At 43.9% G+C, this 288358-nt stretch overlaps 1 protein-coding gene across 4 annotated transcripts; it reads right to left on the bottom strand.

Moving 5' to 3' along the window:
* Positions 1-21533: 21533 nt before the first annotated feature.
* Positions 21534-241808, bottom strand: NEDD4L (NEDD4 like E3 ubiquitin protein ligase). 4 transcript variants are annotated; one of them, XM_069468357.1, is made up of 30 exons: positions 241747-241808; positions 166708-166789; positions 163768-163806; positions 161306-161359; positions 96234-96284; positions 88663-88724; positions 88414-88516; positions 86624-86790; positions 80166-80298; positions 78838-79014; positions 76403-76477; positions 74755-74814; positions 69739-69870; positions 69108-69227; positions 67797-67994; positions 62416-62493; positions 60922-60976; positions 55048-55106; positions 47902-47967; positions 45995-46224; positions 44380-44501; positions 42189-42259; positions 40487-40582; positions 32755-32828; positions 30199-30259; positions 28666-28725; positions 27440-27547; positions 26049-26145; positions 24891-24963; positions 21534-21950 (listed from the first exon to the last, which is right to left on the bottom strand). In XM_069468357.1, the coding sequence occupies exons 6-30, from the start codon at positions 88707-88709 to the stop codon at positions 21848-21850; spliced, it is 2565 nt and encodes an 854-aa protein (XP_069324458.1). In that variant the 5' UTR covers positions 88710-88724; positions 96234-96284; positions 161306-161359; positions 163768-163806; positions 166708-166789; positions 241747-241808; the 3' UTR covers positions 21534-21847. The 4 variants fall into 4 exon arrangements, with proteins under 4 accessions (XP_069324458.1, XP_069324459.1, XP_069324460.1 ...); XM_069468358.1 differs by lacking the exon at positions 241747-241808 and adding an exon at positions 187325-187366; XM_069468359.1 differs by lacking the exon at positions 74755-74814.
* Positions 241809-288358: the final 46550 nt, after the last annotated feature.

Below are 288358 nucleotides of genomic sequence, written 5' to 3' on the forward strand. Positions count from 1 at the left end.
GAGAAAACGGGGATGGAGCAAGACGAATGGATGTTAAGAAGCTTTGGTGATGTCCGTGAGAGGGTGACCGTGGCAGGGACAATGGAGCTGGTGGCAAAGGTGAATGGAAGTTCACAGATGCCTCTTGTGATTGCGCCTTCAGAAGGGCCACACCCGTGCGCACAGCCTCCGCTCTGAGCTGCCTTGCAACTGGGTGGGTCTGTTGGTGGGGCTGGGGGCCCAAAGTGAAAAGCAATGAAAACGATCCACAGGTCTGAGCACTAGTCATGGGGGCCCTGTGCCCTGTGAGACATCGGTCTGCAGCCCACACTCCCATTGTGCTCTTGGCCTCCCCTATTCCCCGGAATTGGGGTGCACGAGATGTTGATTAACTCCATGCACCGGCGCTAGCCTTTAACATCGATCAGCCTCTAGAATAAAAACTGCTGTGTTCTCAGGAATGACTTTACTTTTCAGACACTGAGGACTTTGTTATCCTCCTTTTCGGTGTCTTTCTTAGTTTCCATTGCTCTCAAAGAAAGGTCCATCTCTAGGCAAAATTGTGAATTAGGAGAAGCTGAAGCCCCGACTCTTTTAAGGTTCTCCTGCCTTGGGAACCTCCTCCCCTGCAGGCTGCAACATGGGGGAGGGGCTCCTCAGAGAGGCTGCAAAGGCCTGAAAAACCCACGTGTGTGCCAAGCCTTGGAATGTATGTGTGTACTGTTGGGATTCATAAAATACAAATTTATTTCAATGTCCTACTAAATTCAATATAAATTTTGGTCATTATGCATTTTCCTAACCAATAGATCTTAAAAGTATAACCTGCTATCATGTGTGGGGGTGTGCTGTGATTTTTTTTTTTTTTTTTTTAACAAAAGGTCATTATACTTAAGAACCACTAGTCTAGGCAAATGATTTGGCCTTGTAGGCCGCTGATGTGTTATCATTTGATAAATATTAATAGTTATTGTGTGCCTACTATGGTCAAGGTACCTCTCTGATCCTCATGAATGAAACAGACATAGTCTATGACCTGACCTGGGGGAGAGATACAAGCAAAGAGGCGGTTAGTAACCATGTGATAGATACCAAGGAGGCACTTAAAGATCCAAGAAGGCTTCCTGGAGGAAGTGGGGCTTGAGCCAAGATAAGAAAGCAGGGTAGGAGGAAGCTAGTGAAAGAGAGAGAGAGGCCGTGTTCCAGGAGGTGGAAACAAGATGCCAGAGGCCTGCTATGAGAGAGGTGGCATGTGGGGCTCCGGGGAGGGGGCACGCTGCACGTGTCCAGCACAGGAAGCGGGGACAGCCCACGCACGGCCTGGCAGCCAGGCTGGGACGACCACGATTACCTCTGTGCTGTGGGCCATCTGGTGCCTGCCACTCTTTGTATGCATAGGCTAGGTCATCTCTCCCTAAGAGTTTGGACGTTGAGACCTGCAAGGAGATGGGCAGTGTGTAGTGGGGGCAAAGCTAGAGAGAGAGCGGCTGTGCCATCACGTTGGTGGAGGAGGACACGATGCCTCAGCGCATGAACTCTGGCCGCGGTGTCAGTGGGACAGTCAGTCACTGCAGTGGCACTGGGTCTCGCAGGGTCCTCCAACTCCCTCATACATTCCAGGCCTAGGGGTCCTTCCTGGTTTTCTTGAGGCCAGACACGATCGAGAGGCTCCACACTGGGATTTCCAAGACTGAGCCGTCTTCCTTCAAGTTCCCAACCTCAGGTCCTCACAACCCCAAAGAGTTGTAAGCTTTTCCCTGGAATGGGGGAATTCCCAAGACATCACTAGAAAAGGAAGTAGAATTTTTCATAACCATTCTTTTTTTGGTGAGAAATTCCTTCAGTGTGCTCTGTGCAGCTGTATTCCAAAGCATAGCACAGCACTCGAAGCCTCCGCTTGCAGGGCTGCCAGCATACAGGAATTTCTGTTCTGCTTTGCAATGTTCGTAACATTGCCTACCTTGAAAGCATTTTATTCTTATTTATGGAAGCTTAGAAAGAAGAAAAGTAAAATCAATCACAATACCATGCACTGTTCAGTTGCGATCACTGCGGTGATATAATATTTCCTTCATGTCTCTTTTCAATTTTATATGAAAAGAACATATATATATTTATGAGCATATATTGATGTGTAAATATGTATATGTAAGTTGCTATAGAAAAAAACTGATATCAAATTGTGCTTTAATTCATGGTATGTTCCACACTGCACCCTTTCCAAGTCATTATATCTTTTTAATGTCTTTCTACTTGATAGGCAAAAATGGTATCTCATTTTAACATGCATTTCTTTCATTACCACTATGATTGTACCTTTACAAATGTTTATTGGCCAGCTTTATTTCTTCTTTGAATTATCTTTTCATGTTTTTGTCCATTGTTTTACTGGAATTTTAGTATTTTTTTTCCTAATTGACTTGTAAAAGCACTTTCATATTAAGAAATCTTATGTTTATACTAAGGATATATTCAAGATATATAAGTTGTTATTGCAAATAATTTCCAAACTTATTTAGTTTTAAAAAGTTAAATTTGTGTATATGTAATATTTATTATTCATTTACTTAGTCATTTATTCCATTGCTATATGCTTTAAAAACATCTCTCCCCACCTTAAGATTATTCAAACTTATATTTTCCTTTAAGTTTCTTGTAGTTTTATTTTCTCGCCCATTAAAAATAAATGTTGCTTTTCTCTCATTCATTTGTTGGATTTAGGGTTATCTATGCCTTCTGTTCTTGTGCTACTGCCAAGAGTGCCAAGACAATGCAATCAGAAGAGACTGGTCTTCTCAACAAAGAATGATGGCACAACTGGATGGCCACGTGCAAAAGGACCCATATAAAAAGGACCCATCCACAAAAAAATGGATTGGAAAACTAAATGTAAGGGCTAAACTGCAAAACTCTTAAGTGTAAGTCTTCATGACCTTGAATTAGGCAATGAATGGTTCCTGAGATATAACACCAAGAGTATAGGCAACAAAATAAAAAATAGATAAGTTGGACCTCATCAAAATTGAAAACTTTGTGCTTCATCAAAATTGAAAACTTTTCTTTGATGATACCATCAAAGAAAATGAAAAGGCACCCCACAAAAATGGTAGAAAATGCTTACAAATCATATACCTAATACAGATCTAGTATCCAGAATATATAAAGAATCTTATAGCTCAAGAATAAAAAGACAACTCAATTTAAAAATGAGCAAAGGATTTAAACAGATGTTTTTCCAGAGAAGATATACAAATGGCAGTAAGCATAGGGAAAGATGCTCAACATCATTAGTCCTTAAGGAAATGCACACGAAAGCCACCATGAGATACAACTTTATTGGCACTAGGATGGCTGTAATACAAAAGACAGAGAATAACAAGTGTTGGTGACGATTTGGAAAAATTGAAACCCTCCTGCATTGCTGGTGGGGCTGCAAAATGGTACAGCCGTTTTGGAAAACAGTTTGGCAGTTCCTCAGAAAGTTAAACCATAGCGTTACCATGTGACTCAGCAATTCCACTCTTAGGTGGAAAAGAACTGAAAATATATGTCAACTTGTGCACAGATGCCCAAAACAACTTTATCGTAATAGCCAAAAAGAAACACTTCAGAGGTCCATCAACTGATGTGTGAATAAACATATATGGTATATCTATGCAATGGAATATTATTCAGCCATACAAAGGAATGAATATTGGTACATGATGCAATATTAATGAACCTTGTAAAGATTATGCTCAGTGAAAGAAGCCAGACACGAAATGCTACATATTGAATGATTCCATTTATATGAAATGTCCAGAATAAGTAGATCCTTAGAGACAGAAGGTAGCTTAGTAGTTGCCAGGGGCAACGAGGGCTAGGGGAAGAGGGCTAATGGGTATGAGGTTTCTTTTGAGGGTGAGAAAAATGTTTTGGAATTAGGCTGTGGTGATGGTTGCACAAATTTGTTAATACACTAAAACCCACTGGAATGTACCTTTTAAAAGGGTAAATTTTATGATATGTGAATAATACCTTAATAATAGAAACAAAAAATTAAAATCTAAAGCAAACCAATACATCTAAAACAGAAAAATCCATGAGTGGTTTCTCTCATCACCATTAATTGCCTACCTTTTCCCTCAGAACAAACAAACAAAACTAGTAAAATGTAGATCCCTTGTATTTTTAAGTGAAAACAGCAGCCAGTACAAAATAATGGCTACTGTATACATTAAAGCTCATAGTCTTGACAGGAGGGAAGCTGGGGAGCGGGGTAGAGCACATGTGTTTGCAGCAGGCTGATATTACAAATAACTGGGCCATCTTTCTAGAGCAATTTGAAAAAAAAAAACAAGAAATATTTTCTCCTCCCTTCTTTCTCCCTCCATTGCTCTCAACATATGTCCTAACCCGGCACCTGAATTCCACCATTGGAGATTCATTCCTTGGAGTGGAAGTTGATGGGAATACATCATTCTCTTTCCTGTACCCATTCCTGGAATATCTATGCTAATGAAGTGCCACAAACAAAAAAATTAAGAAGGACTCGGGTATGTCAAATATGTTACCTTTATTATCACTGAAGGAGTTGAGCCCTCATCTCAAAAATTCAGTTCTAGAAAAGAAGAAGACCAAACATAAAAAAAGAGAGAGAGAGAGAGAATTTGGGCCGCAGCAGGCTGGTAAGAGCTGGCACGTGGAGATGAACCATTGCCTGCAGGCGGTGGAGTAACGGGTGGTGTGGGCAGCACAGCTGGGCAGCTGCCTGGAGGCCCGAGGAGTTGTTGGCCAGAGTGGCTGGCAAGAAGGGGGGAAGAGAAGAAATGGAGAAGGGGCCAGATGGTCGACACTGAAGAATCATTTCTCTACCTTCTTAGACTACCAAATTCCTTTTTTAAAAAACCTTGAGATCAAACTGAAGAGCATGCTCCCTAACTAATGTGAATCAGGTGTATTTTGTTGTTAATGATTATCATGTTGGGGACCCATCTGCGAAGGCAGAGAATAGCGTCAGCTCATCTGGATGTGGCCAAGTTCGATTTGATTGGAAAATGAGAAAGGCCTGCCAGCCCTCCCACAGACCTGCTGTGCCCGTGTTCAGCAGCTGGGTTGGTGTCACGGCAGACTTTAAGGTGAAGGAAAGTGTTTCCCCCACTTATTATAAGGTAGAAACGTCAATGTCTGTGAAGTTCGTACAGGCTCCAATTAAAGTACCCAACCTGTCAGTGGAGACTGGCTCTTGATGGTGGTGACTTTGCTTGGTGACGAGTTACCCCACCTGCTCAGCCTTGGTTTTCTCACTGATAAAATTAAGAGCCTGGCTGACATAGGCCTCCTTGGAGCTCTGGGGTTGGGGTTTGCTATCCAGTTGCTCTGCGGCAAGTATATTTAGTCACCTGGTCCCTGCTCCATTGCATCCCTTTCTCTCCTTCTTCTCCCGTGACACTTCACGAGACACTCCTCTCTAAGCCCCAAAGGAGACCAGCCTTGTCCTCAGCAGGCTAAAGAGGAGCCTATCTTCTGCTGAGCAGACGACCAAAGACAGAGGTCACAGACCCTTACTGGAGGCCTCAGTTCCTCAGACCACCCTTGCAGGGGTAGTGAGAGGAAGGGGTGGGCAAGGATGGGGCCTTCCTTTCTCAGACTTCACAATCTCGTTGGAGAAACCAGATCCCTGCCAGAAAAGAGAACTAATTATGACTGGCCCCACGTGTGCTGTGTATGAGACAATCCAGAGGCCAGCAGTGCATGAAGATCAGCAAACTGGGGCACTTCATTGCCTTTGTGCATTTGGCTTTTACCTCCCGTGGACGTGATGAAGAGACATCTTGGCCCCACCCCCAATGTGATTGTGGATTGCAATTCCATTGGCTCTGCCTTGGCAGGGCTGAAAGGCAGGTGGAGCTGGTCTCAGAGTTTCTCATCTGATGCTCCCGGGCAACCCCCGGTTCCTTCATGCTTCTCCCCAGGCCCCATAAGGCTCCACAGGACACTGAGCAGGACCTCACCATCCTATACTGGGGACCTTCTTGCCTCTTGCCCATTTTCAAACTTTACTGGCTTTGCACAGTGCTAGCAAGAGTATGAGGAACAGGTGTGCTCACATACTGCCGAAGGGAGTGTAGATTTGTTTAAATCGCAAGGCAATTCGGGAATATCTATTAAAATTACAAATGTTCATATCTTTTGATACACAATTCCACCTTTAGGAACGTATCCTACACATGTGTGCAAAATTGTAGTGTTGCTTACATAACATAAGATTGGAAACATACCAAATACCTATTTGAAAGATACTGGTCAAATAGCATGTGGTATATTCATAGAGTGAAATATTCTGGAGCCATGAAAAATAATGTGAAATGTGTGGTGTTTTTTTTTTTTTTTTTTCAAATTGATGAAACAATCTCAAAGATCTATTATTCTTTTAAAAACTTTTAGAATGTTCTCCAAGTTTTATTAAGTAAAAAAAGTAGGGAGTCCAGCAGCAGCAGGTATAAGCTACTTCCATTTCAGTAAAACCAGGAAGGAGAAAAAAACTGTGTTCCTGCCTGTCTGGAAGGACATTGGAGAATCTGCTCGTGGTAGCTACCGTGACAAGGAAAATGGGTGACTTGGATCTTGGAAGTGGTAGGGACACTTCTCACTGTACTCGCTTCTATAATTTCAGTTGTGAACCATGTTAGTATAATACCAATTCAAAACACTAAGTACAAGAAAGTTTACCAGATTTGCTGTCTGATCTTTCCCCAATCTGTTTCCTCAATCGGCTTGCACACGTGGAGCTGTCCTGGCCCGTGCAGCTCTGTCCCCTACCAAGTTCTTCAGACTCTCAGACATACCCCAGCTCCCTTGGCAGGGCCTATGGCTGTGACTATGTAGGGATGAGGAAGGGCTGCTGTTGCTATTTCACGGATCTGCCCAGCATCTAACTGGGGCCTGGAAGGATGACCAAGTCTGTGCTCCAGAGAGCAGTCTCTTCCAGCGGCCTCACTGCTGTCCTTCAGTGGCTTCCTCCTCCCTCCCCATCCTTTGGGGGCAGAATCCTCATGTTTGTTCCCCTTGAGGTCAAGTTCTGGCTCCTCTGACCCACGTGGTTTAGGGGCTCATACCCCAGAGAGTGATGGTCAGCCCTTGCTTATGAAATGGACCAGGGTAAGAAACTCTATGAGTTTGAGTCACAGAACAAGGGTCTCTGAATTCACTGATCTGTCCTGGGTGACACCGTCTGAGAAGCCACAGCAAAACCTGGTGTATGTACATTAAGCACCTAGAAGCCAAACTCAACCAGTCAACTGCTTTCCAGAGCTTGGGATGGAGCAGGCGGATCCATGGCTAGACAGTAGGCTGCCCACCCCGCAGCAGGCGGAGGGCAGTCCCCACCCCAGGCACTTCCCACTACACTGTCAAAGCGGTTGGATCTGATTGCTGCTGCTGCTAATAAATGAATTGATGGCTCAGCCTGGCTCTGAGACCCATTCAGCCCATCTGAGCACCCCTCACCCTCGAGTTCATTTCAAAGCTACAATATCTGCAGAAGCAGACAATCCCTGGTAACCTTTCAGAAAACCCAATTTCCTGCCACATGTGATGAAATGACTATTTAATATATGCACATGTTGTGCTTAAATATTTTTAGTCCTTCTTGTCGGTGGGTGAATCATTTGGAATGACAGATTGCATTTTAAGGGGGAGCAGAGATCTCACCAGAACATCATGCCTTTTCTCATGTTTTTTTTTTTTTTGTGTGTGTGTGTGCCTTTGACTGTCAAGAACCCTCTTAGCAGTTTTGCAGGAAGCTGCCCTGGGCTCTTTGAGGGCACATTACATGCTTTGCAAGATCCTTTAAACCCTGCACCCCCATCAGCAGAACTGGGACTGAACCCATGGTGAGCTCAGGTCCTCTTTAGGGAAAAGCTCTTCCCATTGCACTGGCTGGTATCTGCTCCCACTGTGAGTTCCAGAACTTTCCCAGCTCACTTGTTATTTGTTTCTTTTCCTTTAGAGGTGCTTATGGCGGAAGTCATTCTTTATATTCAGTGGCTTCGGGCCCTGAAGGCTTTTGCTGGAGGCTCCAGTGGCCTCCTTTCTGCAAGTTTAGCAAGTGAGGGGGTGAGAGTGTCATGACAGGGCTCAGACACCTCCACTCCCTACTCTCTGCAGCCGGGAAAGGCTCCAAAGGGAAGAGGACAGTGAGTAGGGAAAAGGGGAGGCAGCCACGACGTCCCTGCAGGAGCCCCTCGGAGGAAGGGACGGCTCTTGCTGTCAGCTCACCCCAGGTTCCGGCCTGTTGCTTGGCTCATAGAACATTCTCCAGAATGAATGAGAAAAGTGTTGAGCAGATGATTAAGAATATGAACTGGAAAGTTTTGAAGACAAATGACAAGAGGCCAAATAATGCGGTGGGAAAAACCCAACCACCCCTGGTCCTGGGGGTTGGCGAGTGGGCTCGGATTTACCCCAGCATTTGAAAACTGGGTAATTTGGGCAAGAAACCTTCCCTCTCAGAGTTTTAATTTCCTCATCTGCAAAACAAGGAGTTTGGAGCAAATAGTCTCTAATGTTCCCTCTCTATTTTTACAATTCTCTAAGTAGATGGTTGCCATGCCTACCCGGCACCGGGCCACTGTCCTTGCTGTGCGGCTGATTCCAGACCTCTCTGGATTGGCTCGTGCTAGAGAGCAGTTGTCCTTGAGAGAGAACTCCGGGGCCATCAAAAAGAGGTTGCTTGGCGACAGTTTGCGCACACCGATGGTATACACCCCGTGTGAAGGGAGAAGGCAGAATGTTCCAGAACATTCTCCCATGCCTGTGATCATTTCATGGTGGGTGGCTGGGGGAGGGGGCTATGCATAAGGCTGGAGCATTTTCTTCTTGACGTGAGCTGCAGGCAAGCCGACAGAGACATGGAAACCGAGGCCAGCTCAGAGACTTAAAAGTCAAAGTTGACTTTTCACCAACCCACCTCTGTCCAGCATTGCCCAACTCTCTCCAAACATGGCCGAACGCTGTTTATGTGGAGATGAAGGAAAGCTCTCTGTTGACTTTATTTCCAAACCCTGCCTTTTGGAATTGACACAAGAAGAGGGCACACTGCTCACCAGGCCTGACCATCCGGTCAGCAGACTCCAAGCCCCGTCCCCGCTCTGGCTCTGCCTCCTCAAACAGAGCCCACTGAAACAGATCGATAGCGCAGATAAAACGCAGTGACATGGGCTTTGAGCCCAAGGCTAACGGGCTTACTGCAAACTAGTCACCTTCTGCCTGTCACTGCCAATCCCAGGGGTGAAAGACCAAAGTTCCACTCCTACCCCTGAGAGAGCTGCCCTGAGCGGGGGGTGGGCCTGATCCCTGTGGGTAGGGGCACATGGGGCCGGGTCTGCACCCTCAGGGGACACAGCCAGGACTGCAGAGGAACCAAGGCCCCAGGTTTGCTGCGGCTGCAGGTGGAGGGAGGCTCTGGCTTGGGACAGATGTCTAAATCAACGCAAAGACAGCATTCAGATTCAAAGCACAAACTGTGGAACCAGATCGCCTGGTCTAGCTCTTAAGAGCTCTGTGACCTTGCATGAATTTTCTGTACTGTCTGTATCCTGATTTCCCCATCTGAAAAACTGAGAATAACACCACCTACTAAGGCTGTTAAGGGGATTAAAGGTACTCATATTTCTAAAACAACTTAGAACATGCCTGGCCCTTAGGATGTATCTAATACATCGGTGGTTCTCAAACTTCAGCATGGACAGGAATCTCCCGGGGAACTTAAGTGCAGTTTGCAGGGCTCCACTCCCCGGAGGCTTAAGGTGCAGGCCCAGGGGCTCTGTGATTCTGATGCAGGTGGTCAGCACCACCTGGTCACTGCTGTGTCTGGTCCCCATCTGGCCCCCCAAGCAGGACCCTGCTTCCCTCAGCATTGGCATTTGTTGCCCTGTGGGCTGCTAGAATCCTTGCAGATTGTTGTCTGCTATGTGTGGCTCACCAGCCTGGAACGTTCTTCTGCTTCTTGTCCAGTTGATCTTTCAAGTTTCAGCTGGAGCAATGCCTCCTCCATGAAACCTCCCTCACCTGGACCCGGACCTCTGGGCGGGGGCACAGCCCTTACCTGCAATTCCAAAATTCATTTTTTGTAAATGTGAAGCAATCTGATTTGGGGCAAGAACCTCATTTGATGGCAAAAAACCTGGCCTGAACTGACACGAGGCTATTTATAGCCTTTCTTCCACGTAGTGTGGGGAGTCCTGTGTTTGCTGGAGGAATATTAATGGGTTTGCTGACACCGTGCTGCCCCAGACACTGCTGGGGGTGTTAAATTATGTGTGGCATATACAGTGTATTTCATAAAATGCAAAACGAAAAAGGAAAACCTGCATTTCATAATACATCTGGACCTAAGTCTTTCGGATGGTGCATCTGTGGCACATTTTGCTTTGATTGGTGGCTTTTTCCTTTGCTTTGACATAAAATGAAAATGCTAAGAGCAAACGCCATGGATTTAGTGTGATCCTTGGTGCAAATAATGATCAATTATTGTTCCTGAATGAACAGATGCTTTCTTAGAGAAGAAACTGCACCTGTCTTTCCCACTCTGTCACATTCCCCATCCCTGGACGACATTCATGTAGGGTTCATGAAGTTAATTTCACATGGCTCTTTGGCTTCTCCTCCTTAGAGCCAGGCCTGCCACTGGGGTTGGCTGTCCCCAAATTGGGGTGAGTAGGGCTTTCTGGGAAGATGATGTTTCAAACTGCCAGGCTCTTCCACTCCCCATATGAGCAGGGTTTTGAAAAGGAGGAAGCATTTCTGGGGCACTGGGATGTCTTTAATAAAATAATTTTCCAAGATGGGGGGAATGAGTTGAAGACTTCACCTCTGGGATCCCGTTTCTCTTCTCCTTTCCTACGATAAAGCTTAGGGAACAACGCTCCTGGCTAAGCACCCCCGGGCTTGATAAGGGCAAGAACTGCAGGGCAGGAAACTGGGAGAGACGCTTTGGCAGCTCCCAGCCAGCTGAGCTGTTAGAAGACAGGGGATGGGGAGACTCAGAGTTAGGGAGGTTGAGCTCCCAATGCCCGCGAGTGAGCAGGGCCCAGGCCCTTGGGATCCTGCGTGAAATGGGATGATTATGTGGATAACTCAAGTTCACATCTCACAGTGGTCCCAGTTGGCTGTGACCAGGTGCAGAGGCTGCAAACTCAAACGCTTACAGGAGCCAGGCAGATACTGAGTGACATGGGCCAGATGTGACAACAGGGAGTGCAGAGGAGCGTGGGAACCTGCAGGGTCTGTGTCCCATCTAAACAGCCCCTGTTGAGCTCCGGCTGATGGATGCCAGGTCTTCTGATTGTCAAAGAGAAATTGGAAAACTTAATTTGCAGGTGAGAATTTCCTATTTAAAAAATCCTGGGAAGGCCAACTAAAGGTCACAGGCAGACAGCTGAGACCCACCCATCGTTTCACACCCTGTCTCTCCCTACATCCTGGGTGCCCCCTGGGTGAGCTTTGGGAAGTCCATTCGTGAGTGCCTGGCACTTTCCCGATTCTGGGCCGTGAGGATGCCAAGTGGATGGTTGCTCCTCCCGTCCACAGCTTCTCAGCCCTGCAGCAAGGAGCAGGGCGGGCTCACCTCCCTGGGACTAACCTTGCCCCAGACTCAACATCCCTTAATTGTGTCCTCGGTCAGGACCTAAAGAAGGTGGCTAAGTAGCCACCAGGTACCTCTGTTTAGATGGCCAAGTATGGCTCAGACGCCCAAAGGCCTCTGGGGAATCTGGCATCTCCCAAGAACTGAATTGTTGCTGAGGCTTGAAACTTGTGTCTGTAAATTGGAGAGGCAGAGCGAGCAGGCGCCGCACGCATTTGCTGCTCCTCGGGAAACACGGGGAGTCAGCGGGCCCCTGAATGCTCAGGCCAAGGCGGCGTGACTCAGCGGAGAATCTCCCGTGGTTTCAGTGTCTTTTGCTAACTGTCGCCTTTTCTCCTCTCTGGTTCTCTTGCCAGAGTCCCCAAATGACTTTCTTACAGTCAACTGGGGCCTCTCTGTCAGGGTCACAGGGCGGACAATCCTTGTCAGCCTGGCGGATGTCTGAGTGTTTATTCAGGATTGAACAGAGGCAGGAAACAGTGACAGTCCTTGAACCAAAACCCACAACCGCCAACCTCCTAGAACCCAGCTTCCCCCTCACAGCCCAGCACCGACCAGTTCGCCGGAATCCAGTTTTATCGAGCACCCACGGTACGGAGAGTGTTGATTTAACCCCACACTCTCAGGGTGTTTATATAGTGATGTGCAGGATGGACACAGCCACATAAACAAGCCCCTTCAGGGGCAGAAAGGGACAAAGCGCCGTAGGTTCAGAGGAGGGATGGATCGTCACTCGGTGTCGGGAATCAGGAAGGGCTTCATGGATGAGGGGACATTTGAGATGGGCCCTGAAGGTTGGCTAGATGTGGACGTGTGGCAAGGTCACTCCTAGCAGAGAGCAGCGTGAGCGAGGGCAAGGAGGCAGGAAGGCACAGGCTGTGAACGTAGGGGGCACAGAGGGACAGTGAGCCTGACCCTGGCTGCCTGGCTAAGGAGTTCAGACTTGAGATGCGTGTTCGTGGGTCGATAGAGCAAGCCTTTGAGGGGTTCCTGCAGGGGAATGTAGATACTGGAGCTGGCTGTCCTCGTAGCTGTGTGCAAACTGGATTGAGACTTGGGAGCGTGAAGGCAGGGTGCAGAGTCAGGAGGTCATGGTCTGAACTTGGGCAGGAGTTACTGAGGCAAGTGAGGTGGGGAGGGTGGAAGTGGAGATGAGAACACAGATGGCTGGGCTGGGACGGGTGTCCCCAGTGTCCTTGGTTCCTTCTCCCTTGGGCCCATTCTAGGCAGGCATTTGCCCCCAAATTCCACCAAACCTCTCCTATTGAGGTCACCAATGACATCCACATTGATAACTCCTGTGGTCCCTTCTTGGTCCTCACCTTGCTGAACTACCAGTTGTACTTGCCACGTGCGGTCTCCCCTCCGGCCCCGGGGACACTGCTCCCTCCTGGTTGTCCTCCGTCTCCCTGGCCACGCTCACAGTGCTGTCCTTGGACCCCTCCTTTCAGCCTCCTCTCTCTAAATACCGTCTGCATGCTGATGAAACTTCAGTTTGTCTCCAGCCTGGGCCTCTCCTTGAACTTCTCTCCACTTTCCACTTGACCTCTCCATTCGGGTGTCTAACAGATGGTTGGCGTTAGTGTGGTCCCCAAGGGGTTCACATCCCGATGGCCTTTGGATTTGTGGTTCCTCTGCCCCAGTGCTCTTCTCCAAGTGACATCGCAGCCCACTCTCTCAGCTCTGGGAGCTCCTTGCCCTGACTCACCCCATCTAAAGTCACCCTCCCAGACCACCTGGATCCTTTCTCTGCTTTATTGTTCCCTTGGCATCATCAACATGTAACATACCACACACTGTACTTATTTATATGTTTGATATGTGTTTGCCTCCACTCGAATACATAGCTCATGGCAGAAAGGATCTTTGCTTTGCTTTGCTTTGCTTTAATTGCTGTATTTCTAACCCCCACAAGTGCCTCGTACACGGTGGGCACTCAACACATATTTGTGGGATGATGAGTGAACACGTGAATAGAAAACCACACTGTCACCCTTTCAACTTGTGGGGCACAGCCGTGTGGAAGGTCAATGATGAAGTTCCAATACAGAGGCCTGGAAGACACAAGGGGACAGCTCCCAGAGATCTGCAAACACGGAGGAGGAGAGTTTTGAAAGCAGTGCGAGTTCAGATTGGCACATTTTGAGTTTAAGTGACTTGAGGAATGTCCTATGATGTCCATCACGCTTTTGGAGATGAGGTAGAGAGAGATCAGGGATAGAGGTAGATTTGGTAATTGCCCACATGGAGGTAATGACTTAAGCCAGGAGGAGCAGAGGAGGAAGAGGAGAAGGAAGAAGAGGAGGAGGAGGAGGGGAGGGAGGGAGAGAGAGAGGGAGGATGTGAGCTAAGGACAAATTATTGGGGAACATCTACATTTAGGGGAGAAGAGAAACCAGTAGGAGTATTTTAATAGAAAAACCAGGAGATTGAAATGTCATGGAAACCAAACAGGTTCAAGAAAGAAGAAATGGTCTGTAACACTGAAAACTGCACAGGCGAGGACGGGCACTGGGGAACGGTTGTTAAATCTGACCACCTGGAGATCTGCTATCCTGTTGCCCAAACATCGCAGGTGGCCTTGAGCACCAGGCAGGAGTGCAGTGGGAGCTGTGGAAAATTTTGGAGCAGCAGATTGATACGACCAGAGCTTGGCTGGAGGCTGGGAAGGGGGACAAATAGAGTGGACACTCTGAAGAGTATATTGCAGTAGTACAGACCAAGGGAGTTCTAGAAGCCAGCTTAAGGGTTGATGGCTTCTACGTTCAACATGTAGAGCAGGACAATGACAGGCCCGAGGTCACCGGGGTCTGCGGGGCTCTTGGAGCCCCCAGTTGGGTATGACCATTGCTCTTTGCATGTCACCAGCAGCAGGTATTTCCCAACCCCGTGTCTCTCAGCCTCCGCAGCTAATATTTGTCTCTTATTGATCCAGTACCCAGCCTGTTACTCTTTAACTGGAGTCCAGGGTTCAAAGGCCTGTTGTTTAAACACTTACTACGTTGGGGAGGGAATGTCCCGCTGATAATCGCAACTGATGAACAGGCAAGGATCTTCTGAGCAAATATAGACTGCAGAGGAGGCAAGAGGGCGCCAGGAGGGGGGTTGAGGTCAGAGAGGGAGGGGGATGGGGGGAGGGAGACCTCAGTGACAGAGTGCACTCACATGAACCTAGATGGTGTAGCTAATGACACACGTAGGCTGCATGACATAGCCTACTGCTCCTAGGCTACAAACCTGCACAGCATTTGCTGTACCGAATACTGTAGGCAATTATAACACAATGGTAAATATTTGTGTATCTAAACATATTTAAGCATAGAAAAGGCAATGTTGTACTAGAACATGGCTATAATGTCACCACGCAGTAGGAATATTTCAGCTCCTTTATAATCTCATGAGACCACCGTCATATGCAGTCTGTCGTTGACTGAAATGTCATTATGCAGTGTAGGACTGTATGTTACACGTTAATATCTAGAATTTTTTATCAAACAAACTCTTTTAAAAATCCAACATCCTGAAGCTCCATCAATGAGTTCCTGGGAGTAGAAAATCCTCAGCTTAGTCTCTGGTCCCTTTAGACTCCCAACTCTGCTGGACAAAGGATGCTCAAGCTGTCCCTGGAAGGGACCTGGAAAATGCCAGACATTTGCTTTGTGGTGGGGAAAAGCCGGCAGGTGGGGAGGGTGCCCTGCTCTGCGGTAGCCAGAGGGGCAGCACAGCGTTAAGTGCCGAGGCTGGGACTGTCCCTGAGGACCGTGCAGGCGTCCCATATCCACAATGGAGTCTATAAACTGAAGCAGGCCCCCTCCCCTCAAAAACCTCCTCTACTCACTTTGCTGATGTGTAAATGCCATTATTTCAACCTTTAGTCCTTTTGACTTAAGCCAAGCATCACCTTTGGCATTTGTTAAAATAAAAACACTTCTGGAAAGGGTCATGTGGTTAGCCTATCAGTCACTTACATCTTAGTATAAATGAGTATATTGGCTTTTCTTTCAGATAGGAAGTTTGATGGAGGGGGTTGGACGTGGATGGGCAGTCGAGTCAGTGGTCGAACGGTGTCTTTGAACTAGACAACCTGTGGCCAGAGCATGGCTCTGCTGGCCTCTTAACCTCCAAGGCTTTTTCCTTGTCTATAAATTGGTGCTTGTTAGGCAGATGTGGAAATTTCGATGAAGTAGTAGGAAACTGGCTCTGCAAAGGGATGCTGAAGGCGGAAGGAAAATAAACTCTTCACGGCAGAGTTCGGCTTGTTGTTCCCAAACGCCTCCCTTTTTTCTCTGGGTGCCACTAGATGCTTCCCGGCTTCCCTTAGGCACAGCTGTGTGACTGACTTCTGGCCAGGGGAAGGTGGGCAGAGGGGATCTGCCCTCCTGCACCAGCCTCCACAGGCTCTCTCTTCCTCCTCTGCCTGTGGGTGGCAGAGGACCCTGTCCCCGGGGGTTGTGGAGATGCTGAACACAGCCTCGCCTCCAACCTACCTGGGACTGAGAAACGCACCCCTACTAAGCCACTGTGATCTGGGGATTAATGGCATTACTCTGCCCTGATAAACTCTTGCCCCTTCTTCCTCCTCAGCATGTGCGCAAGGGAGAGGAAGGAGGCTGGAGCAGGTGGGCAGGGCCCAGGGAACGGAAAACCACCCAGACCACGAGGCACTGACAACCACCTCTCGAAAAAGGTACCTGGATGTCAAGGTGATCCCTGTATGCAAATGATCAAGGCTCCAACATCCTATACGAGGATTGCGTGCATTTGGGAAGTCCAGAGCAAGTGAAATGGGGACGCTATTTGGGTATCTGGTGACTATGTCTGTCAAAGACTATTTGATGTCTTTTCTTTCATGATGCCCCGTGGCTTCCAATCCATTGACTTAGTGGGTTTCACTGCTTCAAGGGAGTATAGATACCAGCTGGAATAAACGAGATTTACTGTAATAAATTGTATGGTTCCATTCGTATGGCATTCTAGAATAGGTGAAACTAATACATGGTGGAAAAAACTCAGGACAGTGGTTGCCCTAGGAGTTTAATAAAAAGACAAAACAGCAGATGGATAAGAATAAATGTGTACCCTCTCATTAAGCCTTGGCTATGTGTCTTGGTCAGACTTTAACATTTTTTAAAAGTATGGAGCTTTTGGGGAGAGGAAGGAAGTGAACATATTGTAAATGCGCAGGCATTTAACCCCCTCTAAAGCAATATCACATGATGCATTCACAAAGCAGCTTTAAATCAAACAACCCATAATACTTGATGTAGAAAATGTTCCAGCTTCCATAATTCTTTATTAAATATTTGACAAGTTGCATCACTTCTTTACAATAACTTCATTTTGTCACATTAGTCTTTTGCTGTCAGGAAAACAATCTACAGTTTCTCTTTCGATCTCTCAAGAAAAAAGCAAAGCAAAAAGGATTTGTTCTTAAACAAAACTTTTCCTGTGTGTATCAAATCCAACCGTACGTTAAAGCTATTCTGATTGTGAAAATGAGCATTATCCGTAAGTTGTCTTAAAAAAAAACTTCAAGGTAGTTTCGTTTTTAACCACTGTATCAAATAGGACTTGGCTTCGTATTAGGAGGTGGGTTTATAATAAAAAGTTATGAAACACTGAGAATTCATTTGGAATGCTTGAAACTCTTTCACCTTTAAAAGTCACTGTTTTTTTTTTTTCATGTTTCATTTGATAATAGATCCTGAATTAAGAAGTGACAGCAAATTAACATCATCTTCCTAGGGTTCTCTCTGGCTCCGAGGGTTAGCATTTTCAGGACACAGCTTGGAAAAAATGGAGAAAGGACCAAGCTCTCACTCCCTTTCAAAACCTTATTACTCGATAAAGGTGTAAAAATGTTATATAAATATATACATATATATTTGGACAGCGTATGTACGTATATATGTATATATATTACATACATAGTAGTTGAGGAAGAACAAAGTCACGCGAAGTTAACATGAAGGAAACCGTGAAAGTCGAGGTGACATTAGCCTGAGTAGGAGGGGCAACCGGCTTTTTACACGGGAACAGGTATCTGTAGACACAGGGTTATGGTCACGAGACAGGCTTCCGAGGCGCTGACGCAAGGTTGAGAATGCAGTACACTAGCGGGCAGGAGCCAAGAGCAATGAACTTAGATTCCCACTGTTCTCCTTACAGACATAAAACCGACTGACAAAGACATGCACCGTCAACATGCGCTGCTTTGAGCATAACATCTTTAACAAAGGATGGATGTGTAACACCTGGTTTCCTTGGAAAATTTCATACCAACAGAAAGTTAAACCCTTTCCGATAAAACATCATACAAGCTCACGTCCCAATAAACGGCATTTTTCTTTGACACACTGAGAACATCCTGGGGTGGGGGTGTGTGTACGCAAGTATATATACACTGTTCATTAAGGCTTATAGAAATTAAAAAAGTGGTCCAAAGTATATCACATTTTCTTCCCCAGTTTTAAAATCTAGAGTATTCATACAAAGTTTGGAGTTTATAAGGATTTTTTAAAAACACATCTCAGTCCTGAAATTGGCAGTTTTGACATGACTTACCAGGATGTACCCCAATGCCTGAATGAGACAGAGGTAGTGCATGATCTTCTGGGGGCCGGGAAGGGAGCAGGCCAGGCAGTTGCCCTGCACAGCAGCACCCCCTACTGGCAAGGAACAAAATGACACCAGATAGCACCTCCCCTCCTCCCTCCCTCAGTACAGGGGTGCAGAGTGAGGGTGAGCGGGGGGGGGGGGGGGGGGGGGGGGGGGGGGAAGTGGAAAAGAGCGAGCAGGCCTGGCACAGTGGATGGGGGCTGGAGAACTGATTAACCCAGGCTTTTTAAAGAAATGTATTTTAAAATTTCAGAGGTGAAATACAATACTCTTAGGAAAATACAAGGGTTAACTGTTAACTGGTAGAACAATTTGAAAGTTGAGGCATATGAACTTGGCTTTCGAGAGAACCACTTTGGATCTGGTGAGATCAAACAGCAACAGGGCGTGTTGTCGATGTAACACTGGGAGGTGCGGAAAGTGGTTCAAATATCTCGCAAACCGTTTCTCAGGATCTGTCACTGTGTCCTTACGTGGGAGGAATAATTCATGTGAAGTCACTTTATATCATTTGCCATCTGAATTTAGGGAATATCCACTGTCACTTGCCAAAGGGACTTGGAAACAAAAATTAAGTATCTTAGGTTTGTTGTAGCGATGAGTGTACTGGCTACGGAGAAGTAAACAACAATAAATGTTTCAGGCCAACAAGGAGAGAGCACTGAAGCCCACCACACCCTAACACAGACATGCTCACTGCCGCCTGCTGCGCGCCAGCGGTGGAGAAGCAGCATGGACTGCCCGAATTCCTCCTTCGGCCACCAAGGGGCAAGAATGGAAATACCCAGGATCCGCAGGCAACTGCGATAAACGATGTTAAAAGACCTTTACCATGCAGCGTGCAAGCTCTGGCACGAGAGTGAGTTCAGCAGAGAACTAAAGACTCTGAACTAAGGGGCTTGGGAGAATACAGAGGCTAGAGAGCCTGGCCTAGAGGCTAGGACCACTAGGTTGGGTGACAGCTCTCTCCTCTGCCAGGGCTGCTGACGAGGGGTGGCGGGGCGGCGCCTGAGGAACGAGCCAGCAACCTGCCCCACGCACAGCAATATCACCCCTGCTGCCATCTGCAATGACCTCATGAGATGACTGAACGTGGTTATCAAGATTTGGAGAACACAAGATATATGACCATTTTGGGCAAGGAGCGAAACTTCAAGAATTGTTGAGGACTAGTGAATCTTATTTTGATTTTTTTTACAAAAACCAAAGCCCCAATCCAGCAATGTTTACTTGTCATTAAAACCAGATATTAATGGAAAGATGAACTGAAGTGTCATTCACAATCACTGCCTTTCAAGTATTCATGGGGCAGATTTCAGTATTTTTTATCTGTTCCTGGCTTGGAAATTATCAGAATGATTTTTATTTCATATTTCAAATATTTTCTTTCAGTTTTCAATACTTGGCTGAATTTGCATTTAGTGAATATTCTGATTTTTTTCAATATACAGTTTTTGCAAAATGACAGAAGGATCCCAGTTCTTAGAGTAGAATTGGATTTTTCCCCCTATAATTACATGATCACTCTCAAAACCCACAAAAGCACATTGCTGCTCCACTCGGGCGTTGGCATGAGTTTTAAAAGAAAATGGACTCTGGACTATTAGGGTTTACAAAAGGGAGATTTTTGCCACTGAGACATTTTTGTTATGTCGACTGTAGGGAAAAAACACCACCAATAGACAAAAATAACGAGCAATATTATTTTTGATAATTACTGTTTGATAATTACTTAACACCTAAGTTTTCTGATCACTAGTAGGTATATTTTTAAACCAATATGGACAAGGAGCCAATATTCAGCTCTGTAGTAGAAATCCACCTTCTTTTAGAAACCTCAGGCCTCTGCACCCGTTCAGACAACTCACCTACAACCACAAAATGTTCATGGCTTCTCCCATGCCACCCAGAGCTGGGTATAAACGAGCAATTTCTTGTGCCAAAAGGTCCTTCTTAGCTAACACAGCTCCCGAAACCACAATTTTTTGGTCTTATCTGTGACTGGCATGAGGTCACATATCGAGTGTCCTCTAACTGCCACAACAGGGTTTAGGACAACACAGGTTAAAAAGGACAGCAGGGTTGTCGAACCCCCAAGTCTCGGGCATTTTCACAAAACAACAGAATTCCTCAACAGAGACTTCCAGGGGGAAAAGAATCAAACTGCGCAGATACCCTCAATCCTCTACCACGACCAGATCAACGGCCTGACCTCCGTGGGTCAAATCAAGTCTCTCTCTGTTCATCTAGCACACAACAGACACAACGCGGGCAGTACACAATAGACACAACGCGGGCAGTCTCGAGGCATGCAACAGGTCATAGAGAACAAAACTCAGATCAAGTGTGTATTAAATAAATCTTTGTAGCTGAGTAGAAATCACACAACGATTGGGGAGGACAGGTCTGTAGGCTCAGCTTCACATCCGGTATTTACACACCAGCAGCCAGATTCACAACTGAGAGATACTGCACCGGGAGGATGTGTGTGGGGAGAAGAAATAATCATCACATTTAATGTTTGTGATCAAAAACAAAACCAGATATGACCTCCATGTAGTACACAAAGTGCCTTCGGAACTGGTGCCGCTAGAACAGAAACGGGTTATTTAGCGACCGTTAGCAAACGCATACAAAGAGGAGACGGAACAGGTCTGGTTTCCACAGTTTCAAATCAAGCAGTGCCAAGTTTCATTCAAAATGTCTCTACTACAAATGGCGAAGAGGAAATAGGATAAAAGAGTGTCTGTACAGCATCGGGAAGGGTTCAGTAATTCCTCTTACGAGAAACGGTCGTCCAACCCTGTCTCAAGTGTATTGGAGCACACGTAAGTACTTCTAAGGAATAATGGTGTGATTCCTTCCAAGTCAACACAAAATTTGTCATGCTATGTTACAAGTCTTGCAGCCTGTAGCTGTGATCTAGATTTGTACAAAAAACCAAAAAATGTAATACACTCAGTTTTTCTGAGTATGGAAAAAAATTACCATTATGTCTAATGTTATACTGGAATTGGAAGTTCTCTCAAAGTACTTGTCTGTAGAAGGTTTTCAGGCCAAAAGTTAGTCTTCCAATTCTAATAAAGTAGAGGGTGGAGGTGTCAAAGTACTTCAAAAATAAAAATGTCATTGACATTAAGCCTGGTATGAAATTCAAATACAAAAAAAAAAAAAATGCTCACTTTTCTAAGGACATGAGACATCTTTAATTGTAATTAAATAAAATCTGAAAATCGGTCTAAATCATTTTAAAAAGTAAACATGAGTTGTAATACCATACCTGTAGAGTGATTAATTCCATTCATTGTCATGAGAAAGTATGTAAAATATTTATTAAGGGCTTTGCCTGCAGAGGCACAACATAAATAGCGTAAGTCCTCCTGAAATGTAATTAGTGTACATATCAACCAGTCGGTAATTTGTGGTGGGAAGTGCAGGGACTCGAGCTGGGACCGGGTTCCCGCGTCTGAACTTGGACGAGTGCGCGGGCGAAGGTTCAGCTCCAGGGGCCACGCCTGCAGCTGCTCTTCTGCCAGCATCTCTGCAAAAGTCTCTTAGGCAAATGCAAAAGTGCAAGCAGAACTTGCTCGAAAGAACAACCACCCCCGAGGCAGGGGGTGCCGCTTAATCCACCCCTTCAAATCCTTGAGCATTTTCCACGGCCATGAGAAGTTTCTCTCGCAGATCTTCAAAGGTTTCGTATGGAGGTAAGTCAAGGCGATTAAAGCTGCAAAAGGAACAGAAAGTGTAGGTGAAACGCCACTACGTCGCCTCCTAGATTTGGCTGATGGGGCATAACGTTTGAGCAAGAAGAGGGTACAAAGAGAGCCTCCACCAATAATTTTGAATCTCAAAAAATAAATTCTAAGCTATGAAACTATCCACACCAAATAGGCTATATGACCTACAGAGGAGAGAAAACAATTTTCTAACAGTCCAGGAAACCTCTGCCGTGGGCAGACGTGGATCTTGGTAGAGTGCCGGTGGGAAGGCAGACATGAGAGGCACAGTAACTCACGTACACACCCAGGTTTCCAAACACTTGAGACACAAAGAATTTACGCTTTTGGAGTTATCAATGTATTGAGACTCTGTCTATCCGTAATGCTGCTTATTCTACATTAGGCCTTAAGCCAAGTGCTTTTCTCCATTAATTCATTTTGTTTTCATCACAACCCTGTGAGGCAAGTAACGTTATCTCGCTCTGCAGAGGCAGATCCGGAAGCAGAGAGGTAAAGTCAGGGTGCCCGAGGTCGCACTTCTAGTACAGGGCAGACCCGTGAACAGAACCCAGGCTGTCCGGGGCTCCGGAACACCGAGGCGAAGCTACTTGCTCTCATCAAAGTCAGGCAAGTAACAGACATTTAAAGTGAAAAGCTGCATTTATAAAAAAGCCTTTATATATCTGGAGGCTTCATTTGGGGGGTTGCACAATCACGCTGCTGACGGTGAAGTCTTCAGACAAATGGATGGCCTCTGTGAGCAACCACGTTGTTATGGGACCAAGTTCAAATTCTGGCTCTGCCATTTGCCAGCTGTGTGAACTTGGGCAAGTTACCTCACCTCTCTGAGCCTGTTTGCTCATCTGTGAAATCCCCATTTCACAGCCCCCTGGACCACCCCCCATGCTAGCCAGTGCCGCGTGTGACCACCAGCGCTCTCCGTCAGATGGCCAGGTGGCCCAGGGAGAGTGCCATTAGGAAAACTACTTGGTTGCTTTATTTCTACAACACATAGAGAGGAAAAGAAGTTTTGGCAAGAGCTTGCTGGGTAGTTTTCCTCTCTAGGTAGACCTTGGCCTTTCCTAGGGAAGAGCTGTGAGTTTTCGGCCCTGCCGGCCTGCAGGAATCTGCGGAGCTTTGGAAAGCCCACCGCGCAGGCCACACGCTAGACCAACCAAGTCCAAATCCTTGGCATCAGTATGTTTTTTTCAATGCTCTCTAGATGGTTCCCACATGCAGCCAAGGTGGAGAACTGAGTTCAGAGGTCTCATCTGGGCAGTACCCTGTTTTAGCTGTGGCTGAAGCACGTGGGCTGCAGAGCAGAGGAAAACTTCAGCAGTGAGCTATCCGTCCACAGAGGCACGGGGGCAGAATGCTAAACTGTTTCACTAATTTGCTTCTATTTGAAGAGTCTAAAAGAAAGTGCTTGTTTCATCAGAGGCAGTATATTTAGTGCAGTGGTTCAGGGTGCAGACTCTAATTCTACCAGACCCAAGTTCAAATCCTGTGGCCTGGGAATCTGTGAACTGTGATGCTGGGCCGGCCTCCCAACAGACCAGGAGGACGGTAACAATATACAATAAGGTTGCCATAAAGATCACATAGTGCCTGACCCGCAGAAGATGACCATGCCGAATAATTTAGCTCTTGCTAATATTTGTCACTGTGGGCGCTATGCGTCTGGGAGTTTGCACCGATACCCACAGTCCTGGGGCTCTGCCCAGTGCTGGCTGTCTTTACACTGCGGCTATTATAAACCCAGAAAACCACATTTAACTCTGATACTGTTTGGAACAAAAGCTCTAAACTACCAAAACATTCTCCCCCTAGAATAAAGATAGAGAACCAGGGACAATGACAGTTCTGGACAGTCACCAATCTCAGGCTGGAGTCAGTGTGCTTTGCAGGGTCTCACCGGCAGTGACCATATTCACTTTGTTCACGGTCACATGAATGGTATGAATGGGGAAAAAAAGACCCTCCTAGCAAAGCAAGGGAATCAAACAGAAGCAAAAAACCTTTCACAGCCAATTTCTCACAAATACATTCCCATGAGAATTCTCTCCCAGCCGGCACTTCTAGTTTAAGGGAGGGTGTTTCCTGCAGGGAGTGTTCCGTTGCTTATGTAAGTTCAGTACGGTAGAAGCTGGCTCTGAGGCCTCCTTGTGCATGAGAAAAGCAGGGCTAAGCTGCTCAGCATTCTCTAGAAGGCCCACTTTCACTGCTTCCTACGGAACAGGAAATAAAAGCCTGTGCAGAAAACCCAACACAAGGGACGCGGGAACTTGGATTAGCAAGAGCTCACCAAACACTGCTTTAGAAAACTGACTGCGCCAAGCCTGCGTGTGTGCCGGGTTTCATGTAACCCTTCGAAGAAAACCACCGAGACCCTCCGCCTCGCCCCGCATCCCGAGAGGGCAGCCGCACTGCGCCTGTCACCCCGGGCAGTGGGTCATCGGTCAGACCACTTCTCCTCCTTGGCTGAGATCACATTATTTACTCAATTCCAGGGAATTAAGAGCTATGGATGAGCACAAGAGGCCTTTTAAAAAGGATGTTTCTCCAGGGAATTTTATCCTAAGTTCCAAACACCCCATGTAAGGTTAGAGTGAAACCCAATCTGTTGAGAGGGTGGGAGCTGCCTTATCCGCACATGGTGACAGTGAAACCTCTGTTACTGAGGACAGTCAGGGAAGGGCCGGGTGCGGAGGGGCTGCCCACAGCGCCGAGTCCTTTATGTGCCAAGCACACCGGAGGCATCTGAATCTCGGTTTAAGTTTCATGAGCATTACCGTACAATTTCTATCTTCATCCATATTGCTGCCTTTTCGTTCTCCAAGCTATTTATGGCCGGAAACAGCACTCTGTAGTCTCGAGCCCAGCACCACGCACAGCTAAGTATATAAAATACTGCTTGTTGACACCTACATGTTTTTGTCACTCACCATGTGTGAGCTCTGGGCAGTTTTTCAGGACTGCCCCACTGCTCTATTGTAAACAGCTGAGGACCATTGGAACCTAGACAAGAAAAGAGAGAGAAATGTTCAGAGTGCTTGAGGCCGTAGAACCAAGCTATGGTGTGACTGAGAGGGAGGAAGGACAGACCAGCTACTGTGAGGGCATGGTTTCCCCCAGGGTGAGTCCTGAGACACTCTCTCTTGCTACAATATAATATTTAATATTTATTTACTTAACTTTGAGATGGGGTCTTGCTCTGTCTCCCAGGCTGGAGTGCAGTGGTGCAATCACAGCTCACTGCAGCCTAAAACTCCTGGGCTCAAGCGATCCTCCTGCCTTAGCCTCCACAGTAGCTAGGATGACAGGGGCATGCTACCACGCGCCCTGCTATTTTTTTTTTTTTTTTTGGTAAAGACAGGATTCTCCCTATGTTGCCCAGGCTGGTGTTGAACTCCAGCCTCAACCAATCCTCCTGCCTCAGCTTCCCAAAGTGCTGAGATTACAGGTGTGAGCCACTACACCTGGCCAATATTTAATATTTAATATTGGGGGAAGTAAAAGGATTGCACAACCTCATAACATAGACTCTGCACTACCTGCAGAAAGGAATCCCACCAAGTTTAGCAGACATAACAACATAGGCAAGGGCAGACAGCTACAGCCTCTCAATGGAACCCTGGAAATTTAAACCTAGAACTACTTTTGGGGAAAAAAATAAAATAAAATGTGACCTTCAGTATGCAAAGCAGAAAGAGTGACTTTTTTTGAAAATCTACAATAAGTACTAAAGAATTCTGTGGCCTGGAGGAGAGGTGTCCTCCAAGTGATCAGTTTATAACCCCATGGATGATTCTGCAAAACCCAGTTTTTAAAAATATACCAAAAAAACTAGAAAAAAAGAAGAAAAAAAAAACAAAGAGAAGACCAACCCTCGTGGTTCTCTCCACAAACTTCTCCCTCCATCTCTCCAGGCAGAAGCACCTGTTATCTAACTATGTGAGGTGCTTTTATTGAGCCTACACATAGCACACTGTCCTAAAAACACTTCTCAGTCTTGTGGAGACAGACAGAGTGTTCTTGGGCCACAGTTGATGCTTGGCTAGAAATTCACAGGAAAACTAATTCTAACCATATCCCGCGCTCACCATAAAGTTCGGCAAACCCATTCATAGGTACTCGGGACGTCCCCGTGACAAACTGCAGTAACCGGATACGCTTTTCGGCGTCCATCAGCAGCACAGCCTATGAACAGAGGCAGAAGGTCATTATGTCCCCCACGTGACAGTTGCACATGCTGCTGTAACGCAAGCAGGCAAAGCTTAATCTTATTTATATTGCGCTGTAAGACCCACACAGTTGACTCTGATAACTGAGCCTTTTTTTTTTTATGGCCACTACAGTATCAGCCTCTCTCATCTTACAGAGTGACTGCTCACAATGTCTCTTTCTTCTGCCAATATGCCAAAATAAATGATATAAAAAGCAAACTCTTTGATGGCATCGAGCTCATGTTTCTGTGTGTGAGGCTGGCCAGTTCCCCCGCAGCCAATTATAAATATACAGTGTTCAAGAAGCGTCAACACAAGGGGAATCTGGGTTATGAGATGCGGTTTCAGATTGCAGACACATTCCCAAAGACAACATTTTATAAGAAGAAAAAAAAAAAATCAGAGGCAAAGATGGGCATCTAAAGCAATCTGTGCATCTTATATATCTGAATTATTATCAGAATTGAGCTGGCTTTACTGGTAATGTTATATTTGAACTGCTATAGAAAAATATCCACAATTGAAGCTAAGTGAGACTTAGATTAGGATTTGAAGATTTTGATTTTTTTTCTCTCTAGACTTCCACTGGCACTTGAAATATTAATAGACACTTACAAATTTTAAAAAGTTAGTGATTTCTTTTCTAAGTAAATAACCAACCTTTTCATGGGTAACTTTTTTTAAAAAGTTAGTTTACTGTCTCTTCCTTGGACTAACCTACTCCTATTTCACGTCCCTCCTAAACTGAACAGGATGCAAACATTGGCCCAAAGATATTAAATTTCATTTGCATCTTTGGTTGAAAGATATAAAGATCAAAATATTTGTTGGAATTCAAAAAAAATGAAGAAAATGACTTCTCAACAGGAAATGGTATCTCGGAAAAGCCAGCCCTAACGCATGTTTGCGCCCTGGGAAATCACCCATTCTTATTTACACTTCGGGGCACTAGTTCCGGTACTCTTGAAGCCGATTAATTCCTTTTCAGAATCATCTTACTCAATGCTCAATGGGCTCCTCCAATGGAAGTCGCTTTAACCAGGTGTTGTTAAGGATCACCCTGTTCAAGTCTAGCTGTTCACTGGAGTGAGAGCACAAGCACAGTCTGGGCGGCCGGCTCAGTCTGTCTCTCCTCCCCCCTGCAGGGCAGGTGCTAACAGACTCCAGTGTCAGCATCAGTCCCAAAGTCAGACCAAAGGGCACCCCCAGAGCCACCAGTTCTGATACAGGCGGGAGAACACGGGGCAGGGGCTGGGCCCTGGAGTTACCTTCCAGAACCACTGAATGACAGGGTGATTCGGGCAGTAGCCGTTCTTGTAAATAGAATGCTGTCTCCAGTCGTTCACGTCAACGTCGCCGAGGCCGCACATCAGCAACTGGGAAGGAAATTTACCAGATGTAAACAAGGCAGGGCGAGAAAGCTGAAGAATTCACAGTGAGAAATTACCTTTCTTCCATGCCAGCATTTTGTCATTGTGCAAAGCAGGTTAGCTAGCAATTCATACAAACAAATGAAGGTGGATACTTTGTTCCAAACTTTACCCTGCGACAGCAGGTCACAGAGACAGCACAGGTTATGAGGGAGACTTGATTCTAAGCCTGTATAAGACCGTTGACATTTCACATTGGAAATAAAAACTCCCCAATCACCTCGACCCCTCTAATCTCAAGCACAGAGCTCACGGATTTGCTCACACTCCACTAGCGTATGCACACTGCCCCGGCTGTTCCTCCTCCTAAGGCTTCATTTCTCTGAATATCTGACAAAATCTCCCTACCCACAAAAGAATTAGTGCTTATGACAGCAAAAACTTATCTCCTCCAGATGGATCAATTAAGGTGACAAGTCACCTCCTCTGTCCAGAGGCCGATGAAATGCAGATGTACACTGAGGCAGTAATGGGTTCTTTGACTTAGCATTCAGTCTAAGGTTTGCTTTTCTTATTATGTAACCCTCCGACAGGGACGGTTTCCTGTGGACAACTGAATACAATATTCCTGCAGAGGTACTAGGATAAAACGGAAAGAGAACTAAACCAGAAGCCTCAAAAACCAGGTTCCTAGGGCCTGACTGTGCCAAAACCTTGCTGGGTAAACCCAGGGTCATTAACTTCTCTCTGCCTCAGTTTCCCACCTGTACAATGAAAGGCTTGCAGTGCATGATTTCTATGACTGCCCAAACCTTGACTCTACCTGATGCAGCAATTTTCCTTACCTGGTGCCCAGGGCTAATACCCCAACTCAGCTCAGTGGGCTTATTTGGAATCTTCTAGAACTGCCCTCTCACGGGCAAGGAAACCATGGTTGACCACTTTTGCTATTCCTCACTCCCAAATTGCCACACAAGTCCCATAAGACACATGAAATAGAATTAATCTAAACTTATGCTCTGGGACACTATGGAGCAAAGAGAATATTAAAATATCATTTGTAAAGTAATGAGAGGTACCTTAAAAAAATCTACTTTACATGAAGTAATGTTTATAATACAAACCTCCAGCTCATTTTCATCAAAAATTTTAATCAAGTCGATAGGAAGCAGTTCTGTGAATCCCTGAAAGAAGGAAAAAAAAAAAAAAAAAATCACACTAAACATCTTTCTCCTTGAAAAAGACAAATTTTACAGGAAGAACAAACTTTTCTGGTTAGCCAGAAAAAACGTATTCTTTACTGATGATTCATACATCAGTGACAGTATCAAGTACCTATAGTTCTAAGAGAAATAGCATAGTCACCATATAAAAGTTCTGAAAAACTGTGGAATCTAGAAGGTTCAGGTACTCGGCTAATTTTTGAAACCCTATGAAAATAGGGGATACTGTAGGCAGGTGGATTCTAAAAGCCATTTATGACACTGCCATGAGTCAGTGTGTCCTAAAATGCACAGGCCACAGACGTGCAAGAGACGTGTTTAAAAATAACGTGCCGAGGGCCGGGAGACAAACCCAGCAGGCGGCGGTGACTGGCGTGGAAGAGACTGAGCAGAGAACCGCGCTCTCGTTCCCAGCTCATCACCGACCAGCGCAGCGACCCAGGACGAGACCCTCGATGCTGCTGGGCCTCGAGTGTGGCTGACGCGGGTCCTGAGAGTCTGGATCACCTGAGACGCGGCCCCACAACCTGCTCCCTGCGGCTTCGTTCCTAAATAATATAAGTCCTGCCTCTGTCCAGTCCGTCCTCGCATTTTATGTCCCCAAGGCCCTGAGTCCGAGTGTTCTGCCCGGGCTTTACACATCACCTGTAGGTGCCTGAGCGCGGGGCGAGCTGAAGAGAGCATCGCCAGGTGAGAACTCTGCGTCACTTCAGTAGAAATCAACAACGTGGACGTGGGGCATTTTCCTAAGTGATTTTTAAGTAGTTAAGACTATCAGATTTAAAAGGGAATTTTACTTTTGGTTGAAGTGAAACATTTTTTAAAATGATGACTGCTTCACCCTTTGCTGGGGGCTTCCGGAAGGGGCCTGGGAGCATCACTGACGTTAAAAACTTGCATCTGGGAAGCGCCTGCTTCATACACAGAGCTGGCACAAGGTGCTGGGTATAAAATAAAATCTTGGGCTAAGAAAATGTGTTTTCCCTGTACCTGTATAGGACAGAATCCGTGAGGGACTAGTAAGACGGCCATGAGGAAAGGGCAGGGGATAAAAAAACAGCCTGACCACTGAGGAGGCGGCTTCGCTCCAGGGAGGGGTGGCCTGGCGGGAACCTGTCCTCACTCTGGTCAGCTCTGAGTCCTCGGACTTCTTGGACACTGTCACTGCAGGCACCACTTGAAACTTCAAGACAATACTTCTAGATCAAGTTTGTAAAAAGTCTTCTTTAAAAAACATTTAAGACAAATACAAAACTAAGAGAAGCCAACTAAGATAATACTAAAAAAAAAAAAAGGTAGTGGCACACCGGCCGACACTCCTGTCCTGGACGCTGGGCAGTGGTGCCAGCTGTGAGTCCTGGCCATCCCGCAGTGTGTCCCCACTCCCAGCCCGTCGCTCGGCGCGTGGCAGAGAACCCGGTCAGCACGGCTCACCTCCAGGAAGGCGTTCATCTGCTTCTGGACCCTGTTCACAAACCTCCACTGGATGACCAGGCTGCAGAGAAAAGGGAACAGTGACCACCTCCACCATCACCAGCGTGCCCGGCTTTCACGGCTCCTCTCCAGGCAGGGAACGGAGAGAAACCTCTACGACAGCACAGCACAAAGGAGGGTCCACTGCTGTGCACCCACTGTTTATTCACGAATTCCTTCAAGAAACACTGATCATCCGTGAAAAACCTACAGTCTCACTGAGGATTTCAAAAGAACAAGTGATTTCTCTTCTGACCAAGCCTTGCTTGATCAAAGTTACTTTAGAAATGTGATTGCGTAGAGAACAGAGAAAAGGTTATGGGCATGAACAGTCATGTGTGCATAACACGCACCGCCCTCCCCCCCCCACGTGTGTACAAATGTGTACATAGATTTGTAAAGAGAGTGCTCGGTAGAATGTACTTTGTTATAGGATATTTCATTCTAGTATCCAGTGTACTGATATGCAACACTGACACATAAGCTTTATCAGCAAAATGACTGACACTCGCACTTTAATAACAAAAGGTGGAGGATGAATGGTAAGACCCCTTTAGTCTGGAAGTCACTGAACTGAAATAGTCACTGAGACTATTTTCCCTGTGACAGTGTTTAGTACAGACCAGCATTTATTACGAGGCAAATCCACTCAGGATTTCATCTAAGGTGTTTTGCTGCCATGAAGGGTTCTCACCTCCGAGGTGGCACAATGGTGACAGCCCGCGAGGACCAGCCTGCAGCACACCCCCACATCAGGCTTCGCTGCACTGGGCTGCAACTGCCAGCCCAACAGCAGTCCCCTGGCACCAGGGGAGCCACGCAGCAGCCAGAGATTCCAATCAGACTTTTTTCAGTAAAGCTAGCTGAGACCCTGCCTGGCCCCAGCCCCCACCAAATTTGAACCCGGAAAGAATTAACTGCAAAGAATGATACACGGGACATATCAAACATGTCAGACTCCTCAGACTTCAGACTCTAGTCACCCCGGGCTGGAGTGTTTTTTTAAAAACCCATTCACAGTCTATACTTTCCAAAGGAAGACAATGGTGTCTGCCAGGTCTTGAGGCCAGGAGTTCGAGACCAGCCTGAGCAACACGGCAAGCTAAGACTGTCCAAGTCCACAACGAGTGTGCCAATTAATGTAGGCAGGTTAAGATGTGAAGTATCTTACTTCCAAGGTTATTTATTTAGTGTAACAAGCTTTTGATTTGAGAGTGGAAAAAAGTCTGCTATGTAATAGTTCCACCCTTTGTAGGGTTGTAAGTATTAAGTCTCACTCCATTTCTTCCTCAGTAGGAAGAATGGTAGGTTTTTCTTCACAGATCACACTAAAAGATGCTAAGACCCTCAGTCAACTGTGTGAATTCAAGACCTACGACCAAGTTCAAGTAAGACAGGAGGGCGCCCTTGCTGAAACGGAGCACTGAAAGCAAACAGGGAGCACAGGCCACTGCGGCGACCTGGAAGGTGAGCAGAAACCAGGACCCAGGAACCACACACGCCACGCTTACCTCGCCCCTGCACCAGGGCCAGGCCAGCAGGGGCAACCTGGCAATCTCTGAAAGATCCCAGAATTAGGTGTTTGAAGCATATATATTTTTATATATATATATATATATATATATATATGGAAAATATAATGTTCCTGGTAAAAATGTCCTGGGATTACTTAACAGCTAGACTTCCAAAAGGACTTGTTTTGTTCCACCAACTGAGGGTGAGATTGGATAAAGAAAATTACAACTATCAGAAGCAATTTGTTACGTCTGCACGTGCTGAATTCTTCCTATCCATTTTAACTATTTTTGTATATTTTCATTATAGAAAAGAAGTTAGGATAGAAACAAAATATTTTATCTTTGTTCATTCCTAATTTTACCTCACTGGTCCTTGACGCTGTGTTCCACTGCTGCAATTCTACATTTTATTTATTTATTTAATTTTTTGCCCTGGGTAGAGTGTCATCATCCTAATTCACTGCAACCTCAAACTCCTGGGCTCAGGTGATCCTCCTGCCTCAGCCTCCTCAGTAGCTGGGACTATAGGTGCCACCACCATGCCTGGCTACTTTTTCTTTCTTTTCTTTTCTTTTTTTTTTTTAAGAGACAGAGTCTTGCTATGTTGCTCAGGCTGGTCTCAAAAACTCCTGACCTCAAGCAATCCTCCCACCTTGGCCTCTCACAGTGCCATAATTACAGGCATGAGCCACCACACTCAACCTGCAATTCTTGAGATCCACATGCTCCAAGAACATTTGCCATACTACTCAATGGTGCACACACCCTCTCTTCTTCCTCCGCTCCTTCACAGGGCAGCTCACTGGAGCATGACACTATACTAGGCACACTTTCCATCCCATATCCAGCTTCCCACAAACCCAAGCCAAGAAGGAACTCATATTATTGAAAACTAGCCAATTAACTCATGCCTATAGCATACACGAGCTGTTCTGGCAATGCACGTCACCCAAATATACTGTTCAATATATTAAAAGGTTGTAAATATGTGTATACGTACTCGATATATTCCCTTTTGTTTTCATTTGTTACCATGATTTCTGACCCATTGGGCTTCAAATCCACTTGATATGTCTGTAATTACAAAGATAAAACAACAATCACCAGCATGAAGTTATTCTGTGTACTATTATTGAGTAACAACATCTTATCATAAAAGGAAGATAAGCAGAATTTATTCAGAAATATTTCCCAGCACATGGGCTCTGTACACCAGAGAATTTTTAATGAGGCACATAAATTGTTAAGATGTTACACATTTAAAGATGTTATCATTAAAGGCAAATTATTTTATGGTTATTTATGAGTTTTAATTATTCTTCATACATTAGCAATAATGGGAAAGAGGAACACAGTTTCATCTGTTATTCATTTATCAAGAAATTAATTATGTTTAACAGAGAAAAGAACAGGGTACATCCACCAAAATTACAGAGATCCAAATTCTAATGCATTTTGTTTCTGTCAATTAAATTTCATGGTCATAAAAAAAGGATGCATGGAATTTCTTTCAAAGAGGCAAACATAAAGGCAAAAAAAAAAAAAAAAAAAAAAGAAAGAAAGAGAGAGAGAAGCTTCAGAAGCCAGGCTGAAAGGTGGATTTATCTGCCTTTCCAAGACTCGCAGACATTTAGTTGGGACACCGTCTCCCAGCCCGTCTGCCCGGAGCTCCCTCCCTCAGAGCCACCCATGATCCTAAACAAGCACATCAGCTGACACCAAGCAAGTCCCCCATGCTGCGAACTAGTCCCAGCTTCACATCATGATGTATGAAGCCATGACTAGCACAAAGGAATGGAGAGAGGCCGATCATTTTAAAATAAAATGTTTATTCTCGCCATAGAAATTTTGGGGAAAAAAGGTGGGAAAATATACCACCTGCAACTCCCCTACTGGAATAAAGCCATGTTGCTGTTTTGGTGGGGTTCCCTTGTGGTTTCTTCTCCTCTGCCTGCCTGGCAGTACTACAGAGCAAACCACGCCAGGGCAAGAGGGTTTCCCAGAATAAGTGTCAGGGTTCTAACCATGACGAGCACACAGACTCCATCTGTAACGAAACCTGTGCTCCAGCAGAGAGCACTTCCGGTGGGTCCTCACCCTCCGCTGCCCACACCCAGGGGAACCCTGAGCCCTTCGGACCCGACGCCCACACCCCGTTTATCTCCACGTTTTCTCCATGTACACGACTCTTGTTCTTGCTCACACCGAGGGCTTTTTAAATTGAAACTCACTGACCACCGGTGGAGTCCCTTTACATTTTCTTCTTTACTGAGAAAGGGATCTCGTTTCTCCACCACGACTGAACTCCATTTCCCACAAAGTCAATTTAACTCTTTACGTGACCAACATGGATTTTAATCCTGTTGCTGCATTTCCTTTCACCCCCTCTTCCCCGTTCCCTGCTGCCATCCTCCCGGCTCACCCCGTCTTCTGCCGGTGGCATCTGCTCCTGCCCAGCCCAGGACACGTCAGGCACAGAGGATGCCAAACAGCTTTCACTCGGGCTGGGGTGGGGATGTTTCTTGCAGTAAAACATTTCCAGCTCTTTGCTGGTGTTTTGGGGGTTTTATACCTTTTGGAAGTTTTATACCTTCTGTTCTATTTTTTAATAAGCCCCAGATTGTATTGGTTTTCCTTTTTTCTTTTCCCCCTTTTATTCCTCCTCAAAGATTGCCTCGCTGCTCCCTTATCTGGAGCCTGTCTAGCAGATCCACACCAGTGACGAGTTAATAAATCCAAGCCCAGTTCTAGGTACTGAAAAGGCTTCCAGGACAGCTCAGCGATGCTAAGATCGAACCTTCCTCCCCTCGTTCCCCCACGGCTCTCTGGTGTTCTAGGCAGGTGAAGCAGATAAACGTCCCAAAGTCCTGCGACATGCTCCTGCCAGCGTTCAGCCTTCCTTTTCCTTTGCTCACCGGCCTCCCCAGGGGTTGCCTGGGAGCTGCAGTTTCCAGAGAGTGGCTGAATGAGAGGTCAGCCACGAACAAGGCAGGGAGGGGAGAGCGAAGGAGAAAATCCACCACCGCCCCCCAATTCCCAGCTCCTCCTTGTCATCCCCTGCCAATGACAAGAGCAAACTGAGCCAGCGTTGCAGACAGTGGAGAAATTGTTCCATCTACACTAGCGCTGGGGGTCCAACTGGCTCAACCTTTTTGGAAGACATTTTGGCAACAGGCGTCAAAATTTTAAAGTGTGTATCCCTTTTCACAATAATTTCTCTTTCAGAATTTACGCTAAGGGAAAAAAATTAGTCAAGTATACAAATATGTATTCCAGGATTACAGTTTATATGTTGCACATATGATATTCCAAGATTATATGGGACTGTATGTTTAATTAGTAAATACTGAAATAGCTTAGATGCCTGCCAACAGGGCATGGTTAAAAACACATGGCACATCTACAACATGGAATTCAGTATAGCCATTAAAATGGGATAGATGGATATTTAATGATATGGAAAGGTGTCTGTGATATATTCATTTAAAAACCGTATGCACAGTACAATTCCATTTCCATAAAAAATATCTGGCATTTATATGCTTAAAGAGAATAATTCTGGAAGATATAAATCAAAATTTTAATCAGGGTTTTTCTCGATAGTGGGAACAGATGATACATATTTTTATTGTACTGGCTTTATTTTTATTATAAAGGTTGATATTTTATAATCAGATAAACTAACAGAACTGTGTTTGAAGGAAGAAAAGAAAGGGATCATACTATCCGTGCTAAGTAATGAGGCTGTAGCAATACATCACTCCATGGGCAGCTGTCCAGTTTTGCGGCTGATTCTGACCATGGGATTCTCCCCCAGGTGGTGACGGGAGAGCTTGGGGACAGGCACAGCAAGGCTGGTTTTCAGTTCCGCTCCCTAAGACACTAGGTTAGGGGGGAAAAAAACCCAGATTCTGGCCACAGGCGCTTCCCAGTTCAAGTACCTGCTGGTGTTGAATTTCCGTCCCCCTTGGGTTCTTTGCAGATGACGTTTCTGTGGGAAGCGGTGACCGCTGTTCAGATCCCACTTCTCAGCCTGGCCGCCAGGGCTGGCTGTCAGATTGCCCCTGCGTCACAGGAGCGGTGTCGGGCCCATCACAGGCTCAATCACTGCATCACTGGGACCAGGCAGGTGCCATCACTGGCTGTCCCGGTATAGTGTGAGGCTCGCAGGAGTGGGGAGGGCGGGGATGCAGGGCCCAGTGTGGCTGACTCCAGAGCCCGACTCCCTGTGCAGTTTCTCCCGCAGACCTCCCTTGCTGCCGGTGCATCTGTCTAACTAGAGCCTTGCTGTGCCTCCACTCTCCCCCACACTTCACACTCCCTAATTTCAGACATCGCCACCACAGGAGGGGAAGGACTATGTGTCCTCACGACTGAGTGGCAGGTGCCACCTGGTACAGGGGCCGTCAGCCCTAAGTGAGCTCAGAGTGGCAGGGCACGTAACGCAGAGGTGGAGAAGACTCGAGGGGCTCCCCCAACCCTGCCCACCCCTGTAGGTGATGCAGCGGGACTCTGGCATGGGTCCCGAGCATGCACAGCACTCCCAGGTGGTGGCAGAGACCTGGTGAGGTGGGGTGGCTTCGAGAAGGGACCAGCAGGAAATCACAGCTGGAGCTGGTGCCAGGACACAGGCGTCTTCAGCACCTCCTCTCTGGGTGGATCCTGCCACCTCGTCCATGTCCCACTGCACTGAATGTGCTTCTGCCCCAGCCCTGGCCCCCCGGGGCAGCACCGTCGTCCCTCGTGTCTGCACTCCTGAAGGACCCCACGTGAAGAACACTACCACGTGCCCGGCATGCTGCAGCCCTCGCTAAGCCCGTGTGGCAAGCAGAGAAACTCCATTTCTGTAGTCTAACACCGGCTTGAGGACAAGCCCCTTCTTCCTCACGGAGCCAGCGCAACCTCTGAGGACGTACGACCACCACAGAACTGGAGTCCTTCCTACGCCAGATTAACAGCTCTGGAGTCACACATCTCCCTGGACCTTCCAAAGACGCTTCATACCATTTGTTTGAGAAGGTGGTTAACAGTTTGGATCATACCGGAGTCGGGCAGAGAGTAAAGGTCTGTCTGTATATAAGACTCCACTTTTGGGTGCTGAGTGCTGCTGGACCAGTACCCACCCTGACGTGAGCTCACAAGCCCGGTGGGACGCGGGCTCAGGGGGCTGTCGGCACCTGCAGCCCACCACGGGACACCCCTCCCAGCCCACCTTCTGCACCCTCCCCATGACATCAAAGCAACTGCACGGACAGGACACAGGCATCCAAGTCAACTCTCACCTTCCTGACTTCACACTTCCTTGCTGCGTCCATCTCTCCTCCCCACGTGGACAGTTTCTGCCTTGTCACTCGCTCCCAGTGCTTCTCCACCTTCCTGTTCATCCTCACTCTCTCAGGAACCTTTTTAGATCCCCCCAGTGGCTGCCTCCCTCTACGACATCGTAACCAACAGGCCCACCGTGCGCCTGCGGGACGTATTCTCGAGGGCCACAGACCGTTCTGACGGCTGAGAGGGCTGCCTTCTCCGACAACCAGTTTTGGCCCCTTGGAGGGGTCATTCCCGCTGAGAACGCGAACCTCAACCTAGCACAGGCCTGGCCCTAAAGAACTTTCCGACATGACCGGTGACCACTTTCCCCTCCCTCCTGCAGCTTCTAGCGCCTCTTCCACACAACCAGATCAGACGCTGCTTTGCTGAGCGGGGAATAAGGAATTCCTACTTGTTACAGCTCTAAAGAGGCTCCTGCTCTTGGGAGGCTGTGTGTGCACCAGCACATTGGAATGTGGTTTATTCTTCCTGCTTGGCATAGGATAGTGCAAATGTTGAAATTTCTTCAGTGGAAACATTCCTATTAGGTCCCAGAAACAAGCAGGCCCCAAATTCTCACCAATCAGAAAGAATAGAAATTGCAAATTAATGGTAACAGTTGCAGTTTCATGACACAAAGCAACAGCTACCCAACTTCACAGTCTGTTATTTCTAATTGGGAAAGGGAAAAAGAAAAAGCTCAGAACACAGCATGTCCATTTCACCTTGTGGCACTGCCCTTGCTCCCTCTCCCTGAGGACACGACTTGCTCTTTTGCCATCAGGGAGGCAGGGCTTCCTCCCGGGTTAGAGTCAATCGCAGTGCACGGGTGATGGTTTTGCAGAGGGCTGGGGGAGCTGAGAGGCTTGGACGGGCATCGTTAGTGCCTGTACTTCCCCATCAACGACCAGACTTTGAGTGCCTACCATGTGCCAGGCACTGTGCTAACGGCAAGTGCACAATGGTGAGACGAGGCCTGGTGTGAGAGACAGAGGCTAAACGCGTACTCAGACACGTCATCTGTGGGACACGCAACAAGGCAGGCACGGAAGATGCTCATGGTATAGGTCAAGGGCCGGCATCTTTGAGGAAGGAATGTCTGAACTGGGCGTGGGAGGGAGTGCTCCCCCAGCGGGCGCAGCATGAGCAAAGGTCCTGAGGCAGGAGGGAGCTTGCTGTGTCCCAGGAGGCCAGTGGGGCCAGGCCCAGAAAGCACGAGGGCAAGTCTGTGACGCGAAACAAGTCTGGAGGAGGAGCAAGTGGGGAGGGGCCATGCAGGACCTCGTGGGACGAATTAAGGATTTGGGTCATTATCTCAAGGGCAGTGGGCAGTCCCTGGCTGTCATTATAGGAGGCCAAAGTCAATAAAAAGAGACCAGTTAGGAGTGTACAGGATGACAGCTTGGACTTGGCGCTGGTGGTGGGACAGAGGGAGAGTGGACAGACGTGAGGGACGTTGGGAGGCACAAGGAACAAGGCGAGGTGATGGGCTGGAGGTGGGAGACGAGAGGACTACGTGGCTGCTTGACTCCAAATTCCCTCCCAGAGAGCAGAACAAATGAGTTCCCTGGTAATCAGGTCCACACTCTTAAAAAGGGAGGACAGAGATTTAACAAATTAGGCACCTAAATCACTACCTTGCTCATCTCGTGGGTCTGTCCTGAATATTGATGACTCTGCCTGATTCTACCCAAAGTCAGAAAGAAGAACCCGCAACATTAAATGAGGAGGTTTGGGAATTATTTTTAATGAGTATTTGGCCGGAACTAAAATGATAATCAGAACCTTTATTAGAAGTCTACTGAAAAATCCAAACATCCTGTGTTTGGTTTTCATTTTCTAAGTGGAAACGGTTACATTTAGCCAACTAAGGAAGGTTTCCCAGATCATTTACTTCTAACTTCGGCACTGCCAATAATTTTCTGAGACGTGTTATTTAAGGTGGTCAGATGGTTTTCTATAAGTGGAGACACAGAGACGTTTTGCATATTTGACACACAAGACTGACTTCAAGTCTTCCTTGGTTCTGTTTCTATTCCTCCCTTCATATGTTAAAAATGAAGGGAAGACAGTGCTAGGATGACTATCTACGTCTTATCCTTTGAAAACTGGCAGTTAAGACACTTCAATAGAGTCTAGCTTAAAAACAAGGAACCACTGAGAGTCAATTGATTTTGTTTTCTCGCACATAGGACTTCTATTACTTACAACATTATTAACATCTTTTTAAAAAGTAGGCAGCACGACTCCCTCATGTGCTCAGTAAGCGTGCAGTAGGCATCAACTACATGCTGAGTGCTGGACACACCGAGGACCTCAGGGGGCTTATCGTGCACAGCTGTCAGTACCTCGAGGGCAGCATGAGCAGAGGGGACCGGGCGGAGAACGCATCGGTGTGGAAAGGGCACAGTACAGCCAGCAACGTGCACCGAGGCAGCTCTGGAAACAGCACTAGGGCACACGCGGTCTGGGAGGTGAGAGGTGGGCGGTGTCGGGTCATCGGGGCTCCGGAGCCATGATCACAAGTTCTCACTTATGCTAAAAGATCACAGAACCACCAAGCAGAAGATCTACACACGTTCAGGTCTGTGTTTCAGAAACATTCCCTACGGGGGCACATGCTCGGGGGCGTCAGAGAACAGACTGGGAAGGGGAGCAAGAGAGGGAACGAGGAGGCCAGCAGGAGGCTGTTACAGCAACAGTCAAGAAATGAGCGGAGTGTGAACCAGGGGAGTGTGAACAGGGACACAAGAGGGACAGCGAATTCATAGGACAAGGGGCCGGGGAGACAGCACGACGACAGAGGGAGGAGTCCAAGGAGACGCCCAGGCTGTGGGTGGGCGGGGACGGTGGCAGCACAGCAGACGTGGGGGCTGGGAGGACACACGTGGCTCTCGCACCGGGACCCCTGGGCCTTTCGGGAGAAGCGGTTTAGGATTCAGACCCGGGACAGTGGCGACTAGAAGGCGGGCGTGGGCTGGAGACGAGGGGCTGGTGGAGAGCGGAGCAGAACCCTAACGCAGGGGGAGAAACCAGCGCCTCTCAGCACCACCCACTCTGGGGCATGGATTTATCGATACGTCAACAATCACCTATTTCCTAAAGAACCTAAATTCTAAAAGCGAGGCACAAATGAAACATTCACATCTGTATTTACTGCGGATTAGAAAGAGGCGCTAGTCCTTGCCCCAGAGGCCTCTCAGAACTGTGTGACTTTGCGGGAAGAGACAAAGGGTTGTGCTTTTTTGGGGGGCAGTGGCTTTCTGACGTGGCAGGAAGGTCCTGTTACAATAAGCTGATAGTTAACATCTAAAGCTCCTGGTGGCTGTTTTTAATTGTCCAGCAAAGTTGCATTACAGCCTATGAAGAAAAAAACACTCTTTGAAAGGCGGAGAAGAGCTCCTGGGGTTACCCTCACGTACCTGTCCGAAGTTTTCTTCATCTATACAGAACATGAGGTCCAGCTCAGTAGGGTCGTTTTCTAAGATCCATTTCAAAGAGTTGTAATATTCACTGTCCTATAGAGATGACACAGAAATTAAAATTAAGCATGTTTCCCCCAAAATGCAAACCTGTTTGACTTCTTTCCAATGTCAGAATTCTCAAGAATTCTGTTCCTCCCTAATGTAAGGTTTTCCTGCTCTACCCCAAACTAAATCTTCCTCTGTAATTTAAAGCACAAACAAACAAAAAACGTTTTGCCGGTAAGAGGGGTTTGCAGTTGAATCCTGTCCTCTATGGAGCACCGTGGAGGGACCCTACCCCGACGGGAGACACAGCTGCCACACGCCTCACTGCTGCACAGAATTTAACACAGAGACAATAAACTGCTCGTCTTTAAAGAGTGGAAATATCAGAGGGAAACAGGAGGGATACGGAACGTTCTACCCAAATGCCAGGGTTTTAAGCTATGCCCTTTTCTGTGCTTGTGCTGCTCTCTGCAAGTTAATTTAAGCAAAAAGGGCAGCTGCTCTGACTTCAGAATCCAGAGCAGCAGGCGGAAGTGCCCTCAGCTCCCCTCTCTTTTTCAGGCCCAGGTCTCTCCTCTGAAAAGGGAAAAAATATGTGCACTGTATTTAAAGCACGAGCTGCCAGCATGTCATATAAAATTAGCCTCTAAGAGACACGCGTATGCTCCTAGCTTCCTCATTCTACCGTTACAGAAGCAGGAGGTGAGAGCTGGAGAGAAAGCCGAGGTACCACGGACGTGCAAACCCAGCCATCCAAGATCCACAGCAGCAGTGGGTTCGGAGCACTGCCCGCCGCCTCCTCCCCTTCACACCATGGGGAGCAGAAACACCGGTCAGTGCTGGTCAGTGCCAACGACGCAGGTGCTTTCTAACTTAAGCCACGAAACACCAAAGTAGAGCTGCGAAGACCCCAAATGGACAAAGACGCTTCCGGCTGGCCTCGTGCGTGCACCAGCACACGGGCAAACACCCTCACACCCTGGGGGCAGATGGCGGGGTACAGGGAAGTTAAAAGAAACACAGAAGCAAGAGTATATTAAGAAAAGAATGCCACTTTTTGTTTTTATAGGAAATTCTTTCAACTCTAAAATGGTCTGTAGAGGTAAAATTTAGTAAGTTAAATGCAACGTGAAAACTCAAGTCACTTTTTGGAGAACTTCTCAGTGTTTACTTTCTCGCTCTCCTATACTGCAGGTCACCTGCTCTTCCATGTCTGGGATGACTGTGTGATATTCTTATTGTTTTGGCCTTTGTCTCTGCCATATTTAGGCTTTCAGAAAACAGAGACTCACCCGCTGTCCCTCTGTTTTGTGACACTCAGTACAAGCAATGTTGGATGGAAAACCCAGGCTACCATGAGGGCCCCAGCTGTCCCCTGATTTGATGTGTTCACACAAGTCTGTGCCAGGTCAGCAGGGGTCACTGAGACGTGGGTGTGTCCACCCTAAGTGCCACGTTTCTAGAAAATGTGAACAACGATTTGCTTATGACAAAAATGAGGGCGATCACGTAACGTCTCAGTGAAATGCTCCCTGCTGTGCGTACCGAATGACAGCACCGTGACAACCACTGTGACTGCAGACACGGCCTTCGAGACCTCCCCGCGAGGCGCGAGTGCCCCACAGCAGCCCAAGTGGGACCCGCAGTTACTCACCACAGACTCCATGTCGTTCAGAGTGATCTGCTTTCCCAGCATCATCTTGTAAAACGGTCTAATGAAGAAACCTGAAATACGGGGAAAACCGGGTTTAGTTTCTAGTCTCCGATGCTGCTTCTATCAGAGCTGAGAGAAAGGCTTAACCTGCTCTCAATCTGAGTGAGAAACCAGGGTGGGACGGCCGAGGGCCTTCTGCACCACAGACGGGAGGCGAGGCCTGGTCCTCGGGGAGTCAATGACAAGCCAGGGGAAAAGTCCATCTGTGTGGTGGTTATCACTGCTTGTGCAGTGATGGGGAAAAAACACCGGAAGGGGACAGCACTGAGAAGGTGCATGTAATCTCCCAGGGACAGCAAATACCTTGGAGGGGCCACAGCATGGGGACGACTCTGCCACCACGCAGGTGTCCCACAGGGACCATCAGTTCCCCTGGTCCAAAGGCAGGTTGGCATCACATGCTGCCTCCCGTGGGTGCCGTCCCACCAGACCTAGCAACTCAGGCTTGCGGTCCCCCTTCCCCCTCGCCCCCAGGCGCCAGTCTTCTCAGCACAGGCCAGGCTCCCTGGCTCAGTGTGGCACCAGGGTGCAGACTCTGCCAGACTGCAGTGTCTGCAGAAGCCGACCACAGGGAGCAGCGGGCAGGGGTGCAGAGTGCGCCCCGCGGGACACTGAGACACGCTGACCAGGCTCATCTGTGTGCGTCTTGGCTCTCAATTCTGCGATTCCTGGCTTACTCTGTGATCACTGTTGTGGGGACCACGTCAGCTGCCTCCTGGACTCCCCCATTTGCACCTGTGTCTATTCACACCTTCCGTGAAGGCCTTGCTTCTCGGGCCAGTCTGAGCGCTCCAGTGCTACCCACCGATCCCGGTGACAGTGCCACCCCACCCACCCTGCTGAAGAGTCCCCTGAGCCACATCACTTTCTCCTCTGAGTACTCATTGCGTTCCCTTCTGCTCGAACACTATCCCTGTGATTCTTGTTTTTTATCTTGTCCCATTAAATATAAGTTTAGTGAGATCATATCACATCTGATACTTCACTATATTCCCCCATAGCAACTAACAGTGTCTTCTCACTTGGCAGAAGGTAATAAACTGACATTCTTCTAAGAAGGTTGAAGGGAATTTGAACTGGCTGAAATAATCTATGGCACGAGTCCAATGCTGCAAATTAAAATATATTCACACTCTACACATACAAACAGTGAGTGCAGTTTCCTTCTGGTCAGAACAAGGTGCTTACTCCCTGCCCCCTAAAAATAAAGTATGGAAATCAGAGCATCAAAATCAGTTAGCAATTAAGAGTAAAAATACATTAAAGGGGAAAGGAAAGGACAGAGGGTATATTGATTATTTATTGGGATAGCTAAGGCTCCATAAATGCAATTAATACATTATATTCCTGGAGGTATCTTTCTCGTTAGTAACTGCAATGTCAATCTCGCTGTCTTTTGCCCTCAACCATTGTACCCCGCAAATTATTAAAAAATATTTTTTATTCTTTTTCCTCACTGATGATTTCTGCAGTGTTTTCTTAAGGATGCTACTTTTGAAATGACCAAATCCATTCAAAAGTCTCTATTATAAATTAAGCCGAAAGATACTGCCAGGTATGGGGTTTGACTTCTAACATCCAAGGTTAGAATCACTTGAAATTCTTCCAGGATTTATATGCTCTAAATAAGAACAGAATTATTCTGTGTCGTCTGTTTCAGAGTTAAGGTCTCAGCTGAGTTGTAACATTACTTTGAAATTAGTCTCTCCACATTAGAAAAATAATAATTTGGGGACAAATGGAACAATGACAGGATATTGGATGGATCAGATCATTTTAATTAACTTTTCAATTAGCTTTTCCATCTGTCACCAAATCTAGCTCTCCCTACAGAAAAGTTATTCCGGAAAACATACAAAATGTATAAATACAGAACGTTCTGTGCTTTACACTTAAGTTTTTAAAAAAGATTTTAAAGACTATAGATACTATGTGTGTAGCACCCAAACTAGGATGACACCGGGGAAAAGCACCTCCACTGTGGGTAAAATATAAAAATACTTTATTGAATTAAGGAGAACCAGTGAAGCACCTGCTTAAAAATCTGTGATATGAAAGACAAGACACCTATTACCGAACCACAAACAGCACTGACGTATTTTTATCACTTCGAGACTTTAGAATAACTCACCGTCTAAGAGTTTCCCGTGAAATACTGCCAGACCAGCAACTCTTCCAATGAAAGTGAAATAGGACAAATGATCTTCATTACAGAGGCCTGAGTTGGGATTGATCTGAAGGGTGTAGTTGTCCCTTTTGGGGAGGAAGAGAGAAGAAAAGCCCAATTATATTCTCAAATAAGAAACGCAGGAATTGGAATTTTGCTTTGCCGCCTGTCACTCAACCTTCACACGGTGCCCTGCAAACATTCTGTACCTAGTGGAAAAAGATGTAGGCTATGAATAGAAAACACCACTGACCATTTGTTCAGCCCGTTTTTGTGGCTGACTGTGGAGGTCCACTAGAACTGATGCATATGCCCTAGAAAGTAACTTAAACCATAAGAAACTGCCGATGTGTAACTATTTTTGACCTACAAAAGTGTCTTTCATGTATATGGTTCAGCCAAGTGTCTTGGAAAGATGAGAAACCCGACGTAACAAAACGGCCGTGCAGGGATTCCTGATGACGTGTGTATTTTAGGTTGACTCTGTGACAAAGGGAGCTCAATTCATCTTCTGGAGGCTTTTGGTTTGGGCATAAGGTCTTTTCCTGCTGGTCCAACCCTTGGTCTGTCTGACCACTACTCTGCCTTGAAAAGGCCTCAAGGGCTTTGGGAACAGGACGTGGCTAATTCAACAACACAAACCTCTAAATGTTTTGGTGTGTCCAGTGGTCCCCCTCCCTTTAACCTCAGTTGTGAGCACCAGCGGTTTTCATACTGGGCTCCACGGATGGGGAGCATCTTTGGGAATGTGGGTGAGAGGTGAGGATCTTGCCTCCCTACCCTGCCCTCTCCTTCAGTGGTTTTATCAGTTTTACACGGTGGGCTTTCTCATGGGACTCAGTAACAATGACAACAGACAAATCGGGCAATTCCTGGCTAAGGCAACGGAGAAGGATGTAGAGGCTGCCTTCCAAATGAGCCCCCCCAGAATGGCAGCAGGTGGGAGATGTGGGCGAACCTACGATCGCTTAGAGCCCAGCGCTGAACAGCTACTCGACTGGGGCCTCAGGTGTAGCCTATGCCGTGGAGGACCCTCAGCCTAGAGGAGGAACAGTTGGCCTTGTAAGCAGCCAATGTTTGACTGCCGAGAAAGCAGTTTAATCTGCCCCAGTCTCCAGGCCTGGCAATGATGAAATACTAACGCACGGGGGAACTTGGTTCTTCCCTATAGCACAAGGGCACGGTTCTTTGCGTCCTCAAGCATGGGTCCTCAAAGTCCTCGTAATTTGCTTTTAAGAAGTGTGACTTCAGAAACCATTCTTGGTCATAAAAGAACTTTTAATACTGACAAATTCTCATCTTGCATTAAAGTCACGTTACAAATGAAAATTGCCTTTTGTTCCTTACCATAATTACCCAACCCATTTTCAATTTCAATTCCATGAACCAGAGAGACAAGAGCAGAATCAGTGTGAGGGGTTCACAGAGTGCACTATTTCACCGTGCAGCGTCAGAACCTGCTCTAGACCGGGGCGGGGGCGGGGGGCGGAGGGGCGAGGCTGGACTCGGCAGCACTACTCCGTCTCGCGGGAGAGCGCCGCTCCTGCCTCCACTTTCCCAGCGTGCTCCGTGTACTCACGTTGCAGAGTACTCGAAGAGGCCATAGTAGGGGTTGAACATCTCTTTGGACAGCAAGAAGAACCACTCTCTGGCCACACCGCCATAGTCAAGACCTTTCTCCGACTCAAATTCAATCCACAGTCTAGCTTTCAGGACATCCGGTCTTTTCACAGACATGATTCTCCGATAGGACTCTTCAAATATGTTATTTCTGTGCAGTTTCATCTCGAACCTATTTGGAATATCAGCCTACACAAAAGAGAAAAAAAGCACATAATCATAAATATCCATCTCACTTCCTACTAAAAAAAAATAAAGGGTAGAAATGATGGCAGTCTTCAAATAAACAAGCAGTGACAAAGGGTTCCAACTGAGACTCTTGCCTTTGAGGGGTTCCCTAGCACAGACAGGAAGCCTCGCCGTGTCACGATGGGACACACAGCATCCCCTGGCAGCTGCTCAGGCTGACTCAGCAGCCCTGCCGAGGAGGAGAAACTCATCCTCGCCCCCTTTTATAAACAACTGTGGGCATTAGCCACCAACAGCAACTGAAATTGAGTCAACTCTACATGCTGTTCCAGTCAAGGAAAGAGACTCTAGCCCAGATAACTGAAACCTGTAAATAATCCCCACCTGGCCAGGTTGGGACCACGCTCAACTCTGGCAGGGACTCCAGGTAGTAGATACGATCCACGATGCCTAATGTCAATTTTGTTCCCGTGGGGAGTGGGACCCTGACCATGCCAAGTTTGGGGAAAGCATCCCCAAGTCCCTAGTTCACTGACAGGAAATTAACATTACACTTGACCGAGGTTGTGAGAACCGTCTCCAGGCAAGATGAGGTCTAGGGTTGGACCTCGCCTTCTGTACGGAAAGATCCGCAGAGACAGCTTCCAGGCAGAAGACACGGTAGTGTGAGTGCCACGGAGCGAGACCGGGACGAAGTCATTGCCTTTACCAGGGGATATGACTCACAAATAAGCACTAGGATTTCGTGTGTTCAAATTTGAGTTTTGAAGGCAGAGAATCATTTCAAAAGTGGTTATTCACAAGCTACTTGAATTTGGACTTGGGAACAGAGAACAGAACCCCAAAGTGAGAACAGAGACTGTGCCCGATCCAGAGAAGACACCCAGGACAGGACGCATCGATGTGGGAAGGGGACGGGAGCGCTGGTGGCAGCGCACAGGTGAACTGGGACAGGCTGAATGGCCGCGGGGTCTCTCCCTTCCCCAACGGTGCAACCGCGGTGGTTGAGCAAACAGGAGAAAACTGCTAAAACCCACGCTAGGGAGGTGGAGTCAGAAAGTAAAGTAAAGCAGAAGGCATAATGTGGAAGAAGTTGGGGGTGGCATGTCAGCAGAAAATAGAACACTGTGATTTAAAACGTTGACTGGTCTCAGCTTTAAACTGCCAGTGAGAACTGTACTCAGAAAATTACATTTGGACTTAATACTGCCAATTATTATAGTTAAATATTATAAACTTTATATCGCAAATATAAATATTATGGTTAAAAACCATACTTTTGAATTTACAGGAAAGACTTCAACAATTTTCTAACTAGGGTCTAGGTTTCAGTAAGAAGGGTAACCACACGTAAGTGCAGGGGCCTCCCCAGATTTTTTGACTAGTGTCCTGAATTATTTTACATTTCATAAAAATCATTTCTGTCTTTTTACGTATTACATAAGAAATTACCCTTGAGGTGATTTGATATGTAATACTGAGTTAATCTTCACTTACCATTTCAGTTAAAAAGAAAATTCAGATTGAAGATCCAGGTGGATCAAAGTGCAGGGGGAAAAGGAAGGTAATATTTTTAGTACACATATAAAAGTAACAAAACAAGTTGTTCTCACTGAAGTAACTTTGGTAACTTGCAAATGACTAAAACACACATTTTTGGAAGATGTGATTACTCACGGGTTTCTTTAATTTCTTCCTAAAGTAGTCATATTTCTGCTTAAATTCTCTGGAGTAAGGAACAGCCTGGAAGATAAATTTATAAATATAGATAATGCAAACAATACACTTGAAATTTTACATACACTGAGCCAACATTCAGAGAATTTCATGAATCATAAACATTAAAAATTCACCCTTCGTATTATCCACAGAAGATGTACACAATGTCCGCATGGCACACGGGGGAGTCCTAGAACTGCTTAGGGACACTCAGCACTGAATGGAGCTTGCACCCTTGAAAACAGCTACACGGATGTTCAAGAAATCATTTCGGTGTATGCTGTGCGAACTAAGCATGCTTTTCACGGGACTTCAGCAAGAATATAAGGTGCCATTTTTTTTGTCTATAGTTTAGATAAGTTATTGGCTATGATCCTTTACACACAACCCAAAATGACCTATAATGGTCATTTTGAAAAGCCTAATCTTTGTGGGGAGATACAATCAGCAGAAAGGGACACTCTCATCAAGGAACATAACATCAAGGAGATGGCATTCTTGAACAGTTCCCGATTTAGATTTTGGAAGGTTTGTTCCTTAATATTTAGTGGTTTTTGGCAAGGATTTCTTTAAATATCAAATGCCTTATCTATAAAAGTGAGTGATGGAACAAGGTGTGGCCTCAGGAACTGAGTTAACTATAATTATTGAAAAGTTCTGATATCTCTTCAGGCAAAAAAAAAAAATTAATGTAATCACTGAAATAATCTTTATTTGCTATGTTGTAAAGTAGCTTGTAATATCTTAGAGTCCTGACTTTGGGCTATGGAAAAGGCTTGCAATATTTTTTATGAAGCAAAAGGATTGATTTCTGCATGCACACAGACGTAACTATGACAGTCTCATACTCAGAGCAACTCACTGCTTTTTAGCAAACAGTATGAATTTTGGCAGATAATACTTCTTCTGATATCTTTTTGGATGAATAAAATATACTGATCCTTAGGAAAATGTCTCCAGACTCCAAACCTTATACCTTTTACCATGCTTATTCTTGACAGAAAGAGAAGAAATGAATGAACAGCTTCCATCCTTCATACTGTTTTAAGACATGATTACACAAATAACTGAAAACAAAACAAGCAACCATTCTTAACAGAAAATCGTGTCAGTGTTTTGCTTTGTAATTTGAGAGCAATAAAGATATCATCCATATCTTAAGAACACTCTAAAGAAAACGTATACTGCCTATGGTCTCCTCTTAGTATTTAAGCCAGTCTTCATTTGACTTTCCACTCAACACTGATCTGACCACATACCCTGTTTGTTTTGGGCTGTGGGGTGGTGAACCTGCAGCCTTCGGATTTCAAGATTGTTTTTTCCTAAGCACCAAAGGAGGCAAGAAAAGCTTTTTCTTTCTCTGCTGCTCCCCTTTTAATAAAAGGATTTGTTCTGTAAAATTTGGATTCAGTCAAAAGGCCGCACTCAAGGATCCAGAAGGCCACGTGTGGCCCCCAAGGGTGTAGGTTCCCCACCCCTTTCTGATTCTTGGCAAGGCACAAACTTTGTCAATATCAGGAAAAGAATACGTTGTTCTGAAGTAAGCTAATAAAGGTATGTTTTTTGGTCTGCCAACAGCACATCCCATCACAAACTAGAGTTCCCCCTTGAGTTTGTTTATTTCTCACTCTTTGGTGTTCATTCACTGATTCATTCAACAGATATTTCTTGAGCACCTACTCTGTGCAAGGCATTTTGAGTGCTGGGGCAATAATGGTAGATAAAAAGCAAAGGTTTCTTTCCCAGTCCCCTCCTGGAGCTTACAAGCTGTCGGGACCAACAGGAAATGAGAAATAAATAAGGAAAACAATGACACGGAGCTCCCGTGGGGTTATTTCAGAGAAGCTGGCCAGGGAAGGCAGCTCTGAGCAGAAACCAGAGTGAGAGGAGGGGACAGACAGGGCGCTACATCCCGAGGAGGGAGAGCGTTTGGCTGATGCTGTAGCTGTAACTGTGATGGAGGGAATTAAACTGAAGAAATGACCTCCTTCCATTCTCTCACGCCAGCTTTACAAGACCTGAGTTCTAGGGCAGACCCTACCGCCAGCCCACTCTGCAATGTGCGGTCTCCGGTAAGGAATTTCTTCAGTTAAGCAGGATGTGATGAGCAGCATAAATCTGACTAGACTCTTCCATTTCCAAAAGTCTGTGATTCCCAGCAATTAGTTTTTGTTTTTCCCCCACTGAAAATGGTAGGGAAAAAAGCTTAAACATTCAACATATGTATGTTCAACTGTCTTAAATGACACATTCCCCAAGGAAGAGATTTCAAAACGTTCCCCTCCACCCCCCGCCTGTGACTTCCATTCTCTTGCCTGCCTTGAAACCCACAGGTGCTGAGCAGGTGTGGGTGGGAATCAGATGCTGAGGTATTTCTGGTCTTTCTTCTGCGGGATGATGCATGAAAACTGAAAAATCATTACCTTCCTCCTATACTTATCTTTTCTGTCTAGAGGTAGTTCTCACGATAGAACGAGTAGAGTATGTTTGTATATTCTCCTGAAAAGATTCCAACAACATACTGGGACACACAAACACTCCTACAATGCAGCTTCTGAAGAGAATTACATGTATATTTATTGGACTGGACAGTCCAAGTTATCTGTTCCCTCTTGAAAATCTGGCATCTCATTTTCTCACAAGCAGTTTAACTTGTAAAATAAGCCTATCTGCAAAATTAACATGTCTGTTGATTAAGAAGCCTTTTGCTCTGTATTAAATATGAGTTCTTATTTGTCCAGAACGTCAACCTGCTTTATTGTGCAAGTTGGGCCTACATGTCATCATGTCATCATTGTCCAGATGATACTGGAGCTCCTTGGACAGAAGGTCTCATACCCAGTGTGAGGTCACTGGTGATGCCAGCATGTTTGGGGCTCCCGTCCTGACTCTGACGCTTGCAGAGACTGTCGGCAACACAGTTACCTCCCTGAGCTTCTGAAAAGCTGGTGATAATAACATCTGCCTATCTTTCCGAGGGGATTGCTGTGGGTATCAAATCACGCGATTATAAAGTTCTTGGAAAAGTGAAAGTGTCACACAAACATGAGATGGTACTAGTTCATTACCAGCAGCATGCATGCTGTTAACGGTGCTGTTATATAGAAAGCTTACTGACTTGTAATGCTGCAAGCTGAGCTACCAGAAAAAGGTCCCCTCTACGTAAAAATATGTGGGCATGCCAGACCAACTTGAGTATTTTTAAAACTTGGGAAAAAGAGAAACTCTAGGTACCAAATAAAAAGACTCAAAATTAGAGAATTAAGTGGGCGCTTAGACACATAGGTGCTTGGGCTTGTGTTTTAATCCTCCCCTGAGGAGACAGAATGTGGCCTTCTGTCTATATGACCTAGAAAGAATAGAGTACCCTGCTTAAAACCTAACATCTGACAAGGGACAAGAAAATTCTACCCACCGGCCCAGGGAAGTTGCAAGAAAGCTTACCTTCTGTCCAGGACCATAAATGGAAGAAAAACAAAAAGAAACAGACCTGTAATAAAGCCATACTCCAAGCCTCTACCAAAGTGAGTATGAGGTCCACAGTTATACTAATTGGAAGTGCATGAATCCAAGCCAAGAAGTTAACGGTAAACACAGATCAGGACTTAGAAAAGCCCCATAGGAAAAAAAACCAAAGATGTGTGTGCGTGCTCACTCTCCCTCTTGCATGCACACACTTGCACAAATTATAAACTGAACTAGGCAATACGCTACCATTCAGGAGAGTCTACAGACATAACAAGTGGGAGATTTAACACTCCTAGGCCCAGAGATAATAATCTGAAAGAGGCCATTTAAAAAACAAGTATTTAAAAAATGCTAAGGAGATGAGAGAATTAAAAAAAATAAAAGGAAAGAACAGGACAGAATAACTCTAATACAACACAAATTTTAAAAGACCAATTAGAACTTTGAGTAATTAAACATAGTCACTGAAATAATAAACACAATGAACTGATAAGGATATTATAAGAAAGCTCAAGAAAGAATTAGAAGAGCCGAGTAATAACTCACAATACAGTAATGAGAGAGAGAGAGAATATGAAAGTTAAGAGACAAGTGAGATAGCATGAAAGTGAACCAAGTACCCAATAAGAGTTACAGAAACAGATAATCAGAGAAAAATGCAGTATGTAATGAAATAACAGCTGAGAATTTTATAGAACAGAGGGAAGACATGATCTTCATAAGAATCATGAGTCCAAAGCAGAATAAACAAAGAGAAATCCACACACAGATACATGATAGTGAAATTGCAGAACATCTAAGACACAGATAAAAATTCAAAATCACCAGAGAAAAGCAATTCACCTACACAGAAACGACAATTAGACTGACAGCAAGCTTCTCCTCATCAATTATGAAGGCCAGAAGACATGTAAGAATGTCTCCAAGTACTGAAGGAAAATAAGTTAACCGAGAATTCTAGAATCAGCTGAACTTTAAAGACTAAGAGATGTTGTCACCACTCTCAGACTCATTCCAAGTGCTGCTGGGCAGAGGTCCTCACACCTGAGTAGGCAGCGGATCCCTGGGAGGGCTTCTCAGAGCAAAGATTGTCGTACTCACCCCCTGAGTTGTGGATTCAGTAGGTCTAGGATAGGACCTGAAAACTTGTATTTCTAACAAGTTCTTAGATGATATTGATACTGCTGGTCATCAGAACACGCAGTGAGAATCAGAAACAGTGCTACACTCCATTAAGGAAAAAACTTAACTTGGAAAAAAAATTGATAAAAGAATCAATGGTGAGCAAAGAGATTTATTTACATATAGGTAAAATTAAATCAGCATTGACCGTTGGGGAAAAAAGATAAACTATTAGTGACTGTTTGGAAAGTTTAAAGACAAGGTAGTTTTAAAATTCTGTCCAAGAGTGACATGGAAAACGGGGGTGGGAAGAATAGCAATGAAGTTCCCTGTGGTCTGATGTTATCCTGGAGGAAAGTAGACAGTGATTAATTTTTACTTGAAGTATGTTGGCTAAAAAATTTAACGTGAGTGCTGAAAGAACAGAAAAGTACAACTGTCAAGCATGTAGAGAAAATAGAAGAAAAAAAAGAGTACTCTATCAATCTAACGAAGGCAAGAAAGGAGAAAAAACATCACAAGAGAGAAAAAGATATACTAGACAAATACTAATGAAGAAAGAAAGCGAATGTAGTTGTATCCATCTCAGACAAGACTGACGGAGCAACAGTCACCATGGAGACTTGGACACAACTCTCTTGATTAGATCAAATAGTTAGAGAAAACAGTAATGAGGATATGGAAAATTAGAACACTACCTGCTTGACCTCATGGACAGATCAAGAACTCTATATCCAACCAAAGACATAATACACATTCTTTTAAAACACATGTAAAAAATTTACAAGAAATGACCAAGACTCCAAGAAAGTTTCAAATACCTAATAATAAATATTCTGTAGATAATATTCTCTGAGCACAATGTAAAAAATTAAAAATCAGTTAGAAATGACAGGCAAAAACCCTTTCATATTCTCAGAAATTAAAAAAGCACATTTGAATTTATAAATTAAGGAGAAAAATCAAATAAAAATTGCCAAATATTTAGACATTTTGATAATAAAGGTCAAATGTCTACATTAAGTTGATAATTACCTAAATATACATACTCCTATTGAAAGCAATGTCACTGATAATAATAATAAACAAAGAGTAAATAAGGCTCTTTCATTAATAGAAAACAGAAATAGATATTTCTTGGGGATAAATCTACCTGGATTTGTGATGCTAAATAACTTTAAGCAATTAATTAATAAAAACTGGCAGTGTTTGAGCAAAAGTAACTGATACATGACAGAAATATTTGAAAGGGCTTCAAAAGTCTTCTGCCATTTGAAAACAGGATCGTTTCTGGAATTTAACTTATTTCTAATGATGTAGAAGGGAAAATACTACTCTAACAACCAACTGGGACTGTGAATATATATATCAAAAGGAAGCCATCATATCACAGTAAGGCAGTGTTTTCTAAGGCTACATAAAGGAAAAAGTAGTTAACTGTTTTAAGCCAGGTATTACTGGGTACCTTGCCCAGAAAAACCACCGAAGTAGCTGAACAAATTCCACAAACAAATCCAAGAAGTAACAAAAGGAGTGTTAGTTATCCATGCACATTTGAAATGTTAATATTTTTTAAGTTTTCAAATGAACATATCTTAATTCAAAACATAATCTGAATGGAATCGGATTAAAACCATGAAATGGGTACTTTATACCTATAGACTTCTTAGCTCAGCGTGTTATACAACCAACTGTAGTTCCTTTTGTTCCTCTAGTTTTTTAAAAGAACCCCAAATCTGCAATCTTCTGCTAATCCCATTACATTTTCTATAATTCCAAATTATCTCCTCCCACTTGTTCAATCACTGACAGCCGTTGCTGGTGTGCTACCCTCAGCAACGTGGGCTCATCCTAAAGACTCATCCCCAGGTGTTATGATACCAGGTGTCTGCTGCTGCTACGTAGGACAGTGGGAGTCCCACTTCTTACGAACACAGCGTGCTGCAGTCTTTTAGGAGGTCACTATGCTGACATGTCAGAACTGATTCTTTTTCCGCCCAGCACATGTGAAGGGGACCGTGAGAAAGTTAGTGGGTCAGCAGAGTAAGAGACTCTGAACTCTGCCAGCTCCCAAAGCTAGCTACACCCTCACCCAAACGTCTACAAATTTCTAAAGCTGGAAAAGATTTAAATTCATGAGCATGCATTTACCACCCATGGCCTAAAGAGATGACAAAACTCTACAGATATGGCGCTTGGTTTTGCTTCGTACAAAAAACAAGGGAGGAAATTTTGATTACACTTTTAATCTAGTCTTTCACAATGGAGAAGGAAAAATGTTTAATTCTGCCATCATTATCAAACCAGTTTCTTTTCCTTTGTAATGAAAGGCCTCCCAAAAGGCACACACAGCTGTACCTCATCTGGAAGCTTCCATAAGGAGAAGATGGGAGTAAAGTTTAACCATTCAATAACACCAGTCCCTTGGCATCAGTTATCAGTAATATACAAGAAATGCACGTTTAGAGGCAACCACAATCTTACACTAAAGAGCCAGAACTTGAGAATACTGACCGGACCGGTAATAGCTGGGTTCTGCAGTCTTGGGTCTTCCCATTGAGTAATTTTGCTATCTGAAAATGTTTAAAAAAAAAAAAATTAGCACATTAGTTCAGATTTAGTCTATGTAAACAATGTTTCTGAAGGAAGTATTTCTGGATTCTTCAAAAGCTGTCCATAATCCCCCGCCCGTAAAAGATAACTTAGTTATTTCAAGAAGGTGCTATGGTCTAGTATGGCTGGTCCCCTTTACACTTAGTTAAAAACACTGAATTGAAAATGCACAACTGAAGTAGAAGTAAAACCATCTATTCACACCATTTCTGGCAAGCAATCTGTTGAAATTTCAATTATAAACTCCTGTTCTTTCAAAGATTTATAATTTGATCTTAATTTTCATTTCACTGAAAAAAGGCATAAAAGTCTTAGTTCCCCAAAAGGCTAACACACACACGATTTTTTTCTCATGTCAAATACTTTATTTGCTTACAGTATTGAAAAACTGCTTTCAATTAAGAATCCTACTCCGAACAAATGAATAATCCACCACATGCATCATTCATACACACACAATAATCAAAGCAGCTAAAGGCAGTCCAAGAAACGAGAATTAGATACAGCAGAGGAAAATTCCAGAGACCGGTTTCCCTTTAGCCAAGTTGGCAAGAGGTAGTTTTCTTTCTCCCAAATGAGTCAATGTGAACAAGATTGTTCAATGCTACCCATACCACTACTTGTATAGGTGCCAACACACAAGAGCTGCCCTGGATCCCTTGGGATTTGTACCTGTGCATAATGAAGATGACTTTATGGATACCTGTGTGTGGGAGGGAGGGCGCGGGGGTGGATGGACTCACAGGAAAGATATGTGAAGGGCAGATGGGAGGAGAATGGGCTCTCCAGAGTTTTAGAAAATCTAAATTGGTTTAAAAAAAGATTGAGAAGTAATGAATACTGATTCTGTTTATTTTTGCATTCTGTAAGTGGGCTGATAAGAATAACTTATGAATTCAGTTTTAATGACTATACCAGGAGTTTTTAAAAGCCCGATATTATTTTAATGAAAGCAAAGGAAAAGTTAAAAAAAAAAAAAAAAGCTATCAAAGTACATAACGATTCTTAGAATCCTTATTTTGTTTCCATGTTGGCAGAAAATTTTTTTTTTTTTTTTTTTGAGACAGAGTCTCACTCTGTTGCCCGGGCTAGAGTGAGTGCCGTGGCGTCAGCCTAGCTCACAGCAACCTCAAACTCCTGGGCTTAAGCGATCCTACTGCCTCAGTCTCCCAAGTAGCTGGGACTACAGGCATGCGCCACCATGCCCGGCTAATTTTTTGTATATATATATTTTAGTTGTCCATATAATTTCTTTCTATTTTTAGTAGAGACGGGGTCTCACTCTTGCTCAGGCTGGTCTCGAACTCCTGACCTTGAGCGATCCACCCGCCTCGGCCTCCCAGAGTGCTAGGATTACAGGCGTGAGCCACCGCGCCCGGCCGTTGGCAGAAAATTTATAAGAAAAGTCTCAAGGACTGAGACAACCTTGATGGAGGCAAAGGCCATGCTGGGGGCCCCCTGCCTTGAAAACAAAGACTTTGGAAAGTAAAAGTTGCTATTGTTATGGAAAACAAAGAGAAAGGAAAACCAAATAAAGGGAATGGAATACAGCTGAATGGAAACTGTGCCTTAACATATCAACTTGGATTATAACCTTATCAGCTGGATGCTGTCGTCAAAGCAGAAAATAAATTAACTACCCCTGACTCATGAGGCCTCCCGAATCTTCAGACCACACCTGTATGTCAAGCTCCATCCTTGACATCTGCACTTGGATCGCCCATAGGTACCTCAGCTCTACGCTACGGAAACAGAAGCCATCATCACTCAACACCAAAACCTGTTCATGTGACCCCATGTCCCTGGTTAGTAGCATCACAATTGATTCAGTTCCCAATCAGGAACATGACCACATCCTGAACCATCCCCATTTCTCTTTCTGATCAGGCTTCTTGCCAAGGTGCTCACCTTTTTCTTGGACTATCCTCTCTAGGCTTCCCTGGCCATGGTTCTCCTTGTTCAAATCTTCCTCTACAGCTCTGACAAAAGGATTTTTCTCAAGAACAAATTTGACCCCTGTTGCTTCCCTATGGAAAATCCCTCAGGAGCTCCCAGCTGCCTGCAGAATGAACTCCAGTCCCCACACCTGGCAGACACCCTTTGGCTTGGCCTGTGTGCCATGTCAGCCTCTGCTGCACACCAGCCATTTGGAGCAACGCTGCGTCTCTCTGAATGTGGCATGATCTGCACATATGCACACACCCCACACATCACCCCTTCCTAGAATCACTCTTCACTGTGCTCGCCTGGCTCAGCCCTACTCAGCACTGACATCCAACTGAAAGGCAACCCATTCTGTTAGGTTCTCCTGCAGTATCCCCTATCCCCTGTACCCAACCACGTCCCGTTCCGAGCAAGTGCAGTCCCTGCCTCTTCCACTTCTACATAACTGGCTCAGCCCTCTGATACAAAACCCTGAAATACCCCTGGTACCACCTATTAGATACAAGCCCCTTGAGGACAGGGATTGCTATTCATCTCTGCCACCCCCTCTCCACCACTCCATGGGGGTCAGCATGAAGCAGGAGCTTAAAACATTATTCTTTAAATGACTGAATGAAGCTGATGGTGAACACAAAGTCTCTTTATAAGAGTCTAAGCGTTCAAAACCACACAAGTTTCTACATGGTTACCATAAAGATCAATTTTGCAGCTAAGTATTGTCGACGTATGGTAGCCAGTTACCCATTCTTTTTTAGAATCTGAGTCTGAACTTGCTTTCCCTTTTCGAGCCATCATATTTCAAATAAAAGGACAAGAAGAAAGAAAGAACTCCATCAATTTAGCCACTATTAACAGGTTTGGTAAGACTGCTGGCAGGAAAGACTAAACCACGGTTTTACAGAATAACTGGAATTGTATTTTCTTTTAAATTTGCATATAAGATCCCTGTGGCTAATTACTCAGCTGCTGGGCGTACCTCATCTTTAAGAAGAATGACATCATTCCTACGAGCACTAGAGATTCAGTTCAAGATCTTCCCTTAATCTCCTACGCCAGGCCTGAGACACAGAAGCTATTCAATAACTATCAACCAACCAAACGAATCAAGGAGTCGAAGAAAAGGTTAGTCCTGAGCACTCCGTGCTTTTGAAATTAAATCTTTAAGATGGTTGAATATTGTTAATCTTGAAAATGTCTAACTTCTCAAGAGGAATTTATGAAGCCAAAAATAATTACATAACCTAATTATTTAAAAGACAAGGGCATTCTTATCTGTAATTCAACATGTAGTCACATATCCCAGCTATGTTGGAAGACAGGATATCTCTAAACAACTTACAAGATGATTGCTTTCCCAGTCAAATGGCCTAGGTAGGCATTATGATAGCAAAACTAGATGCTGAACTTTGTTAGAAAACTGTTTAGAAAGTGAGGTTTCATTCTGACAGTAAGACAGTTCCTCAACATTATTTATCATTATTTATCATTTATCCATTTTGGAGTGTCAGCCTGATAAAGCCTGTTTAGAGACAGGTATTCTACAGTTTTCAAAGACCAAATTTTGGCAGAAAGGCAAATGAATTGAATTGTTTCACCGATGTGTACCCCTCTATTGCTTTCTGTTGAGTAAATCTTGACAAATTACAGAGAATCGGCAGAAATGTAGCATTAACAGCTAATGGGGTTCTCATAAACAGATCTTTTTCTTAAATGGTTTTTGGTTGCCTAATTTACGCTATCTCTGTTTAAGAGAACATTTCAGTATGGTTGTGCAGAGGCAAAATAAATTTTAACCTCCAAGCAAACGGCCACAAACATCACACTGGTGCAGCTTGCTCAACCAGGCTCTGCACAGGGTCTACAGCACGTCATTCCACCCCCAGGATGGAGAGGAGCCTCCCTGGTGCAGAGGAATGAGGAAAACGTCTGTGAAGTGCACTGGAGTAGCCGGCAAACTGACCAGGATTCAGGAAGAACCCAGGTACCGAGCAAGGAGCTACCCTCTTCTGCCTCCCCGTGAACAAGAGCTGGGCCAGCCTGCGGCCGGGGCTGCTGCTCCTTCAGCAAGTTCTCTCCACTTTGCGATCAAGGACAGTGACGGCCTGAGACCTTCCCCACTGACCCGCCATGAACCAGATTTCAAGTGACCATTTATTAAGCATCTATTATATGTGATACTAGGTCTGCGCACATCACTAGGGAAACAGATTTTTACTATTTCTAACGTACGCTAGGATGGCCGCTAGCAATCGTGTTTTCCTGTTCTTGGCTCCTTCTGGTACATTAAGAGCATTCACGACATTCTTTTCAGGTTGATACAGGCATCAGACCCCCAGCCAGAACACTGTCACCGTGTTGTGTGAATGCTGTGTGTGTGTCACAGACCAAGGCTGTGTTGCTAGTAAAGATCTTGTTTTAGTACAATGATCAGTATTGTTCATATCTGTCTTTGAAAACTAAAATTGTAATGCACAAAAAAAGGAAACTTTTTTTTTTGTTTTGAGTGAGAAAAAGGGGTATGACCTCTCTCCTATTTTAGTAAATTCTCTGTAGAGTAAAATTATAACTAAGGAGCACATTAATTAGAAAAGTGGGGTATGCACGTGTATTAAAGCACTATGGCTGCAATGTTATGCTCCCTGTACAATTCTAGGAAGTATTTTTTTCTAATCAAAGACAAAAGCTCAGCCTATGTACCTTGAAATAGCTGATGTAAACGAAGGGTAGCCCACACCTCTAAATACACCCAGGACTTTGCCTTTTGGCTTAATTCTGAACTGCTGGCCCTCTTGCTTAATTCCATTTGTAACAATCCCTCAAACCCTTGTGCCTGAAAGCGAAGCCCCATCTACAAGGCACTCAGCCCCTCGTGACATCTGGAAGAGGTACCGTGCCTGTGAGACAGTGACCAGTCCTGTATGTAGGAGGAGTCCTCGTGGCCAGACTTCTCAGCAAGTGGCTCGTCACTGTAATGTTGTTTAGTGACAAAAACATGAAGCTGGGGAAAGCTGGCAGGGACTTTCTGTTTATAAACCAAATGAAAACACAGACCAAAATTCTACCCAGTTGCATGCACGATTTAAACTTTACACTGATTTGCGGCCTTCTTTTTTTAATATTCTTTTTCAGAAGTTTTAAGGGATATATAAACATGATTCTATGAAGAACATGTCACGTCAAAAAAGAAGGACCAAAAAAAAAAAAAAAAAAAAAAATACCCATCCCTCCCCCGCCACCGGCTAAAAGCAAACCTTTATTAGTTTAACTTTTTAGTTGAGATGAGAAACCACACATTTATTCATAGGTGCTGGAGCAAATGTCTACAGCAAATATACTACAGCTTCAAGGAGAGAACTCCATATGCATTAGTGTGGTGGGTGCAAGGAAACATGCCACGAATAGAAAATAAGGTCAGAGCGGACACCTGGCCATCGGACCGCTGTTCTGAAAAGCGTACGTGCCGCTTCACGCACTGTTCACACACGTTTGACTGAATCATCACTTCTAATCTTATTTTCTATTACCAGAGTGTATTTATTAAAAGCGCAAAAGTCAAGGGATCATCAACCAAAAAAGTTTTTTTAATTAAAAAAAAAAAAGTTAATAGGTCACAAGATCCAATCGGGTGAAAGCTTGAGGGGCTACTTTCAGGCAGACGTGGGGTGAAGGCACAGTACCGTAGGAGGGCACTGAGTCTCTGGTATCACTGTCGCCACATAACACCTGGCTGCCTAGACGGAGAGTAGAACGACAAAGCTTCAACTATAATATCTGAATTGCCCTCCCCCTCTCCACCTGCAATACCGACGTGTCCAGAACAGTGCTACTTACTATGATCGATGTAAAACGTCCGGCCGTCCAAGTGGATTCTTTCTTCCCAACCAGGCTGGTATCCGGGGAAGGGGGAGGAAGAGAAAATACAAAAGTTAGCCAGCAGTTCCCAAACCAAAGGCAGAATTTAAAAACTGCAGGACATTTCTGTACTCTTCTCTCCTCGGGTACATTTGTACATTGAGAAATAAACCAAATATAAACATTTCAGGTTCACTCTTGACAATGTCTAGCAACGCGCTTCATCACATGTTCGACAGTCTCAGATGCACCCACTGTCTGAAGAACAGGAAATGAGCTACTATCTCAAAAGCTTCAAAGGGAAACTTCAGCACACCATGGAACAGATGAGTCTGAGGTTGCATAGCTCAGTTAATTAAGTAAATATTGAATGCTAAAGGAAGGGAGGGGGAGGGTTAATACAAAAACATGAGACACAATCACCTCACTCATGCTTTCCAGGCAGCTGGACAATCTAACGCTGGTGTTGTTCTCTGCCATGAACTCTCACTCTTTAAGCTCAGGAACTAAACAGATTTGGATAATTTTTTCCAAAATAAGGCTGATATGCCCTTGTTATCTGAACTATCCCTATTTGCAATCGGAACCTCAGGAATCCAGCAGATTCAGAAAAAATGCTCTCTTTCACTTTTCTGAACTCATTCTTCAGCATTTCCATATGAACCCAGGAACCAAACAGATATGGAGAGTGAGGGGTGTGTGTATAATTTAACGAATAATGACTGAACCCTTACTTTTTTAGCCTCAAATCTTGCCGTAATATACTATATACCAGGCAACACAAAGGTCCTTATGCTGGGAAAAATTAAAATTCCCATTTAAAAATAGTCTTAGGAATTTAACCCCTAACCACACTCCAACAGCTGTTTTTTTTTTTTTTTTTTAATTGAGGATGGGCTGTTGAGGCGGGTACATGTGAAGGTTTCACTCAAAATCCAATTTGAAGTAAAATAACTCAACTTCTACTCAGGCCCCAAAGAGAACAAACTAGTAAAAAATTAGATTTATAAACAGTTCACCAACAGGGAGAAAAACTTAAAATATTTGAAAGTTAAATGACTTACAGAAACTTTCTGTGACTACTTATGCCTTTGTCTTCCACACTGCTTTTTATTATTTTTGTTCCTCTGACTAAATCAGCCACATGAATGGAATTCAGCCATTGCCAAGTTGTAAAGTAAGTGAGCGCAGCTTAAATTGACACCTGTGGAGAATGTCTCTTGCACATCCTAGTTACAGGGCTACCTTCCACTAGCAGCCAGCATTTCAGAAACCTCTTTCACAGGGGCTAGGTACCATGTGAGCTATAATATCCCATTAGAATTCAGCCAAGCACCCCATTCTATTAAGAAACAGACCAACGGGACCCAAGAAGCCTGGAGAAAGAGAAGGCCCACGGGGCCCCTCAATCAACATTGGGAGACAGACGAATGGACATTTTCAGACTGTTCCATGTGCCTCCAGTGTACTCACAGGAAGAGGGCCAAGGTCATTGGGGTTTAAAGATGCCTTTGACCGCATATGTACTGGAAATTTCAGGCGTGGATCTTCCTGCAAGAAAAAGGTAGAAGGCAGTAGACGTTAAGAGGGACTGTGTGCAGTGAATGGTTCCTTCCTTCTGGAGTTGTGTGTTGCAAGGCAACCATCCGCCTGTGCAGGGAACACGGGAAGGGTACCATCTCTCCGCTTCATACAGGAAGCCTGGCTCACCACCTCTCAAGACAGATCATACTCTTCCTCCGTGTGCTGGGTGAAAAGAGGACAGTAAGAATATTTAAATAAAAGGTTAACCATTTCCCTGAGACTTTGAGAAGGTGTACGGGAAGAGAGTCCCAGCAATGATGCTACTATAGAAACCAGTAGCCAGGGACTAGATGCTACTCCACAGACGGGCAGTGGAGACAAGGGTTTGTAAATCTCCTTTGGATCCTGAGCTCCTGGTGGGGCCCCCAGCCGGACACGTGAGGAAGAGCCACTCCGTCAGTACTTGTGTTTCCTGCAACTTCCCCCTAGTCCTTCCTAACTAAGCAGAGAACCTGAACGTGGCTTGTCAAGCCATGTGGCTACTCCACAGTCTCCAACACATAAAGTCACATACCCTACTATAGATCTTGATGAAACTCTGCAGACTAGGTTCTCATGTATGTCTTAATATTTAAAAGTTTAAAAAAAAAAATCTTTCTTAAGAGATATGCTTCATAAGATTCCATAGAGAATCAATAAAAGAGAAATACATACTCTGACATCTTGGGTCACGCTTTATGATTTACAAAGAACAGTCAGATGTGACACCTGACAACACCCCTTGTTAAGAGGTTGGGCACAAAATCTGCTTTGTTGGATGAGAAAACTGAGTTTCAGAGAACAAGAAGTCGCCCAGAGGTTACAAGCCTGAGTCCAAGAGCTGACTCTCATTTAAACAGACCCAATTAAAATGCAGTGTAACTTGAGAATCCACATCTCTAAACTCAAAATATTAGAAAATGAGCAATAGAACTCAGAATAACACATTGTCAATGAAATAAGCCTAAGATTGAAAAAATAAGACTTTTGGACAATTGAACTTCATTCAATTAAAGCCTTTGCAGTCGTCAAATTACCAAAAGATTTTCTGCTTCAACATCTTCCCAAGAACAGTGTAAGCCATAGATAGTATCACCGAATCATAACAGTGATAGACTTTGGAAACTGGCAAGAATCAAAAAAGATCACAAACAATAAAACCAACCTTTGCTTTCTGTTAGCTATAGCAAACTTGCAATGGAAGAAATAAATCAAGTTAACAGTCTGTGATTAATATTGACCATGAACCTAATATATTTTTCAAAAGGCAAAGTAAGCCCAGTATTTTGTAGTATACTGGAACATGTATAGAATAAACAAATATGCTAAGCAGGTTGGGATTTAGAATGTCTAAGAACCTGATAATCTGGTAAACCTTTGTGATTCGTTAACTATGGACAGAGGAAAACCTTAAAGCATGGAACTTTGCCAAAGCTACCCATTCAATGCTAACTCTGAGCTGGACCAGGTAGTGCCACCACTACCAGGGGACCCTTGGGACTGCACACAGCCGACGTCCACGCTGGGTTTAGAGAAAGCCTGGGGCTGCTATTCCACAAAAGCACCCAGGGCTTCTGAGCTCTCCACCAAGGCCAGCCATGCCTTGGAATCACACAGAGTCTACTGTGAAAGACAATCGGTCCTTCTGGCAAAGAGCTGGTGGTTTATACCAACAACAATCAAAATAATGCCAGCAGCTGCCATTAATCAAGCTCTGTGGGCTAAGGCTGGCGGTCACTACTGAATCCACCCTCCACTGAACCACCTGAGGAGGTGGCATCTCCACGGCTGACCCGGCAGCTGAGTGGCAGCCAAGGTTCCGTATTAGTTTACTAGTTGGGGACGACAACAAGTTGGATACTAATGAGGTCTCAGATGATGTGAACATAAATGAATCAAATACTTAAAATACACTCGGCTGTTTGTTCCTCCCTTTCCTCAGCACAGCAAGACAACTCTTTCCTGAGTAATTGCTTCCCTCAATCCAGCAGAAAATGTTTTCAAACAGAATTCACAGATCATTACCATTTTTAAAAAAGGGTTTCCTAACTTAAAAATATATACAATATGGGAATACTGGCTGGTTCAAAAACAACTGTGCTTTTTTCCTTTGTTTTGTCCATCCAGGAAAAGACCAGCAATCATGCCTAGGCTATAGTGAGTTTTAGTAGTTTGAACTTGGACGGAAAACAAACCTGCAACTTAACTAGGGTGTAATCTATCTTGCTTCAAAAATAAGCCAATGCTTCGTCCTACGAAAGGCATAGGTATACTAATGCAGGTTGAGTAACCCTTATCTGAAATGCTTGGGACCAGAGGTGTTTCCGATTTCAGAATATTTGTGTATTTGTTCACATCCTTAAACCGGAAATCTACAATCTGAAATGCTCCAATGAGCAGTTACTTTGAGTGTCATGGGGTGCTCAAAACATTTTAGATTCTGGAGCATTTCGGATTTTCGAACGAGGGCTACCCAACCTGTACACACGTGCTTTGAGCGGCTCCCTTGGCAGAAGGAAGGGCGAGCTGCGGTCTCTCCTCAGACACCCGGCGGCCTCCAGCATGTATTCAGCGGAAGGCCTGACCCAGGTGGGGACAAAGCCAGCCAACATTTTCTGTCTTTTTCGGGGGATGAGGTCAGGCTTAATTCCAAATAGGCTGCTGGCATACTGTCTTCATGATCTCTGTGTGTGAAAGGCTATTTTATAAATATGCTTCAAATGGAATCTTCCTCTCTCAACGTACACAGGGGACACGATGGCCTGAATCTCTTTGTGACTCTCGTTACTGCAAGAATCAGCAGCAGGCAGGCTGGCCGGTGAAGCAGTACTGCTGTCATTGTTCTCAACCTGTCCTACCAGTGTTTTTCCTTTTTTTCTTATGATGCTCAACTCTTAAGAACAGCTATGCTATTCTTTCTCTCTTTTAAAAAAAACAAAGCAAACTCCAAAACCAACTCAAAACAGACCGTAAGCTGAAAATTATCTTTACACTTCCCTCCATCCTTTGTCAAAATGAACAGGCGATTTAGAGCCTGTCTTCCACAGTGAGGATTCTGTCCCGGCTTTTGTTTAGAAGAGGTCAGTGACACAGCTGTGTCAGCACGTCTGCGTTTAGTGAAGAAGGGCAGTAACTTGTGGAATTTCCAGTTGTTAACCTTAAGGATTTCCCACAACGGCAGCAACAAAATGTGGTTGTAACAGATGGAAATGTTACATTAGTAAATGAGTCAATAACAAGTATCTGGGTAAAGAGGGACAAATGGAAATTAAAACTGGGTTTCATTCAGCAACGATGCAGGCAATAAAGCTACTGCCATTTAAAATAGCTGCCCAGCTGCAATTACACGGCAGTTGTGGTGTGAAAGGCTGTGAAAAGGTTAGGGGATTTGATTACTAAGCCGGTTCAAATTACTAAAATCATAGCTTATGTTGGCAAGCCACAGTGGCTCCATACACTAATCCGTCTACTTTTATAATATTTGCCCCCTATTTCTGGAGCCCCGATTTCTGGCTGAGGATTTGAAATTACAGCAGTGCTATAGCTAATGGGAATGCTAGCGGGAACAGCCAGGGGCTCTACGGCAATGAGAAAAAAGACATAAAAGTCAATCTCTCTGTTTCCCAAAGAGCTGCCTGTCGCTTACTCTCAAGTCTTGCCCACAAATCTGTAACATTATCTTCAGACTAAAAAGTGAGTCCAACAAACCTGCATGTCGTTATATGCCTTGGAAGTATTCATAGTTATCAGTCTACCAAATGGATGTCACCAGATCTAAATGATAAATTCTCTTGGCAGGCCATTCCTTTACTTCAAAAGGCCTTTGGGATGGTTCTCAGGGGTGTTTGGAAACGTGTGAGGCATTTTTGGCATCACTGTTGGCTGGGGGGTGACAGTGGCTATCATCGTTCAGCAGCAGGAGCTGAGGACGTTAAATGACCTTCAGGTGAAGGCACAGTCCTGCGCCAAAGGCCAAGATGCCCGCATGGAGACACAGTGTCCCCTGATCCATAGATTTTAGAGAACGCACCCTCTCAATCAATCTCAATGGACTGAATTAGTATCACACCACGGGCAGAGGGTAAAATGATAGTCCAGTCACCTTGGTCAAGGCCTTTTCCTTAACATGACACTGCTGGTCTATCAAATGGACACACTGGGTATCATCACTAGAAGCAAGAATTTAAAGTGTCCATTCTTGGATCCAGGACCAAAGAGCTAGGGCCAATGATAATCCCCAAACCTCAACCAGCAAGCCAGTAATGTCAGGCAAAGATAGCAAGATAACAGAAGGACTAAGTTAAACTGAGTTAAATCTACCCAGACAATTACATGGGGATATAAGGAACAGGAAGAAAAACAAACTGTCTGCAGCATTAAAAATAGCCAGAAATTTAAGAGAACCAAACTCAGTTTAATTACAGGTCTGGGGATTATACAGTAGAAAAATACCAACTATATGCTAAATTGAAAAAGCCAGCACTGATCCAGCTACAGAAATGAAGGACTGACAGAGACATACAAAGATATGCATATTTATTCACTTTTGGTTAATCCCACTTTGCCCAAGTTAATTCAACATACAGATTCCTTCTTGTGTACGACTCAGGAGCACATGAAAAAAGCAGCATGGTAAGAGAAATCAATTCTGACAAAACGTTCACAAAAAAGAGCTATCAGATTTACAACCAAAGTCATTCAGTGTATCTCCTAACCCATGATTAAAGGAATGAATGCGTAGAACAGAAGTGTGAAACAGCAATCCGACATGAACAGCAAGAACTAAAGCAACAAATCAAATGAAGATGGGCAATGTCAATAAAAATGGAAAAAGAAACCAACGAAGAAAAAAATCTTTGACAAATGATTATAATTCCTAATGAAATTATGTCACGGGATGTGTTTTTTCTTTTTTTCCTCTTGTTGCCAACTTTGCAATACATCCAGGAAGAGACGTGATGCAGTAACATCAAAATCCTAGCAACACGGAGCACTATCTTTTTTCCAAATATGGCGAATGGTCTACGCTAGAGCTTTCCAGGAGTGCTATGAGCAAAGGCAGTGCGACCTGGCACCAGTTCCAAAGACAGCTATCAGCTCCCGCCTGTACCTCCGCTCCCACCAGCCCACACCTGCAGAGTCGAGGTGCAGGCTCAGAGACCTTCTGGAGACACATCCGAGAGTTAATGAAATTCCTCTACAAGAACGATGACTACTGAGCAAGGACAAAAAGGAATTAACGCCAGACTTCGCGATGAAAATGGAGCCAAAAAAAAAAGCAGCAGCCTTACCCAGGTTGTAGTCTTTGTGTTATGGTCAATGAAGAAGGGCCGGCCGTTTGGAGCTATCCTCATCTCCCAGCCGGGTGGCAAGAAGCTCTGTGTGACTTTGTGTTGTGGTTTGGGGGAGTTGTAAGGTGATGGCTGTGGGGACTGTGGATTGGAAAGGGTATCTTTCACAGCCCGGCGTACGGGTGAATCCTTGGCACCCTAAGGAATAATAATGAGCATTAGAACTCTTTGTCACGTGCTGTTCCGATGTGTCAAAAGGTACCCAGGTATTGTAGAATGCACCTCTTTGGGGATGGACACAGGGGAAGCTCCTACAAAACCTGTTTCTGTCACTCATTTACCTTTAAGTCAGTCTAACTTTTTATTTTTTCTGTTGGTTAAACATAAAAAACAATATTAAGTACTTAAAACCACCATCCTTTGGTAGCCACTCAGTACGTATCAAAATTACTGTTCTGCATTTCAGCATTGTGGATGGAGATTGTACAGAGACTGGAGTAAAACGTACCCCTGCTCTTAATGAGCTCACAATCTAACGAAGAATAGATTGGCAAGTTTTAGAGCACAAAAAGAGAAACCTACATCCTGGACACAACCACCTGGAATCTCACAGTTGTTACCCGTGACATTTATATTAGAGTTTGGAAGAGAGATCACCCACTCCCACTTATCAGCATCCTGACCCAGGGCATGGAGACACCCACAGCTGTCACTAAGACATGGGCAAGTTTAGGACCCCAAACGTTTACTCTCTGGCTTTTCTAACTCTCTGACATTTGTGATGTTAAAGGATGGCACTAAAACAACACAAACAGGACAGAGAGCACAAGCGGATGCCCAGCATGATTCAGAGATGCAAATACGCATCGGAAACACGTATGCCCATACAATGAAAGACCCTGCAGTCGAAAGGAAACAAAAAATGATCAAAGCAACAGCTATGTTTAAAACTCAATATAAGCACTGGTATTCAAAAGAGTTACTATGCGATTCTAATGAGATAATAGGCAATAAGGAGCAAAACACAACAAGAATGGTGAAAGTTCCGAAAAGAGAGTGCCCACGTCCAGCACCAGTCACCATGGCCTCAGCCAAATGAGAATGAGAATCGGGTGAGAGTCCGGGAATGTTAACTGGGTGAGACAGAGAAGCATGTGGTCAGGCCGCACAAGAACACCCTTCACCAGCAACACAACGACTGACCAGAGAGGAGGGGGGCTGCAAAACGGAAGTCAAAGTTAAGAGAGAAGAAAGAATGAGAAGAAGTCACAGGACAGAAGTGACCCCAGTTAGATGATGTAGCCTTCTCACCTCCAGTGGGGCAGATAAAGTTACTGTTGGCGAACTGAGGCTACGAGGCCGGCGGATCTGAGGCTCGATTAGATGGTTGTTACTGTTTGTGGCTGATCCAGACGCACCATCTTCTGCAAGCTATTTTGGAGGCAAAAACAAGTTAGCTTCATAGGAGGCTCTCCCTGTGTGTGTGATTAGGAGTGTGAACCCAAACAACAACACAAACAGCAATAATAAGAGGTCTGGCCTATTTAAAGCGTGGAGGAAATAATTAAACATAATAATGGGGGAAAGGATGGGGAAACACATTCAAGGGAAATAAAAAATGAATCACTAGCCCAGCATAAAAACTAGCCTCAGATACAAGGCACGGGCTGGGGGAGAAGCTACACATCGTGATAGGCTCTTGCTTCGAAAATAGCCTTCATGTCACATATTCAGGGACAGACTGATTTGAGGACCAAATTCTGCCTTAAGCAATTATTATTCTTAAAAGTAATGCATTTTCTGTATGAGAAAGCTTTTTTTTTTTTTTTTTTGAAAACATGGGTCTTTGAGAATACTTCATAAACATCAGGAACAGGAAGAAGGGCATGTACACTTTGGCTTCTAGGGCCTGCGATTTTAAGTTGGATGGCGATCTTCGTACCTGCATGATAGGCCGAGTCCAAGTGGTGGTTCGATTGTTATGATTGACATAGTATGTGCGCCCCTTAGCATCTTTTCTTTCTTCCCAGCCTGAAGGTAGGCCCGGCGTGGTATGTACATAGGCCACTGATGGCTGTTTGTGCAAGAAATCATCATTATTTAAGAACCTGCATTTGTTTTCTAATCAGTTTCATAAAGTAACGTACACCCAGATTATTATTCTTTTCTAGACAAAGTAAGTTAATTCTATTTGTACAGAAAACATTTCAAAGAGCGTCTGGAAAACAGCAATAGATTCCCAATAGCTTTAAATCTACTGTGAGATGAACCCCAGTGGGTCCCAAACTCTTACAGAATTCAGTTCTAAGACCCGGCAGTCTTTAAACATAGGTCATTGCTAAGGTGCTCGTAATGAAAGAGAAAACATTATAATCCATTCTAGTTACTAAATTTCACTGCCAAACTAGGTAGAGCTTAAAAGTATTTCAAACTGCCCGGTGTCACCATCTGTCAGAGGGATGCTCTGAATGTTTTTTCCTCAATTTAGCTGCCCTGGGGGGCTCTCCTAGCTTAGTCCTAAATTTCTCCGTCAGCTTAGGACCTTATGCTACAGCTGTCACGGCAAAAATTAAAAATCCAACACAGAGCCCCTTCTCTAGGAGGCTTGCAGTCACATGCTGGCATATCATCCTTAGGACCACCCAGGCCATCTGCATGCCCCAGCTCAGGGAGTCCCCTGGCCACCTGAGGTAAGAATTCCAAAGGAGCCTTGTACCTGGGGCTGGGGTGACCCCAGTCCACTGACAGTCCCTCTCTGAAGGGCGGCCAGAGATTGGCAGTCTCTGCGTTTGAGACATGGCCAGTGCAGAGTGACTGTATTTGGATAGTACAAATTGGATCAAAAGAAGGATGCCTGAGACACTTTTGCCTATAAGAAGCAGTCTGAGAAATGCAGTCTGGATGGAGAAATATTGGAATCGCTGGGAAATGTCAATGATTTGCAGAGGCATCCGGATGGATGCTGGAGATCAGGGCTGTCCCAGGAAGCTCTGGATACATAGGTGCTTCTACGTGGCAAAGAGTGCTCTAGGTGGGGAGGGGCGCAGAAACAATACACCAATCACAGCTGTACTGAGACTCCTGGGAGAATGTGAAAGAAACAGGAGGCCAAACATTAGGAATAACCTATTATGTGAGGTTATTTTGGGGCACTCCCTTCCCTAATTAGGATCCTCTCCTGACCCTCTAGATATTTTAGCAGGTGTTGTTTTGATATTAGGCTGAGGATATACATTTCCTCTTAACCCAACTTCTTCCTGTACTTATGGTATCTCTTCTGTTCACTATCAACAATGTGCCTTGGTGAAAAAGGTCATTCAGTGGCCCTTAGAACCTCAAATTAGAGAAAGCACCAACAAGGACGCTGCTGGGTGATTTGGGGACTCCACCTAAAGAGATCTGATATTCTACTTCATAAGCTTAACAGCACATTTCGGAAAAAAATTAACTTCATAATAAATCACAAGGCAGCTGATTTTAGATTATTTGTAATTAAACTTCCTGCTAAAAATGCGGCAACCATTTCCTTGACATTTTTCCAGATAATATCCTAAAGGCTCCATAAACATAATTCCAAGACTCTGACCGTACAGCTTTCTGGACCCAGGTGTGGAGATTCAACAAGAGCAGAAGAAACATCAACACACAGATTTAATCCCTTCCCGAGAGCTACAGGTAGATAAATTAGAGTACAGCCCGAATGAAGGCCTTTCCTCAGGTCCCTGCTCTAGCTGTGACACCACCAGCATAAAAGAGCCACCTCTAGGCTACTTTGATCTGGACACTTAAAAAAAATCTACTCTGCTGAACTAAGTTAGTAACCCGAGTTGTAACCTTAGTTGTCAATTAGTATTTTTGGCAAACTGTGTGCTATCAAATTTTGACCTACTATTGTTTATGTGACTGGCCAAAAATGTTTTGGCCAAATGGAATACTAAACGGAATGTGTTACTTTTCCTCCCTCCCTGTCGAGCTGTTTTTTTGGGAGAGGCGATTAGACTTCAGAAAACTCAGTTCTAGGACATTTATGTGGTAGATTGATAACTTGGATGTGTCACAGATAATCTCAGAATTGAATTCTAAAGCTGTATCAAGTCTAGCAAACGAGGTTACTTTCACAGATCCACAGCTAACAGGACTAATCAGTTTATGAAAAATGAGGAGTGTAGTAGAGAGCATTGGATTTGATTAAAATAATTAATTCTCCCTTTTATTGAGAAATGAACCGGCAACCTACAATTTAGTTACATTTATGTGTGATAGTGTTCTCAGAATGTTCTTTTTTTTCCCCAGTGTTCTCTCCAAATGAGCATGGAGAACAACCTGTGCTGGCAATTCCATTTGTGACTCAAAACCTCGCCTCCCACCCCGCGAGGCTAGTGAGGCGGGCAGGACACAGCTTCTAGAGACAGACCACAGCAGGGGCCGCCGGCCTTGCAGCCAAAACCAGACTTCTGCTCTCTGCTAATGTGCAAGCTCCATGCTACCTCAAGAAACACGTAATCAAGAACCAAGTTAAAAACTGCTAGTTAGCTTAACATTTCACAGCTTTCCATCTGTAGACTGAAAATACCACTGTTTCATGACGCCAAACAGGCATTAACCAGAATTTCAGAGTGGCTGCATTACTTTCGTTAAAATAAAGAACTCGATTAACTAAACTGTCAGCGTTTCAAAATGCTTTTAAAAATAGCCACTTGGACAATGACCATCACAGATTCTCCAAGACTCATCATGCTGGTGCCTCTGGACGTTTTAGAACATACACAGTTAAGACTGAGAGGACTGTGCTGTCCCTCTCCTTGTCTCACAGAGGGGGCCCTGGCTTAGCGTGCTGGGAAGTGACACCAGTGTGCATTTATTTGCCATAAATCAAAGGACTGTGGTTTCTCAGGTGAGAATCAGGGCCTGTTCATCATATTAATACTATGGGAAGAATGAAGGCACTGTTGCTATCACGGAAAGATAGGTATGTCAGGATGGCCACCCAACACAGTGCAGGTAGCCGGAGTGGGGGTGGGCTGGAGGTGGGGGGGGTGGTGGCTGAATGCCCTTCAATATGGAAAAATTATATAAATGGTGGTACATTCACATCACTGAACATTATGTATTATTCATATGTCCCAGAAGAATGGCCATAAATTAAAAAAAAAATCAAGTTGCTGAATAATTGTCCATGACATCCAAATTTTCTAAAATAGAAGGAAGCGGCACAACATATGCACATGTGTATACACATGTATGCTTGTGAGAGCACGGGGTGGGGGGCTGTGGGGGGGGAGTGAGATGATACATCCCAGGGTAGTTCCAGCAGGGGTGATATGCAGAGGAAAGGGAGAGGGTGTCACAGAAGCAGAAGCCGTGTTAAGAGAGAGCTGGAAAAGAGAAGGTCAAGGGCGTCCATGACGAAGGATATGGAAGAGAAACATTCAGGACACAGGAGAAGAGAAACAGATGTGATCCTTTCAAACCTATCTAGGTACAGAGAAAGCAATTCATGAGAGTAGGAGCACCTATGGCCAAGTCTTGAAAAATCAAAAAAGAAAGCAAACCCACATTTTAACTCATCGATGGGGAGGGAGAGTATAAGCAAGAAGCCAAGAAAAGTGTGGTCTCAAGAGCCACGTGGGATCTCTTTCAGATAGAGCACCTGGTCCTGCCAGGTACTCTCTGACCACAGAGCCTGGCACTACGATAATTGATTTATCCTTCACTTACTACATCAGATATCACAGCACTCAAAAGCTAAAAGCAGGCTGCAAGGCCAATAAAATGCAAGAACAGGTGATAAAGAGAGGATATTCATCAGCACTGAATTCTACTGAAATTATTTCATGAAATGATCTTGCCTACCTTGCAGCTCTGCTGCTCCCACAGAAATTACTAATGCACAGTAGGAAATATGCTAGTTCATTTAGAACTGCTTGAACTTTTCTGGAGGCTGGCTCACCCAACACATGAATTTCACATAGGCCACCGTAGTTCAATACCTTAAACTGAGCTGATTGGCACTGACTGCCAATTTGATTCTCCTCTGTACAATACTGAGCATTAAATTCTAACAATGTAACTAAATCGTTCCTGTAAATCACCAACCTCCAGATAATCAGCAATTGTATATGTAGTTAAAGTTATTCACAAGTAATGAGCAGTTATGGCAAACACAACAAAGGTGAAACGATAAGGAAATTCTTCAAATAGCTATGGCAGCTCAAAGCATAGACCAGAAGCTAGCCTGGCTTTAGGGATCAAGAAGAAAACAGTCAATTAAAATACACAGTCAAATATAAGTTACTCTCAAATGTGAATGCTATAAATTATTCAAAATAGCACATAAGAATAATAGGATAGTTGGGTTTGGAGAAACACCAGTATTTCTAGACCACGTAAATATCATAATTATGCTTCCCACCCCAGAATTGTATGAACACTTGTTCATTTCTGTGCGTAGAGCCCCTGGTGGCAGAGAAAGGTCACTGGTTCACAACAGACACAGAGAGTCTAATCCCCTGTTAGAAATGTGGCGTGCAGATACGGGAGAGAACAGCTCTGTGCACAACTGGGAATCACACATACAACCTCATGTGATTCTTGTGGCTTCTCTCATTATCTTACAACCAAATTATTTTAACCAAGCATTCTAATAAAAAAGGAAAAGCTTATCCGGAATACAAACATTGAAAGGCAAAGATATATGCTAAACGGTCAAATTAAACACACTTAACTAAGGCCTGCCAGTATTCCTAATAAAATTACATGGGACTGCAAATCATTCTAGTTTACCTAGTACCTTTGAACAATCTCAAATTGAGAAGTTTAAAATAAGAAACATGTGCAGATCTGCAGTACAAAGAGGCTGGTCTTATTTTTAAAAAGAGAACAAATATTCACCATCACACAAAATATTACAACTGCCCCCACTTTTGTCCTGAATGTCTGATAAAGTAAGTGTCATTACCGTTGTCTCCTCACCACCTGTGACAGTTGATGACCGTGCTCTCCTAGTTGGGGCACTGGGCTGTAAATGACAACTCACATCAGTGAAATGCACTTGGGGGATGGCCCATGGCTTACTGAATCAGGAGTCACTGCGGGGGCAGTGTGGAAAGGCAAGTGACACGAGAAATCCACCCTGTCCCAACCGAGCTGGGCAGTCACTGATGACCAGTAGCAGAGAGGAAGCATAACCCGCCCCCAAACAAGGACACCCTGAAGCCACCCCGAGGCAGCTGAGGCCGCATCCTGGATCTGGGTGAAAAATGACATCTCCACAAAGTGAGATGTCCTATTAGAGAAAAAATGGAAAACCGGCCTGGTTTTGACCCCACTGTCAAACAATTAGCACATTACATCTGCCACACTCAAAACTCGAGAGGCCACTGGTGATCAGTGAGTTGACAGCATCACAGAGTATGAGGAAAAAGGAGGAATCATCAGTTTCCAGGAAAGTGAGCTTTGGCAAATAAAATTGATGTCGATTTTGAAAAAGAGAGAAAGTGCCATTCATTCAAGGAAAATCACCGAATCATCAGGTTGAAAAGGATCCCGCCCCCCTCAGCTGATTGTTCTGTTCTGGGGGGGCCTGTACTGAAACCATCCCAGAAAGGACGCTCTTGCCAAGCTTATTACTTATCAGTTTATCTGGGGTAAGTCACAATTAAATCTATTTACCTGACTAGTATACTCATTAATTCATTTTTTAAACATAAAAAACTAAAACTTAAGCGAGAATATCCTCTGAAGCCAAGCAAAAATGTATACTAGAGGGAAGACATTGTGATTTCAAAAACCTTAACTGCACTTTTCCCCCCTCAAAGTCATACATAATAAAGTATTGTTCACAAAAATGATCGCTTTGTAGCAATAAAAAACACTGGTCAAGGTCAAACATCAAATTGAACACATCAAAACCACATAACATTTTCACCTCCAAAAGAAACAAACTTATATAAAATTTCTTATTTTTACTGTGTACATTAAACATGTCCCAAGGCAGTTCTGGTCTGCCTTCCAATGTGAATATTTGTGTCTCTCTATATTGGATGTTATTACATCCCTTATACTTGTAAATTTGCTGACAGCTATTAAAATGATGGAAGAGTTGGAAAAAACTATAGCTAATTCTTTGGTCAGTAGAGCTGCCTTTAAAGGGAAGGTGCAGAGGCTTTGTGGAGTTAGGAGTTTAGGTCATTGGTATGGAAAGGAACATTTGATCAGCCACCCGGAAGAGTTCTTCCTGTTTAAAGGCATTCAGTGTATTCACTGTGTTTTCAGAGGACAATCACTGGAGCACAGATACAGGAACCGGGTAAAGTACAAGGAATTATTAATGTACCAAGTAGTTTACGTAAGCACATCAAAACTGGTATAAATTTGGGTGAAAAACTAAAGCAATGGAAGTTCTAGCATTTTAGAGACTTTGGTGGCAATGACAATTCTTTGTATTGGAAATCCACTCTTCTCGGGCAATTTGCTAGGAAATTTGACAATGTCTCATTTATATGGTAAATGGATTTGCACAGGAAAAACTCTTTTCACAGCAGCCCAGATGATTTTACGTAAGTGCCGAAAAAGCCAAATGACGACTGGAAATTAGCGTAGGTTACCGGTGGCAGGTGGGCCTGTTCTGCAACCGCGTCGGTGACGCTGCACGACCTCAACCTCGAGGAGGGCTCCCTCTGCTGAAGGGGAGGAAAAGACAGGAAGCAACAAGAAACAGACTCTCAGAAGCAGGTTTCACTGGTTTCACAAATACATCACTCAATCCCACGCGCCCTCTTCAACACTGGGAGGAAACTAAGTGAAACATCTTTTCACAACAGGGAGAGCATCCTTTAAAAAGTCAAACCACCTTCCGCTTTAATTTTCACGGTGTTTTAAGGAGACTGGAATTTTGATTGGTCCTTAGAATTAGTGGCCAAAATGACAGAAGTAGACCCAAACTTTCGGAAAGGAGACTCAGCAGGGCCCTGCAATGCACTGGTGCTGCTTTGTAGACAGAAACCAGGAGTGAGCAGCCCTGAATTGTGCCGTGGGAGGCAATCTCTGGGTAAATTCTAATGTGATAGGAACAGAGGAAAAAAAGAGGAAGAAACAGTGATATGTGGCTACTAAACACTGACTATCACCACTGACAAAGATAATCAGTTGGATTCCACGTCCAGAGGACCTCAGTTATCATTTTGTCCTACTTCTGAAAGATCAGGTATTTATAATTTTAGCTTCTGAATGGAGTTCAAGTAATAAGGATAGCAATGAGTGAAAACAGTGACATCAATCTAAAAAAAAAAACAATCTAGTGTGTAATGTATAACATTCCCCCACTTGTTGGTATTAGTCTATGTGGTTAAATAAAGCCTAACAGATTATGAACAAAGATCAGCAGTAGGTCACACACAGAAGCTGTGTCTCCTATCAGCAGATTCATCAATGAATGGTACAGGTTTGTAGCATTTGCTAATTTTTAATATTTTGCAATGGTAAATAAAATGGGATAAAGTCCAGGAAAGACTCTGTGGTGGGGTCAGAGGACAATCCACGCCTCCCTACGCTGGTTTGTGTGATGGAGTCTCTCTTTAGCACAAGTTCGTGCTATTGTCCTTGAATTTGGAGTGACCTGGATAAAGTGAAACTGGAGAAGAGTCCCATAGTCGACGCTCTCATTTAATAGTTACACAATGTGGAAATAGCACAATATTGCACGTGGGTCTTAGGGCTATTTCATGAGTCTAGAATAATTAAATGCAGGAGCTCCCCATACAAATAACTAGAAATGCTAACTTACTGCTGAAGAAAATTACAATGTTTTTCACTTGGTTGACTAAAGGTGTCTAATTGCTATGGCTTCTGTGGTACTTCCTTGTGTTTATAGGTTTTAAATATATGGCTTCCTTGAGTAAGTTGTTTCCACAGCAATAGTTTTACCAATTCAAATATTCCATATATGCAATCTCTTTTATACTATCTAATACTCAATTTTCATGTCAGTGGCATTTCTCTTTTTGAAAAATATTCGCAGAATTTTAATCACCATTCACATTAACTGAGTAATCACTACAACTCACGTAAGAGGGCCCCATGGTGTCTTTAAAAATAAAAACACCATATTCGAAGGAGTAACAACTTTGTGAGTACTTACTTGCTTTCACACTTCATGCAGTCCTCCTATCACTCACATTTGACATGGTCATAACAATTGCTATTTTTTCTAGGATGCCATTGTCAGTGGAGTGACTATCGTATTTACTATAGTACATGTTTAAGTTCAATTTCTTGAGAAACACTGAGATTGCATTTGCTCTTAATTCTATGCACAAGCAGGAGTTTTCTTTGGGCCATTTCTGCACAGTCTTGTATTGTCAAACATGCAGGTCTTTATTGCTGATTCTGCTGCTTCTCACTGGGGCTCTGTCCCATCTGAAGCTTCTGTGTATTTCTATGATGGTTGAGAACCCAAGTTCAAATGCTACCTTGATGTCAGTGTCACAATTTCACAACCTTTCTTAAGGGTTCATACTCTGGGACTTAGATGTCTTCTATCTCCCATTCGAACCTCGTCTTGGATGGGCCACTTGAATGCCAGCCCTCATGTGTGAACTGGGAATGACAAAGCATGCAGAGTATGGCTTAAGAGCACTGATTAGGAGGCCTGATGGCTCTTAATTTCTACCGTGAAATAGTAGCTTTGTTATGAAAGAACTATTTTTATAAGACTTTTGGCTGGGAAAGAAATTCTACAAGGTTCAAGCTAATAATAATAGAAGTCATGGAATCTACTCCTTTGGGTTCTTTATAAACCAAGAAAGATTGTTAGTGGTATAGGGTGGGCATAGCTGCCTTCCAAATCAAGAAAGAGTCTCACCTGCTTGGGCTAATTTTAGTACAGTCCTTCCTCTTCTAGGGAAGGACTAACTTTGGAAAATGTCAGAGTTAACTGGGAACTGAAGACCCTGGGTTGTTATTTGCATACAAGATTCTCCTAAAGCAACAAAAACTGCTAAAATATGGCTTAGTTTTTCTTTCACACAAGGTCACTACTTACAATCAAAGAGCTGAACTGTTCCCCATTGGAGTCCGGAGTGATCTGAAGCCTTCTGCTCAGCTCCTCTGACAGCTCCTGAGGGCTGGTCCGAGACACCGGGGAGGCGGGCGGTGGGGGCAGAGCCAGCCCGAGAGAGTCTCCCGCGAGATTCACTTCCTCTGAAATGGTCTCCCAAGGCTTGCAGGGAACGAGACACTGAGGTCAATGGAGATCCACCCACTTCCTCCCCAACAAACACATGCAACAATAACCATTATGACAGCTATAATTAACGTCTACTGCACTTACGAGGCACACAATCTTTACAATAATCACGAGGAAGATGTGACAACTATGCCAACTAACAGATGAGGAGACTGCAGCACAGAGAGTAACTTGCCCAAAGGAACAGCCAGAAAGTGGCAAGGCCACGCTGGGCACCGAGCAGCCTGGCTCCGGAGGCTGCGCCCTTAACCGCCTTATATTAGTAAAACCACCTCTCTGCGCAGTGACTGCTTCCCGCACTTGCTACTACGCATGGGCTAAAAAACCTTCTTGGGAGTTTATAAATGATTTTCATGGATTCTCTTTTACTCCAACTGCTAAAGATTCACAATGAAGGCAGCACAGATGCCACAAGCTATAATTAAATACTGGAGTAAAGTAACGTATAGTGAATTTATTATGGAATCATTAATTTTGCTTTCCTGATTTTGATCACTGCAACATTAGTGAATGATCATTTTCTGAACACAATGTCTGTAAAGAATGGATTTCTAGTACGTCAACAGAGATGATAACACAGCATAGAAGTGAATATATTATTGCTAATCTGCTGTTTAACTCATACTTTTTTTCAGTCATTTACTATAACCATTTCAAGGGAAAATTACAAACATTTCTATTCACCCAAATTTGTATTTTCTTGGTAATAAATCTCTTTTAAGGTGCCAAAACAACTCCATAAATGTTTGTATATAATACCGAAACAAGTTATAGGGCTCATTTAATTATGCAAATATGACACCCCATGTTATCACTTAATGAGATATGGTTATAGACTCTGGGGAAAAATAAATTACCAAGTGAAAATATCTTAAGATTTTCATACTAAAAATAATGTTATTCATTTTTGCAATAATGTAGAGTCATATGTACTCAATCAAACATGGCTTTTGTAAGCACTTTCTAAATTAATTAACATCCAGATGGTAATCAATTCACTGTGAGATCATCATCTTTACGTTCTTGACAACATTTACTGAGAGAAGAAATTGCCACATGAAATCAACCTGGAGAACATGGAAAGAAAGAGCTGCAGGGTTTGGCAGCACTTGGGGACGTTGTACCTCGAGGACATCACCGCCTTCCGAGGGCTCGGGCTCCAAGTCCTCGCTGATGTGCCTGCGTGAGCGGAAGCGCCTGTGGGCCGCCTCCTGGTTGATCTGCCTGATGTTGTTGTCCGACTCCGAGGCCACGTCCCTGAGCGTGCACAGGTGCGGGGGAAGAAGAGGAGAAGCGCTTGAGAACCAGCCCTTCAGGACAGCCCGGTGCTCACTAAGGGCCCACCCCCCAGAAAATGTCTGCGCCTGACACTAACCACCAGCTGGCCACTGAGTACGAGAACTTTTCCACCGTATCTCGGCTTAAGCGTAGTGCAAGGTCCATTTGAGTCAAATAAATGCGGTTTTTAAATGCATCAGTTATAACATTTTGAACATCCTTCAGGCAAATATTTCAAAACATACTTTAGTATTTTAGAAAGAACAGAAATCAAAGTTCTCCGCCCATCTGCCACAGTGACAAATGAGGCCTCTGCAAGGAGAGGTGACAGGCAAGGTCACACCACAGCCAGTCAGTCCCCACCCTCCTAAGGCCTGGTAATCACAAGGCAGCTACTTTTGGTCATCCACAATTGACCAAAGCCTACAAACGGTACAAACGCAAAGCTGGTATCCACAGGGAGGTCCTCCTGATCCAACAAGAACATTTTTCAGCTGCTTTTTCTTTCATTTTGACTGAATCATGACATTGCATTTCCTACCTTAATCTACTTTTAAAAACTCAAATAAACATCATGAGATAACTTCCCAAGTCAACTGGGATTTGAAGAAGACCACAACATCATACCCTATTTTTTGTTATACGATGCTCAAAATTCAGGACATGAAAGCATCAATTTGATCTTGAAAACTTTTTTGCTGTCAATTACAGATAGTCATATTTCGGGGAAATAACACTCGAGGCTTTTATGGTAGAAGTTTAAATGCCAAAATGTTTTTCAGAGAAAACTCCCAGGTATACTTTCAATAAGACACCATATTCAGTTAACAATAGTTATGTTGAAAGTTAATATCTCAAAATAATTGTAAGTATTGTTTCAGATTAAATATAGTATTAATCAAGAGCTTTTATTATAGACTCTTTCTACAAAATAGATTTTAAAGTTTTCTAACACATTCTCAAACTTACACTATCGTCCTAATACAGAACCTGCTAGGCTCCTGTAGTAGCGAACAGTCTACAAGTGACAGCCTTGCTTTGCAAATAAATAGGTGACTCTTTAACACCAGTTTCCAAAATTGTTTATTTCTTTATCCTATTAACTGTATTAGTAAAGGCAATAGTGTGAAGGTTAGCTTCCATTTAATCCACGTTTAAATTATAATTCCTTATTAAAGTCTCAATCAATGAAGTGTTGTTGTATCTGCACATCCCATACAAAGTTTTGTACTCTAACAGAAATATATATTCTACATATCTTACGTTGTATTAAACTATAACGATTAAAATAGTACAAGAATAGAGGTGTCTTCAGAAAAACTGACATTAACTATGGCCATAGAGAAAATAAAACAAAGGGATGTACAAGTATACTAATAAAACTTCTGAAACCACAAAAACAGAATGATTAAAAATGGCACTTTGTTGGAAATGTTAGAAAGACGTAATATTGTATTTGCGATTCTATGTTGCTACTGTAGTCCTTTTTATGACATTCAATTCTTAAGCATACAATGATTATAAAAACTATACGTTATTACAGAACAGGATGAAACTTGGAAGGAAAATGATCGGAACACATTTATGAAATACGTAAACCATTTCAGTAGTGCCTAAGAAGGCAGAAGATGCTGTTCGGTGCCCTGTAACACTTTTAATTAAGGATGAAAGCAATTTCACTTTATAATCATCAGCCTCACTTGAAAATATTTTATATCCGAGAGTTTCATCAAAATTTGAAATCTTCCCTTAAAATGTCGGTCATGGCTTTTATTCGGTCAACACTGAGGGGACTAACCTTTGCAGACCTACTGTGTGTGGGGTCCTACATGAGGTGCTTAATATTGTATTACTTGAATTTTAACAATGACTTCTGATAGGCTGAGAAGAATAAAGCTTTGATGTTACTATGTCTGCATCTCACATCCTTTAGAAGTATATAAAATTCCATTACTCTAGGAGGATGAGAAAAAAAGAAGGTATGTTTAAAATTAATTATGTCTATCTTCCTTATACAACATGCTCAAATAATTAGTAACCAGTGTGAAGCAGAAACAACTAAACAGCCTAAGCAGCTACCTCTGATTTTGAAATTCCAACCCGGAGCTTTTATGGTCTTAAGTGATAATATAATGTTCACACAAGGGAGGCTTTTGTATTTAATTAAAGAAGTAAGAGTTGTTAAAACTGACTAGAAGTTTAAATAGTCACTAATGGGAGTTGGGCCCAGTGGCTCAAGTCTGTAATCCCAGCACTGGAGGCAAAGGCCAGGGAATCAATCACTTGAGGTTAGGGGTTCGAGACCAGCCAGTAGTCCCAGCTACTCAGGAGGCTGAGGTCGGAGGATCCCTTGTGCCCAGAAGATCAAGATCGCAGCGCGCTAATGGGAAGATGACCATTTTAAAATATTTCTGAGCTGACAAACTAAAACAAGACAAATTATTTTACTGGGGGCAAGGAGATAATTGAAGAAGTGGCTACTTCAATTTTTCTTCAGGTATATAATTTCACATATACATTCTTCATTTGATTTTCATGGGAAATACACAAATAATTAAAAAAAACCATCAGTTTATCAAGAAATCAAGTTCAGTGCCAACTGAAGCCAGTGTGTCCAGTCATTTATACTCCCAATGTATTAGGGTAATGATGACCGGAGTTGTCCAGATACGATTAAATTACTAAGTCAGAAGAAGATACACAGAGTGCTTCATAATAAAAAGGATTAAAAAAAGTGTTTAACAACTTCATCTTCATTTACAGAATGTCATAATTTCTTCAGCTTATTTTTTGAAAATTGTGCTTTTTACAGTAAAAAGTTTGCAGGTTACACTTAAAGAGATAAGGACAAATCTAAAACTAGAGGTGTTCTAAAAGTCACCACCAGACTTGAGAGGGCTGGAGCTCTTCCAGGGTTACCCTCTGACCTCAAATTCGGAGCCTAGGCCCAAACCTGGCCCAGGCAGTTCACTAAACCATGTGGTTTCAGAAAGGGCTCATTTTCAGTCCTTCATTTGTCTGAAATGTATTTTGTTGAGCTCCTACTCTGTGCCAGGCAGGAGGGGCAGATACATAAACAAGAAAGCAGGGTCCCAGCCCAAAAGGCAATTAGAATATTCTGTGCTCCAGGGCAGGCGGGGAGAGACCTGGGCAGAGGTGCGGACGGACGCACATCCAGGGGAAGGCTCCTTGCTGAGTTAGCCAGGAGGAGGGGTGTGCGCTAGGTTTTTGTTTTTTATTTTGGGGGGAAGGAGTATTACCATGTTCACAGGACTCGGGAACAAGAGAAAGCAAGGAGAACTGTGCAAGGTGGGACCACGCAATGAACTGCATGCTTACGCCTGTGGGTGGCGTGTCTGGGAAGGGACCAGGATGAACAAGGACCTCGTACGAATGTCCTGAGAGTAACCGGAAGTCCAAGACAAAACAAAACCCCATTTTCAGTAGGCCAAACTGTGGGGCACAAGACTGTAGCAAACTGGGTCAGAATGAATCACCAAGACAGTCTTAATTCTTTGCTTAGCTCATGGTTATCACCATCCGATTCTCAGCAGATAGAGCCTTTTAATAAAAATACTTCCTGACAGTATTAATTTTCCTCCAAAGGGTGCTTTATTTAGCGTTCTGTAAATACTGAATTGCGAAACAAATTAGTTTTGAATTCAAACAATTCTCAAAAATAAATCTGGGAGGACCAAGGGCTTCTGGCCAAGGCAAATAAAGTTCAGAAGAAAGCAGGGGCCCAAATTCATAAACAGTTCACATGGGATGAAGAGGTTTGTTATGGAAACTCTTTTCCCTCTCTCTCGCTTTCTAGAAGTCACGCCCATTGAAAAGGAGTCACTCCTTGCGTTCCACTGAGCTCTGCTGACGTCCTTCCTGGCTCAGCCTCTCCCTTTGGCATTGTTGCCTCACTGATGAGGACAGTCATGCCATTGACTTCTCCCTAAACTACATGTGAACCTGAACTTGGATTAAGAACTACATTTTCCCCTTGTTGTTTCTGGGCTGAGGATGAGCCAGCATCCCAAAAGTTATACTATCTTTTTTTTTTTTAGAGACAGGCTCTGGTTCTGTCGCCCAGGCTGGTACAGTGGTGCGATCATAGCTCACTGCAGCCTCAAACTTGCAGCCTCAAGCGATTCTCCTTGCCTCAGCCTCCCAAAGTGCTGGGATTACAGGCATGAGCCATCGTGCCCTGCCCAAGTTTTATCTTTTTAGTTTGGTTCTTCAGGATGATGCCTCCAACGATGGTTATCTTTTTTTAAAACAACTTTATTGAGGTCTGACCCATAAAAAGCGGTACATATTTAATGTGTACATCGTGATGAGTGTGGGGATAAGGACATCGATGAAACCATCACAAAGGTAGTATATTTAGAAAGATGGATAAAGTGTCTTCCCTCATTAGAGTTTCACAACTGTGGTAGAGAAAGCTGCAGTTATCCCCCATTTGTTCTAAAAAATAAAGACTTTAAATCTGCATGATACTTATTAACAAAGTTGAACACGTTTCCATATATGAATTAGCTATTAGTATTTCTTCCTTTGTGGGTTGCTGTTGCTTTTTTGCAGAGGTCAGCACAGAGTCTACCTTTTCAGGTATTTCTTTCCCAGGCTGTTTAGATAATGGTGCTCTGCTTAGGTACTGCTACCAAGGTGCGCCCAGAGTTGTTTTTACTACAAATAGCCATAATGGTTTACGACAGTTTTAATAGGTATGGTCATTAATGAAACAGAAATAGTAGGCTGGGTGCAATGGCTCATGACTATAATCCCAGCACTTTGGGAGGTCGAGGATCACTTGAGGCCAGGAGTTCAAGGCCTGGGGTTTGAGAGCAGCCTGGGTAACACAGTGATACCCCATCTCTACAGAAAATATAAAAACTAGGCAGGTGTGATGGTGCATGCCTGTGGTCCCAGCTACCCAAGAGGCTGAGTGTGGAGGATCGCCTGAGCCCAGGAGTTCGAGGCTGCAGTGAGATATGATCACGCTACTGCACTCCAGCCTGGGCAACAGAATAAGACTCTGACTCAAGAAAAAAGAAAAAAATAAGTAGCAAAAAAATAAATAAAATTTTGAAAAATCAACTGAACTATTTCCATTTATATTTCTAGGTGAAAAAATTTTAACAAAAGACAGATTAATGCTACTCAGATGTTGTGATATTTATGCTGTCCTGGGACCATGAGGTAAAGCCCATGCTGGGCAGTCTGAAGCTGACCAAGGACAGTCAATATTCCCGAGACTCCACTGGGGGCTCAGAGAGGACAGGCTATTCCGTGTTCCAGACCTGCAAGCTTCATCTCTACGTTAAAAACCAGGCCAGACAACGTGGCCACCCTCCCCATCCACAGTCATATGCAGAATATCTTTGCAATTTCTAAAGAAAAAGGGGTTTTTAAGAACAACATCCACCATACTACTACTACCACTTGTCAAAACAGCATCGTTAGCAAATTTGTTTCAGAGTCTGGGTTGAAGAAAAAATTACCTTACCTAATAGACTTGGCTTTTATTACATATTGAAAATTATATAATGCATTGATAACTACCTCCTCATCTTGGCTGAGGTCTTGCTGTATATTATGACTTAACAACAAGCTGCTTCAAAACCATTTTGATGGGAGTTGAGCTTTAACTAGTGTTTATTTGCTATCAATCAAACCAAAAACTGTGGAGGGAACAAACCAGCAATCAATTTACTGCATCCCTGAGGCTGGTGAGGGATTAAAATAAACAGTAATTACTAATTCTGAGTCTGCAATCCTCTCATGTGTTTCTAATTATATTAAGGGGGTAAAATTTCCCCAAAACAGAAAAAAAAAAAACACCAAGTTTTTGAGAAGAGTTCCAAATCAAATAATTAAAGGCAATAAAAATCCAAAAACAACACAGAAAACTGCAAAGCCAGTGTGCTAGCTGCTTTCCACTCTGGGTGAGTCAGGAGAGAAAGCCGCAGAGGAAGGAAACAGTATCGTCAACCAAACATAAGGGAGATCTAGGAAAAATAACCTCTGCTCCGTGTTTCAGGAATCTATACAAAGAAGCCATACAAAACAAATCACTTCATGTTAAGACAGCAGCACGTGATACCAAGGCAACAGCTTCTTCTTTGTGATATACAAATCCTGGGTGCCCCCATGCTCTTCCCCTAAATGAAGAGGAATCCCGTCATGCTACCCAACCACCTGCTCTTGCTGCCGTGAGACTTATTTCCCAGCCCCGTCCCAGAGGGTCGCTGCGTTGGTACCTGACCGCGCAGAGCAGGACCCCGCGTCCCCGACCACCGCGTGTACTCACATCAAGCTCGGGCGGTGCCACTGGGTGGTCCGGTTGTTGTGGTTGACGTAGTAAGTTCGGCCTAAATTGTCCACTTTTTCTTCCCAGCCAGGGGGCAGAGGAGGAGGAGGAAGCTCCTCTTGGTGCTGAGAAGCTGAGTCGTTCGAGTCAACGACTTCCCACCCGTGCTGCGGAGCGAAGTTCAGTGCAAGATTAAGGTGTTGGTTCTTCACATGCGAGGCAGAGACAATCACAGCGTGTTCTGTGCCCTTCTCCCAGGCTCCACTGCACTCGGGCTCGGGCAGTGGCTTCATGTGCCACATTTGAATAAATTCGCAAAATCGGGTCAAAAAATCAATTCTAGGGGAGCCTCAAAAATCTTTTGAGCAATGGCCAATTGTGCTGCCTTCTAAGATGACTATATTGCAGGGAGCAACAGAGATTTGGATAAGCACAGCGGGTTAGTGACTTATACATTAAGTCACATTATACTCTTTTCATAGTTCATGTTTAATTATTTTGACTTGAAGGCCTCCACGGCTTACACAAAGCCATGCCAATGACACAGGTCACATTACAGCTGCCACCTTTTCAGCACCTCCACGAGGTAAAAGGGAGTGGGGAGGATGAGTCACAGTGCACCTGTGTCCTAACAGCAATCACAGCCGAGGTGACCAGGAGGCCCAGGGCCCCGCTGCTCCCCGGGGAGGCCAGCTTTGACTCTGCCCCTAGTGCAGTCACAGGAGCCAGAAGTCTGGGACTGCGGCTTCCTACTTCGGCACTCCACGCTTGCCGCCTCCGCACCAACAGGCTTCCTTCACGGTACCAGGGTTTGAGTTACATTTTTGAAATGCATATTTTAGGCATTAAGTATTCCTTTCCTAACATCCCCTGGTAAAATCACTGGAAAATTCAGTAATTCACTGGTTACTGCAGTTGGAAGGCAAGAAGAGTGCAAAAAATTCCCCGGATTTGAGACAAAAATCTGTTGATGTGCTCATGAAATCTTAACATTCATAGCTGCCTACCACCCACTTCACTCCTCTTCACGTACGCAGAGGGATGAAAGCTCACAAACGAAATGCCGCCTGAAACACGACCTCGCGGTCGGAGGGGGCTCGGTGAACTTGCCCACGGCACATTAGTCACGTGTCACGGATACGCGGCAGCTGCAAACAGATGTGAGCACAAGCTCGGGGGAGGCCTCGCTTCACGGACGCCTCGAGAACAACGTGAGAATCTGCCGGACAGCACAGCGTCTGCGGCGTGTGCTGAGAAGGTGCGGCGCGACCGCAGCATCGGTCTGTGATCAGAAAGTGAAAGGGCGGCTGTGTCAGGAGGGCAGAAAGGGAATTTCCTCCGACAGCTAACCCCACAACGGTGTTTCCAGGGGAGGGTTTTCCACCGCAGGCTGTCCCCTGTCGGCCAAACGAGTAAGAAACTTGGAAAAGATTTTCTAAATCACCTCATTCACTTTGAGGCAATTTCAAGTGCTAACAGGATTTACAGCGAGCTGAAGGTCCAAAGCAGTAATAGAATGAAACGCGTGAGGGGAATCTGACAGAGCGCTGTCCCAGAGGCTGGAGGTGGCACTGTCTGAAGTTGCAATATAAAAAGAAAAGTGCATCTTGCGAAACCACGGCAGGTAAGCGCACTGGGAGACTATCAAAGACAGACTCATGGACATACCTAAGTTTTTTCTGTATTTAAGCTTTATAAACTCACATTTCCTTCAGTTATAAAGTCAGAGTGAAATATGAACAGGATCTTCAGCCGGGAAGGCAGGCCGAGGCCGGAAGTGGCGCGCTTACCTCCATGTCATCCCTCTGCTCGCTGCTCTCCTCATCTTGACCTCCGTTTTTGGGCATATAGGCCATTTTCAGTCGCAGAAATCCCTTCACTCGAGATTTATGACTGTATGATGGGAGAAAATGGGTCACAAAGGACGCGACTTGGTTACACCTTTCATGTTTACGGCGACTGCTGAGCTCGTCCCCCGAGAAGACTAAACTCCGTAGCCTGCAGGGCAGACACCCGCACCCGGCCCCCTCCAGCCTCACCTTCTTGGTCTGAGAAGAAAGTCCTTAAACGTGTAGGGTCGCTCCATGGTTGGATCTTCTGTCTGTGGGAAGAAAAAATAAACTAAGTTTCAACCCTAGCTCCTAATTTTGTATTTGGAGACACTGAACTAGAGCACAGAGAATACATTTCCTATTTTTGAATGTTGGCTCCTCAACTGGTACTAGACAATGAATCAAACATTTCGTAGCCCACAGAATTTATCTACTCGAGATCCACTAGATGTCACCATCCACATCGGGTTCTAGGAGCCAACCCCAGCCACAAATGACAAAAGTATAGCCGTCACTGCCAAGCGTAATTTCTAATTGTAGGGTGTGGCCTTGATCTCACAGGGCTGATTAACTTTGGAGAACCAGCGGTCACGGGTGCCCTGTGACTCAAGAAGCCTAAAAGTGGAGTCAACAGGAGAACATACAAGATCTATCCTTGGAAAGCAACTTTATTTTTCATATGAAACCATCACGTCATCAGCCTAAGATAATCGAAAGATTATTTCCTGCAATGGGAAGCACTGCCATTTAGCCTTTTGCTGGGGTTTAGCTCATAAAGTTACGAGTGAGACCGGGATATTTGTTGATTTTAAAAGAAATCAGTATTTGTTGTATCGTACAAAGTTGATAAAACTTAGCCTAACAAAGCAAGAAACTGGAAAAACAAGTGCCACTATGTCACTAATTTTTAAATACTATATGTAGTAAAACTTTAAATACCTAGACCCTTAAATCAAATATAATTTCAAATATTTACTTTTGCAGCGAGAGAGATAAACCACAGTTGGATGATTTATTGTATCAGGTCAGTGGCATATGTATGCACTTATATTTGAAACATTATTGGTTTATGTCATTCCCTGCTTTAAACTCCCAGGGACTTCCTACTCATCTCATAATAAAATGAAAATTCTTTCCTATGACCTAGAAGGTCAGCCATGATTTGGCTTTTGATGACCTTTAACTTCATTGTGAACCAGTCTGTCTGTTCCCTCCTTATATTCCAACCACCCTGGCCTCATCTGCCACGTGCACAGGTCACCCTGAATCCTGCCGTGGAGCCCATGCAGGGGCAGGCCCTTTGCTAGACAGCCGACTCCGGGTGGCAGGGCTGTCTCCACTGCGCCACCCACATGTGTGAGATCCCAGGTCACATTCTCAGAGTTCCCATCCTAAGTCGCCTCTGTCAGCCACTCTTATCACCCTGCTTAATCTTCCCTGTATCACCAGCTGAAATTACTTTATTAGTTTATCATCCATCACTTCTGGGACATGAGCCTACGAGATCAAACTTGATTTTGTTTGCCACTGTATCACTGGTGCCGAGCTGATTAATTCATTTGATTTACAGCAAACTACTGAAGCCCTGAAAATTCATTACTGCTGAAGACAGTCAATTGTACTCTCTAGACTGTTTTTACAAGGCAGTAAACATACACAATTTGGAAATCCTTTCTACAAAAAGTTTCCCAATATACATCACTTATAATGGAAAATTCATTAATCAAGAAAACTGCTGGTATTCTTTCCTTTTTCCATTTATTCAACTAGCAATTTTATAGCAATACCATGTGAAAGATGAGGATATAACACAGTGCTTGCTCTTGTGGTTCAATGACATGGGAGGGGCCTGCATATCAACAACTCTTTAGAAACTGAGGCAGAGCAAGTTCAGTGACATACAGAACTCGAGACCTGGGCTGGAGGGAAGAGACTGATTCTGACCTGGGGGTCAAAATGGTTTCTGGAGATGTGTGGTCCAATCCAAGAGGAATGGGAAGGTTTTGACAGGTGCAGAATTGGGAAGAAGGACAGTTTAAACTTAGGAAATCAAACAGCATGAGCAAAGCCTTTGGGATCATTAGTGGGCACGAGGAATTTAGGAGCAGCAGTGAGCGCACAAAAGAGCAAACAGAGAAAACCAGAGCACAGCGGGACTGAAAGCGAATGTGTGTATACACTGTGCAGTTTAGAGGACCACTACCACACAGGTCAAGAGGCAGATCTGCCAGGTCTGTGTTCTGGCTTTGGTACAGAGCTGAGTGGCCAAGGGCAAGTTCCTCGCCTCTCTGTGCCTCATTGTCCTCATTTGTAACACAGGGCAGTTATTGTACCTTACAGGGTTGTTGTGAGGATTAAACCGATGGAGCTGGTTTCTATAAAGTCCTCACAAGAGCACCCGGCACACTCAACAAACACTGGCCATTATCACCATCAGCCCATTCTCTACATGTTCATGTCATTCGTGAGTAATGCCAACTCCGTGCCAAGCAGTAACAGGCAAGGCACTGAAAATGAAGGTTCATTTTCACGGAAATTCTCTAGTCTGAACAAGAAGATGACTGTGGAGATAATTACAAGATTTTTCTTGGCATCCATCCAGGTTCCAACCTGACCATGTTCCCTGGAGAAAGGCCTGGTGGAGACTCCTTGGATGGCACGGAAGGGTGTTCCTGGTGGAAACCACCCCAAACAGATTGTGGTAAATGGCACTGTTGGCCAAAATAGCCAAAATGCTGCCTCCTGTTCCAGGGTATGAGCATTCAAAAGGAAATCTTTTGGATACACAGTGCTTTCATCTTAAACAGAGTAGCTGTTTTCAGCAGAAGTGCTGTCACTATGGTACAGGGTGAGACAGATAATGCTCAGGCAAACGGAAGGAGAGGGACTCACTAGGTTTCCCGACTCACACCTGGATGCAACCACCAGAAACACCCAAGCCCTAGGCTGAGACGGCCCCCACGCCCTTGACTACTCCACAGTCACAGGAGGACGCTGGAGACCCAGGGTCAGGTCCAGCACTGCCAACGACCTGCTGACTGTGAGCAAGTTACCTCCATCTATGGGTCCAGGTTTCCTCACCTGGAAAATACTGGGAGTGAATAAATGTCCCTAAGTCCCTCCAAGCTCCATGATACTGAATCCTGCACACGAGAGGGCACCATCACTCTGCTGGCGCCATAAACACAAGGGGGTAGAAGAATGTCGGCCACCTAAGTACAGGGAAGGTGTCAAACACCACCATCTTGAAAATGGGAGAAATTCATGTTTTTAAGTAGCTCTCGTTGCCCCACGGCCTTTCCCACGGATGCAGAGATTGTGCTGCTGGGCAGAGGGGGCACACTGGGGACTCCACGGGCAGGGGAGACGCAATGGGCCAGGGAATAAGCAAGAAAAGATTGAGAGGTGCGAAATGCAAACACCGCCAGGTATCTTATTCTGTTAGTTAATACAAGTCTTGGCGTGATTTTTATCCTTAAATAATTAGCAGATATAAGTTATCAAATACTGTATGAACTTTTAGGCAATGATAGCCTGAATTTAAACAAAAGTGAAAATGATCACTGAAAAAAAATCAACAACAGAAAATAGCAGAACAGTTACAGTGAAGTTTACTCTTGGTGCCCCAATGCAAGAAGGAAAAACAGAGGAGCTATGTTTCTGCCACGGCATGGACATAGGTCTTCCATTTCCATCCCCTGTGCTTCACACTGCCCAGGTGCCCTGAGTGACACGCATGTCATTGTGATCGCTGGTGCCTCTGCTTAGTGACTGCTGTGGAACAGAGAGGATGTTCTACCATAGAGCTGGAGGGAAACCTGGTAACGTCTATGCGGATACAGGGAAACTGGGAGCTAATCGATTAAGGATCCCAGGTGGAAATCAACAACTCCCCATAGACAGATTCCCGTTTTTTAAAGCCTGACTGCTGAAGACTTCTGAGAGCAGGAACCTGCGCCTTCTCAACTCTCTGGCCTGCGTGAAGGGTCAGCCTACAGCCCTCCTGCTCTCCCTGGCCTCTGTTCTTATACTCACTCCTCCCCTCAACACTGAATAAAATGGAAAAGAAATATTAAGAACGAGTGACAAATGTAGAAGCCCCTGCCATTCTAGACTCCTCCAGTCCTATGTCTCATCTGTTTTTTCCCCCCACAAATAAAACTGGGAGGATGGAGTCTGAGATCAGGACTGACTGTGAATCACAACTCAAACACCATTTTCTTTCCTCCGCAGGCAGGTGGTAAGTAGGAAGCACCGAGGAATCACCAGCAAAGCGGAGAAAGAGGCGATTTTCTCATTACCACTCCTCCTTCCTCCTTCTGGCTCAAGGGCCAACAACAGGGCTGACGCTACCTCCGCTGGCCACCGCTGCTGGGGACTGAGGTAGGGACGTCCACAGCACAGAGGGCACCCGGCATCTGACAATGCTTCCTGCCCCGCCTCTCTAGGCCAAGCCGCAGCCTCTGCCTGTCTCCCTGGCAGAGCTCCAACCCGGACTCCCACGTAAGGGCCACAGGCCCAGCAGGGCGCTTAACCAGGCACCCAGCATTGGGCAGGGGGCAGGTCCGCGATGCCCAAGTTCCTGCTGCAATGCGGCTTCCCCAGGGGCCTGCTGCTGGGGGCCACTGAGCGGTGGGGACGCTCTGACCCTCTCTCCTGCCTGGGAGGCTTCTTTGGGTCAGGGAATGTACGGCCACACAGCTTAGGAAAGCCAACCGTAAGACTCTGAAAGCAGGGCTTTGCACTACAAACCCCAAAGCCTGTGTTTGGAAGTCCTCCCCCGAGACTCCCCCCGTAGCCAGCATGATCACCTGAGGGAAAGGGAAGCCACAATCACACCTTTTTTTTTTTACCTGAGGCAGTGGACTCTGGTCTGATTCGCACACGTGCCACTCAATGTGGTAGCCACTTGCCACATGCGGCTTCTTAAATTTAAATCTTAATTAAAATGAAATAAAACAACACACGGGCGGGGCACGGTGGCTCAAACCTGTAATCCCAGCACTCTGGGAGGCCAGGGTAGGAGGGTCGCTTGAGCTCAGGAGTTCGAGACCAGCCTTAGCAAGACTGAGACTCCGTCTCTGCTAAAGGTGGAAAAATTAGCTGAGAGTCATGGTGCACGCCTGGAGTCCCAGCTACTTGGGAAGCTAAGGAAGAAGAATCACTTGGGTCTGGGAGTTGGAGGTTGCAGTGAGCTACAATGACGCCACTGCACTCTAGCCAGGGCAACAGAGTGAGACCCTGCCTCAAAAACAAAAACAAAAATAAAAATAAAAACAAAACAACAACAAACAATACACGGAGCTCCTTTGTTGCACTGGCCACATCTCCGATGCCCGTCCGCCACACACACTGCTGTCATGGGTGGTACTAAGCTATGCTAGGGAGGAACCTGCTTCACGGATCCATCAAAGATTACAGTCCTATCAACAAGTATTTGTTGAAGGAACGAATGCTCCATTAGCTAATGGGGCCCTATCAAATCAATGAATCATCAAGCACCGCATCAAGGTTCTTCAACCTCGAAAAAGCCAAGTGGGTTGGCAAGGGCCACTTCACCACACTCTGTGTCCTACTCATCATTTTTCCTATTTTTTTTTTAAATCTAAAGTTTGATGATTTTGACAAATATTGAATCAACAGGCCATATATAATCTGCCTTGACAATGGCCACATAGCTATAATATCAATAACAGAGTGTCGTGAATCACTCTGCAAAACACATTTGCATGCTAACGCACACTCCACACACTCACACTTGTGTGTGCTATCACACGGAACAGAAAAACATTGTATAATTTCCCCACAAACGCGCCATACACATGATCAGATACGCACGACCGCACCTGAAATCCTGCGCGCAAGGCCATGTCCAGCCAGAATATGCTACTTGGGTTCGACCACCACACGAGGGAGAGAGAATGCGTATCTTCACTTCTCTCCTTTTGTTTTCTTTGTGGTCCATCTCCTCTGACCGTAGTTGGCTCCAAATAGCTAGTTGATTTTAAGCACGGAGATGACGGCACTCCATCATAAGCCAGTATCTGGGCATGTGCAGAACTGGGAGGGTCCATCACCTGATCGACTCAGTCCTCTCTGGGAATTCACCCTTTTTCACCTGCGGGTTTCTACTCCAGCCCTGAGCCTCAGCACCGTTTTCTTCCTTGAAGGCTCCCTGACCCTACCTCCACCCCAAATCCAAAACTGAACTATGCCCTCTACCAACTTGGCCTCTGAAGAGGAAAATTCCTCTATTCTCTGGGAGCCCTGCCCAATCTTTCAAAACCAATCTCCACTTGATCACTCAAACAAGGCTTGTTGGAGCAAGTCCTTAAAATTTTTCACCTGTGCCTCTCGTAGAATATTAGTAAACAATTTCCCGTGGCCTAGATGTGCTTTTTACATTAGGGAAAAAGGAGGTTGGGGACATCCACGAAAGAACTGGCCAACCCACCAGTGTTGTCTGAAAGCATGGGAAGAGTCAGTTTCAACGTGAAGAAAGACCAGACCTGCCGATGCAGACCCGAGCAAACGGTCTTTCCTTGCAAATGCTGAAACATGCACACACTCTCCACGTGACCTCAGACGAATAACCCAGGTCCTGACGGCTCGTGGAATCGGTCTCCCGTGGAAACCCCATGCAGGCACACACAAACACTCTCCTGTGGCACTTGGGAGCGTCAGGTTTTTACATAGAAACAAAAATATCTTAAGGTTATCACTTTTGCTTCTAATCCTTGGGAAGGGAATGCACTTGAGACCTTTCTTCCTTGATAGCTCCCCTGGGTGGCAAGAGCAAACTGCTTGCTATCACGTTCCTTCACGACACATCTTCAGAGCTGCCCTGGTAAGAGTCAGTCTTTCTCGGTACTTAATACATGGCAACGGCCACAACTTCAACACAGCAGGAAGCTGAGGCTAGGTGGTTTAAGTCATTTTAGTTTATAGACTATTTATGCTACTTGCTCACACAAAGCATTTAAAAAAAAATGACACAATGCCCTTGTAAGGCAGAAACATTTGACTTTCCTCTCTTAGCTGCTCCATATGTCACTGTGTGCTGCCCAAGGGAAGGCGGCCAGGAGGAGGGGTGGAACAATCTGGAACAGTGAAGCTGGAGTATGGGATGATCCACCTTCACCAGGGCCTGCAGGTCTTGGCCCACATTCTATCGATACGGCCTCACGTTGCCACTGACACCCCTAACCTCAGTCGCTGGTCAACAACCTCGACTGTCCTGCCGCTCATCTGAGCAGAGAGAAATGGCAGCGGCAGCCCAGGAGCTAACCCCGTACACTTTCTGAAGCTAGGCTGGGTGTTTCCAGCTGACACGTTCACTTGGAATGGACGGCGTCTTTTCTTTTGTCCCATGCTGACTGAGAAGGCCATAAACCAAGGTCTGGGAAATACTAGCTTGTCCAATTCCAGACAAAGGAACAAACACCTGATTAGACCCAAAGGATGCATTTGGAAGCAGATACCGAGTGACAAGGAAGGGACTGAGCAAAGGAGGTGGCTGCTTTGCAGGATGTGACAGACAAAGGTGAGCAACTGAAGAGCAGAAGAGAAGGGAAGGGACAGGACAGCTGAGAGGATCCAGAGACACTTCGTTTTCACGATCACGTTATCCTCTACCCCCTCGAAAGGACCACTTTCGAGAAAGGCGCCAGGGCCAGAGTACATGTGCTTCATTTCAGCCTTCTCCACGTGCTGAAGAAACACCCTCTGAAAACAAACCGCGCCCACACGTGCAGCAGCAAGCACGTGGCTGCCCTTACCGGAAGGTGACTTAGGGGTACGTCCACCTGGCCCAGGAAGTCGTCTCGCGTCTGTTTGGAAGAGAACAAAGAAAGAGTTAGTATTTCCATCTATTCACCAAGTGTCAACATTCCTTAAAAATGTTTCATTACAAATGGAGACGGAGGTCCAGGGCCTGAGGCTGGTGCGGAGGGAGGGTTGAAAGCAGAAAGCCCAGAGGAGGCACGGAGAACCGTCACCTTGGAGACCAGTGCTCCTGGACCAAAGCCATCTGACAATCTGTCTGGTGTCCACCACGTGGTAAGGGATCACCGCTAGGAGCTGGGGGCACGTGGGCAGTCAGGGAAGAGTTATATGGGGCCACAGATGGTTTGAGGGCAGAGCTGGGCCCCGTTTAAGGAGGGCGTGGTGATGAAATGCTGGGAACATTTTAACAAGTATTTATTAAGTGCTATGAATTGAAGAGCTTCTTGAGAGCAGAGAGTCCACATAGCCTAGTTATTAATAAATCTTATAAACTGCATATCACACACACAAAAAAACCAAACAACCTTTTTTAATCCAGGAAGTACACTGCTTCAGAATCCACGTTCACGGATTGGGTCCTGCTAATTTTTGGACACACCATGTCCCTCCCTCTCTCCGTCTACCTCATAGTGTATGTCTTCGCCACTTAAAAGAGGCCCACCCAGGGGGAATCCAATTTGGAGATGCTCACTAGTCCCCTCTGTGACTCTGGGAGTCACCTGGGAAGTCACAACCCAGCTTCAGGGGCCACCGGCCTGGACCACAGGGTGTGCGACAGGCCATGTTCACACTGTGTCCCTCCTGTCACACTGCTTGTGCTGTGGCCTGCAATGTTTAGATGACCTGAGGTGCACACTGGACTCAATGTGCACACAGTGACTTTTGCCACCCTGATATGCAAACACGCAGTTCCTTCTACCACACTCAAAATGCACAAAAGCGGGACAGTTCTTTGGATGTGAGCAGCCCTGCCCCACAGCCTGCTGAGCAGAAAGCCCGAGAGAGGCCCAGACCCCAGACCTCCTCACATCCAATCCTGGCCTCCTCTTCTCACTCTGCAGCTTTACGGAGAAAATTCTATTTTTCTAATTTACAGAAAACTACTTTCCAAATGCACTTGAAAAACACTCTTCTTCTTCCATTTAAAAAGCAGCAGCAGGTAAGTATGAATGAGATTTATTGTAATGATTTGCTCCAGGCTTAGGAATTTCCTTTTAGATAACTGCAAAAATTTGATGAACTGGAAAGCCATCTGTCTCCTCTAAACAATGCATGAAGGATAATAAAAAATCAAAGCCACCCCTGGTCGGGTATGCATGAGGAATGAGACTAGCCTCTCTCCCTCCGACGAGCTTTCCGATTCTTCTATTTTCTTAGCTACATCTGCTACAGTCCAACAGGGAGACACCTCACCTAGCATAAAGCTGTCAGGGAAGTGCCGGTAAATTCTGCATGTTTCACCAAGAGCAGCAGCAAGCCCCGAGAGTAACAGTGCTGTGCTGCCCAGCTCACACGCCTGCCCCACTGTGCCAGTGACTCACACCGATGACAGTCACACAAGGAGTCAGGGAGCATACCTGTTCATTCTCGATTTGGCCGATTTTGCTGTAACTTTAATGTCAGTTTACCATCAAAAAATAAAAATTCGTTGAATATTGACCATAAACTGGATCCCTACCTAGCGTGAGCAGAATGGTACTGGCACTTGTTCCCTCTCCTCTTCCTCCTGCGACGGCTGCTAACAGGTGAAGGAAGAGGACACAGGAAGCCATCATCAGGAGGACAAGACCTTCTCATTCAGAGCTGTTTCAGAACCTGATCGCTCCGAAAGGCTACTCGTGAATCATTAACCTAAGTGCATTTTAGCAGAAATTTACACATCTATGTGCCCGTGTTGTTTTGCTAGGGAGAGCTCTAAACTGATAAAACGAGTTAAGTTGTGCCCAGACACCAAAAGTCAGGTGTCCCTCACTTCAGGCTGCAGCAGCAAAGCCTCACACAGTGCTAGCGCTCAGCCTATGCAGGCTCTGCAGCAACGCTGCGTCGAGTCCTCACAGCGATACTGGGAGGCAGGCACAACGATTACGCCCATTTTACAGATAGGAAAAGCTGAGCAGTGCATGACCTGCCTGAGGTTCCAGGCTGGCTTCAGAGCTCAGCATTTAAGCTATACTGCATACCACATATCTCAGTAACCAGCAGGGAAGCAAGGCTGTGTACTAGCTCTGGGCTTCCCGTCACAGGCTACTTCTAAATGGCGTGGATGAGAAGGGATTCTGATGACAGCATAGTCTGATGACACTCCTGGGGGCTTCTGCTAAGATGCTCACTTGGTATGTTATCTTCAACACTACCTCCTATTCCAACTGCTCCCATCCTCAAATGAAACAGTTCCCGGAATTCCCTGAGGCGCTGTAAAGCTAGGAAACCTCACTTGTTCCTTATCACAGTTGCTCATTACATTTAAAAAACAATTCATGAAACAGCAGAAGATGAAGCAGCCTTACCATTAATGGCAACAGAAGGGTCTCATCGATTTATATTAGGGAGATGCAAATAAAATTATTGTTTAACTAGAAAAGAGATCAAGCACAGAATAGCACGTGGTCAATGTGAATTGGCTTAAACCAATGCTTCACTAGTCAATGGAAGATAAAGTTGGTTGAGAGATCTAGGTTTTAAAACACCCCATTGTTGGAAAAATAAATAAATGGGACCCGATCAAATTAAAAAGCTTCTGCACAGCCAAAGAAAGTCACGAGAGTAAACAGACAACCTACAGAATGGGAAAAAATTTTCGCATACTACACATCAGGTAAAGGACTGATAACAAGAATCTACTTAGAACTCAGGAAAATCAGTAAGAAAAAATCGAACAACCCTATCAAAAAGTGGGCAAAGGACATGAATAGAAATTTTTCAAAAGAAGATATAAAAATGGCTAACAAACATATGAAAAAGTGTTCAAGATCTCTAATCATCAGGGAAATGCAAATCAAAACCACAATGAGATATCACTTAACTCCAGTGAGAATGGCCTTTATCAAAAAGTCCCAAAAATATACATGTTGACGTGGGTGTGGAGAGATAGGTACACTCATACACTGCTGGTGGGACTGTAAACTAGTGCAGCCCCTGTGGAAAGCAATGTAGAGATACCTTAAACAGATTCAAGTAGACCTACCATTTGATCCAGCAATCCCATTACTGGGCATCTACCCAGAAGAACAAAAGTCATTCTATAAAAAAGACACCTGCACCCAAATGTTTATAGCAGCACAATTCACAATCGCAAAGATGTGGAAACAACCCAAATGCCCATCAATTTATGAATGGACTAGCAAAATGTGTATATGTATACCATGGAATATTACTCAGCTATTAGAAATAGTGGCGATATGGCATCTCTTTGGTTCTCCTGGAGAGAGCTGGAACCCATTCTATTAAGTGAAGTATCCCAAGAATGGAAAAATAAGCACCACATGTACTCACCAGCAAACTGGTTTCCCTGAGTGCTCATTTGGGAATAACACCAATTGGGTATCGGACAGAGGTCGGGGCTGGGTGGAAGGGATGGGTGTATACCTACTTGATGAGTGCGATGCGCACTGCCTGGGGAATGGACATGCTTGAAGTTCTGACTGGGGGGGATGGGGTGGGGGGAGGGGAGGGGAGCACACCTACATGATGAATGTGATGTGCACTGTCTAGGGAATGGACACAATTGAAGCTCAGACTCCGGGGGATGGGGAGGCATGGGCAATGTATATAGCCTGATCTTTTGTAGCCCCATAATGAGCTGAAAAACAAGCAAACAAACAAACAAAAAAAAAGATTCCTTTCAAAAACAAAACAAACAAACAAAAAAACCCCATCCCATTGTTGGATGTTTTAAAACTATAGAAGGCAATGCAAAATATTTAAGTTAAGAAAATTACATCATTAAAATAAAATGTCGCCAGCATTGCAGAAGAGATCAAGTAGGGGACCAGAGAGCCTCCTGGTGGCCTTTATGTCGAGGGGAGGAGCAGGAGTGTGGAAGGGACACCTCTCTGTGACGGTACGAGGAGTCAGGAGGTGCCCTGGTGCGCAGGACCCTGCCTATGGGCCCTGCAGGGACAATGTCTGAGGACATCACAACACCCGTGGGTCAACACCATCACAGCATGGCATCTCACACCAACGTTATAAAAACACACTAATCAAATCAATTTTTAATGATTTCCCTTACAAAATTATTTCCATCAGACATCATGTTAGCTACAAGAACTTACGAAACCCAAATTAATTTCAACTCATCCACTGAGTACTGGCATTTCTTGTGCCCATCTTTAAGTGGCAAATGCTGTCAATTTCAACCTTCACTGTCTGTCACACTCTCCTCAAGCCTGACAACTTGTGCAGGTCAGTAACACAATTATAAATGTTCCTTTCTGACGAGCCATCAAATGTTTTCCCAGTGTAATGACAAGGTCAAACAGAGCCCCTGAAACGTGTTACATCAGGTGAAACAAAAATCCATATTCCATTATGGGGAAAGTTAAATACACAAATCACACACTGACTTAGAGCTCACTCTCTAAACACTGTTGACAGAATGGCCCCCTCTCCTTTTAACTAAGAAGGAAGGGGCCAAGTGCGCACTACATTCATGGGGGGAGGTGGAGTGCTGCCACCATTAGTGGACACCCCCCCCTCCCTGGGACCCGACCACAGCCTGTGGGCCTTCCCCCAGGGCCTGTGTGCACACTCAGTCCGTGTTGCCAGTACTGACGTGAATGTCAGGCTTAGCTGTCCTCACAAAATGCACGTGACTCAATTTCTCAAATAACACATCCATTCACAAAAAACAAAACAAAACAAAAAAAAAAAACAAAACCAACAACAAAAAACCACACAGACTCTTCATCTTATAGGTTAGAACCGTACTTAAAAGGATACAATCTGAATCTCACCACACACTGACGCCCCCACCATCCTGGCCCTTTCAAGTCAGGACAGAGGTGGGGTTACATACAGCAAGGGTGGGCACAGTGTGAACATCGCATGGAGGCTCAAAGGGAGGGCAAGGGGCTGTGTGGGGAGAGGGGGGAGGGGAAAGGGCCAGAAACAGGAAGGGGTGGCCCACAGGCCATGCTGGGGTCCTTAAGGCTCATTAGGAAAGGTGTACTGAACAGGATTGCTGGGCATGGTGGCTCACACCTGTAATCCTGGCTACTCGGGAGGCTGAGGCAGGAGGATCACTTGAGCCGAGGAGTTTGAGGCTACAGTGAACTATGATGACACCACCGCACTCTAGCCCAGGCAACAGAGTGAGACCTTGTCTCTATTTTTTAAAAAAAGGATAGGTGAGTCTGGTAAAATGACCCACACACCATCCTGGAGCTGCATGTCAAGGCAGTGTTTTTTAAGTTGTGAACTGCAACCCCTACAATGGGTACTGAGAAGCAATTTTTGAGCATAATAGAACAGAAAAATATTAGTGTCTCACATGTAATACAAGCAAGTAATGTTTGAGAAACTCATTTCAGTTATGTACACACATAAAATGTGCATACCAAGTTGTGATCTAAGATTAGTTTCTTTTTGTGTGCCACCATCAAAAGCCGCCCAACTAGAGAAAACAAAAACCATCCAGTACCACCAGCTGCCTGGGGGTTTCATCCTAGAAATCATTAAGCAGTGATTTCCAAGAAAATTATGTTTAGAATTTCTTAAGAAAAATGGAAGAGAACCGTAGAGAATTTAGAACAGAAGGAAGTAAGAATGTAAGAGCAAAGACAGTGTATAATTAGATGTTTGTATGTTACAAATCAAGGTAAGCACCGCAATTCCTTCCATCACCAAGTCAGAAGAATAACCTTTGCGTTCTCACGAGGCCACTGAACGAAGCTTCCCCGTCTGCTGCCTCCTGCCGAAGCACAGGGCTCCGCAGGACTGACCAGGTGGGAGACAGGTTATATTTTCTGAGCGACTTCGGAAGCTCAGAAAATTCTGAATTATCTAAATAATGAATGGCTTGAGCAACTTTTACAAAAGCTTTCAGGCCAAATGCTAAAAATACACTGACTCTTTGACAGCTTATTGTCTGGGGAGTCACCTGGCGTCCTGGGTAAATTTAATCTTCGGATGAGGTTTCATTCCGCGGTAAAGCTAGAAGCCAGCGCTTTGTCACCACAGACAAAGGGAAGAATATTCTTTCCCCATCCACTAACATCAGCGTCCACCACGCGGACAGGAGAGCGGCTGCGGCTGACGGCTCATGAAGAAATGCACAGCGAGCTGGGCCCCCACCCACGCAGAGCACTGCATAACCCAACGTTTCAGCACCCGGGGGGGGGGGCCCTCTGGTTTTCAAGGTGAATTGCTTCAAAATACATCATTGAAATTACCTTAATCATAGTCACGTGACATTCTACTAAAAATAAAGAAAAAAGTGCCACAATGAAATGCTTTTTGAATGCACATGCTGTTACCAAAATTCACTTTATGTGCATCAGAACACAAAACCCAAACACAACTTTTCATAAACAAACATCTGGCTTTCACATGGCCAGCTCCTCCGCCACTCACTGAAACACAGCAAGGTGTGTCCTGAAGACACTGGTTCTCATTTATAACGACAAGCAAGACCTCCGCGTCAACAGAGTGCCAGAGCAAACTCAGGACCTTCATAGATTCCAGCAAAACCATGCTGGGCGGCAGGCAGAACTAAACCATGCTGGCTGTGTCTGTGACCCGGAAGATCACCTATTTTAAGGGATGTTTCTTCCTGAAATTTGGAAAACAGAAACCGAAGACGTAGAGAGAGCACATGTGTGCAAAGAACCGTGCCAGCAAAGACTACAGCAGCCCGAGATAGGAGCCCGGCTTTCATCCAGGCGCTTAACTGACTGGTACTGACTGGGCCGGGATCAAAGGAGTCCTGGTTGCTCCAGGTACCCAGCTATGGCCTCAGGGGACGAGATGTACCTGCTGTCCCCTCCTCCTTCTGGCTGGGTGGAGGTGGTTCAAGAACACTCAGTTCTCTGCCCTGCTCCTAATATAAGCATATTCTAGGTGTGGGGTCAACTGAAGGCCACAGGGATTGCAGTTTTTGCAATAGCAGCACTTGATAATCTGAACTTAAGGCCCAGGAAGCTCCGGGGGTGCAGATGCCGGGAAAGAAGTCCGGGAAGTAGACGAACACAACGTGAACAGCAATGCTGAGCTCAGAACCTTTTCACAGACAGAACCCGGACAAGCCACAGGTCAAGTGCGAGACGGCCACAGGGTCCAGGTCTTCCTAGCTCTTGACAGACGGTCACCACACAGCACAGCACCACCACATAACAGAGGACAGCAGAGTGCTGCAGGAATGCCCAGGGGAAGTGACTGGCTCTGCCAAGGGTCAAGGTCAGGGATGACTTTTTGTAGGATGTAATCTTCAAGCAGGGTCACGGGGCTGAAGCTGGGACGCTCTGTGAAGAGAAGGCTTGTGTCACTGATGCGGGCTTGGCAGGGGGGCAGCGGCGGGAGAGATGCCGGGTCTCCTGGGGCCAGAGTAGACACGTGAGGACGGTAAACAGGGAGTAACTGCCAAGGACCGGATGCTAGGAAGGCCCCGGCAGCTGCGGGGAGAGCTAACGGGAGGGAGGCCGCGGAGGGGAGGGCGTGGGGGAGGGCGTGATGCCGCCCAGCTGGCGCTGCACCAGGGTGCGGCCACTCAGGAAACGGAAGGCTCAGTGTCCCTGTACAAGAGGTTCCCCTCATGGACTCTTCTTGTCAGCAGGTGTTTCTTCACCATGTGACGAGGGAATAAGATAACATCTGTGAAGTCCGTAGCAGGGTGCCCGTCAGGAACACCCGGGAACCAGTGTGACTGACTTGATGCTGGCATAAAGAAACGGGGAGGACGGTGGAGGAAGATGCCCACCCAGGGGAGGGTGCGGCCAGAGCGCTGAGTGCAGGGCGAGCTGTGCCGTGTAGGGTGGTGGGGCCGCCTGGGGGCACGGGCAGCACGCGACTGTGCTGTTTGTCACCCCGATGTTCAGCGCCTTTAAGCTCCTCTCTGTGAAGACAAGTCTCCTCCTTCAGCCCACACGTGCTTGGTTACAGATCTGGGAGAACTGACAGTAGGCGACAATTTTGCATCTCTGCAGAGGAAGCAGCAGCCATGGCTTGTCACCCTTACAGGTTCTGGGGCACGACTTGGCATCACAGTTATCTGTCACATCCGATTCAAAGCCATCCAGCTGCACAAAAGCTCTCGGGCCAAATGCCACTGACAGTTTCTTGTAAGGCTATTTTATCTTTGTAAAAAATGAGATGTAGAAAAAACCCTAGGTGTTACTTGTTATTCTCTTATTAATGTCATTCCTCTACTGCTTCCCTATGAAAGGAATGCAAAATTTATTTGCTGAATAAAGTAAACATTTTTAATGAATATGATCCGCTAAAACGAAGGTAAACATTCACATATATTCTACTTGTTACAAAGCAAACTCATCTGAGATTGAACTTCAAAGTTAATTGAAAAGGAACACAAGTCACTGGGTTCACTTAATGACACAGTATTCTTTAATTGGGTGCCTCTGGTTTTATGGTAAAATTGTTTAAATTTCTTACGATTTCAGGATAATTTTCTCAGAGAAAGTGTCTCATTTCTACTCTGAAGAAGTTTTAAAATCAAACCTCCTGCAAGCAACTTTGATAACAGATGACAAGTATAAAGAAGAAAAAAGTAATGATATGTCTATATCCTGTATTTTCTCTCTGAACTCTGCTACCAACGAATAGATCTTAACCTGCAATACTGAACGACAGCCACCCTCAGTAACCAAGCAAAGTCACCGAATGATTTGGGCAACAGGTAAGAGTGAGCCTAAGTACACCAAGGATTCAGTGTCATTTTTACACGTTGATTTCACTAATGTGTTTATTGCTAAAAGCTCTTCCTCACACACCTCAGGGCATCTGAACCTAGAAGTCTATGTCATCGTGGGGCCAACAGTTTGGATGTGAGGAATACCACGCACCAGCTGCAACAAATTCCATGGCAACGTAACGGTAGTGTGGTTTCGTTCTGGGAACTGTGATGACTAAAGACTCTGAACTAGCCTCATACAGGTTTACGCAAGGACACTAACTGATGTTTCATAAAGGTTCCATTAACATAGCCTCAACATGGGCTGTGGCATCCTGAGTAGATCCTTTTCTCCTCTGGCCGTATGTTGGCTGAAATCACATCTCTGGCCAGTGGACTCCACCAGCGTTTACTGGAGGAAAAAGAAAAATCCAGCAATACCCGGGGGAAAACCTCAAGACTGTGAAGAATAATTAAGCTAACGTGTAGCTCAACTATCATGCACCAGGCACCGTAATAAGGAGGTTAAGAAACTTGCTCAAGGTCCACACGCTGACCCCCATGATGTAGAATCTGTAACACCACATACCAGGGGCCCACGGGCAACACGAACAGGCTCCCCACATCCCTCCTCAAAAATCCTGGTTTGCTATGTTCTATAGTTCCCAACTCCACATCCCCTCAGGGGTTACACTCGCCAGATCTTGCATATACCCCTTTTCCTCATCTATATTTTAGTATAAAAATAAATGAGTAATGTATAAGCTTGAAAGAGAAAAGAAGTGGAACTGAATAGTTTTAATTCTTTTACAAGACCCTCCCCCACTATCTTTTAAAGTGGAACTCTTCAAACTGGAGCGTGCACACCCACATGGATACACCAAGACTTTCCAGGGGACTGGGGCATATTCTAAAGCAATCAGTTTTTGGATCCTTCTGTGTGCCCTCTTCCCTGGCACCAACATGCTTGAGAACAGTGTCCGCCGTCCACTGCCTCTCCTTTCCTACCTCCCCTTTCTAAATCACAACCTCCTTCTCCGGTTTCTCAAAGGAAGGTGTGCATCTCACCCTTCCTGAATCTTACCACAGTCCATTTTGCTGGGTATAAAAACCTATGGGGAGGACAAAACAAAGGAATGGTTTGAAAATGCATAGCTCCAGCTCCAGAGGGAGAAGAGAGCTGCATGTATTGTAAGCACACATGTGATATTTAATATACTTGAAATTACATCTTTTGTAGTCACTAAACTAATAACTTACTGAGCTGATAAATTATAGATGTCTACTTAAAAATGTGTAAGAAATAGTCAAAATTCTCTCAGAGGTCCACTAAGCAAAACGTTTGGATGCTACTGTTTAAAAGCACAAAATCTATCATAAAGTCAGGTCATTCACTGTTCTGTTATTAAAACAGTTCCTTCAAAACTCATTAAATATTTAGAGCTTCCTCCCCCCAGGGTATAAGATTTTTAGATGACAGCAATGGAAAAGAAAAATTCTTCCTCTCCACCTGAAATGTTGGTGAGGAGTCTGGAGAACAAAAGAAGCTTTGTGAGAAATTAACCAAGTGATTGATGACAGTATTTTGAGAGTAAACCATCTGCAATAAGGATTTCCAAGCGTGAGGAGAAACTTGCATTAATTTGATTTTACATTCTAGCAGGTGCTACTTTACATACAGAGTATGAGCCACCTCTTCCTCCCTGCAGCCTACTTAAGACACGCTGGGAAACCAAGCCCGCCCCATTCTCCTTCTGGTCTCTCTCTCTCTATGACGAAGTAACATCAGCGGTGCCGGAGCAGGGCTGAGGCACGCCCTTCGCCGGAGGTGCTCTGCTGCTCAGACATCAGAATTGCCTGCAAACAGGTCTCCAGGCCTCACCTCTGACAATTACACTTCTGGTGGAGGGGCTCAGAGGCAGGTGTGCTTTAAAAGCTCTTCAGCTTATTCTAATTTCTCACCAGAGTTGACAACCACTGAGTAAATCTCAAGGTCTTTCCTTGTCCACAGAAGAGAAACTGTAATTACCTGTCAAACTGATTCTAAGATGCAATCTCAGAGTACAAAATAGTCTGTCCCCTCCTCCCTTTCCAGGTTCCCTCACTGGTGCCTCCGCTGTTCTCCTAAACAAGAAATCCCTGGACTCATTTACACATGGAGGTAAAAATTACTGCCTGGGCCCGGAATGTGGATGAGACAGGGAAGGGGGTGTGTACGCTTGGCCGCCCCTCTTTGGAACCCCAGCCCTCTGGCCTGGTAGGGCGGCGGTAATGGGAATAAGCCCCACAGGTGCACAGACAAAGCTCAGGGCCTTTGTTCATCGTGGCCTGGAGATACCTGCTGCCACTCTATTACTGGGGCTAAAAAGACAAATCCTGTTTCAAAACAGAATCAGAGAACAGGATCCTTAGGAGGGAGCTGTAAAGTCATCTCGTGCAACACACAACTGAGACTTGCATCTTTATCCGTCCCTCTCAAGTGGCTGCTCCCCCTGCTTAGTTGTGACCATCACCAGCGGCGGGGAGCTCACTGCCGACTGGAGCAGTGATGGGTTTTGGATGCATATGTGGCTAGTTTAAAATCCCACATCTACCCAAATGTAGCTGAATAACCCAAAGGCAAGTTTCTCAATGGCTAACAAAGGTCAGTCTCCTCATCCAAAAAGTAAAAATAAAAACAAGTTTATCTTGCAAAGACACTGACATTAAATGGGACAATGAGAGTCTATAAATGTTGTTTCTAACCAGGGTTTCTCAAAGTTGGCACCATTAGCATTTTGGGCTGGATAATTCTTTGCTGTGGGGGGGTTGTCTTGTACTTAGTAAGATGGAAGGATCTCTGGCCTCTGTCCACTAGACACAGCAGCACCCTTTGCCCCCCATTCTTACAATCAAAAATGTCTCCAGATATTGTCGAATGTCCCCACTGGTGTGGAGCAAAATTGCTCCCAGTTGAGAACCACTGTCTAATCCCAATTCCCTCCCACTACTCTGGAATGCATTCATTTCATCTTTGGGCAAATCTTTAAGGATGTTCTAGTAATCTGGTGTTTACTTTTCTTTAACTCTCATCCCCTTGAAATGCCAGGGGAGGAGGAAAAGTACTGTAAGTTTCCATAACTAGAAAGTGGCAGGGCTGGGATTTGAACCAGAATCTCTCTAACACTAAAGAGTTATTTGTTTCTACTATGTCCTTTCTTAGAGGCCAATCTCTCCACCACAGGCAAGATGGCTTAATTGCTTATTTGAAGAAAGTTATGTCCTTATTCTCCAAGCTGGTTTTCCTCCTGCCTCAAGAGTACTTACATCTGCAAGCAAAGCTCCATGCACCAGTCTATTTCCTAATTAATGGGTAAAACAGAGAGTGTGGCCATGGGACTCCAGGAAAATCCCTGAGAAGCTGAGAACGAAGGCTAAGCTCCTTGCCTGACTGAGTGGCGATTAAGATCAATAGCAAAAGCTACGAAGTTTCCAGAACAAGGAGGCATGTTGCATAGGGCTCTAATTGGGAACACACAGTGGGGCTGGCCTCAAAGCCAGAAGGCTCAGGAACACAAGATGTGGAAGGTAAGCATGCTTTAGAGAAAAGTCACAGGTGAGAAGAATGCCCCAAATACTCCTTCAATGTCCAATCAAAGGTTTTCAACAACCAAACCTCCAGAGACAATTAGAATGAGCATACTAGGCACCAACCTGTAACTCTTTACATCTCAAAACACAAGATAAACCTGGGAAAGAAAAGTTCAATTCATCATTTGTGACTTTTTCCAAGAATCACTGGGAGCTACAACTCATGTGTCCATGCTTGCAAGAAGTGGGGGTGTATCCCCGCCATCTGGACACGCTCCCAGGATAAGGCACGTAAGGTCCCAAGAGCAGGGCTGCCCAATGCTGACAGTAAACGCCTACTTAAACTGTGCCCCTTGATGCCTCGCTTACCTTGTGTTCTAAATCACAGGTGTGGAGCTGAAATACGCCAGGGCAAGGAGTCCTCGTGGGCTTGGGCTACAGAGCCTTGAGTACCATTCCTGGCTCAGGAACTAACTGGCTGGACGACCCTGGGCACCAAGCCTTCCCTGGACCAGGTTCCTCGTCTGGAAAATGGGGCTCAGACCACCTGTACTCTGTTTCGTAAACTGCTACACATCTCAGATGTCTATGTATGTGAACGGCTTGTGCAAGTTACTATTGTATGTTATTAAGCTACACGTAGTGAGTATTTTAAGTTGACTGTTGAGAAACAGGAGGAATAGTGGGTCCCTGCCAAGACTGGCCAACTGGAAAGCACACAGCTATTTTGAGAAGCTTGGTGGTTCAGTTAGTCTGGTCTCCAATCAAGGAACTCTTGTTTTGCAAAGAGTTTGGCATGTACAGTTTGAGGAACCCTGCTCTATCCTGTGAAGGCAAAATATAAGAAAAAGCTCTAAACAATGGAACGGAATGTTATAAAGCTACTTATCCCTTAAAAAAATAAATAGATGAAGCAACGAAAGGTAATGTAAGGACCAAGATCCTAGACTAGAAAGCCTTGTCTACACTCGAAATGGGGACATTCTCTAGGGATTTTAGACATGGCCTCTTCTATTTTTTTTCTTTAAAAGACGCTCTGGTAGGAGGCTATTCAATAATTTATGAATAAGTTACACTCCAGAGTCCATTTATGCATATACTGGGTGTTTGAAATGTTAAACCTGTAATCCTGAAGAAAACTGTATCATAAACAGTAATCCCCGGGCTAGACTGCAAAGGGCTCTGAAATCTACAAAGTACCTGGGGCAGCGAGCAGCTTTAGTTACACTGTCACAGGTGCTGAGGTCGCAGTGAGTACTCCTCCATCGGTGGGCAACAAGGTCTCCCTTCCAAGCTCACCCTGCCGGGCACCTCTCTAGGTTGCTTGCAGGGAACCACAGGGCATGGGGCACTTCCTGAGAGCAGAGGGGAGTTGCCATTGGAGTGGGCTTGGGGCCAGGGCAAAGTTTCTTGGTCATCCTGAACATTAAGAAGGATTCTGCATCCAACTGCATGATATTTCAACAGCTTCTTTTAATGTAAGAGTTATAATTTCCCCATAAAAACCTTTGAGTAGAACTAAGCTTCATGAACATACACCATGTTTTTATCCTGTGGTTCACAGACACCAGCTTCAGAAGCAAAGGCTTCCCAACAACCACGGGGAGCCTGGCGCAACTGTCCACCAGCGGCTCCCTCTGGGACCCTGCGCAAGCTCCCTTGCCTCGCTGAGCAGCTCCGATGTGGGAGCAGCAGTGTAGAATGCAATGCGCTATTACTGGAATCGTGAAAATAGTATGCACAAAACTAACACATGGCCCTGCGCATAGCAGAGGTCTGGGAGGTAAGTTACATTGTTATTCTACAGGGTACCTTCAAGGGAAGAAAACCAGAAAGAGGAACACACTGCAAACTGTACTCCGGAGAGAGCCTACGTTTTCACTGTTATAAGCCACATAGACGATTCCCCATAGTTCCAATCTTCCCACTGATCAAAGCACCCAATTTAATTAAATTTCTCATGACCACGTTCTTGGGCTGAATTACTGGAAGATAACAAGAAGAAAGACTCAGCGAGAAAAGCAACGGCCCAGGAGTTCAAATGCTCTTCATTAAATAGACAGTATATTCAAACACTTAAATTAGTTCTAAGTTGTCAATCCTGTATCTATGTCGTAATTTGAGCTCTTTCTCCACAGTTCAAGGGAAGAAGTATTGAAGAAGTTGAGGGAACCTGGGTCCCCAACTCCCACCGCACTCTGGGAACATCACTTACATTTTCTGTGCCACAGTATTTCTCCATTGTTAAGATATGGGGGTTCAGACTTGGTCTTTCTAAGATCCTTTATACGTGGTACGGTTCTCAGAACTTACTAGATAAACTATGCTGTAGTATCAGTTTCCCTTGCACTTACGGTCAATTGTGGAAAAAATATTGGCTTTAAAAATTTCTGCACTGATCTGTAAATCAAGTAATACACGCCTACTTTCAAGCTAAACTGAAGGGAAAACCTAGCAAAGCAGACAGAGATGCATGTAGTGCAAACCTTGCCCACCGGACTACACATTGCACCGTCCGGAATTCAGCAATACCGCACTGAGCTGGAACTGTTTACTGCCAAGTCCAAGGAAACTCCAAGCATGACCTCTACGGAAGGATGATTCTGAAGAGTGAGCACCAGGAAAGGCAGTGTGGCCCCGTAGTCTGACTTGAGTTCTACTTCCTGCCTGCATCTTATTAGACGGTGACTTGACGCAGTTTACTTAAGTTCTCTGAGCCTCAGCTTCCTCATCTGCAAAGTGGGGACAATAATAACACTGAGGGGTGTGTGGGAGGATGAGCAACCCCTTGTGTACGGAAATGACCTGGGAGCAGAGCCGTGCACTAGATGGCAGGTAGTATTAGACTCAGATACAGTCCCCAAGGGTACAAAGTGCTGGAAAAACTTCCACTTAAATGGAAGGTCGCTATTTGCATGACAATTTTAAGCTAAAATTAACAACAACAATAATGAGCACATACAAGGCACTTATACTCTGTGCCCAGTACGATTCTAAGTGCTTCTGACCACTGACCTCACCTCAACCTCACAACCCTATAATGCAGGAAGCATCGTCGTGCTACAGAAGAGCAAAGGCAAGCACAGGAAGACCACTGACTAGTCCGAGGTCAGACTGTTGGTAAGCGGTGGAGCAAGACCTAAACTCCGCCCCAGGACAACAGGCACAGTTTCTGTAAGCCACACAGATTCGGCTGCTTTTACTTTTCAAAGTAAAAACCCCAATTCTTATGTTTTCTTCTTTTGTTGCTGGATAAAACATTTACCCAGACACTACCACATCCTTGACTGTCCCTTGGGGAACGAGTCATTGGGACATCTGACAGATCATAAATGGACCACTTAAGTACATTTTGAGAACAAATGACAAATTTCAGCCTTACTTTGGATGCCATCTCAAGAAAAACTGAACATAGATGACCGCGACACTCTTAAAATCTTTTAACCACCAGAAAAGGCTTTTCTGATCTCTCCACTACCCCGATCCCAATTCATGTCCCAAACGAAGCAGGGTGGGGGAGGAGATTGTACATCTATTCATTTATGAAATATGACCTAATTATCCCTGTTTCAGGCCCCATCTGTAAAAGGTGTCAATATGCGGTATAGATTCTACCCATCCACATAAGATAACTTAGAGCACTGCAAAGCCACAGTGATGGTGACTAGCTTCAAAAAGAAGCTAAAATAGATTCAACATATGCAAAGGTACTGCAAAAATATTTCTGATTCATTAGTACGTACTGTGTTTTTCTTTTTAGGCATCAATCTGTCAAAAAAAAAAACCCACCATATCTTGGTGTGCAGCAGCCAAGAAATGTATCAAAGTCATTCTTATGCTATGCTGCAATTCAAGAAGTCAAGGGGACAGAAATACATTCAATTTCAGTCAAGCTCAGTCTTTACGTCTCTCCCTGTACGGGGGACTGAAGACAAAAGATGACACTTGGACAAAGACACTGATGTGGCACCTTCTAAAATCGCTTCCCGTGCAGGATGCACGCGGTGTGCGAACAATCAGCAGCTTCATGTGGGAGGACTCCTCTTTTATAGCCTTGAAATTCAAGAAAGAATAAAACAGAATCATAAACTACAGACTGATTATTGCTCAAACAAGACCAAATTGTTGTGTTAAACCACAGGCCTTCTTCCACCTTACCACATGTGTATACATAAATGTACATATTCTAGCTTAGAAGCAAAAGGTACACACATTCAAGTGATTGGATTAGAAATAATATTTAGAAGGCAACTGTCATCAGTTCAATGTCATGGCTCAGTAATCTTCAGTCAGGTTATGAATTGGTATCAGTTACAGTCGGCAATTTAACCACTTATTAAATTTTTCTATTTACTGAAAGAAATATGCTATGCTGCAATTCAAGAAGTCAAGGGGAGAAAAACACAGGGAGACATCGTCATATAAAATGTAATTTAGGAGCTTGTTCTATATCCAGGGTGAAATGGTATACCAAGAAATCTTTAATTTGTCGTCATGTGCTTGTCGGAAGGGACCAGACAGAACAGTGTTTGATTACTTAGGGTGGTGCAAAAGGGAGCCAATAAACTCACCCAGCTCACAAACATTTTTTTTCTTAAAGGAAAAATGGGCAGCGAAAAGTGGAAGACAGATTTTAAGGCAATGTTCTGAACACTTTACATGCACTATTTCATTCAATCCCCCCAATAATCCTTAGGTAGATACCATTATTAATCCTACTTTGAAGATCAGAAAAGTGTGGCTTAGAAGAGTTAAGCAACTTGCTCAAGTCATACAGTGAGTCAGGCGAATCACATAGTGGAAGATGCAGGACTCAATCTCAGGCTTGTCTTGCCTTTCCATATTGTCCCCGCAGATTTGACTAAGATAACCACAGTCCCAGAAATAAGCGGAACATCAGGCATCCCCAGCTCCCCGTCAATGTCATGCATTACAATTCAGGTTCCCTTAAAATACACACAGAAAAAAATAATTATCTTTCTTGTTTAAAGGTATATTTCCATAGTTTACACACTAAGATTGACATTCATATAGACAGACTGAGCTAGCATAAATTATATTATCATAAATTGGTTTACTGTAAATATAAGTTTGCTCGATTTTATTCTCAGTCGATTTCACTGATTTAGGTGATTCTAATCATACTTACCATGCAGGCATTATTTTTGAATTGTTTCCCTTAAGAATCTGAACTGCTATATTATTGGAGAAAGAGTCACTGAAGAATAGATTAAGGCATTGTCAAAGCACAAGCAAAGAATAATAAACACTACGAGGCTTGTGTGCAGGAGGGAGCCCTTGGGAAGAGACCCAGAGACAATGAAAAATTATGGAATGAGGCCGGGCGCGGTGGCTCACGCCTGTAATCCTAGCACTCTGGGAGGCCGAGGTGGGTGGATCGTTTGAGCTCAGGAGTTCGAGACCAGCCTGAGCAAGAGCGAGACCCCACCTCTACTAAAAATAGAAAGAAATTATATGGACAGCTAAAAATATATATAGAAAAAATTAGCCGGGCATGGTGGCGCATGCCTGTAGTCCCAGCTACTCGGGAGGCTGAGACAGGAGGATCGCTTGAGCTCAGGAGTTTGAGGTTGCTGTGAGCTAGGCTGACGCCATGGCACTCACTCTAGCCTGGGCAACAGAGTGAGACTCTGTCTCAAAAAAAAAAAAAAAAATTATGGAATGGGAAATAGTTAAGTGGAGGGTTGGAAGGATCATCTCCTAAATCTCTCCCTGTCCAATGTTCCAGCACACAGATCCACATGTGCTGAGAACAGGCGCAGGGGCTTGGATGCTCACCGTGGGTACCATTTTCTGGCTCTCGGGATCTAACACGACCTTTTTCTCATGACTCATTTTACATGCACATGTCTTCTCTTCCAGCAGAACCACAAGCGACCTCGGGGCAGGCAGAGGCTTAGGTATCTTTGTATCTCCCACGCTGCTTAGCAACAGCACCAACACATAGTATGTTCTCAATAATCACTCTGTTTAACGTCAGGATAAAATGACCCTTGCAGGGCAGAATGTGAATTTTTTGGCTCTCTCTTCTGTAAGCTGCCTTGCCCCTGCTGAAAATGGGGGATAGTAGGCTGGATGACAGTTGGCAAAGGTTTCAGGTCCTACTCCACGGAACCTGTACATGTTACGTGAAAAAGTCTTTGCAGATGTGACTAATTAAGGATCTTGAGAGGGGGCATTGTCCTGCATTGTCTGGGTGGGCTCTAAGTGCAAACACAAGTGCCCTTATAAGAGAGATGCAGAGGGAGGTTTGGCACAGATAGCAGAGGAGGCAACGTGTCCACAGAGGCAGAGACTGGCATGATGCAGCCACAAGCCAAGGAAAGCTGGCAGCCACCAGAAACTGGAAGAGACAAGAGACAGATTGTCTCCTAGAGATCCTGGAGTTAGGCCCTGAGGACGCCCTGATTGCAGCCCAGTGATACTGATTGCGAACTGGCCTCCAAGACTGTGAGAGGATAAATGTCTGTTGTTTTAAGCCAAGTTTCCTGGCAGCCTTAGGAAACTCACACACAGGCAAAGACCAATCCCCAAAACCTATTTTAGGAGGAAAAGAACTAGAGGACTGGGTGACAGACACCTGGATCAACCAGGAAGCTCATGCAAGACCGAGCTGCCTTGGACAATCCCCTTCCTAACTTTCAGTGTTGTCAGGTTCCATATTAACCTCTGTCCTGGGTACCACCAAAAAGAAAAATGCTACTCACGGGTCAAACTCAAATTCTGAGAGAGATTAGGAGACCCCATCTGAAAGTCTGCCCTGGAGTTATCTGACAACTATTGCATGATTTCAGGCTGGTGGCACACACAATAAATTCCCCCTATTCTGCCAAAATCCTTTTGGTCTGTGCTCACACACCAGGAGTAGCTTTCTTCCTGGAAAAACAAAGACAACAGGCAAAAATGAAATACCAACCCATTCACCAAACCAGAGGTGGGGAACCTTTTCATATTGGAAGGCTGCATTAATTTAGCTGTGATCAAATAAGGCTGCATTCAAGAAACTTCAATTAGATATACTTAAAAATGTACATTATTTCATAAAAATCTAAATACTATGTAGTGAAAATTTCAAAAAATGAAAACTTTTTGTTAATTTTAAAGGTAACTAACCATTTAACGACTTTGTTGTGTCTGCTCTTTGTTGGAAACCATTTGAATATTTGGTTGCAGCATGGAGGTCCCCAGTTTCAGCTGATCCTCTAGATGGGTGTCAGTCAATAGTGACCTTAAGGGCATCTTGCTTTGGGTTGGGTAGGAGAATGTAGATTCACAGCAATAAGTGGTTGAAAAGCAAGAAAGCATTTTTAGGGTATGCTGCGGAAGGCATGGGTATTCTACTGCATTTTTCCACATTTCGATTGGAAATTTCTTAGCATCAATGACTTTAAAATGTCCTCTACTGAGAGCTCAATTGATTCCATCTGTAGTTCTTTAGGTGCCCTGGTGGTATCAACTAGGTGAGGCTGAAATGCTAATTTCAGTGTGATGTCATGATCTCAAAGTCAGTGAACTTTTCATTATATTCTCCAATTAATAGGTCTGTAACAGCTGCATATTCTTCAAATGATTTGCATATGTCATCCTGTTCATCGATAACCTTTACTCACTGGGGAAAATGTTCATTCGAAATTTCCTTTTGAAGAAGTGTTTTGAAAACAGCTTTTTTCGAAATGCTTTTTTTTTTTTTTGCCACATATCATATATATACTTATTAATAGTTTTATCTTACAAAGAAATATTCAAGTCATTTTGGTTTGATGTGATATCACACAGAAATGCTGCATTCCTATAGAAATCTTCTTTCAATAATTCACATTGCTGATTCTGTTTTCGTAAAATTTAACCATCTGTTCTCACAGAGAGAAAATTTTGGCTAACACCTGTCCCTGTGATAGCCAACACAATTTAGAATGATACTGGCAAATCTACACTAAATACCTCATTGTTCAACTTCAGCATGTGAAGAAACTGACAATGCTGTGTTGCATTTGCAGGAATATAGTTAATAATACTTACAACTTGTTGCAAAGTGTCACTGGAAATAGTAGCGTTAGCACAGAGATTCTGCTTATGCAAGATACAATGAAAAGAAATGAGATCATCTGGATTTGTTAATACTTTTTTTTTAAATCTGTACAATAAACCCTTCATGTTTTCCCGTCATGGAAGGTGCACTACCTGTATATACACTCACTAAATTTACCAAATTCATTCCAACTTCACAACATTTATCTTGAAAGTTGTTGAAAATATCTATTCCCTGCGTTCTATTTGCAAGAGTGCCCAAATAGAGTAGCTTTTCGTAGCAGTCTTCTATTATGACTGAAATGAAGTATAAAACCTGCCCCAAGTCCGTAGTAATAGTTGATTCATCCAAAGCAACTGATTAATATATACTTTCCTTTTGAAGCATTGCATGACGTTCTGTTAAGCTGAAGGCTAATTCATGCTGCTGATCAATTATGGTTCTCCTTGAAAGAGGCAGCTGTTGGTACTTTGAAACATCAGGGTCTAAGCACCCTACAACTTCAACAATGCATTCTTTCATAATTTCTACATCATCGAATGGCTTCCCCTTTTTCCCCAAGTATATAAACTACTGTGTAAGTTGCTTCAGTGGCATTATTTCCAGGTCTTATTGCTGCTTAAAAGAATTGTCTTTGCTTTTGCTTTTCATCTTCTAATTTCTGCAATACAACCTTTTGTGCCTCTCCCTCTAATTTAATTGTGGTCCTTATGAGTGTTATAATGCTGATGAGCACTGAATTTCTTTAATGTTGATAATGCAGTCTCACAAAGCAAGCAAATCATTTTAGCTTTAGCAGAAACAAGATGATATTGCAATTCCCAATGCTCATTAAAAAAATCTGTTTTCTTCGTTCAGTGTTCTCTTGGTCTTCCTTAATGTGACAGAATTAAAAAAATACTGTCGGGCTGTGCAGCTATTCACAAATTCCACTTCAAACAGAAACACAGTGCACCGTTTTCAAAAGCTGCTAACAGACTTGCGTACTCAACCCCGATAAACTTTCACCAACTAGCCTCGTGCGTAGTGGCGCCGGTCCGGTGGGGGAAGTTAGAACTAAATCATGAGCGTAGCAGCCGTCAGTTTAGCCCTTATGGTTTACTACTGTTCTAATTGTGCTGATCAATCCGGGAGGATCATTTCATTGAAACTTATTTTATTCTTTGGTATTTTAAAAATAAAATCAAAATATAAAAGATGAACAAAAATGTATTAATAAAAATAAAAAGATCAGTTCTGTAAAATCTGGATTCAGTCAAAAGGCCACACTGAAGGACCTAGAAGCCCACAAGCGGCCTTAAGGTCTCAGGGTCCCCACCCCTGCACCAAACTAAATTCCTTCAAGTCTGTTTAAAACAACTATTTTCCCCCAGTAAAACCTGAAGGATTCTGAAGAGAATCTCTATTATCTGCCAGGAATTTCCTTTCAAAAATCCTCCCCCACTTTTATTTGCCTGCACTGAGTGCCCAGAACAGCTGAGGGTCACGTATACCTGCCTATGCAGGAGTCTGCCACAATCAGCTTTCTGCACAATCCCGTAGCCCTGCGGCACTCTGACGCCCCTCACCACCACACTGAGCTCTTAAATTGCGCTTTCTGAGGCTACTGGATCGACTGAGATGTTCTAAATGTCAAAGTATTTACATTTCGGCCGGGCGCGGTGGCTCACGCCTGTAATCCTAGCTCTCTGGGAGGCCGAGGCGGGTGGATCGCTTGAGGTCAGGAGTTCGAGACCAGCCTGAGCAAGAGCGAGACCCCGTCTCTACTAAAAATAGAAAGACATTATATGGACAACTAAAAATCTATATAGAAAAAAAATTAGCCGGGCATAGTGGCGCATGCCTGTAGTCCCAGCTACTCGGGAGGCTGAGGCAGTAGGATGGCTTAAGCCGAGGAGTCTGAGGTTGCTGTGAGCTAAGCTGACGCCACGGCACTCACTCTAGCCAGGGCAACAAAGTGAGACTCTGTCTCAACAAAAAAAAAAAAAAAAAAAAAAAAGTATTTACATTTCATTTGGACTTTTTTTTTTTAAAGCTCATAGCAGCTTTGATTGTGATTGCCAAAACTTGGAAGCCAGCTGTCCTTCAGTAGGTGAATGGTTAAATGAGGTGTAGTACGTCCAGGCAATGGAATATTATGCAGCACTAAAAAGAAATGAGCCATCAAGACATGAAAAGAAATGGAAGAAACTTAAATGCATATTGCCAAGTGAAAGAAGCCAACCTGAAAAGGCTATACACAGTATGATTTCAACTATTGAACACTCTGGAAAAGGCAAAACTATGGAGACAGTACAATGAGGCTACCAGGGGTTAAGGGGGGGAGGAAGGGACAAACAGGTGGCACACAGAGGACTTTTACGGCAGTGAAATGATTCTGTATGATCCTATAATGGTGGATACGTGTCCTTATACATTTGCCCAAACCCACAGGATGTACAACACCAAGAAGGAACCACACGTAAACTATGAACTTTGGGTGATGATTACGTGCTGTCACCAGTTGTAACAAATCCACTACACGGGCGCAGGATGGTGACAACAGGGGATGCTGTGCACGTGTGGGAGGAGGGGGTATATGGAAATCCCTGTATCTTCTGCTCAATTTTGCTGTGAATGAACCTAAAACAGCTTAAAAAAAAAAAAAAAAAGTCTGTTTTAAAAAAAACAAGAGACTCCACTGGCCATCCAAATACTTGAAGGCTTTGTTGTGGCTGCTGTGTTATTATACTGTTGTTGTTTTATACAGCCTAAATAATGGAGGCCATTAGTTAAAAACAGAACACAAATACACAATGTGAAAATCACTTCAACTGTGTTTACCTATGAGCTCAAAAAATGAAAAGGGGAAAAAAAAAAAAATCAACCTAGTCTGGGAGTTTAACCAAATGCCTAACAATGAGACTATCACAGAAAAACAAGTACTTGCAGCACAGAAATCACATATCTGCAGCTGCTAATTTCTGAAAGAGCAATGGTTTCTGTTCATTTTCAGAGCTGCCACATTTTTATTTAGCCACTTCCTAAGAAATCTCTGTGAACAGCTGCTTGGTTAAAAAAGAAGACATCGAATCTGGAGCCATTCATTTAAAGTGTTCCCCCACCCCAGCCCAGGTGCAACTTATTTCTGAAAAAACATGGATACCAAAATTAGTTAATGCCGAACCAAATTCGATAGTCTTCATAAGAAATCCCACTATGGACTATGACAACCTTCTCATTTATCTTGGTTATCAAAATTAAGTGAGGAAATATTCTCGGAAAGTGATGGAAAGGGGAATTCTTTGGTCTATTCTGGGGGAAGAAGCAGGCAGAAAGGGTGGTGCACATTTCCATGGTGTTGTCTCGTTATCAGATTTCCCACGGGCTAACGTGCAAGGGTGGTATACAGGTTAGAGCAAGATGGGCGTTCATGGCACAGATGACAAATGGTATGTGAAAAACCTAATATCAACATTCCCTGACTCAGAGTAAACAGGAGATCTTATAAAATAAACAACTCAGGAGAACCCATTATTATACATCAGAAAATATATTAGTCAAAGGTAATAAGATGCTTTGCAATGGCTAGGTTGTGTTAATTAAAACTTTAAATAAATAACAGCATAAGTAAAAAGTAGTTTATTATTACATGATCCTAGAACATAGCTGACGTATACTTGAGTTTTGTTGTATACAACCTAGGTTATTAGAATTACTGCAAGTTTTAACGACATCAAAACACAAAATAATTATTCTATATGCAACAACTGATGTCTTCTTGCTATTCCAAAACAGAACTTAGTATGATTTTAAAAGGTAATTTGTTTTTTAAAACCCAGCTACACTTGTATACTAACTACTCTGGCACTAGTTTTCCCAAGAACAAAGCCATTTCTCATCAGCTTCATAAAACAATTTAAGAAACATGATCTAACAATTAATGAAGAGTTTAAGGATACAATTATTCCCCCACCTGATAAAAACAAATCCATGCATGGCACAGGTAATCACCAATCGATTTTGCTCTGGTTAAGTACAATTTTTCTTGTATTGTTTGACGAGTTTTTCTGAATCACTCATCTTAACTTCCTGAATGTTACCAGTTGGATATGATAAAACCCAGGAAAATGATTTGAGAGAAAAATATTACTTTAGGTATATCCTAGCTCAAAGGTTAATGTATTTTGGGCTCTCAGTAAGCTAAACTCATAAAAGACAGCAAAAAACTACCTGGTTGCCTATTTATGCTGCCTTTAAGATAAATATTTTATAGATCAAAAGATGATACCCTCTAGACTGAATTCCATTTAACAGGCATTCATTTATTAAGGACATTGCATGTAACCTAAGCATCTAAAGAATATCAGCATTAGGGAGTTTACATTCCATATATTATACTTATTTGTACTAAAAAGTAACATACAAGATCCATACAACATTCATTCAAGACTTAATGAGAATTTGATCACATGTAAAAGCATTATATTACTAGATTATAAGGGGATGAAAAAAAAAAAACAATCCCTGGCCTCACAGGAGCTTACAGAAAAGGATGTCCAAGGGACCATACATAGAACTATCTACAAATGCAAGACAGAGAGTAATATCAGCAAGGCAAAAATAAAATACTATGGGGGGGGGGGGCGGGTAGAGGAGTGAGAGCATGGCCTGAGCAGGGGCACCCCAGGGAGAGGCTGAGCAATAAGGCAGCAGGGCGAGAAGGCGGTGGGAAGGGGGACCCCTCCCAGGCAGAGCCAGCAGAGAGTTCTGCCCAGTGGTCCAGCGGCATCTGGGTGCCACTTGGAGGGAGACAGGAAGCCACAGAGGCATCAGCGAGGACAGACACAGAGGTTCAAGAAAGCCACTCAGGGTCAGTTCATCTGAGAAGTCCTGGCAGCCACTTGGAACTTGAGAAGGCACATATAGCTTAATTTTCTGTGTGCTTTTACAGTCAAACTCCCTCTTGTCTGTACACCTGGGAAAGTACCCAACAGCTGTGGGCTCAAGTTCTCACTCTGTCCTTCAGGGATGTAAATGGAGTGTCCCTCATGGACCCCAAGAGCTGTGTTCTTTCATGTTGACTCTTCCCACTTGAGGGTTACAGGTAAGTAATGGCCAGACAGAAACAGGGTCTGGCGATGTCACCCCAGCTGGTCTTGAACTCCTGGGCTCAAGCGATCCTTCCACCTCGTCCTCCCAAGCAGCTGGGCCTACAGGAGCACACCACCACATCCAGCCAATTTCTAGATTCTTAAATTGGCTATCTCCAAGAGATAACTTGGGTTGCTTCTTTCAAAATAAGCACAAGTGTTTAGGATGAGTGTGGCTGGAAGAAGAGGAGGGAAGGGGAAAATTAAATACACTTTATCCTGGCCAGGACCAGCTGCTGGCAAATGTTCACTGTATCCATAAAAATGAGGGCTCCTTCCTAAGCAAAGATTGTACCAGACGCAACAATCCTTTCACACGAGCCAGCACATGGGTACAAGAATTAGTTATTCTCAGGGCTCAGAAAATGGCCAACTGACATGAAATTAGACAAACTGTATTAGTCCATTTAAAACTGAATGGACTATAGTGCTAGATTCATGGCACCACACTCTGATTTTAATATTAAAAACATCACGCATCAATTTTCAATTCTCTCCCCTCCCTAGGCACAGAGAAGACCATACTTTCCAGCCTCCTTGCAGTCAGGCAAAGCCACATTACCCATCTGGGCTGAGGCAGTCAGAGGAGAGGTGAGTGGAGGCTACAAAAAGCTCCTGTGCAAACTTCTGGAGGCCTGGTCTCTGCGCCTGCGTGGATCCTAATGCCTGCTGACTACACTGGCACGGAGCGCAAGTGAGAAGCAGATCTTCGGTGTGGTAAGCTACTGAGACTGCAGGGGATCCTAATACCCCTGATACCTTTTTCAATGGCCATCACACCAGTGGACAGCCCGAGGAAAAACCGGGTGCTAACTCTGTGAGCAGAGGACAGGTCTCCACGGGACAGAAAGTTGTATGTCTGCATCAACAGTTTCTTTTCATGAAAGAGAAACTTACTAAAATTTCGGTCCACCTTCCAGCCATAATCATCCTTTGCTTCAAATCACAGAGGTATAACATATTCTCTCACTCTAAACTGTAGGAGTACATGGCAGGCATTCTTTCCTCACACGTCATTTCTAATAATACCACTTCACATAAACACTATTTTCATATGCAACAAGATAAGGGATCACCTATCTATTTTTAGATGCTCCACCAGTTCTGGGCCTGGCCGCTGTTGTTTATATACGTCTGGAGTAATCTCCAGGCTTTCATGCCGGTCATTGTTTCACATTTGCCAAGAGTGGGAAGTCGTCAGCAATAGCATCACGCAGAGGACAGAAAGCATAATCCACTTCACCTTGCATTTATGAAGTCCGGTCAAACAATGGGTTTGGATCTATTTTAGATTGTCCAGTTCAAACAATGAACATAGATCTATTTTTACAACAAATACTTTGCGCTAGTGAGATTAGCAAAAGAAATCTGGTTGTGGTATTTCCCCATTGAACTTCCTGTTTACTAAACCATAGGGTAAATGATTGGGGCATTAGTCATTTCTTTGTTTGTTTCTTTGTGCCTTCATTCAACAGACACTTATTTAGTGTCTGCTTTGTGCCAAGAATGTAACAGACTCTGAACATGAAAAGCCTAATGCTCATCTAGGAATTTATAATAATGGTATAAATTTGTAATAAAATACCTGTCTGATTATTGAATAGTTGGTAGTCATGGATATTTTGTTTTAATCATGCAAATAGATGGATACTAAACATGCCACTTTTGTCATCTGAGAACTTGATGGATAAGAAATGAAGTTCCTGAAAGTCAAGTCAATTAATTCGTATTAATGGTATATAATGCTGGGGTAAGACACCAATTCATGAGTGTAATTAAGTTCGTTTAAGGCAAAATTTGAACCTTGGAAACAGCTGCATAGATATTTAACACTTAGCACATGTAGATCTCAAGGATTTTATAACTCTGGTAAACTCTAAAATCTGGAGAATCCACAGAAGACATTCTCCTGCCTTGGGCACTAAAGACACTCGATAAATACTTGGTGGTGATGAGGTGTCAAGTGGAGGCTTCCTTCTCCTAATTACCAAAAGCTGCTCCTGGTTCAGTTGCTCTCACCATCAGCAGCTACTGTAGCTGGAGGAATGGGCCTCTGAGCCCGTGTGGCTGACTCATCTGACACCTCGGCAAGCATGCTCTCCGCAGGCTGTGTGCAAGACACACTTCTGTTTATAACCTTATTTTGAAAGCACTTTCAAAAGCAGATTTCTAGTAATAAACATATTAAGAAGTCAATAAACAGAATGCTTTGGCTCACTGCTGCTCAGCCGTTTTCCCCCCATCAAGTCAGGCGATTTACCCCAAGGAAAGGACCCAGCAGCACCCAGGGTTGTCTGCAATCCCAGAGACAGACAGCTGCTGGCTCCCTCCCACTTACCCCACAGCCCCTGCACTCAGCAAGCCCTTAGAGATGCAACTGAGAGTTAGATTATTAGAGCAAAAGCCTTGAATCTAAGCTAATTTATACACAAAGTATAAACATTTAGTAACATTAGCAGTTAGTTACCAAATTTACTTGTGAATATGTTCCCAACTGATCTAGCACTCTGGTCACTGCACCATTGTAGATCACGTACTCATTCATTCTTACAAATGATACAGTTAAACGAATACGCAGATTAATGTAGTGGTACTGCAGTAGAAATGTTTAAATTCTCTGAATGAATGATCAAACATTTAAACCTTACACCTATATTTAAACTCATCCCTTTTTCTTTGAGTGTTTACATTTATGCCTCTGGGTGTGTGGTGCAAGAAAGTAAGTTAAATCTATACTGAGAACGTGGTATAACTGTGACACCTCGTTTATCTCATACTTTATTTTCTAATTAGAGGGGATAGAAACCATTAGTTATCTGAACCTCTTAGCTTTTTGGAAGCAAGTTTGTAATATTTATCCATACCACAGAGAAAGTTATATAGTGAATGTTCAAGATTCAAAATACATTTTGACTAGCACCTAAATATTAAACAAACAAACAAACAAACAAAAACCCCAAAACCCTCAATGGCAATATTACTTGGTCAGCATCTATCACAGGGTTTTGGAAATAAAGTCAGTAATCAAAACGTCTTTCTCTTTCATTTTGCAAATAGCAAACTAAAGCTCTTAGTGGGCAACACATGAAGCTATACACTCACTCACTTTTTTTCCCATACAGAACAAAAGTCAATCATAAAACTACTACCAAATCATGTTAAAGCCTACCTCACATGTTGTTAAAAGTCTTACGTAAACTGTCTGGTATTTATTTCCACAGTTTATTCCTTCTACAATTTTATTTTACAACAAGAAATTTTATAGTAGGTTTTCTTACACTAGGAGACTACTCAGTTATTCATGTTTCTCTTTGATGCATACACAAAAACATACCACAATAAAAAAGAATCTGGCTTTTCAGCAGATGTTTTCTCTCTTCGTGGTTTGATGGATATATCTGGTACTCTCTTATCTATGATACCTTGAAATAAGAAGTAATATGAACCTTCTCCACAGCCTACTATTAAATTTTTCTGAAAGTTAGTAGAGGAATGGTAAGATTTCATTGAGAACTACAGAGTAGGCAAATTAGTCACGCCTGAATTAGAGAAGTTCTACTATAATTTGGTTTTAAAGCTTATTTCCTTGTATTATCCAAGATCGTGCTCAACTATATGTGAATCTGGAGTATGAACTACGCACACGATGACCATTATTGCTTTTTTCTTATTTGTTTCTTTAACAGTTCTAAGAGAATCTGTCCCACCCTCTGTTAGACAAAGCAAATGAGCTCTGTTCTTTGCTTCATCACTGTTCTTCCAAGCAAAACACCCAGGCATATGCAACTTACAAAAGGTCATTGACCTGAATTAAAACCCCAACACAACGATTCAATTGTTTATCAAGTTGGATGTTTTCTTTTTGACAAAACATATGACGCATAAGGAAGTAAATGGAAATATGTACCATGAAACCTCTGCAAGACCACATATTAAAGATTTTTAGATAGTCTGAGAACATAAAAGCAGTATGAACAAGGGTTCAGATTCTGCTATATGAAGTCAGAACTTAATTACTTTAATTTGTCTAATCCCATGTTGTTCAGAAATGTCTCATGGGATAGACGTGAACTCATGATCATGAAGGCCCATGTCACCTTGCAGGCTGGTCCCCTGTAGGGTGCCCACCACAATTCCACTCTGTGGTCTCCGCAAGCAGGAAGCTGGTACTAGAAGAGAAACAGTATATTCCTCTATCTTTCTTCTTGTGGATTTATTTTATGTAAACATGTCAGCTCCATATTTTAAACACAATTACTGAACAACACTTTGTCCTCTATTTGTCTGTAAGTCAAGCATGCAGTTGTCTGAATTCCTTGGCAGTGGGCAAACAGAAATGAATGAGACTGGAATTTCATGCTGGGTTGAGAGCTGCCTTTTTGATCACACGGACCTTTATTAAGCTCCTTAGCATTTGTACAGGATAAAGTTAAATGAGGACAAAGTTAAACTTGAACAAAGTCAAACTCTAAGAGTCCAGCAAAAAAGTTAAAGAAAGATGTGTTTTAAAATAGCTCTCCTAGCTTCTCAAATATTATCAGCACAGTAAGCACACTAAATTCCTTTTGTGTAAATGTTAGCCTGTAGTTCTTCATTCTGGGCAAATAAAAAGGTTATATAATTATGGTCAAAGAATAATCACATGTTCCCATGTATGCTTGGCCTTCTGGGAAAATCTCTACTGGCCACCAAAGATGACCCTCAAATCATGAAAATTTCCAAATGCATATTATGTGGAGGAAGACCACCTCCAGGGTCAGGATGAGGTCATCTTCATCCCCGCAATCCCAACATCCAGCATAGGGTTTAGTGGTGTTTAAGATTCAATTGCTTATCCACATTGGCCTGTCTCAGCCCTGATTAGCTCTGATCAGCCCGCAATTTGACATTTCAAGATGCTGGGACTATCACTAACTTGATGAAACCCTAAGTCTATTGAGACTTACTCTTACACATAATAAAACAGTTTGTTTTCTGGTAAGGGCCATTTTATCAACATGACAAAGAGTGAAGACTACATAAGTATAACTTGTTTTTCATACGATGCCTTCGTATGTAAAACATCCAATGACTGAAGTTTACGCCTAAGTGAAAAGCAAACAAACAGGTTACCAGAATTGAAAAGAACACGGTAATTTCTATAAAGTACTTAAAGATACTTTATATAAGACTCATCTTTCAGAAAAGGGCAGTAAATTTTTACAGATGTCAAATTAACATCTTTTGGCACCTTTACTGGTATGACGATAACTTTGTTGAAGCTCTGAAGACTGGGGCGGGCGGCATCAGTTTATAATCTATAGAACACAGCACTGTACTTCCACAGGTAAATATTCAGTTAATGCTGGTGGTGCTCATTTTATACTTAACGTTAGCATAATTCAGAGTTGGCTATGTTTTGGTGTTAATGACATTTATATTCTCTATCACCCTAGACTTACATATATCCATGTGTTTGTCTATAAATGATGACACTGTCTGGGTAAGAATGTGTATAAATAATTAAAAACTTGATGTATGAGATTTGTGTATAGCTACTTAGAAAAGAAGTTAAATTCTTTTCCTAGGAGAGCAGACCGCACCTTAATGCATAATGTTCTATTTATTGTGCAAACAAGATAACAGCTTATTGAACACGTTTTAGAGTAAGATTTATAAAGAGATGGAAAAGAAGGAAAACTGACTATATAGTTCATCTAGTATTTACTTTTAACTTTTTCAATATTCTGCTTCCATAAAATAGTTTGATTAAAAGTGTTAGAGTCTTAGAAAGAGCCAGCATTTGGAAAAGAACAGATTTCAGTATCTGTTCTAAGAGTGCGAATTTCTCCAAGATAAGAGTTAGAAACATCCAGTATGAGTGAATGAGAACTGACCCTTCACCCTACAGATTTTTTAGATAATCTCTATTATTGATTTCTTTCTGTCTGAACTGGGTAATACTGGAGCCGGATCTCGGGGAAAGGCCTGATTGCAGGCATGGGAAATAACCCAAAGGAAGAAAAATCTAGAAGAGAAAGGATGTAAATTCTGGATGGTAGATTTTTGTCTATTTCCCAAACAGACCTAAAAGACAACTTACAATAGTGAACACCACTAGGTGAGGAGGTCAAGCAAGCCCTGACCTTCCTGGAAACAAATCAAAACAACAGGAATGACTTGCATTAATTCCTATAACATGGCAAAGTTTAGGCATTCACAAAAATTTTGAAACACAAAAGGCCATTTTCCCTGAAGCTGACAAGTAACAGTAAGGGTTGGATTTTTCTGTTAAGTACCATAGGGCATACTAAATACATTCATTCAGTCAACATTTATTTATTGTCCCTCACCTTCAATACATAACACTAGGTGGCAAGTGACCTAATTCTGAACAAATGAGTGAAAATAATAAAAGAAAAAGCAAGAAAACACACATAGAACCCAGAAAATGACTAGGTATCTTCACAAATACCCTTTCTATATACAGTTATTTTTTTCAAAATGTGTGATGAAATATGAAAAGAGAAACATATTTTTAGCCCGAAGAGAGAAACTTGGGAGTTCACCAAAATGACTCTGCCATGTCTTAAAACAATGTGATCATAGCAAGATTAAGGAGATTTAAAGAGCCAGATCTAACCAGATCTTAAGGAAAACTTTCACAGACTGAAAGGGAAAATGATAATTAATCAGTACAAACCCCAAAATCCAACTTTATAGCTGTCAGGATAACTATATAGAAATCATTGGTTATTTACTATACTATTTGTTGGATTTTTATATTTTTTCCCCCTGTATTTAAGTAAGCAAGGGAGCTGAGACTAGATTTGAGAGCAATATTCACTCCCATTATTAAGGCAAAATATTTGTAACATACGACTTCATGTGTTGTTTTTTCAATACAGTTCACATGTTTTTCAACAAAGGAGTATACACCATAATTTTGATAGAATTCTAAAAACTATGATATACTTATCTTTCCAAACAGCATGTATATTAATATTTCTTGAGCTCAGGGGCCACAACTCCAACTTAAATTCCTCATTGTAGACATTAGCAGAGCTAGACACATGGATGCAAGGATGTTTAAAATACTTATTTAATTTAACCTACTGGTAAATTGCTAATGACTTCTTCCACATGAAATACACCATGTCTCACGCAAAGCTAGAATCCACCGTGTCCAAAATAGTCTTTTCAATGGCATAAGTTTCATATTTTGCTTTCCTTGCTACCTTGCTAAACAAAATAAAAGTGAAATGAGGATTTTTTACAGGAAGAAAAACTTCAGGAACAAAATTGCATGTCCCTGAACAAGCATCTAGAGGAGAAGACGCAGCCCTCAGCTCTAACACTGATGCCACGGTCGTGATCACAGCGGTAAAATGGTTCACCTGCGTGTGCACAGTGCTACTTAGTAGCACACCTTAGAAGATGGGAGATGGCTCTACGGGTTGGTGATATCATGGGAACAAATCAAGAAAAAACAGAAATGCAAGGATACACCCAAGTAGTTACCTACTTAAACAACAGAAAAAAAAAAAAAAAAATCCCCTGTGAATCTGCTAGATAGGAAAGACAGAAGCGCTGGCAGCCTCAAGACACAGAGAGGGCGAAGCCAGGGGCAACAATCCAAGTTCTCTCTAAGCAAAGAGGATAATTTTGCAGGGTCAGTAATCAACATATGGACCCAGTGGCAACCATTATGTCACAGAAAAGGAAACACGTGAGGACTCTTTAAATGTTAAATTCCAAACTACAATATACTAAGTAAATGCTGAAACAATTTAAGAACAGCAAGTTCCTTATTTTTCAAAGAAAATAGATTTCAGAATTTTTGAACTAAGTTTTGTTTTTTATTTTCCCTGACCCTGAGCAACCGAGTCACAATTCCCTGATTAAGTCAGTGGTAGAATGAGAAAGGCCTCATCGGTGCTTAGGGTGAGTTTCCGTGTTGAAAACTTCCTAGTCACAGACCAATTTTCATTTTAGCTATCAAGAGAAACAATAAAAGATGATCCCAAATTACAAAGCAATGGCTCACTGATTCTTTCAGCTATCACTTTCCCACTTCAAACCTCAAACTGAACCTTGAAGTCAGTTCCGCAGCATCACAACTGAGAGAGATTTTGCAATTAAGTTTCATACGCAGGAAAATTATATGTTTGCCTACAATCCTCTTTTCCAGAGAGTTCAATTTCTGTTAATACCAACTCTTTAGCAAATGATGAAACAATTTTTAGCATCTATTTCACCCCTGGATCAGAAAAATGTTTCCGAAAGGTATTCTTGCTATGTATTCCCTCCTACGTGGTTATAAAGAAAAGTCTAAAGTACTCAGTCAATTTGGACAAGCATCTCAACAGCAGTTTGGGCAGGACAGGACTTCAGGACAGCTCACATATCTATCCATAAGAAATACCGGATTTTCCTAACTTTAATAAAAACATTTAATACGATGGTTATGCAAACATAACCAGATGCTACTTACCTTTGCCTTTTAAAAAAGACCCAGTAAAATGCATAAATAAATATAAATCCTTACTAAAAAAGGCCAAGACACCATTAGAACATGAGTGGACTTGAATAAAAATTCTACAGCTTTGAAATTTTAAATTTTATGGTATATCCAAACTAGGGATAAAAGGGTATCAGGAATACATTAGATTCATACGGATTGTGCTGGCTTCAAAACACACCTGTGTTTGTCATATCTCATCAGTGAGTTAGCGTCTCGGGGACTTTTAGGATGGGTTCACTTACTGGGAACGTAAACCACTTCATTACTCACTAGGTTCTCGGCCTTGAGCACTAGATGCATGTGATGTGCAGACACACACAATTTGGGCCCGACGAGTAGTAGGGGAAGTATTTTGTTTGGGGAAAAAGCATATAGCTTGGACCATTTAGCATCTCCTTCTCTAGCAAGGATCAATTAAGAAATCCTTTGCTTGAAGCACCTACTCAGAATTTTAATACACGTGTGTTGGATGTACGGGGGAGAGAACAAGTCCCAAGAATGCCCCAGGAGAACGACACACGGGACAGAAGCTGGCCTGGGGCATCACTGCCTAGACCCAACCAGACAGCAGGGCCAACCACCTACTTCCCACACAACCTTGTACAATCAAGGACACAACTCCCGGCAGTATCCATGGCATCATTCTGTATGGCTATAGCATCAAAATAGGTTTATATTCCAAGAAGATATCCAGACATATGGTTTAACAAAATGCTTTAGTGTGTAAACTTCAATTATCTAAAAAGCTTTTCAAAGAAATAAAGTTAAGTATTTAATAAACCACCTTTACCGAAAAGACCAAGATGATATAAAATCAGGTTGCAATGAGGTACTAACAGAAGCCACCAGCCTTCTACTCCTACAATTCTCCCTCCCCCACCACTGACAAAAGCAACTCCTGGCCCTGAAGCTTTTTATTCTACAAAAACATCCATCTTGATAATTACCGGCAACCCTATAATAAAAATGGATTATTCATTTTGCTAGCACAGTCCCTTACTCCTCTTCTTGCTAATATTGCATTTCCACTAACACATTTTACTCTTCACTTCTAGAGCTGTGACATGAGAAACACTTGCTAAAAGCTACTTCCAGGAAAAGAAAAAAATTAATTGCACTGCAATCAGCATTAGATATCACCCTGGCCAGGATTCACCCAACTTTCCCAAGGGGTCCCTTGCTTCAATTTCCCCAGTGGGTCTGCTTGCCAGGCCCAGGGCAAATGATAAAAAGTGTCTTGATTAGCACATTAGTTTGCTCAGACTCCCTTAACAAAGTACCAAAAACTGAGTAGCTTTAACCACAGCAATTGGCTATGCCACAGTTCTGAAGGCCGCAAGTCCAAGATCAAGGTGTTGGCAAGGGTTGGTTCCTTCTCAGGATCTGTTCCAAGCCTTTCCTAGCTTCTGGGGGTTCGCTGGCACTCTTTGGTGTTCCTTGACTTGTAGAAGCGTCACTCTAATCTCTGCCTTCATCTTCACATGACATTCTCCCTCTGTGCGTGTCTGTTTCTGAGTCCCAATTTTCCTTTTGACAAGGATACTAGTCATACTGGATTAGGGTCCACCTTAATGACCTCGTCTTAACTTGACCACATCTGCAAGAGGGTCTGCAAAGACCCTACATCCAAATAAGGTCACATTCTGAGGTGCTTGTAAGCTAGGACTTTGTATCTTTTTTGGGGGACACAACCTGTAGCAGTGAGTAACAGTGAGTTGGCCAGGTAAGCTACCTTCTCAAAAGGGATTTCGCACAAGTCAAGGGTATGGTGTGTAGCCTCAGCAGCTGGCTGGGGGACTTACTGCGTGGTCTTTTGAAGAGGAAGGATTTCTGATTGCCCAGAGCCCCATGATCATTAAGGTGGATAATGGGGTGGTGTTGGTCATTAGGGCCGTTCTCAGATATTCCACATCTCCTTCTCTAGGCAATGGTACAAACAGACTTCACCAATCTGAAGTGGCATGGCCACGTGACTGGCTTTGGCGAATGCAAAGGGGTGGCAGTGATGTGTGTCACTCCGAGACAGAGCCTTTAGAGCAGTGTGCAACTCCCTTCCCCTACTGCAGTGATGGTGGAAGCCCACTGGGATAAGCTACCATCATCCTGAGGACCATGCGTGACCACAGAGAGCGCGGCTCTCCTGCTGACACGTGCTGTACATGTGTACCAAGAGCAGGAAAAAAAAACAAAACAAAAACCTCTGTGGCCTAATCCATTGACATTTGGTTTTTCTGTTATGCCGCATAACCCAGCCTATCGTCGACTGATACAGATGGAATTTCTCACTTTGAATTTCTCTATATTTCCTTAGGTTTCTCTTTTCTTCTATGAGGGAAGAGAAGTTCATTTCATGAGCTCATATAAAGTAACAGAACTACATGCAGAATGTTATAGCAATCTATGTTATGCTCTGCCCACTGAGAGCACTAAAACTCAACTGGGTTATCAAACTTCTTGTAACAAGAGAGCTCTGTGGATCAAGCCGAGTATGGTCAGGTCACTGAGAGCAGCCATACAACGCAAAATTCATTTTTCATTTATTCAACCACTTAGTGGCTGCACACTTTTAATTTTAGATCATTTAGGTTGGTCCAAAATGTACTTTCTTTTTATTTAGTTTCAATCACTGATTTTGCAAACTTTTTTTTGGTTTTTTTTTTTTTTTGCAATTATTACATTCATTTAACTTCCTTATGTATAAATTTCAGTGGTGTCTTAAAATCAGATAGATAAATGTGATGTACAAGATTAGGAGAAGTAGTTCAATTCTCCTTTCTAGAAGGAGCTCCTTCTTGTCTTTCCTCTGAGGTGGAAGAACTAGATTTACCAGCTAAGGACAGCATTTTAGCCAGATTAGAAAATGCTTCTGGGTTACCAGAAATGAAATGAACAAATGAAAATAAGCAAACACAAACTAGGCACTTAGATATTTTGTTGGAATTGTACCAGTGGGACCTCTATTAACCTTTTCACTACTCAACATTTAACAGTTTTAAAACTGTTCAGATAGATCAGATGTAATTCACTAAGGAATAAAAAAAGGGTTTTTTTCTCCCCTCCAAAACAACTTACATAATGTTAGTGGAAGTCGTTACTGACTTGTTTATAATACCTTGCTTTTCTCAATATTGTTTGGCGGGCATGGAAAGTTAGGAGGAGGAATAATTACCTAACGATTAAAAGAGATGTTATAATCTAAAGAAAGGCCCCATGCAGGAGCAGTTAAGAGAAAACATGATGAAAATTGTGCCAAAGAGTGGGCAGAAAGGCACAGAATGAGCAACAAAGGCTACGACTCCAACAGGTTTTAAAATTCTGCACTGTCCATCATGGTGACTAACATTCTCCCGGCAGTCTCAGCACTTCCACCGGGGTTATCCTTTCCAGACTAAAAAAAAAAAAAAAAAGAAAAGAAAAGAAAACTGAAAATATAGCAGAGACAAGGAAGCATCACCTAAGTGGAAAATACTTAATTCTGAAATAAGTCATTTTCTTTGATTAATCTTTTGCCAAATTCCACTGTGTATCTTTTAAATGTCTCTCAAACAGGCAGCAGGGAATCAAGTTCTTGGTGATATAATGGCTTTCTTAGTTTTTCCACAATGAACATATTAACTATGGTTAGATATAGCAAAAGGTAATGCATTTGATGTAATTTAAAGAGCATATTTCTCAGATTCGGCCCTCGCTAACTCCCCGTTACCGTACGCCCCCCACCCCAATCTCTGCCGCTGGAGCCTCCCGGTGGAAGCACACGGGCGGCTTCCTGGAAAGGCTCCAGGAACCAGCTGCACAACTGACAGGTCTCTACAACTCACCAACCCCAGATACCTGTGCTGACTTGTTGCCTCACTCCCTGCCATGTCTGGTCTTCCCACCAGCTCTCTTTTTTTAAAATTCATATCAAACTGCTCACTCTGGAGCTCAGCTCAAACTTTCTTTCCCTCGGTCCCGGCCCAGAGAGCTTTCCCAGCCAGGCCAGCCCCCATCCTCTCTTCACTACCCCTGTTTCTGAGTCACAGGTGGACCGTCACGCTGTGCACACGCACAGACGTGCAGTACAGGCCAGCTGGAGGCATTGTCTAACTTTAAAACTGACGCCCGCGGCACCTACTAGCAAGCACACTGTGGCTTGTACACTGGACGGTTTGCCGAGCATGCTGTAGGGACGGGAGATGCCAGAGTCCTGCCAAGGACACCCAGCCTGGCTTAAAGCAGAAACCAGAAAGTTCAGAGAGGCTTTCTCTCCACTCAGAATCTGTACATTTCACAAGTGAGTGAATAATCCTTACTTGTGAATATACATTAGATGCTGAGACCTCAAATATTTACTATATGGCCCTTTACAGAAAAAAATTCGCTGACTCCCGGTTTAGAGCGTAAAACAAGTTCTTGTCAAATCAAGCAGTGTCAACTGTCTTGCAACATGTGCAACAAAGAAGAGACTAACACAGAAAAGCCCAGCTCTCAAATGGCTCACAAATAGATGCGATCCTCCCCCAGACCCTTGAACCAACAAAAAAATCCTGATACCACTGCCTGGGGAACAACATCTACATACCCCTGCTTTGACCTACTTTCCCAGTGACACTTCTTGTCTTTCCAACACAGGCCTATTCACCCAAGATTTTCTCACCTTCAGCCTTCCTGCTGGGAGTAACCTCCTCTGCACCCTCACACCTTTCCTTCCTCTGCAGCCTCCCGGCATCCTCAATCCTCCCGGCATCCTGAATCGTGAGAATCCAAAACTTTATTCGCTTCTGTCTTCCTCTTGAACTTCCACTCCGTGATTTAGTCCATTCTGTTGTGCATGTGTCTTTTCTGTACCTGCCTCTCTCCCTAGACCGGAAGCTCTCGGAGGGCAGGGGCTATACTATATTCCCTTGGACTCTCCCACCTTAACTAACGCATTTTAAAAGTAAAAGCAGTTAAATATACGATCGCTGTGTGACCAATTTCATTCCAAAAGTCTCTATCTTCAAAAACTTTTCAACCTAGTTTGAGACTGATACGACAGAGAAGACAGACACACACGTGTCTGCAGGTCCAGCAATGGAGGCAGGAACGGGTCAGAGCGAGGCAGCAAAAGGCTTGTCAGCACGGGCGTGACGGGAAGGAGGGCGGGCACCCTGCATGGAGGGGCCCTGGGGAGTGACAGCAGAGACAGTGCACTGCTTCATGGGGTGTTTTTGGGTGCGGGTGGAGTGGGTGGAGCCAAGAGAAGTGTAGATTTATCCTATTGGTAATGTGAATGGACATGCCTCAACTTTTTTAATCGTAAAAAAGAAGGAATCTTTTAAATTTCTCAGTAACAGCAAAAGTGAAAATAACTAAGCCAGAGAGAAAATATTTCAGAAGTTGCCAGTTTTTATAAAGGCTGTATTCAATGCTTCTTAGACTAGAGGTCCCCAATCTTTTTGGCACTAGGGATCGGTTTCATGGAAGATAATTTTTCCACAGTTGGGGAGAGGGGGGCTGGTGGGGGAAGGGAGGCTGGCCAGGGATGGGGAACAGCTGTAAACACAGATGAAGCTTCCCTCACTCGCCCACCCGCTGAGCACCTCCTGCTGTGTGGCCCAGTACCAGTCTGTGGCCTGGGGCTTGGGGACCACACTGTTAGACTACGTTTTCTCAAAGTGGACCATGGACTCACCTGTATTAGAATCACCTGGGTGCTTACACTGATGATTTCTGACCACAGTCTAGCCTGTCCAACCAGTTTAGATATTAGAACAATCCAGAAGTAGCTAAAAATAAGCTAGCAGAATATACCATGGATTCCGAACATTTTCTTTCAAATAGCATATATAGACTCTTAAAATATAAAACACAGACACAGGCTGTTTTATTGTGATATTTTATATTTTTACACTTATAATATCTTCCTAGGTGTTAAAGGTTAAAAATAATAAAAATAAATTTTAGGTCAATGTCTGCAGAACTGCAGAAGCAGCCTTGGAAGCAAAGTTTGAAACCCCAGGTTTTAATGACCCCATTTATACCCACCGAGAAGCCAGCTGGAGAATGAAAGGTAACCAGTGAACCCAGCAACCACCTGGCGAGACTGACCGTCACAGTTACAAGCTGAGATCTCCCACCTTAGCACCACACCTGGTCAACAGCCCTTCTCTGCACCGCTGCCAGGCTCCTCTGAACCCACGTGGCGCTCTCTCATCCCACAATGTTCCATCCCCTCTTCGCCCCGCCTGGAACCAAGCTCCCGACAAGCAGGCTAGAGCCTGCCTTGGGGATTTATCCTAGATCACCGTCCTCTATTTGACTTGTTGCTTATGTTTTGACCAGAGCATTTTTTTTTTCTTTTCTCTTCTTCATGCTTCCTCACCCCCTGGGACCCACAGCATACAAAGCTCCCAGGCAAAGCGGCCACAGAGAAGCCACGGCCAACAGGGTCCCCGTGGGCAGCCGAGTCTGCTTTACTGCTCCTCAGCAGCCCTGCTCTCTGGAACCTGCCCTGCCGGCTCCCTTCCACCCGCCTGTGTGTCTGGCAGCCAAAAGCCAAGGGCAGCACAGCCAACCCGGGGCCTGGCACTAAGAAATAAACACTCCCCAGGGAAAAAACTGAGTCTCTCGACACAGAAATGTTTGATCAGCAGCAAGCCATGGCCTGCTCCACCGAAATATGCCTTGGCACAACCGTATGAAAGTTCGTAACCGGGGACACTCAACACAGTCCCGCAATTACCTCCTCAGGGTCCAGCAAACGCACAGTTCAAGTTGACCACTTTGTCCGTGACATCATGCTTTTTAAGCTTAAAATCCTCCTTATATAGTCTTGGGGGCCGGGGGACTATGGACCTTAAATCAAGTGCCTTATGTAGTTACGACACTCCAGTAGGCTGTCTTAAAAACTGCAAACGAAACCTAAACATAAAGCCAGTATGAATTTTTTATTGCTATTAAGTTGAAAAAGAATCTCTAATAAAACATTAGTATTAAAAAGTGTCAAAAGGGGCCAAAGACTTAAACCAACCAGTTTTTCCTGTAGACACTAAGACATACAGCACGAAGAGGATGACATACAAGCTGGGACTCCTGCAAAGCTGCCTAGGAAATGCGACCTCAGCACCGTTTAGCTTAAATGTCCAGAGAGTGCTCTAATGCACTGCCAGGGTGGAGAGTCCTTGCTTTTTAAAGTTTTCCTGTCTTGTCCACTCCATCCTTCTCCAAATGAAATACCTCTGACCCAAGCGTCAGTCAGGGACCGGGTGAGGCGTGCAGCAGCACCCGCTACGTGGAGGTGAGTAAGGGGAGAGGCAGGTGCAGCTGCCAGACTGTTCTCCCCTCCAAGGAGACCCACGATCAAACTGCCTGAGCACTTCACACACCATCGCCCTTAGGGTGTATATAACCTGGCCTGTGTAGCTCTCCAAATTATTCAAGAAATACGAAATTCTATGCTTGCCAATTTTTTTGGGGGGAGGAACTGTCTAAGATGTAGGTGGCTTTAACCACATGACATGGAAAAAATCCATTAAAGTATGTAAGTAGGATTTGTAACAGATACTACTGGTGATTTTGTACACAATGACAGATTTTGCTTTATGGCAAACAGTTAAATCAGATGCTACCTGAATCAAATTATTATAGAAACTAAATTTAACCCACTTAATGAGCACCTATTATGTAAAAAACATGTTACCAAGTGCTATGGTGATAGAGGCCTACAGGACACATATCTGACCTGAAATTCAGAGCATTTGAGAGGCAAGAAAATTAAGACTATCACCCTATATTGAACCATTATTTATACCTGGGAAGAAGTCCATCATCATCCACCTATTCAGTCAGATTAACAAGAACTGGATCTTGGTATAGGCCTAGGCTAACTCTTCCCTTTCAACGACTTCTAAGAGTATGGTGAATTTCCTTAAACTCCATCTTTTTCCCTTCGGTTGAGTAATTCTATACTTGATAACAAAACATCCACCCTTTCAACTCCCTTGGGCCACTGCAGCTGTTTCTCAGCTGTCAAAGCCAAGTGTATCCCTGAACTATTTGGTCTGCCCATCCTGTGCGTGGCTACCCTCCTCCAGCTTCCGGGAAAACAGCTGGCCAAGGACGCCACCATCCCACACTCCACAGAGCTTACCTACGGGAGCAGGCTCGGTTGAACAGGCAAAGCTTGAATACCCCAGGACTGAACGTCAAGGACACTGTCTCTTGTGGTTATCTGTCACGAACAAACCACCCTACAGTTTCGGGGCATAACCTGCCAGCCATTTATCATTTCTCAAGAGTGTGCAGACTGACCGGACAGGTCAGTAGTCTCTTATTTGTGCTCAGATGGTGATGGGCTGGAACGTCCAACGTGGCTTTTCCCATCTGCCTGGCACTTTGGTGGGGACAGCTAGAAAGCTGGAATTTCCACGTGGCTCACTTCAGCTCCTTTACATGGCAGCGGGATTCCTAGAGCAAGCACCTCCACAAGCAGAAGTGGAAGCTGCCAGTCTTTTTACAGGTTAAGCATTGAACAAACCCAGCATCACTTCACTACAATCACAAAGCCAGCCCGGACTCCACAGGATGGGAAACACACTCTATCTCTGGATCGGGGAGGGAGAAAAAAAATTCTGTGGCCATTTTTGCTCTGCCACACTGACATGCTGATGTTCTCTTTAACTACAGTCTTAGTGCCAGACCCTAAAATGCACACCAAAGATCACACAACCTTTTGGAGTGAAGCTCAGCACCTGGTAGGTCAGCGCTCACAGGACGGGTAAGTCCATTTGCCCAGTGGTCACAATGCCCTGTCTCCAATGCCACACTGTGTCAATAATCACACAATGGGCTGCACAATGGACACAACTATTGGTATTCAAAAACTGAACAAAAAACAGAAGACTAAACTCCTGTGCCAAAGTGAAGATGGATTCTAAAGACATAAAGAAATCTAAGTCCTCACACACATTCCTGACTGTACTTTGTCTACAATATCTCGGCAGAGACAAAACACATGGCACGGAATATTTGAAAACAAAAAGTGGCCTCCTAGCATTTGCGAGAGGAACAATGACAGAGACACTAGATCCCAGGCTTTGTTTTCCCTCGGGAAACGTGGATGCTGCACGTGGACGCCGACTTTCTCTCCCCAGGCTTCAGAGAAGCCCAGGCCATTCGATCCTATCTACCAAGGTGCCTGCGCGTCATTTACGATCAGATGAGTGGATGTATTCTATCTACGGCGCGAAGGGTCCAGGGGCCCCTGCTTTCATCTCATCTTGGACCACTGTCCCCCTCACCCACTCAGCTGACCCCTTCTGTTCCTCCAACACATGCAACTCCTCTCCCAGGGCAGGACCCCAGGTGAGGTGCTGCGCCCGCCGCCCGCCCACGCCAGCTCCCTCTCATCCGCCAGGCCTCAGCTCACAGCTGCCCCTGAGATGGAAGCTGCCCCATTACTGCCCCTCTGCAAGTCGGCCGCTCTGTTATTTCCCCTGTCCCAGTTCCCGTTTACTTCCTTTGGCGTATTGGTGAAGCATGTAGTTATTTTATACATTAGTATCTCCATCATTCATAAAAACAACAGTAGTCTATAAGCCCCACAAAGACAGCGGCCTCGTCTGTCTTATTTAATACCTGCATCTCCAGAACTTTGCACAGTACCTGGAACATAAACGGAAGTGCCACTTAGCCTTACTGACTTTTATGTTTATAAAGGTAGCAACAGCACGCAAATCACCGAACTTTCTGGACTTAATGTATTTATTGGTTTTTGTTGCGGGAGTTGGGGGGAAGAGCCGACTTAAGTAATATTAATTTCCTCCCAGCAATACCACTGAACAGCTACTCTCTACCCACTGGGCTTCGGGAATGAGCATTTATTTATGTTTATTGTTTAGTGAGAAAACGTATCCGTACAGATTGGTTTTCTAGTCTCTAATACCAATTAATAAAATTTAATATTGTAAAATCTTAACACAAAATAAATCTGGAAAGAAAAACCTTCCATGATCTTATTTAATAACACTTTGACTTTCTTAAAGCACAAAGAAAGTCCAATGTGGGGAAAACTCAGAAGTAATAACATTTTTCACAAATTTTCAATTATGTTTTATACCAGGGACGACATCCAATCCATAACACACTGCAGTCCTAGGTTTTAAATTGTAATTTGCTGACAATCTCATTTCAAGCACATCCAAAATTAGCAACTAATTCTTTACACATACTTATTAATAGACTCCTGAAATTCAGAGATTAGATTAGAGAGAAGCACAGTCAGCAATAAGTTGGGAAAACACAAAAATGAAAAAATAAAAGATGCATTTTAATATAATTATCATCAAACAAGATAATCAGTGAAGGAAACTATTCACTCAATTCCTATGCTTTTATCCTACTCAGCAGCAAAATACACGATTGGTAGGTGCAATAACAAAACTGTTGATAAAATTATTGATCCAAGATCAACCACACAGCTTGGTTTATAATTTGCTTTTCATAATTTATAGAGCTCTAAAACTTTCTGGAAAAGGCTGCTAGCTGTGAATTATTTAAAATAATCCTTAATTTTTATTTTAACTGACATCACTCTAAAGGGTAACTTTTAAATTGTAAAAACTATTTGAGTTTAATACAAACCAAAAAAGAACTTTTTGAGAAATACATTCAGAGCAAAGGTAGCCATTACCAAACAGTGATCTTGGTTTGGCCTTTAAAAAAGAAGAAAATAAGCCACCAAAGCTTTCCAAGTCCTTTTAACTTATGGTCATAAAAATAAAAGTTGCTGATGCCTGGTAGACCAGTGAATCATAAAATCTTTTTTAAAAATATTTTTTATTGATTTTTTTTCATAGTTCTTTCACAATGGTAGAGTAGAAAATTCATTAACATTGAAAGGATAAGGGCCTAATCCAGATAGCAATAAAAAAACTAAGATAAACTAAAACATTTTCTGATATAAATTCAGTGGATAAATTTGCTGCATATCCAATCCCAATCCCTAAACATATGTAAAGGATTAACATCACCGCTTTCACAGGGAAAAACTATCAAAACAGCTGACCTTTATAGAGCATTAATATGTGCCAGACACTATTCTGAACAGCTGGTATATATTAACCCACTGAATTCTTACATTCAAACCTCAGAAAAATCTGATTCGAGAGGTGCTCGAGGAGGACAAGGGTGAAATAAGCAGAGAGATAAGGGGGAGAAAGATAAAAGACAGATCATGCACTTTACTCAAAAAAAATAACTACGCTATGTCCTGACTCTCGGCCTATTGATTCTTACTTTCTGAACTATGCTAACAAGCTCAGCTAAACACCTAGTAAGCCTCACCACATTAGAAAGAGCAAATTAGAAAAGGAAGTGAGCTACTATACTGCAAGCCACAAGAAGTGTTAATTGATAAGAGAAATGAGAAATAAACGTTAAGCAGCAAACATCTTAAAGATTATGGTGGTTTAAGAACTTTGATGAAGCAAAGTATACTATAACATATATTCATACCTTATTAGGCCCTGACAGTATTGTTGATAGATAAATGTTTGTTTACATAAAGAATGACTAGATCGTACAATGATCCATGGCTAGGAAGGTGACAGTGAATCAAAAACTTGTTGGGACATGTTTAGAATGTTCCACTTAAGAAGGCATGAAAGACAGCAACAGGACCGTGTGAACTGTTGGCCAATCTATGGGCAGTTCATTTGCAGGAGACTCCAGATGGCCGAGATTTAGCTACAGTTAACACTCCCCTGTGACGAGGGTAGCAGGAAGAGTGGCTGGTGGTTTGGGCATCAGGCCACTTGATGTCCAAGCTCTGCCCTCACCTTCCTGTGTGCCCTTGGACAAGCTACCACACTTTCCTCCTTAAAAAACGAGAAGTTGGCCCAGGGAACCTTTACAGCCCTTTTCGTTTTTAATATTCTGCTCTAAATACCGTAAGGAAGAAACCACCTATTTCTACTTCTCTAAAATTCATGAAAATTTGATAGCTGGCCAACTCTTTCAAGAAGTGGAGTTTTCAGAAGCCACAAAAATGCTCTCAGTCAATATTTACAGCATGAAGACGCTTTAGTTACCTGGAGAAAAGTGGTGCTGGCACACAAGACATAACAGGATAGACCGGTCTTGCCGTGGCTAGAATCGAAATTTCACTTTCACTCACTTCTTACGGTTGGGAACTGAGGAGAAAATTGATCCTTTCATGTCTAGGCTATTTTGGGAGATAAGCTCTTTTATATATACTTTGCAAATATTCAGCTGGAACACTCTGTTGCACAGGTGTACAACGTCGCCGGAATGGAAATTTATTAATATTTTGTGGACCTCTGAGCCACAAAACGACACCTCCCACCTCCAGCAAGAGGCACCACATAAACGCACTGTAGATGGGGGGGGGGGGGGGGGCGTGGCTAAAGGAAGAACAGGTGAAAATAAATGCACTAAATCAGTATTTACATCAAGGGTTATTAACCAAACCCAGATTTCGGTTGTCAGTAGCATTAACTTCTTAATTGTTCTCAGCCCAGACTGCAAATCAGAATCCCTGGGGTACCACCTGGCTACTATGCCTCTTCACCCCCCCCACCCCACCCGCACCCCAATAAATCCACTTCTGGTCATGGGTCTTTTTAACATGCCAGATAATCAAAACCAGGAGAATTCTTTTTATCCAGTCTGCATTTTCCTTGACATATTCAACTTATTAATTGGCAGAAATATCAATAAACTAAGATAAAATAAAAACTCTGATGACTAGTGGCTTGTGCAGAGCAGAAGGTTAATGCTTAATCCATTTAAACACCATTCCGAATGCAGGGTGGGAAATGAAAAAGCCATTCGATAGGCTGGGAAATACTCGCAAGAACCTAGAATGCTTTTCTGAGAGTTTTAAAGCAATGACTTGAAAAACCCTTTTGATTTCCGTTCTATAAATACTGTTCAATCCCTTTGCCCCTACCCCCAACACACCCTACACCTCCCACTTTCTTCCTCCCTCTCTTCCTCCCCCACCCTGCAGACAAACCTTCCTGCATCTGTTTAGCTTGGCAACACACACTAGCATTCCAACAGATGTCACCTGGCCACTCACAGAGGATTGCAACATATTAGGCAAAATAAGAAATCTGTTCGAAAGGAAAAACAATCTCCAGTGAGGTTTCTGTGAGTGAACCTGAATTGCAGGGCTCAGGCTCGGTTAAGGGAGAGCTTCTGAATCACTTAATGCCACGACCCTGCCACGACCCCTGCATGGTCACAAGACTGCAAGAATGCTCCCGGGAGCATGTCCTGTCCCCAAACACTGAACCTCCGCACAAGCCTCAACTGGGCAGCTCAAAAAAACTGGAGGATACTGGCAGTGGCCACTTTATGATGACTCCAGGACTTCAGCACAAGCCATGACGTCTGTTTAAATCCACGTTATAAGGGAAGTTTTCAGTAGCTGAGACAAAGGAGTTACTTCCTCAGCAAAGACTCATTCTCTCCCCACGTCTGTTCACATCTTCTCTATGAACTGAGATTGCGTCTGTCCATCCTTCAAGTCCTCAACCCATTAAGGAAACATGCTGAACTAGGGGGTGAAAGAAACCAAAACATTTCACCCCTAAATATATTTAACGTATTTTGAGATGGTTGTTCAGAGGATCTGCAAACAGAAATAGTCCATCTTTCTCTGAGGCCTTGCCTTGCATGGATCTAGGAAAGATTAACTGAGAGTCTGACACCTTTGAAGGTCTGAAAGAAACATTTACTATCTTTTCTCTCTGAGGGCTGCTCCCTGTGAGGTTTCACCTGTATCACACGACCACCTGTGCTAGACGGCCTCCTCTCATAACCTGTCTTGCCACCATAACCTGTTCTTGGCCGTGCTTCAAGTCCCAATCTGTCTGTAACCTCAAGATGATATATATATATATATATAATATATACAAGCTTCTGAACCCCACTGGGGGCCTGGGGTCATCACTCTGAGGTTCTCCCCCATGCACATTAATAAATTTGTATGCCATTTCTTCTACTAATCTGCTTTTTGTCAGTTGATTTTTCAGCAAACCTTTAGAGGGTAAAAGGGAAGTTCTCCCTTGGGCCCTACAGGGGCAAAAACCAATGACCTCAGAAACTGAGGAAAACACTTTTGAAGGGCCTGCCTCTCTCTGGGGGTGAAGCCTGCAGGATAAATGAGCTATTTTCACAGCTATGTATCTGCTTTGCAGCCCACACATTATTCATCAATGGACAATATGCCTTATAATAAATGCAATCTGCAAATCAGAAGCAGACTCTCTGGTGCAAAAGTGCAAAAATATATCCACCCACGCCCTGGCATGACACAGGCAGCAGAAAGCATCTTGAAATAACACTTCCTTAAGGAGCATAAGAGCCTCCCATTTTCTAGGCACTGCAACACAAAAATGACAGGCTAAGTGCTCGGGGGAAGAGTAAGCCCTGAGACAATCGATGACCATCCCTGGTATCCGCAGCAGTAAATGGGGGGCCCAGCTCTGCCACCTTCCATGCGATGTGCACTTCTGCAACGGCCTCCCTGCTCTGGCCCTCCTGCTCCTGCCTTGCTCTCCATCCCACACCGTGGCCAGTGTGGTCCATGAAGACAAAAACAGAACCTCGCTAGCCACTCCCCAACTCAAGCCCTGCCTGTGAACCTCCACCTCCATGTCCTGCATGGTGGCCCTGTACAACTTGCCTTCCCCATGACCATTCCCTCTTCAAAACCTCTGTGTCCCATCCCAGTGCATCCAACTCTCCAAGCACACTTGGCACTGGAGAGCTTTGCACTTACTCCTTCCTCTGTCTGGAAGGGTCTCCTCCCAGCTCTCTACATGGCCTGCCCGTCACTGCTTCAGGCTACTCCAGGTAAACCCTGAATGGGCCACACCCCATGCCCCTGCACCCTGCTATTCCCTGTGACACAGTCATCTAACATAGTAACTGTTACACATTTATTCCCGTCATCTGTCTCCCTGCTACCAGAATGTAAGTTGCATGAGGGCAGAGGTTCTGTTTTGTTCACTGCTGTATACCCAGAACTTAGAATGGTGCCTGGCATGCAGTAGGAGCTGACTGAATTCATATAATAAATGTTGATCACCTTATCTACTAGTGACATCAAAAGATGTCTCATCAGTCTCTGGAGGGCCCAACTAGAGAGTTCTACCCATTCATTCAAGCAGCAGCGAAGTTGCACCTGTGAGAACTGGGTGCAGACCTCAATCTATGGCCTCAATCAATGTATGGGACATATCGAGCAATTTAACTTTTTCCTGTAATGTCCTGATTTTGCTTCTTGGGAACACTTCCGGCATAACCAGTAATACTTCATATGGGTTCCATGGTATCATTAAATTATATGGCATTGCACTAAACATGATGGAAAAATACACAATACACAAGAACCATGAGAGATCACTTTTTACTACAATATGTAATTTAATGGAGAGACTAGAACTGAAGGTTCTAGAAAAGGTGTAAGTAAATATTATGATTGCCCTAGTCAGAACTACATGGCTTTCTACTTCAACCCGACATCAGTTCTCTCCAAAGTACTCCTACAAAACACAGACACTGAAATGAGGATCATCAATAATTAGAGCCATCCAGTTTTCCTCTGTTCTATTACCAGGATATACACATTAGATACAGAATTGTATTTTTACTTCACTGCTTCAGTTCTTCAAATTAAGGCTGTTTTTTAATCCAAAGGCAACAAAAAGAGAGTGTGCGTGTACGTGTGAGACAAAAGATTTTTCAATCATTAAAAAAACAAACAAACCCCAAAACAAACAGAAAAACCCCACACAACCTTCTTCCAAAAAAATTCCTAATTACTTAAATAATTTAACCTAAGTCCTTGGTTTAAAAAGATCCAAACTTCCTCCCCCGGACCCTGACCCCAGATTAAGGCGTTTTTCTAGATTAAGCAACTAGAGACTTTCATGGCTCCAAGATGAATTTTTTGTCTCTTTCTACGTCCCTTTTTATAAACTGTATTATTCATTAGTCACACCTACCTTTGGCTTCCAGACACCCTCAGAATGATCTTGGCAGGATTTCTGCTGTGTCATGATTAATATACACCTGATCGATGCCTACGGTCCCTTCCAGGGTTCCGCTGATTAGGCCAACGCTGTTCTCTAATTTTTCCCAGGGTTCTTCTGTTAGATCACAAGCTCTCTGAGAGCAGTAAACTACTAAAGGAGAAATGGGCCACACTTATGTTACCTCAATAACTCTCTCTCACTTGTACACAATTTTTCTTTTTGAAGTAAAAGAAATAGCTCCTCGGGGATAACGACAGTTCCTACAACCCTCAAAAGCTACGTGTCCTTCGAAAGTTTAAAACGTGCATCTGATGTAAAGCACCTCTCTGCCAAGAGAAAGCAAACCACTCGTCAGTGCTCCTCCTAGAGACCCAAGCCTCGAGTTCCTTGGGAGTTGTTCCTTGTTATGTTTTCACGAGATTCTAGCATTACCTCTACGGTAACAGGTCTTCATCTCAAGTGCAATAGGGTTTTAGAGTACTTGATTTTTAAATAAGAAATATGAACAATTTTCTGTAAATTGTAAATTAAGCTCCAAGTTGAGTGGCAATCTGAACTCAGGAGATTAATACCTAACAATTAGAATTGGTACATTTCAAAGCACTAAATCATGTTAACTTCAGAAAATATGTTCTTGTGACCCTAGAGCTGCGGTCCCCGCCTCCCGCTCGCCCCCACCCCGGGCTGCAGAGCAGTACCTGGTCTGTGGCCTGTTGGAGATCGGGCCCTAGAGCTCTGTAGCTCCCCCCAATCCCCCAATCCTGAAAACTTGTCTTCCATGAAACTTAGGAAGGCGGGGAGAGGGCGCACAGCAGGAGGCGAGCAGCGGGGCAGCAAAGCTTCATCTGTACTTACAGCAGCTCCCACTGCCGGCATGGCCACCTGAGCTCTGCCCCCCACCCCCTGGTGGAAAAACTGTCTTCCCTGAAACTGGCCCCTGGTGCCAAAAGGGTTGGGGACCGCTGCCCTGGAGGTTTCACAAGCAAAAAATAATGACACACAAAATTACCAACTGACCTATTCTACATATGGATTGGCCGAAATTAAACTTTCAAAGTTTAAAATACTGGGTGGCAAGTATGCTGCAGAAAAGATGAAAAGCATTCATTTCTCAAAAGGTTTAATGGCTTAGATGTGGATATAACTGCACAATCACCAAATTACTTTAACAGTAGCCAGCAATCTTAACATTTTTTTCCATCCGTCTGTTCTTCCCTTGTAACTTTATGAAAAGCAAAGCTACTTTAAAAGCAGAGAATAAAAACCTTTTTAAAAAGGCTTCTGCTTAGATTTGTAACTTCATCTGGATTAACTCTAACTCTTTAAAACACAAGGATTTTGGTTCATATAATTGGCCTTATCACGTTTGAATACTTAAATGATGAAAAATCGCCCCGAAGTCATATCTATGAATACAACCACCAGCTATATGAGTATGCTATTTTTCAACCACAAAGTGTCAATTTTATGCATTATAGTTATTTTCTATTTTTATAATGCAAATGTACAATGAAGAAACCTGGGGGCTGGATTTTCTGCCTTTATTGTTAATCCCTCTGTGTGAGTCACCTACACTCAAGCACTTCTCAACACAGCAAAGGTAGAGTCAGGAGGGTGAAGAACCCTCAGTATTTTTCTAGTATTTACTAGAACGTTCACTACACAGATATGACCCACTGGCCAAAATACATCATTACAGACACTAAGAAGATATGCTATATGAGAAACTCCCACTACACTAAGAAAAACATCTATTGTTTTCCTCATTTTATTATTTTATTCATGGTTCAGAAATTTAATAGTTTTACATGGCTGAATCTGTCCAACTTTTGTGATTTCCTTTTCTGCTTCCAAAGTTAGGAATTTACCATCCTTCACAGATCTGACACTCAGTTTTAACTGCTTTTTATTCTATGATGTGAAACATTTTATATGAAATTATTGAACTTATCTCGATCTTAATTTAGTGCTTGGTTTAGGTTGTAGATCCAATCAGTATTACGATTTTTTCTCAATGATTATATCCACATATAATTCAATATAGTTTATACAAATGGTGGAAATGTAGGCTATATTTCCTTATTTTTTAGTAAATCTAAATGCATATAATTTAAGTGTATGTACTTAATAGAATTAAGATAACATTTCCCATTATAATGCAGAGTAAGAGTTAGCATTTTCATTGTCATTTCAAACAAAAAGAAATGCAGAGAAGTGTTAAGAATATTCATTTCTTTAGTTCTTCAGGATAAACTCTCCACTGCATACATAAACAGTGAATGGTGTCAAACTCTATAAAGAAAGCTTACTCATCCTCTGTTCCAGTTAGATCTTACAATATGATAATACAATGAAAGTGACAGTCACCTTTCATTCCTCTGCTACGCCCATTCAATGGAAGGCCCTGTATCTTGGTATTTCTTTGTCCTCAGCCTGGCCCAGGCAGGTGCCTAGAGAACAGCTCTGCAGAAGACTGGCTGGAAGGGAAGGAATTCATTCGACCCCACATTTGATGGAAAAGAGTGTGTGTGATGACAACCACACCCCAAAATTCTTCAGTGACATTTCCCATCAAAAAATAATTTGTTGAAACCTGCTAATCATGCACAAAGCAATCCTTGGGCAAATGTGGTCACCAATTTCCCAGCAGGCACTTCCACCTTCAGTCTTCTGGTGCGGCCCCTCCCACTGAGCCACTGAGATGAATCTGGTCATCTTTCAGGATCCAGTTCCAATCTTGCCCCTCCATGACATCGCTCCTGTCTCTCCCAGCCTGTGCGTGAGCAACCTGTCGCTGGCTGCCTGTGCTGGGTATCAGCCCTTGCTCGGTCCTGCTATGGGGGGTTAACGGCTTCTGCTGGTTGGCCTCGCCTCAGCTGTCTCTGTCTGCAGAGGTGAAAGCTCTAGAAACCAGGCTTCCCAAACGTCTCTATTTCCAACATCAAGAAGGACAGCACTTCAGATGTAGTTATTCAAAAATAATTTCACACTTGAGAGATAAAAAGAGTAGCATTGCAAAAGAGTCTCTCAGGGTTGATTCATGGGTACAAAACTAAAGTTAGAAGGAATATGTTCCAGAGTTAAGATGAATTTATTGTATATTTCAAAACAGACAGGAGATTTGGAAAGTTCCAAACACAAATAAATGATAAATGTTTGAGGTGATATCCCAATGACGCCGATTTGATCATTATACATTGTATGCATGTCTAAGAATGTCACATGTATCCCATAAACATGTACAACTATTATGTATCAATTTTTTAAAAAGCAAAGTGGTTTCCTCATTTTTAAAATGAAACGAACTGGCCTACATAATTTCCACAGCTCTGTAAGTCTATGGAACCTAAAATTTATAAATGACCCCCTGCATGCCAGCTGGAAAATACTGCTGTACTGCACAATGCAGGAGCATCTCCTGCTCATATAATTTCCACCGAGGTTAAAAGCAGGCCTTAGGCACACCAAGTCCTCAGCATTACTGTGTCCCCTTACCTTCCCCACCGAGCCTAGCCGCCCTAATAATGCATGCTGATGTCTGTAACATTGTATCTGGGTTTTTAAAAAGCATGCTAATATGAATAACATTTTATCAGGATTTTTAAAAAGCACGCTAATGTGTATAATAGTGTATCAGGATTTTTAAAAAGCAAAACTTCTATAATAAGAAAGAGGTTAAATCAACTTATATATTAAAAAAAATTAAAATGCTTAAAGTTATATTACAACTTAGTATCTCTTTTTTCAAGTATCAAAACACATCAGTAAAATGCCATTGAACAGATACTACGCTAAGGCCTTGTAACTGGTGAGAAGACAATACAAAAGAACCCTAGAGCTGCGCTGTTAGCTTATAGTGTTCAACTGGAGCCAATGCCTCAAAGTTACAGAGAAATGTTAGTTCTGCAACATAACTTTTAGCCTAAAAAACTCCTGGATTTGGAAAAGTGCTACGTTGTTTGGTTGAAACTTAATATATACATTTCAGTATTTTTGTTCTACTTCAAGTTTTATCTTCACAAATAGATTTCTAAAATTTGGACCAAATCAGTTTTTTTTTTCTCCATGAGATAAATACCTAGTCATGTATTTTAAAAGAACATGAGAATAAACTCAAGAAGTATGATTTATTATGAAGCTTTAAAATGTCTCTCAAGATGTGTGAGTCATTAAATATATTTTAAAAAATCCACCTGCTGTTCTTGATTGACCTACAGAAAGTGAGAAGGAGAAACTGTAATCTATGGGAAACTATTTGAACTACCAAATACTTAACATGTTTAGTAACATCCTCAGCCCATCCCAGCCCCTCAAAGAAAGAAACAAGCAAGGTAACAAATGATGCTGTGGGTTGAAAGTAGATTCCTCAAAGTCATTGCGGGGGAAGTAAAAGCCACTTGACTCACCGTGAGCTATAAAAATTAAGTCACAAAAGAAGGGTGTGTAAACTCCAGGAACCTGCTGAAAGGCTGGGGATATGCTGGTCTCTCGCTACCTGAAGGAATTTCCTCCCTTCAGCTTACTGAGTAACAAACACTGAATGGTTTCAAAGAGTAGGCAGGCTGGGCAGACACATAAAGACACTGATACAAAGTATTTGGATAATCAAAGTGTAGCAACAATAGTCAAGCCAGAGGAAGCAGGGCTCCTCCTTCCAGCCTAATTTATGGCGCTGTAGTTTTACTTCATTTCATGACCTGTCCCTCCACAAGGAGATTTGAGCACTTTACTCAAAAGTGTCAGGACAGTCCGTGGTTCTAAAATGATCGGGGTATAAAAAGCAGGCTTCTTGAAATTCAATCTACTCCATCCTGAAAAATAAACTTCCTGTCAAAACGTGGTGACGCCTAGAGACCAGGAAAGTGTCCATTCAGGACAGAGCACAAAACCAGCTAGGACATCAGGGCCTTAGGTTCAGGCCCACTCACATCAGGCCACCTGTCTCACTTATTTATCCCCCTCTGTATCCCAGTTTGCCCAAGTAAGCCACGGCTGAATAATCTAGAGACTCAAACAGGGAACTCTAGGGAGAACATTACGCATTCATGATGTACACTGAGTCAAGACTTATACAACTCTTTCAATAATCTCCATTTGCCCAGAAGTTCACAGGCATTTTGCGATACCTACTTTTGCTAATATTTTCAGCTATCCATCCTCTTGGCCTTTTAAATTTCCAATCCAGAGCAGGGCATACACAGCACGTGGACTATTTGGTGCTCTCTTTTGCGCACGACAGGGACTACTATGCTGCTTGGTGTGAATTAAGGAAACTATTGAATAGAAGATTGCACCCAAGATAATAAACCTCTGAATAATCACCAGCCAACGCTGGATTGGGTTTTCCAAGCTTCTTTTGGCATTTACAGAGGAAATTTAGACATTCTGGTATCCACACATGGAATCAACAGTTTCAACACTATCTATGAACTTCCTGTTCTTCCCAATTACTGCAAATATCTTGGTAGTATAATTAAGACTTAAAAAGATAAATGTATTTCAGATAGCTAATATACCCCCTCAGTAATCACATGCAGTCAATTATTTTTATTTAAAAATTTGCTTGATAATTGCAAGTTGCCCAAGCAGCACTACCATTTAGATTAGCCTCAACTATACAGAAATATCCATCAATTACACAGAAAGCATCAACTATATAGAAACAGCCAACATTTATTACACTTCAAGATAATTTTCTCATGGAATAAATTTCTTCTGCTACTGTGAACTTTTATGTATAGATAGCAAATTTCTTATTAGCATGTATTACAAATTTGGAGATTTATTTCAATGACTAGGAACTGTGCCTCCAGGCTTGGCCAAGAGAAGCAGCTGCAACATTTATGGGAACCCTCTAAAAGGCAGCATCTAAAATAAGGCGTATTCCAAAATATCTGATTTTTAAACGACACAATGTGGAAATTTTGTACAGCTAACACTACATTGCTTCTCAAAAGCCTGAGTCTATGAGGAATACAAGTAAACTTAACCACTGGAAACGTTATAGCAAAATGACATGGCAAAAATATAAAGTCAGAAATGCCAGCCAAAAAGTTTTAAAGTTTCAAAAATCAACACAGTAAATATAATTAAAGGTCCTTTTTCTACAACACATAACTCACAAATAATCGGTTCTTCCCAAGGATCGCATTTGGTGCTAGGACAAATACTCAGGGAAAATGAGATGACAGCAGAAAGGACATCAAAGCTGGCTATTAAACATTTCCAGGGATGCCATAAATGCATGCTGTCCTTGTGTCGAATGCCATGCAGATCAGAAAGTGTTCACAGTTAACTTAACCTCCCAGGGGAAACATATATTATAGACACGTAGTTCATCAAGCAGGTACGTCCGCAGATATTGCCTCATTTAAACCTAACTACGAACTTATGTGCTGGACATTTTTATCTTCATTTTTACTGATGAGAAAACAGGCTCGAGAGGGAGTTTAACTACCCCAGGCCTCAAAGCCAGTAAACTGCCGAGGCTAGGCTGGCTCTTCAGTCCCCAAAGCTGCCTTCTCTCTCCATTAGGACACTGCTGCAAGGCCACAAATGGAGTTACCATCTCCCAACTTTTCAGCAAAAATGTCACATCACAGAAAGCATTAAACTGCTTCGTGGCTTCACACATGCTTTTTAACTGCACAAGGATACGTATGTTTTCTCGTCATACATGCACGAAGTTAACGCACCTGATGACAACACCACAGACCTTCATCTCAAACAGTGAAATGACACTATTTCACACAACAGTTGGGAAGGCCAAATGAGACAATGGGACAGTCATACACACTAGTGAAATAAATGAAAGCATTCTTCAAATTGTGAAATGCCACAGACACACGAACTGTCACTGTTTACGAACACGTATTGGTGTCAACCCTGTGTACTGCCTACACAACTTTTCAAAACATCCCTGAAAATAGTTGAAATTTTAAGTCACATAATATCAGGTTATTCTCATACGTGACCACAGAGTAAGAGAGATCATTACTATAAGCACAAGAAAAAAAAAAGTTTATAGATTCCAATCAGAAACCAAGTCAATTGAAGAAATACTCCTTGTTTTTCTTATCCATTATGATGTTGTATTTTCAAATAAAGGGGTGGTTAATGCATTTGATATTTATAGAGTTTTTTTTTTAGGGTAAAAAAGAGACACTAATATTAATGTTAAAAATGTTCTGTATATTAAAACCATTTTCTGTAAAAGTGACTAAAATTTTCCCCAAATGAAAACAATTTGGATATCCATTTGTTATTCAGTAAAATGATTTTTAATCACAAAAGGTTACCACGCTGCTTCTGTAAAGTATATGTCCATTGAGAGGACACAGAGAAAAGTTCACAGAGCCTGGGCTGGAAGGAAAAAAGAATATTCTCTCTCCTGTAAGTACCAGGTGTTAGAATTCTTGTTTTTTGGCCCCTCTGGGCTCTCCTCCCTCTGTTTACTTTACAAACTCTGTGTCAGCAAGAAATTGAGATAGTCCCTGAAACTTTCCAAGTAACTAGTGTAATGTTATATACACAGTAGACCTTGAACGCTTAATTACATTAACAGGATTAGAAAACTGGCTCCTGGAGCTTGTAAAATACAGAGCATACCAGTTAATATGCACAAAATGGTGTTTCAAGGGGCAGAAATGCTGGTAACTGCTGGCCCAACTTCGTCGGAATAACTCTCATGCAGTTAAGAGGCTCAACCAAACCAAATAACCCAAAAACTGATTTAAGAGAATAATTAACTTTAAATTACTAATAATGCCACAGACTGATCTGATAAGTTCTAAGATTTCTGAAATACTTTAACTGATCTTAACTGATTATAACTGATAGGAGTATAAGAACTAATTCTCCTTTACTGATGGTGACAGACCGGGTGGGAAATGTATCATCACAAGGGGTTCCCCCTGTATTTTTACTAAGAATTTAGCTGGTTAACATTTTTTGGAGTCGTGTTACATTTTAGATTTAGTCATGGCAGGATGTTTAGGAGGCACAGATAAAAGTACTCAACAACTTAACCTTGTAGTAAGGTCTAAGGCAAAGCTAATGAAATATGAGCACATTTGTCAAAGGACTCCTGAGTGGTATTCCCAGATCAAGAAAGATTTTCCATAATATTCAAATACCAGACTATAATCAATTTTTCAATTTTTTCATGTAAACTTAATGAAATGCCCTTCTGACCAAAGCAGCGGATATTTGAAACGCCAAAAAAGCTTGGTGGCAGCCAGACTGTAGACGCCCAAGTGAATGTTTTCCTTCAAGATAAATAAGGCCGTGGCAGCTGCTGCCTACACTTAACACCCCTGTCCATATGAAACGAGTACAAAGTCGCTGAATGGAGCAGACGGTTTTGTTAGCGACCGGTTTTGGTTTTGTTTTTTAGAGAAAAAAAGCTTTTGCTTAAAAGAAAACCAGCCTACTAACCATGTACTAATTTATGTACGTGTATAAAAATACATATATACGAAAATGCAAACTACTCTTCACTAGCTGGAACTTACTCTCCAAGAAAAGGTCTTTGTTCCAGAATTTATATTTCCAAATTTGTAGAAATTTGTTTTCCACTGCATAGTCCTTGCAGCAAGTTAGAATAGCCCTTGTAAGTAAAGTTCTCATAATTTTTAGTATATTCCATTTGCTTGCTAATTACATTAGAAACTTCAAACCAAGTGAAATTTTGGTTCTGTAAATCCATTTTTTCCTCTACATCTGGTGTACAAAATGATTTTAGTTTCTGGTAATATAATTGAATAGTTATCAAAACTTTAGGAAATGCATTTTTGTCAATCTTCATGTGGTAGGTGGTCCAAGTCAGCATGGAATCCTGCTGCTGAACAAAAAGCCTACAAGTGCCATGATGGTAATTTCTTGGAACAGGGGTTAAAAGCCACTATAATAACAAAACTCTATTGAAATTTGTACCATTGTACAATAAATGGTGTAGGTTCAGACCAAGACAAAGCACTTAGCCATTTCCTAATAAAAGAGTTTGACATAATAAAGGAAAGAACATACGGAAGGAAAGAGAAGAAGAAAATTATATTATTTTGCATCTGGCATCTGATTATACCTTCAAACTGATGAAACCAATGATGGAGCAGTGAAAAAGTTTAATTGAATGATGACAAATATTTCTGAACACAAAGCAATAAAAGACAATACAACTCTAGAGTAATACTCAGCTCCCCACTTTCCAAAGGTACAATTCACAAGTGAGTCCAAACAAAAAGTCCCCTAGATATTTCATTATCATATCGTTAAACCGGTAATCACATGAAATTCACGGGGGGGGGGCGGGAGGGGGGAATCTAATTCAAAATATAAGGAGCTTGTTCTTTAAGAAAGCACTCAATGGCTAGTGATTACTGGAAAAAAAAACTTAACTGATTAAACTTCTCATCCCACTCTAAACCATGGAAGCTGCAGAGTCATCATATGCCTGGTGGCATTTGCAGCTGTCTTTCTGTACTCCATTTCACTGGAAGAGAGCGATCGAGAATACAGGAGCAGTAAAGGCCAGAATCTGTTCTAAGGCGTCTATTTCCACAGCTGGAGACAGGGCACTGGCCATTCTATATCCAGCATCCCCGGCTTAGACACTCAAGTGGGCAGTGTTAAATTGCACACCACGCCATCTGACCACTAACAGTCCCCATCACGGCTTCCCAGCCTTGGTCCACAAGCCAATCTGCTTCAAAAACACATCCCTTACTATTCCACAAGAGACCACTACACTCTTGTTCAGTAACACTTTGTTTGGACAAAAATCCAAAAATTATATAACAAGAACGGACCCCCACTCCCAGCAAAAAGGTCATCAAGAAGAATGAATCAAACTTTACATACAGGTATTTTAATTATTAAGAGACTAAACTCAAGTCCTCTGCAATATCCTCAACCTTTATCAGAACTGATTAGGTTTAAAGGAAAGTCCTGTTCTCAGGCGGTATTTGCAAGTGGTTTTTTAAATGTATTTCCACCATCAACATGTTGGGGCACTGACTTGGCTTTTGGCAGATTAAAGCAATACATTTTTAAAATTCTCTTATTCAGAAGGATATTTAAAAGGGAGGGGGGGAGTGTGTGTTTTGCTTGGATTCCCCAAATAAACAAAGCTCTTTGACTTTGAAGACCTAAAGAAAAGACATTTTCTTAAATGCTAACTAGTTTCGTGGACCTCTACCAAAACGCTGGACCACAAACCACCGCCCCAGAATGCGACCAAACACTGAGCTCCACTGGCCCGAGGCGGGGAAACTCCAGGAACACAAGGAGAAGTTTGTTTTAATCCTGCTGCAGCGTTCTGGGTTGAAATCAGTCCTTTCTCACCAGATAAACACGCGGCGAACTTACCGGGCCGTCGGCCCCCGTGGAAGCGGGGCTGTTGGCGCTCTTGTCCTCGGGTTTCTGGGGAGCTTCTTCGGGCCCCCGAGTCACAAGAATTCTGAAATGCTGCTGCCCTGCGTTTTGATCTTGCCTAATCTTAAACGTGCACCCCTGACCCTGCGGAGTCCTCTCCACGGAATTCGTCCTGCGGATTTCGGGGGCCACCCTGCCAGCCCGAGGTGGCATCTCCGGGGGTCCTCGGTCTTCCGTGGGGCTCCCTCGCTCGGTGCGGGGCTGGGTCGGGTACGAGGTGCTCCTCTCCAGCCGAATGCGGGGATACCTCACCAACCTGTCGCCTTTCGTGCCGGTAAAGCCAAAATTGAAGTCACCGCCCAGCCCCGGAGCGCCCTGTGGGGGCTGCTGCAGCTGGAAGACAAAGCACCGCTTCCCAGAGCTTCCAGAAGCATCTGGGACGTGCTGCAGGGACCAGCGCCGGGGCTCGGGCGCGGCGGGGCCGCCCTGGCCGTCGGGGCCAAGGGGCAGCAGCCTCACCTGGCGCACGTCGGCGCTGGAGGCGCGGTGCTGCACGCGCAGGCCCGGCCCGGCCTCCCTGGCGCTGTCCAGCGGGCCAGGGCCCCGCACGCGGCCGCACGTGCCATTGGCCTGGAGCCCCAGGTCGCGGGCTGCCCTGGGAGGGGAGCTCGCGGGGGTGTCCCTGGGCGAGGGCTCCCGCGAGCCGCTCTTTGGCGAGGCCCTCGCTGTGACTGTGGCCTGGTCCCCGAGGTCGGCCGCTGCGCACGGGGGCCCGTCGTCGGGGCCGTCGGGCGGCCCGCAGCCGTCCGTGGCCCCGTCCGAGGCTTTGCGCTGCAGGGAGATCTGCACCGACGAGCTGCGGGTGGGGCGGGCGTCGAGGCTGGTCAGGAGCTGCGGGATGAACATGGACGAGCTCCGCTTGAGCGCGCCCACGCCTCCCTGCAGGCCACCGCCGTCCTCCGCGCCGTTCTGGGCGAAGGGGTGCGGGCTGCTCCTCCGCGGCAGGGTGTGGAATGCCATGAAAAAGTCGTCTTCTCTCTCCTGGTCTAGGATCTCTGATTCGGGGGCTGTGTTGCTGCGACCAGAGCCAAAATGAAACCGAAGCCGATGGGCCATGGTGACCAGGGGGGCCGGGAGGCAGAGGGCGAGCGGCAACAACAGGCCCGGCACTGCCAGAAGTCAAAAACCAAAGACACAAACTCCAAGAAAAAGTGTCCCATCTGCCAAACCGTTAGCACTGCAGCACCAAGAGCGACAGATAGCAGAAATAACCCAAGTGGCAAGCGGCATTCCAGGCATGATTGGATAAGAGCAAAAAGCTCTCATCCGAACTGTGACAGAGGGTAGGGTGGCCAGAACCACATGACCGCGCTCTCCCCCTCCAATGCCAGCTTGTGGACGTAGTGGAGTTTTCCCCCCTCTCGCTCTCATTTTTTTTTTTTTTTTTAAACAGCAAGAGCCTGAAACAGCACCTTCCCAGCTGCTGCTTTTCCATCAGAAAGGAGTGGCCCCAGCAGGGACCTCTCACAGCTGACGAAGGGAGCAAACACACTGCAAGCCATGCCGCTATAAATCTAAACCACATCACATTCGCAGGACGTTTCTTTCCCAACTAAGCAGCGCGCTGGGCGTCTGTCTCTCTTTAACCAGTACAAGGGATCTGGCATTAAACACACGCACACGGCATTTCCCCACCCCACCAAACAATGACAAGTAAAATACGGCTTGGCTGCCGGTAAACCCTTTCACGGGCACGGGATGCTACGTTTCCAGTTATTTATGATATCACTACCCTACCATGACGGAATGTAAACTAATAAAACGTACTATAAATACAGTCACATACCCCAGAGAACTAGTGTCCGTCCCTTTAATGCTAAATAATTAGACAATGATCTGCAAGTAACAAAATAGCTAAGTGGAGGTGTGGAGGGGCACGACTTACTACACAGCCAGTTGGCAGTTGGGTCTGCCTCCTGTTACCACAGCATTTTTCATTTAAAAGGTGTGCGTGCGCGTATAACTCGCATAGGATTGCCAGACATGGAAGTACCAGAGAAAACGAACCCAGCTGGAGAAAACATTGACGCCCATATGCCAGGTAGGAGGGAACCCCCCCGCCACAAAAAAGGGGGAGAAAATTGAGAAAGGGTGTGCATTTGGTTTTTGTAATAATTTAACTTGAATACCATACAGAAGAAATGCTGCCTAGAGCTGACTGCTTTCCAGTAAGAAGTCGGTAATGTTACCACGGTTGGGATACAAACATGGAATCTTGCTATGCTTGCAAAGGGCCAAAAAGGACCCAAGAAATAAACGTGCACATTCAAAAAACTGTCAACAGATTTGTAGCTGACTTGGAAATATTCTGTGTGTTTTAAACTTACTATTTTCTATGACCCAGAAACATCAGTTATTTAACAAAGAGGTTTATTTAGGAGGGGGTAAAAAAAAAAATAGGAGGGGAAAATACCAAGCTGCAAAGAGTGACAAAAAGTTTATTTTAAAATCTGCAAAGCATGACTTTGTCAACAGCTCTGGAGTCCAGGGTGTGGAGGATTAACCCTATGTTTACATACATCCCAACCTGTTTTCTAAAAGCATGTGTTTTTAGAATGCCAAAAATGACCTCTAAGAGAGAAATGGAAACTAGTTTACTTAATGCTAAAACCTCCAGATACTACTATAGTCACGTACTGCCTTCCCTGGATTGACAGCCAACAAAGGAAACACCACTGCCAGCATTCTTTGCATAGTAACAGCACTGCAGATGGCCCGGGGCAAAGCTAGGTATTAACATTATAAAACACAATTTTTCAGACAGCTTGTATTCACACAGAATTTCTCAAAAGTTTTGCCTTCAAAGCTCTTTTTGGTTTGGAAGTATAGTTTTGGACCCATGGCAAGATCATCTCAACTACAGTCATTTGAAATATGGAAATGGGAAATAATGTTTTAACAGTGAATCTCTCTTAATAGGAGAAAATTAATGAATTAAAACACATAAGAGGCAAACTTATGTGTTTCCCTCAAACTGGACCCTTTCTTCATCTTAAAGAAGAGTTATTATATTCCATCAATCAGAGAAAAAGGAGTGGGTACGGATGCACCGTGTCTCCAGGGACTTAATGCTACTGTCGAATCCTGCTCAATTCATGCAGGCCCTGCTGGATGAGAGACAGACGAGAACTCCACCCTCAGCAGAATTTCTCATTCAATTCAACAAGAAAGTAACTTCATGCATGCAACAAAAGTGATTTTATTCTGTACTACTAATTATCACCCAAGGGTCAAAATGTAGAGTTCAATGCATCGCCACCGAGATCCCGTATTTTTAACAGAAAACATATTAGGGTGGTAGGGCAAAATCTGTTAGTTATCTATTTTGGAGAATAATACCAAGTATATGAGATTAAATGCATTTCCAAATTCTATAATAAGGATGACAGGCCTGGCTGTTCAACACCTCCGGACTGAGACTTAGGAGACCAGCAGGTTGGACCCTGGCGCTTCCACTGACTGACTTGTTTAAATTAAGTAAAATCTCTAGACCTGAGGTCTCTCATCTGTAAGAAGAGAGTTAAATGGGTTGTTTTATAAGCTTCCTCCAGATCAAATATTCTACCAACCTCACGCTATTAAAAAAATGTAAAAGTTCAACTAAATTCTGCAGAAAGAAAGGTTCATAAGGACACTTGTTTTAACCAATCAACATACCTAAGTTTTAGGCAAGGTAAATTTGAGAATTACTGACTGACTGCGCTGAGTTATAATACCAGTTCTGAGGGGAACTTAAGGACTTAATATAACATGACCATGTTCATTCATACTTGGAACACTTGGCTTAGGGGTGCTCCATGTACACATCCTAGTTAAGAAAGCAAAATGCTTCAAGCTGAAGTTGCTTCTAAAATTCCATTTCTAAAATGAAACCTTAGTTACATCCATCATATATTTCACTTTCTATATACATACATCACTCTAAATTAATTAAATATTAGCTTGTATCATTTATATGCCTCAGGCATATCTCTGGTTCTCTCAAGGTACTTTCTAAGGATCTCTCTTGAGAAAATACCACTTTTTGAATATAGCTTAAATTTCCCTGCTAAATGTAGATTAACTTTTTGCTCTAGACCATTAATTAGCTTTTTATTTTCCCAGAAACAATCACTATGGATTTGCTTATGCGTTGCAGCGTTATAGTCTGGCTTATATCCTAAAACCCTGCAAGGTGTGTTTACATGCCCGGTAGCCTCTTTACAGATTTGCCTGCCATCGGTACTCCCAACACTACAGCATAAGCATACGGGCTAATCTGTCGCCAGTGCCTTTCATTTATCTCAACTGCAATAAAAATACACATATATACAAATAAATTTTCTAGCCTAGCAATACAAAAGCATTTGTTAGAATTGTCAAACTAGTAATGGGACAAAAATAGTTGTCTTTTTGAGCATATACACTGTCCTAAGTACAACATAAATACAGAGTTGTAAGGACACCGGTCCGAAAATCCAGTTTATAAAAAAGTGAAGCAAAATTCAAAAACAGGGACACACTTACCAATCTGTTTTCGTCAAATACTTCAAAAAGGAGTCTGTGATTAGATGGGTTTACCTATAAAGGGACATAAATAGTATTTTGTAAATGAACAGTAGTCATTTGAACAATGAAATAAGAGAAAGAATAAAATACTGCTTTACAATGCAACCCACTAAAATTGTGTAATATGTAACAATTCACCTACTCTTCTGGAAATTCTGTGTCTACTAAAGCAAATTTTCTACCACTGATTTCTATGTTACTCTCCCCCTAATTTAGACATATCTAAAGAAGAAAAGGCTCTTAGCTGTTTCTCTAAAATAAAAAAGGCTAATTCTAAATAACTTTAAGGAGTTCCTAGCCTCCTTTACAAAGGACAACCTCATACTTATAGACCAAGGTCACATCCTCACAAAGGTCTATGCCTAAGGAAAACTCTTAGGCCTAATAGTAATAGCAGTAATGTTAAAAATGAAGAAAATAGTAACAGCAGCTATATACAACTGTGTGCCTATTTTTTAGGCACTGTCTCCTTCTTAAATATCAATATATGATCTCATTTAATCCTCACAGCAATCCTGTGATATATAACTATCACCCAATTTTACCAATGAGGAGCCAAGACCCTTGCCCAAGAGCACACAGCTAGTGTGCAGGGCAACCAGGACGCGCACCTGTATGGCACACCTGTCTCCAAAGCTTAGGCTGTGAGTGATTAGAGAGACCCAGAAATAACAGATGTCCCTACTTCCAGCAATGTGGGGCCAATGTCAGAGCTACTGGGCTTTTCATGTCTTTTAGCTTCTTTCTTTCACTTTACCAAAACCTCACCAAAACGGCCCATGTCATCATCCACACTTAGGTATCATTTACTAAGTGCAACCACGTGTGTGACCAGGTACTACGTGTTCTCATTTACATCACGGCAGGTAAATCCCGGAAACAGCCCTAACAAGTAAGGGCTTCTCTCTCCCATATGAGAGATAAGGAGATTGCGAGTGCTCAGGTGGCTTTTCCAGGGTCACAAAGGCTGTAAATGGCAAAGCCAGAGATGTGACCCAGATCTCCTGTTACTAGGCCTTGGCTGCTTTATGACGGGGCGTGGAATGAAGTAATATTTGACAGTATAAGACAGAGAGCTCGACTTGTACTTCTGGCCCCTTGGTCTGCCCATAGCTTAACGACAGCGCAAACAGATGGACAGTGGGTTTGCTGTCTCTTTAGAAGCTCTGTGCTGCTAACCAATCCATTCACAGGCCATGGGCAGGAGCTGGCACATAGTAGGTTCTCAGTCAAGATTTGTAGGATCCATAAAAACAAAAGCCTTAAAAAAACACAAAACCAGAATTTAAATATATCTATAGCCAAGATTAGTTGGAAAAAGTTTTAGATGTACTAACATTTACATAATTATGGCCAAAGTGTTCAACTGAAAGAACTCTATATAATTCAGAGTTTCACAAGTAGAAAGCATATGTAAGAGTTAACCTAAACACCTATCAGCCCCCGTTAGCCTTCCAGTCCTTCACAGAGTAATTTAAAATACATCTGGTGGAGGCTACACGTAGGATCTCACCAAGTATTAAAATATCAGTGCCATATTTCAGCTCTGAACATAATAGATACCAGATTCTGCATATAGTAATCCAAGTCTGAAACACAAAAATACTATTGTGATTGAAAGAAGGAAATCAGGACCAGTAAGTCTAACGGCAGTATTATTATTCGGGATTGTGCACTAATCAGAAGACCTTACTTGGGGATAAGCAGCTTTAACTATCACAGCCACACAATTAAAATATTTCCATTTTGAAGAGAAAACCCTTTCTTTCAAAGAAATAGCTGAGCTATTTAATATTTCCCAAATTTTCGTAACAAAACACAGCAAAAATCACAAAACTCACTAATAAGAAATCTTTGCCAATTCACAGAATTCAGTTATTTCTCCATAAAGCTATTCTAAATATGAAATATAAAAGATTTAGGGAATTTTACCTAATTCAGCCATATTTAGATTCCAGAAGTAATATATTACACATATACACACTAAATATGTGAATTACAAAAATTTTCCTCCCTACCTGTTTCATAATTGGCAATTTTTATTCTTTTTAATCATGTTGCTGCTAGTGTTTTACTCTAAAATAATTCATAACCTATAGTCTCATAGAATTACACTTTTAAATTATATTTTATCCTATTTTTTAAAGAAAAGCTGAGTTGAAAAGATGTAATATGGTATTTGGATAACTTTGTTTTTATTTCTCCAAAACATCCCCAAATGGAACAAGTCCAAATTTTGTGACCACTACTCATAGTCTTTCAAAATTCAGGACACATTAAGAGGTTACCTAGCCATTTTTCATCCCAAAAGGAATTTCTTGTTAAAAATGTACCAGCTTTCTCTCAATATGAATCTAGATATCAATATATCAAATCTAGGTATCAATAACAATTATTACCCCCCAAAATGAAACACTTACTCTAAAGTAGAATTCTTCATTCCATTTAGGGTTCAGTGTCTGGAAGAGAAATTATCTTGTAATATCTTTTACAGTCTTTGAAACATTTACTAATACAATGCAGTCTACATATTTGCTTAAACATTTTTCTTGATTAAAAAAACAGCTAAGAGATTTTCAAAACGGCAATAAAAGCAGCATTTCGTCAATTATTTAAGACTATTCTATAAACCAAACTAGAGGGGGAGGGAGCATATTTATGAAACCGATGATTCACAGATATGAAACCATAAATTGCAGGCTATCACCAGAAAAAACAGCAGGGACATACAAACAGCCAGCCTCACGAAAATATAAACATTTCCTTCAAGAAATTAGCACTGATATGATTATTTTATCAAGAAGGAAATTAACTTTGTTGACTTCCCCTCTACCTGCTACAAATGTGTTTTGGGGAGCAATGGAGGTAGGAAACAGCTGAAAGTGTTCATTATTTATATAAATATTGAAATCTGAACATTTTATAGAGAACAATATTAATGAGCACATTTTATAACCAGAAAACAAAAACCCTGCCAGTGATAAGCCAAAAGGGAATTTTTTTCCTCTAAAATAACCAGGTTAAAAAATACTTGCCTACTTATCCTTCAATCCTCCTCTCCCTCTATCCATCCACCCATCAATCTATTGAAATATACACCTCCTAAAAACAAGGCAAAGATAATTGTGTCATCGGAATGGACAAAAGATGGGCTGCCAAATAGCCTTCAAAACTAAGATGAAGCCCATTCTGTGAAGGAATATGTATGTTTGTGCATTTGCACATGCCTAATACTTTTAAACACGGCTCTTAAAAATTATATGTAAAAATCTGAGACCGGAAAATCACCATCACACCAGCATCTACAGAAATTTTTTAGTAAAAATGCTATTTGCCTTTATCAATCTATTTCCTTTAACATACCAGTTCAGGAAGAAGTTTCTCTTAAAAAAAAAAAAAAAAAAGCAATACAGCACATCATAAAAATATAAAACATAGAACTCGTATTAACACTGGACTGGCATTTTAAAAAATCAGCACTTTCTCCACCCACAACTCCACAGTGAATCTGATCCTAAATAATGGGGTTGCACACTTTGCAACATGAGAGGAGCTGGGGATGGTAATGCACAGGCGAGCAGGAGAGGAGCCCGGAGCCCGGTGGCAGGCCTGGCCACCCCAGGCTGCAGCGGTCCTTGGGGGCAGCTGGGTGGAAATGCACACAGGAAATGACAGGCGAGGGAAGCAAACAACAACATGAGAGCACAAAACAAATAAAGAACCAGCCACAGCACCGTGAGGAGAGGAGGATGAGGGCCCGAGGGCAGTTCTTCCACCCGAGAGCAGCACAGACATACGAACCAGGAGAAGCAGGGCAGCCCCAGCCACGGAGCTGCACGCTCTGCTGCGGGGAGGGAGGGAGAAGGAGGACCTCCCCTTGGAGGGAAATATATTGCAATAGCCCCAATCGCCGGCTTTGGTCCTCAGCTCCGCATCCAGCAAGGAACCAAGTCCCCTAGGGGGCTGCCAGGGGGCCCCCTGCTCGCCTGGTGGCTGAGCCAGCGCCAGCGCCTAACAGGGGGAACAATGGCCTCCGTCCTTCGCAGGCATCCTCCCCACTAATCACAACACTGGCTCCCGTTTGCAAAACAGATTTCTAATGCCCGTCCCAATGGCAGGTGGAGGACACGCTGCAGCTACCGTGCCTTACACAAAATGACCCAGCCGTGGATCTGAGGTGTCTGCATAGCAGCAGGAGAGTTATTAATAGAATTTTTTTAAAGCAATCATGCTGTCCAGGAAATGTTTAACAAAGTGTTAGACTAACCACTCCCCCAAGGGAAAGGAAAAAAAATAGTAATCCATAAATAATACTAAAGCATAGAAGAAAACATGCATCTTCAGTAAAGTTCCCGAATATGGGGTAAATATCTGTATGTATTGTACATACATATATAAATACATGGAGATAGGCAAGTTCAGATATAATTATGGATGCAGATCTTTAATGAAACATGTATATGAAACCTATGAAAATAAAACATGCGTATATATACACATATAGCTTTATTATTAATATACTTTATGTTTTCATGTAGCTAACCAAGTATTTCCCCTCTTCCACTGGTAATAGTTGTTTCAAGTTAAATCATTCCTTTTGTGCCTACCAATACCACAAACCACTCCATTTCATTAAATGTATTTTAAATTATTTTTAGTTTCTTTATGAAAAATAACAAGCCAACTAGAACAACCCTCGTTTTACTATATTCTTTGCACGAAAAAAATTACTACTTGTAATAAGGCTGATTTTTAGAATACTGTTTTTACAGTCATTTAACTAAAAACCAGAATGGATATCTTGAGTTGATACTGAAAAGTTTTGGTCTATGGGGACCTTACAGATTTAATACTGAAAAATGCTTGAAATAAAATATTGCCATTTTATTCTTAAAATATAAACTTCTATAAAACCGATTACAGTCATGTGTTGCTTAACAATGGGGATATGTCCTGGGAAATGTGTCACTAGGCAATTTCGTCACTGTGGGATCACAGAGTGTACTTACACAAACCTAGATGATATAGCCTACAGCACACCTAGGCTATATGGTATGGTTTATTGCTCCTAGGCCACAAACCTATATAGCAATGTTACTGTACTGAATACTATAGGCAATTGCAACATAATGGTAAGTATCTGTGTATCTGAACATGTCTAAACATAGGGTACAATAAAACTACGGTATAAAAGATAGTAAGTGGTACACCTGTACAGCACAGCTCCATTATAATTTTATGGGACCACCATTGTATATGTGATCTATCACAGATTGAAAGGATGTTATGCAGTGCATGACTGTACGTTCTATAATTGGATTGATGATGTCAATGAAATTCAGTAAAGGATGGAGACCTACCTTTTTAATTGTTTTTGTCTGCACCAACGCAAGTTCTCTATTCTCATCCGCTACGTACAACGAAAGTTTCACATACGGATCACTGCAAGAAAATATTTCAGATTTAACAGGATTATACTTTTAATTTAAAACAAAATAGTTGAACGTAAATGAAAATGCATATATCAGTTAAAGTCCCAGCTCATGTTATCCCCACACACTAAGCAGTAACATTTTTAACATGCCTACTAAATCAGTATACTCTGAGAAAAGTTTCTATCAACCAGAGCCAATAGTTTATTTAAAAGCAAATAAAAAAAGAAACCCACATTCTAACTTTAAAGATAATTTTCCCTATAATTCAAAATAATTAATCTGCTGTAGTTTTTTAAACAGATTCTGAAAAGATCAAAAGACATATTAAAAGGCATACAGAATTTGTTCAGACTAGAAAAATTTTGCTAGAAAATTTAGTTTGTATCTTATTCATATTCTTATTTCCAGTGTGTAAGCGATTAGTGGAGGTAAAACAGCCATTACCAGCACCTGCCATCTTACAGATAAAAAAACAAATCCCCCAAAACTAAAGCCTAGAAATTCAAGAAAGATTTGCCTTAAGTTATAAATTTGAGTAAAGTCTAGATTAAATTTCAGGTTTCCTGACTACAAGTCCCAGAATTTCTCACACACATCACATTACCTTTAATAATTATTTCTGTGGGAAACTGAAAACTTCTGGCAAGATGTATATTGAAACTATTACTTAATGTGGACTCTCTATTAAGTGAGTTTAGTCCACTCATACTTTGTAGCATTGCTAACCCTGGGGTAGCTCAGATCTAGTCAAACTATCACTTTGTAAGAATTCGGGATCCAGGAGAATTCCTGTTTCACACTTGTAATCCTGAAAATCATAAAAAGGCGCTCATGTATTCAACCCCCGAATTTCCTCTCATCTGATTATCTACAGCTAATGATTTATTTCCATTAATCCATCATGTTAACTTCATGCAATTTGAGAATTATCCTTTAGCGTCTATACCATGACTATTAACCCTTACTTTGCAATGTCTAAGATATTTCCAAAGATTACATAGAGTACCTTAAAATGCTGAGCCCATGTTGATTTCTATTTGATATCTCAACTAATAAACATGCCATGAAACCCTTTAAGAGAAAAGTATGAAAAAAAAGTTTGGTAGTAATAGACTGTAGTCAATACCAAAAAACCAAATCAAAGGTCTGCAAAAAATAGTGTTAGCATATATACAGTATTTATTGCCCATAAAATGCATCTTAATAGAAGTTACAACACATATCTAAAAAAAAAAAAAAAAAAGCAACAGAATTTGTTCTGTTCTATTATCCCATTAAGGGTGAATATTTTTAACATTCTGGTTTAGAAGATATCAGTCAATCTTGCCTCTTATCCATAAGCCATAAATCTTTATTTGGTTAAAGAACATCTAATCAGATGCACCCACTTCTCCTTATATGGAAATCCTCAGCCTCAGAAAGATGAACCGAGAGCGAGCACCCAGCCTGACCACCTTCCTAAATGGGAGCTTGTGGTCTCGGCGATGAATCGGGTGTCACTTTCCAGGTGAGTGATGCTCGGACTTTAGCGTATCGGAATCACCTGGAGGAGGGGGTGGTTGAAACGCAGATTGCTGGGCCCCATGCCCAACGTGGAATCTGCCCTGAGGTGGAGCCCTAGCAATCTGCATTTCTACCAAGTTCCCACTGATGCTCGCCGAGTGGTGTCTCCGTGGCTCCTGATCCAGGAACCACACCCAGAGAACCACTGTTCTAGATGGTGTCTGAAAAGAGTCTTTTTTTAGCTACATAAACTAAAATTTCTATCTCTAGCCACCAAGCTATTGCTTTAAAAAAAAAAAAAAAAACACCAAACAGCAAAAAATAAATAAATAATTAAAAGATAAATAAATAAATAAATAAACAAACAAACACCTCAAGGCCTGATTTTCAATGTCACCTCAAGAACAGGCTCCCAGCATGCTGTGAAGGCGCCTGCACACACACACGATCCCAGGTTGTAAGAAAGACCATAAACCCTGCTGCCATCTCTTTACGCCCCTCGGCTATCATGATGCTGGCTACTATATAACTGCAATAAAGAGCTAAGCATTCACTTTAATAGAACATCCACATTCTTCCACTGGTCATTCATTTACCCCAGTCTGTATCCCTTGAACAGCTAGCTCACAGTAAGCGACACACGCAGGGGTGGGCGGTGTCTCAGTGTCAGACAGTATATGGCTTCCAGCTGTAATGAGGAAGTCGTATCTGAACATGTAACATCTCGAGTGCTCATCCAGGTAGCTACTAAGCTATACTCAATCCATGAAAACTTGACCAAGAAACTTCCTGGAACAGAATTCAGCCAAAGGCCAAGGTGCCCGAGCTGGTTAAAGGATACTAGGGTGTAAGTTTTATGGGAGGGGGAAACAGTCGCCCCAGATGGCTCCTCCCCACTTTCTGCTGGTACTTAACTAGTCTTAACTCCAGCCTGTTCATGAATAAAATGGGAATGACAATTCCTAACTCAGGGGTCATTGGTAAGGATCAGAGAAAATTATGTACTGATACGAGTACCCAGTATAGTGCCAAACACACAGCGCAAGTGCCCCCATAAACCACAGCCATAATTGTTATTCTCTCCCCTCCTCTCTTAGGAGACACTTGAGGCTCTGTTGCTCCTTTTGACACCCTACTTCTGCCATGAGTACAGATTTGACGCTGATTACCTCACAGCACACACTGGGCGCCAGCCAACCAGAGACTGCTGAGTATTCCATGCTTCCTCATTCAGACCACGTGGAAGCCCCCGGGGATCTCGGTAGAGATGATCACACTGGGAATCTTATTCACAACAAAGGTCCCCAGAGCTCACTCTTGGCACCTACTTACTCTTCCAGTGGCTGTTGTTCAGTACAACTCAGGGTTAGCATTAGTAATGTGACTCGCTAAGAAGCTCACCACCTGGTAGGAACATGTGGATTCGAAGAGAAATTCTAGTTTGCAAACCTTTTGTTTTCTGTGCTTAGTAAAGCTGTTTAGGCATCCCATCCCAATCTTCCTTTCAGCTTTTCCAAGGAGACAATAAAGTGGGATTAGGATTCAAACAAACTTCTATTTACTGAGCACCTTCTACTCTATGCCAGGCTAGAAGACAAGCTCCAGAATTGAAAGACACTGTACCGTTCCTGCCCATTTGAACGGAGCAGAGAGAAATAAAACAATGATTGTGACAAAGTAGCCAGGAATGCGACAGCAGCAGCAGTCCTTGGTTTCTTGCGAGCCAGAGTCACCTGAAATCTGGGTGCCTGGCCCCAACCCAGACCTGCTAGATCAGAATCTCCAGGGTTAGGATCTGGGGATCTGCTATGGGGTGTCCCAGGTGACTGCTGTGCACTGCTCCATCTGGGCACCACTGCCAGAGAGCTGTCTGAAGGCCCACACAGGGCTGCGATGCCTGGGCCAAGAACAAGGTGAGGGTTTTCCAGGCAGAAAGATCACAGGCAAAGGTCCAGGGACAGGCTGGAGCTGGGGGTTGGAACATTGAAAAGTCTGGCACAGCTGCAGTTTAGGGCTCGGGAGCAAAGGCAGCCAGACATTCCTGCTGGGCTCAAATCCTGGCTCTCCTATTTGCAGCTCCACGACTTTGGGAAACTCACGTAGCCTCTCTGGGCCTTCACCATCTACAAAATGGGGATCATAGCAGTATCTCCCTTATAGGGAGACTATCGGGAAGATTAAAATTACAATAGTGCTGGACATATAGTAAGCACTACATAGTAAGTGGGGTTGTTGTTGACGTACAGAAGATTCAAGATCAGATTCATTACAAGGAGATGAAACACCAGGCACAGAGACCAGCCGGAAGGCCTCCACACCAAAGAACGAGAAAGGTCTACACAGAGAGGTGGTGAGGATCAAAAAGAAAGGATTGCACACTCATCCAAAGATGGTCTCGAAAGAACTCGATGGCTAACTGAATGTGGCAGGTAGGTAGATTAAGAGGACAGGGGAGTCCACGTCAACCTCCAGGTCTCAGGCTCTTGACAACTATGTCATTACACAAGGGGCTCTCAAATCTTTTGCTCTATGCTCATGATGATGCATCTATACCTAAGTTTGCAAGCACCCCATCAAATGATGATGGTCTGAGCTGTCTGCCATCAGAGGATCCTAATAACTTGGTGCTATTTCAAGTGGCCTCCAAATCCACATGTCTAGGTAGCGCAGACCCCAAAATGCACCCTGAAGGATCTTAGGAGCCGCATCGTATCTCATTGTTGACTCACAAACTAGATAACTCATCAGTACACGTAAGATTATGTTTGAGGGAAAAAACAGAAGGGACACATCACCTTATCTTAGAGATATGAGACACACCAGAAACTGCACGAAATCAATGCCCGGAAGGCAGAGCCTCGTAACTGGAATGAAATCACAAGGAGTCCAACAGGTGCTAAGATCCTCAGCAAAAAACTCACAAGTATCTGCTCTCTCAGAAGCCACCAAGAAATCCCAGTAAAATCCATTCCGATGCTGCAAAACTTCCAAGAGAAAAGCTTTTTAATTGTTGTCTCTTTCCTTCTTAGCATGGAGCCCCATGCTAAAAATTTTGTTTTGCCTCCCTGGGCCCCTGCTCCAGTTATCTCTAGTAGATCTCAACCGGGCTTAATGAATCCAGACACAGAAATCTTACTCGGGTCTCATTCACCTTCACCACCACTAAGTAAAAGACAGTGCAGACGGGGTCATTTGTTAGGGGGAGTTGAAAATGAGACCTGGGTTTGCCCTGTCATTTAGCCTTCTGGGACACACTGAACAAGGATAGTCGGTCCCAACGCATCATTGACAGGGTGATGCTTAACCATCTCCACCTGACTCACTGAAGTGGTCTAAGTTCTTTTGCACTTACTCTGTTTACTCATTTTTATCAGAATAAATAGTCTTCGCTGCTATCCACATATTTTAAGGGGGGGCAGGGCAGGGAGGAGGAAGGATGGGGCAGGCATTGCCTCCAAAGGGCAAGATGGCAAGGTGGATGACATTCAGACTGCAGCCAGGTTACAATGACACTGCCTTGTCTACCAGCTATAAAGGTGTCCTTCCAAGATACTTGGATATCAGAAGAACAATGAGAAAGGTCTTCATTTTTCAACCATGCCTCCTGAGGGCGCATCCCTACCATAACACGAGGGAAGCAACAATTCTTCCCTGTAAAAGGTGCTCAGTATGGTACTGGGGTAGCCTGTGAGAGGATCACGACTTTGTTCCCTCTTAGCAAAGAGCAGAGGGCTAATTACACAGCACCACAGACCTAATTTATTTTGTCTACCTTGACACACTAAGACTTAGCCAACCCAGAGAAAGTTTCATTGCAAAACCCGTTTTGTTAAATGACAACTTGTTTTGTTGAAGAGTTCCTCATTCTTTTCCACTTTGACTATTATTGTCAGCGTTACGTCAACTACTTGTATCGTCAATGAAGAAACAACACAAAAACATTTACAGGCGATACGGAAAAAATTACCTAGAAAGTGTGAGAGAAGAAATAAAACACATGAATCCGTGCAATAATATTGAAACTGAAGTTTTTAGCCAACAAACTGTCAAAGACTGAAAAGAGTTAACACTTTCTAGAGAGAGGCAGACATTTCAATTTTAATATTCCACTACTGGAAAGACAAAGTACTACACGTTTTCTGAAAAGCCAATGCGGCAGAAGTATCCAGAGCATTCCAAGAGTGGATGCCCTGTGGTTCATCAAATTTATTTCTAAGGATTAATCCCAAAGAAATAATCAGAGATGCAGGTAAACATTTATCTACAAAAGATACTCACTACAGCATCATATATAATAGGAAAAAATTAGAAGCAACCTTCCAGCCCAACAGAAAAGTGATTAAAAATCAGATTTGCAATGAGTATTTTAAAATGAGAGAAAATAATCATGCTATAACCTTAAGGAATAAGCAGGTCTAAAAATATGACTAACTCAAAAAATATTTATGAAATAAACTGAGAAAAACATAGCTAAAAAGTTAATAGTTATTCCATATAATAAACTTATGAATTATGTATATTTTTTCGTTTATGGTTTTTATTTTTTTCTAAATTTTCTACTGTGGGCAAGTACTACTTTTACGAGTACAAAAAAGTTATGAAAATACCAACCATAGTTGCACATACACTTCAACTACAATCTACTCTTCAATGAGGCACTGAACCCTGTAATTTCATGGCCAGCATACACCTCAGTATCAAACTCAAAAAGGCTTCAAATGTTTTTTCTACCCAGAAAATTGCCTTAAGTAGATGACTATTGAAGATTTTTGAAAGAATATGTACGTATGTTCCAGCCCTCAAGATTTGCTTAAAGGCATGAAGTATACTTTGAAATACATCCCTTGTCACCAATAATGACAATGAGCCACTTTATCTTAAATATGTATGATTTTTGAAACACAAGAGAGCAAGCGTCAGATTACAGTCAAATGCATTCTTATGTTGGTCCTAAGCAGGGAAAAAAAAGTCACTGAAACTTTATGACTTATGGATATTCTGTGAAGCTGCTGAAAAATGCACATTTGGATACTTCAGATTTTGTTGTTTGGAGCAACTAGCGGTTTACTTGCATTCTAAGACCTCCTTAGTCAAGTCGAAATCTCTAGCCAAGACTGACTTCCTCCTTATACCCTGCCCTTGCCATTTATAACCAGTCCCTTGGGGGTCCCAACCTTCAGTCACAGATCCCCCCGGGAACCAGGGGACAACTTCATGAGCACACGTGGTGGTTCATAAAAAATATTTAAGCTAAAAGAGTTTCTTTTTTAAAAAAAGTTGTTCAAGACCAATATTCTCTTATCTTCTGGTAGTATAAATATTCAGCGCAAGTCACTAAAAGGAAGTTTTACTTACAATTTACTGAAATACCCACAAAAAGTTTTACTTACAAATTATTGAAATACCCACATAGCCGCCAAAAAAAAAAAAATAATAATAATCTATGACTTGCCTTTATCACCAGCATCTTCTATTATGTATTTTCCTCATATATGTGCAACCACCAGAGGTCAAGAAAACATCTTTCTTTTATGACATAAATACTTTACTAGAGCCAAGAGATATAGTAACTCATAAGGCCATAAGGAAAAGGGGAAAAAACTGTTCCCTTTTGGCAACTGGTTCGAAATGGATTTAATTCCTCAAATAGTTATGGAGTGCCCACCAGGCACAAAGGACCAGGGTGGCACCCAAGTGGGAGGCAGGGTGCTCACAAAGAGGCCGTCCACCCTCCTGCAGAGAGACCAAAGTTAGACAAGAGCGTTCATAACTCGGATTTTGCCTTTATGAAAGGCAGTATATATTAAGAACTCAAGAAAGTTTCTAAATGATTCTTTTTCTAAAATGATCAGAAATGCAGGAAAAGCCTTATGAACAATGGTAATAACTTCTAGTATCATTTATTAAGCACCTACTGGATATACAGCATCGTGCTTGGTGCCTCACAGAGATGCCATCTCTAATCCCTACAACAACCCTGGGAAGGATTATTTCCGTATCCCCATTTCACGGATAAGGAAAAGGAAATGAATGGCTGAGACCAGAAAGCAAAGAGAAAAATTCCAAGATAGGATCTGTTCCTACACGAGCCTGGTGGAACACCGAGCTACCAGACCAGCTCGCCCGCTTCCCGCGTGATTAGAGAAAGAAAAGTGAATCCAACTAGAACTTCATGAAACAGAAGTTCAAAAACACATTCTTAACTGTTTAGTTATTTTATTCTCTTTACAAACTGGCTGCTTCCATCCTCAATTTATAATGTAAGTTGCCTACAAAACACCTACAGAGACGCAGAACTGCACTGAAATCAAGCATGGGAACAGTCTTCCGAACTAATTATTCTCTCCCAACCCTGAAAGTCAATTCCACAGCTAATCTCACCCATGTCCTTGCGATCACAAAAAGAAAATGAGGCTGGTCAAGCACAGGGACTTTGAACTTGATGCCAAAGTCGAGTCAACACTGAGCTGTGTTTAACTAGAACAGAGAGCAAGTTCTAAAGTACAGAACTCCTCGGGGAATTCAGCCTTTATTAACTGAACAGGGAGAAAAAGACACTTTTAATTAATTCTGGAAGAGTCATCAGTTCCCAGAACGTGGCTTGCAGTTCACTCCCACTATCACTCCCGGGATACTAGCACTAAAGATGCGCACACGGAGGCACACGGCATCCCTTCAGCACCCCAGGGAGGGGCCCTGCTGAGCACCTGTGCGCCTGGTGCTCAGGACCAAGGTCTAGCTGCGGGGGACACCACTCAAGCTGGTGAACAACACACAACCTGTTGCCAGCGCCATGCCGCCGAGAGTGGCTTCACAGGGTCCGTTTACCCAGCACACGGGAACAGAGTTTACCGGTCCACGGTTATGTACACTGGTAAGCATGTCCCATGTGTAAGTGTCAACCTCACCACCCAAGTGTTTACTACAAGCCAAGCACCGTCCTAAGTACTTTCTGTATAAAACTTCAACATACTTGGGAACATTCTAGAATTCTCAGGGGTGGGTGGGAGAGACAATGGTGCCAGAGGTACTCAGGAACTTACTCTACACCCAGTTCAGTTCTCACTGCAGGACCTGCCCTTCTTCTCACAGACAAGATTCTCCAAGGGGAGGGATTCCTCCCTCACATGGGGCTACCAGGAGATGTGGCATCTTCCAAAGGTGACGCCCATTCAGGGAGCTGCTTACACACATTCCCAGGGGCACCAGGCAAGCCAGGAGGCAAAGGTCTTGGACTTGGCTTTGGCCTGAACACACACAAAAATGGAGCAACCTGTCTTGAACCATTCCCTGTCTTGTGGGACAGGGAACTGAGTTCCCAAAAAAAGATACATTGAAGTCTCAACCCCTAGTACTTCAGAATGTGACCTGATTTGGAGAGAGGGTCTTCACGGAGGTGATCAAGTTAAATCGAGGTCACGAGGTTGGGCCCTGCTTCAGTATGACTGGTGATCTTACGCAAAGGGGAAATTTGGACACAGAACCAACAGGTGCGGAGGGAAGTGGCCATGAAGACCCAGGGAGAAGACAGCCGCATGGCTGGAGCGACGCGGCAGCAGGCCCAGGGCACCAAGCATTGCGCCAACACCAGGAGCTTGAAGAGGCGAGAAAGGACTTTTCCCAGGGCCCTGCCAACACCTTGATGTCAGATTTCTGTCCTGGAGAACCATGAGCCAATAAATGTCTGTTGTTAGCCTCCCAGTTCATGGTGCTTGGTTATGGCAACCCTAGCAAACTAACACCCCATTGAGGCCAGCCTTTATCAGAAACCCCTGAGGCCACATGTGCTCCAGAATTGCGACTTTTTCCTCATTTTAGAAGGATGACTCGGTGATTATTACAATCATTACACAGCACCCCCAGCAGGGCCCACAGTCAAACGTTAGCATCTGTGTGACAAGAGGCACAAAGGGCTGCATTAAGTGTTACGCGTATAGCCCAGAATCACTCGAGGGTCTGTTCACGTGCGGTTTTGCTCTCAAACGAGTTTCCTACAAACCTACAAAGATGTTTTCAGTTTCCAGGGCTTTCTGCACTTTGGAATGACAGGTAAGGGATCGTGCACTTGCACTAAGTTGCAAAACAACACTTAAAACTTGTGTACTCGTAACGCCACCCCGCCAACCACATTCGGCCTGCTATCAAAAACACGAGACTGCCTGTGAAATCCTGGGATTCCTCAGGGAGACAAAAGTACCCCCTCAACTCTTCAGTAAAGTATTTTGCAAAATAAATCTTTTGAAGTTTTATCTTCAAGTCTATCAAACATGCAAACAAACCACCAGACACTTGAACTTTCTGTTATTCTGAGTACTACACCATATCCCTAACACAAGACTTCTTAAAATGGAATTTTAAAATCAAGAGGAAAACAACTGTGCTTCACAGTATTATCACAGAAAGAACAAACCATGATCAGTAAAGAGGGCTACACTGTGAGAGAACGCCCCAAACCCCAATGCTGGAGAGGACACAGGTGCCAGGGGACGCATATTTTCCCCAGTTACACAGATAAATATGTGGCAGGCACTCACATGCGGAACCCCTGGGCCTATATATTCTCAAGAAGAAAGGAAGTTCATAAAAGAAATGAAGCTTTAGCAATCCTGGCTGGCCAGCCCACCGGTGTGAACATCGGAGTCCGTTACTGCAACTCGAAAGCTGGGCACACACTGGAGATTCTTCCTTATGTCTGACTCATCCAAAAACGATGTGCATTTGGATCTTGGTGGTCTTGGCAAGGTTAATCTGAAAGAAATCTGAGGGCCTTCTGGTTTTTACAAATCCTCCCTTAAGTTACTGTCTTAGGTGAGAATGGATATCGAAGGACCTTCAATGAAAACCTAGGGCAGGCTCTGTTCTCCTGAGTAGGGTGCTGCTCCTATGCACCCCACTCCTAAGGGTGTCTGCTTGAACATCAAGAGTATATTCCAGGCCGGGCGCGGTGGCTCACGCCTGTAATTCTAGCACTCTGGGAGGCCGAGGTGGGTGGATCATTTGAGCTCAGGAGTTCGAGACCAGCCTGAGCAAGAGCGAGACCCCACCTCTACTAAAAATAGAAAGAAATTATATGGACAGCTAAAAATATATATAGAAAAAAAAAAAATTAGCCGGGCATGGTGGCGCATGCCTGTAGTCCCAGCTACTCGGGAGGCTGAGACAGGAGGATCCCTTGAGCCCAGGAGTTTGAGGTTGCTGTGAGCTAGGCTGACGCCATGGCACTCACTCTAGCCTGAGCAACAGAGTGAGACTCTGTCTCAAAAAAAAAAAAAAAAAAAAGAGTATATTCCACCAGATGACTCTGTTTTATGGATATATGTTTCTCCCTCTGCCTGTGACCCTGAGTAAAAATGTGTTAAATAATCATGGGGTAAAGGTAAACAAGACAGATGAAGAGAATTTGCAAAGAACAAAATGCACCTTTCCCCTAATAACTGTGGAGGTCAGACTTCTGTGTAACAACAGAACACGAGTCCTTCTTTCACTTTTGCCCTGTGCTTTAGAATTTCTGTTAGGCAGTGAGTGGAGAATCCAATTTAAACCACTTGTCAGTAACAGCCACATCTGTTTGGTTCTCCAAACAGACCAATCTGATATCTTCCCATCAGCAGCCCACCCAGCCCTGGTGCCTCCGCACTCACCAGGGATTCTCTACGCTTTCTCCTCTTACCCCTATGGAAAGCTCTGATTCTTCCGGGCTCCAGGCAGCCTGCACCTCCTCCTCCTCCCTCATCTTCCCAGGACAAACCACCCTATAGTAATGAGACTCTGTATTCTCTTAATTCCTACAGTCTGTTTAGACCACTCCTTTTGCCACTGAATCTTGTGCCTTTCTGCATTGTTTGTTCCTTTTCAAGTATGTAAATCTTAATTCTCTTGAAACTGCTCCAAGTCACTTCCGGCCACAGTCTATGTCTTAAGTGTGTCTGTATTTCCAGGGAACCTTGCACCAAATGGGCTCTCAATAAATATGTCTTGGTTCCTTGACTTCTTCCCAATTATAATGGGTTCACTTCTTCCCAGGGTTATGTATTTGGAAACATTGTCTTTCCCAAGTTGCCAAAATGTAGAGTTTTCCGCATGTTTATCTCATACCTGACAATAAATAACTAGATACAGAATTTGTTTTCCGTATAAATCTCATTTTCCTGAACTTGCTTCATTTTCTTCACTTTTCCACAATGTGGGAACCACAGGGTCATTTCCCAGAGTCCTAAGTTCTAAGCTCAAATATTCTCAAACAAAAACAAAGTGGCAAAGGGAAGAAGAAAAAAAAAAAGGAGGCCAGGCGCGGTGGCTCACGTCTATAATCCCAGCACTCTGGGAGGCCGAGGCTGGAGGATTGCTCGAGGTCAGGAGTTTGAGATCGGCCTGACCAAGAGGGAGACCCCGTCTGTACTAAAAAATAGAAAGAAATGATCTGGACAGCTAAAAATATATATAGAAAAAAATTTGCCAGGCATGGTGGCACATGCCTGTAGTCCCAGCTACTCGAGAGGCTGAGACAGGAGGATTGCTTGAGCCCAGGAGTTTGAGGTTGCTGTGAGCTAAGCTGACGCCACGGCACTCTAGCCCGGGCAACAGAGTGAGACACCGTCTTAAAAAAAAAAAAAAAAAAAGGAAAGAAAAAGAAAAAAGAAAAGTTTCACAGTGCACCTCACTCATTTCAGCAGTATCACCTGATACCAAAATCCAAAATCATGAGTCATTTTTAACTGAAAGCATGAACATTTTAACTTGTGGAGTTGATATACTCATCATGTGAGAAAAATTCAAATATTCAAATCCAAAGGACGAAGGAAATATTAATGTTTGAGGGCTCAGGGAGAAAATAAGAACAGTCAACTCCAGAAACCCTGATTAGACTGTTGATAATCGCTTATAAACCAGAAAGAGAGTTCACATTATAAAATGGGTCCCTGGCTCATTAGGTACCATTATAAATTTTTATTCCAGTTGCTTAAGTTCTCAGGGTCATTTTTCATGTCTGTTGCTGATTTTTTTCCCCCAATCCTGAAAAGGCTTCTTTTAAATAAAGATGTATAAGCCTCAATCTGGATTGAATCTTCACATACTACACAAACTCGTAAACATTAGGTCTCAACATAGGCAAATGATTGAGAAAACATTTGTTGGAATTAACCTCCAATTTCTGTGCCACTGACATGGCATGAGAGACTATTAAAGAGTAATAGCAATTATATCGAACATATGCCACTTGTGGGTGCAGCAGGCATCCCCACAAACAGGAAGAGCTCTCTCCCCACGGGGTCAGTAGGGAGCAAAAAGCGCGCTAGATTACTACAGGCCACGTGAACATGCACAGGGACTTTCTCATCTTGCAGAAACGACACACTGTAGCTATACTGAAGCAGCAATGTGGGACCCCAACAATTAACGTTCTGGCAGAGAACCTTCCCCTAAGGGAGCCCCAAACCCTAACCAGACACATGCCATCTAAATGAAAGACATGGTTATCTATGTGGAGATGACAATGTATTCTAGCCAAATACCACTTATTAATTGCTAATTAGATTTACACTTTACATATGTTCTGTAGTCTATAATTTTGAGCAAGTTTTAAAAGGTAAATAATTCCTATAAAGACCACAAAAGGAGACAAAAAAGCTGCCCTGTTCTATGTGATTGGAAAAGATATTCTGCAGCAGCAGCAGCAGCAGCAGCAGCAGCGGGAGTCTCCTGGCACTGACTGTGCAGAGTGACACCAGGGATGTGGTTAGAACGCAGCATGTGATTTGTAGGTGTGAGGTGGGCCCCAAGAATGTGCTTTTTTAACAAGCTCCCAGGTGATGCCAACACAGCTGGTGGGAGCAGCAAGGCTCTAAGGAGATTGAGTACTGCACATTCAGCAAAGCGTTACAGGTGTGGAAGAGCACGTGGACTCTGCCACAAAGAATGCAGACCTGAAAAATACCAAGTTATATGTGGATGCTCCAGAGAGCTCCATCCTCGGCCTCTCTTCACTCTGCAGCTGTCCCTGCTGGGCTCACACCCGCCCCCATGCACACCTCCTCCTCGACTATCAACCACTAACAGCCAAGTCTGGTCTCGGGCTTGAGCACCAGCCAAGCAAATGAGACCCCTTTCTGGCCACCTCAACCTCATTGATTAAGCACCTTGAGGACAAAATTCACTGCAAGCCCCAATCTCTTTTTTTCCACATCTTGTTAATACAGTCAAGTATTAACCCAAATTGCCTAAGCCACCCACTCTGTACTGATTCTCTGTAACCTACAACATAAGGTCCGAACTACCGAGGCGTCCACGCCCAGCTCTGGCCCCTGCCTGCCACTCCAATACCATCTTCCCTGTGCCTTATATACAGTTAGCCAAGTCAGCGACTTTGCTTTTAGTTCTCAGAAGACACTGTGCTTTCTCTTCTGCTAGGAATGTCCTGCCCCCACCTGGTCTCCAACTAACCCTTACAACAAGCTCCATTGTCCCCAAGAAGACCTCCTAGCCCCCAAGCTCCACTCCTGTTGGCAGGAGCCTCTCCGTAGGGCAAGCGTGGCAAGTGTTTCCTTACATGTCCATTTCTACTATTGATCTAGAAGCTCCTTGTGGACAGGGCCATGTCTCGGTCACTTATGTACATCACATCCCAGTCACACAGTAGTTCTGCAACAAAGAACTGTTTCACAGGGCAGCGTGATGGCCCCAGGGCAGGTTGGGCACATGGGGGGCAGGGTCTGGGGTAAACCCTGAGCTCTGTGCTAAGTAGATGCTGGAAAATATCACTGTCTATCATTAAGGAAATTGACTTCACAAGCTGGGTAGCCGCCAGCTCTACCATTTTAAGGTGCAATACTGCTAAAACAGGCATCCGTTGGAGAAAAATAAAACGGCCTCACTTGCTGTTATCAACCTACCCTTGGTTGTTTTTCTGAAGTCCTCACTGAAACAAAGAAATCCAATGGCAATGGAGCAGAAGTCGAAAGTGAAGGATATTCTGCTCTCGGGAGTTTGAACAAGAGGCAATTAATAAGGGATTAAGGCTAAGTGAAACCACAACGGAACACGTAACTGCAGCATGTTGAACACTGAAAATCAGAATGGCAATTAGGTGGGAAAAACCCACAATGGGTAAAACATTCGTAACCTCAATCAACAGCTGTAAGGAGCTTCACAAAACTACTCCCCTGTGGACAGATCTTTCTGTAAGAGGAGCAAAGTCCAGCCATACAGCAGGTAGGAATGTCTGGCAATTAGACTGACCTCAAAGCAGTGAGGGCCGCCCAGCCAATTCCATTTTACTAATCCATAAAGACGGGACCCAGGTGGCCTACCGACAACTCGCCTCCAAGGACTGACAGCTCAGAGGAAACCACAGCCTCCAAATATCCAAAATCAGGGTCATGAAGTCCTTCCTTGTGAACACAGTCAGGAAGACCACCCAGAGACTCCCTTCGCAGACCCTCCTAAGGCTTGGGGGCTGCTTTCCTCTCTCGTTCCCTCCTCCAACAAATTCTCACCAACCAGCACCACTCCCTGGCAGGCCTGTTATTCTAGGCACTTGAGAAACAGCAAGGAGGAAAACAAACCAGGCCTCCCTACCTCCGCGGAGTTTACATTCTAGCTACAGGAGGCAGGTAGCAAACACCACAGAATAAATTAGTAGCGTCCACAGTGTTAGAAGATGACAGATCTAAAGAGACAAAAAACAAAGCCAGGAGGACTAATGTTGGGGGGTGCAGGAGGCAGGCACTAGCTGCAGAGGACCTTTCTGGTTTTGTGAAATCTGTGATTTTGAGCAGCAACGTGAAGGAATATGTCACTCACTGGAGGGGCAGACCCTAGCTAAAATATAACAGTTGGACACTGGACAAAGATCAGACTTTTTTCCTGTAATGGCTGCCTTAGTGTACTTGATTTAGGGTAACGCATCAGCACCACTGAGGGCACGCACTCTAGGGTGAGACGCACCCAGGTTTATTTTTTTAGCTCTGCCAACAGCAACTTGAAATAATCAGGTGCCATGATTTCCCTCAGCTACAACGGTGAGGTCTCCATGAGATGAGAGGACGCACATCGTTTGTTCCAGCACAGCGGCCAGCACCTGGTGAGCCTGGGTGATTGTCAGCACTGGTCAGGCTTAGACCACAGTGGGTCTCAAGGGCTTCCTTCCCCTGTCCCCAGGCACAGCACAGGAACTCGTGCTCTTGCTCACTTAGAAACTCAGAAAAAGACAGTGTTACTCTCAGTGGTGCTGAATGAAGATGCCTGGGAAGCAACGAGTAGTCTCACAAACGTGTTGCTCTGCACGTGTGCTCACGTTCACCCTTCCCCTGCAGTATTTACCCTACAGTTGCAAAGACATCATCCATCTACCAGGCCTGGTTTGATGGAGCACTACAATAAATCTTGACTTGGGAAAAAAAAAGAAATATCAGAGCCTTGCTATTGGAGGTCACTTAATCTAACGCAATTCCATTTGGCAAACGACGCAACTGGGAGACAGAGGGTACCCTGGCTGCCAGTGGTACAGCCTCAAGTTCAACCCTTTACCTAAACCGCCACAACTCTCAGAGGGCAGAATAACTAATTCACTCCGAGGATATTCCATGGGCACAGACATTCCCAGCTTCCAATATTAGATGACATGATCCTTGTGCCATCTTGGATGAGTGGAAATATTTTTTTCCAGGAAAAAATATTTCATTCTGCTCCAAGATCAATGACCATTTTCCCTACTAGGCATAACAGTTGATAGCTTTTTGTGGGACTGATGTTTTAAAACACTTTTTAAAGTTAGTGTTTTTTTTTTAAACCACTAACCTCAACCTCATGTCATCCATAACTTCTATGCTAACCAAAAACAGCCACAGTGGAAAATGTTAGAGCCCATGATAGCAAACAAAAGTGTGCTGTCTTACAAAAGCTTGCCCACCCATGCAATTGTTATTCTCTTACCCTGATTTCTTTTTTTTTTTTCCCCCGGACCCTAACACTATCTCTAATTAGTTTAGCTGTTGACTTGGTCATTATGGGGGGCCCTCACCAGGCTGAAGCTCCTTGAAGGCAGAGAGGCAGGTAGCCACAGGTGGCTGTGCAGGTCGCTGGCCCAGGCCCTCCTGAGCACTTGGCCTCTCCTGTTTATGTTGGTGTCTCCACTTAGATCAGCAGTGGCCCCGAGGGGCTCAGTACATATTTGCTAAGTAAATGAACGAGTTTCACCTTAAGGTTGGAAGGCCATCAGACTCTAACTGGTGCACTCTCCACTTGGGAGCTTGCAAATTAGCCCATACTTCTCCCCTCCCCCCAAAAAGCAGCAGAGCCAAATATAGATGTACACAAGCACAACAAAGAGGCGATTTAACTGTGACAAGAATAAGACCCAGGATTAGGCAGATGAAGGGGCTGGGCTGATCCCTGCCCAGGGTGTCCCGCCCACACTGCTCTGCTGAATCTCACTGTGGAGTTTAGAATGTTTTTTATTCCCTAAACTGGTTATTGCTAAACTGAGATGCTGGCTTTGTCATCAAAGCTTTCAGTCCTGTGTCATGCTCAAAATCGAATTTTAATGGCAATCTCCCTACAAGGAGATAAATTCATCATCTCCAGGGATTTGCAGTTCCACGCAGGTGACAAGGCCCTGACTGTGTCTTGTCTTCTCATTCTCTTCCCCCCACTCCCCCTCTTGACACTCACACCCTCCAGCTTTCATAATCTTTCTAGCTGTTGCATTCTTTGTTTTTCCCAGAGACAGAGAGTTCCCCTGGCACACACACAAGGAAAACCATTCTGCCTGGGGTAAGTGGCCTCCCATCAATAAACAAAGAATTAAAAAGAAAATTAATTTTTTAAAACCAGCTTAACAAAATTAAGGAACATTTTCCCAGTCTGATTAATCTTACAAATCAATTACTTGTCTTTGATCACTATCCTCACTCTGCCCAATGTTTCAAGGCTGTTAAAGGATACATTAAAAATAAATAAATCAAATGAAAACAAGAATAAGAGAGGAAAAAAATCAAATCGGCCTTAAAGAAAAATTTAACTCAACAAAAACTGACAAGTGAAAGGGAAAAACAAGTCCCCTTCAGCGTCTATCACAAAAGATACTTAATAAATATTTGTGAAGTACTATCTTGGGTAGATTTTTAAAAACAAATTATTTGGTAACTCAGAATAACAAGACAAATTGCTTTCAAGTAATGAACAAGGCAAGTGACTTAACCTTTTTAATGAATTAAAATGAATAGTCACACAAATATAATACCACATACGACAGTGTCCAAAGAGAATAAATCTCTTTCCGATAAATCACTCACTGATTAACCTCAGATACAATCAGGCCCCTGAAAACCTCAGCAAAACAGGCAAGAGGGAAGTGCCACATATTCAAATGCCTCAAGGCCTGCCATGCCATTGCCTGCAATGAAGCTGGAGACTTCCTTCGGGTCTTACGTCTGTCAGCTTAGCGTGGCAGATCTTGGCCAACATAAACTCCTCGACCCTGTGAATTGAACTGAAAGATTCAAAATCCCTGCACTGGCAAAGGCTCCCAAAGATCACACCCCCGGACTCTAAACGGCCTCTGCCCAAGAATCTGTGACCAAATGCCCTCTGATAACGTGACAGGGTTTCCAGTCACCGGCCTTAGTCAGAGGAGGCTGTTTATAATTACATGTGATCCTCTCGCCCGCAGCAGGCCGAATGAGTAACAGTGGAGTGAGCCAGACAGCTCCCATCACGGACAGCCGCGCTTCTCCATGGAGGTCTGTAATACGAAGCCTCATTGACTCCACTTGACTCTCTGGTACCTGTGTTTCCACCTGGTCTGAACGTGTAGCATAGAAGGGGCACAGGTGGGCAGTGGCTGTCTGCAGGCGGTGCCCAGGTGCTCTCCGTGGCACCTGTGGATGGCACCTGGGAGCTGCTGCCCACACCCCCCTGCCCACCTGTGCTCCTGGGAACTGAGAAAACCAGGCCGGGCACGGAGGTAGCACAAATATTTACTGTAGGCGAGGGTGTGCCGAGTGACCCTCGGTGGAATTCGGAGCCACTGGGAACACAGTCCAGACAGATTCTGAAAACAACTGAGGACATGTGCTTCTGCCAGCACCCTGAGGGCGAATGGCCTCGGAAACTGCTGGGATCCAAGGTGAGCACTGGCTCTCAGCCCCCCTGTAGAAAGGGAAGCCCTCGCCCATAAGGACGCTTACACCAACTCAAAGCACACAGAGGAAAAGATTTCCGCCAAGGTGAAAGACATGGTATGTAAATGGCTTCACCCGATAACTGATTTGGTAAAGCCCTAACAGACTGACAAAACAAACACTGCCTGGAATGAAATATTAAAAAACCGAAACAACCCTCCCATCCCAACAGAACCGTCATAACCACAAAAGCTTTCTGTTCTATCACTTGCCTCTAGGATACCAAAGACACAGGCCTCCCACCATTACCACATCCGCCAAACCTTTTAGAATAAAACTTCTGTACGCAAGTCATGGAATTCATGTAACTCCCTTGCTGCCTTCATTTTATATCTTTTTATTATATTCCACAGTGACGAGAGAACATCCTGAACATGTTTTAAATCAACGTTTGGTTGTAATATCACAGTCCAAAACTACCTTTAAGTTAAAAAGGCAAATTTTCATGAAAATAACAGCAATGAAAAATCTCAAGAAAGCCCTCACATCTTTAACTGATAATGATTCCCATTTCTTTTCTTTTGTCCAGTTAAATAAAAAGCATTTGTTTATTCCTCACTTCTTGACTTCAATGTCATTTTACTCAGATTCCCAAAGTAATTAAATAAAGTTCACCTTGTCCCCTGCACAGATGTTTAAAATAAAAATTTAAAAAGCCCACCACGCAGCATCGTGGCCACTCTTTCTCTTCCTGTTCATTGCTAATAAACGCACCAGCCTGGGGGTACCACGTAGGTACTTTAGATTCCCGCTTATATAGTTATTTGCTTGCTTTTGTAGTTTGACTGGCAGGATCCCATTCAAATGCATGTAGACAATATACTTTTCAATGAGAAACAAAGTATTCCACTAAAGAATACTCAGATTGGACTGTAGGCCTTGATATTTCACATTGTGGATATATTTTTATCCTCTTAGAATTCCAGACATCTTAATTAGCATTTAAGGACATTAAGGATACTTTATTGAAAGTTACCTGGCTCATTAATGTGAAGGTGTGGCCCATGCTCAAATTCATTTCAAGCTTTGGCAACATATGAATATACATTAACTAGTTAACTAACAGTTTATGACTCACCATCAAATGAGACAGTAAAGAAACAGAAAAATCACGTGTTAATCACACAGTAAATTCACATGTATGAGTAGTATGGGTGGGAAAAAGGTAGTGAAACCTAAAGGAAAAACTTAGCTGGGTATGTTCTGGGCTCTGATTTTTGTTCTCTTCAAAAACAACAACAAAGTGCATTTAGCATAATCATATGTTGCTACTAACCAAAAATTCAAATTCTCCCAGCAAACCATTTCATGACCTAAGATGGTATTTCGTTTCAAACCAAATACAGCTGGTATCCCCCTCTTCTCCAGGGAGGCTTTGAAGTCAGAAATACTCAGAGAATCGAGACCCAAAACAGAACAAGAAGAAAAACACAATTGTTTCCTCCCAAACCCAAGATTTCTAAATCAGAGAATATTCACAGAACTTAAGTGGTCTCCATTATTTTCAAAAAGAAAACAAAAAGTATCCATGTTATTACTTTCATTTTGAAATAAAAATTGCACATTTTTCCAAATAACCCAGACGGAGATAAGCAGCAAAGAATAGGGAATCAGAATTCACATCACAATTCTTTTCCAGTTTCATTCTTTGCCTACCATCCTTTTTATACAATAAGGAGAGCAAAAATTGACCAACTATAGCTAACTCTGAACATCAAAGAGCATTTATAATGGAAAATCTTCATATGTGCTAGAATAATGCTGAGATAAAAACAGTATTACACCAAAATCAAACTCTGTGCCAAGAGTAGATGTTATGCATTCACATAACGAACATACAGAGGAGTCTTTGTTCTTACCTATAATTTTCCTCAAGCCTCACGAAAGACAAGGCAACTGTCCCGCTGGAAATCTACCTCGGTGACCCTGGGGCTCCCTGGCCTCGGCGTCTTCCTTCCCTGTTTCAAAACAGTATCTGCACACACCTCTGTGGCTACTCCGGGAACACCAGCGAGTTTTAACACAACTGAGAAGGAATGCACAGAGCTTGCTACTTATACTGATGATTCACTTCAATGACAGCTAGCAAGAGTCAAGCTCCACCCCTATCGTAAGGATTAGGTAACTCCACCCAGCTTCGCAATTAGCTTACATCATCACACCCTGCCTTATCTCAAAGTTACCTGCAGTTGTTCCGGGAGCCTCTTTCTCCAAATGACATCCCTCAGTGGGCTTATCGCACAGGTTGGGCAATAAGCAGAGGTCACAAGGTTTTGTGAATGACTCTGGGTTTGGCTGGGCTGTTTTGCTTATTTAAAGCTGCACCAGAGTTTTGTGGCATTGCAGACAGAAGTCAGCCTTCACCCTTTACCAGCTAACTGGGCTTTGATGCGGTTCCTGCGCTGAAGGCCTTGTGGCCCTCAAAGAGCTTACGGTCTTGGGGTGGGGAGGAGGCAGGGACAGAAATAACTATGACACAAACCATAACCCAAAACCAAATCGACAGGGGAGGGTTCAGTGTCAGATGAGAGACAGCCCCGCTCTGTAAATCCACAGTCCTGGTGTGCAACCCCAGTTTTCAAAATCCCAGCTGTCAAGGGCACTGCAGGCAGCCAGCAGAGCTCACCCCTAGGAAGTGCAGCACCGTGTCCTCGTTTGGGGGGTAGTTTGGCAACCTGACCACCCTCACTCTGCTGAACTCCCAAGTGCAAGTCAACTCTGTGCTCTCTCCCTGGCTGTGACTGCCATGAGGCTACCCCTCCTTCCTTTGGCTTGAAGAAGTCGCACCCTCCTCTCTAAGCCAGGAAACCACCTACCCCCAACCCCAGCAGATGTGGCTCGAATAGGAAGTGTCCCCAGTTGTAGCGAAAAGCTAACTTTCTACCTTCAGTCAATTTGGTGGCATGCTCACTCAGTGAAGCGTTCCTGGCATGTCAGCTGAGAAACCACGTGAACTAGACTTTCAAGTTCCCCCCAGCGCTCAAGGGCTGGGATTCCCAGAGGAGCACAAAAACAAACGGTTCACCCGGGGAGCCAACCACCCCTTGAGGGTGGGAGGATTGCTGACGGCCACGTGGAGCCAGTGGGCACCACGTTACAACTGGAAACACCCACCCTACCGGACAGGCTGGCGGTGCCGACCCTTTTCTGTCCAATTCTCAAAACAAGGGAAACACCTCGAGTTTTCAGGATTTAGCAGGTAAAGGGCACACAAGTGCTAAACAGATTGAATTTAAGAATAGGTATTTCATCTTCTTTGATTATATCTAAAATTATAAAATTTAAGACGCAACGTTTCAGATTTACATGCTGGCTGGAAGGTTAAAAAACAAAAAACAATATACTGTAAGAAAAGACCCCTAAACAAATTGAGTAAATTATTTAACAATTTGTTCCCTTAAAAATAAAAAGCACCTGTACTACCCAACTGTTCCCTGACTGTGATGGGCTGAATTGTATTCACTCAAAATTTGTATGATGAAGTCTTCAATACATCAGAAAGTGGCTGTATTTGGACACAGGTCTTTATAGAGGTAATTAAGTTAAAATGAGGTCATTAAGGCAGGTCCTAATATGACTGTGTCCTCATAAAAGGGAAGTGTGGACACAGACAGGTGCAGAGGAAGACAGAGAGAGGATGAGGAGCGAGACCTCAGACAAAAACCTTTCAACACTTTGATCTCTGGCTTCCAGCGTCCAGAACTGTGAGAAAACAAATTTGCAGTATTTGAGCCACCCAAACTGGGCTACTTTCTTGGCCCTAGCAAACTAGTACACTAATCAAATGATTGTCTCTTTCCAAGAATATTAACAAATGGAGACAGTTCCAATGTCTGATTAATAACCCTTCTCCCACACCCAGACACTTCACTCGAGTACACTCACTACTCCCTCCGTGTCCAGCGAGGCTCTGCCTCAAAAGCTGCAGAGAAACACCTCTTGGGGGCGGGAGGGGAGGCTACACCTGACCTTCCCAACTGCAATTCTGCCACCTCCACTCTAGTCAAACGTATTGAACAAGGAGTTTACATCCACTTCCCCGTCACCTACGTCATTCTCCCTAACCCACAGGAATCAGCTTCTGCCAAACTCGCATTAAAATGCAACTGAAACTAGACAATCTTAGCACTAAATTAAGAAGCATTATCATTGGAGGGGATGTTAGAAGTTCAATTCCCTTTGTCTAGAGAAGAAAATTAGGGCCCAACCCCAGCAGCAACATGACCTAGGAATGGACGCTAGCGTGGCCTCATCCCCAACACCCGGCCCTAATCCAGTGGTTACCACCTGTCCCCCGATACACTATTGACTGGGGGGAGCCTGGAACTGTTCTAATCTCCCAAGTATCCCAAAATGCAAACTGCCACCCTTCAGGTTACAGAGAAAAGAGACAAGGACACAGAAATCAGATAACCAATGAAAGGTGGCCAGAGTCTGAGAGTATGTCTGAAATAAAACAGGCTTTCTTAACCTCAGTACTACTGACATGTGGGGTGACTCTTGGTTGTGGGGGCCGTCCTGTGCCCTGTAGGATGTTCAGCAGCACCCCTGGCCTGTACCCACTAGGTAGCAGCTCTCCCCAGGCGTGACAACCAAAATATCTCCAGATGCTGCCAAGTGTCTCCTGGGAGACAAAACTGCCCCAGCTGAGGGACCACTGGTTTAAAAGGACAGGGCCCGATGCACAGCAATGGCTTCGGAGGCCTTGGAGAGGAGGAGGGAAGCCACTCCTAAGGCAACATGGGAGGAGGAGGGACACGCGCTGCTGTAGACAGGAAGGAAAAGCGGAGAGGGAAAGGGAGTTTACAGTATTTCCCCAACTGAGGGCTGCTTTATTATTTTGTTTTGTTTTCCAAAGAAGTAGAAGACAAGGTCATAGGCTGAGCACGAAGGGCTTAGAGAATAAGCCAAGAACATCAACGTCTGGAACAACCAGAGTGCAGGAGAGAGCGGGGCTGGGCCAAGTCGAGGCATGTCCCGCAGTGCTGACGTCTGATGGAAGATGGTGCCACAAGCTGACAGCACCCCCAGCGAGACCCTGCAGGTCCCCCCAGCAAGTCGGAGCATCCAGGAAGAAGGTACAGAGGCTGGGTGGTTGAACGTAATTGGAGCCTGAGGGGTGGCACGGAGATGGCACCAACGTGCCTGGGTTTCCAGGGTCACTGTGGTGAGCAGTGGTACCAGGTAACCCACAGCGAGGAAACTGACAACAAGGAAACCTGCTAGGAATCCACTGAGATACAATAAATAAAGATGAAGAATGCCTAAAGAAGGAGATAGCGATGAGGAGTCTGCAGACAAGGGGTGAATACACTTATCCCCTTGACTTCGTAATTCCAATCCAAGGAATCTTTCTTAAGGAGATAATCAGGGATTCAAGTGCAGAGATACAGACCAGAAAGTGCATTACGAAAACAAAAGTCAAAAACATTAAGTGGCTGGGTGCAGCAGCCTGAAATCCCAGCACTTTGGGAGGCCAAGGTAGGGAGGATCACTTGAGGCCAGGAGTTCAAGACCAGCCTGGGCAACATAGCTAGAACCTGTCTCTACAAAAAAGATTTTTTTTTTTTAATTAGCCAGGCATGGTGGAGCACGCTTTGTAGTCCCAGCTACTCAGGAGGCTGAGGCAGGAGGATTGTCTGAGCCCAGGAGTTTGAGGTTATAGTGAACTGCGATGGCACCACTGCACTCCAGCCTGAGCGACAGAGCCAGACCTTGTCTCTTTAAAACAAACAAACAAATGAAACACAGCAAAACAAAGGGTAAGCAACCATAATGTTTGATCACAGAGAATATAAATTACAGACATCTATATGTTCATGTCCTCAAGGAATATTTTTAGAACTATGTAAGACATTCCCAATTTTTAAAAAAAGAATATGCTTAAGGCCGGGCGCGGTGGCTCACGCTTGTAATCCTAGCACTCTGGGAGGCCGAGGCGGGTGGATTGCTCAAGGTCAGGAGTTTGAGACCAGCCTGAGCAAGAGTGAGACCCTGTCTCTACTAAAAATAGAAAGAAATTATCTGGCCAACTAAAATATATATAGAAAAAATTAGCCGGGCATGGTGGCACATGCCTGTAGTCCCAGCTACTCGGGAGGCTGAGGCAGTAGGATCGCTTAAGCCCAGGAGTTTGAGGTTGCTGTGAGCTAGGCTGATGCCACAGCACTCACTCTAGCCCGGGCAACAAAGCGAGACTCTGTCTCAAAAAAAAAAAAAAAAAAAAAAAGAATATGCTTACATTTTTATAATTTTTGAATCTTATTCTCCATTTCCAAGGTAAAAAGAGAAATGTGATGAGGGCCTTGGAGAAGAAGGCAAAACAGAAGCAGAGAGGTTAGAGAGGAAGGGGGTGGAGCTGGGGGCCAATAAAGTCAAGGGCAAAGGGCCTCATCAAGGTCAAAGAAGTTCATGCCAAGAATATAAAAGCCTCTGGATTCGATGACCAGAAGTTGCTGGTGTCTTAACACACACACTTCTGGGCAGAATGCAGTTCACCACAATAGGAGAGGGAAGAGCAGCCTCCCTGGGAATTCCCCCTGGACCTGGCTGACCAAGGAGAGGCCACGGGAGGGACACCTGTGCATGACCGAGGGTGGGGCCACCAGGCGTCTGGCAACAGGAGAAGCTGCTTTCAGTCCTGCTTGCATCCTTGGGAATTTTTTTCCCTAAATTCAAATTTCAAAACAATGTTAAAATGTCATAATGTTCCTTTAATTGCAAATTACTTACAATTAAATATAAATCTTTGGATAGCTCCTAGTACTTTTGACATATTACAAAAAAAAAAATTGCTCAATACTGTTTACAACAATTAGAAGACTGCTTTGCAGGGTGGGGTTTTACAAAATACCACAAAGGGTCACACTGGATCAGTGTGTTCCAATGGAAAGCAGAGGGAGTTTATTAAAACAGTTAATTCAATTTTTAGGTAACATAACCAAAAGGAATAAGAAAAGCATGAAGACTGACCTCATCCAAAACAAGATTTTATTAAGAACATAAAATCTGAATTTCATAGTAGTATTCCAAAGATGGCTCAGTGTTTGTATTTTGTTTGCTCTTGTTTTTAATCTTAAAAGGATTTGTCAATTAGTGAGATCATCTTGAGATTTTTCCCCCCCTTAAAAAGCTACCATGAATTTATCCATACCCTGCAGCCTTCAAAAAGCACGTTTTTAAAAACATTACAAGCTCTCATAAAATGCTCACCATAAAATACTGGCTAAAAAGCATCGTTGTAAACAATATTATAGTATTATTCCAAATTCATAAACTATTTCCATAAATACAAATATAAATATAGCCAAAGGACTGGAAGGAAATAAAACAAAATGGTAACCAATTACCTCTCTCTGCCTATGTAGATTTACAGAAGGATCACTGCTTTATATTTTATCTTTTCCAATGTCTCAATCTGTTATAATCAGAAAAAAAGTTATTTAAAAATTGCTAACAGGCCGGGCGCGGTGGCTCACGCCTGTAATCCTAGCACTCTGGGAGGCCGAGGTGGGCGGATCGTTTGAGCTCAGGAGTTCAAGACCAGCCTGAGCAAGAGCGAGACCCCACCTCTACTAAAAATAGAAAGAAATTATACGGACAGCTAAAAATATATATATAGAAAAAATTGGCCGGGCATGGTGGCGCATGCCTGTAGTCCCAGCTACTCGGGAGGCTGAGGCAGTAGGATCGCTTGAGCCCAGGAGTTTGAGGTTGCTGTGAGCTAGGCTGACGCCACGGCACTCACTCTAGCCTGGGCAACAGAGTGAGACTCTGTCTCAAAAAAAAAAAAAAAAAAAAAAAAAAAAATTGCTAACAAAGCCATCAGTTAAAAAGAACGAGTCACCAAATGAAAAGAATCCAAATGCTTGGAGGGGAGGGTGGGGAGGACCAAGTGTCTCTGTTTTGTTCAAAAGCAGCTACAGTAGAGGAAAAACTAGGACGCTTGGAGGGGGAGGAATAAATTGAACAAAACAAGGATGACATCACACAGGCAAAAGTCTTTACATAACACAGGCAAGAGTTGGTGATGGTAACACTAAGTCTTGAATTTCCTCACAAGGTCTTAAAACAAATCCCTCCTAACTTGGGTTAGTTAGCCTTTTCTTCCAATACCTTACAAAAAAGGGACAATGTGTGGTTTATATGCTTCATAAGTTAATACAACGAAGTCACTCTATCAAAGCACCTGAAAAGAAAACTGCTTCATCAAGAAGGGGAAAAGGTCTCTTGACTCTTAAACATCATTTAGTAACCATCATATCATGTATCATCTGCTCAAAGTACTAGACAAAACCCAAGGATTTATATCCTCAAAGCAGTTGCAGGCTGGCAGCTTACAGACAGCTCCTAATTCATCATACTGTTGTGTTCCTAACCTTCAATTACTTAGGCCCTTAGGATCCCCAGTGCATTTTCACAAGGAAGAAATACCTCACCCTTAGTGATGTCCTCCAGCCCCAGTCTGCAAAGACCATCTAAACGCAAATGACTCCTAAATGCCTACTCAACAATGGCCTCCCCTTGGGGCGCCATCCTCATCCACCATCCTCATCACTCTTACCTGGAGATCTCAGAGGTACCTTAGACCTAACAGGAACTTTGATTCAGCCTCCATGCTCCTCCCCAGCGAGGCCTCCCCTTCTCGGTGGCCACCAGGCAGTACAAGTTCAATTTCGTGGATGCTGCTCTTCTCTTCATCTCCAACACATCCGGGTCCAGAATAGACGGAGTCTATTCCTGCTCCTCCTCCTCACCTGCTCCTCCCATCCTGGATTTTTACACCCCGGTGTTCTAATCATCCTCTCTCACCAAGGCCACTGCAACAGCCTCCTAACACTCTCACTCACCTGCAACAATAAGTCACACCAAGCCACTCCCCTTTCCTGTAACTCTCCAGGCCGGCTTCCCATAACCTGAGGTGTAAACTGCCAACTCCTCCTGGTGGCCCAGGCAGCCGATGCGCCCTGGCTCCTGCTGGCTCCTTATCCTCACCTCCACCTTCTCCCCTTCCCCCCTCTCTCCCCAGCCCCGCTGGCCTGCAGGCTATGCCTCAAATCTCTCAAACTCACTTCCAGACCCTCTTTCTGAGGCTCTTCCGCCACATCTTCAGGGTGGCTGTCCCTTCTCTTCTGATGACAGGCCATCAGTCTTCACGGTGATAGGAACATGAACTGGTTCCACACTTTAGCAAACTGGCAATATGTACCAAAAGTATTTAAATCCTAATATCCCTTTGATTTAGTAATCCCATTTCTGGGGAGGTATCATAAGAGCGTAAGTCCAAATTAAAAAAAAAAAATTTATTTTTGCACAAAGATATATCCAGCACCTTTTCTCTCTTACATGAAAAACTAGAAACTTAAACAAAAAAGACATGAATAAGATATTGCATGTTCAGAAAATGGAATGTCATAGATCACGTATTGGAATATATGAAAAAAGGCTGTATCTATGTTATGATGCTAATTACCTATAAAAATATATTCCCTCCCAAAGACAACTAAAAGAAAAATGCCAAAATATTAAGAGTGATTGATATTCTTTCTGTGGCTGACAGTTTTTTCCTTGTTTTTTTTCCCTATTTCTTTTTTCAGACTTAGAAAAACGTGTAACTTTCACAATTAAAGTGGAAAAATCCCTTGTTTTTAACACAAAGAAATAATACTATAAATGGCTGTTAGCTTTCCAAGTCACCACAGAAAAGACATTTAAAAACACAATGTTAAAATTAAAAGCTGCTACACGAGACATAAAATAAAACAAGACAGATAAGGAGTTAAATTCCCTATTTTACAAGAATTCTTACAAATCAATAACCCACAGGAAAGCTGAACACAAAGATGTGAATTAGCACTTCATAAAAGTGAAAATACAAATATATGAAGAGACAGCTGACCTCACTGACAAAAGACACAAAATGAGATATTGTTTTACCTTCCATACTGTTGAAGACGGAAACACTGATACACTGGGTGATGCTGAACATGGGGGAACTGGTGCTCGCATGGACTACTGGAGCCGTGCAAAGCAGTGCAGTACTAGAGAAGGCAATTCCCCAGTGTCTATGAACATTGTAAACATTCCTGTCCTTTGATCTAGGAATTCAACTCTGGGAATTCAGCTCCAGAAACACTCGTGCATAGATATATCAGTAAACATTACAGAGCTTTTGAAACATGACAGGTGTCTGAAGATTTCCTAGATTTATTAACTGGGAAAAAAAATACACTGCAATCTAGTATGTCCAGCATGATCTCATTTTTTAAAACAGCAGCAGCTAACAGTTATGGAATCCTGACTGCATGACAGACGCTGTTCTAGAAGCCCTTTAAGAGTATCACCTTTTTAATCTTCACAGTAACCCTAACAGTACCAGACAGGCAATGTCATTATTCCTGCTCTACAGATAAGCACAGTAGGGCTTGGGGAGATCAACACAAGTTTCTATCCAGATGGCCCTCTGAGTGCACATGTCTCTCTCTCTCTCTTCCATCCAGACTAAATATCACATCCCTAAGAGTCCTTGGGAAACTAGGAAAGTATCATCAATGGAACAGAAATGGGATGGGTGGGGATTGAAAGAAAAATCCAGGAGAGCTGCCGTACAGGCGGAAGTATTCTCCATATGCCAGAAATTCAGGAGAAGTGAGTTGAGAACCAAGGGGCGGGTGGGAGGGACTGCCGGTGGGGCAACAAGCCTGGCGGTTTACCAGGAAACTTCACCACCTGTCACTTCTCCCACTGCTACCCTGTACTTCACACAGCCAAGGCAGGAGTATGGTCCTAACGCCGGAAATGCAGGCAGCTCAAGAGAGCCAAGAGGGACATGCAGGAGCCACACCTGAGAGGCCACCTCCTGGCCCATCCTGCCAAGCCCTCTCCACTGCCTGGGCCTGGCACCTGCCAGGGAACAAAGGGGCGACCAGGAGGCATAAAGAGAAGGATCCCAGTCAACCAAGAATCACCAAAGACACGAAAGGGACAAGCACACAGGCTCTCAGGATAAACAAAAGACATTAAATACGATTAATTAATAAGCTCATAAAACCTGAGAGGATAGAAGGGCATCCAAACAAGAACAGAATGGAATAAGAAAAAAAAATTGGAGACCTAAGAGGAGGAGCCAAGATTCTTAACCTCAAACCACAGCGTTCTGCAGCTTCCCCCACAGGAAAAGCCGGGAAGTGGTTAACACTCATCACTGGTGGGTGGCTTGGAAATCCCTGCTGCCCCCACCCCCAATATCTGCACCAACCTCCACCCCACTCCCCCCTTAACTTAGAAAATTAGGGTGTTCATTGTTTTCTCCACACTCACACATTTACACACAGGGGCATATACGGGGGAATGGCTGGCAACCGGATAGTACATACTTTTCCATAGCTTGCTTCTCATTCATCAAGTTCTCATAGAGAAACCCCTCCGAAGCCAACTCTGATACAATTCTAATTTTTTCATAATGTTACATGGTACAGATATTCTATAAATTAGCCATTTTTCAACCAATGGGTATTCATATTTTCAATATTTTGCCACTATAATATTGTGATTATGTATGCTTTTGTTTCTAAAATATCCAGGATGAAGGCTGTTTGGGAGAAAGGTATAATTATTTTTACTGTACATTGCCAGTCTGCTTCCAAATAAAGCCATGACAATTCACATTTCCATCAGTATTAGGAGAAACAAGACCACTTCTGCTACATCCTTGGTAGTAAGATGATTCTTCTCTATTTTCACCAGTCTGATGGGTTTAAAGCAATGTCTCGTTCCTTTAATCTGCCATTTCCCTAGCAAATATGGACTGTTACTCATAGGTTTGCTGGCTGTCTACATTTGTTCTCTGTGAATTGCATATTAATATTCTTAATCCATTTTCCCTTTTGTTTTTTTTTTGCCAATTCCTAAGTTATTTGTATATTACAGACAGTAACCCCACATGTGTTATAAATACCCCTCCTTGATCTATTGACTTAACCACATATTTTTGCTACAGCAAAGTTTTAGAATATATGTTTGTGTCTCTTGATAGCTTGTGAGTATCAAATCTTGCTTAAGAAGTCCTCCCTCACCCAAGATCATATAAGTAGTTTCTAATATTTTCTTGTAAAAATTGGATTGCTTGTTTATATTTAAGTGTTTGAAGACTCTGGGATTTATTTCTGATTATAATGTAAGACAGAGGTCTGTGTTGCTCCCCAGAGAGATGGTTATGCCAGTACCATCCAGTAATTATCATATTATTTAGTAGTATTTAACTATCATCTTATTATATATTTATTCCCTTACTTAATGAGATAAAATCCTAGATTCTCTATTCTGTTCCACTAAACTATTTGTTAACACCACATTGCTTTGGTCACAAAGACCTTCTTAGCATATTGTCATCACTTGGGACCCAAATCTGCCATCGCTGCTCTTCTTTTTCATATTCATCGTGGTGCTTCTCAAGTATTATGCATTGATTCTCCTACTAAAACTTTAGGATTATTTCATTCAAGAAAAAAGAATTTCCCATCATTTTGGAAATTCTAATTGGAATCATTATACATTTACTTATAATTTTGTACTTGGAAATTCTAATTAGAATCATAATACATTTACTTATAATTCTGTGATACGATATATTCATGTGTTACATAATGGTTTTTCTCTAGATTTTATTTCATATCCTTCACTCAGAAGGACACAGGTATCAGCTCAATTTCTTCCCAGGTTATCTGCTGCTATTCATTTCTGGGTGCTTATCTTCAAAACAGAGGAACAATACTAGAGACTTACAGTATTTTTTATCCAGCAACCTTAACAATTTTTTCTATTGATTTTTTATTTTTACTAATACGTTCTTGAGATTTCTAGACATACAAACATTTCATTGTCTTATCACACTCACAAGAACCTCTTGGACAACATTAAATAATATTAATAATTGTAAAAGAAGACATCTTTGATTCCTAATTTTATTTTATGTTTTATTTTGTGTTTTTTTTTTTACCTGTGGTTGGTATCAGAAGTAATGATTCCTAATTTTAATTGATAGTTTTAGTGGTTTCCCTTTCAGGAAATAATCTGCTGTTGGGGGTGTGTGCGCGTGTGGCCTTTTTTCTGTTTAAATGATTTATTTTTATTCCTAGTTTGCTTTTTCAGATTGTACTACATTAGGAATGGCTGCTAAACTTAATCAAATGGCTTTTTAGCCTCTACTAACCTGGTCACACAACTTTCTCCTTCAATATGTTGGTGCAACAATGGATGACAGTAGCGAGTTCCTAGCAGTTCATCGCCCTGGCATTACTAGAAAAAACTATTACAGTGCAATACCCTTTCGATATGCTAAAAAGTCCATTTAATAAATTAAATTTCTGCATTTAGTTTCATAAATAATATTGGTCTATCCTTTTATAAAGTTTATCAAGCTTTTAAATTAAAATTTTGCTAGTTTTATACAATGAACTGAGAACCTTCCATATTTTACTATGTTCCAGAATAGCACAAGACACTCAAATTTTCTATTTTTTAAAGGACAGATAAAACTCCGCTAGAAACCCACAGAGTCCTGGTGTCTTATTCAATGGTAATTTTTAATCACTTTTCCTATCTCTTCTACAGTAACTGGTCTATTCAACTTTTCCATGCTTCTTGGATCAATTTTGGCAATTTCTGTTTTACTTAAAAATTAGCCCCATGGTTTCAAATGTGTTGGGTTGCATGAAATGTTTTCCTATAAAGGCTATTAATCCCTCCTGCATCTCTGGTTCTATTTCCTTTCCTACTATCTATTTCTGCTCTCCGTTTTCCTAAATTGAGAGAAAGGAAGTCTATTTTAGTTGGTCAAATAACAAGCTATTGGATTTATATAACCTTTAAATCTTAACTTCATCTCTTAATTCCTCCACCCTAGTTTTACTGTTTGTTTACCTAGTTGTCCTTTTTCTAATTTCTTATGATGCATAATCAATTCCTTTATTTTTCACCTTCTTTAATAGTGAAGCCAGCTCTTCCTTTCTAGGTGATATGTTGTCAGATATTTAGAACTTTTACAGGCCGGGCGTGGTGGCTCACGCCTGTAATCCTAGCACTCTGGGAGGCCCAGGTGGGCGGATCGTTTGAGCTCAGGAGTTCGAGACCAGCCTGAGCAAGAGCGAGACCCCATCTCTACTAAAAATAGAAAGAAATTATATGGACAGCTAAAAATATATATAGAAAAAATTAGCCGGGCATGGTGGTGCATGCCTGTAGTCCCAGCTACTCGGGAGGCTGAGACAGGAGGATCGCTTGAGCTCAGGAGTTTGAGGTTGCTGTGAGCTAGGCTGACGCCACGGCACTCACTCTAGCCTGGGCAACAGAGTGAGACTCTGTCTCAAAAATAAAATAAAATAAAATAAATAGAACTTTTACAAAGAACAAGAAAGAAAAATACCTAAAATGAAAACGTTAAGAGCTACAAGGCAGCTTGGCAGTGGGACTAACAGGCTAGGTGGCATTCTAAGAAAAGGGGATTAATAAACCAGCCACAGGAGGAATAGAAAGAGGAGGGGAAGGAGTTGTCTCCAATTCCTGAGTACAGGCCAAGTTTAAACTTTCACCTCTTATTTATCTCCCTTATTGAATTGTTAGGTTTTTACCCTTTATTTCACATTTCTGAGAAAAAAATGATTGGGTTCATATATAGGTTTAAAAAACAAACCAACACACACACAGACAAAACAAAACAAAACAAAATCTACCACCAGAATGAATTCTGCAGTCAGACTACATTTAGCCTAATTCCTAAACTTCTATCTGTCATCAAGACAGTGTTCCAAAGCTAAGGCATCACAGGATCCCACTAAGGCACAAATGTGCCCTAATACACTGGAAGAGCACTTTCAGCACAGACTTGATATATAACCCTGGTAAGCAGAAGAGTCAATCATGCAGATCCCACTCCTTTTCTGGGTTCAGCAACGCATCTTTCTAAAAAGTGACCTTGTCTATGTGATAGCTTCAAACAGCAGCTCTCAAAAACGGATGCTTAAGGGGCAAAGAGAATCTGCTTATCCCAGGGTAAGAGGCTCTGACCTAGTTAGAAAACCATCTAAGGCCAGAAGCAAAGCTGCTACTATTTTCTTAATCCTCACTACAGGGAATTTTAGAAGACTTAAAAGGTCCCAACCTGGCCTGGGGAACTTGAAAATGACACTCAAATAAAATCACATTCATTTATGCTCTACTAATTCAGAATTATTTTTATGAGCTGGAAAGAGTTTGGACTCACATTTCCATTTTTAGACCCCATGACAACAGGCTGAGAAGGAGGCTCAACCTACTTATGGGAACGAATTTTAGATGCTCTGACTCATATGTAAACAACCAACGTGCTAATAATTTATCTGTTTGGTTAAAGCACATACTTCTATTTGGGTTGCTACCAAAAGTCCTTGTAAGAACCAGAACCGAAATGAACATTTTAATATGCCCTATATTTAATTTTTTCACTTTGTTCCTGACTACTTTCCCTAGTGGATCCCAATAAGTAAAACATTGCTATTAAATCCCCATTGTAACAGGAACTCTTTGGTGGAAGAAAACCATTTAACGTTCCCAAGGGTATCTGAAACCAGTGAGGAAATAATCCATCCCTTCTCTGTGCACTCTTTTGGAGAAAGTACAGTTCTACCTTACACGGGGGAAAAAAAAAAAAAAAAACAAACCTGAACTGTATCTTGCTTAAGCAATCTGTAGATCGTGATGTCAGACTCCTTTAGAGTGCAGAGGCAAGGTCAAGGGTGTGCTTGCACCCTGAGAACATCACTGAGGGGTGGGCATGGGTACTCCTGCTACTATTAATAAGTCACAGAAACGTTAAAAAGGTGGAATAGGGCTTGGGGGCTCTAAGGCTTCAAGTCTCTTAGAATCCACTGGCTGGCTCTGAACAAGACCAGCAACCTTCATACATGCCTATTGCACTAGAAGTAACAATCCCCGCAAAGCCCCGCCCCCCCACGCCCCCCGCAATCTACACACATAACCCGACTCACCTTAACCCACTCCTCAGGGAGGAAAACACACTCCAGAACTACGAGACAGACATATTCAAGGCCCCATATTGGCTATAAACAATCATTGTTTCCAATTTCCAAGAAAAAAATCTTTAAAATGGGGTAATTGGTTGACTCCCCCCTCACCCCCCACATGGCACTCTAGTTTTCATCTGTGAAAATTTAAAAGGAATAATCTGTTTTCCAAACTTCAAGAACAGTCAGCTACTTGTCATGGTTAATAAATAACCTGGTTGGGCCAGTTGGAATTTACAGATATTCCATAATATTCTTTTTTTTTTTTTTTTTTCTGAGACAGAGTCTCGCTCTGTTGCCCAGGCTAGAGTGAGTGCCGTGGCGTCAGCCTAGCTCACAGCAACCTCAATCTCCTGAGCTCAAGGGATCCTCCTGTCTCAGTCTCCCGAGTAGCTGGGACTATAGGCATGCGCCACCATGCCCGGCTAATTTTTTCTATATATTTTTAGCTGTCCATATAATTTCTTTCTATTTTTAGTAGAGATGGGGTCTCGCTCTTGCTCAGGCTGGTCTCGAACTCCTGAGCTCAAACGATCCGCCCACCTGGGCCTCCCAGAGTGCTAGGATTACAGGCGTGAGCCACCGCGCCCGGCCCATAATATTCTTTTGAAGCACTTAAATTTCACTTTCTGATGGAAACATTTGTTTCCATCGTTCGCAAACAAACGCATGCTAAAGCTTAAAGAGAAGGAAAGAGACAGTAGAACTAATGTGTACTTTTATAATGCCAAGGACCAGAGTGGACACAGACACTTCAGGGTGCTGTTTTTTGTGCACAGGATGGGTGGGAGGACTGAGTGCCTCCAGATCCTCCCAAATTCCATCCCGATGCAATAAATGGTGCGCCACGGCGGCCTGTGCAGGCGCCCAGGTGGGCATACAGCTGCTTCCTGCCTTCATGTTAGTGCTGCAGCATTTGCCTAATGAGGTCAAGGACAGGTAGATCACCATGCCTCCCCCAAACATTCACACCCTTAATGCCTCCAACCTCAGCCAGTAGTTCTGCTACCTGTCACTTCTGTGACATACCTGTCCCCTTCCCTCTTCTCTCTCACCTGTGCTAGTTCTTTCTGGGTTTTGTGTATTATTTCTCCCACCTATCTTCAGCTATGATGCCAGATATCTATGCGTAAGTTACCGTGCCAGGCAAAGATGAATTCATGTACTCTCTGGGCAGTGCGCTGGCCCCCAAAGGCTAACACCCTAGGACAGGAGGCAGGAACCCAGTGCAAACACAGCTCTGTAAACTGGTTGCATTTGCCTGGAAAACTTGGTGTAATCTTCAAACCACTTTGCTGAGATGAACCACACCACACTCGTGCTGGAAATTTCAATGGATCCTGTACCCAATACATAGGTAAGCATCTTTCATTTCTCTGAGAAGAGCCTTATTTCAGTAACGAGGAATGAAAAGAACTAAGGAAGCCTTCATACAGAAGCTGGTATCTGAACTGGGTCTCACCCGGTAATCACAGCTCAGACACACACAGAGAGGAGGCGGCGCCAGGTCACTAAGATTCTGGGGAAACAAACATCAGAACATAAACCAGGCAGGCAGGCAGGCAGCTCAGTTTGGCTACAACCAGGCGAGTGGAAAAGGAAGTGAGAGGGAAACTGGGTTGGACCAGAACCATATTCTACCTGAATACCAGGAAAAGAGTTTGCAACCCTTTTTCACAATAATTCTTTCTTAATTACTGGTGGTTTCCATCATTTCTCTGTAAGTCTTCAACTGATGACTAAAGACTAGCCCTGAAATTTCAGGACTCTCCTTCCTACGTGCTTTCTATTCTTACTCTCCGCCAATTAACTTCATCATCTCATTTCCTTCTCCCAATCGACACACTCCAGAGTCCAGCTGCCTCTTTCCCCACCACCCAGGAGCACACACACAACACACAGCCACCTCTGGCCAAAAGAACCCAAGCTACTTATGATTATAAAACAAACTTTCAAATATTTTTACCAAAAACATTTCTCCTAAATAAAACTTTCATAATTTTTGGAAAGGGCAAATATTTTTGCCAGGTGACTATATTTACCTTTCTTTAATCTGTTATTCCTTTGGCCGTTTGTGAACACAACAGATTACCAGGCTTGTTAGTTCAGGGTTTACTGCTCACACTCCTACCCACTCCTGTCCAAGGGCTGGCTGGAAGCTGGTGACCATGAAACCACATTAGTTCATTGGGAATGAGTTAAAGAACTAATGATCTAAACTGCAGGAAACACAAATAGGAGATGAATAAAGAGGATACCTATAATTGATTCTACACTGCTAACTATCCTCGGTAGATCTAAGACTATCTTGTGGCTGCTGATAAAATAGTATTTAGTCAATGAGTTTAACTCTCAACCCAAACATCTTATACCGAGGTGCTCGTGGCCTATTGGATATTTGCGTCTGATACATGTTCTACTTTATTATCGTTATGATGCTGAGTTCCCCTCTTTTCTGCCTTTTATTTTTTAATCTATTTTTCTTTCCTATCTTCACTGTACTCTGTGAGATTTCAGAGCTGGAGAATTTCATGTTCTCTCACAAACTATTTGATGTCTTCTTTAGTGTTTTCATGGCACCTTCTTCTCTTTCTTTTAAACTTTCAAATAGGTGACCTTCAGAAAGATATACAATACTTAACATTATGGAAATTCTAAACCTGTTTTTAAAAGATTGAAGCTCCGAAACATAAGCAATTTCCATAAGTCATACCAATCAACAAAAGGTAAGTATCCATAAAGTGAGAAGTGTTATCTTCATCTACCTAGACACTTGCTCATTCATTTGGCGGGTGTGATCCCGAGAAAACCCTACCCCAGTGCAAACCTCAAGGTTTCTATTAAGATTGTGAGCAACTTTCCTAGCACTCTGGGAGGCCACGGTGGGAAGATTGCTTGAGCTCAGGAGTTCAAGACCAGCCTGAGCAAGAGTGAGACCGCATTTCTACTAAAAATAGAAAAAAAAAATTAGCCAGGTGTGGTGGCATGTGCCTGTAGTCCCAGCTACTCAGGAGGCTGAGGCAAGAGGATTGCCTAAACCCAGTAGTTTGAGGTTGCAGGGAGCTATGATGACGCCACCGCACTTTAGCCAGGGTGACAGAATGAGATTCTGTCTCCAAAAAAGAAGAAATTAAAAGGAAAAGAAAAAAAAAAAAGATTGCAAGCATCTTGATGTCAAGGGATTTACCTGAAATCCTTTTTGTATTCCACATACCCACCTTGTCACGTATACACCTAAGGCAAAATAAATGCTTCCTGTGAATAAATGAATCACCATTAACGATTTTATAAATGTATTAGTGCCTACAAACTGAAGTACAGATGGATACCACAACGGATCTAGTAATAATGTCAGCTAGGCTTTTGAATTCAAAAAAGTTGAATTATTATTATAAATCATTCTATGAAACTGGTTATTTTCTGTAGCTAAAAGCAATGGCTTTTTCATAACAGTTGGTTTGAACTGGATTGACTTAAACGAGGCTAAGATTAACTAGTACAAATCTTAAAATACTGAAAAGGTTTCCTTAATTAATTATGCCTTTATAAATTGCAGTACATAGTTGTTATTTTTCAAATGCTACACGTTTTTAGGGTCTGAATCACTAATCGTCTCAGACTGTCTGGCAAGACTTAATTTATCTGCGAGCTCAACTACCAAATGGAGAATTTCATTTAATTATATAAAAAGTAAAAAGAATTTGCAAAATATTTTAACCAGTCATGGTTATTTTAACATTTACTAATTCGGATGCAGCTAACATACTTTAGAAAAAGACATCATCTGTTTCTTAGTATAAAAAGCTGTCTTTTAAAAAAGAAAACCCTATACGTTTACTAACACTACATATTGTTATGCTAAAATCTTTCCTATAGCATACTAAAACCTCATCACTGCATCTAGATATATTAATACTTAGATTATTATTACCACTTCCACAAAATTGACCTTCCAAAATTGAAATTTAAGAGACTAGAAACACTCGCTCTAACAGTAAAGGATTTTATTATGACAATGATTTCACTACTTATGGTCACTTTAACTGCCAAGACAGTTTGTGGATAATTTAAGAAGTAATTTGCTATTAAGTTTTTATTTAAGTATGCACTGAGGCCTAATGTTATCAGTTACTAACAAACGCAGATATCCATGCCTGCACATGTGCACACACACACCGCCCCCTACAGCAGCAGTAAAGCAAAGAAATGGAACTAGTAACTCTTATGTTGTGATATATATGCTAACAAAAGCATTTTAAGGTCTTTAACATCAATGATGAGAAAATGTATAATAACTTGAACACATGATGAATGTACAAATTAGCATGAACAGAGTCCTGAAATAAAGCAAGGGCACTTGTCAAACAAGAGGAATATGATGCATCCAAGACAAATCGAGAGGGATGAAGGCTGTGTTGAATGAACGGAGCAGTAAGGAAAGGCAGCGCTACTCAGGAAAGATCCCACCCCCAAAGAGATCCACTCTGGACCCCTTCAGGGACGGAGCAGAGACAGGCAGGCCGGAGGAGAGCATCAGGAGGAAGGGAGGAGTCTATTTGTTCAAAAGGAGCCTACGCCATTCCTGTTTACACACCGCTGCCGCATCCCCTCCTGGAGGAGACCACCACCAGCAAGTCTCTAACCTGACTGTGCGTGAGTTACCTGGGAACCCAGTAAACAGCAAATTCTAACTCAGTCCCTCGGACATCCTGCATTTCTAACAAGCTCTCAGGTGATGCTGCTGGACCAAACCTTTGAGTTAGCACAGCCCTAGAGCACCGCCCACCAACAGCAGGCAGAGGGAAGGACAGGTTCACAGACAGAACGTCACCTGCGGGGTGGGAAACAGAAGACCTCAGTTCATGGCTCTCCCTTCATTTCCTGGTCTCAGGTCTTTCATCAGTAAAACAAGAAGGGTAAGCCCATCTCTAAGGTTCCTTCCTAACTTTATAAACTTGGGGCAGGAAGAAAGGCTCATGGACTAAAGAGCTGCACTTCTTATCGGGGGTTAAGAGCAGGACAGAGGTTGAGAGAATAAAAGTTTACTGAGTAGCTACACCGTCTACAAGGCAAGAAAGGAAGAATTTACTTATCCCTATTGGAATGCCTAGATAGAAACAAAATGACATATGCCCAGGGCTGTTTACTGTGCATGTGCATGCGTGCACACACACAAAGACAAGCCTGGGCATATCCCAAGTGTCCATCAGTAGGAGACGGACTGACTGAACTACAGTGCCCCCAGAGCAGAGAGCTATAAACCACCACAAGGGAGTCCTCCGTACGCAGACAGTGAGCGAGCTCCAGGATACAGTGCTAAGTGAGAACAACAGGGCTCAGAACTGTATGTATCATGTGCTACTCAATGAATGAAAGAAATACAAATATATTCATATAATTTCCAAAAAGGACAATGGAGGGATAACCCCAAATGTAATAAAAACGGTCACCTATAGGGGGTCAAGGATGAAAGGTAGATTTAAATATACCTAATTATTATGACTTGGTCAGCGTTTTATCTAATTTAAAAAGAAAATTAAATTTAGAAAAAGCAAACTCAAACATCAAGTTAGTGGTGAACCTATAGAGAAACATTATTTTAGCTGACATTGAAATGTGTTTTCATTGTCATTCCAAATGGTATATAAAATAAAATAAAATGCTAAATAAAAAAGGACTGCAAAGAATCATTAAACTGCACTCAGCAGCAATAAAGAAGTTGGGGGGTGGGGTTTCGTCATGCTGCTTGCTATCATGCTATTTTGTGTATGTTTGAGTAATAAAAAAACACTTTCCAAGCCATCTTCATCTAACATTAACACTAACACACACACACCCTGAGTACGAATGCAAGAGAATATAGATCTGCAAAGCCAACCTTAGCCCCCCAAGGGCTTTTTTTTTTTTTAATTTTAACAGAATTTATTGGTTTTCTTTCTTTTTTTTTGAGACAGGGTCTCACTCTGTCACTTACACTAGAGTGCAATGGTGTGATCATTGTTTGCTGCAGCCTTTAACTCCTGGATTCAAGTGATTCTCCTGACTCAGCCTCCGGAGTAGCTGGGACAACAGGCGTGTGCCACCATGCCCGGCTAATTAAAAAATAATTTTTTTTTTGTAGAGATGGGTTCTTGCTATTGCCCAGACTGGTCTCAAACTCCTGGTCTCAAGTGATTCTCCTGCCTCAGCCTCCCAAAGTGCTAGGATTACAGGCATGAGCCACCTTGCCCGGCCCCAGAATTTATCGGTTTTCTTTGAGTATCTCTGGTCAGGCTTTGGAAGGGCTCTCCGCGTTCTTTTGGTCTTGTTTTCGAGCCGCTGCTTCTGCAGCTTTTAAGGCCTTTTTTTGCTTCTTCAGCTTCTGAACCTCCTGGAAAACCCGAATGCAGAGAGCCTTCTTGGTCACGAATCGGCGGTGGGCTGTTCGGTAATACAGAGGGGGAAAAGTGTACTCAATCCCCAGCTCCCTGCATGTCTTCTCGAATGTCAACATAAGATCTACCATACAAATAGATGAAAAGGGGGTGGGGCGGGGTACACCTAACTCCTGCAAAGTAATACATTCAGCATCTGTACAGATCTCACTGTATTCAAATACATTTTCTATTATCTCATTCTATTTTCACAACAAAATGGCACAGGATGACTATTTTGTCCATTAACAGCTAAGTGACTCAAATGGATTCAAACTCAAGCTGTTTTATCTCCAAGTCCAGTGCTTTTCATACTGTCCCCTGGTAGTCACAGAAACAGAGGAGTGTAACGTAGGGGTAGGGGCCATGAACCTGAAGCCAGCAATCTCAAGCAGTACTTTAAAAATCCATATAATCTGTAATATGTCCATGTATGTTTTAATACAAAGAATAGTATATTTAGTGACATACCATCAAATAGAATAGGCCCATATGTGTTTTGTGGCTTTATGGACCCAGGAACCAAAGTTCCTTATTTTGGTTTCAGAGGCATTGGATTACACCAGCCTGCCCAGAGACAGTGATATCTGTTACCCAAATGCCTTTGGAGGCCCAGCAAAAAAATGGGACACATTGCATTTCTCCAACTAGCACATTGGTGGTAGCATTACCAGCTGATAGTATTTCAAATGTCATCTACAAATACACTTCTGTTGATGTCACTTTTAAACCTGAAAATTATGTCTAGTCTTTTGAATGTACCACTTACAAATGAGTTAGTAAATGCAATGGCAAATGAATTTAAATCACATACTATGGTTTGAAATTGTTCAAAATTATTTGGGCACATTTTGGAAAGGTATGCTTTGATAGCTATCCTGACCAGAGAGCTGATATGTCAAACACAGAACACAACTTTGCAGCAACCTGTCTCAAAGAAAAATAAAACAATAAAATGTACTACTGTATCTATTAGGAAAATCGCAGCAATTTTGTTTGTGTTTTTTATTTTTATTTCAGCATATCATGGGGACACAAATGTTTAGGTTACGTATATTGCCCTTGCCCCACCCAAGTCAGAGCTTCAAGTGTGTCCATTCCCCAGATGGTGCACACTGCACCCATTAGGTATGTATACACCCATCCCCTCCTCCCCCTCCCATGTGCCCAACTCCTGATGAATGTTACTACTATATGAGCACTTAGGTGTTGATCAGTTAAAATCAATTTGATAGTGAGTACATGGGGTGCTCGTTTTTCCATTCTTGGGATACTTCACTTAGTAGAATGGGCTCCAGCTCTATCCAGGATAATACAAGAGGTGCTATATCACCATTGTTTTTTGTGGCTGAGTAGAACTCCATGATATACATAGACCACATTTTATTAATCCACTCATGTATTGATGGGCACTTGGGTTGATTCCACATCTTTGCAATTGTGAATTATGCTGCTATAAACATTCGGGTGCAGATGTCTTTTTTATAGAATGTCTTTTGTTCCTTTGGGTAGATGCTGGATCAAATGGTAGTTCTACTTGTAGCTCTTTGAGGTATCTCCATATTGCTTTCCACAGAGGTTGTACTAGTTTGCAGTCCCACCAGCAGTGTATGAGTGTTCCTACCTCTCTGTATCCATGCCAACATGTGCTTTTTGAAGTAAACAGTTTGCTTCAGAATAGTTTCAGACTACAAAATTAGCAGAACGACACCACAAGAGTTCCCACGTACCCTGCGGCCAGTTTCCCCTATTATTAAAATCTACATTAGTACAGGACATTTCTCACAATTAATGAATCAAGGTTGATTTATCATTAACAAAAGTCCACAGTTTATTCAGATTTCCTCAGTTTTTCCCTAATGTCCTTTTTCCTGTTCCAAGCTGCAATTTTGTTTTTTTCCTCCCCATTTAAAACTTAACCATAGGAAGGCTATTAGAGCTAACATGACAAATCCAAGCCTAAAAGACTAAAATGATGTTCCTCAAAGGCATCCAAAGCCAAAGAAAAATGCCAGTGTTGGATGAAACACCATTAAGAGTCAGCGCTTCAGCAAACCAACCTTGATCTACAGCTACAGGAACCACCAACTTAGAGAACTTCGCCTTCTCAAATATGTAACGAGTTTCCCTATGTGAAAAGCGAGTGAGTCCAGGCATGAAGATACTGGATGTCCGTTCTAATTCTCACACTGGCTCAGTCACACCAAGCTTGTGTGTCATTCAAATCAGATCAACAAGTATCTTCCTGGGGTCCGAAACTTACAAAATTCTTCTCCGGGCACTGGCAGGACCCAAAGGTGTGTGAGTCATCATCCCATTCCCAAAGTTAGCTTCATCTAGAGTTTGATGAAGGGCCCAAGAAGTAAACACATAAAAAGTTAACCTAGAAGATTTCAAACAGCAAGGCAGGATGACAATGAAAGGTGTCGGAAATGAGTACGTGATTAACTGAAAAGTGAATTAACTAAATAGGCAAAAATTGCCCCAAGAACTGAAACGAGGGAGAAACCACATCAGAATGGATTAGAAAAGGAAAGTTAACCTTTCTGGGCTAGTTTCTTTATCTCCAATGAGAAGGGATTAGACTAAATTAACTTAGAGATCCCCTTTCTGTTTCTAAAATTCCACAATTCCTCCCCATTTCAGCCTTCAATGCAAAGAGGTAGGCAGCAGAGATGTCCCCACCCTGTCCCCATTGCAGAGATGAGGAAATCAGCCCAGGTCCTGTCCTCAGCCACAGGACTCTGCAACAGGACCCCAGCAGGTCTCCCCCCAGCTCCCACGGAGAGCTTCCCCTGCCCTGCAGTTGAAAGGCAGCCTCCCTTCAGGCAGTGGACATAGCAAACGAACAAGTAACCATCTATTGTGTTAGTTATTTAGCTATGTTAAAATAACATACTTTGCCAATAATTTGAACTTGAAAGAAATATGTATTTTATTAAAGCTATGATATAGAATTCACATGCTCCACTCATTTGCTAATTCAACCAGGCTCAATTGAGCACCTGTACCAAAAAAACCAAACAAACATTTACTCCTTACGGATAGGCTACCCAGAGACTTCAGATTTTCCACGGCATTTCTTATTTTGTACATTCTTTAAAGCACAGTTCCTCAACCTGGGCACTACTGATACTTGGGGCTGCACTTCCGTGCAGCGGGGGCTACCTGTGCAGGGTAGACAGTGGGGCAGCACCCAGGCTTCTGCTCACCAGGCGCCAGGGGCACCCGCTGCCCCTCCCCCTCAAATTGTGACAACTCAAAACCTCTCCAGATTTTGCCAAATGTCCAGTGGGAGAGGGAGCAGAAATTGCCACTGGCTGAGAACCACTGCCTTTAAGTGATTTGTGACATATATAAATATAAGATTTCAATGTGAATTAAATGACTTTAAAAAAATAAACCAGTATTTGTCTCAGAAAATATGATCACTATGGGAGATCAAAGAGGCAAAATCATAGTTCTTATCCTCCACTGTTACGAATTAGTACTTTTTTAAAATAATAAATACAATATATACATTTAGTAATTCCATAGAAACAAGGAATTCGAATCAGAAATAATTCTTAATCCTTTCCATCCCTGGATTCTAAAACATCAGATTCTACCACCAGCAGCCGCATCAATCAAGCACACGGCAGGACTCGGTCTGGGAAAGGGGCCAAGACGGGCAAGTCATGACCGCCGTGTGCCACCGAACTCACCCACATCCCGCCTCAGAGGACCAGGGACGCGCGGCACCAGCCATTACAACAGCTCTGTTCTCTAGAAGAAAATTAAGGCCAGGGAAAAGGGAAGAGCCACTTGGGAAGGACGTACCTAGTAAACGCTTTCGGCTAACATCCCCAGGTTCTTATACGTCACTCTGCGTAATCTGGGACAGGGGCGGTGAGGAATACCTTAATAATCAACAGTTCAACAGGATAAATAAGTCCTCAAGGGAAATCTGCGACACTGCAGGCTGAGACCATCCGATTCTTTAAAAACTGTTGTCCCTTAAAATCATAAAAGGGGACCTTTCTCATTTTTGCAACTATGAAAGCTCTTTCTCATCTTTTTTTAGATATCAACGTGTACATGCAGAAATCACCACTACCACATAACTAGGTCAGGAGAAAATGGCTAACTCTGCCTACCCTACGAGCTGCAGGGCCATCCACACAGCACCTTCCTTTCTGGAGGGGGCTGAAGGGTGTCCTAGCAGAACGGTGAAGAAGGCAGGCGGTTGCCAAGGCGGCTGAGAGAGACCCAGGCAGTTAGCACCTGCAGCTGGGAGACCCTGATCACCCTGCCCCAGTACCACCACCTGGACGGAGCGCAGGGCAGCACCTTCCCTAACGTGCTCAGGGGGAGGCTCACCCGAAGGTCTTCGGATTTCAGGAGCCCAATCACCACCCTCGCGTCCTCCACCAAAGAGACTGCTCTGTAGTTGCTCTTCTGCTGAACAGCCGGGTTCCACCTCAACTGTCTCAGCCCAAATTCCATCGGAGGGGAAGAGCGCACATAAAGAGAAAACCGGCTATGCCCAGTTCCTGCAGGTGTGGAGGTGGCTGGCAGGGAACGAATCACGTGGGAGGATCACGGAGTTCACCTGTGCGGTACTAACCAAGCTCAATGTTAATCAAGGCAGAGAATCACTTACATTAAAGATCATTAACCAGGCACTCAAGCCCCTTGGCAAGAGGTGAGAGTTCATTAGTTGAAAAAATGCATTTGAATGAAGTGGCAGCCTCTTGTTGTCAAACACAGGTTTGGGTCATTTCAGGAGAAGGGCACAGCAATGGTGCAGGAGGAACAGAACCAAATGGGGGTGTCTTGCGTGGGCGTCGGGGGCAACAAACAGTGCAGGTTTCTTTCTGCCCACACGAAGCTGCATTTCATTCCCTCGGGTTTATTTTCTGTTCCTCCTTATCCCTTATGAGGCGTAACCATCACCTGTGTGCAAGGCAGTTTACAGGTAAGGTCTGTGGTGTGTGCCTTGCCCATTTTCTATTTCTCAACAGAAACTTCTCCTTTTAAGGTGATGGTTTAGGCTCTCCGGTCTCAAGTCATACACAAAAATCATGGCATTTCCCTCTTCACCGAACTGCTCTGCTCTTTCTCCCATACCCAGGGGCCCAACACCACACAATGCTCAAGCAAAACAAGAAGTCACCGTCGAGCAAACAGGGTCAGAAGTTCAATTTCACACATTACAAACTGCCACGGTTTTGAAGATTCCTGACAAATGTTCTTTCTGACATGCTTCAAGTTGCTACACATGCTCAGCTTCCTCCCCCACGCACGCAAGTCCCCGCGAGCCAGCAGGCGCACCTGTCTCAGCCTTTGTCTCTGGCAGCCCGAGAGTTTCTCATGGTTTACAGAATCACCCCAAAGGAGCAGGCACTTCCCTGGTTTTCCATTCCAGCATTACATCATGCAATTTTCCTCAAATTATATATTTACCATAGAGCATTATCTGTAACTGAAGTGAAAAGAAAAAAGAAAAGAAAAGGTCAAGTCACACTATCCCAGCTAGTGAGATTAAGGTTATTCCTGGAGATTAACTGCTATATGTTTTTTAATGGCAATTAACATGAGTACTCTTTAAAATGTAAGTGCCAGTTTTATTTTCTCTTGAAGGGAATAAAAGTTCATACGTTTGGAGGCTGAGTGTGAGAAGTGATAATGAATAAGGATCTGTCAGGCACCTCATTAACAATTTTTAGAAGTTCCTAACTGAACATTTATCCATATAAGAGCAAAACGATTTATCTGTGTGAACACATGTGAAAACTAAAGTAAGGAGTCATGTGACGAATCCCCAGGTATTTCCTGTAAAGGTTATAAAACAAGCGAGCAAGGTGTGCGTATCCCAGGAGCTGAGTCTGAAACAATGAAGAAGTACACCTGGTCCCATCGCGACCTGGCTGGCTGCATTAGCTATTCTTTAAATTGAACTTAACACACAATGAAGTCTAAAAAGAAAAAAAAAAAATTTTAAATAAAAGATCTGTCCTCATTTCACCTGGGGTTTTGTACCAAATCTCTGAACTCTGCATGACAGATCCCTTCACTGTGTCTATTTTTGACATTCAGGCACACAGTGATGACAAATGCAGGAATTTATTCATAAAGGGGGCAGGGGAGAGGCACCAGAGCATTATCTGTGTCATTTTTCAGTGCACTACCCTGAAAAGAAAGGTTTCACACAAGATGACAGAGGTTAAACACACATAAAGAATTAAAATGTTTCACTGTACACCTTTTGATTTTTGAAGCAGGCAAAAAATGTTTAATGGACATTAAAAAAAAAAAAAGCAAGCAAGCAAATTCAAATAATCGCCCAAATCCTGGTACATTTAAGTTAAAGCTAATGGACTCATTATATGAGAATATTCTCTTGAAGCTATAGGCACAGATCGAGTAAGGAAGGAAAACGGAACCTCTGGTGGCACTTACCAGATTCCAGGCAGGAAGAGCTCGTTTTAAAGAGAAGAGGCAAGAGACCGGCAGGTCTGGATGCAGATGGTCTGTTTCCCCTAACAACAGCAAGGCAGAGAGAAATTCTGGTCCCCGCCAGCTCCCGGCCAGGTGATTAATAGCCTGGAGCAGGAGGTGCCGTGCTGGGAGAGTCGCAAGGGGAGGGCTCCGCAGCAGCTCCCACCCAGGTGACCCCCGCACACAGCCACCCAGCCCGGCACCCCCGAGCTGCACGGCTTGTGCTGTGCCGAAGCCCGTCTGGGCTGGAAGCTGCTGCCTCTCTGGAATCGGGAGCAGATTCAAGTGTGGGGAAGAGGCTCCTCGGAGGCAGCAGCCCAGCCAATGACTATAGGAGGAACTTTGCGTATTCAAGAGAGACACGAAAACCAACTCAAACCACAGCCCCACGACGCTGCCCCCGCAGCACAACATCATGAAAGTTAGCAGCCAACTCACAGTGACACGTGTGCGTACCTGGGTTGGCCGAGGTGACCCTGGAACCTCAGCGGTCCCTAAGGCATACGGAGTGCCCCGTTGTGAAAATGAATGGGAGTTTCCCCTAAATGTCCATGCCAACGTTAAAAGGAAGAATATTTGAGGGAATAGGAAACCCCTCTGGACACTTCTGTTTGAACTGCTCCACTGTCCCCACACATACGGAATGAGCCTACTTCTCATCCAGGGCCAGCTTTGGGTTCCATCTCCACCACCCTACTAGCTTGGTGACATTGAGGACATGTCCTGACCTATCCCACCTTTGGCTTCCACATCTGTAGAAATGGATCCTGAAACCTCCTTCATGGACTGTTGTGAGGAATCTGGGAGCTCACAGGTGTTCTAGAGACCAACAGTCCCTCAATTACTGTGCCTTGGCCCCTTCTATGTTTCCTTACCTTTTAGTAGCTTGTGGCTCTAAAAGTACTGTCCTAAATCCACCACAGTCACCCCTCTCAGCCTCCCCTGGCTAAAAACTGATTCAATGCATATCCAACAGCAAAAGATGTTTGTCCTATTCTCTTTTTCACCCATGTTTCCAACAGGTTAGGGAGGCTAATTTTAAAGTCATTTTTGCATGTAGCAGTGTCAAAGAGACAGATCCCATAACGCTTCAGCCCAAACCCTGCCAGGGACAAGCTGCAGCCCAAGGCAGAGGAGGCTTCTGCCCAAAGTTCCATGTAAACTCCCATCTCAAGGCCAAGCACTTTTGGCTTTAAGTGCCAAAAGTGTTAAGGAAAAGAACAGGATCCTAATTGAGCTAGAGGTCTTTTTCTTTAACGCTTCCTTCTAAAAAGCAATTATTTCTTACAATGGGAATTCACAGCTTACTTATAATACCACTCTTTAATAAGAATGAGAAGGACAGGGTTCAACACTATGCTTATCAAGTGACCTTCCATGGGAGGGAGACACCCAGAGTCCCACCTGGGCCAGGAAGCCGCCATCACCACCTGGTGGTGGTTCTTGCATATTACACTCGCCAGCCCGCACCCTTCTCAACCCATTCTCCAAGAGGCAGCCCCAGGAAGTCCTGCCTTTATTACATTAGTCTTCTGACAGCTAGTGTGGCTGTTCAAACCTTCATTTTTTTCCCTACAGACTTTTGATCAGGCCACTAAATACATGAGCGAGGGTAAAAGTTCTGCTATTCCCCACCCACCTTGGGTGGTGACATTGTGGTGACAAAGAATGAAGTTCCCAAGACACATGGAGAAAAGGGAAGCAAAGAGCCAGTGTGTTGCCAGAATGTAACAGTGACAGAAGAGCCAACACTACTGAAAAACACGAGGCAGCCATTCCCACCAAGTGAAGTGAAGAGACCAGCTGAAGACCGAGGCGGTATCGAAGCAGCAACAGCCTTTGAGCTGGGCCCTGACCAGTGAACAAGCCTTGGCTGGGCTCAGGCAAAGCTGTTCTGTGCGGATGGAGTAGAGAATGTGCAGTAAATCAGGGCAGAAATCATGAGCTACCCATCAGGTACATGGGCAGAAATGTTCTCAACCACTTCACTCCCCCAAAGGCTTCATCCACTGCTAGTGAATATCTAGGCCCAGCAGGGTCTCAAAAGCAGATGCCAACCTTAGGGAGAAATTACCAAGGAAGTGAAGGCCATGGAAAAAGAAGAAACAAGAAGATTCGTATTTAAGCAGTGTCACTGGGATACTCTCTAAAAATGACATGAATGATTTCTAAGAAAGTACTTAGGGGGAGGACAATAAATCCAGGTTTTATAGGCAGCTGTAACAAGGCCTGGGTGACCAGCTGTGCCACAGCTGGCAAATCGTGTCTGCATGTGGCAGCAGCATCTGTTTGCAGTCTGACAGAAGAGGGTGCGCCGCTTTTAGGTACAAAGGAAGATGGGAATCATCAGAACTTAATACCACATAAAAGATACTCTTACCCACATTATTCTATTATTTGCAAGACTGTAAAATTAGGAATCTGATTGATATTGAGTTTAATTTTCCCTAGAACAATTTCAAGAGGTAAATTTCAGTACCTTCTGTCTTCCAATCAGATGTACATTTTCATATATAAAACAATCCAGAGAAATAGCTCATACATAAAATAGCTTGTAGCAAGAAATAATGCTCACATCTGACTCCCCCCCCCCCCCCCCGCCACCGCACACACACTGGCCTTGCTCTCTTCTTAGCCACTTCACTTTAAAAACCTTTGCAATCATCACAAGCACATGCCCAAGGCCACACAGGCTTGTGTTGTGTTGGAACATGACAATACCCAACTTGGATACTGATTGTTCAAAACGATCAGAAATGAAACAAGCAGGCAGAGAGACAACTCTATACATTAAAGGATCCTTTTGTTTTTTTTCATCTGGAAATCTATGGACCATGTTCAAGTGCCAGGCAGAGCTCAAATTAGCAAGCGATGATAAATGCCTGGAGGCCTAGAACTCCGTGTTCCCCATCTCCCAGTACAGCGCCTTTCAACATAAATAGATGGTTGCTGAACCCCACTGAAAGGCAGAGACAAGTACCTGTGGGCTGCATCACCACCAGCTAACCCAGCAGAAGGCACTGATGCTTGTGCTCAGCGAGGTCGGAAACAAACCCTGCAAGCACTGAAAAGCATGTCAAGGCAGCTAGTAAAAAGCACTCAAGTGAGTGTGAAACCGTCAAAGGGCTAACATGAATCTCTAAACTAGATAAGCCAAGAATCAGGAGACCGAAGAACTAATTCTAATGATGCCCTAACTTGTCCCCAACCTTCTTTGCTTGATATAAGACAACTTAACATCTTAACCTTTTAGAAATCAGCAAACCTATCATACAAAAGACATAAGGAACCTCCCTGCCATTGTCCCCCTTGTTACTAAATTAATAATGCACCTTACATGCGTGCAGTTAATAGTGCCTGAGAGCCAAAGAATCATTTGTGATCTTGAGCAATGCATTTAATCTCTTGGTTTCAGAATGCCCATATGTTATGGTGACAGCTCCTTGTCCTGCAGTTTTATCCTCCAGGCTCACATATTTAGGAACCCAGACTTGAAAAGCCAGCGCCAGCACTATCTCATTCAGCAAGTATTCATCAAACTCCTACCCTGTGCCGGCTACCTTGTCAGCACCGGGGTTTCCCGGATGGAAGACCTTGTCAGGGCCTGCCTCTCACTGACTATCTAGTTCAACTTCTCTGAGGTCATCAATGCCTGTCATCTGTGCATACAAATTTAGTGCTCTGGTTATGCACCAAGTTCTAGCTGAATGTGATTGTTCTGTAATGACCCCATCTCACCAATAAATAATGTCAGAGTAATGCCAGTGTCCTCCTTAGCAATTTACCAATTATATCAGAGCAAACCTTCAGACAGCCTCGGGCCAAGGACCTTAGCTACAAAACTCAAACAAACAGAAACAGGCTCTCAATGCTGAAGTTGCAGCCACAAAACCCCAGGCCCTCGAGCTCAGAGCTGCACTAACCACTGTAATGTAATTCTGAACAAGCTTCATTATTTAGCTTCCCACTGCAAAGATTAGACTTCTAACCTGCAATAAAGTGGGCCAAGCAGCATTACTGCAACCAGACACGCCAGAAAGGGGAGAACACTGATTATAAACGGCAATTTAAAATCTCAGCCATTATAATTATCAATCATCCATTCAGAAATCAGTTTGTCATTATAAGCTCTTTTTATCACTGTTAAATCTTCTACTTGAAGGTAGAAGATGGATTTAAATAATGGAGGCAAAAGGTCAACTATGAGGTATAAATCATAGGTTCTCACTCAAATAGAGGTAACTATCTTTTAAATCTAAAATAAACCTTTCCAATTATTATAAAGACAATACAGGTTCTTCACAGGAAAACTGTAGATGCACATGAACAGACACGCATGCATATTTAGTTAGACACAAAGAAAATAAACACCCATTGACCCCTTCTCTGAGGTAACACTGCTAATACACTAGGGCATCAATACCCTTTCAGATCTCCTTCTCTATGTCTGTATTGTTTCTGTGATGGGATCAAATGATACGAACCAATCTGCAACTTACTTTTTCATTCTATGATATAAAATGTCTCCATATCATTAAATATTTACCTGCAACATCATTTTTAACAGCTTTATACTATTCCATTATAAAGATGTACAAATAAGCTAATGTAGGTTGTTTCAAGTTTATTGTTGTAATAAATGATGCTTCATCCTTGTAGCTAATTCTTCAAGTATATGAGGGTGTGTACACACACACACATCCTTTGAACATACAAGGACATAATACGTCTTCACTATTTTCTTAGGATGAATTCCTTTGACGTGTGTTTGCTAGATCAACAGGCATGTACGTTTCTCTTTATATATTTGATAATATTGAATAATATACTTATTAAAGAAAATTTAGAAGACACAAACAGCAAAATTAACTCATACTCCTGCCACCCTAACATAATGTTAATATTTTATTGTGTACCCTTTCTGATCTTTTTTTTAACTATGGATATCTTCCCCCCCCCAAAAAAAAAATCCTATTTTTTTTTTTTTTTTAATTTTTGCCTAAAGGAATACTTGGTTTTTGGTTTTACTCGAGTTGTTTTTTGGTTTTTTTTAGAGGTTTCTATATAAACCATTCCATTTACCTACCTTAAATTTAATAACATGGATCCTAAAACTTTTATTCAATAAAAATACAAAATAAAAAATACTTGACTTCTGTTGTACGAGCCGATACGGAGAGAGGGAGGGATGAAGGCAGGACTCAAGACAGGTGGGAAACGGAGGGGAAGGAGAAAGATCAAGTCGAGCTGGGGTACAGCTGCTCCTAGCACCGCTCTGGGTCATGGGCTTTGCTATGAATTTTCACCACTTCTAAAGTCACACAAGTTGCCGTCAGTGACAACGAAAAGGTTCATGTAATGAAACAAAAGCCAAAACCACTGGCCAAAGAGGGACTTACCCCAGGCTGAGCAGGAGGTGCTCAAGGCCCCACCGGGACACCTGAATTCTGTTTCCTACAGTTCATTACTGAACATGACGGCTGCCAGCCCCTTCAGCCAGTCACCATCCGATGTACTTGTTCTGAACTTGGACGGCCCACTGGAGAGCCTGAAGCTCAAACCATCCTAGTTGAATAGGTTAAATACGACCAGAGCAAATCAAGAGTTTTAAGACACAGCGATCTATACTCTAGGATCATTGTTTGGAAGTGATTTTCTTCCCCCGGTTGTATTATTTCAACTCCTACGGTGTAAAGGTTATCGCTTGCGGTTTGGGTTTTGATTTTGGTCAGAATGAGGGGAGAGATATACCCCAGAGCATTCTGAGGCTGTGGCACGAACCAGATGGGGCTGAACTTTTAAAGACAAAAGATCCTGTCGCTGCCTTTCAAACAGCAGGCTTAGCAGACAGAGGGAAAGGCAGCAACAATTTGACGTGGGCTTTATAAAGTCTAAAAATAGGCACTTGAGGCAGAATGGTTTCTTCAGAGAACAATTTTAAAGATTCCCAGGAGGTGTCAGCTGTTCACCAAATATCAGATGAGGATAAAGGCTTTCCAAGCAGTCAGGGGGCGCAAAGCCCACAGAGAGGGCGCCCTGGGCAGGTGAAGGGAAGGTCTTTTGTTCAGAGTCCTGCTCAGGACAAAGCAGCCTGGGAGACAAGGTCAAGGCTGGGTTTCTGATTCAGGAAAGCAGCCTCTGAATAGGAGCTGAGAAATAACTCCCCGTTTCTCTCTCTGCAACACAGACAGACTAGAAGAATATCAGGCCGTGGGACTGCTTTCACCAGGAGGACGACGAACTGCCCCAATTGCAAGACTAATAACTACAGATGCCTTATGAAAAGAGACAGTCTTCTCCAGCAGAAATATGCATTTGTTTAAATTCCGTTATTCAAAAATAACTTTAGAGGCAGGCAGAGGGGTGCAGAGCCCTGCCCACCCGCGGCTGTCATTTGCAAGGTCAAGAGCAGAGACTATGAGACCAGAGCAACAGAGAAGATTCAAATTGGAGGTGCCCCGTGGCACACTGGAACGCAAGCCCAGCCCCGGTGAGGAGGCCCACGTCCAGTCCTGTCTCCACCTGTTACTCTGGGTCCTGAGGTGACCGGCAACCTCTGTTTCAGTTTCCCAGCCTGCAAAGTTGGACTCGCCCAGTGCTCCCTGCCCTGGCCACCCAGGTCTCACTCAGGCCCCCCGAGTCACAATCTCCAGAGTGAGTCCTGGCAGCACTGTATTCCTGAAGCCCCCCAGGTGACTTTAACACCAAGTCAGGCTGGAGAACCACCAGCGCTGGGGTCTCTTAAGCTCAAAACTTCTGTATGTATGTTTTGACTCATATTTATTTTTTTTCCAGTAGGCAAGTGAAGACCTGTCTGATGAGAGGGGAAAATAATGTGCCGGAGGACAGTCCCATGGGTCAGCCTGCACGTCACACGCAGGTCCCAGTCTCAGTGGACGACGGCTGAACACTGAGGCCTCGGACCACACACCCTCCCGAAGGGCCTCTCTGCTTCCACACTTCACATTCCCAACACCGGCCTGTGCATCCGCAAACTCCCTCCTTTTAGCTCTCAAAATACATGTCAAGTCCCCACCATGAAGCTCTCTCTGGATTCAATGGAAGCAAAGTGGCAAAAATGCAAACGAGATAAAATAAGCCCCACACGTACACCCGATTCCTGAGAAAGAAGGAACTTAGCTGCCCCGAGCTAGCAGCATATTCACATTCTCTCTGCCTCTAACTCAGACCAAAGATAAACGAAACCCACATGGGGGACGGTGGTGAGGATTTTCTGATTTTAATGTGATTTCCATATTTGCTTTCAGAATATAAATTCTGTCTGCTGCTTTTTTCATGAGAAAAGGAAATGAAGCATTTAACCATCTTTGAATATTACTAATTTTATATTTTCTATTTCCAGTGTCTGGTAATTTGATTTTCGTAATTAATCCTAAAATGTACTAAGAACACAAAAAAATCTCAGTCATACATGTAAAGAGAAAGAAAACAAAAGTAGTCCTATTTTTCTTACTTTTATGTACTACGGAAAAATGTAAAGTCAAAGGTTTACGTGATGAAGCTTGCTGGATTTAAATCCTAATCACATAGCTTTTTAAATTTAAATTTCCTTTTTATTACTCCTCTGCTCTAGAAGAACCAGAAGATTTTTCCCCCCCTCCTAATCCCTCTTCCCCAGTCCCCACCCCTGCTGGTTTTCCTTCCAGAAGGTGCCCTTCTCCCCCTCCCCTGTCCTCCAGTCGCCCACCTGCCTGGTTTAGCAGCCCTGTGAGCAATGAGTGCAGAAAGCCAACGCCCAGAAGATTAAGACAAATGTCAGTTTGTCACAAAGTTCCTCTGGGTCCCCCAGGTCCCTCCAGAGCCACCTCGTGTGAAATGGACAACTGCTGGCCAGGGAAGACCTTCAGCCACAGAGACTAAAGAAGTTCTTGGGGCACCAGGCTCCGCGGCCAGTCCTTCTTACTGCGCGGCCCTGTCTGCTGGCTGCTGCTAAAATTCTTTCCAAGCACCTATTACTGATTTCAAAGATCACTTTCTTGCGTGAACAAGAGTTCCCAGCCTGGGTTGATTACTGAGTACAAATATATAGTTAGACATTCTGCAAGAAGACCCAGTGTGCGACAGAGCAGTAGGGTGACTATGGTCAACAATAATCTACTGTAGACTTCAACATTGCTACAAGAGAGTAACAGGTATTCCTGACATAAAGAAAAGATAAATATTTAAGGTGCTGGAGATCCCACTTACCCTGATTTGATCTTTCCACATTATATGAATGTATCAAATTATTACGTGTCCTGAAAATACATATATTGATACATCTATTATGTACCAATAAAAAAGATAAATAAAAGAGTTCTCCTGGAAGCAGAGCACTAGGGATACTGAAATGACCAAGTGAGGACTTCATCATCTACTGGTGGTGTAGCCCAGGGGCTCCCAGCTCCAGCTCTCACTCCCAGCACCTGGGCGCTGTAAAGGCCAGTGAGCAGACCAGGATGTGCGGACGCCAGGCCGCCGCACCCCAGGTGATGGGCACACGCAGTGAGCGTGAGCACAGTCTACGCAAACGAACCGGAATCCAACTCCAGCTCTGCCACTTACCTGCTATGACTTTAAGCAAGTTCCTTAACCTTTCTGATCCCCAGTTTTTCCTCATCTGGAAAACGCAAATAATAATTTCCACGTCACAAGAGTGATGGGTGATTATGATTCAATTATGCCATATAAAGCTACAGTGTCTCGCAATGCCCATCTCAGCCTCTGCTGCTTCATCTACAAAATGCCGAGGGGGGTGGGAGGGAGAGAGATCTGTTGGGCTGTGAAGAGGAAATGAAGACAGGAGGGAATGTGAGTCACACGGGCTGGGTTTTTTCTTAAAAAATACATGAATTCATGATTGGCTGTAGGCCAATTTACAGAACATCCCATTCTCCTACTCACAGATCAGGATGACTCAAGGCAGCCCAATAAAACACAAGCCCTCAACGCTGCAGGAGCCAGCCTCTCTCTGCCGGGAATGTAAGCTTGGAGCTGCCATCCAATGGAGAAAACATGGTTGAGAATAAAACCAGCAGCGGGGAGAGGAAGACGGGATGTTGACGTCACAGCCCAGATTCAGCTGTTGTTTAATGGACACCCCTGTTGTTTCTAATCTCTGTGATTGCATCAAGCAGGGAATGCACGTTCTGGTGTAGCTTTCACTGCACACACGTGTGTGTGTATCTGTTACATAAATTGCCAGAAACAGGAGTGCTGCGTCCAAGAGTGCAGGCATTTGTCATTTTGATAAACATTCCCACATGGCTACAGATTGTACCCACTTACTCATGGTCCAACAACAGTTTAAGGGCAGCTGCTTCCTCACACCCTTCTCGACATAGAGTGCTATCAAAATTTTAATTTTTGACAATTTGGTACTTGAAAAGTGGCATTTCATTGGCATTTTCATTGCTATTTCTTCTATTAAAAATAATACTATCTCAGTATGTTTAATTGCTGATATTCTCTGAACTGTTTATTTGTATTCTCCAATAATCATTTTCCAATGAGAGGTTAGTGTTCTTTTTATTGATTTGCAGGAACTCATTATATATTAAGGAAAGTAGTTCTTTCTCTGTGATAGAAACTGGCAATATTTTCCCATTTGTCTTTTTTTAAACTTTATGGTGTTTTAAGACATATTCATCAGTCTGGTCATTTATAGCTTCCATAATTTGGGGCTGTTGTTGAGATGAAACCACTTTAAACCTCTTTTTTAAAAACTAAGGTGTGTGGACACTGATTAGCTTTAAAGCGTTTGATATGGAAAAGGTATTATTCCTTTTGGACTCTGGGCCTAGCAACAGTGCTAACTCCACACTCTGTATCAGAAGCTTACAGGGAAGTGAGCCACAGTTTGGCATAATATAACCCCCACAGTCTGGTCACAAGGCCTCCCTGTCATTCCTGTGGCATTTAGCATGAACGTGTGGCTCATTGTTCGGCTGCACATTTGCACTGTCGCTATGAGAGGAGGACCATGACCAAGGCTGGGCACTCTCAGTGCTGATTAAACAAACACGTGCTCTCTCCTCCTCAGGGTGAGGTCTGTGTTTCAGGAGCAGGGGGAGCAGGGCTCAGACAAACATCTTTCTGTACCCCAAAACCACAACTCCATGAAAAAACATTTCTGAACTACATCGTGCTAATCCTTTCAAGAAACTTCAAGAATGGGTCCAGCTCCTCTGGAAAACTTCTGTGAGCCACCAACCACCCATCCCACCACCCCCCATGCTCGACAAGGCCTCTCCAGCCAGGTCTCTCCACCTTCAAAACCACACCGGGCAGGCTGCTAGGGGAAAACCCACGACCTCAGACCCTTCCACAAGCTGCGACTTCCCAACAGAGCAATTCCTAAGAGAATGGTGACACTGGAGCCAGACGTACCTACCAAGACACCCGGACACCCTCCTTCTAAAAGTCCCTCCTATCAACATATTAAATCCTTAAGGTTGCAAATACAAGCCTACTTCTTTTAGGTTGTTATTTCTTTTTTGATAATTAACTTTTTTTTTCTATAAGTGAACTTGGAGCTCTTTGGACACCAGCAGTTAAAATGAATAAAAGAGGCTATAAAGAGGAAAGAGAGTAGAAGTTAAATAAAAATGATTCAAAATTAATGTTTCTACCTGCAATTTTTAAGTTAAAAAAGTCTTTTTGCAAACTTACAGCAAACTAAGTAAAACCTGGGTAAATGGAATCTGATGAAACAATCTTAAATGATACCCACAAGTGCAGGATGCAGTCAGCTGTAGGTAATAGGCCCGTGAGCACCACATAGAGCTTCCAAATGAACACCCAATCAACCAAATAACATACAACTCAAAGAGCTCTCTTCAAGGAGGGGGCCTGCAGGTGAGCAGCTGTGGCTCAGAGCTCAGGTGAGAGAGTTCATCCTACCTAGCCAGAGAGCATGCTGGGGAGATGATGCAGCCCGTGACTGCCCAGCTAAATAAACGCTCTAAGAACCAGCACAAATGCCACCCTTGGGCAAATGTTTGCACCAAGGATGGCCGGCACAGTATGGGGAACCTTTACCTAGAGCACGATTTCTATGGGCAGACGTGTTCCCAGGACAACCCAGGTTACCAGGAGGAAGCTTGCTCTGGGGCCAGGTCTCCCACGACAGGAGAGCCAGGTGCAAAGGCAGAGAGGGATTATCTTCCAAAGTGGCTTCCTTTGTAGTTGGCCAAACACTTAAAAGATGAAGTGGGTGCAGAATTTAAGCCCTGAGCAGGCTGAGACCCCATCTAACGTCCCCTCCCTGCCCAGTGCCTCGCACAGTGCACAAAACATTACGGGTTCAAAACACATCTGAAAAAAAACCAAGGCACAAACAGCAAATGTCCAGCTGCAGCAGTCACTTCCTCTGACCAAACGAACTACAAGGACAGGCTCAAGACAAGTCCTGGCAGCTGAGGATCTAAAGGGATGGCCACTACTCTTTAACACAGTGGCTTCTAAACATTCTCGAACTCTGTGCAGCCACAGAAAACGCTAAGACAGATATACATCTGATATGATCCAGAAACAGTTCCACAGTGAACTGTGCAATTGAAAACAACACATTAATAAGACTGTCTAATGTGATCCTTACCCCCCCCTCCCCCCGCACACACAGAAAGGTTTGGGGGCTACTCTCAAAGGGGTCTAGCTAAGTAAGCTTGAGGGCGGAGAGCCTAGCAGAGCTTTTGTTTCCTGCCTCATCCATGTCTGATGAGATTTTCACAATAACATGCACCATTTTCAATATTTAAATAGGTAAATTTCAAAGTAATCTGGAAAAGGATCTATGATCCTTATTGGCACTGCTGTTTCTTTGGGGGGGGGTGCAGAAGGGGACAGAATTCTCTTCAATGGACGCTCAAACTATTTTCTTTAATATGTACATTCTTATGTCAACCCAATTTTAGGCCTTGCTTGCTTACAATATTTACAGCCTCAGCAAGCAGAGCAACAGTATTAGCCCGTCCCTCCTCGTAGGAGGAACACTTTCTATTCAGTTTCCTCTACAGAGAAAGCCTCAGAGCCACACAAATGCCCTGGAGGATAAAGTCAAGCAAAGAGGAAGGTCTCAGCTGAGATTGTTTTAGGATTTTCATTTGTCCATTCATCTGCTTGCTTTGGAGGTTTGCTTTTGTCAGGAGGAGGTGTCTAAAGAAAATGAACAATAAGACCTTGTATGTATATAGCATTTTAACACCATCCGGCTGTCACAGGGAAACACTGTCTCATGAGAACAAACTATCTTCTCATAAAAGGAAACTAAGTATCAAAATGTATCAATGTCTAGGCCCCTGGAGAGAGCTGCAGTAATTGTCCAAACACCCCTGAGAATAAATCTTAATGTCTGCAACTGAAAAGAAAATAAACTTTATTTTAAAATCACCCCAAACTGACGCTTTTTTTCCTGCCTCCTCAATTTTGTCCCGTTGAAACTATGCACGGCTTTCGTCTTGTTTTTGTCAGTATTTGCAGACATTTAGAGATGGCAAAGGAAGGGAAGGATGTTACTGCAAAATGAGTAAATAAATTCCCCACACCACTGTCCTCTGTGGGTGTTTTAGGCACCCCTTACTCTGTTTTAAGCCCACCACAGGCAGTCTGCCCAAGTTTCTTCCATCAAGACTCCCCAGGCTCTTTCCTCTGCTCCTAGAATTTTTCTATCAAAAAACAAAACTCAAGCATGCCAGAAAGAAAGACCCAAACTTGCATTTTAAAAAATTAAAATTAAAAAATGCTGTTGCTATGGTTCTTTCAGGGACACTATCATTAAACTGAAAAATAATGCTGTCTACGTTCATTATTACACAGCTACAGGGAAGAGATGACAATAGGAAAAAATGTTTTAAAGACCTCTCTAGCCCCCTCTGAGTTTTTCCCATGTTATGGGTTGCTTCACTAACGTCTCTTTAATAATAAAAACTCCTACAACCTCAGACAGAACCATATGCAAAGGGAAAAAATGTTTTATTCCAAAGCCAAATATAAATACTTTTGACATGATCCACACCTGTTCCCCATATTACCAGGGACATAGGCGACCATTTGTAACAATATTTATTTTTCTATATGAAGCAGATCAGTCTGGAATTCTTTTTGTAAAGAAATCTGAAAGAGTGTTCAAGTTATGGCCCATAAAAATTTGAAACTAAAAATGTATTATAATTCATTTTGTCTATGAAAACATATTGGAATACATAAACTACTCATTTGAAGAATTTAATTTCTTCCCAGTATCAGTTAATTATTCCTTTTTACTGAGTGTCATTTTACTGACGATTCTACAAATTTAGGAATTAACAGAGGAAAAAAAAAGAAAAAAGGGGGAAATAGAGTTTAATACTATGTATTTTCTATTTTAAAACACACTATTTAAAAAGTAGGAATTGCTTAAACTAAAACCATTCTTTCCTCTGCATAAGTGTCACTATTTAAGCATGATTAGATACCTGCCAAAACAAACAAGATTGGAATTAACAATGTCTTAAAAAAAAAAGGAAAAAACTTCGATGGATTATTAGATTTGTATACCATTTTTATTGTCTAGAACAAAAATGCACCCAACAATATGGCCACCAGAGGGAGCGGTAACTCCCCAATACACCGCAGCAGGACCCACACAGGAAAAGCCCCTTGAGACCTTCCTAGTTCCACATGCTCCACAAAACCCGCCCTCTAATGAGCGCCACATGGGCACAGACCCCTCCGGGTGAGGCTTCCCTTAAAAATAAAGGCATCTCTGCTAACTTTAAAGTAGAAAGGAGAGAAAAATAATCTAATGTTCACTGATATCTAACCTGTATATTTTAAAGAATGTGAGGCTCTTAAAGATACCTATTTATAGAATAATAAAATAAAACAGTAAAATTAATGAAATCACAGGGTAAGCAAAATCAAGGCATGTATTAATCACTCGGACAACACAAAAGCAGGAAAAAGAAATTCAGCCTAACGGAACCAGCCAAGGTCCTCTCCACCTAGGCAGGGTGGCCAAGGGTCAGCAACACTGGCCCGAGAAAGGACAAGAAACAGGCCAGTTGCACAAAGGGAAGACGGTGGTGGTTCTGGGCACCGAGGAGAGACAGCATGGTCTTGGGGAACCACAGGACCGAGCGTGGCTGCTCAGAGGAGCCCAAGGCAAGGGATGCACCGCAGGGCTTCACCGACGGCCTCCTGCAATCACTGAAGTGTCGGCAGGCAAAAGACCATCTGTTTACGTTTTAGAGAATTCTGTACACACGTGGAGGGACAGAGGGAACAAGGCAGATACAGGCACTGCTTGAGAAGCCCTGGATACAAACACTGAACCAGACATGGGGGCAGGAGGGATGAGAGAGGTGAGGACAACCCCCAGGTCCCCAGCTTGGGTGCCTGGATAGATGGTGAAGCCATCTGCTGACACGGATCCTTCCAGAGAAAGAACAGTTGCAGATATTTTGAGGTTCCAGGCCAAGACACTGCACCAGGGCAAACAAAAGATCTTGGCCTCACTAGTGATTCATCTCATTTCTAGAACATGATGGTTTGACAATACATTTACTAACAAGAGAAAATACAATTACACGAGGGGAGCCAGTAAACCATCCTGGAAGAAAGGAGTTTGCAAATTTTTGTTTTGCAGACACTCATTAGATAACGTTTAAAATCACTCCACCGAAGTGAAAGTCTCTATTCTCAGCGAACTCTCAAGTGATTCAAGTCAGTATATGAGAGAAAGTTTTGAAATAATATATGAACAATACTATCGTTCTCTGACTAGAAAAAGAAAGGGTGGGCCAGGCGCGGTGGCTCACGCCTGTAATCCTAGCACTCTGGGAGGCCGAGGTGGGCGGATCGTTTGAGCTCAGGAGTTCGAGACCAGCCTGAGCAAGAGCGAGACCCCATCTCTACTAAAAATAGAAAGAAATTATATGGACAGCTAAAAATATATATAGAAAAAATTAGCCGGGCATGGTGGTGCATGCCTGTAGTCCCAGCTACTCGGGAGGCTGAGACAGGAGGATCGCTTGAGTTCAGGAGTTTGAGGTTGCTGTGAGCTAGGCTGACGCCACGGCACTCACTCTAGCCTGGGCAACAGAGTGAGACTCTGTCTCAAAAAAAAAAAAAAAAAGAAAAGAAAAAGAAAAAGAAAGGGTGATAAAGTGTAAGATTGGCCCATTTTGATTTCTCAACCAGTCATTCCCACACTCAAAACAGAGTGTTTCTTTCGAATGTTTCTCTACTTTGCCACCACAAATGCCTAATTTTGAGCATCTAAAAATACCAGTGATTTGAAAAAAAAAATCAGTTCTTCAATAGGGAAAGTACAATAATGTACCCACAATAAGGAAGGAGGAAAATGCAAACAACCCTTGAAGTATATTTATTACCCATTCCTCTGTTTATGCCAGAAGGAATGTTAGCACACATTCATTAACAATCAAGGCATATTTTATATCACTTGTGTTGACATTTTACAGTAGGAATGCCAGTTCTTTTAATAATTTACTGGGGAGTTACACATTGTAGATTCCTTATTAAATATTTCTCATACTAAGGTCATAAGTCTAAGTAGTATTCAGTAGGGAAAGCAGGCAATATTAATTGCAATACCTTCATTTAAATTATGTGTCTGCATCTGCTCGTATGCATATATATTCATTGTTATTTATTGTTCATATATTTATATGCAAAGCAGTGGGAATAATTTTCTCTAAGACAAAAACGTTATACAGTTGCATCCATTTGTAGACCTTAAAATTCACAGTGCATATCTAAAAGTTTCATAAGCTATATTTTAAGCATGCTGCCCTTGAACAGATAAGAAAAAAAAAGCTACCACACTATCTAGAAACCCCATTCCCCCAGCCCAAAAGTCAATACTAGCAGAATTACTTTCTATCATTGACTGACCAGCAGCTCTATGAGAGACTTTAATCTGGAAAGCATGACCAAATAATACTGATACTCCTAGTTCTAAATATATACATTGTAGAGAATCAATGGCTTATACTGTCAGGGGCTGGCAAACTATGGCCCATGGGCCACTGGCACACAGACATGCCCATTTGTTTACATACTGCCCAAGGCTGCTTTTGTGCTATGTCACAGCCGTAAGTCCCTCAAAACTTCGGCTATTTACTATCTGGTCCTTTATAGGGGGAAAAAAATGCTGGCTCTGATTTGGATAACTACCTACAGCACTTAGGAAAGGTTTATTTACCATTGAAAAACCTTCCAGTTCACTTAACCTTCCTTCCAGATCACTCTTTATGAAAGAAAGAGTCTTTAAAATCTTATCTTCCGGGCCTCTCCCCCAAATATTAACGTTAAATAATTTTATGAAGTCTATGAAAATGTTTCTTAGAAGATTAATACAACATAGGAGATGTACATCTGAAAATTTAACATTTTGGAGTTCCAAAGATAAGTTTCCAAAATGGATTTAGGATTGTGCATGCTTAAAAGCATGACTTTTGGGGATAAGGAACATTTTCACCTTCAACAATACAGACGCCTAGTGGGTTCCGGGAACACCATTCTCAGGGCCTCCCCAAAAGTGTCTCCCTGAGGATGGGGTGGAGAGCCAGCCCCCGGGGGTGGCGGGGAGCCACTCACAGGCAGGGAAAGGAATCCCTTCCCCTGCTGGGGGGAGGGGACCAGCAGCAGTCCCCCCATCCTAACGGCACCTCTCTCTACCAGCACCTTCTGGCTGTGTTCCTGAAGGCTCGGTTGTTAGTTCAACTTTCGTAAAATAAATATTTTCCTCATTGTCTTACACATTCAGAACTGCTTTCATTTCTGACTCATCTCGAGTTGGCAACATTTCTTTCCTTATACTTTAGCTTTTTACACTCTTTCTCCCCCCAAGGGGGAAAAAAAACAAACAAAAAACAGAGAAAGATGGTGAGAAAAACAGAAGGCACCAGGATAAAAATGCTGGTGTCGGCCATGGGGGTGGGGGGTGGGGGGTGGGGCCGGGGGCGCATGCTGACACCGGTGGCTCAGGAATGAAGGAGAGGGGGGGTACGGAGAGGCTGCCGGGGCAGGAGGCAGAGGAAAGGACACGGGGTGCGTTCAGGACTTCACCAACCCCAGAAATTGGCCTCATATTTCTGCCCCTCCAGGTGCCTTTGCAATTAAGTCAAAACACATCCTACCCCTAAAAAACTTCTTAGCAGCTTTTAAATTTTTCAATTTTCTGAGGCTCCACTCTGACCAGGTTAACAAAATTTATCAAGCATCTACTGAGTGTTGGACACTCTCATCTTCCTAAAACACATCAAATTCTCCGACCTACAGACTCATTGTGACCACAGCCTCATTTAGACTCTGAAGAAAATGAGGCAGTAAGTCCCACAGTTTTCCTCCTGCTGTCTGTCAAGCCACTTGGTGGGGCAAAGCTTCCTTTGGCAACACCCATATACTCAAGCATCTGCAGTCAAGGAAAAGCAAGCGGAGAGGACTCTGCAGAAAGGGTTCTTACGAGTCCAACAACATCAGAAATGTGACCTCTCTAGCTCATTCCTTTATTTACCAAAATTGGAAAGACAAAAAAAAAAAAAAAAAACCCAAAAACTTATATGGAAATCTTTTAAAACTGATCAGATATTTCCTGCATTCTCCATTCATGCATACTGAACACAGCACAGTCTCAGGGATTCAAGATGACGAAGATCCATTATCGCCACCCAGCTGTAGCACAGCGAGCCTTAGGGTCTGACACAGAATGGAGCCTGGCCTGCCCTATGCAGTTACCTGCTCGCCACTTCTAACGTTCCTGTCTGGGAAACCTGGTGGGCTGGATGGTGTGCAGGCCAGGATGGGCATATTTTAAAAGGATGTTGCTACATTCATATATTTAAAGACTAGGAGGTAAACACAAAAATGTAAACAGTTGTGTGGTTGCTGTGGAACAAAAAAGGGTTTTATTTATATTTGAGGGGAAAGGGTTAATTATACCATTTTTGGCTTTGGGGGGTGGGGAGGAGTACTATTAGAACAAAGAGTGTAAGAGTTAGGCTCTCTGGGGCTCTCACATGAAATAATTGTATGAGCCATTGGTGCAGGGATTTTAAGACAAACACATGCTGACCCAGAGGCCATTAGTGTTGCTGTTGTGATTCTCAGCAATGCCCTAGACAGCTCAGGCTGCTGAAGCAGGCCTCCAGAGAGAAGTGCAGATGTGCAAGGAGCTTGCAGATCACAAACGCAGTGTCTGCACAGTGCAAGGTGCTGCTCTGCCATAGGGGAGAGGAAGAGAGGTCACTTCTAAATGCTAAAGAAACACAGTGCAGGGGACAAAACCGAATGTAGGCCGTGCCTCAAGGGGCCTCACAGCCACATCAGAATACCCCAGGGGGTGTGGCATCCATGGTGGCCGAAAGGGCACGGTCCCACCTACAGCGCATACCTCTAGGCATACAACCTCACAGGGACACAGGCCCAAGATCTTCCAGAAACCTAGAAATCCTGATTTTCAATATGTAGTTGCCCAAACACTGGCTCAGGATTTGTGCTTTTTTGCTTTCGTGCTCCACAGGCCAGACAGACACATCTGAGGATTCAGCCTGGTCCCCAGGGACAGCAGTCTGCAAACTCCGCTCTGATCGCTGACCCAGAAGTGCTTACAGGTGAGCAAGGGAATTTCAAGGTCCTTACAACAGCCTTGAGGTTTCTCTACTAGAGAAAGAAGGAGATTTACCTTTGTACAATCTGTTTTTTAAAAAGCAAAGGGAAAAAAAAAAAAAAACCACAGAATTTCCAATCCTTTGGGAGAAAAAGTAAACCAGTATTTAAAATATACATGTATACGGTGCCAAAACATCACCTCACCAATTACTTGCTGACCACCTGGGAGGAAAATGTAATTTGTCAGACTGATCCCACGTTAACCCAGGGATCAACTATGGCATCAGAGATAATGGCACAACCAGATGTCGGGTCCCTCCGGACGCACACGGAGCAACCGTCCCTGCCCCAAATGTTTACACGAAATTTGATCCAGCCTTTAGGTACAACTTCTAATAGACAGGACTGCACAGGTAACACAGGGTGAAAATGGGACACTGTAATTCATTCATCGGTGATACCACCAGGAAATGATCCAATGTGGTGAGACCACCTCTATTCTAAATTAAGAGTCTTGACAGACCAACCAATTAAATGCAATACACGATTCTCAACCGAATTCCAGTTTAAACGGCCCAGCTGTAAAAGGCATTTTAGGGGCAGTTGGGGGAATTCAGATAATGGACCAGGTAATAGAGTCCATTAAGCAATTACTTTTGATTTTGTGAAACCAGTACTGTAGTTATACAGAAATATGTTCCTGTTTTCTAGAGAAGTGGGCTGAAGTATTTAGGAGCGAAATGTCATGATGTCTATAATTCACTTCTGAATACTTTAGGGGAAAAAAGATGATGCAAATGCAGTAAAATGCTAAGAAATCTGGACAGGAGGCTGAGGAAGGCCGGTGTCCCGGAGCCGTCCCCACACGGCACCAAGTTGCCATCACTCTCAATCACCAGGAGACAGAAGGACTTTCGCCATGTCCCTTCAATGCATGTTTTAAATTTTGAGTCACGAGCTGACAAAAGACAAAATGAGAGCAACCCAAATAGATACTAATAGATGCCGATGGCTCACCACACACAATGAAGAAGCAACTGCACACGGAGTGTCTTGGAACCTTCTGTACGGAAGCCCGACATTCTAGAGCTGGGTTCTCTCAGCCAGCATTGCTACATTTTAAAAAGCAGCTATGGAGTCTCAAATGCATCCAAGGTAATCTCAAATGAAGGCACTGATCAAAATTAAGGAAAAGGGAAAGAGATTAAATCTAAAACCTGCCTTTAAGTGACACTCTTCAATGACTGCTTTAAGCCTATGGCAAAAGGTTAAATGTCTTGAGATGCAAGCTTAACTGAAAAAGAATATAGTCTGAAACTTGCAAGTTTCAGCCATCCTGACTTTAAAAGGAAAACTTTAAGATCTTAATTTGCAAAATGCAACTATTCTAAATCTAATAGTTGATGATATTCACTCCAATTCAAAAGTTTTATCAGCTACCATCAAATACAATGGCCAGTTTTTTAAATCTGCTAATAAAAAAGGGACCAAATCATCAAATCTCAGGTTTTTGGAGGAACACTAATATTGACCTAGTCCTGCAGTCCTCAACCCCTGGGCTGAGGACCCGTAAGGTCTGTGGCCTGTTAGGAACTGGGCTGCACAGCAGGAGGTGAGCAGCAGGCAAACCAGTGAAGCTTCACCTGTATTTACAGACACATATTAAAACCCTATCAGTCAGTGGCAAGTGACAATTAAGCTGCATCTGGTGGCAGGCTGTAAGTCAGAATCTGACAGCGGTTAGTATTTTAGTCCACGCGTGGCCTACCTACTATTTCACCACTTCCATCTGCACCACTTTCCCTCACTGCGTACTTGTCTCAGTCACAGCTTTGGTGAGCCCCCAAGCTAACCCCAGCACAAACGAGTAAAACACTAACGTCGCTGGAGAGCTGCTTTGAAAAGCGGGAAAGAGGCCGGGCATGGTGGCTCATGCCTGTAATCCTAGCACTCCAGAAGGCCAAGGAGGGAGGATCTCTTAAGGTCAGGAGTTCCAGGCCAGTCTGAGACCTGTCTCCACTAAAAATAGAAAAAACTGGCCGGGTGTGGTGGTGTGCGCCGGTAATCCCAGCTACTCGGGAGGCTGAGGCAGGAGGATTGCTTGAGCTCAGGAGTCTGAGGTTGCTGTGAGCTAGGCTGATGCCATGGCACTCTAGCATGGGCGACAGAGCAAAACTCTGTCTCCCCCCCCAAAAAAAAAAAAAAAAGAAGAAGAAGAACAAAGAAAAGGGGGAAAGACATAATGATGAGACAGCAGAAGACTCTAAGACTGCCACAAAATGAAAGCTGCATTTAAAAGAAAATACCAAGTTTCTTACTTAAATTATGGGTTCATTTTAACAGGTGATTCACAGTCTCCAAGCCCAGTTTGTATAATGTGTGTTGACCAGCTATCCAACAAAGCCATGAAACTTTCAAAACTGTTCCGCCACATGGAGAGCAAGTACCCTGCATTAAAAGACAAGCCTTTGGAGTTTTTCAAAAGAAAAAAACATGGACACGAAGAACAGAAGCAATTACTGAAGGCCACCACTTCACCAAATGTGTCCACACTGAAAGTATCATTCTTAGTGGCTAACAGCATTGCTAAAGCTAAGAAGCCCTTTACTATTTATTGGTTAAAAGTTGATCCTGCCTGCTACTAAGGACATCTGCCACAAACATTTAGGAGAGGCTGCCGTTCAAAAGGTGGCATGTGTTCCTCTTTTGGCTCGCACCATAACTCGATGAAATGATGAAATAGCAGAGGATATTGAAGCACAATTGGTAGAGAGAATTAATGAGTCATCATGGTACGCAATCCAGGCTGATGAGTCTACCGATGTTGACGACAAGGCAACAATGCTTGTTTCTGTACGATATATTTTTCAGGAGGGTGTGCATGAGGATGTGTTATGTGCACTTTCTTTTTTTTTTTTTTTTTTTTTTTTTGTTGAGACAGAGTCTCACTTTGTTGCCCAGGCTAGAGTGAGTGCCGTGGCGTCAGCTTAGCTCACAGCAACCTCAGACTCCTCGGCTTAAGCGATCCTACTGCCTCAGCCTCCCGAGTAGCTGGGACTACAGGCATGCGCCACTATGCCCGGCTAATTTTTTCTATATAGATTTTTAGTTGTCCATATAATGTCATTCTATTTTTAGTAGAGACGGGGTCTCGCTCAGGCTGGTCTCGAACTCCTGACCTTGAGCAATCCACCCGCCTCGGCCTCCCAGAGTGCTAGGATTACAGGCGTGAGCCACCGCGCCCGGCCTATGTGCACTTTCGTTGCCAACCAACACCACAGCTGCAGAACTATTCAAGTCTTTGAATGATTCCATATCAGGAACACTGCACTGGTCATTTTGTGTCAGTGTATGCATGAATAGAGCGGCTGCTGTGACTGGACGGCTTTCTGGTTTCATTACTTGGGTCAAGCAGGTCGCTCTGAATGTGAGTCATCCACAGAGAAATGCTGGCTAGCCAAAAAATGTCACTTGAGCTAAACAATGTTTTGCAGGATTCCCTTAAAATTATTAACCACATTATAAATACATGCCCTTAATTTAACATCTGTTCATGCAGCTCTGCGAGGAGATGGACACAGAGCACACAAGTCTTCTCTTATGCACAGAAGTGAGGTGGCTTGCTAAAGATAGATCACTGGCCAGAGTTTATGAGGAACAAGAGCTGCTCCAGAGATTTCTTTTAGAAAAACAGTGACCACTGGCAGCACATTTCAGTGACATAGAACAGGTCACAAAACTCGCTTACTTGTGTGACATATTCAACCTGCTCAACAAACTCAATCTGTCACTTCTGGGAAGAAAAACAACTGTGTTCAAACTGGCTTAAGATAAAGTGGCTGCATTCAGAGCCAAACTGGAAATATGGGGGTGACGACTGACCACTGGGATTTCTGACATGTTTCAAACATTAGCAGAGATTTTGAAAGAGACTGAGCCAGGGCCTTCTGTCTCCCAGCTGGTGCATGATCACCTATCTGAGCTTTCAAAAGAGTTTGAGCACTACTTCCCACCCACAAAAGATCCCCAAACTGGGAAGGAACGGATCCCTGACCCATTAGTGAATAGGCTGGGTGAATTGACTTTGTCTATGCTAGAAGAGGATCAGCTGCTTGAGATGGCAAATGACGGTAGCCTTACAAGTATGTTTGAGACAACTTCAAATCTCCATACATTCTGGATTAAAGTCAAGGTGGAATATCCCTGAGATTGCCAAAAAAGCACTGCAAGCCTGCTTCCATTTCCAACATCCTATCTTTGTGAAGCAGGGTTTTCTGCAGTGATAGGAACCAAAACAAGATTACAGAGTAGACTGGACATAAGCAACACACGTTGGGTGTCACTGTCTCCCATCACCCCCAAATGGGACCATCTAATTGCAGGAAAACATGCTCAGCACTCCCACTGATTCTGCATTATGTTGAGTTCTATAATTATTTCATTGTATATGACAATGTAATAATAGAAATAAAGTGCACAATAAATGTAATGTACTTGAATCATCCTGAAAACCATCCCCTCCATCCCTGGTCTGTGAAAAAACTGTCTTCCATGAACCCAGTCCCTGGTGCCAGAAAGGTTGGGGACCACTGATCTAGTCCGATGACCTACCTAATTCCTGAACCTTTATCCTCCAAGAAGAGCATTAAGCTATCATTGGAAAGAGTGTGGCATTAGAAGTCACATAAATCTGAGCTTAATTGTTCTTACCACTCCCTACACCCTTGTTTGATCTTGGGCTGATGACCACCTCTCAATTTCCTCACCTATCAAAGAGAGATTCCTTCTTTGCTAAGTTTAGGCAGAATCTGATGGCATTACACTGGGCTCCATGCACACTGCCCAGCAACCTGCAAACACTCAAACCACAGTCCATGACTAACTGACATTAAGAGCCTAGGCCTTGGCTCAGTCAATCCCCAGCTCCACAACTTACTAGGGGTGTAGACTTTACAATGAACTGCAGCTTTGCCTCAGTTTCCTTACCTGCAAAGTAGAAAGAACAGTACTTGCTGCAGAGGATCGAATGAGCTCCCACACAAATAGTTCCAACCACACTTGATACACAGTGAGTGCTTAGGAAACATGAGCCATTGTGACTCGCTGCCCTCCTTCCTTACACCCCACTTTAAGAAAGCACGACTCACCTACCCCTTACTGCACATGTCACTGTGGCCAAACACCAGGACTTGTCCCTGCCCCATCGCCCAGTGTGTAAAACGCAAGCCGGCTGAGCCCAGAGGGGTCCGCTGAGCCCCATCTCCGACTGCTGGAGAGCCCCCTCCCCTGCCTGCCATCCCACTGGCTCTCCAGCATCTTTCCTCTGACCCCAGCCTGGAGCTCGCTTCCCTTAACCCTCTCTCTGCACGCACCTTTTATCCAAGTCCTAGCGGGCCTCCTCCTCTGCTGGTCTACACAGAGCCTTTGTAAGGATTAGACAAAAGCGCCTCCCCTGGGTGGCTGGGAGAGATGCTTGATGGGTCACTGGCAGCTCCAGAGGAAGAGAAAAGGTGCCCCTCCCTCCAGGTTGGTGACCCTGTGCCACAGCATAACACATGACATTCCACTCAACGAATGCAAGTCAACTGACTGGGCCACTGCCATGTGCCAAGATCTCTGGGCTTACAGACAGTAGTAAGACGGGGCTGTAGACTCTGAGCCTCCCGACTCTGCAGACACGAGGGGCTGGAGGAAGGAGGAGACGGGCAGAACCACTACAGCCCAGGGAGCAGCAGGCGTCTGTCCTCTTGGGCTGGGGATGATGGGGGAGTGGGGACACCTTACCCAGTGTGTGGCCACCCAAACTGGGCCTTGATGGATGAGTATGTAGCTGCCAGAAAGGACGTGAGCAGGTTCCAGGCGGAGGGGAAAACATAAGCAAAGGCAACTTCATGGAACACGTAGAGAATGTGAGTTTTCAGTGAAGGGGTAGGAAGAGAAGGGGAGAAGGAAGGAGATCTGGTCCCAATTCATGCACTGTTTTGGTAAATACTTCTTGAGTACTGTGCTAGGTGCTAGGTGCTGTTCTAGGCCAAGGAAGATAAAAAACAAGTAAATAAAATATAATCCTAGCCAGCAGAAGTTAAAAATCTACTTTGGGAGAAAGGAACAATTCTAAACGATGGAACAAGTCAAGCCCACTGACGGAACTACGCACAGTGCTTCCCAGGCAGCACAGGCACTCAGGAGACAGGACGCAGCCTGCTGGGGGGCGGGGAGGTGGCCTGTGTAAGGGAGGAGGTAGGGACCCAGCGAGCAGACATTAAGGACAAGCTATGAGAGGAGCCCCCAGATCTGGGTGACGTTGAGGGGGGGGGGGTGCACCCTCAGGAGAGCACTCACAGGCAAACAGGGGGGTGCTGGGGCACCCTAGGTAGGCTTCTCTTGAGCAGGGCTTTACTTCCCTTTTGAGTCTTAGTAGCATTTTTACACGTGGCCTGCTTTTTTAAAGGTTAGACTTTCTTTTGCTCAGCATTTTTTAAAAACCATTTTGAAAAGAATCACATTGCCTTTTTTTTCCATTGTAGGGATAATAAAGACCGGATGCCTTTGACCCAGGGTGACCACAGTCTCAATTTACATCTTATGTCCTGACATCCCATTCGATTTAGCATTTGTTCCAGACAAAAGTGTCCCAGTTTAGATGACAGATTGTATGACTGCCCTTTTTCGACCTCAAGGTATGGTCCAAAGGGAGACATCTTTCTCCACCGCTGCTGTTTGCCACATGCGCCAACTGCTCAAATGTTCGAGCGCAGCAACAGCTCAATTATCAAATCTTCTTCGAACAAAGGTTCCTTTAAAAAAGTGAGACTGGACTGGAAGGAGCTGGAAAACGACCTTGTATCCTAAGCCCCGGACTGGGGCAGAGAGGCTGAAAAGGAGAAGGGCATTTCAGGCACAGGCCTCCCGCGGGTGATCCGCCAACTGCCGCGGGGACGGAGGCCCCAGGCCCCACAAACTCCAGTCCCCCGAGCTGGAGCCACAGACAGTTTCCGTCATCACCTGGGGGGGGGGGGGCACGGAGAGATGAAGGCTCTACTCCCCCCACCACGGCCCGCCCATCTTACTCTGCCCCTCCAACCGCCCCCACCTCAGGCCCGGTGACCCAGGCGACCTCCCTTGGAGACAAAGGAGGTGGAGCCCCACAGACCATAAACCCCCGTCTTTAAACACATCAGCGTCGACAGGATTTCCACCACGTGAAAGTTTCTGACCCTGCCTCACGACAACTGCCCTTCCTCCCCCGTCCATTATCCTGTCTGCAGGTTCCAATTCCTACCCAGCCTTTCTTCTGCCAACGGAGAACGAGGTGTCCAGTCAGGCACAGTGCTGGAGGGGACACTCAGTGACGAGGCTGGGGGAGAAGGCATTTTGCTGGCCTGGGGCTCTGCAGGGCACGGGGACGGCAGAGAACAAACACTCTGAAACCTCCCACGCTGTGACTGCCTCTTGTAAACACGACAGAGCTGCAGACCACGAGAGTCACCCTGGGTTCCTCCCCGACTCCAGCACGCCAGTTACCAAGAAAACTGTTATCCTTGTTTTAAACTCACATACAGGACACTGTGGTTTTAAGGGATTTGCCCAAGATAACTTGGAGGGAGAATGCAAGTCATCTGGCAAAATTATAAGGCGATGACACCCCAGGGTGAGAAGCCAACTTGGCACTAAGCTACACCGCCACCTCACACTTGCATTTTAGACCCACTGGCAAGTGGGTCCTTGGAGAGCTACGGCACTTCGGACAAAGCTGATGGCTGAGAGAGGCCGGTGGGGGAAGGGTGTGTATCTATTTATTAATTTAAGAAAATGAAGAACAGAACCAGCGATCAGAATTTCTGACTCATTTTCTGGCACTTGGTCCATGAGGCCACACGCCATTTATCTTTCTAATTAACATCTTGAAGGATAATTCCTTTCCACCCTGGGCCCTAGAAATGAACCTGCCTGCTATCATATAAACAGTCAAAACTCAAGGCTCAATTTGCTTGCCTCTTCTAAGATTTGGAACCTAATTCCTCTACAATTTTAACCTCGGATCTTCTTAACAGGCTGAGAAATACAATCTGAATCAATTTAATTTTTTTTAATGAAAGGGTTTGATTAAAAAAAAAAAAAAAAGCCAATGAAGTTTTTTTTTTTTTTTTTTTGAGACAGAGTCTCACTCTGTCACCCTGGCTAGAGTGCAGTGGCATCATCATAGCCCACTGCAACCTCAAATTCCTCGGCTCAGCCTCCTGAGTAGCTGGGACTACAGGCATGTATTTCTATTTTTAGTAAAGACAAAGTCTCACTTTTGCTCAGGCTGGTCTCAAACTACTGAGCTCAAGCAATCCTCCCACCCCGGCCTCCCAGAGTGCTAGGATCACAGATGTGAGCCACTTCACCCGGCCCCCACACTGTATTTTGCTACTGAGGAAAAAAAAAAAAAAACACCAGAACCTAATTTCCTCATGAAATCAGCCTATATGAAGGACAAACCTGTTAACCACTGTTGTGATGCAAAACCGTCCATATCCCCCTGCTCCCCCCAGAATGCGGCCCCTGGACCAGGTGCAGCAGCATCACTGACTACATCAGCATCTCTGCAGATGGGGCCCAGTGAACTCATTTTAGGAAGCCTTCCAGGGGATTCTGGTGCCCACCTAAATTTGAAGAGTATTTGCCAAGTTCTGTAGAACTCACCAAAAAAAAAAAAAAAAGCAAACATACCTGGCTCCAAAGATGTCCTTTTTGGCGAGATCAATTCCAGAAACCACTTTTACTCTGAGAATACGGGACTCTCCCTGTTGGATGGGAATTAAAAAAAAAAAAAAAAAAAAAAAAAGGTTAAAAAACTGATCTTCAGTGGCTCCATCTCATCCAATATTAAAGTCAATGATTTCTACTCAGCCCAGTACTTGGAAACAGAGCAAATCAATTCAAGCATAAGCAATTCTCCTTACACTGAAGTTCAAAAAGCAACATTCCAGCTCTAAAATTCTTCGACTCTAGAAACTGACAGCATCCAGGTTAATTAAGTACAAATTTAATTCCAACTAGGTTATTAACATCAATTCTCCCTGACATTTAAAGGAACTATTTCCCAGTTGTACCAACAGCACAATCACATACATAAAACCACTAAGGGAAATGTCCAAACACAACAAGTTAGCATGAATATAACAAATAATTCCTCCTTTCAAAGTTTATATATCTGTATGTGTGGCCTGGGATAGAAAGGAATTTAATATGGTAAAATATTTCCTCAAAATTACAGTGCTTTTAAAAATGTTGGCATCAGCAAGCAAAAATAATTCCGTAGTTCCAGTAAAAAGAAATTAAGAAAAATGTTATCGTAAATGGAAATCATCCCAAGTGTCTCAGAAATCAGTCAACTGTTCATTTGTTCATTCATTCACCCATTTCACTGGGCCTTGAAATGTCAACATGAAATGCTCCTGGGTCTACTGAAGGTGACAGGCAGACCCACAGGACCCGGTGACAGCACCATGCCAGAGGGCACGGGTGAGAGAAGTAGTTAAGGGCTGAGACATTCAAGGTAGCCGAGATGGCTCAGGAGGAGCGGTAGGCAGGAGTCTGGGGTAACTGCTAAGCTTCCACTGTGGATCACAAACTGTTAACATAAATTGAAATAGAGGCTTGAGTCCAAGGTGTCTAGGAACAACCAGATGGGGAAACATAGATGACTAGATCAGGAGAGACATCTGCTTTGAGTCAGAGACTTCGGAGTTATCAGTGTAGAGCTGGTAGTTGACAGTTACAGCTAAAGGTTTGCAGAACATTATCCAAGAAGAGTGAGAAGGAAAAATGGGCAGGGATTCAGTCTTCAAGAGCTCAAGTGCTGAGCAGCCAGAGAGAAATAACAGGAAATCCATCTACCAGTATGTTTAAGTAAGACCCCAGCGAGGGAAAGAAAACCTAAATGATCACGTAACGTCGAAGGAGACAGAGACAGGGCCAAACAAAACAGGGGAAGAACAGGAGGGTGGACCTTTGTCAACCCGCCGCACAGATCAAACACACGGAGCACGTCCTTGAGGTGATTTACGCTCTGGGACTCTTCCACCCAGCCGTGTGTCCCTGACACGGGCTGCCCACGTGCAAACACAGCGAGGCACACACACGCGGGGAAGACGGTGCGAGCGTGTGGACTCATGCTCTCAAACGTGGCCTGCACTCAAGTTCGGCAGCATCAGAAACGTCTGGCAGCCCTCGAGAAAGGATTAAGAGATGAACAGCAGCGCCGGCCAAGGCAGGGATCACTGAAACACAACCTTACTATGGCACAAGAGCACCTCGGTGTTTGCAGCAGCGCCGGGCTACAGAGCTCTTCCCGTGGTTTTTGAGGCACTGCGGGGACACCCGACTATCTCTGGCAAACTCGCAGGCGGGTCGCCGGGGATTCTTTCTTTAGCACTGGATGCCACGCAGGCCACGGCTCTTTTCTGTTCCTCACAGCAGGCTGTCCCCTGCTGCTAGTCCTTTGATGCCTCCCATGGCCTGCTCAGCTCGAAGGATGTCACGCTGAAATTGTTTTCTATACATAGTTCAAAACTTGAAAACACACCTGAGTGGAGTTCTCTGTTACACATCAGAAGAGTATGTGGCCCACTCATGCCCAGAGCATAGAAAGTGAAAATCATGGCTTGAAACAAAACCCCTGTCGGCCGGGCTAAGGGGTTCACACTTGAGAGGGAATGAGCACTCTTTCAGAAGAAGAAATGGATGACAGGTGTACAGCTTGGGTGTTTGTCTCCCCCAAACCTCATGTTGAAGTTTGACCCCCAGTGTTGGAGGTGGGGCCTGGTGGCAGAGCCCTCCTGAATGGCTTGGTGCCATCCTTGTCCTCGAGGTAGTGAGAGAGTTCTTGCTCTTAGTTCCTGCCAGAGCTGGTTGTTAAAAAGAGCCTGGCACCTCCCCCTGCCCTTGCTCCCTCTCTCGCCATGTGATCTCTGCGCACACGGGCTCCCTGTCGCCTGCTGCCGTGAGTGGAAGCTGCCCAAGGCCCTCACCAGATGCAGATGCTGGTGTCACGCTTCTTGTACAGCCTGCAGAACCATGAGCCAAATAAACCTCTTTTCTTCATTTATTACCCAGCTGCAGGTATTCCTTTACAGCAATGCAAAAATGGGCAAAGACAACAAGAAACTGCTAGAGAAGAGGCAGCTAATTTTTGTCTCCCTACTTCCCCCACCTCCACTCTCTACCCCTCCCGCCATCACAGATACCTCAAACCAGCAATTCTGCCAACTACTACCGCGCGGGGGGGATTCCACTGCAACCCACAGAGGGCGGGTACTGCTGAAGGACAGTGGCACATCTCCAGGCCAACCCTCGCAGCTGGCCGAGGGAGCGGCAAGATGTCTGATCTGGCCGCAGGAAGGCTGACGTGGCCTGCAAGCAGCAGAATCTGGGGTTTCTGCGAAGCACCAGGTCCTGCCTACGACCAGCTCAGATCCAGCAACAGCTCCGTCCACACACCCTAGTCTCGCACTTGTAACTGATCAGAAGGAGACAGAGAAGCGACTGTGTCTAGGAAGGAAATCCAGGTACAGCCACTCACAAGTCACAGCGCGTAAGATGAGAGTTCTGGTGAGAAACTTCAGAAAATACATAAGAAAAACAAAGGAATAAGTTTAAATCACTGGTAAATCAATGGTACCATCCAGGCTTGCTGTATTTCTAAAATGAATAAACCTACCTTTGTCATAAGAAATACACACCTACAAGTTATTGTTTAGCCATCTGACAATGGCACAGAACCACATGCCTGGAAGATGTGAAATGGTTGTCTGATGAAATACGTAGGCAACAGCTGGGAGGTGAAGAGCTGAGAGGGCCTTTATTGAGCACTTACTATTTACAAGCAGCTGTTGCAGGAAATTTTACTCCTCTGAAGATCGAGGCAAGAGAGCATTACTCTATAAAAACAGTTTTTACAAATTGGTTTTAGATACAGCAAAAATTTCTTATCTTTGTTTCCGCCAAATGACAAGCTCAAACACAGAAAAGCAGCCATCGTCATTCTGTAAGGAAGCACGTGACAAGGTGTGTGACGAGTTTATCAGGTGCAAGGGACCGCAGGCCAAGCAACTGTACTTTGTGAAGCATTTTATTACTTTCATAAAATCTATGCATGATATTTTGAACCTTGTTTATGACTCCAGTAGAATTAAATAAATATTTAACCAAGGTGGCTTGGCTTAGACAATGAAAACATCATTCACAAACTGACTGTACAACTGCAGAGAAGGAACAGGCTAGGCCAAACATAACTTTCAGTGTCTCTTTCTGTTATTAATCTATTGTTCTGCATTGTTATTGTGTAACAGCAGTAACTCTAGGTGCTTTACGTGTGCTTTTCTTTTCCACTGAATTTTCTAATTCTTTATCAAGACATAGAACAAGATAAGGTACCCACGCCAAAAATGACAGTGGCACACTAACAAATAAGGTGTCCAAACTGAGAAACAAGTGATATTCTGAAGGCTCATTTGTAAGACAGTTGTTTGGGACTCCAGCAGTCCTGGCTCATATAAACTATGCATGTATAAGCAGTTTTTGGATTCCCAAGCCCACCCACAGAGGCTATGAAATACATTATCTATCACAAGTATTCCCATGGTAAAATAAATTTCAAGCTCCAACTCAAAACTCAAGGGACTGGAATTACCTTTCCTCCTACGACTGTCTTAGGAAGGTGACTTGTTATTTTTTATCTTTATTCTTCACAATGGCAGCTGCTCTCCCGAAAAAAGGTGACATCTGGGCTGGGAAGTAGTGTTCTTTCCTCACAGGGAGCCACTGTGACCCCAGTATCGCACAGACAAGCTGTCCACGTGGACAAGGAAGTCCTAAGTTGTGGACTTCTGCGTTTTGGTCATTCTCCCCTAAATGAATTTATGCGTTTACCTTCCATATTCCAAAGTATATTTATAATTCTACCTATATCCCGTAACACTTTCAGACTCACAGTAAACGCTCCCTGGATTAAAAGAGATGACCAACATTTTTTTGGACCACAGAAACATGTAAGTTATATATATATATATATCACTTAACTTTAGTTGCTTTTAAAAATAAATAAGGTAACATATGGACCATGCCCACTGTGTGCCTGCTACACACTTGGTATCATTTTTCTTTCCATTCCTACCTATTCTTGCCCCAACCCTGAGACAGTATCCCATTTCATACAGCTTTTAAGACTTCGGAGTTTTTTAGAGCAGTTTTAGGTTCACAGCAAAATTGAGCAGAAGACCCAGAGATTTCCTATGTACTCCCTGCCCCTACACAGGCACAGCCTCCCCCAATATCAACATCCTGCACCAGAGCGGCACATTTGTTACAATTAACACATCATGATCACCCCAAGTCTATTTCACCTTAGGGCTCACTTTTGGTGTTGTGCACTCTATGGGCTTGGACAAATGTGCAATGTTATAGCATCATACAGAACAGTTTCACTGCCCTAAAAGTCTGTGTTCTGCCTACTCATCCCTCCCCTACCTGTATTTTTTTTAAAAATCTCCCACACAGTCCTATTGCCTGCCCACTCCACTCACTCCTGTCATTTCCAACTACTCTTGCTAGATCCCATCTCCCTCAATTTCTGCCTTCTCCACCCCAATGCCTGCCCTCTAAACCCTTCCCTCCCTTTCTGCTGGGTCCCCTGACTTCATGCTGCTCCTACCCCTACTAAAATCTCTCAGTTCTCCACACTGACCATCTAACTACACATTCAATAATAATGCAGAGTGACAACTGTGTTCAAGGCATTGTGCTAGCCAAAAAAAAAAAAAAAAAAAAAAAGGAGCACAGAGCTGAACAAGATGCATTATTCTCTGTCCCCCAGGAGTTTGCAATAAGCGGTTGAGGTTAGATATGTGCAAAATTGCCTTTCATCCAGCGGTGGGAAAGAGGCATAAGATATGAGAACAATACGGTAGAAACGGTAGAACATACGGTAGAAAAGAAGAGTAACCCAATACCTGGACTACAGGTCTAGCTGAAGCTCAGATAAGAACTATGACAACGAATAGCCCCACTCACAGGGCTATACGCCGTGACCATCTGGTCACCATGGTCAGCCCAACACACGACAGACGGTCAAGTTTCAGTCCTAGAACATTCTAGACAACTCCAACTCCAAAGAATACTAGTTCCTGAGAAACTTTCAAGAACAAAGGATTCTGCACAACCTAAATTTCTCAATCCCTATTAGATAATGGCCATTATTATGTCAAGCAGGAAAAAAGTTAACAAATGGGAAAGAGCAAAGAGATGAACCTTCAGAGCAGAATCATAACTTAAATGCACAAGGTGACTCCAACTTCAAGAAATTATGCTGTGTGGTTATAAAATACGTCCACAAATCCTTGATATTTCTCTCTTTTAGTGGTAGGGCTTAATTTCCCCCTCTTGTGTCGAGGCTGGATTTAGTGACTCCATTCAAACAGACAGAACATGGAGGTGACAGCATATGACTTTGAAGACAAGGGCATAAAAGACACTGTGGCTTCCTTCTTCCCTCTCTCTCAGATCACTCTGTGGAAAGCTAGCAGTCGCCATGATGTGAGGGCACTCAAGCAGCCCTACGGAGAGTTCTATGTGGTGAGGAACTGAGGCCACCAGCCACCAGCCATGAGTGACCCATCTTAGAAATGGATTCTTCCGTTCTGGTCAAGACTTTAGATGATGGCAGCCCTTGCTGACATCCTGACTGCAACCTCATGAGAGTCCCTTGCCTGCTATGTGCCAGTAATTATGCAAAGCATGCAACAGAACCACCCAGCTAAGCCACTTTTGATTTCTTGACCCATGCAAACTGTGAGATAATAAATGTTTGCTGCTTTATGGCTGCTAAGTTTAGCGATAATTTGTTATATAGCAATGCATAACTAACACACATGTGGAGAATCCCATGTAATAATTAGAGTCTAATTTATGTCTCTGCTAAGTTGAGATTTTCCTATGTGTTAGGATGATGCTTCAAAACAAGGAAAAGACACCAGTGAGAAAGACAGACTACTGCCTGTGTTCTCTACCATGTAAAAGCAGTGGCATTTTTAAGGCAGAATTAACAGAGCTTGGTGACTTGCTCAATGTATGTGCAGTGGTTGTATTATTTTTAAGAAATATGGAACCTGAGGCCCTAATAACTACAGTCGATTTCTGAAACGAAGGCAACTCCAGAAACTTTAGGATATGTGATTACTTCATAAGTATAAAATTTTGAAAAAACCCAAGAATGCTGATAACAGTAAAGAACAGCTGAGAAACTTCCATGTGCCATTGAAACAACTCTAAATTCACCCTCCTTCTCCATCCCGCAGCCTCAGTTCATGTTACCACTAATAGCAGGCAGGTCCAACACCTGCCATTATGCCATTAGCATAACCTCATTTGCTCATTTTTCAAAAACTACCAAGCCAGGCTCTGAGTAGCTGCTGCTGATGGGTGGCAGCTTGTCTTCATCCTAATTCCCACGCTGCGGCATTAGTCCAATCTTCCTAAACTGTCTCTTCACCATCCCAGTAGTAGAACTTCCCTAGGAAGGAATGGATCAAACTAAAACTGCTCGGCCTGGCAAGGAAGGCTCACCACGACCGGCTTTATTGCTGCCTGTAGGAACAACCCATGTTCTTCACCAGAACCCAACTCTCTTCCTCCCAGTATCTGCCCGTCCAACACCCGTCCATCGCCCGTGGTCTGCTCAAGTCCATGCAGTGACTCAACCCCAAGTCCCTGCTCCGTGCTGACCACATCACAGGAACAATGACCCAATAAGACAGAGTTCAAGCCCACAGGAATTTGCTTCCTATACACCAGGAGAACAGCATATACACAAGTGATCACCACATGAGACAGCAGGTTTAACAGCAAGTGTGGATGATGCTCTGCAGGAACCCAGAGGAGGAAGAAATTAACATACATGCAAGGGCTGGGGAGCGGGAGGGAGGCTGGGGAATTGGGGACAGCCACAGATGACTGGACATTTGAGCCAAGCCTTCAAGAATGAGGAGAAGGAAGGGAAGAGGGGAAAGAGGACATGTGGGGAGGGCTGCCATGCAGAGAAGCAGGGGTGGGGGCGGCAGAGCAGCCTGTACCTGGCTCCATCCTTGGCGCAGGGCCCTGGATGAGAAGCGCAGGGGGCAGACAGAAGGGAGGTGAGCCTGGAGAGAGGAGGGACACTAATCACACGACCTGTTCCACTGTCTGACAGATGAGCACAGTGGCTCTAGGACGGAGGATGAGGCGCTGGCTCCAAAGCTACTCCCGAGGGAACAGCACAGCTCGGTGACAGACCGGCTCTGCAAGGCCGAAGGGAACCTTGCTCAAGTGCGCAGTTTCAGTGTCAGTGGGAGCTGCCGCTATCAGCTGGTAGAAAATAACGGAAGAAGAACAGGTCTTAGGCTGAGGGAAATTAAAAAATGTGAGTTTCTGGAATTTGAGGTTATCTTCCCAAGGGGCAGGTAGAGATGTCCAAGAGGCAGTTAGAAGTCAGAAACCCGAGCTCAGTACTGAGATGAGACACAGACACCAGTGTGGGAGCCCTGGCTGCATGTCTGGGCCCGTTCTCAGACCTGCCACAGATTCTGGCACTTAGGCAATAAATCAATGCAGTCTTTTTTTTCTTGTAGGTTAAGTCTTATTTCCTCAACTAGACTCTAATGCTGCACTGTCTGATAGGGTAGCCACTGGCCACATGAGGCTGTTTAAATTTAATTAAAGTCAATTAAAATTAAAATTCTATTCCTTGGTCACACACTAGCCACATTTCAAATGCTCAATATGCCTAGCAGGCACCATATTGGACAGTGCAGAGAACATTTCCATGACCCAGAAAGTTCTATTGGACGATGCGACTCTGAGTTTCGATGCAACAGGATTTAACTACCCTCTTGCGAAAGGAAAGAAGGAAAACAGGAAAAGAGGAAGGGAGGGAAGGAGGGAGAGAGGAACCCCTATACTCAGCCCGATTATAACTGAGAACACATCAGAAGAGTTACCCTGCGCATTCAGCTACCTGGAAATGAGACAGGCTTCACTGTCACCACGTGTTCTAGGGTCAGTATTTCCTCTGCAATATTAAATACTGGCATGCAAATTAAGCGTCTATCAATTAATGGCTGTAATGTCTAGTAAAGCAAATACTGCATAGCGTAGTACAGTATTCCTACATCTAGATATTTTTAAACTCATCACACAGACATAGCAATAGCAGGGAGGGTGGCTTAATACACCAGGAGATTCTGAAGAGACCAGCAGAGGCCAAAAGCTTTAACAAGGTTGCTAAATCTTCCCCAGCATTCACAGATACAGTACTTGGGAAGCAAGAAAAGAGGCAACATCCCAACGAGGGCTCTTGGGCCCTTTAGGAGAACCACTGGCACACTGGAAAATATCAAGAGGGGAAGGAAGGGTTGGTAGGAAAAGAAACTGAAACTCAGTTAACTGAGGACAGGTGAAGGAACAGCTGTGGCCGACCACCTAGAAAACTACCTCTGGGGCACCCAGATAAGACCTACTAGGCCCAGAGGAGAAGCCAACTGCAAGAGAAAGGGAGGAGGAAGGCCTTCTAACAATGACATCTGTCCAGCAAGGGGCTGGCAGAGCAGACACAAGCACACCCTCCAGTTCCAGAAAGGTAGGGCTGCTGTGGGACTCAAAGTCCAAGAGAACTGCACTCGAGCACCCCGTAAGACTTCTACCAGTTCTAGAGCCAATTCCACACGGCTCGCACTGAATCACACAGGTAACTGAATACTGTTCTAACCCATACCTTAAAAATTCTGGCATGACATTTCTTTCTTTCAATGACATTAGATGCCTTTGTTTCTGACTCTTGAATAGAGCATTCCAGGTGATTTTCCTGAGTTCTTTGTGGATGTCACTACCCCACATGATTTCACTCATAAAATGCATCACCAGGACGAGACGGGTAAGCAGGTGGGTTTAGGGGGGTGGCAGGTTGAGAGGTTAGGAGCAGGTGGAGGCGAGGCTGAGTGCGTCTCGTACTCAGGGACATGCTCGCTCCCACGAACTCACATCTTAACACAACTCAAATGTGTGTCTCAGCAAGGACACAAATTCTTCCATGAGTGGATAGATTTTTAGAGAGTGGGTCTCAATGAGAGATGTTAAACCTTCACATGCCAAGAACCCACAGTAATGTGATGATTATGGGGAGGGAAGAGGAGGCTGTCATTGAGCAGGGTCCATGAGATGAATGAGCTGGCAAGAGTTCCAACTCAAAGGACATAGTCACCCTATTCTGCTAATTAAAAATTCTCTTTTTACCAGAATAGTTGGTAAAACTCCCTGTAAAAAGGTCTTCAAAGAATCCATTTATCAATGCTTCTTTTGTTCTAAATCTCTAAATCATAAGACAGGAAACATTTTTAAATTCCTCCAAGACTCCTAAGAATTATCGTGTGTTTATAGTTCTAAAAATGATCATATAAACAATGGCACTTTGTTGAAAGCCAAGAATCATAGCTCACAGTTTAAAATTCTAGATTCTTCAAGGCAACTGTAACTCTGACCTCTCACAATAAACTGAAGGCTTGGTTTTCGGAGGGAATGGGTAGTTTGAATAGAAGGAACTGGAAGAAGTCTAGGTTTCGTGAGGCAGGGCCTGCCAGGGGCCTTCAGTTCTGGGTCCTACTAAGTAAGATCAGACACTGGGCTTGTGTCAGTGTGCCAACAGCTCCCAGCATCTTATAGGACACACCAGAACAAAGCTCTCAGGACACTCAGCAAGTGTCAAGTCGTCGATTTTACAATGAGAAATGGCCTGTTGCATGGATCTGAAGGCTCAGGACCAATGACTTGCATCTTCACTCCACGGACAAATTTTAATCCACCAACCGCTGCATCGTGAGTGTGCACTCAGAACTAGAGCACAGCTTGATGACTAAACGCATGCTGTGCCCATTCCCACAGCAGGGAGACTCCTGCCGCCGGTTCCCAGGCCCTGGACTGGGACGGGCCTTTGAAGGGCACCGCCAGACAGAATCCCCTCTAGGCTTCTACCTCCTGTGCTCCAAACAAACATTCCCCCTTCCAGCCCTAGGCTCTGGCCTGACAGTGCAGCATAATGGACAATGTTCCCCTCCCCAGATTGCAATCAAATCCCACCCCACCTCTTGCAGATCTCACTTAAGTCACCTCCATCGGAATTTCGGATGTTCTCGAATTCTTCAGTCACTTATTTACAGATTTTACTTCCACCAATACCTTATTTGCTGTTAGCTTAATCCTCAGAAGGTAACTATTTCTAGTTCCTGGGTAGGCATGACATTCTTGATAAATAACTATTCACTCTTGGGCTGCAGTTTGAAGTCTCCCTGCACTAAGACTTACTGACCACATTAAAGGGCACTGGAAGGCGACAACAAGGAGAATTAAGGCTCCCAAACAGCGAGGAACCCGCATGGTGCCTGCTACCCGGCCCCACGACTGGGTCTACCACATCACATCCCACAATGACCAAAAGAAACTGCTGCTCATCTCAGAGGAATTTGGGCATATGTTCCAAATGACAGCAGTTATTCTCTCTGCCAGAACCACCAATTTACTCATTTTGCTCCGATCTCCTACTCGTCTGCTAGACATTAGCCGAAACATCACACTCTCTGAAAAGTCTTTCCAGGGCTCCTAGACCAGTAAGTCCTCCTACAATCAGCTCCCCAGTACCCTACAGTTCTCCTCTTGCCCTTTAGTGTCACTGCTTTTTAAATTAGCTGCCGTGCCCAAAGACAAAGTCCTCGGAGGGCAGGGGCTGGACAACAGATCACAGGGAGTGACAAGGACAATGGGACATGTGTAACAGTCCATGGCCAGAAAGCCACAAAGCAATCTCTTACCTTGCTCAACATTGACTTCCCAGACTCTGGCAAAGACCTAGGAACCCAAATATTTTTCAGAGGGGAGTGAATAAATGATATCAACCCAAGGCAAAGTTGTAGAGTGAACGACTAAATAGTTTGTGAGCACGCAGAAAAGGAGAACAATCTACTGCTAAGGTTTGCTAAAAATAACACACAGACAAACTTATCTCCCTTTTTGATAATAGTTCCAGGATATGCTGCATCCATAGTGTATATAGACTTTGGCCAGCCAGATGGCAACACCAATGGCACACTCATATTTTTCTAGACAAGATGATCACGTGAAGATGTACTGATAGTAAAGTTTAGCAGGACTTAGTTGACCCCCGCTGCTAACTCATATCCAAAGTATAATCATTAGAAGACTACAGGGAGGTGTCTGGGGGTTACGTTATTGGGCTCTATTATTGGCTCCATTCTTTACAACATTCTGAGCCAGGAAAATCTGGCTGAGGCTATTGATAGAAGGCTAATCCAATTTATGGCAAATATACACAACTGGATAAGATATCCGATGACTAAATCAGAATCCAGAAAGATCTCATCAGACTGGGTGATGGGCCAAATCGCCCAGGATGGGGTTTTATGGTGTTGTGTACACTTGGCTGCCTGAGTCCATGCAGGAGACCAGGGTAAGAAACAGGATGAGAGAATATCAACAGTGTGGGAAGAAACCTTTAAGATTTTATTTTCTCTCTAGTTCAATATGACTGAACAATGACAGTGTAAACCACTTGCATTGTTAAAAGCCCAGAGCAAGCAATGTCATCATATCCCAGGCCAGCATTACCTACAAACCCAAGGGGCATGATTTAAGAGGGAGGTTGTGGTTTTGCTTTCAGAGGACAAAATCCAAACAATAGAACAATAAGCATCCATTGGAAAGAATAACAGTGCTCTTATGTAGAGGTTTGAAAATCCAAGATAGACTGTCCCAGGAAAGGACGAGAGAGAACATTCTGTTGGGTATGCCAGGCTTTACATAAACAGGGAAAGGAAGGAAGGGTGTGAGTGTTTGGGGAAGGAGGGAGACACAAATATTTGCTTGCATGTGCTTAACGTAAACTCTACAAGGACACAAGAAATGGTAACAGTGGTGACTCTGGGGACAGGAACTCGTAGGCTAGGCACAGAAGTGCCTAAGAAAGAGAAAGATTTTTCACTACACAGCTTTGTTCACCCTTTGAATTTAAAATCATCTATAGGTATTCCTAACTCAAAAAAACTGTTCTAAGTAGCCAGGGTAGTTAACTAACAAACAAACAAAATTCACATGAAGAATAACTTTCAATGTTTAACCTGGTAAGAAAAGAAAAAAATAAAATAAAATAAAAGACCAGATTCTTTCATTGAGGACAGGCTGGCAGGAGAAGCAAAGTCATCCTCTGTCATGAGGGTGCAGAGGACAAACCTCACCCCAAGAGTGGAAACTGCAGGAAAGCAGATGTGCCTTAGTGAGGGGAAGGAACTTCCGGCCGTTAACCCAAGTCAAACACGGACCAGGTGGCCTCCGAGGCAAGGCGAGAGCTGGCTGGTTAGCACAGGTGAGGGGACAGAGGCTGGCGGCCTGCCAGGAACATCAGAGGAGGTAGGAGAATGAACCAGATGGTCCCCAATGTCCCTGCCCAATTCCGGGATGTTGTCATTTTAGAAGACCTGCACATGGGGAACCAAAGACTCAGTCTAAGAATTGTGCAAGATCACATGACCACACAGGCGTGTACGTAACTTCTCTAAGACAAAGCACAGCAATAGTAATCACAATTCCCATTTCCTTCATAGTGAAATGTGGATTATTCATCCGTCAGAATGCTTCCTGTTTGCAATCAGTTTCAAAGTATCAACAACGCAATAACCGATAGAACCAAAATAAGAGAATCTGTAAACAGAATGGGGGGGATCCGTTCATTGTTATTGCCATTCCATCTTAGTCCCAAAAAATTATGGTGGCTAACCCGCTCTACAAGAGATGTTAAAAAAAAAAAAAAAAAAATTCCTTTTAGGAAGAACACCAACAGTCCTCTTACAATGAGCTGGTGATTGGAGTAGTTTTAAGATATAAGAACAGGAAGGGAAGGACTAGGTAACAAAGTGAAAGAGGTCAGTGGTTCAAGGAACGGCTGAGGACCAGCCTGAATCCTGCACAAAAGCTCCAGTGAAGCGGCACTGAGAAACCAGATGACCAGCTGGGATGAGAGAGTGAAGACACACCTGGCATAGGAAAGAGCTGCAAAGGGGTCTGAGCTAGAAACATCAAGAAGCCAGGAGGCCCAGTGCCACAAACCTAGGAGAGCTGCAGGCTTCAACCACTGGACAGAAGATGTTGAGTGACAAGGGTAAGAGTATGTGTGCGACGGACTTGGCCAGAGACTCCCAAAGCAACTTCATACTTTGAACCCATCCCCGATTCCTCACTTCCCTTCTATCATCTCTGTGGCTGGAACGCTGGAAAGCATGCAGCTGAGCGCACATGGTGAGTGGTGGCCACCTCTAATTTATGTACCAGGCACTTGTGCAACAGAGACCAACCATCCATGTCACTCACTGGTTTAGAAGGAGACAAATGTGCTATCGACCTCACGCAGGCCAGAATCATGCCTCCAGAGCTTTCCTTCCTTAAAATGTGCAGATGTCCATTATCTGCTGTAACATTTCAGCTCAGCTTCATTATCCAGCAATACCATTTTATTACCAAGACATAACTCCTAGAGACAACTCATTAGCTATACAACTTCTCTGAAAAACTCTATTCCCTAGCTTATAGGGGTTGTGCCTTGTGTTCTGAATCAGGCAATTTTTAAAAAGCAAAACATAAATCCATTAAATTATTTTTTTCCAGTTTCCTCATAAAATACATGAGACTAAAGGATTTCATTTGGAGTGTGTTTTTTTTTTTTTTTAAACTTAAAACTATCAAAGTCAAGTTGTCTAGCTTTTTCTCAAACTACAAGATAACCTCAATTCCCATATGGGTGTGAACTGCTTCAAAAGAGTGTATAACCAAGGAATATCAAAACTAAAATGACAAATGTTATGTTATTTCCAACAGAACACTTTGGGAGGAAAACAAACAAGCACGTTAAGGTATTCTTTAAGGCAGGTGCAGGATGCTCAATTGCTTCAATGGACTAGATTTCTGAAAGACCATCTAAATACATTTTTAAATATTTATTTCTTTCACAGGTAATATCTTATGAAGTTAGGTTATATCTGAATTGTCGTAATATGGATTTAACATAATCTAAGAGGGGGGATATTGCAAAAAGACAGAAGCAATCTGTCTTCAGCAATCTTCAACATTGCTTTTGTTTTTCTATCTACACACACACACACACACACACACACACACATTTTTCTTGCATCTCAAGCGTCTGAAACATAGGAGGGCCTCATACAGATTTGAAGAATAACTGCATATTTTCAGTAATATTCAGGCTTAACCAATCCTGCACTGGAAGCAGCTTCTGAGGTTCACAAGTTCCAAAGGGCAGCTTGGGATCAGCAGGTGCTAAAGGGGCTGTCACTGTCACCTAGTTCAGCCTCTTGGGTTACAGCACACAAGCCCAGATCTTCCTTCCTCACCTCATAGTTTTCCCTCTTTGAAACCAAGTTCTACCCCAAGATGTGGAAGGTTCTAGACAGTCCAATAAACATACAGACAGTCCTTACTTTGCACAGTCCCTGAGCTCAGTCGCCAGGGAATCCTGCAAAAAGAGGATTGTTTAGTTTTCATTTTAGGCAACTTTTCTTGGACTTGTGGCTTTTTATTAGTCTCATATCACATGTCCATTTCTTACTTTATTTTCAAGGCATTTCTACAGAATATTTTATTCTTTTTTTAAATAGATCAACCTCTACTCACTGCTATTTCTTTCTATAACTTGAAATTAATGTTTGAGCTTAATGTCAAGCACTTTGTACTTGGTTTTGACAATGGTTCACAAAGTTTACCAACTTGGTTTTCCTTTGAATCTTCAAGCACATACCCCAGGGAGACACAAGTATCAATCTCTTCCCATTTCCAATTTAAATCTCTTCAACTACAGTCCCTGCAACATGTTTTGTACCTTTTTACAAAGCTTCTGCTGTATTTTAGGGTTATCTACAAAGAGTATGTTATGTTTCTCAGGGTGATTTTTTAAAAAACTATCATCAAATGAGAAGCTGTAGAAAGACAGGAACCAATGATTCACCCACAGGGCAATAACTATTCCACAGGTGCATCTGGGTGACCCAGCCTGGGATCAGGTGTCTGGGAATCGGAGCCTGGCTCCTCCCACAACCTGGACCCACTCATTGTGACTACCCTCCCCACCAAGCCCTGAAGACACAGGACAAGCATCAGCCATCCCACGGGTGACTGTCAATCATCACAGCATGTTGACGCCTGTCCTGTGATTTCCCACACGGGACGGGTATACTGGGTTCCCTTCAAGCATCTATGGCAAAAGATATGCTTAAGGAGCCACAGGACTGGCATGGAGCATCTTCTTGGAAGTCTTGGTGGGTAGAAGGGTGGTTCTCAAAGTGTGGACCCCTGACAACCAGCACCACCTGGCAACCTGGCAGAAATGCAGATTCTCAGGCCCTGCCCCGGACCTCCAGAATCAGAATCCCTGAGGCTCAGGTCCAGCAATCTATGTTTGCAAGTGCCCAGGTGATTTTCTGAAGCACAATAAAATTTGAGAAACAATGTTCTACTAAAACAAACAAAAAAATACCATGGTGCAAAATATGCCATTTGCACACTTCTTTAACATTTCGCATTTGCAACAGGGCCCCGCTGGACTCCTCTGCAGGGAGCCTGCGCACTCCCTTCTTCCCCAAAAAAACTTGGCTAGAAATGAATGAGAAGAGCAAACAAAATTTCCAAATGCAGACGTGCGTCACCAAGCCTACCCCGTTTCCTCCCCGGCACCCCAGCCCTGAACACATGACTCTCTCGGAGCCAGTGTACGCTGGGGAGAACAACTGGATCTACGCAGAAAACCGAGCAGGTCCTCAGACAATGCCCCTCATCCCTCTGGTTCCAGAGCCCTGTGGCTCCTCAGTCATTCTGATCCAGAATCCCTCTTCATGAAGAGACACACTGAACATTAACAAAGGTTACTTTAGGATGGTGGCAGGAGGGAGTGTTTTCACTGTGACTACGATTTTCTATGATGTCTGGGTTGGGTCTTACTATTTTTCCAAATAGCACAGACTATGCTTTCATAATAAGAAATGAAATAGTTTTCATGGGGAAGAGGCGGAGCCACTTTGTCTCATCCAATTTTTACCAGATCTTGCTAATTCTGCCTATCTTTAGATCCTATGGTATGTATTATTTGATACTCCATTTCAAACACATATGAATAACAACTTCATATAGGTTTGAATAACCCCACCCGCTGCAATAACCACATTCCCTTCCTGTCCTGACCTGAAGCCACCTGGGCAGTGCTGGTCACCTCAGTCTAGGCCTCCCCTCGAGCACCGTCCCAGCCCATCCCCTTCCACAGCCCCCTCCTTGCTCTCTCACCCCACTTACTATTAGTACTCTGGCCCTACGTGTCTAGCACCACTTAGTATACCAGTTAGCCTTCTCCAGGCAACACACACACACACGCACACACACACGCACAAACACATGCCACACGCGCGTGCGCGCGCACACACACACACACGCACGCACACGCACACACACACACACACACACACGCACACAATACTCAGTCCAGGAAGCAGCCCACTTAGCACACAGCCCCATCCTTCACAACCACCCATGAACTCCTGGGCAGCGGTGATGTCTGTATTTTCACATCGGTTCTAGATCCTCACCCTCACATTTCTCAAATGCTACTGAGCCCCTCCTGTGCACCAGAAATTTAAATTTCGCAATGACTACAACTCATCTGTGACCTCCTGAAGCTCCCCTTGCTGTGGGGACATCCAAGTATATGGAGATAATAGTAGAGTGGTAAAGCTCAATAAAGAAAAAAGAAACACGGGCAAACACTGACGAGAATGAAACAGAACAAAGAAGACAAGGCCAACCAGCACATGGAGAGCCGTCCTCAAATATTAATAGTTTCCTCCCGTGCATGTTCGTTCACGGCAGAAGCAGCACGTGTCTTTCCGTCTACCCCACCCCAGGGTGCTGTGCCAGGAAGACCCACGTACAGGCATATTTTCAAGGATCATTTTAAGGCAAGTACCTGAGGAATGCATGTTTGGCAAAGGAAGGACTCTAAAAAGTCAAGGTTATTAGTCACCAGGAGATAGCACTCAGGAAAGTTATAAAATCCCCTGTAGAGGTTTTCAAAAGCAGGTTAGATTCCAATCTCTCTGCCTGGTTGAGGTGTGGCCTGAAGTCCCAACAGAGCCAAAGTTCCAAGTTCTTTTCTAGGTAGAGGAGTCAAGGATTTCCACTAACCTCCCTGGGGTGGTGAGGCAAGATCACAGCAGAAGGGGGTCACCGGAAACACCACCCCACTGGACCAAGGCTCCCCAGTATGCAAAACAGTGCCCCAGCCGGGGTGTCTACCACCCCAACCACCATGGCAAAGGCAGCCAGCAAGAGCAGGCCACCCCGAGAACAACCAACATAGCTCACAGAGGGACAGTCACCTGCAGGGACACATGGTGACCCTCTCGGAAAAGAAGAGCTGTTCCAGGTCTTTGCCCTACTCCTCAGCAAAGAAACACTCAAAGCGATCTAGCTATCGGAGATCTAAAATGCATTTTTTAGCCCAAATCATTAATGCTTTTAATTTTTTCCTTTTAAGCACTAGAAACAAAAATTTCAAACCAGTAGTTAAAATTTATCAAGCACAGAAGGGTCAATGCTCAGGCCAGCCAGGCAAACAGCAGGTAAGTGGATGTATGATTCTAGAATTAAAAGGCACCACCCTTCCCAGGATACAGAATGCTGGGCTGTTTGGCTAATTACATGGAAATCTTCGTCAAATCCTTTTAACAGGCAAATAAGAAATACAAAACTTAAGAGAAAGCTCACATTTCTTCCAAAAGTAATCTAACAATCCTACTCAGTATTCAATCCCAGAAGGTGCCTTACTCAGGCAAATTACATAGAAATAAATTACTCTCCACAGTAAAGCTTCATTTCCCACTACACGATTTAAGAGAAACATGCATCGATACCCATTTTTCTTTTCCCTTCAGAAAGAAAACAAATTCACAACTTTCATCCCAGTGTTCATACATTTTAAATCCATTCGTTTTCTTAATTTATTTCCCAAAGCAACGTCTCCACTTAAGAAAACCAATCAGGCCCATTTAGACTTGTTCCTAAATAAACCCTGAGGTTTGAACACAATCTTTCGAGAAAGAAGAAAAATAGGTCAACTATGTCAAAGATGAATTATTAATAACAGATCCAGCATTTACAGGTAATAAGGTGACATAATGCGATTGTGATTATGGATGAATTAGAGTTTTAGAATGCCGCAGGAGGGTAAAACCTTCTCCCCCACCAAGAAAAGTCTTACCAAGTGTTAGTTTCTCAAATGCGAGACGTCTCCGTTAGGAGAATACACTAAACATTAATGCTGAGGGAGAGCTGGAAAACTCAAGGGCATGAGCAAGTTCCGAAGAGTATGCGGAAGTCTTGGCTGCAGCCAAGGTAACTTTCCACTGCCAGGCGACAAGGTCGAAGGAGAGCAATTTTAACTCGACTCCCAGGAAAGCGGACAACAGGGTCGGTGCTCTCTGCAAATGCCTTGCTCTGCTACCGGCTCATGTCAAATCCCAGGTGTCTAAGGAACGTTCCACCTGGACACCAAGTTCAGACTCTCTAAGGCCTACAAGTTAGTTACCTCTTCAGGAAATGCAATAAATAGGACCCAGAACACTCCGTGCAAAATAACATTGGTTGTCAAGCATCCTCCACCTTCGGTCAATGTTTACAAGTACACCCTGTTTAAAGGAATCCTCGTAACATTTCACCTTCCCTGTGAAAAAGCTTCCTCTGCCACTTTCGGTTCCGGCAATCAGACAGCTGCTGTGACTCCAGCAACCATCTGCATTGTTTCGATCAAGACAAAAATATCAGGCTTCTCGGGTGTGTGAGGCCACTAGTAGTGTATCACTCAGCCAAGTGACACTGACATTCTCACCAGCTTCTTAGAGCTATCAAATAATGAAATCTTAAAATACCAAGCATGTGGATTCACTTTTGGATTCGGTGATCCACTATACATTGGTCTGTTCTCACAAGCTTAAAATTAAGTTGGTGTTAGGTGCTGATGTGTGTCCCCCCAAAACCCCTGTGTTGAAGCCCTAACCCCTAGTACCGCAGAATGTGCCTGTATTTGGAGACGAGGCCTTTCAAGAGGTCATTAAGTTAAAATGAGGTCATACGGGTGGGCCCTAATCCAATCCGACTGGTGTCCTTGTAAGAGGAGGAAATTTGGACACACACAGCGACACCAGGGCTGCAGGTGTGCACGGAGGGAAGACCATGTGAGTAAGGACACAGCAAGAAGTGGCCACCTGCAAGCCAAAGAGAGAGGCCGCAGGAGAAACGCCCCCGCCAGCACCTTGATCTCCGACACTGGCCTTCAGAATTGGGAGGAATAAATTTCTGTTGTTTAAGTCACCCAGCCTGTGCTATTTTGTAATGGCAGCCCAGGCAGATTAAGAGTTGAAAAGAGAAATTAAGATTTCAGTGACTTAAAAAAATGGCGGGGGGGCGGGGAGGGGGGTGTGTGGGTGAGGTGGGCCTCTTGGGTCCCTGTCCTTCCCTGGGCACACAGCTTGACTGGAAGCCCCATTCCAAGCCTGGCCCTTTGCACAGTAATGGCCGGAGCACAAAAGCCCGGCCCTGTGGATGGAGCAGTCACTGGGGCTGGTCAAGTGGTCCTGGGAGGACTGGTATGATTTGCTGGCATAGAAGAAAAGGTGTAGCAAAGACAGGCCACAGGCAGCAAAAGGACATTCAAAGCCCCAACTGAGAACAGAACGAGACTGCTGGACAAAGGGCAGCAGGAACCAAGCCCACAATACATAACTAGCAAATACGCACATAAAACATTAGTCTCCCTCGTCACCATATTCAAATTAAAATCTCATGCACTTTCATACCTCTTCCATTAGCAAAGATTAAAATTTTAACACTCGATGCTGTTTATGCAGAAATGAGCACATTCAGAGCAGTGGTATTAATAACCATCCTGATCATCTACAGACAGGGACACCAAAGCTTCGGGAAAGAGACCAAGTATCGCATCCAAGCTCACGCAGCTGTGAGAGGCAGAGGCCAGACAGAACCCAGATCTTTCTAAAACACTGCTCTCAACTGGGGGGTGGCCTTCCCCCACTCCCCCCCGCCCCCCAGGAAACTGTGGCAGTGCATAGAGACATTGTTTATAACCTCACCAGGGAAAGGGCTCCTGACACCTGGTGGGTAGAAGCCAGGGATGCGGCAAACCCCACAGGACACAGGACGGCCCCTGACAACAAAGAATGATCCCGGCCATACGGTCAGTGGTGCTGCTGTCCTTGGGAAACCTGTCCCAGACCCCAACCCAGCACAACCACACTCCTGCAACCTCTCCAATTTTGAAATTATTTCAAAATAAAAAAGCTGCCAAAGCACATACAGTCACAGAGCTATCAGCCACTCTGCTACTCTATTTTTAACCCAGAGACATCTCCCAGTCACCTGGCCTCCCACCCCAGCCTGGGCCCCCGACACCTGCAGCAAACACCTTTACCCAGGCCCTACTCAGACCCCTGAGACCAGCCGACTCCACCCTTGCCCACACATCCTCCTCCGTCCCGCCTCCCTTGGTCAGTTCTCCCAAACCCCACATCCGCACTACATATCCTCCCAGGACCAGCTACATAATTTGCAGGGCCCAATGCAAAAATGAAAATGCCCCTCATTCAGAAATTAGTAAGAAGTTCAAGATGGCGAGAGCAGAGCATTAAACCAAACAGGGACCCTTCCGAGTGTAGGGCCAGTGACGACACAGGTCACACACCCGTGGAGTGACCCTGAGTGGCTCCCCGCCCTTCAGCATCCCCTCGCCCACCCCTGCCCTCTGCACCCTGGCTTGCTTCTTCTCCAGACCGTTCCCACCACTGCCCCATGGCCCTGAAGCTGGCTCTGCACAGAGGACAGGCCCGGGGAGGAAGGGGATTCTCCCACACTTCCCTGCACTTTCCAGCATAGCCTCCATGTTATGAAGACTTTTCCTTGCCTTATTATCTACAGGCCACTTGGCCAGTGACTCAACACCCCAGGACCCATCCCCTCTTCAAAGGCACCATCTTCCTCCCCAGCCCAAATCCTGCATCATCCTAGATGACGTAAAGGTCCATGCCCACGTAGCACCCTTGGTCCTGAGGCCCAAGCATCTCTGCCCACACCTGCAGCCACAGTAGATTGGGCCACCACGCACTGCCCCATCTCTTAACACCCCAACTCCAGCATCCATCCTCTGCCCCAAGTCTCTCCTGCTCACCTCCCCGAGGATCAACACATCAGATAGCCAAGAAGAGCTATGGTCAACTGCGCATCCACCGAAAGTCGGGCACCAATTAAACACTTTTCTTGCATCATCTCATTTAGTCCTCGCAGTAAGCCTGGTGAGACGGGGCACTGCTACTTCTGACCCATTTTCAGGGAGAAAAATGATGCTGAGAGAGCTTGAGAAAACTGCTCTGGATAAACAAGCCAGTAAGTGACCCTCACACTTGATGACAAAGCAGAACTGTTTTGAGTCTATGGGAAACACTCTCAAGCACACTAACAAATGCAAATAAAATAGTATATTTTTTCAAACAACTAATTGACAAAGCAAAAAGAATAACAAGACGCAGGACTCGTGAAAACGGTGGGGGGCAGGTACTGCTAGAAGGAAGGCTGAAAAGTGACACAGTGTTTCCAGAAGGCAATTTGGCAAATACATGAAGAGCCTTCAGTGGTGGAGATTTGGATGCAAACAGTCCACTTCTAAAAACCATTTAACAGAAAAACTCCCTTTGAACTTCACAATACTTCAGGAAGGTAAGATTGACCTAAGACTAAAGTGGAAAATTTAAAAAAAAAGAAGAAGAAGAAGAAGAAGAGGAGGAGGAGGAGGAGGAAGAAGAAGAAAGAAAAGAGGCTGCTCTCAGTTTATAACCAGAGTCATGAAACAATGTTTATGGCAAAATGTTTGCTGTTTTGGCCACAGAGAACAAAAACAAAAGAGATCTGAGATTCCATTAGTTCAACAACAACAAAATACTAACTGAAGCACCTGCTATTTCTATAAAAATGGAAACCTATGACTTAATGATCGCTAAAGTGATATTTTGGGTATTTAGTATCAGATCACAGGGAAAATGCCTGTTTCTATATAATATGAACTAACATCCTTTTTTCCAAGATGTGAGACAACCTAGAGCCTCATGGTCTAGTAGGACCAAAGTCTGCAAACTCCTAGCGCTGGCCCTTGGGCCTCCCTTCTCCTTTCCTTGGACAGCCGTGGGAATCCTCTGGCCCATCTGTCACTCCGCCCAACACTGCGACTTCTTCATAGGGACCAGCAAGAGGAAGGATTAATTTTCCTCCCTGCTGTCTTTATCCACCACACCATCCGCAGTCTCCCTGAGGACCTGAATGCAGAACTCGGGGCAGATACATGTCACATGTTTATGTCCCAGAACATAAACATCCTGCTGCCTGCTCTCTCCGGTGAGCCAGCCTTACTTATTATCTCTAAATATAACCGCACCGCATCCTTATTGGCACTGGGTTTGCAACACACCATCACACAGAGATCTTTAGAGCCTGTCGTCATTATTGCAGGTAAGGAAGAAATACAGAAGTAAACTAAACAGCTTCCCTTCAAGAATATTTACAGGAATCATAGAAACTTCTAGTAACACTACAGATACTATACTTGATGTCTCCCAACCCTTTTGAGAGTCAGATGTCACGCTGTGAGGTCAAGAGTATAGGGTTACTTACCAGCTGCATGACCCGGGGCACATTAAGCCTCAGTTTCCCTACTGTGAACAGGGGTATAATATATACATCCCTTGTTATGTATCTGGGAGGGTTGCCAGGGGCTTGAGTGATGCTTATTAAGCAGCTAGGACAATACCTGGTACACAAAAGACATCAATACATGTCGTTTCCCTCCAAGTCAGGACGCGGGGCCAGCTCTCCTGACCTCTCTCCAGGTACTTGTCCACTTGTGCTAGTGGCCTCCTCTCCCGCCGCAGGACAGTTTCAACGCTGAACCAAACCTGTAGTCTGGACTCCTCTCTCCCACCTCCCTTTATAAAGAAAGACTCTGCCAGCATCCAGATATTGGTGACTTGATTGATAACCAATAAACATCTGAGATAAAAACTCTTCTTAAATATTGTTTAAAAATCAGGGGAAAAAAATGGTGACAGGTGAGGTTTGTGACTACAATGTTCAAGCTCCTTTTGTTACTGCACAGGAGACTGGAAACGAAATTCTCATTTCCAGAGCCGTCATGATCTGGACCTAAATGCTCCTTAAATATCTGGCATTAAAATGGTAAGTGGAAAAGATCTTTTCCTGAACACACAGACGCTGTTAAGCCAGTAATGAGAAATATATTAAACCCAGTTGTGTCTACAAAACAGTACAAGCTAAGATTCCAAAAACTACTTTTATATAACTTGGGTTGAAACCTGCCACTCAGCAATCCTCTGAGGTTTGGACCATGTTTGAGCCCATTTGCTAACATACGAATGTCAGAAAAATCTGTCAATATCAGCTCCCCAAACACCCAGACAGGAAGACACAAGACATTTCTTCTGAAAACTGAAGACAATTATGCAGACATTATAAATCAGAACAGGAACTTAGAAGTGGGAGGTTGAAATGCAATGAGAAGTTTTGTAGGAGAAAAGACAAACTAACAGGCGCCTGCTCCATTACGTTTATCTGAAATTTGCCGTGACCATAACCTCCTACTTGGCTTGCACAGGACAGGGCCGCGTTGTTTTCACAGCCCCTGTGAGTTTCAGCAGACAGTGGCTTGGAATGCAAGAGCAGAGCTGGGCTTATGCCCACAGGCGTGGCTTCTAAGACTGCTTCACACTTTTAATTTGAAACGTAGAGACTGGGGGACACGTAGGGGGAATTTTTCAAATATTCACAGCAGCTACATTCAGTCTAAATGAGATACACACACATACGTGTGTATTCCTAGTACTAGTCACAGAACACACATATACATTAAAATATGCCTAACACTGGTCTGGTGGGGAAATAGAATTTCTTTGTATGAATCACGATTGTTTGCACACACAATCAGGAAATCGAAACCTGCTTTCAGAATCAGAGGAGGACTGACTAGACCAGAGTAAACTATCATCAAATGAAGTTTGAAAACAACAACTGTCTTTCAAGGAAGGGGTCATGCCTTGTTTTCATCCATCTCTAATGTAGAAGAGGAATTCCGTTTGATTTCAAATACCATCCCAACAAACCATACTTGCCTCTCTGTGATAATATTCGAACAGAGTTCATATTTTCTCTAATCTGAATAATTTATGCTCTTTTCTCCCATGGTCTCATTGTTGAGGGACAATAAAAGGTGCTTTTAAAACACTTCCCCACATCCCCAGCAAGGTTCCCACCCAATCAGGGGAGGGAGGGAATTCCCAGGCCCGTGGAGGTGCTAATTTACACTAACCGAGCAGCCCTCCCCTCTGAGCCGCAGCCTCCCAATGGGCCCATCAGGAAAGTGGTATCTTCCTCCATCCCCACTTGAGGAAACTGAGGCTCAGAGAAGAGAAACAACAAGCCTAAGGCAGACTTGTGATGGGGCAGCTGGGCCTAAAACCCAGGTCAGTCAAACCCCAAAACCCACACACGCCTGCCCCATCATTCTCTCATCAGAACCACATTATGGCCACTTTGATGGTCACTGGAGCACAATGATGAAACCCTGAACACTTCCTCCAGGGCCTCCGATAATCTCAGAAAACCAAGCAGCACCCTGGGCAGAGCCAAGGCCACTCCACCTGTTTTCTCTCCAGTGGAGTCACGCAAGTGCAAGTGGCCGAGGCCGGCACAGAGGTTTAATTCAGCAGCAGCAATCTGGGCAAAAAGGATGGATTACACCAGAAAGGCATTCCTCCTCTGAGACAAGCACTGGAATCCTTTGCTCAGAAATGGACAAAGGAATCCATTGATTACAAAGGAACCAATCTGGTCGGAATTTTTACAGCAGGCAGCACCAATCTACATGTTTGTAATATGATGAGGGAACACGCTGTGTACTTCCTCATGCTGGTGGCCTTTTGAGGGGCAAAAGGCTTTTTTTTTTTTTTTTTTAGACAGAGGGGAATTATGATTTTAATCAAGTAGCAAATTCACTGGCAGAGACTTGAGCAACAGAATCTTTGCAACAGAATCTCCCTGGTATTCACTCCCTCTCCATAGTCCATACTTCACCTGCGTAGCAGCTGCAAGACTGCACACCCTGTCCTTAGCCAGACAGGAGCCCTCTGAGACTGGACACAGGGACATCACTGCTCCAGCCACCTCCTGGATGCTCCAGTCCTAATCCAGGCCCCCAACACGTCTCACCTGGATCACCTAGGCAGCCTCCCAATCTGGGTCCCTGTACCTGCTCTTGCCCCCTTCCAGTACAAAGAGCACTGAACCAGTGTGCGTCAGCAATGCAAGCAAAATATAGACCACATCAGGTCACGCCCCCATGAAAAACTCTAAATCCAGGGGGCTCAACATAACCTCCAAGTCCCCACCCCACCTGCCGATTTGCCACCCTCACCTCGCTCCACTCCTGAGCCCCCACACACTCAGCTGCAGCCACGCTCCCCTCTTAAGGGTTCTGCAGTGGTTTCATCAGCGTCCCGCCCCGCCCCTGTGGAGGTTGGCAAGGAGGCAGCAGAGTGAACACAGCTGTTCTGAAGCCGGGCTCCTCAGACACAGCTGCCTCTGCTCTGCCAAATCTCCACGGCTCTATGGGAATGGAGACCGACTTTAGCTGTTGTCCAGTAATGCAGACAAAGGGCATCCTTGACCCTTCTGTCCCTAACCACCACCAGAATTAGGGGTTTTTCCCTTCCTACTTTATTTTTTTCTTCTTGTTTGGTTGTTTTCAACAAACATGGATATTCTGCTGATTATAAAATTGATAGAATGAGTTATTCTGATTGTATCAGCCCTGTTTTCTCACTGCCAGCAAAGCAGAGACTGAATGTTTGTGTCTCCCCAAGATGGTGGCATTTGGAGGTGGGGTCTCTGGGAGGTGATTAGGTCATGAGGGTGGTGCCCTCATGAATGAGATTAGTGCCCTCATAAAAGACATAACAGAGCTTTCTACTGGAGGGTGTGGGGGTGGGGTGTGTTATGTGAGGATACAATGAGAACACAGCCATCTGCAAACCAGGAATTGGGCCCTTACCTAGCACCAGATCTGCTGGCACCTTGATCTTGGGCCTTCCAGACTCCAGAACTATAAGCAATAAATGTTCATTGTTTAAGCCACCTAGTCCATGGTACTCTTGTTAGAGCAGCACAAGCTAAGACACTGTCCCTCAGCCAAGGAGGGAAGAGGGACTGGTGAAGGTGCTGATTTCCCACGTTGTATAATAATTTATCAAAAAACTAACATGGCTTGTTTTTCAGGCCAGGTGGTGTCAAAACATCAGGTATGCATCAGGTATACACATGCTTCATGGGGAGAAGGAAGGGGAGGGAAAAAGAAAGAAAGAAGTCACCCAGCAATGCCAGAGAATCATTCAAAGAGGTTACCTAGCCCAGCGTTTCTCAAAATGCAAGTCACTCCACCCATTGTTATATTAATAAAATCAATTTAGTGGATCCTATTTACTTAATGAAATAAAAATAGATTAGAACAGAGTAAACTAGCACCACTCAACAAGAAAATATCAGACGCCAAGAAAGAGAAAGGAGCCATCAGAGACCCCAATGTCCAAGAGAGGTGAAGCGAGTCCTCAGGGTGGTGGCAAGAGAGCCCCAGCTGGGCAAAGTTAGACCCTCGGGCACCTGTCCAGACCAAACCACCCACAGGGCTCTGGGAAGGACTTCTTCATGAATACAGACAGTATCTAATGGGTCTGAGCACACTGAAAACAGGTGACAAGTGGGGACAAGTTGGGGAATATTTAGCAAATAAAATGCAACACAGAAAAAGGCAAAGTTGGACAGGGAAAGTAATTGTAGCATATATACCATGTAGCTCATGGGTCAAGAGCATTTACAAAGTCATCCAAGGTCAACAAAGAAAACCAACCTGACCCCTGTGATGAGAGAAGTGTATTGGGTGTGGTACAGGCAGGGCATGCGGATGAAACAGAGTTAATCCTTAGCTTCCAAAACGGGAGGCAAGTTTGAAAATTCAAGTAGCTCCAAAATCACGTTTTGGAGATTTGGAGTAAAAGTTGAAGGAATCAGTCAAGAGATGGATGTGGTTGTCTCTGAGAAGTGGGGAGTGGATACTCACTCGGGGCTCCAGGTCTTTTCCTCTGATACATCCTCTCAAGCACAAACTTCTCCTGGCCCGAAGGCCCTTCCCAGCTGACCCTCACCCTCCTCCCAGGCCCAGCTGACCCTCATTCCCGTCCCTCCGCTGCCCTCCAGCAACTTCCTGTTCCTGCCGGGGCTTCTGGGCCCACGATCACATATCACATTACCCTGGAATTCAACGTACACATACGATAGTAGGTACCAAAATTTAAGATAAAGTATGTATAGGAGAAAATCTTTAAATGTTGTTTTTAAGCATGTCTTATCTGTTTCTTGAATTTTTCTTTCTGTGAATTAAGAAAATCACACTATTATTCCATCTTAGTGGCAAAACCTGTCAGTCAGTGCACACAATATTGTTTGGGCCGGTTGTGCAAATGCCATGGTCAGTGCTGGGTTGTACGTTTTGAAGGAGTCGGTGAAACAAAAAAAAAGTACCTAACGGAAAGTTCTAGAATAGTGCTGGGTCTGAACTGGCCTCTCCTCTCAATCCCAAGATCTCGGTGCCTGACTTCCTTGGCTTTTCTGGGTCCTTCTGGAACGTTCCTTTGTTTTCCATTGACCTTAAACCTGCAAAATTTTACTTAAGTCGCTCTTGCTCCATCCCCTTTCTCTTACCTCTTCTAACTGTACTAAAGGTCTTCCTCTGTGGGTATGCACTGCGACCCAAGCCCGTGTCTCCCAGGCTCCTACTGCTCATTCTCCTCCAGTTTCCTGCGTATCAAACAAAACCCAAGCCCCTTGGAGACACTGACTGCAACCTCTTTGTGTGGTCCTTGCCCCACCCAAACCCAACTCTGGGGGGAAAAAAAAAAACAAGTGTCTGTGTCACAGTCCCCAAGCAAGCAGACAATTTGTAATTAAAATCACTTTATCAGTAGGTAAATCAAAAAGAGATTATCGCAACTCAGTGCAGGGCATGGAGTCAGATTCTTACTTGAAACTCCACTTTCTCCGCTCAGGTAGAACAATCTTCCCTGAAGCATTTTCTTTGCCAACTGATTAAATGGAGGAAAATGCTTCCCACAGAGAGCCCAAATTGTTATTAACATCCACAATAATAACACACGAAACACCCTCAGCATGTGAGTTGTTATCTTAATTATTTTCTTGCTTTACCTCTAAGCCACAAAAAGTTTCAAACTGAGTTTACATTTATAATCTTCTGATTCCTGAGTAGATGCGGTAATTGGCGAGTGGGTTTGCCAGTAGAACTACCGCTATTTAGCCACAGGGCGGAGCAAGCGTTTAGCTTCCTGGCCAACCACACGCAGGGTATTGTCGGAGAGCAAAACCAAACCCAGTGTCTTCATCAGGAAACGCCGGCCAAGACTATCTGGAGACCCCGGGACCTCCCCACAGGAGATCTTCCGGTCTTTCCAAGTTCAGTCTGGCTTTGGCTTAACTCTCATCACACGTGTGACCCAAAGACAAACAAAACACTTCCACAAACCAAGGGTAAAGAATATTCCCGTCCATGCACCAGGAATACCAATGAAGAAAACTTTGTAAATGTGTTAATTCCACAGAAAAGCCAAGAACCAGTGGGGAATTTACTACAAAGAGGTTAGCACTGGCCAAGTGTGCCAAAGGTTAGTTTTTGCAGACTGCCTGAGATCACAACTTGGAATTTCACAGTCTGCACAAACATAGCTTCTAGAGAAGAAGAAAGTGATTTTTATCTCTCTGTACAAGGTGAGATGGCCTACCTGTCAACGCTAATTTACAATCAGACAGAATTACACAAACACAACACAGCCTGGGCTCTCAGAAAAGGCACACACACGTTTGCAACAAACTGCAGCTTAAGAGGCACATACATTCCCTGAATAAGAGGGAATATCACTAAACTACTGCACGTGAGCCAAAGTCTATACAGGTCTTCAGATGCTGGGTAAGTGTGCTGCGTCGCACCTTGTCTCCCCTCGTCCTGGACAGCTCACTCCACTTCTTGGCCCATTCATTCCATTCATTCATTCATCACAGATTGTTTCAGGGCTTCCTCTGGGCATGCATCACAGGGGGGCTGATATTAGACAAATAAGGCCAGTCCTTGCCTTTACAGAGACGGAAACACCTAAGCAGGCGATTCCATCAAATGTGAAACCACTGATTTGAGGCTGTTAACGGTCCGATCATAGCAACCCTGGAGTAATGAAAAAGAGAGACAAGAAAAAAAAGGAGAGAGAAAAAAAAATTCTAAATTTTCACCTAGGAAATGGAGTTGCTTTAATTGACTTGGGTGACAAATGACAGCCAAATTAAGACTCTAAAACTCATTTCTTTTGTACCTCTCATTTTTATCCCTAAAATGAGACTGAAATTAATATCTATCTCCCACAGTTGTTATGAGGATTAAATGAGCTCATACTCGTAAAGTTTTCAGGACATGGAATGGCATAGAGTATGCACTTACTACATTAGCTCTTTCATCATCGTGACATTACACAAGGCAGTCTAGTGTGCATGGTAGGAAATGCTACATTGCTGCATTATAAGCATTAGTATATTAAGAAAAATTCAACTTGCAATTTAGGAGTTTTACTCCTTATTTAAATACATACATCCCCCTCCCAACACATGCTCATTAATGGAAAGAGCGTAAGATCTAAAGAAAAAAGATTTGAGATCAAGTCCTGTCTTAGCCACTAAATCCGGCACAGTAATTGTGCACAAATTTCCATATATGAATTCCTCCAAGATCCAACTCATCTGACCATCCACCTCCCTGGGGCAAGATTCAACCAGGGGCTGTAGAGAGCCCTGCGCAAACCCCAGAGCTATGCAAACAATAAGAGTAGTGAAAACTCTCTAGAGTTTCTCATAGAAACTTTAGGAGCACATTCTCCTAATTATCCCTTTCCTCAAAAGCTTCAAAATGTTAAACATTAACATTTAGGCATATAAAACCAAAAGAATTCCATTTGGGTCAAAACACAGGCTCTCCCAAATAAATCAGGACAGACGTCCAAATCCCAGCTGCTACTCCTGTTCCTTCTAAAAGTCCATTTGACAAAAGTTTACTGGCACCACGTGCCACGCACACAAGAGGAGGGAAGCCACACGACATCACAAATGACTGAAATCGACAGAGAAAAGAGGCTTCTCCATCTGGCTTTGGAATGCACGCTATGGTTTTTAAAGCCAGTATTAATCTCCTAAGTATGAATTAACAAACATTTTCTATTTGAGTTTAGGGATCGCCTCATTGATTTGTCTGATCTCCTGATACATTAAGTATCTCAAATTTCTGGCTACCATAGCTGTTAAAAATCACTTCACTTCCTATCCATTGCCTTTTAACTTCGTTTTGACATTCTTCATAAAAGTTTTTATGAGTTCAAATCTCTGACACCATACACTCATCCCCTTCAAAAAAAAATTCTAATCAAATCAAAACAAAACAAAACAAAACAAAAAAACCCAAAAAACAAAAAACCAGAGAATAACAGACTTGCTCAGTTCAAAGTCCTAGACAGGTCCAAGGCCCTCTAAGCTCAGAAAGGCAAGTGGGATCAGCTAGAGCACCTACCATTTGCCAAACACCCTGCACTCGTTAACTCGCTAAACTGCAGGACCACTCCATGCCCCTTCGCAAATGAGAAAACTGGGATATGTGACGGTTTCATAAACTCACTAAGAGCATTCTACAACAAGGTAACCAACCGGGCCACTACCCTACCTGACAACAGAGGGCTCAAAAGAAAAAGAAACTCAATTATTAAAGTATCTTTTGTTATGCTTCCAAACAGGAAAACTTTTACTCTATAGTACTATATAGTTAAACCAAATTCACCTCTGCAAAATAATTGTTTAAATTCAGCATCCTTTGGATCCTTTCCTATGTGGCAGCCCCACATTTAATTCATCTTAAGGAAGTTCCATAGGTCTTCCTCTCCTAACCCCCTTTCTCCAGGGGTTGGCAGAAAAACCCGCCACCACCACCACAAAAAAACACACAACTTTCAAGTGTTGAGATAACACCAGTCAGGATACAGTTAAGGACTGTTCAGAATGCCTTGATAGGGGAAATACAGGACTTAGAAACTTGATCAATCAATGAGTCCTGGTTCTGTAGTTTCCATCTCCTGAAGTTACCTCTGGTGCTTTTCGTGTTACTTAGGCTTAATTCCTCTGCTTCAGAAAGGAGAAAAGGGTTTCACTGGCAGGGGGAGAGGGAAGGGGAGCTGTTTTAGAATACAAAGTGGATGTTTTCTCTAACCTTTTCAGAATACATTTACACAAGGACATGTCTCAAATGATATAATCAAACTTGTTGAGAAAACTGGTTCAAAATTCTAAATTGTTCTTCCTACAACTTTCCAGGTATACATGAACGCAAGATCCCAAGAGGCATTTGTCTGTAAAATGACATGAAACCGAAGTTCAAAGAGCACAACTGTTCTGCTAATGTACAACCAACCAAATCACGATGGAGCCACAGGTGCACACAATGGATCCCGACTACTAAGAGTACAAGATCCGTATTTGGTTTTGTCTGTGACAAATCTTTTAAGAGTTTATTACGTGCAGAACAGGTAGTTTAAGGCCCTCATTTGTTGATCTTCCCCCACCCTCCACCAGCAAGAGTTCTGAAACAATAACACTGAATTCTCCTAACTCCGATGGGCCAGAAAGAAAGTAAAAACTGAGTCGGGCGCTCTCCTTTAGTGGAGAAGCTTCCAGAATGGAGGGGCAGAAGGTGGCCAAGTGAAATGAGGAGCCAGATGAATTCACTATGTGCCTCCATTCTTTTATCTGATCCCAGGACAGCATGAACACAGCTGTATTCAGATTTCAGGGCGGTACACACACTGAAGCCAAACGCAGATGCCTCTGTTCCTCCTGAATCGGCTGTTCTGTTTCTCCCGCACTGTTGATAACTGAGCACCGAGGAGACCTAAGCAGGCTGAGCAGCTGTGGTCAAGGCTGGTCACGGACGCCTCAGTTATTCTTTTGTGTAAGGAAGCACAAGCAACTGGCTGGGCGACTTTCTTAGGACATTCTCTATCAGCAATCTGGGCTGAACAAACACGTATACTTGTTAAATAAAACGATAAAGCACAAAGCCACTTCTTTTTTTTTTAAAGACTCACATGTGCGATCTGAATCTCTGTTTTGAAAACAAATGCTAGAAAATCTTACCCTCTGCAAAACCCTCTCCTAATGAGAGAGAACGCCTGTTATACATGCGTGACGGGTGCTTCATAGCTTGGAACTAACCATACTGTATTTGATGTACTCAGCCGAGTGGGTTACTGTAGGTGGGAAATCATTAACAGTACAGTGAGATCGCTCCCAGCAATCCGAAGGCCAAGTTCAACCAGGAAAAATAAAAGCCACCACTGCCCACAACATCCAAGAGAGACTACATCTTACGCTTCAGGCATTTAAATGTGCTATTCAGCCACAGTGCATTAAGCAGGAAAGGGCTTTTAAAAATCCCAACATTATATAATGGTAACAGCAAGTACTATCTAGCATCCCTGCCTACAATTCCTAGACAGAAGAGACCCCACCAGGATGTCCAGCACTCATCCTTGTTACAAGTAGTCCCCTAAGAGAACAAAAACAAGGGTATCCAATGGAAGAGGGAAAAGGAACAGGGTTTAGGCTGCATTTGGTTGTTTATACGACGGAATGTGTTAGTTTGGGACTCAAAACTTCAAGTTGCCGGGATGCCTGTATTATGTACTCAGAGTCCACGATACAGACAGCTGCCCATGGAAATTCCCAGGGAGCCCCATCTAAACCACTTCAAACATAGGGTTCTTTCACCTATTAAGTTTCCTGGGATAAGATGAATTGCACAACCAGCCACAACAAGGGATGTTGAAATGAATACATGAATCGTAACGAGAAAGGTATCATCTTCAACCTTCACACAGCCAAGCAACCGTATTTTAAAACTAATACCGCGCTGCCCAACAAAACCTCCTGTGATGATGAGAACGTCTACTTTGGCAGCGTCTTCTATGGCAGCTACTGAGCACCAGAAGTGTCGCTGATACAACTAAGGACCTGAATGTTTAACTTAATTTAATCTCCACTTGAATACCCAACCTCCTGTGGCCAGCATAGCTCTCGGCCACAGGGAGCGGAGGATGCCAGGATACAAGGTTTGTTATCAGAGAAAAGCACAACAGCATCAGTAGGGAGCAGAGAAAAAGGTTATACTCGCAGCAAGGAGTAGTGATCCGGGTCTCCCCTACCCCAGGAGGGAAGGGAACAGAAACACACAGAAAACCAGGCGTCCTTTTGTCAGGCAACACCAAGGCAGGACGAGGCCACCCGGGTGGGCACCACCCCAGTGGCTGCAGTGGGGGCGGCCAAGACAGCACAGCCGGAATCCCGAGAAGGCTGACGCTCCCGAGAGGGGCCACAGACACCCGCCAAGTGCCTGTCCGAGAAAATAAAGCATCGCAGCAACTTGAAGTTCTGAGTCCCAAACCAACACATCCCATAAACACAGTCCAGGTTTTAGTAAGTGCGACGGAAGAGACTGAAAGGGGCGCTCAGTGTCGGGGAGGATGTGGAGAGACGGAGCTCCCGTGCGGTGCTGGCAGGAATGCAAAACGGTGCAGACGGAAAACAGTCCGGCGCATCCTCAGACGGTCAAGTATAGAGTCACCACACTACCCAGGAGAAATGAACCTATGTCCACGAAAAAAACGTGTACACGAATGCTCACAGCAGCATCATTCTCAATAGCCAAAAAGTATAAACTGCCCAGATGCCCAGGAATGGATGAAGCATATTAAAACAACATGGTGGCACATCCGCACAATGGGACTATTGCTCGGCCACAGAAAGGAAGAGAAGCAGCGATACCTGCCACCACGCGGATGGACGGTGAAAAGACTGTGCTAAGCGAAGGAGGCCACACACCAAAGACCACATACTGTATGATTCCATTTATATAAAATACTCAGAATTGGCAGATCTATACAGACAGAAAGGAGATTAGTGGTTGCCAGGGGTTGGAGGGAACGGGAAATAGTGAGTCACAGCTAAAGGCTGCAAGGTTTCTTTTCGAGGTGATGAAAATGTTCTCAAATTGACTGGAGATGGTTGCACGTGTGTGTGGACATTCTAAAAGCCACTGAATTGCACACGCTAAATGGGTGAACTGTGCAATGTGTGAACTCTATCTCGACAAGGACCGGACAGAGGCTGCCGCTGGAGTTTCAGGGAAGGCCTCTCAGGGGGATGGGCCCCGTCACAGCTGAAGGGAGGGGGCTCTGTGGATACCTAGGGGAGGAGCATTCTGAGCAAACACAACAGCAGATGCCAAGTCCCTAAGGCTGGAACCCGCTCGCTGTGTGTGCCGGGCAGAAGGGTGCCCGTGGCAGGACCTGCGCTGTCCACAGGGCGGCCACAAGCAGCTACTGGGCACTTCAGACGTGGCTGCCTGAACTGAGAGGTGCTGTGTCAAACACCCACTGCACTTCCAGGATCCAGGCTAAAAAGAAAAGAATGTGAACTATTTCATTAATATTTGTATGAATACCGATTACATCTTGAGATAATACTTTTGATATAACAGGTTAACTAAAATGTATTAAAACTCAGTGCACCTGTTATTTACTTTTTAATGGGAGTACTAGAAAAGGTGCGGTACCCGTGTGGCTGGCATTTGGGGTTCGTGTTCTGTTTTATTGGCAGCACTAGGCCAGAGCACAGAGAAGAGTGGGAGGGCCAGCTGTGGGCCGGGGACTTGGGGGCAGGCCCTAAAAGGGCTTAGAGACTGGGGAAAGTTTTTGTACTAATCGCGATGGCCCGTTGGGGAAGTGACGTGCCCTCATTTCTCCCATGCAGAGATCACGCTGTGCTATGGAGAAGGACTGGAGGAGGGACGGTGGGGCTGGGAGGTCCTGGCTAGGGATGATGGCTCAGCTGGTCAGATTTGGGAGATTTTACACACACACACATACACACACACACGCACACATGTGCACATACACATCATTCCTGATGTAGGAAGGACAGTGTTACAGCTAAGAGCTCAAGTTTAGGATCACACTGCTTAGATTTCAATCTCAGCCCCAACCCTTACGAAATCTGTGACTGTGGGCAAATTACTTAACCTCTCCATACCTGAGATTTTTCATTTACAAAATAGGTTATTGACAGCCTTCCTCATACAGTTTAAGACACTCTTTTTCAAATGCTTAGAATAGTGTCTGGCGCGGAGTAAGCACTCAATAAATGTTCTGTGATCATTATTATTATTGGATGGAGATTGAGAGGGAAGAAGATAAATCGGGTTTTTAACTGAGAAACTGGGTACGAGATGGCGCTATTCAGTGACAATGGGCAGGACGTGGCAATGGGGTAGCTTTGGGAAGGACAGAGGTAGTTCCACTCTGTCCTTGTGAAGTCTGAGCTGCTTTTTGGTCATCAAGGGGACCCATCAGACAGATGGCTGTCTAAACGCGGAGTGCAGAGGTAAGGAGTCTTCGGCTTACAGAGAGTGCTTGAAGCTCTGGGCTGGATGAAACATCAGCAGACAGACTGAAGAAGGAACAGAGTGTGGGGCAGAAGCCAGAGCTGGCACCATCCAGAGGCACAGAGCGAAGGAGGAGCCAAAGGAGGCCTGGAGAGGCGTGGCCGCCGAGGCAGAGGAAGGACAGACCTCCACGCAACCTGGGAGACAACCGGCTGCAAGGAGGGAGTCAACAGTCTCAAATACACCAAGGGCCGAGGAAGACGGGGACAGACCACGCACGTGTGTGACCGACATGGATCCCTAGCACAGACTGCCCAAGACGGCACAAGTGGGCACTGATATCTGGTGTCCCATAGGGTGACACCCTCTGGCACTCTCGGAAGTGACAACTGGTCACCCCAGTTGGCGAAGCAGGAACCGATGTGGTTCAGAGACTGAAGTGGGGCCAAGACGGTGGACAGGGAGGGGGCAGGATCTGTTCTCTCAAGGTCTGCTTTCTACGGAGTGAGGCACAAAGCAAGCAGTGACTGAAGGGGGACAGCAGTTTTAAGGAAATTTTAAAAAGGAAATGCCTACAGTTAAGCTATTTGGAATGAGCTAGAAGAAAGGAAGAAACTAAGAATGCAGGAGGAAAAGGGTGAGCTGCAGGAGCGGCATCCCTGAGGCGCAGAGAGGTGCCTAGGTAGGCGAGGAGTCGGAGGCAGGTGGAAAGGCAGAGGGGAGACGGTGAGGGCACCTCTCTAACTCCCTGAGACAGCACTGAAGTCATCAGCTGAGAGAAGGGGGAGGGAGGGGTGGAGAACTGATGAGTGCACAGGGTGTGGAACAGTCTTCTCCGACTGGTGAAATTACTCAAAAAGTGTAGTAAGATTCCTGATAGAACGATGACAGACCACCTGAAGGATGTGGTCACAAATGTGACATGAGTCTAGCTGGCAGTTTTGGAATCATCGAGAAAATAGGTTTCTCCAGGGTTGGGTGCCCAACCAGAGCTGGGGTCTCCTCAGTGAGTACAAGGCAGCTTGGCTGTCTGCAAGGGGGTCCGTGAGGTCTGGGCTGCAGAGACACAGCCCCGAGGGCACCTGAGGCTGGTGCAAATGCTGCCGGTCCTCAGAGCTGCAACGCTCCGGAGAGTCTCAGTAGGAAGGATGGGAACAGAAGATATGGAGGGGGATGTTTTCTGTCAGGGTTCTGGAAGTTAATCAGGACAACAAGATTAAAGAGGGTTGCCAAAATGAGGTGCAGAAAGGTGGTTGGAGAGGAAGAGCTCACAGACGGAGAGGCAGGATGCTGGGTGGGCACTCCTGGAGGGGAATAGCAGGGAAGCAGTGTCTTCAGGGGACAGTCAGCCACATTTGCATCACAGCCAGACGGTGACGGAACATTCAGAGGAGGCAGGGGACATGGAGACTCTGCCCATGACAGACAGGGGACCCCAGGGGCACAGAGAAAGAACGGTACAGCAATGCAAACAGTCATCGCCGTGGGTGGACACCGCTTTAAAACTGGTTGGATGGCAAACAATACATCATCTGAGTATAGCCTCATGAATTCAGCGGCACCTAAATATGCCTCCTCTGAAAAGTTACGCAGATTTTCAGTCTCTTACAAATGACAAGCTGCAGGGAGGAAGGCAACAGCAACTCCAGAGCTCACTAAATTGTGCTGTAGACACTTGTCAGCAACTGAACACAGCCAACCCTGTCATCAGCTTGTCGGCGTCAGCACACAACCATCACTTAACACTCCAGCCCCAGGGCAGGACGGCGGCTGGAAACCAAAGTCGGCCACCACGAGAGGGCGACACAGCCCAAAGACGTGAGCAACTCCCACATGCTGATTTTAGTGGAACAAAGATCTAAGCATGAGCAGGGACACAGGTTGAAATTTCTCTCAAGTTCAAAAACGTAGTTCGTTTTTTAAGTTGAAATAATACTATGAAAAAGGCAGGAAAAGAACCCCGTGTATGGGCATGCAGAGAAAAGGATCTCTCAAAGGCTTCACCCCAAATTGCTCACAGCGGCTCCTCCCTGGGGAAAAGAAGGTGGGGGGAGGGGGATGGGACACAAAGGCAGCGGTGCACTTTCACTTTTTAGCCCACGTGCTGTGCTGTTTCAGAGTTTCTCAAGAATGCAAATGGTCACGTATTATTGGTATAATTTTAAAATACACTAAAAACCAGAAGATACAATATACATAGAAAACATATTGCTAAATGAAACTTTAGGAAGAGCCAAAGTAACAGACACACTACTCACTACAGAATCTCCAAACAGCAGCGCTGGGAAGGGATCTAATATCCACCTCATCTAATTCTATGTGTTGTCCCTGAGGAAAATAAGGCCCCAAAAGATTAATTTGCTCAAATAACGGCAAAATTAAAATAACACCCAACTCTCATCCTGGATCCCAATACGTGGGAATCCTTTGTTTTGTCCGCTATTACAATAAAACGTTAGCATTTGACATTTAGTTATCAATTCTCTCTCTTTCCAACATCATTCTCTTTTCTTCTTCCCCTTTTACTCCTCCCCAACAGGGAGGAAGAGACACTTAAGAGATCATGTACCTGAAACAGCATGTCTTCCCCAGGTTAAATTCAATTTTAACAAATATCTGTTGGTATGTTCATCTCTTGATAGAAAACATCATCATCAATCAGTGAATATAAATACTAAAAACCTACCTACTCCATATCTTCAAATTATCTGCAGTTAATAAAAACAGCCCAAGCAGAACATGGTAATGACCACCCAAGCACAAAGAAATTCACATGGAGGTGGGGGGGATTGGGAGGTAGATTACATCTCATGGACTAAAGAAAATATTCCTGAATGTGAAGGTAGGGGGGGACATTTTCTAAGGGGAAACATTTACTGAATGCTCACTATGAGCCGGGCATTGTGCTAATAGTCTTTTATTACATGACACTACCTCACTGCATCCTCCCAGAACGAGATGTGGTAACTATAGTTAACCTCGCACAGTTGGCGGGTGAACAGCAGAGCCAGGATTTGATGGGGGGCGAGGGGCTAAGCCACACCTGCGCGTGGCTGGGCACAGAGCAAGGCCTTCACTCTCCCTCCTGCGCCTCACTCCCCAGCCCTCCCCTCCTGGCCATCTGGCCTTGACACGATTCCAGCGTTTCTATTTGGGCCCTCTCGTCTGGCTGATGGTCAAGGCAGGCAGCAAGATGGTTCACAGGCCGAGGGTCCTGCAGAGAGAGCAGCTGAGGGGGAGACCCAGAGATGGGCAGGGGGACTTTGGCAAGAAGATGATCAACAGGCAGAGGGAGGATCTTCAAAGATTTCATCCATCAAGCGGGATGGCTTGCTCAACAGTGCAGGTGCGATGGGCAACGCTCTACTGAAAGGTGAGATTCAGGGAGGCCTGGGGAGCCAGAGAACAGACCTTGCAAGGTTCTCGACTCTGGTTGCTTTTCAGAACCACCTGGATGGCTTTTAAACAAACCTGCCAATGGCCAGGCATGCTGGCCCCAGACCAATGAAATCAGCATCTCTGGGTGTGAGCCCCAAGGCATGAGGGCACTGGTGAGGTTTCAAACCTCCCCCGGGGGTTCAGATGTGCAACCAAAACTGGGAACCACTGGGCCAGACCAACAGCCAGGACTGGGCAGCAACAAGGGTCAGGCTCAACTGCAAACTCTCAGTAGTCGTCCAGCCCAAGTTAGCAGCATCCACTTGTCATAAAGCCACACAGCTTAGCCTGGTGACATTCACCCGTAATTTCCTGCAGCTAGGAGCACACCAGGGTCATCCAGACAGCAGGTCAGTAAAAAGATCAGGGGTAAAAGCATGTGGTGTGGGTGCAAAGGCACTGTGGCATCCGCTAATGAAGGTGTCCAGGCTGAATACGGGGATAACACAACCGCTGGAATGGAAAGGTCCAGGCATTCCAAGGGGCCAGGCTGGGGCCAGGGAGGGACATCTGAATGGCCTGGTGACCTCTTTCAACATGCAGATGTATACAGGCACCCACCCCTCCCCTCTCCCTCCCGCACTGTTCTGGTCCTTGGCCACCATGAGTAGCCAACTGGAGTTTAGCAGAGTCCTTCCAGATGCTTCAGATATCCCTGCCTCAGGAGAAGCACAGAACAGAAGGGGAAGGTGGGGACAACAGGAAGGCAGGACACAGGGGTAAGGTCAGAGAGAGCAGACTGCAGAATCTAAGCACCACAGGTAAAGCATTACCAGCTAAGATACAGGCTTGGACTACAGGGAAAGAAACACTGTTGGATTTACTACAATGAGAAAGGATGAGGCCAGTGTACTAGCAGCAGACCCACAGGGCCTTTAGGATGACCTGGGGGCCGGGTAAGGACAAAAACCAAGACCCAGATGCTGAGGTGTCGCCCCAGAACGGTGGGTGCAGGTAGTGTGAGCTGAGGTCAGATCTTCAAAGGAAACCCTCCTCAGGGACAACGGGGATCTGGAGTCCGCGCCCACCCAGGGAACAAGAAAGAAGCACCAGTGCTGAGTGTGAGGCCAGCTCCCCCCACAGTGGGACCAGGGGCCTCCACTGAAGACAGCGTGTCCTCGACTGACAGTTATTTTAGGTGGAAGTGACAGCCACTTCCTCAGCTGGGAAGTAAAGAAGCCAGACAGGCTTCCCTTCAGCTCTAATGGCTTATGGTTTGGTAAGCATTTCAGGACATTCTCAAAGATATGGCACAAAAGACTATTTGGCCAAATGATAACAAAAAAAAGAAAGAAAAGGAGGAGGAGGAGGAGGAGGAGGAGGAGGAGAAGGAGGAATACAAGTTCCTAGGGTGGTGAACAGGCCTGGAAATCGGCAGAGCAATCCTTAAGGCTGATTTTTTTTTCAATCAATTTATTTTTGTAAACAAATTGTTTTAACCCAATCATTGATGAAGCAGAACTTCTAGTTATGCAAGTAAACGAGATGAAAAAATACACAAAGCCACAAGTTTGCTTCACCAATTCAGTTCCACTTTTATCTACTCATAAATTTTTAGACCACAAATTCTGCATCACACGCGTAAGCGCCTGCAAAACAGCGGTTCCCACGCCTGTGATGATGTAGCCGAATACGGCAGAGTACGTACCTATTGATAATGACGCGTCCGTGAACAAATCTGTGTGCTCCCTAACAGAGCACATGAGAATTATGAGTCAGATAAAGGTTAAGGTTCATCGAACTTCTCTGAAATTCTGCTGAGCTTCGGGGACTGTTTTAGGAATGAAAAGGGAAGTAAAGCGAGCTGGTTAAGCCATCTTGGGGGAGGCGAAGGGCCGTGGGGCTGCGCAGCCTCCAGTGTCAGGTACCTTCCTTCTGCTGGGTTGGCATTCACACGCACTGCATTTGGAGCAGCCACTCCAAAAACCGAGAACAACACCTGCATAAAGCACAGGCAGCCACTTCCCAGAGGTCAGGAGAGAGAAGGCTTCTCTTGACAGCATTAACAAGGAAGACAGGAAATGCTCTACATACTGCATGTCACGGGTAAGCGTGTCGGGGTTACCGTGAGCCACGTTTGCATCATTTCAAACAATACCAGGGAAACACATCCAAAGGTGACCGGAGGGCAATGACGACAATTTTTCATACTTACAGACCCAGTCTCATTAGCTTAGGATTTTACCTTTTCCACTACCATATGGCTTGCAATAAACAGCAAAACATGGCTGACTGCTTCCCATTTATTATTAATCTTTATTCCCATAAATAAAGACTAATGCAAAGGAGCAATGTGGCTGACATCCAAACTCAAAAATGTACTCAAATCAAATTTGAACATGATAAAAAATAAATTGATTGCATATTATCTTGAACATAAATTATTCTAGATGGTAATAAGGATGGGCTGTTTTTCCTGCTCCAAGGCAACTGGGCCTGGATATATTCCTACATCCTCAATAATATATATGCTGATTTAAATTAATGTCTGGGATCATGACTTTAAATATATCCAAAAAAAAAAAAAAAAAAAAAAAAACAAAGAGGCAGTTCTGCAAATGCTTTGGACTAGTAAAATGTGTTTTAAAATTCTTAGCTCATTCCTCAACTATTTACTAAGCTCTTGCTTTATCCTGGGTATGCTGGGAGATACTTCTTTCCTATTCCTGAAATTCCCTTCTAGATGGAGGGAACTCTGGCCAGCACAATCCTCCGGCCTTTCCCACTCTGACACACTCCAGTCAGGTTAAGAAAGAACAGGCCAGGCTTGGCATGAGTTTGGATGGAGAACCGGCTGTGCCAACCCAAGCCCCTTCTTCCTGTTGCACTTTATCCTCCATATGGAGGCCAGTCCGAGGATGGACCCTCTGCGTGGGAAGGCAGCCCAGGCCCACACTGGCTTGACCGGGGCAGACAATAGGGGTTGTTAAGTCTGCCTAATTCCATCCACATTCTGTATCACAAAGTCCACTGGCCTGACCATACAAGCCACATTCTCCTATGTCAAGCTTTAATACTAAGAAAGATGATACTTTGGTCTCTCCCTCTGCAACTCTTCTGTTATTTCTCTGGTGGGCTGTATTTACTGGACCCCCTTGGCACCAGACGCCAGGCACTGTGTTACCATATAGGGCAAAAGAGTTCACAAGCCATGCATGGGCTGGCCCCAAATTTAGCGTGTCTAAGACTCACCTGGAGAGGCTACTTTAAAATTCAAACTCCTGAGATCCAGGCCCATAAATTCTGATGCAGCAAGTCTGGGGAGGACTCAGAAATCTGCACCTGGGACAACCTCAAATAAACCAAAACCACATTTGGAGAAAGCATGGAAAAATTCATGGCTCTCTGTACCTCTGAGCTTAAAAAAATACAGTATTTTAAAAGTAAGTCTGATTTTCCATTTCCATAAAATTAAATGGTTTTATGGTTGATTGGGTGATCCACAGAAAATGCTCACAGGGCAAGAAGACTACGAGTGAGAAATGCAATTAGGACTATGTTGTCTGGATTAGGCATTGTAGCCAAATGACCAGTTCAGTCAGGATGCCAGCTCAAGTTAGCCACAGCCCAAGGAGGCGCACTGGGGGGTGTGCATGATCCCTGCAGAGGCACAAGACCCCCAGAGAAGGACACAGTAGTTTGGGGGGAAATCTGGCAGGACTGAGTATGACCAAGCTGTTTAAAAATCATTAGGCCTGAACCTACATCGCTCCTCCAACAACCTTAATTTCCAACCCAAATTTAAAGTTAACAAATGCAGAATGTTTTCTAGGGCCTGCCAAATAGACACACTGCACTGATTTTTCTAACCTCCTAGCAAGGGAAAAATAATGCTATTCCAAGATCTATAATGTCAAGATTGCACAAAAGATGAAGTTAAAACTTAACTCACTCTGTATTAGTAATATTCAAGGAATTGCTCCCATCTGTCAACGTCTGGCTCATGTCCCAACTGTCCCTATTACAATGTTGTACAACACATCCAGGACACACGTTCTCTCCATTTAAGCAGCTATTAAACAGAACTAACGAGGGAAGCGCGAGTCGTTCTTCCAAAAGTCCTAAAATCCTAATTCCCTTTCTTACTCCAGACTGTGTTCATGGCCTCATTCCCCACCAAAGCCCTGGGAATTAGAAGCCAGTATTTCTCAACAACCTCTACCATTATGACAGACTTAAGTTCATCTTGGGAGGACTCCTGGGCATCCCTCTTAATATGTTAATATCCTGCATTAATGAGAAAAAACAAAGTGGGGTGGGGAACCTGAGGCCTTAAGGCTACATGTGGCCTTCTAGGTCCTTAAGCGCTGCCTTTGACTAAATCCAAATTTTACAGAACAAGTTGTTTTATTAAAAGGCATGCATCACAGAAAGATGAAGCCTTTCTTGCCTCCTTTGGTGCTTCAAAAAGAACATTCTTGAAATCAGGAGGCCACAGGCTCCCCACCCCAAGGGGCAGGGAATTGCATCTCGCCTAAGATTGCTTTAAAAACCTCCATCATTTACTATCACGGATTCCAGTGGGGCTCAGACACATTCCCAGAAAGCAAATCAACGCTGTGATTTTAAAGCACTAACTGTGTGCCCAGGTCAGGAAAAAAATCTCATGCAAATACCAATAGAATGAGAAGACAAAGGCCAGTGAGCCAGGTTCACAATAATAAACACCTAAGGTTTAGTCTACCATGGTAGGGGCAGAACAATGGTGCCCCGAGATGCCCACATCCTAATTACCCAGAACCTGTGACTATATTAGGTAACATGGAAAGGGGGGATTAAAGTTGCTAATCAGCTGCCCTTAAAATAGGGGGATTATCCAAGATTACCCAGGTGGGCACAACGTAACTGCAAGGACGCTTATAAGCCGAAAGAGAGGCAGAAGGAGAGAGGCAGAGAAGATGTGACTAAGCAAGGACAGCCAGAGATGCTACTCTGCTGGCTGTGGACTGCCAGGGAGGGAGGAGATCCTCTCCCAGAGCCTAAGTTTAGACCAGGGAGACCCATGCTGGACTCCTCACCTACAGGACTGCAAGGCAGTCAATCCGTATTGTTCTAAACCACTTTGTGGTAATCTGTTACAGCAAGCCACAGGAAATCTACCCGGGATGGTGCAGAAAGTCTATGGCTCCTTTCTTCATGTGCTAGAATGACTTCTGCCAATTAGTGTCAAGTGCCACACAAAGACATACTGGATTTTGAAAAGGAAGAGATGTTGCTATGTCTTCACGTGGTACAAAAAAAGAAAAAGAGAAAAAAAAAGTAAAAAGCAAGAAAGAAAAAGATAAAGGCTTTTAAAAATCTCCCAATGGATTCCAGAAGAAAAAACACCTTTACGCTACACAAATGCTGCCCAACAGCAAAACTGTCACTAGAAGCAACACTTCAGCTTCCAACGTAAATAACAAATTTGCCTGAGTATTAGAAACTTGTGAAAACACACTTTCTAATTTAGTTGATGAATTTTAATTATGGACAGGTCACTCAGATAGTTGTTTAAGAAAGCACGGCCCTAAAAGCTCCAAGATGGTTTCTGCCTTGTCTTTGCCAGGAAATGTGCTCATATTTAAAACAAACAAACAAATAAAAAACATTAAAGGAGATCTGTGAGCTGCAGTTTTTAGTACCTTCTCACTAACAACCATTTCAAAATTATCTTAAATCCCTAAAGATAAATTAGGCTTCCACTAGGGTTAAAAAACCTGAGCTACAGTGGAAATGGGAAAACTTAAGCGTGGATAAAAAGGAACTTCTGCAACCCCAGAATGAATTCCAACCACAATTCAGGACACAGGCTCTCAGCCTGAAAGATGATCTGGGCGGTGTTCCAGGATCCTGGGCCACCCCTGCAGCAGGGACGTCCCCACGCAGGACCTGTACCTACATGAGAGCCATCTGATACCTGGATCAGGTGAAAGAAAGGTCTCTCCTCTCTGTGGACACATCAACAGCTGGCCCAATTATGATTTCTTTCCACAGGGCAAAACGGCCCTGGCTGAGCTGCTAGCTGACACTGCCATTTAGCTGCTGGGTATTCTAACGTTCCTTTTTTCAAGACAATTCCTGAAATCTAAACACTCCGGAAGGCTGGCCCCTTGAAAAGGCAAGGAGTGTGCTGTGCAAGATAACTGAGCCACCATCACAGACTATGACCTCCACCAGATGATTTCTTGTGGGTTGGCTTTTGTATTTCTTCCTTCTAAAAACACCATTTGAAATATGCAAGCAACATTGATGGAGAAAACCTAGAGTTATTCAATTTTAGCTTAATAAAAAAATAAGATGCAGTCAGAGGATTTGAGCCATTATGTGTGGAGTTGGCTCCACAGTAATACACTGACTTGGGATATCACGCCATGATCCATACCACCTATTTTTCTTGATCATTTTCACAATATAAATAAAAGAGAGGAATGGAAAATAAACACATGGCTCAGGAAAAAAAGCAGCTTTGGCCAGAAAACATTACCAATGATCCTAGGCAAAAACAAACAGATTCTTTTGGTAATTTAAAAGATTTAGATTAAAATCTTGATTTTTGTATTATATTATGCTCATTAATAAGAATTTAAGCTGTTATGCACTGCCAGGCATAGGAGTCCCCAAAATGACTAACACGCACTTCTCCACTCTACGAAGTCGCTGTGTGGTGAGGATGAGAACACGCTAGCCCAGCTGTAATCCTGGCACAGCCCGTGTCATCGTGCAGCCTGGGGGGACTCGAACATGCCAGCCCAAATGCAACGCCAGCACGGCCCGTGTCACCGTGCAGGGAGAATGGGGAGATGGGGGACGGATGCTTGAAAGCATCAGATAAATTCACACTAAACAGCGTCATTATGGCCCATTGTGCGTTCGGCTCCCGTGCTCTCCTTCCTGAAGCAAGGACACATCCAGTGCCACTGTTTCTTCCAGCTGCTGGTCACACAGCTGCCAGCCAATCCCCACATGCAGCTCTGATGTTGACCACACCTGTAAGTCACAGATGCCACCACTCTCAAATGCCCGCTGATCTTCTTCTCTTTCCTAGAAGCGGCTGAGGCTCCA

This window comes from Eulemur rufifrons, chromosome 5 (genome assembly GCF_041146395.1).
Source record: "Eulemur rufifrons isolate Redbay chromosome 5, OSU_ERuf_1, whole genome shotgun sequence".
Classification (NCBI taxonomy): domain Eukaryota; kingdom Metazoa; phylum Chordata; class Mammalia; order Primates; family Lemuridae; genus Eulemur; species Eulemur rufifrons.

Excerpts from the sequence above, each read along its gene's own strand:
- NEDD4L (XM_069468357.1), bottom strand. The coding sequence starts at position 88,709 with ATGGAGCGACCCTACACGTTTAAGGACTTTCTTCTCAGACCAAGAAG. Across the intron at positions 55,107-60,921 it reads GACGTTTTACATCGATCATA|ATAGCAAAATTACTCAATGG; the intron begins GTAAGTAGCACT and ends AAACATTTTCAG. Across the intron at positions 21,951-24,890 it reads CTGCCCAGAGCTCACACATG|CTTTAATCGCCTTGACTTAC; the intron begins GTGAGTGACAAA and ends TTCCTTTTGCAG.